Source organism: Heterocephalus glaber, unplaced genomic scaffold (genome assembly GCF_053883595.1).
Source record: "Heterocephalus glaber isolate CG9 unplaced genomic scaffold, H.glaber_assembly_v1.0 deba00001666, whole genome shotgun sequence".
In the NCBI taxonomy this organism is placed as follows: domain Eukaryota; kingdom Metazoa; phylum Chordata; class Mammalia; order Rodentia; family Bathyergidae; genus Heterocephalus; species Heterocephalus glaber.
The window spans coordinates 12,076,832-12,306,679 of NW_028258406.1; the positions used below are offsets into that span (position 1 = coordinate 12,076,832).

The following is a 229,848-nucleotide window of genomic DNA, read 5'->3' on the forward strand; positions in this document are numbered from 1 at the left end:
GCCTGACAGCGGGGTCACGTGCGTCCAGGGCCGCCCGCCAGGAGGAGGGGGCGGCGGGAAGCTGGGAGGAAAAGGGGAGGGAGCCGGGGGCGGAGGAAGGGGCGAGGGGCGGACTCTGCGGCCGTGGGAGGTGGCGGCGGCGGGCGAGCGGAGCGCTCGGAGCGGCGCGAGGGAGCGGGACCCAGGAGGAGGAGAGGAGGAGGAGGCGGAGGAGGAGGCGGAGGAGGAGGAGGAGGCGGCGGCCAAGGAAGAAAGGACCGGCGCGGGGGCGGAGAGCGCGGCGCGGCGGAAGCCGGAGACCTCGGGAAGGCCGGTGGCTGCCCCGGGCCGGAGCCGGGCGGCGGCGGCCGAGAGGGACCGCGGCGGGGGAAGCGCATCCAGCGGCCCCAGCGGAGGCGGCGGCGGCGGCAGGGTCCCGGGTCGGCGCTCCCGGGCGGTGGCGGGCGCGGGCCGGCGCGATGGAGCCGCAGCACGTGCGCCCCGCTCCCGGCGCCCGCAGCCCTGCCTGGGAGGAACCGGTGGGTACCGTGCCCGCGCCCACCCCTCCCGCTCTGTGCTCCCCCGCCCAGGCCAGGTTCTGTTCAGGAAATAGCCCGGGATGAAGTCCCCAGCTGCTTCCCAGCCGGGGCAGCGCTTCCTCCACCACTCCTGCTCCTCCTCGAGCGCCGCCCGGAGCGCCTTTGTCCGGTCGGCTGGGTCTGTGCCCGAGGTCCTCAGAGGACCATTTCCGCGTCCCGTTGACTTCGTAACTTTTCACTTGATTTCCGAGCGTGCAGGCTAGGCAGGGGAGAGGAGAAGCCCCGGCGGTGCGGTCAGCGTGCCGGGCTGGGCGGGGACGGGTGTTCCCTCCCGAGACCGCGCCCTGCAGTCACCTGGGCGCGCAGGTTCCCGGACCGTCGCCGGAGGGAGCTGAGGGCTGAGTGCTGCCCGAGCCACGCCTCCGACTCCGGTTCTTGGTCACAGCCCCGGGCTTTTCAAGGGGTCCTGGGGTTTTGCCCAGGATGGAGCTAGAAGCTAACTTCGCCTTCTCTCGGGATTTTGCCGCACACGCAACGCGGAGGTTGAGCCATTTTAGGGATCAAGAGTAGTGGGTGTGAGTGTCGTGTGTGAGGATAAGGAAGAGGCGACGGAGGGTCTTTGAATGGTTTCCCCAAGCTCTTTTCAACTTACTTCAACTCAGAACCATCTCGCATCCCTTCAGGGATTCTGTCCAGGAATCCTCGTCTTACGCAGACCGTTGTCTTTCATTGTGGACACCTTTTCCCTGGCCTCAAATTTTGGCTCTCCGTGCCCTGCCTGGATGATTGCTGCGCCGTGTCGATTGGAATTCTGAACCGGTCTGAAAAGCCCCGTCCGAAATTTCTGGCCTCATCCGTGTTGTGCGCTAGGAGTTCGGATACTGTTTTTCTCAGGAACTCCGAGAGTTTGCTGAGGCCGGCCTCACCCTGTTGAGAGCTTCTAGGTCAAGTGCCAGGGTTAGTTCTTTTTCTTTTCTAATATGTATACTTGCAACTCCTTTGCCCAGAGTAGGTTTCTCTGCCTCCTGTTTCCTGATCTTTCAGAAGTGTCCTTCAACTCTCATCCATCTGCATCTGCAGCTGTCTTTGCTTTTGTGAATTTGAACATGTTGTTAGGTCGCCCATCTGCTCATACTGCTTCAATTGTGATTATCACTGGGGAGTAAGTTATTCTTGAAATTAAAAATACAATTCAATTTTGACTTTTAAATCAAGGATCGTTGAGAATTAAATCCAATGACCTGTTTTGAACTTTCCTGTATGAAGTCCTTTCCGAACCTGACTACTTCAAGCCAACAACAATCACAGTGGGAAATACCCAGTTATATGTAGTGTTTTCCGTTAGGGTGCCGATGCCAAAACTACTCTGTGCCCAGAAAATTAGATTAAAAATTCCTCCTTTATTTCTAACAGTGATGATAATAAAACCACTCATTTATTTTCCACAGAAAATATTCTGTAGCAGCATCACCACTGGAGCTTTTAAAACTAGGACCTAGACAAATGTATGAGTGAACTGTGAGACTTAATCCAAAATGTATAGCTTTTTAAAAAGTTACATTTATTTTCTTTAAAAACTGAAAACACCTTTTTATTTGGCCTGCAGATATTTTTATCCAACACTTATTATGTCCTGGTACTGTTGGATAGCAGTTAGAAACCCTATGGTCATACATGTAATGACCACAACATATAAGAACTAAAGAAAGGAATTCTCATTTAAGTTCTTAAGAAAGACAATTTATCTAGATTACTCAAAAAATGGCATGTACAAGAAAAAGGAAGAAAGCCTTAGGGAAAAAGAGTTTTTAAATGTTAAATATTGTAGGCTTGTGGAACAAGGGGAAACAGCTTATTTTAAATGTTTTTGAAGAAACAGAAATCCATCAAAATCAGGTGTTTGATCTTTGTTTGGGTCAGTGATCCCTCTAAGAATCTGATCCAAGCTGTGGACACCTTTTTTTCCCTTAAAAAATGCACCTATATGATATACAATCATGTGTCACTTAATGATGGGACAAGTTCTGAGAAATGTGTTGTTGCCAGTTTTATCATTCTGGGAATGGCACAAATTGAGATGGCTGTGACATTACTAGCCAGTATAACCTTCTGGAACCACTATCTTATACAGTACACAGATACACATACACTTTGACACAAATTCAAGGGAATCACAGATTTCCCAAAGACCCATGTGTGGACCCTCAAAGACCTAAGGTTAAGAATACTTGCTTTCAGTTGGACTTCATTTCTAAATTACTTTTTTTTTTTTTAACTAGCACATGTTAGTATTAATGGTGAGGTTGGTGCTGGGAAATTGGAATATGCGTTTAACATACCATGATTATTTTCAACCCCATTAACTCCCTTTATTTTTACTCCATCTTTCCCTACCCCTTCCCCATCTCCAAAACTGTACCTTCTAGTAAAATCTGCTTTTGAAATTCAAATATAAGCAATTTAGTACTTACATATTAAAATACTTATTTATAAAAAGGAATATCCAGTATTGGATAAGTGATATTAATATCACACAGATCCTGTTGGAATATCCCTTATGGCATATAAGAGCATACATATATAAAGATTATTCTTCCTCATTCTTTTTTGAATGGACCCTACAATGGGTATGATTATGCTATTTAGAAAGTAAATGAGCTTTTAGGAAATGATGCTGGCTAATTGTAAAGAGAACAGTACTTCTTGTCTAAGATGCACTCTTCTGGAGCTGAGAGAAGTTACTAGGACTTCCTGACAGTCTTTGTGTTATGGGTAAAATGAATTTATTTATTTAAATGGGAGCATTTAAGTAATCTATTAGCCCTATCATTACTCTGGCTAGGCATTGAGCCTAAAGAGGATAAATGTTAGCATTTAGGTATTTTCTTTAACACTGGTTTTGAAATGTAATAGAGACATTATGTAAATTTCTAATCAGTTAATTTTTTAAAAATTATTTTGTCTGGATTTTTTTTTTTTTTTTTTTTTTGGTACCAGGGATTGAACTCAGGACCTTGCGGTTGGGAGGCAGACGCATTGACACTGAGCTAAATCCCTGGCTCTTGTTTGGATTTTTGAGACAGGGTCTCACAATGTAGTCCAGGCTGGCCTTGAATTCACTAGGTAGCTCAGACTGGCCTTCAACTCCAGGTCCTCTTGCCTCAGCCTCCTAAGTGCTTGGATTACAGGTGTGTGCCACCACCTTGGCTTGAAAAGTATTTCTGTAGTGGGTGTAGATGAGTAGGAAGATTTTTGGCCACACAGTCCTTATTTATAATAATAGCCTGGATGTGAGGGAGTAAATAGTAGAATTCTAGCTAAAATGTAAAAAATGTAGGGTATTTACAAAATAGTTCTTACTGGAGGGATGCTAGAATTAAAGTAAAATTGAGAAGGGAAAGGTTTCAGATGAAAAATGGCCAAAATATAAACCAGAGGTTGATATAACATTTTTGCCTCATGAACAAGGATGACTATATATGTGTGCAGTTGACTACATAACTATCTCAAACTCTTTTCATTCAGGTAACAACTAAGGGAATTTTAATAGGGTTAGTTTTGAATGTTAAATTCTGAATATGTAGCATATAGTTTATTATGGAAATAGCTTTAAAGTTTTAGTGAAAGCGGTCTCCCAACCCTAACCCTAACCCTGAGTGCATATTTTCTTACTGATTAGGATAGTATATGAGTAGAATTTTTTTTTTTTGGCCAGACTTGGGATTGAACCCAGGGCTTTATACATGTTAGTCAAGCACACTAACACTGAGCTACATTTGCAGGCCTAATGACTATTTTTTTTTTTTTTTTTTTTGGTACCGGGGATCGAACTTGGGTCCTTGCGCTTGTGCAGCAGGCGGCGGAAACCACTGAGCTAAATCCCCGACCCAATATGACTTTTTAAAGTGTGATCTTCAGGGTGTAAAATGTAATGTTCTGTATGTTTGTGCTATAATATCTAATGCAAAACCATAGAACATTCTGGTTCAAAAGTTGCAAATGTATATTAATCCTTTTTTGTTATGAATAGTGATCAGTAAGAATGTACAGCAGTTCAAAAATATCTCTAGATAATGATATACTAATGTTCATAAAGCTGGTATCAGCATATTGGCTGTGACTTATGCATGTTCGTATAATTTTTTTTAACGGGACAGGAAACTTTACTAATTTGAAACCTAATTAAGGAGCAGCTTCATCTAGTTCCATTTCATACGGAATGCAGTTGTCTACATGGCTTATGTCCAAGTTTTTAATAGTGTGTCTGTCATATGTTATGTTGCAAATGGATTAACAATAATAAAAGTAATATATAAGAGGCATATTAGAAATATTTTGAAAATCTGGCAACACCAAGTAAGGAAAAAGTCAAGGAAATCTTATAAATCAAATATATAAGGTAATATATCACATATTTGAAATGTTTCACTTGCCATTTTGAGCTACATTAATGTTGAAAATATTGAGACCTTTTTAAGAGAAATGAAGTACATTGCAGATATTCATTATACAGATTGGATATTCATTTCAGAAACAGAGTTTACAGCTAAGACCAAACAAGAATAGGTCAAGTACCTTAAATCAGAGATTCCATACTGACACAGGTTTTTCTTGAGCTGCCTTTTGTGAGAAGTAAGTCAATGAAGGCATTCCCTCATTTGCCTACACGGTATTTAAATCCTGAGTTTTCTATGCACTAGAAAAATTGTAGAGTAGCCCTCATTTATTTAGCACAAGCAGGCTAAGACTGGTTTTGCTTTCAAAGTCCCAAACTGAATTTTAGAACTTATTACAGGAGTCTCTGAAGAGCAGAGCTGGCTGTAAGGTTAAATCTTTTCATTTTTTATTTATTTATTTTTTTATTGAGACAGGGTCTCACTTTGTAGTACAGGCTGTCCTTGGACTCTCTATGTTACCCAGGCTGGCCTGAACTCATGGTGATCCTGTAGACTCAGCTTCCTGAGTGCTGGGATCCCAGGCATGAGCTGCCACACCCGGTGAGGTAAAATCTTTATAAATAATGAATAATTTTACTTTTAGGTATTAATTGTCCAGCTCCTGGATATGAAACTGATTTAAAGGATCTTTAAGGAATCAGTGTTGGAACCAAAGAATAAGAAATGTAGTCCATACTCTTCTTGCTAGTATCACAAAATAGGCACGGACATTAGATGTTGCCTTTCACTTTCATCATTCCTTGTCTGGATTCTGGGAAATGTTGCCACATAAAATTGAAATCATAAAATAGGAGTACAAATATATAACTGACAAACTGATTTTTGTCATATAGTGTAGTAAGTAGAACATTAGAAAAGTAATGACATGATTTTGACTTTGGTCCCAGTTCTTGATTTTGTGCCTCTGTTTCTTTAAGCGAAAGGACTAAGTTTATTCTTTCAAAAGACACCTTAGTGTCTTTTTTTCCATTAGCAACTCATAGACTTCTTGGTGACCAAATAGATAAGGGCCCTTATTTTGATGTTATTTTTCTTTTAAAAGATTTCTCCCCAACACGTTATACATACGGAATTACATATTTATAGGCCCTAAGAACACTTAAAGTTCATTTTGTCTAACTTTCCTAAAGAAGACAAGCAAAGCTGGAGACGAAGTCCATGTGTTAGTATAATATGGCAGCAATCTCCTGTCTTGGAGGATTTAAACTAAGCAGCACATTTCCATTTTAAAGAATTTAATCTACAAGGTAATGTGCAGTATTAGGATTACATACTATTTCTTAAAACTTCTTAGAACTGTCAGCTCTAAAATAGAAATCAAGTTGTTTTTGGAAATAAGGTTGCAACTAGGAAAAAAAAACCCAGAATCTTGGTGTGGAAGAAACTTAAACGTCAAGTCAACTGAAAAAATAGGAAACGAGAGTATGGCAAGGTTGAGAGAGATTGAATGCAAGAGATTGAATACAAGAGATTGAATGTTTTATCCAGGTAAAGAGATTCCAGTGTGGCAGGGACTTTTTTACTGTATTTAAAAATATAGCTAACATCAGTTAGGAGTTTTTGGATAACAAGAGGATCTGTCATTTGACTAGCTTCTCCCCAGTCCTCCCGCATCTTGCAGGGGCTCTTTGATGTTTAGCAAAGACTACCCGCAGCAAGGCTGCTATTCCCAAATGTCCTCAAAGCCAGCTGGCTAAGGACAAGTCCTGAGTTGTTGCTACAGCCTGTTGATCCCATTTCTTCCTGCTGTACTCCGAGTAGGGAGTGGCTGTCTCAGAACTTCCAGTGTGTGTGTGTGTGTGTGTGTGTGTGTGTGTGTGTGTGTGTGTGTGTGTGTGTGTAGGGTACTGGTGTTCACACGGTTCGGGTTCGGGTGCATTGTTTTCTTCCAGGCAGTCTCAGCCAGCGCTTCACCTTAGACAGACAGTTATTTAACATTCTGTGGTCTTGGGCTGCATGTCCTCTCTTGTTCCAGTGCTCTCTCCACGCCCTTCCCAGTTTCCTGTTAGCTAAAGGGAGATCGCTCTTTCTGAAGGCGAAGTTCTGAGCGGAGCTGAACCTCCCGGAAAATGCTCTTCTCTTCCGTGTGCACCGGATGGGGTTGGGGGTGGGCCAAAAACTAAACACCTCGGTCTGGAGAGCTGAAAGGCTCCAAAGTCCAAGGCAGAGCCTGGAGAGGTACGGTCCCTGTAGTGGGGCTCTGGGCCGTAAGACAAACTAGCGCCAGTCCACTTCGGGGAGCAGAGGGGACTTTATTCAGTTGGAACCGTGCAGCAAGGCCCAAGTATCTCTGGGGAGATTTGGGGTCCAGGAGGTGGCAGGTGCGCCATAGGAGTCAGAAGGAAGCTGCAGGTTCCCTTTCTTCCCGAGGCGCTGTTCTTGCCCCTGTTGCCCCAAACCGAGGAAGGGATAGTTTCTTCCCTCCCTCGCCCTCTAGTCCATTCTGAGTAGCCCAGTTGCCCCGATCCCTGTGTCACTCCTGTCTTCTCGTAGTCCGTGTCAAGACCCCTCTCCCGGCACATCCCGAGACTGGGTGCGCAGGGTTTCCCGGCAGGCAGGGTCTCCATCCCTTGGCCCCATTCCGGAGGGAGCGGAGCCAAAGAGCTCAGTGCCTCCCCGCCTGGAGGGCGTGAGCCCCGCGACCCCTCCCCCAAGGGGCGAAAGATGGCGGCGGCAGCGGGGCGCGGGGTTCCGGGCCCTAGTCGGACAGAGTCCACCCGCTGACCGCCCCCGCCGCCCCCGGCGGGCGGTGCTGTGTCCCTGCAGGAGTCGGAAAGGATGGCCGGGGCCAGCGGCCAGCAGCACCCTTCGGGCGCCGCGGGAGGAGCGGCCTCTGGGGCCGGCTCGGCAGTCACCCCGGCCGCTGCCTCGGCAGGGCCGGGAGAAGATTCGTCCGACAGCGAAGTGGAGCAAGAGGGGCCGCAGAAATTGATCCGCAAAGTGTCCACCTCTGGCCAGCTCCGGACCAAGGTGAGGCGGGGAAGTGGGAAGACCGCGCCTGGAGCGCAGGAAGCGTGCCGAGGGATCCCGGGAACCTGGAGGCCGGGGCCGGAGGCGGGGCTGGGGCTGGGGCTGGGGCTGGGGCGGGGCCTGGGCGCTGCGGACGCGGTTCTCGGCCGGCGCTCTGAGTGTTGGAGGTTGTGCTTCGCTGCCCTGGGCTCGGCGGGCGGAGGTGCAGGGGACTGGAGCACCGGCGGGGTGGGAGCGTGGGAAAAAGCGGAAGCGCCCTGACGAGCTCCACTTAGGAGCTTAGAAGGAGTGCTCTCCCCGTAGTGCTCTCCCCGCAGTGCCTTGGTTCGGTAGCGTGTGCAGGCCGACCAGCCAAGGCTGCGGAGCTCGCCGCCTACCCTTCCCGTGGGCCGCAGGCTACCGCCCGTTTGTCCTGGTCTGACCGGGTGGTAGGAGGTGACCCCGACCGACCGCTCTTTGCCTCCTGCTGCCGTCTGGAAGGCTGAAGCCGCGGGGCGGGGCGACGCCGGCCGTAAACGGTGCTCGTAAATGGTGCTCGCTGTTGAGCGCCCTCTGCGTGGTGGTTTTTTAATAATAAAAAGTTACTTTATTGTGTGAAGCTTGGGATGTTGTGTTATTCTTGTTTACGGAGCTTGTGTCGACCTGTGTGTTCTCAAAGTTGAGTCTCAGATCATTCATATACACTAAATAGATGCTTGTGGATAGCAGAGAATTATTTGTGTAGTCAAATGTTCATCTTAGTTTTAAATCTTAGGAATTTCAAAAGGGAACCAATAAAATCTTCAAGGTTGGGTGGTCACTTTAAAAACATTTGCAGAAGTTAATTCATTCTGCAGCTATTTTCATGAGAATCGGTTTCCTAAAGCCAATGGACTCCTGTATGGAAATAGAATTTTTATTATATGCCTGTGGATTACTATTTGTCTTAGCTGCTTACTAATTTTCTAAAATGTGTGGATGCATACGCGTGATCTTTTAAGATGCTTTTGTTAGAGAATCAACAATAGTTTTCACTGAAGTCATTTTAATGAAATGTGTATCTTTAACTTTTTAATAAAGACAAGTTGTATAGCATTTGTAATTAATAAAATAAGGATTTGAAATTTAATGTATGTTTAGAAGATTAAGGTTAATCAAGATAGGGATTTTCCTAACAGTGGTTTTTGTATTTAAAATCTATTTTTTATTTTTTATTTTATTATTATTATTATTAATTTTTGGTTCCGGGGATCGAACTCAGGTCCTTGTGCTTGCGCAGCAGGCGGCGAAACCGCTGAGCTAAATCCCCGCCATAAAAATCTATTTTTTAAAAGTTTATGAAACTAGGTTAATGCATAAGATCGCAGATTTTTAAAAAATGGTATGTGAGAGTGCTTCTTGGCCTTTTGGCTAAGGTCAAGTGTAATGGTATGTGAGGAAGAGAAAGGGAAGTAAAAATGATTAAGATATAATATGTATCAATTCTACAAGATGAATGTATTAAGTATCAAGAACATATAAATAAAAATAAAATGATACATATAAGAAAAGGGTATGACTGCATACATACTTATATCAAAGTTAATTAGAATTTTTACTGTTTGAAAGAAAATTTAGAGATGTCTCTAAGTTGAATCAAGTAAATAAATTCAAACAAGTTTGTTGGTAGTACCACTAACATTTGTGGGTTTTATGAATTATGGTAATAGCTAAGATTAAACACCTTAATTTTGGTGTTACTCGTGGATTAGGGTACAGCTTGTTTATAAAGACTAGATGTAAAGAGCAGTTTTTTGTTTGGCTTTCTAATTAAAATAACACATTTTGCCATGATTACAGATAATTATTGATCATTGAAATGTTGCTTGAATTTCAAAAGATGTGTTGAATATCAGAAATTCAGTGTTACATTGCCTGTGTGTAAGGGTTAATACAAGTTTATCAACATTTCCATATATGAACACCTGACCAATGAACCTCAGTCTCACATCTCACAATCCAGATTGTTTATACCTGTCATAAACTTAGTTATGTCTGAAATTAGTTACGTCTCTTATTTTCTCAAGGAATAAGATGAGGGTAGTCATAGAATTTGTAGAATGAAGACTCCTGATTTTGACTGTTGGTTCCCAATCTTGAGTTATAATCTAGATAAGCATTAAAGGAATAATCTTAGAAAAAAACAGGTACTCTCACGATCTCCATCATAGGTGTGTAAGATGGAAGATCCTGAAAGAAAGGTAGGCTCCAACTCTACCTCAAAGCCTAGTCATTGTTAAGTCAACACTAGCAGTTCTTGCTCTTGTATCCTGAAGGTGCCTGGAAGGACCACTGAGTCTGACAGATTGCGATTACTAGTTGTGGCTTCAGTCCTGGCACACACATAAAGCTATTTGCTAGCCAGTTTACATTTGGGGTGAAAAGGCCACCAATTAAGTAACTACCTTATTTGAAGAGTTCTTTGTTTAAGTATGGGTTAATGCGTTAAATAATTTGAATATTTAAAAAGGCCATTAAATTATGTGTGGCACTTGAAAAGTATCTGCACTTTTTCTTATTTGAGGCTATAATACTTGCATATAATAAAATATTCAAATAGTATGAGTGCGCGGTTGTGGAGAGTATACAATGAAAAGTAAGCTCCCTCTCACCCCAGACCTCTGGTGTTCCCCTCAGGGGCACTCGTTGGTAACTTGGTGTGTTTCGAGAAAATTCCTGTGGATACAAATGTCTTTGTGTTATATATGTATGTATATATAATATACATTCCTGTTTATGGGCTGGGAATTTAGCTCAGTGGTTCTGCCACCTGCCTCACAAGCACAAGGTCCTGAGTTCGATCCCCGGTACCAAAAAAAAAGTCAACAATATACATTCCTATTTATATGTATAAATATATTTAATGATACATATTGATACATGAAAGTATATAATACACATACAGATATATAAAATATATATTCATTGTACATGTATATGTATTTTAAAGAAATATAATTTATACTTAAACTTAAAAAATACATATATAGGTATGGATATCTATGCTTTAAAAATACTAAGGGAACATTTTATAATCTTATTTCTTCCTTGGAGATTTAATACGGGGATTATTTCTTTAATAGCATATATATCAGTTTTAATAATGATGGTATATTGCATTGTATTATGCTGAGCTACATGAAATTGCCCTATCACTATGTCAAACTTGATCATATATAGAAGTTTTGTGTAGTTCTCTGGAAGTAAGCATTGTTCTAGGACAGCACACTAACCTCACCTTTTTTGGGCAGTGTAGTAGATATAGTGCTTTTCATTTTATTTTTTAAATGTATTTTTATTACATGTTTGCAATATATAATGATTACATTCATGGTGGGGAGTTGGTACATGTACATAATACATCTTAATTCCTTTTACTTCCCCTTCCTCTCCCCTTGGGTATGTTGCTTTTTAAAGTAAAGAATAGGACCAATATGACTTTAAAATTAGTGTGGCTTAATAAAATCCTCATGTATTGCTTAGCGCCCTTGTCACATCCCCATAGTGTTTACTTTTTGTTCCATGTTCCATTTCCCTCCCTGATTTGTGTGTTTTGGTGTCCTCTTTGCTGTTTTTCTCTTTTTCACTTTTTTCCTTTCTCTGTATCATCTGATTGGAATTTCAGGTAGTCTCATGTAGGTCCCCAGATGCTGAACGCCAGGTTATTTTACTGGCTGCCTTTATTTCCTAAAGGCAAAATGTCATACAAAAGTGAAAGTGGTGCTGAGGTGGGAAAGCCAAACAGGAGAAGTAACATTCTTCTCAACTCTTCCTCCTCTGTACTCCCTTTTGTTAATTGTTTCTGAGTTTGTGGATTTTTTATTAAGACATACTGTTGTAGAGAATTTCACAAGTATGTACTGAGAATGAGATATTTTGAAACAATGCTAATACAAACTCAGACCAGTTGGGTTTTGAACATGAATGTGAAGGCTTTGTATGCTTTTTTGTTGACTCATGAATCAAGCAATCTTTCATTTTGCAGGAATGGTCAGAGTTGGTTTGCTTGCAGGCTAGAATTGCTCAAGTGTCAAACCAAATGGTGAATAAATGGGGATGATCGAAATGACTTTCAGGCATGAGTCCTCTTGGCCAACGTCATGAAACTTCACATGTCAAAAATACCTCCTGTTTAGGTGTGTTGTGTTCTAATTTTATTCTTCATATTTATGTGTATTCTTAAACTTAATTTATAACCGTCATAAATGAGTTTTTAAATTTAGGGAAAACATATCCAAATATTGGATTAAGACTTCTTTTTAAGTCCAATAGGAAAAGAATAATGATTAATTCTTCAATTACTATGTCTTGTTCATGCACTCCCCTTGCCATTGAGGATTGGACCCAGGGCCTTTGGATTGAGCTGCATCCCCAGCTCTTTTCTCATTTTTAAATTTTGAGACAAGGTCTCATGAAGTCAATGAGTCACTGAGCGGGGGCTCAAACTTGTGATTCTCAAGCCTCAGCCTTCCAGGGTGCTGGGATTATAGGCATGTGCCACCATGCCTGGTTAGTATGTTGGTTTTAACATGAGGAATGTGTAAGTAAACTTGTGTGCCTTTTTGGTAAAGCAACATGTGAAAATACTGATTGGTGCTTTTCTCTGCTTTGTAAGATACAGCTTATGCAATTAAAATACTGTTTTTCACCACAGTCCCTTGGTAGGCCGGGAGGACTTGCTCAGTCAGTGCCTTTCAAATTGTAGGTGGCAGCACATTAGGAGGTCGTGATTGTTCACATCCAGCATTTAAAACTAAACAGAATAAATCGGAAAATATTGTTTAAAACTTTTTAGCTGTAGTTCAAGATGGAAACATTAGAAGTGGATAATGATCTAAATAGGGTAAGTAATAGAAACATTGTCAGAATAGTGTTAAGAAATGATAATAAAGTAGTACCAATAATTTTATGGTTCAGAAACTCAATACAAGTGGGAATTTTTACATTTTCATCAGTGATGAGGCAGGAAGATACCTCAAATAATAATTAATATTCATTTGGGGCAGAAGTAGGCCAACTTCTTCTATAAGGCCCAGGTAGTAAATATTTTAAGTTTTGTGGCCTGTAAGGTCTCTGTCTTATTCACTCAACTCTGAGAATGGTGTTTACCAGGAGGGGACTGTAGAAGGGGTAGGAAAGCATGTGCAGGTCAAAGGGTACAAAGTGTCAGGATGAATTAAGCTCTGAACTTATTCTGAGCAACAGAATAAGCACTACTGTAACATAGCCTGGTCACTATAGTTAATAATAGTTTGTTACATACTTGAAAAGTGCTAAGAGAGATCTTAGAAAAAAGATCACTCACAAAGATGTGCTAATTAGCCTGATTTAATCCTTTCACTGTGTATACATATGACAATATCATGTCATATACTACAAACAATACAGTTTTTGTCAGTTATACTTTAACAAAGAAAAAAAAAATTACCCAACTCTGCCATTGTAGTATAAGGCAGCCATAGACAATACTTATGTGAATAAGGGTGGCTGTGTTCCAATAAAGCTATGAATTTTCAGGTTTTAACAACCCCCTTTGCTTGTTGACTAAAAATCTAGTGCCAGGTGGATATGGCCAGTGGACATGGTCTGTGAACTGTAGTTGGCTGAGCTCTGTTCGAGAAGATGGAAGATGGTGTATAGTTAGGGTTGTAAAGCAGCATGAAGTTCAGGTGCTGCTAAACACGATCAGCATTTGTGGGACCAAATAAAGCTAAATTTCAGTCCAGTAAAAAAAAAATCTCATCTTTGTAGAACATTTTATTTTTAGCTTTGTTTGCGTCTTTGCTTCCATTTGAATGTGAACTAAATATAGACTGGAAATTCTGACTCTCAGTACAGTAATATATGGTGTAACAGCTTTCTTTCCATTTTGATGACAAGTTAAACATGATAGCCCATTATTAAAGATAAGAGACATAAGAAATAATTTACTAAACCTTTACATACAACTTAAGATGCCTTATTTGTAGGTATCTAAATTTAGAAAGCTTTTACTTAGCTTAAGGTTGTATGTTTGCTATCAAGGTGGAAGTGGTGAAAGGTTATATGAAACCAGCATTACAAATGACTTGGGGCTCCTTTCTGTTTCCAGGGTGCAGTGTTGCATTTACATTGGATTTTTTAGGCTTTACTTACTAAGGAAACATGTTTATAAGCAAAGGTTTTAATTAAAGAGAGTTGTTTTTCATTTAAGAATAGACCTTTGAAAAAGCCCATAACATGTTAGTACATTACATACTCCTTTGGTAAACTGGTTTGGTTTTTTGGGGTATTGAGTATTTTGCTCTGACTAGGCACTTGAGACACATTTATACTTTTGATACGGTTAAATAACTTAAAAGGAATTCGGTTTCCATTTTATGTAGATCCCTTTTATCCCCACCTGAACATAGATGGTAAGATTACCCTCTGCTTTTTGTTATGAAGATATTTTGAAGCTGGATAGGCTTTTTTTTCTAGTACTGAGGATTAAACCTAGGGTATTTGCATGTCAGTGTGGCACTCTACCACTGAGCTGTACCTTCAGCCTAATTCTTGTTGAGGAAATGATTAATTTACCACTTGTGCATTTGGAGTCACTGACCTCCATTGGAGCCATTTGAGTACCAGGACTTTTCAAACTACCAGGATGTAATTTAGTATAGTAAATTCTTTAAATATAAGTTTGATGCATTTATTTCAGATTAAAAATTTTAAAAAAAGTTTTAATTTTGCTCAGGCTGGCCATGAACTCCCAGGTTGAAGTGATCCTTCAGCTTAATCTTCCAGAGTAGCTGGGACTATAGGCTTATACTGCCATGTCCAGCTGTTTCAGAAATTTAAAAGTACTTTTCTACTTACTTAGCATTTTATTATTTACAGAGCTGATAGTCTTATTTAACAGTTGTATAAAACTACTTGTGTTTTTAAATTGGTAAGATGGAGCCTGAGTTTGAGATTATCTGCTGACTAAATGGCAGAGCTAAACCTCAAAAGCAGTTCTTTTCACTCCTGTACCTTCCCTAGGCTCAGAGGACTACAGTAGATGGCTCCACATTCCTGTTTCAGAGCCCCAGAGCTTGCCTGTGAAACTGTAATCTTGTGGTCTCTCTCCACTTCTTCCCCTGGTTCCCTTATCTGTCCCTGAAATTCCTTTTCTTTCTTCTGCTTCTTCCTTCTTCCTGCCTTGCCTTTATTAATTTGCTTCATCTATAAGCATTATTTCTTTGCCCTTGTTTTGGGTTTCACTGTGCCTTCTTGTTTGAATCCTGTTTCTAGTGACAAGCACAAGAGTAGGTATTTGAAATGTGACTTGGGATTGAAAATTTTAGCTGAAATTTTTACTGATTTTAATTAAAATGAGCAAGAAATCATTGGGTCATTTGAAAAAATCTTCAAGTCTAATTAACAAGAAAGTGCTTCGGGGTACTTAACTCTGCAAATGGGATTTCAAAGAGAATGGTTTCACTTCTGTAGGGTAAGGTGTTATTTTTGAAAGGTCATATTATAGCTTTAAAAATGATTGTGTAAAGTAATTTTCCATTTGGCCTGTTAAGACATATTTGGGGAAAAATGTGAGTGAAATTTATTTTATTTATTTATTTATTTATTTTTGGTAGCGGGGATCGAACTCGGGTCCTTGCACTTGCACAGCAGGCGGTGAAACCACATCCCTGGCCCTGAGTGAAACTTATTTATTTATTTTTAATTTTTTAAATTTTTTGGTACCGGGGATCGAACTCTGGTCCTTGCGCTTGTGCAGCAGGCAGCGAAACCACTGAGCTAAATCCCTGGCCCTTGAAATTTATTTTTAACCAGCTAAGGAATGAAAATGACAGCTTTTGTGGTGCCATTTTTTACTCATCTGACTATTTTACCAAGAAAAGAAAATGTGCAAAAAAAATATACACCCGAGTAGGCATACTGTTCTGAAATAGGTTATTAGTACAAACTCCTATAGTATTTCAAAATTATGTAATATTATATTTGATATATACATAAGCATATAAATAGTTCTGCAGTTTGTGAAGCACAATGGTGAAATGGGCAGGGTGAATCCAGCTTCAGAATGATAACATTTTCTTTTTATTAAAAAAAAAATTAATTTTATTAGGGGCCAGGGATTTAGCTCAGTGGTTCTGCTGCCTGCCTCCCAAGCACAAGGACCCAAGTTCGATCCCCAGTACCAAAAAAAAAAAACCAACATAAAATTAATTTTACTGATATATTTTAGGTATACAATATAATGACATTCATCAGTGGAAATTTGCACCTTTACATAATCTCTCTTGGTTCTTATTTTTTTCCCCCTTCCCGTGCCCTCCCTTCAACCCCTCCATCCCTCCCTATTTACAAACACTTTGTTTCCATTTTTCCATTTTCTCATATTAATTCCATTCCCTTCTTTCCTTTCCCCTACCCCTCCCACTTTCCCTACTCCTTCCCCTTTGCCCCTTTTCTTCCTATTTCACATTATCTATTATACTTTTTAGTCCTTATTTACACTTTCAGTTTCTCACACTAGAGAAACTATTCAGTATTTACACGTGTGTCCTATTTATTTCACTTAAGAGTATCGCCTCAATGTGCATCCATTTAGCTATAAATGTCTCTAATTTCTTATTTTTTTATGGCTGAGTAGTACACCATTTTGTAAAAAAAAAAAAACCCACATTTTCTTTATCCAGTCTCCAGTTGATGGGCAATTGGGCTGCTTACAAGTTTTAGCTATTACAAATTGTGCTGCTGTGAACATGGGTGCACATATATCACGGTGGTATGATTCTTTTACTTCTTTGGGGAAGATACTGAGCTGGGGAATAGCTGGGTCAAATGGGACTTCCAGTCCTAGTTCTCTGAGGCATCTTCATAGGGATTTCCACAGTGGTTGCACCAGTCTACACTCCCACCAGCAGTGCAGCAGGGTTCCTCTTTCCCCACAGCCCGCCAGCATTTGTTATTGGTTGATTTCATGATAGCAGCCATTCTTTCTGGGGTGAGGTGGAATCTCAGCATTGTTTTCATTTGCATCTCTTGAATGACCAGTGATGTTGAACAGTTTTTCATATGTTTATTGACTATTTGTACTTCTTTGCCTGAAAAATGTCTGCTCATTTCAGATGCTCATTTTTGGATTGAGTCTTTAAATTTGGGAGGTCTGATTTTTTAAAGTTCTTTATAGATTTGAGATAGTAGACCTTTGTCTGAGGAAGAGCAGGTGAAGATTTTTTCCCACATTGTGGGTTGTCTCTTCACACTGCTGGTGGTTTCTCTTGCTGTGCAGAAGCCTTTTAATAAGAAGAGATCCCATTTGTTGATTGTGCTAGTTCACGGGCAACTGAGGTTTTGTTCATAAAATCTTTTCCTACACCAATGTCTTCAGGAGTTCTGCCTAACCTCTGTGCCATCCGGTTCAGCATTTCTGTTTTAATATTTAGATCTTTAATCTATTTTGATTTTAGTTTAATACATGGTGAGAGATATAGGTCTTGTTTTAATCTTTGGCAAGTTGAAACCCAATTTATCCAGCACCATTTATTAAAGAGGCTATCTTTCCTCTACTGAGCTTGTTTGGCTCCTTTGTCGAAGATGAGGTGGCTGAGTGTATCTGGAGTTGTTTCCGCATTTTCTGATCTGTTCCACTGGTCTTCAGGTCTGTTTCTTTGCCAGTACCATTGTAAGACCCAGGGCCTTACCAAATGCTCCGAGGAGCTGAAGTGGAGCACACCCGGGGATCCCAGCGGTGCCTCCAGAATGTAAGACCAAAGGCCTTACCAAACGCTCCAAGGAGCTGGAGTGGAGCACACCTGGGAAGGAACACACTGGCCATGTTGGGAAACAGACCTTTATTAGTCTGGCCAGACGGCACTCCCGAAGCAAAATAGCTCAGAGAGGCACCTGGCTTAGAGTCCGAGGTTGTTTTATAGGGGGTTAAGGGGGGGGTTTAACATGTGGATTCACAGAAAAAAAAAAAAAGAACAAAGGTTAGTGGCTCATTGTCACATGCTGATGTTCAGCAGACATCCTGACTGACAGTTACAACCACCCTGTTTACAGATTGTCCTATAGATACTGGGCCCCGGGACATTTGGATTTAGGGCAAACAGATGGCTGAGTAACCTCGCCCTAGTACTGATTGTCCATTGTCCGGAGGCAAACACACTCCAACCATCAAATTTACAACAGAATCTAGGGGAGTAATTAACTTTTGAATCACACAGTCCCACACCATGCTTTTTTTTTTTTTAATCACAGTAGCTTTGTAGTCTATTTTCAAGTTGGAGGTTGTGCTACCCCTGCCATATCTCTGTTGCCTAGAATTGCTTTTGCTATTCTGTGTCTCTTCTTGTTCCAAATGAATTTTTGGATTGTTTTCTCAAGGTCCATGAAGTATGCTGCTGGGATCTCAATTGGGATTGCATTGAATCTATATATCAGTTTTGGAAGTATGGCCATTTTCACTCTGTTGATTCTTCCTACCCAGGAGCAAGGGATGTCTTTCCATTTTCTGATATCATCTTCAATCTCTCTTTTCAGAGTGCTATAGTTTTCAGAGAAGAGGTCTTTGATTTCTTTTGTTAGGATGATTCCTAGGTATTTCAGTTTTTTGGATGCTATTGTGAAAGCAATTGTTTGCCCTATTCTCTCTCAGTGAGTCTGTTGTTCACATAGAGGAAAGCTATTGATTTTTGTGTGTTGACCTTGTATCCAGCTACTCTACTGAATTTGGTTATTAAGTGTAGGAGACTTTTGGTGTCATTCTTGGGGTCTTCTATATAGAGTATCATGTCATCTGCAAATAATGACAATTTGACTTCTTCATTTCCTATCTTTATTCCTTTTATTTCTTTCTCTTGTCTAATTGTCGTGGCTAATGTTTCCAAAACTATATTGAACAGGAGTGGTGATAGTGGACATCTTTGTCTTGTTTCTGATTTTAATGTGAAGAATTTTAATGTTTGACCATTTAGTATGATATTGGCTGTTGGCTTTTCATAGATGGCTTTTATCAGATTGAGGTAGAGACTATCTCTTCCAATTTTTTGTAGGGTTTTTATCATAAATGTGTGTTGGATTTTGTCAAATCCTTTTTCTGCATCCCTGGGATGAATTGCACTTGGTGAGGGTGTATGATCTTCTTGATGATCTTCTGAATTCTATTTGCCACTATCTTATTAAGGATTTTTACATCTATGTTCATAAGTGAGATTAGCCTGTAGTTCCCTTTTTCAGTTGGGTCTTTCTCTGATTTGGGGATCAAGGTGATGCTTGGTTCCAGGAATGAATTCGGGAGTACTGCTTCCCTTTCAGTTTCATTGAAGAGTTTAAACAGGAGTGGCGGTAGTTCCTCTCTAAATGTCTTGTAGAATTCAGCAGTGAAGCCATCAGGACCCAGGATTTTCTTAGTTTGTAAGTTTTTAATTACGTTTTCAATTTCGTTGACTGATATTGGGTTGTTTAGAATTTTTAGGTCTTCTTCGTTCAACTTTGGTAATTCATACGTGTCTAATAATCTGTCCATTTCTTCTGTGTTTTCCATTTTATTGGAGCATAGGTTCTCGAAGTAGGTATTGATGATCCTCTGGATTTCTGCTGGGTCCATTTTAATTTCATCCGTTTCATTCCTAATTCCATAGATTTGTGCCTTTTCTTTCCTTTTTCTGATAAGGTTGGCTCAGGGTTTGTCGATTTTGTTTATTCTTTCAAAGAACCAACTCTTGGCTTCATTCATTTTTTTGTATCGTTCTCTTAGTCTCCATTGAATTGATTTCTGTTCTGCTCTTTATAATTTTCTCCCTTATATGAGCTTTGGGTTTTTCATGCTCTTCTTTTTCTAGAAGCTTAAGCTTCAGCATCAGGTTGTTTAATTGGGCTCAAGTATTCACTGCTATGCATTTCCCTTGTAAGACTACTTGCATTGTGTACCATAGATTCCAATATGTTGTTGTATTGTCATTGTCATTTAATAGAGGGAAAGGTCTGATTTCTTCTTTAATTTCCTCTCTGACCCTTTGGTTATTCAGAAGTGTGTTGTTCAATTTCCATGTGTTTATGAAATTCTTGTGGTTTCTTTTGCTATTGATCTCCAATTTCATCTCACTATCATCTGATAATATACAGGGGATAACTTCAGTTCCTTTGCACTTACTTAAACATGTTCTGTGAGCGCGTTTGTGGTCTATTTTGGAGAATGACCCATGTGCAGCTGAAAAGAATGTGTTTTCTAATTTTGTGGGGTGGAAGACTCTGTAAACATCTGTTAAGTTCATGTGTTCAAGAGTTTGATTGAGTTCTAGTGTTTCGTTGCTTATTTTTTGTGTAGTTGATCTATTTGTGACAGTGGTATATTGAGGTCTCCCACTACTATTGTATTAGTGCTTATTTGATTTCTCATGTCTATTAGTATTTGTTTTATATAGTTGGGTGCACTAGTGTTTGGTGCATAGTTATTTATGATTGTCATCTCTTCTTTTCAGATTGTTCCCTTTCCCAGGATGTAGTGTCCTTCTTTGTCTGTCTTAATCAGTGTTGGTTTGAAATCCACTTGATCTGCAAAGAGGATAGCTACTCCTGCTTTTTTTCGGGTTCCTGTCTCGTGGAGTATTGTTTTCCACCCTTTAACTTTCAGTGTATGAGTTTCTTTTTGAATTAAATGTGTTTCTTGTATGCAGCATAGTGTTAGATTTTGCTTCTTGACCCTTTCTGCCAGTCTATTTCTTTTGATTGGTCAATTGAGACCATTAACATTTTTGATTATAACTGATTCATATTGACTTATCATTGTCATGACTTTTTCTTTTTGTTGGATTCTCCCCCTTTGCCTTTTATTTCTTGTCATGCCAGATGGGTTCATTCTGCTTTGCTTCCTGGGGTTGTGATCCTTGTTGTTTTTTCCTAGGATATTTTCTAAAATTTTTTGGAGTGCTGATTTGGTATTCACGAAGTTCCTAAGGTGCTCTTTGTCATGAACATATCTTATTTCTCCAACAATTTTGAAAGATAGTTGTGTGGGGTGCTTTGATCTGGGTTGGAGGCTGTTTTCCTTTAGGGCTTGACATATGTCACTCCAAGCACTTCTTGCCCTGAGGGTTTGCATTGAGAAGTCTGCTGTGATTCTGATGGGTTTTCCTTTGTATGTGATTTGTTTCTTTTCTCTAACTGCTTGTAGATTTTTATACTTCTATTGAGTTTCTGGAATCTTAACAATTCTATGCCTATGTGTAGATTTTTTTTTTTGATCAAGGCTAGTTGCAGTCCTATATGCCTGACTTATCTGTATATCAAGATCTTTTCCCCTTCTTGGGAAGTTTTCTGCCATTATTTCTGTGAACAGTTTTTGTAATGTTGTCTGCACTCTCTTCTGTTTCTTCATCGACTCTGATCAGTCTTATGTTATTCTTCTTTGCATGGTCTACAGCTGCTGGATTGATTTCTCGTGGTCCCTTACTATTTTAAAGAAATTTTTCTTTTCCTGGTCACTAATTGCAATCTTATCTTTTATATCTGAAATTCTGTCCTCACATTGGCTCATTCTGCTGTGCAAACTTTCAATGGAGTTTTTAATCTCCTGGAAATCTGATTGCATGTGTTTAAATTTTGTTTTTGGTCCTGGGTATTGAACTCGGGTTCTTGTGCTTGCAAGGCAGGCGGCTGAACCACTGAGCTAAATCCTTGGCCTGTTTGCATCTGTTTTATGGATTCCATTTGTTTCCTATGCTGGGATTCCATCATGTTCCTTTCCTCCTCTACTTTTTTATCTGTGTCCTCTCTAGATTTATTAATCATGTCTTGCACTGTGGGCACAATCTCAGCTGTTATGTGAGAAATTATTTCTGATTTCATTTTTTCCAGATCCTCTTTCATTGCTAGTTCGGGGAATCCAGGTGATTGAGTATCAGAGTGTTCCATCTTGTTTCCCTTTAGGGTTGCTCTAGGTGATCTGGAAGTCTGGTTCTGAGGCTTGTTTACGTGTCTTCTCATTTTGAGGGGGCGGGTATGTGTATTCCTTGGACCTCCTTGGTGCTGGGGGCGGTCTTACGACAGCCCAGAAGATTTACCTCCTCGGCACTGGGGCCAGCTCTGCTCCTGGTCCCTGGTGGCAGTGCTTCGGCAACCAGAACCAGAACATTTTCACATGTACCTACTTGTGTGTACTTTTTTACTCCTGTATTGCCTCTCAGTTCACACAGTCAAAAAATATTTATAGTGCTCTAAGCACTGCCTTAGGTGCCAGGGTTAGAACAGTAAGAAAAATACACAAAAACTTATGCTTTTATATAGCTTTCTCCCCTCCCCTCCCCTCCTGCACTACTCAAAATCGAACCTAGGGCCTGCTGGGCTACATCCCAGCCCTTTTTATTTTTTATTTTGAGACAGAATCTCACTAAGTTGTCCATCCTGGCCTTTGAACTTGTTATCCTTCCTGCCTCAATTTCCCTAATAGTTGGGATTACAGATATGCCACCACCATGCTAGGCTGGAGCTCACAATTTGATGCAGGAGAATGATGAATTTGGCAAAAGGTAGAGCGCATAGCATATAAGAAATGCTATTGAGGAAAATAAAGCTGGTGAAGGGGGAAGAGTGAGAAGGGGTTGTGAAGGAGAAAGTCACCCTGAGAAGGGTGTGCCACCTCTTGAGGAAATGTGGACCTCTGTGGGAAGAACATTTTAAGCAGAAGGACCAACAGCTACAAAGACAAAGTGTGACCTGTAAGGAAGAGGTCAGTAGGGGCAAAGTGGTGTATGGGGGAAGCAGGTAGAAATTTGGCAGTGAGTTAAAAGAGTCAAAGTTAGGCTACTATAGAGAATTCTCTGCCTGGGTTTTATGCATCCGTAGCACAGTTACGTTTTGGAAGGCCCCCTAAATTTTATTACCTATGTGCATACTTCTTACAAGGCTAAAGCCATTGATTTGTAAAAAGAAGTGGTAGGGCAGAAAACAAAAGGTAAACGAAAAAAACATTTATGCGCATATAATTCTACAGTAATATTGAACTCTTGGAATATAACCCATCTGTTGTTATCATTTGGAGAAGTGCTAAAATTGGGGATTCAGTAAAATGAAATGAGCAGCAGCACAGAATAGCAAGGTTCCTCAGAGTTGTTAGATGGTGGGGTTTGATTGTTAGCTCTGTCATGTACTGTGGGCTGACCTCAAACATGGCACTCATTGTGGCAGACAATGCTGTGCCCTTCCATTTCTGTGTTCTTCCTGTTCTACCTGAACTACAATTATACTGGAGTTCTTCCTTGCAATTCAGTGGGTTAGATATTTGAGTTCTAGCCAGTAGAATACGGGTGAGGGTGATGTCTGTCGCTTGGCCTCTAAAGCTGTCTGGGGGACCCTCAAGGCTGTGTCTGTTTTTCTCAGAGTCAGCTAAATGTAGATTATCCTGTGGGAAAATCCTGGTTCCCTGAATGACTTCATGCAGCTGAGCCCCGTGTGTTCCTCCAGCCTCCACTAGGTACAATAGATAATGACAAAAGAGGGAAACAGACTTTGATTGTGTTAGGCCCCTATGATTCTCTGACCTATGTACTTTATCTGTCTGGATTGTGATTTTCTCATTTGCAGTATGGATATAGTGATTCACACTTTACACAATATAGTTTTTATCTATAATTTTAATTAGTTTTAGGAATCAGTGTAAATCTTGATAATTCAGTGACTCCTGATGCACGTATCTTTCAAATACTCTAATCACTAGATTATATAGATCACTGTCCTTTGTTGGCTACAGAAAAGGTTTGATAGAACCTTTATATTTTCACAGGCCATTGTTTTGTAATTAAAAAAAATATCTTTACTGCTGTGAAGGGTCCTTGGGATGTTCACAAATCCATTCTGTAGGAATGGTAAAGATAGGCTCACTCTGTGTAGTTAGGGGTGACTTATTTCTGGAGTACTGCATTTCAGAGTGTCTTACAAAACAATATTAGGAATAAAGGATCACTTGGAGGTTTTGTGGAAGTAAATGGCCTGGTCAGCTTTTGAGTGCTTTCTCAGGCCAACTCCACTGGATCTTGTGTTGATCTTTTTCTTGGATCCTCATCTGCCTTTCTGAACTCCTATTTACCCTTCCATCCACTGCTGGCTGGCTTTGGCCATGAAACTTCCTTTGCAAAGTTCCTTAATAATGGAATTGCTAATATCTAGTGGTCTTTCTCTAGTTTTTACTCAGCTGCATTTTGTGGCAAATTTAGATGCTGTTGACACTTTCTCCTCCTATATTCTGCTTTCAAAACTTAAAAGTTTTCTTACTACTTTTTTGCATTAATGATTCTCTATCCCTGATTCCTTTTTCTATTGGCACATGTTTTTGTTTTCTAGGAATGGTATTTTAACTCTGTGTGGCTCTTCCTTAGTTGACCTGATCTGGTAGATTAGGCTCCACCAGTCTTCCTCTAGCCTGTACTTCTCTCCTGAGTCCTGGGTCTATATTCTTTTGCCCACTAGACTTCTCCTGTAGTGGGTCCCCTCATTATCTCAGCCCTGAGGTTCTCAAGCGGGATAGATTTGTGCCATCTCCTCAACCCCTAGGCAAATTTCTGTCTACCACTTTTATATCCTATGGGGGAAATAGCCTTATAATTAATTAACATTGACTCTTTGGCTAATCATCTTCACTAATTTATTTGCTTATAACAAATATGCATTCAGTGTCTGCTATGTCTAGGCAGAGTGCAGGCCCTGGGGATACAACACTATGAAACACAGCTCCTGCTCCTATGGAGTTCACTCATGGTTAGCAGACAACGAAATCAATCAGATCTGTATTTTCATAAATTATCTCATTTAATCCTCATAACAAAACTCTGTAGGAGCTAAGTACAATTATTCTACCCATTTTAGAAAGTTTGAAATCAAGAATTAGGTAGGTAACTTGTCCAAGGGTTACCCAGTGATCATGTGACCTGTTTGATGCCTGATTTCACCATTATGATGTTCTGTCCGATTGTTTTCTCTGTGTATCTCTCATGAATTCATCTCTCTCTTTTCATTTGCTGCTTGCCCTAACTTGACTTAACCTTTATAATCTGTCCCTTGGATTTTTGCCATGGTTTTCCTTTCTGCTGTATTTTATACATCATTGGTAGAGTTATCTTTATGAAAGGGAAGTATGATACATAATATATTTTATGTACACTCTTAGACATTACTTACTGTTGGTGGGATAAAATCCAAATTTCTGAGCATGGCTTAATAGATCTTTTTTAGTGTGGTACTAATCTACCTTTCTGTTCTTTCTATCAGCATTTATCAAGTACTACTCTAGGTCCTGAGCTAGTAAAATAACAAAAATCTTTGTTGTTATAGAGCTTATATTCTTTTGAGGGAGAAATTAATAAAAAAAGACAAATTGATATAATACGTGTAGCATGTTCATAAGCATAATGAATGAAAATAAAGCAGGGTAAAGAAAGAGTGTGATGGAGTGTATATGTTTGCACATGTGCATGTGAGCATATGCATGTAATATATTTTGGTAGAAATGATCCAGGATGGACTTTGTTGTTCAGGTAATTCTTGAACAGAGATCTCAATGAATTGACATGGGCTATGAAGACACTTGGTCTCAGAAATCCCCAAGCAGTCAATGCCAGAGCATTTCCATTTGTGATTTCTGTTGCTGTCTTCCTGTGCCAGGGATGCTAAACCCTTCTGTTCCTCAAGTAAGATAGGTGTCTCATACCTTTGAAGTATTTTATTTCACCTTTTCCTATATCTCTGTCTGATTTATCTATACATACTGTGTTTTCTCACATTCCATACTGCATATCAAGCGTAGGTAAAATATGGCTCAAATAGGACTATGAGATCAAGAGGAAGGGTAGTAAGCTAATATAAAGAGTGCCATGTACAGTTAAAGACAAGTAAATTTGGTCTTAAGCTTCCTGGCAGGCAGAGCAGCAAGAACAGTTACAAAAGTTTACTGTCAGAGGCAAAAATGCTCTCCAGATTTCAGTAGGAAAAAGCTATCCTGCTTTTCTTGGAGAGATGAGAAATGTGGTTTTTTTTTTTTGTTTTGCATCATGAGGGTGAGGAATGAAATAGATGTCCCCATCCCTTGCATGACACAGACATAATCTAGACTTTGACCTTGCAAATGTGATTCTATAGGGGATTTAAGTAGGGCGTGGCTAACTCCAGGTATACAATCCAAATTTTATTATTATTATTATTAGTATTAGTATTATTTTTGGTCCCAGGGATCGAACTCAGGACCTTGCACTTGCCAGGCAGGCACAGTGCCATTGAGCTACATTCCTGGGCCAGTCCAAATTATTTTTGAAGATTGAATACACTGTGTATATTTAAAAAAATCCTTCCAGGTGGCTCCCGAGCGCAGGGCTGGGCTCACTGAAAACCCCATTAGCAACAACAACAACAACAACAACAACAACAAAATAGCACTTTAAAACAAATCCTTTCAGAGAGAAACACTAGCTGGAGAGGGATCTGGAGGTTAAGTGAGGGCATCCTTGAAGTGATCTTTTAAGAAGAGACAGTATGTTTCTTTCTTTGAGAGACACTAGAGGCAGAGAAGAGGCAAATTGCTGGAGCAGTGTCTTGTGCATGTGAGGCAGGATGGCATGTGTGAGGAGGTGGTCTTCTCTGGAAACAGGTCAGTTTATTAATAATCTGTTTTTTAAATTGGAAATTGGCACCTTTATATAATCTCTCTTGGTTCTTATTTTTTCCCCATTCCCCTGCCCTCCCTTCAAGCCCTCTATCCCTCTATTAATACGAGAAAATGTAAAAATGGAAAACAAAGTCTTTGTAAATAGTTTATTAATAATCTTCATCAGCTGTAGGGGAGGCACTTCTGGAAGTTCTTCTCTGACTCTTTAGATTTTCTCAGTGGAGTAAGAAGCTGAGTTATCAGCTGAGAATCAAGATGAAAGTGGGGGTGTCAGATCTAAGGAGGGGGAAAAGGTATGGAATAATTGAACAGGGGAGAGGGAGAGTGGGTAAAGAAATGGAGTGTACATGCCAAGCTGCATTTAAGGCAGCCCTGAAGGGAATGACCAGGAATTTCATATAAGCACTGTCAGCCTGTTGTGGAACCATGTTTAGCTGCCTGGACTGAGTAAGTGGGCAAATGGGTTCAAACATGGTTGTAGGATGTCTGAGTAAGCATGGCCATGACAGGGAGATTGGAGGTGGATTTGAAAGGGAGGTTACAATGACAAGCTCTGGAATCAATGTTGTGCTTGGGTCAGGCTCTAGGGAATGATCATGAAACCAAGCTACCGAGGAGAGGTGGAAGAGATTACTGACAAAGATTAAGTCCAAGAATAAAACTAAAATCATTTTTAAAAAAGAAAAACTACTAAAAGAAACTATATAGTTTAAATTATTTTAAATACTATGCATTAGAGATGCATTAATAATAGATTTTGCTGGAGAAACCCCTAGATCATATATGCACAGCTTAGGAGGCCCTCGTTTAGTAAAGCAAAGAATATTTTGCTTAGAATATGAAAAAGACACTTTCCCAAATCAGTCAATCAATCTAGTTGAAAATTTAGAAAAATACAGGTAAAACCCTGAGATGTATTAAATAGCATGAATCCAGGTTTCCTCATAAGTAAACTGTAGAAGATGGTTGTGAGAATTGGTGAGATAAAAGTGCTCAGCTCATGCCTGGTACACAGTAAATGCTAGTAAATGTTAGCTGTAATTCAAGAATCTTGAGGTAAATGTAACTTTTCCAATACGTTGCCTGTATTCTTGAGAAAAGATCCAAGAAAGCAGGGCGTTAATGAAATTGTGCAGACATGAAGAAAGAATTCTTGTGCTTGTTCTGCTTTTAGCAAAGCAGAAACCAATGAGTTTTTTTTTCCTTTGTTTCTTGAAATTATTAGGGATTTTCATTCTTACAATTTTTTTTTTCTTCTTAAATTCTTTTATTGGTACATTTTAGGTATACAACACAATTACATTTCTCATTGGGAACTTGTACCTTTACATAATGCATCTTGGTTCTTATTTTTTCCCCATTCCTAGCTCTCCCTTCACCCCCTCCACCATTCCCTATTTACAAAGACTTTATTTCCATTTTTTCCATTTCTCATCATTTCTCCTTTCCCTTCTTTCCTTTCCCCTGCCCCTCCCACTACCCCTACCCCTTTGGACATTTTCTTCCTATTTTGCATTATCGATTATTCATTCTAATCATTGGTCCATTTTAGGTATACAATATAATGACATTCATGATTGGAAATTTGCACCTTTACATAATCTCTCTTGGTTCTTATTTTTCACCCTTGCTCAGCCCTCGCTTCAACCCCTCCATTCCTCCCTGTTTACAAAGATTTTGTTCCTATTTTTCCATTTTCTCATATTAATTCCATACCCTTCTTTCCTTTCCCCTAGCCCTCCCACTTCCTTCCCCTTTGCCCCTTTTCTTCCTATTTCACATGACCTGTTACACATTTTAGTTCTTATTTACACTTTCAGGTTTCTCACACCAGAGAAACTATTTGGTATTTATACATGTGCGTCCTATTTATTTCACTTAAGAGTATCGCCTCGATGTGCATCCATTTAGCTATAAATGTCTCTAATTTCTCATTTTTTATGGCTGAGTAGTACTCCATTTTATAAAAAAAACACATTTTCTTTATCCAGTCTCCAGTTGATGGGCATTTGGGCTGTTTCCAAGTTTTAGCTATTACAAACTGCGCTGCTATGAACATGGGTGCACATATATCACTGTGGTATGATTCCTTTAACTTTTTGGGGAAGATACCCAGCTGGGGAATAGCAGGGTCAAATGGGACTTCCAGTCCTAGTTCTTTGAGGTATCTCCATACTGATTTCCACAGTGGTTGCACAAGTCGACACTCCCACCAGCAGTGCAGCAGGGTTCCTCTTTCCCCACAGCCCCGCCAGCGTTGGTTATTGGTTGATTTCATGATAGCAGCCATTCTTTCTGGGGTGAGGTGGAATCTCAGCATTGTTTTCATTTGCATCTCTCGAATGACCAGTGATGTTGAACATTTTTTCATGTATTTATTTGCTATTTCTACTTTTTTGTGTGGGAAATGTCTGTTCATTTCAGATGCTCACCTTTGGATTGGGTCTTTAAATTTGGGAGGTCTGATCTTTTTAAGTTCTTTATAGATTCAAGATAGTAGACCTTTGTCTGAGGAAGAGCAGGTGAAGATTTTTTCCCACATTGTGGGTTGTGTCTTCACACTGCTGGTGGTTTCTCTTGCTGTGCAGAGCCTTTTAATAAGAAGAGATCCCATTTGTTGATTGTTTGTGCTAGTTCATGGGCAACTGAGGTTTTGTTCATAAAATCTTTTCCTACACCGATGTCTTCAAGGGTTCTACCTAACCTCTGTTCCAACTGGTTCAGAGTTTCTATTTTAATATTTAGATCTTTAATCCATTTTGATTTTAGTTTAGTGCATGGCGAGAGAGATATAGATCTAGTTTTAATCTTTGGCAAGTTGAAACCCAATTTTTCCAGCACCATTTATTAAAGAGGCTATCTTTCCTCCAGTGAGGGTGTTTGGCTCCTTTATCAAAGATGAGATGGCTGAGTATGTCTGGCGTTATTTCTGAATCTTCTAATCTGTTCCACTGGTCCTCAAGTCTGTTTTCTTGCCAGTACCATGCTGTTTTAATCACAGTAGCTTTGTAGTATAGTTGCAGGTTGGGGCTTGTGATACCCCCTGCCATGTCTCTGTTCCCTAGAATTGCTTTTGCTATTCTGGGTCTCTTCTTGTTCCAAATGAATTTTTGGATTGTTTTCACAAGGTCCATGAAGTATGCTGCTGGGATCTCAATTGGAATTGCATTGAATCTATATAGCAGCTTTGGAACTATGGCCATTTTCACTGTATTAATCCTTCCTACCCAGGAGCAGGGGATGTCTGTCCATTTTCTGATATCATCTTCAATCTCTCTTTTCAGAGTGCTATAGTTTTCAGAGAAGAGGTCTTTGATTTCTTTTGTTAGGTTGATTCCTAGGTATTTCAGTTTTTTGGATGCTATTGTGAAAGCAATTGTTTGCCTTGTTTCTCTCTCAGTGAGTCTGTTGTTCACGTAGAGGAAAGCTATTGATTTTTGTGTGTTGACCTTGTAACCAGCTACTTGAATTTGGTTATTAAGTGTAGGAGACTTTTGGTGTCATTCTTGGGGTCTTCTATATAGAGTATCATGTCATCTGCAAATAATGACAATTTGACTTCTTCATTTCCTATCTTTATTCCTTTTATTTTTTTCTCTTGTCTAATTGTCGTGGCTAATGTTTCCCAAACTATCTTGAACAGGAGTGGTGATAGTGGACATCCTTGTCTTGTTCCTGATTTTAGAGTGAAGGATTTCATTTTTTGACCATTTAGTATGATATTGGCTGTTGGTTTTTCATAGATGGCTTTTATCAGTTTGAGGTAGAGACCATCTATTCCAGTTTTTTGTAGAGTTTTTATCATAAATGCATGTTGGATTTTGTCAAATGCTTTTTCTGCGTCTATGGAGATAATCATATGGTTTTTGTCCTTGGCTCTATTGATATAGTGTATTACATTGATTGATTTTCGTATATTGAACCATCCCTGCATCCCTGGGCTGAATCCCACTTGATCAGGGTGTATGATCTTCTTGATGATCTTCTGCATTCTATTTGCCATTATCTTATTAAGGATTTTTGCATCTGTGTTCATTAGTGAGATTGGCCTATAGTTCTCCTTTTCGATTGGGTCTTTCTCTGCTTTGGGGATCAAGGTGATGCTTGCTTCCAGGAATGAATTTGGGAATATTGCTTCCCTTTCAATTTCATTGAAGTGTTTAACCAGTAGTGGCAGCAGTTCCTCTCTAAATGTCTTGTAGAATTCAGCAGTAAACCCATCAGGGCCCAGGCTTTTCTTAGTTGATATGTTTTTCATTATGTTTTCAATTTCATTGGTTGATATTGGGGTGTTTAGAAATTTTAGGTCTTCATTCAACTTTGGTAATTTATATGTATATCGTTCTCTTAGTCTCCATTGCATTGATTTCTCCTCTGAACTTTATAATTTCCTTCCTTGTACCAATGAGTTTTTAATTTAATTTTTTTTTATTGTTAGTCTTTTTGTAGGTTGGTCTCATGTGAATGTAGACCAGTTTTATCATAGATGTGGTTAAGATTCTACAGTAGGAAGGAAAGAATGTTGAAGGAGAGCCAACCTTCCCCTGATGATAAACACTTCTACTTTATCATCATCCATTTATGTCTCAGCAGTTCTCAGTTATTGCAATTTTGGTTTTCATAGTTGTATCAGTCAGTATTTACTAGAGAAACAGATATAACACAAGATATACAAATATATATGAATTTACAAGATTAGCTTACTTATAATGGCCACCCACAGAGTTAGATGAGGAAGAGTGCAAAGGGTCTGTCTGCACACTGGAGCCTGGAGGATTTAACCCAAGGTCTGTGCCCCAAGAGTCCGTAGCAGGAGGCCAATGGCTCATTGATGGAAGGCTGAAGAGTCTACCAGGAAGGCTGGAGGATCCGTGTCGGAAGCTGAAGAGTCAGCCCTGCAAGGCTGAGAGTCTACACTGCAAGGCTGAAGGATCTGCACCTAGGGTGGCTCTCCCAGGAATGGAATTGCTGAGCTGGTTTAACTAAACTCTTAACCAAACTTCTCAAGTTGACACAGTCAGTCAACCATCACAGTGGTTTTTCTTCTCCTCTTCTTAAGAAGAAGCCTCTTGCTTGTTGGATCAACTCTTCCTTTGTTATGGCCAGAAGAATGAAATAATGAAGGGACAGGGAAAAATTCACCGTGTGGTATTATGACCTTAAGGTCCATTGTGTGTGGAGTAATTGAGGGGCTAGAATAAATAGGGAAACACAGGTGCTTGAATTTCGTGTGCAAGAGGAGGATGAGGAGGGATCCATTTCTGAAGGTGTGTGACATTTCTTTTGGGCAAGGGAGTAGGACTGGGGTTTCATATAAGTAAGAGAAATAGCCAGTGCTGCATGGATTGTGGTCAGCATTGTGACCTCATGATTGCCTATAGACTGATAAAGCCTGATAACCTTGATGTACTCTTTAATTAACCACCTATATAGTACAGTGTAAGCATGTGATACATAGAACATCAAAATTGTGAAGCAGTTGCCTATGATGCTCTTAACAGCATGATTTACAAGAGCCAAAAACATGGAAGCAACTCACGTGTCCATTCAGGGATGAAGAGATAATCAAAATGTGGTGCATATGTATATAAAATGGGATGTTATTCAGATGTACACAGGGAGGAAATTCTAACACATGCTACAATATGGGTGAACCTTGAGGACATTATGTTAAGTGAAATAATTCAGCTATAAAAGGACAATTTTGTGATCCCACAGGTATTAGATGCCGTACTAGAGTAGTCAAATTCATAGAAAGACTGGTGGTTGCCAGGGCTTGGAGGAGGGTGGAATGGGGAGCTGTTGTTTAATGGCTACAGAGTTTCATTTCTACAAGATGAAAGAGTTCTGTGGGTGAATGGTGTTGATGGTAGCACAACAATGTGAATGCACTTTATTGAACTATATATTTTAAAAGTGGTTTAGTTGATAAATTTTATAGTATATGTATTATAGCACAATTAAAAAAATTATAGAGCAGGCTCACAGGAACAGCCCTTTATAAATTCAAATAATATTACAAGAATATTTTTAGTGAGATAAAAGTAAAAAATAAACAGGAAATGTGTATGATATCAGGAAAACTATAAAACTCTGCTGAGGAACAAAAAGAATTTGAATGAATGTTTTATATTTTTTCCAAATTATTCATAAATATTTTGCAAGTACAACAGCTACTTGAATTTTAGCTAATTTATTGAAATGACCTGAGAGGCAGACAAGGAAGTTAAAGCAGCAAACAAATATATGAAAAAATGTTCAACATCACTCGTAATTTGAGAGATGCAGATGAAAACAACACTGAGATTCCTCCTCACCCCAGAAAGAATGGCTGCTATGAAGAAATCAACCAATAACAAATGTTGGTGGGGTTGAGGGGAGAAAGGAACCCTTTTCCATTGCTGGTGGGAGTGTAGACTGGTGCAACCACTGTGGAAGTCAGTATGGAGATACCTCAAAGAACTAGGACTAGAGGTCCCATTTGACCCAGCTATTCCCCTGCTGGGTATCTTCCCCAAAGAATTAGAAGAATCATACCACAGTGATATATGCGCACCCATGTTCATAGTGGCACAGTTTGTAATAGCTAAAGCTTAGAAGCAGCCCAAGTGCCCATCAACTGGAAACTGGATAAAGAAAATGTGTTTTTTTTTTTTTTTTTGGTACCGGGGATCGAACTTAGGTCTTTGCGCTTGCATAGCAGGCGGCAAAACCACTGAGCTAAATCCCCGGCCCAAAATGTGTTTTTTTATAAAATGGAGTACTACTCAGCCATAAAGGATGAAAAACTAGAGTCATTTATAGGTAAATGGATGCATATCAAGGCCATACTCTTAAGTGAAATAAATAGGACACACATGTGTAAATACCGAATAGTTTCAGTAGTGTGAGAAACTGATAGGGTTAAAATGATTAAAATGAATAATTGATAATTTGAAATAGGAAAAAAGGTCCAAAGACAAAGGAGTGAAGCGAGGGGAAGGAGAAAGGAAAAGAGGGAAATGAAAAACTATGAGAAAAGAAAAAACGGAAATGAAATGACCTGAGAGGACAAAAAATAATATTTAGTTACATATTTAAAAGGGAGATAATAAACCTACGAGATGTAATAAGCCTTTGAACAAAGCTACAAAAAATCATCACCTAGGGCCAGGGATTTAGCTCAGTAGTTGCACCGCCTGCCTTGCAAGTGCAAGGACCTGAGTTCGATGCCTGATACCGAAAAAGAAGGAGAGAGAGAGAGAGAGAGAGAGAGAAAGAAGGAAAAAATAATCACTTGGCTTGGATATGGAAGTAAACAGAAAGATCAGTGCAACAAAATAAAATTTAGAAATGTGCCCATGAATATATAGAAAAATATATTTTACCATAAAGATTGAATTTCAGATCAGTAGAGAAAAAGGTGGATTATTCAATAATTCCTCTTGAGGCATCTGGCTCACCATTAGTTAAAAAAGTTGAAGCCCAATCCCTGCCTCACACTAAATACTATGTAGTTTCCAAGTAGGTTAAATGTCAGATTTATAATAAATAATTCATAAAGCTACTTGCTTATATATAGCTAAATATATGCATAGTTCAGGATTAGAGGGAATTTTAAAATGTAACACTAAAGGAAGAAAACGCTTTTTAGATCCTGACATAATTGAAACCGAATCCTGAGCCATCTTATAAGGTAAATAATTTCCCAGTTATTCCAATGTTTAACTGTATATTTCTCATTTTTTGTTTATGATACAAGTCTGATAATAAAGTTTTAGTTAAATGAATTATGCTGTACCCAGATTTAAAAATCACTATTCAATCAAGCATATAATGCCTGAAAGGCAAGTGTTCAGTAAGTATTGAGTGGAGAAATGAAAAAATAAACTAATTAATTTGTATCATGTTGACGTAGATTATACTCACAATATAATACCCCAGAAAGGAGATTATATTTATTTGGTTTTTTTTTGGTCCTGGGACTCGTGCTTGTCAGGCAGATGCTGAACTGCTGAGCCACATTCCTGCCCCTAAAAAAAGGAGATTGTATCTTGTGTAGACTCTGATCCTTTTTTTGTTACTCATCCATCCATGTATCCAGATGTAGACACTGAAAAAGCTATAGTAGAAGATGAGAGTGAAATAGTGACTTTTCACTGTACTGTGACATTATCAGTGTTCTTATTTTGCTTATTTCTATTTAAAATTTTTTTGCATGTTCCATGTTTGCTTTTGTAATGAGAAAAACTTTAGATTTTACATATGGATGTACTCTAATGTATTACAAAAAATGCAAATAGAAAATTGAATTCTCATACTCCCTTCAGGGATTCAAACTATTCAGATTGCATTAATATATAATAAATAGATGGCATAATACTTCATATTTATAGAGGTAGGCTAAACATTTTTGTTGGAATAATCAATGATAAATGGTATTATCACCTAGTACCATGCAATTTTTGTTTCTGTATATAAAGAAATGACTGAATAATAATTCAACAATTTATACTTTTTATAAAAATAAGAACAAATAAAAACCAATAGGTGTGATCCATGTTCATAAACATGATTACTATTAAGATGTTAATGTGATGTTAAAAGATAAAATTTTGCATAGCCTAGATTTTATTATAAGCAAAAGTTTAAATATTGATAATACTGTCAGAAGCCTATAAGAGAAATTGTTGAAAATTTGCCAGATATAGGTAAATAGAATAAGATGATTTATAAACTGAACTCACCTGAGGGGTGACCTAGGTTTTTAATTTGTCTCTTTAATAGTTGAATATTAATTTTTAATAAAACATTGATAATAGAAAGCTTTGCTGATTGGTGGCATTTATAAAACCTATTTGAACAAAAAATACTTAGCAAATGATAATGTTTTGATAGAATATTAATGAAAACTCATTTGATAAAATGTACTTTTTGTGAAATCATTGCTTTTTTCATCAAAGTATAACATTTCTATTAGAAATGCTGCATATAGGGCCGGGGATTTAGCTCAGTGGTGCTGCTGCCTGCTTCGCAAGTGCCGGGTCTTGAGTTTGATACCTGGTTCCTAAAAAAAAGAAATTCTGCATATATACAAACCATTGAAATTTATTTTGAGTTTTTAAGACACAGATCAATGATGACTTATCTCATATTACAAATATTAGCAAAATGGTGTCTTTGCATTTCTGTGAGGTCAGAAGTCAGGTGTGGGTCAGTCTTTGTTGAAAATTGCTGATGTTATTAAATTCACATTTGCTATACTCCTTCACGTTAAGTATACATGGTTGAAGCATGTGACACTGCCTTAATTTCAGCTTTCATACTATAAACAGATGTCCTTTTCATGATCTATTTAGTGACACATTTCCCTCATTTTTGTGCTTTTTGTTGGTGATCTTGCTGTTTAACAAGGTCTCCTGTTTAGTGCTGAAGTGCATCCAATGTTCCTAAAAAACAAAGTTACGATATGCCTTTCGAAAAGGGCACGTGTGTTAAATAAGCTTTTACAGGCATGCGTTTTAGTACTTTGGGCCCTGAGTTCAATGTAATAACTCAAATATACATTTTTTTTCAGAGAAAAATGTTCTTTAAACAAACACACATATATATAGCAAGGTTTTATTTTAACTTCAGAAAATTTGATGAAAGGTTTGCAGGACCCAAATTCTGTATTTACTGTAATGTAATGTTCAGTATCTGCTAATTCAGTGTTGCAGATATTTATAGCATATAACTTCTACAAATGAGAATCAGCTATATATAAGGCTATTTTAAAGGAAAAATATCGCTAAAACCAATATTTGAGTTGAAACTCATCTGTTCAGAGCCTATCAAATAAGAATAGTATAAAAAATCTGTCAAAATAAAAATGAGTTTATATTTTAATTTTCAACTCTTAAAGAATTTTGAAGATACAGACACAGACACTCATTAACATTTTTTTAACATTAAACATATTTTTGGCTTTGAGTAACCTATTCATGTCATAGAAAATGGCTATTACCCCAAGATCATAAATGCTTGAAATGACAAGTTTATGTCATTATGTGTGCTAACACACTTTATATTAGATCTTAATCAGTGGGTTTAATTATTAATTATCACTATAGTTGATCTAGCAATCAATAATACATTTCTCTTTTATATTAGTTTAATTTAAAAGGAACATCTCTGAAACTGGAGATACTCTTAGAGGCAGAAGGATGTGGTTTACTTTAGTTTTTATCAATACATTGTATTTCCTTTTTCCCTATCATAATGACCCTTTTGGCATCACTACTTGTGTTTACATCATAAATTCCCAAGATGTTTTTTAAAAGGAGTGGGTGTATTTTTGTTCTGTGGGTTTGTTTTGCTTTATGTCTCCATTAAAACTTGTTATGAGGGTTTTTTCCTTATCATTTGTATATTTTAATGCATACAACATAATTGCTGTCATGTTTGAGGCAGTAGGCTGTTTTAGTTAAGATGATAGGCTTTGTTATTTGACATAAGCCTGGTCTTAAATCCCATTTATCCTTCCTAAGTGACTTTGAAAAGTTATTTAATTGCCTTAAACCAGACTTACCTCTAAAATGTAATAATAACCATACCTTCCTCAAAGAGTTATGAGAGTTGTTGTTCAGCTAATATGATTATTTAGAGCAATAACTTGAACATATTTGGTACTTAAAACAAGTCAGTTATTATACTGATATTAAAAAATATAGAAAATGTATCATTAGCAAATTTGGTGCTTAACATAAAGTCAGCATCTAAAACAAACTTGAAGTGAGACTATCAAGAAAAAAAAGTTTACCATGCAAGGAAATAATAGATGTGCCATTGTCATTAGATATGGCTTCCATTAGCTCTGTTTAGCTTCTAAATTTACTAGCTTGTGAAATTTCATTGTGAAACTCGAGACAGAACAATGCATATGGAGTTTTACTTATAATTAACATCTTACAGAACATAATATTTTTAACCAATGAGTTTTTAAATAAGGGAAAAATATCTTCATCTAATAAAAACTCTTCTGTTGCCTGAGATGGCCCATTCTCAGTGAGACCTGCCCTGGCAGTGCTGGAAAACATGGCAACCTCTACCGATAGCCTAGTATGCTCCAACTTCCTTTCCTTCTTTACTTTTCCTCATGGAAAGACCAGATAGTGTGTTTTCTTTCATGTTCATCTCTAATACTAGATAGAAACTCAATGGCTGGCAGGGATATTTTTGTTTTATTATCTTGAGTGCCTAGAACACTTCCTGATACTGAGTAGTTATTTAAAATTTTTATATTGAATAAATAAAAAACAGATTTAGCTTTGAGAAATTCTTGTATATAAGTTATGGTAATGTTCACACTTCTTTTTGATATCTGTATGGGAAGAGTAACCCAACTTTAGGCCAGTGTCCTGCCTGATATACTCAAGATTTTTATCCTTTGGCATTTATTAAAGGTGCATTCTGTGCTGAGAATATACAACTGGTAGGATGTAGTCCCTTCTTACAGCGCTGGAGATAGCCATGCATACAGATATATATACTCATAGGCAGATATGGGCAGCTTTCAGGAAAGGTCCTATGAAATGAATGAGTCTAGAAGAGTAAGGAAGTCCAGCACCAAGGGAAGGAATGGCATTCTAGCCAAACCAAACTGCACAATGACTTCTTCTCTTCGTACTCTGCTGTGAGCACTTTATTATCTTCATGTGAAATACTTGCTTGGTATCCATTGAAATCAAGGAACTCTTTTTAAGAGTTCTTAAAGAAATGACCATGATGTTTTTGTGGGCTATCCACACACAGGAAAGACTGAAAATTTTATTGAGTTTCATTTATATTTTTTAGCATACAGATTTTTGAATTAAAGATTTTTCTTTTTAACATAGTCATCATGATCTGAAGGGACAGATATAATAGAAAACTCCATAACAGTTGAAGGAAGTTGATTTATTTGCAGTTTTGTGTTTTAGGTACATGGGGTATCCTGAGGTCTTTTTTTTTTTTTTTGGTACCGGGGATTGAACTCCGGTCCTTGCGCTTGCGCAGCAGGCGGCGAAACCGTTGAACTAAATTCCCGGCTCTCTGAGGTCATTTTAAAAGAGTAACTGAAGTGTTTTAAGTCATTCCACATAATTTTGTTTTGCCATTTTAAATCCATTAATTCTTAGTTTTATGTCTTCTGTCAGATCGCCACATTATTCATCAAAATACAGTATCCTGAGAATGATGAAAGTTCAGGTATTTTTCTCAAAATCAGTTATGAAAAAGCACCGATATTTCATCTTTCTTTCTCTTTTGAATAAATTGGATAAAAGAAATATTTGCAAACTTTTAAATTATCATTGTTAAATTAAAATATTAAGGTGTCACTTGAGACAGTGTACATTATGAAAGAACAAAAAAGGTGTCCTTGTTCTAAACATATGAGCTAGAATGTGTCTGTATTTCCTAACTTAGGTGGTGTTTCAAAACAGGCTACTACTGCTTTCCATTCTCCCTCCTCATGTACCCACCCATCCGTCCATCTCCTGACATCTTTAACATTTGTTTGATTTATGTGCTGGAATTACAAAGACTAATGAAAACACATAGACATTTTAGCTTTCTCACTGTCTGGTGTAGTTATAAAAGCAGAAGATGTGCTCTTAATAAACATGTAGTTTTATGTAACAAAGCAATTTTTGGAAAAGTAGAACCAAATATTTGAAAATATATGCTACTGTTGAAATGCTTATTATCTGGTGTTTGTCTCACATTGAGCATTAGAGTAGCAATATGTGGTAATGGATATTGTTTGAGTGTTTAAGGCAAATATACCTTTCTGCTTCTTCTGCTTATTATTTGTACAATAGTAGGTGATTTATTTAACATCTTCAAACCTTAGTTTCCTAATTTTAAAATAGAGATAATTAATATTCATCTTGTTGGATTTTTTTGCAGATTAAAAGTGATAAGTACAAGTCAGATTCAGTCTTACTGTCTCTTTACTTTTTCTGCTGTAGGTCATGTTTCTGTAATTTTCTAAGTTCAAAGTATAAATGGACTAGTGGTGTTTGAAGGTGCACTAATCCCTCCAATTTGGCAATATATTTAGAGTATTAATTTTGAGCTGGCAGATTTGTGGTAGTCATCTGCTGCATAGTTTCTTAATGATCTAAAATGAAAGAACTTTATAACTAAAATATTTACTTCATCACAGTGTGTCTCATGGGATCAAGGACATCAATGAATACCAGATCTAAGTGTAAAAGTGCAATAAGTCTTTGGCTCAACTTCAACCATCATTATTTTTGCATCATTGCTGTAAATAAAACACTGTCATTTTCTTTCCTTAATTTGCAAATCTTTCAGAAGTCTCTTTGAAATTTAGCCCATGACAGGTTTGTCAATTAGTCCGGGTTGTTGCTGCCAGCTTGTTTAGTCTATGTAAATGTTATTTATTAATGTGTTTGGGTTGCTGGAGCCAATTACTGAAATTTAAAGAAGGTGCAGTTGGGGACTCTTCTTAAGCCTCATTCCATGAGGGATATTCATCTGGTTATCATGGTTACCATGGTAAACATTGGCTGCTACCTGTTTCAGCAGCTTCCTCCTACTCTTTCCTATTTTCAGAACGCTATTTACATTTACAAACTGTCACCTCCATTCCAGCAGTGGTATCTTAATTTCATCTTTGATTTATATGCTTGTAATTGAAGCTTCCTACTTTTATTTTTGAAGGAACTGAATCTCTTAAAAAATTTTAAATAATAATTTAAAATCTTATGCAATAACAGCCTTTTTCTCTTAATATGAGCCCACTTTCAATATGATTCCACTTTTCATTCTGGATCACTACATGCAGTCCTCTTACTGCCTTTTTCTGAAAATTCCAGATGGTGTTTGTAAATATTGTGCAAATGGTTCTTGTAAATAAATTGCTCAAAATTTAGTCCATGGTTTTCAAAAACCAAATCTCTCAGTACCAAGACACAAACTTAAAGTAAGTAAAAAAAATATTTGACTAGTAAAATTGTTATTCATGGTTTTTGTTGCCAATGTACTTCAGACTGCTGTGTTGGATAGAAGACAGCTTAGATCTTTATTGGCCGAAAGAACAAAAGACATATATATTTCATGTACAGCATATTTCTTCATGTAATGAATCTAAGAAAACCTTTTGTGCTGGGGCTTAGGACAGTGACCATTGAAAGAGAGAAGGGAAAATCAGTCTCTAACATAAAGATTGGAAGGGAAAAACATATTTATGTCAGCAAAGTGTTTTATAAAGAAACACTACAACACTCTTTTTACTGTTCAACTTTCTAGAAATCTTATGGCTATTGAAGTTTAGATTAGCCATTTTTTAACAGGCTCTATTTTAACTTTGTTTCTATTTTCTGTGACCATAAGTAATAACTTATGGTAGTGAGAATTTAATTTTTCAAAAGTAGCCTGTGACTTTTCCAAGATTATGTTAATAATAAAATACGAGTTTTTAAAAAATGCTGTTCAGATATTTTTTCTACAGATTTGACAGTACAGTTCATGCAAGGGAAGCTGCTTAGGGCAGCTAATTAAAGTAATTGACATAACTCCAATTTCTGTAGCATTGAGAAAGAAGTTATTAGAATTTTTTTGTGTTTTAATAAATCTTCTCTATATTTTTCTCTTTGTAGCTTGTAACTATGACCTTTATCCTATTAGAACAAAAGTTCTTGAAACTTTTATAGAACATATCACTTTTCTTCATGTTTAGTTATGCTCTTGGGGCAGTTTGGTTTAGATTTTATTCTTAGTTCTTTTAAATTGGAGACCACAAGTACACACATAACGAGAAATGAAGTGACAGCTATGCGGGAAGCAAGGCCAAGCCCAGATTTTAAGATTGAAAGTGTTTCCATGGTATGCTTCTATGCTGACAGGAATCAAGATAGCACGAAACACATATTACATGAGAGAAAGGGGAAATTGATGGGATTGTGTACAGAAATTTTTCTAACGTTTTCATTACTCCATTCTGCCAAAATAACAACTAGGTAGTGAATTTTCTTAAAGTTATTTTTTTCTCTGTCATTTTTACAAGAGAACATGAAAAACTGCATATTATCAGATCATAGTGCAATGAAACCAGAAATAGCAAAAGAAACCACAGAAATTAAGCAAATGCATGGAAATTAAATAATACACTCTTGAGTAATCAGTGGGTTACAGAAGGAAAAAAATAATTTGTGCATATTTGTAATAATCCCTCCATTAGACCATTTAATAAGTTCTATGTCATCATCTTCAAGAAACTGGATAGTATGTAGAAAAACTAAAAGATGGTTTATTATTCTGCCCATAATATGAATTTAACAACACTTCTAAAAATAACAGTATTTTTTCCAATGTGGTTTAGATCTCCATCTTATTAATACTTAAAAGGATGATGTTTCAAACTGCAGAGCGAAAAATACATCATCTGAGAAAGCCTGTTGTAAGAACCTTTGAAAGCTTCCTGGAGCTTTACTATTGATTATTACTAGTGGCACTTGGCTTAGCTTCAAACCAAGAAAGAATAAAATTCTTTACCCTAGAAATTTTAAAAAAGGATTAGTAATATGTTGATATAAGGAATAATGTGTTCTTAATATTGGGCATGTGAAGCAGAACTGAAACTGGAAAGTAAGTTTTACTGTCCTCTGTGCTGGCCGACCATTTATATATTTAATGGAAATGTTAGGGTGATTTAGGTCAGCCTATTTAGGGACATTGAAGACTAGTTTGGCTCTGTTCAAGGCACTCATCTTTCTAAAGAAAATAGAAGGGACTGCTGACCATCCAGATTTAGATGTCTACTTCCATTTCAGCCAAATAGAATTAGGATAAAAATAGCCAACTATAACGTGGGCTACAGTGGGACTTTGGGGTTATTGCATCAACATCCTAAGTGGTTTTCCTGATTCCAGCCCTGCCTCTCTCCAATCTTCACTCTACAGTTAATGTAATCTTATTTCTTTAAAAGAGAAGTATTTTTGTGAAAAGAAGATTGAAAAGCAAAAAGAAGATAGTAGCCTTTCATATTCTTACCATCCAGAATTAAATAGCGTGAACATCTTGTTATATTTCTATTTTTTATTTTCTTCAACTAAAATTGCTGTTTTTGCAATTGTAAATACAACAGATGCAAATGTAGAAAATCAAAGTAAATATAGAAAATACTGCATCAGTCAAGGAACAAAACATTTTAAGTATATTAAGAAGAAAGATTTAATTCAGGAAACTGAGTCCCTTATACAATCCCTGAGAGATTGAGATAAGTATAGATCAGAGCCACCACTGGATTGGAAGTATTAACATGCTACCCAGATGTCAGAAGGCTGCTGTTGTTACTGGGGTCACCACCTGTCATTGATATAGCTGTCTCAAACCTGCAGGGCTGGTGCCTGGACTCTGGACGCTGGATTCCAGTCACTGCAAATATAGATGTCTTTTGGACTGTGGTTTTTAGCTACTCTAACAAGGGTAACCAAATTTCCGTTACCTACCACGTTATAGCTAGATACTGTTTTGTTTGTTTTTTTTGGTACCAGGGATCTAACTTGGTCCTTGCGCTTGCACAGCGGGCGGCGGAACCACTGAGCTAAATCCCCGGCCCTATAGCTAGATACTTTTATCCTAATTCTAGTTGGCTGAAATGGAAGAAGATAATATTTAAATCTGAATGGTCAGCTTCTTTTCTGTCTTCTTCAGACAGAAGATGAGTGCCTTGAACCAAAAAGTAGAAGGTAGCTTTTGCTTCCAAAATCAAGTGCCTCTGACAGAATCTAAATAAACTCTGAACCTAAGGGAGTCTGGGAAGTGTAGTTTTTTGCTTTTTTGTGTGTTTGTTTGTTTTGGTACCAGGGATTGAACTAAGGACCTCAAGGTAGGTGCAGTGCCGCTAAGCTAAATCCCTGGCTCCATAGATTTTTGCTTTCTAGCTCTTGCTCTTGGGGGATGGGGGGTGGGGGTGGGATTAAATTGCTATTTAATGCAGATGGATGCCAAATGGCAACAGACAAAACCCAACCAAAGCATAAAAACCGAAAGTCAAAAAGTCTTGAAATTCACTTCTCAGAAATAACAAATTAACATTAGGTACATCATTCCAGACATGTCTTCTGTATATGTATACATGGATAAGCAAAAATACTTAAAAAAAATAAGGTCACATAATACATGGTATTTTATTTTATATTTATTTATTTATTTATTTATTTATTTATTTATTTATTTATTTTTTGGTACCGGGGATCAAACTTGGGTCCTTGTGCTTGCGCAGCAGGCAGCGAAACCACTGAGCTAAATCCCCGGCCCAAATGGAGCATCTTTTTTTTTTTTTTTTGGTACCGGAGATCGAACTCAGGACCTTGCGCTTGAGAGGCAGGCGCCGGAACCACTGAGCTAAATCCCTGGCCCCAATACATGGTATTTTAAATTAAAAGTAATTCATTTCACTTGAAGTAACATTCAGACAGAATGAATTTCACAATTTCTTCCTTCTAAAAAAGGGGTGTGTTCTTACAGAACCATTTAAGCTTAGGAAGACAGAGTAAGGGAAGCATTGTATTTGCTTTGGTGAGTCGGTTTTGCTTATTGTCACCAATCCTGGCCTCCCTTTTCCACTAGCTAAGAAAAGTGAATGATTTCTTGTCTCCCAGCTCACTGCAGCCCCTCTCACTGCCTACTAACTCCGTGTGAAAACTTTTACATCTGCATGTTGGTCACATTTGCTGTTTGTTTTGTGACCATAATGAACACTTTAAAAAATAACTTATTTGAGTGCATTCAGTGTTCATCATAAGTTATTTTCCTACTGTGTAATCACTTCTGAGTTATTTGACTCAGTTCTTAATTACTTTTCTTCTTCAAAAGGTTCATGGGTATTTTTTTGTTTTTTGTATTACATTCTTTTATTGGTGCATTGTAGGTATACAACACAATTACATTTCTCATTGGGAATTGTACCCTTACATAATGCATCTTGGTTCTTATTTTTTCCCCATTCCTAGCCCTCCCTTCACACCCTCCACCCTTCCCTATTTACAAAGACTTTATTTCCATTTTTTCCATTTCTCATCATTTTTCTTTTCCCTTCTTTCCCCTGACCCTCCCACTACCCCTACCCCTTTGGACCGTTTCTTCCTATTTTACATTATCAATTATTCATTCTAATCATTGGTCCATTTTAGGTATACAATATAATGACATTCATGATTGGAAATTTGCACCTTTACATAGTCTCTCTTGGTTCTTATTTTTCACCCTTGCCCAGCCCTCCCTTCAACCCCTCCATTCCTCCCTATTTACAAAGATTTTGTTCCTATTTTTCCATTTTCTCATATTAATTCCATACCCTTCTTTCCTTTCCCCTAGCCCTCCCACTTCCTTCCCCTTTGCCCCTTTTCTTCCTATTTCACGTGACCTATTATACATTTAGTCCTTATTTACACTTTCAGTTTCTCACACCAGAGAAACTATTCAGTATTTACACATCTGTGTCCTATTTATTTCACTTAGGAGTATCGCCTCGATGTGCATCCATTTAGCTATAAATGTCTCTAATTTCTCATTTTTTATGGCTGAGTAGTACTCCATTTTATAAAAAAACCACATTTTCTTTATCCAGTCTCCAGTTGATGGGCATTTGGGCTGTTTCCAAGTTTTAGCTATTACAAACTGCGCTGCTATGAACATGGGTGCACATATATCACTGTGGTATGACTCTTTTAATTCTTTGGGGAAGATCCCCAGCAGTGGAATAGCAGGGTCAAATGGGACTTCCAGTCCTAGTTCTTTGAAGTATCTCATACTGATTTCCACAGTGGTTGCACCAGTCTGCACTCCCACCAGCAGTGGAGCAGGGTTCCTCTTTCCCCACAGCCCCACCAGCATTTGTTATTGGTGATTTCATGATAGCAGCCATTCTTTCTGGAGTGAAGTGGAATCTCGGCATTGTTTACATTTGCATCTCTCGAATGACCAGTGATGTTGAACATTTTTTCATGTATTTATTTGCTATTTCTACTTCTTTGTGTGAGAAATGTCTGTTCATTTCAGATGCCCATTTTTGGATTGGGTCTTTAAATTTGGGAGGTCTGGTCTTTTTAAGTTCTTTATAGATTTGAGATAGTAGACCTTTGTCTGAGGAAGAGCAGGTGAAGATTTTTTCCCACATTGTGGGTTGTCTCTTCACACTGCTGGTGGTTTCTCTTGCTGTGCAGAAGCCTTTTAATAAGAAGAGATCCCATTTGTTGATTGTTTGTGCTAGTTCACGGGCAACTGAGGTTTTGTTCATAAAATCTTTTCCTACACCGATGTCTTCAAGGGTTCTACCTAACCTCTGTTCCAACTGGTTCAGAGTTTCTATTTTAATATTTAGATTTTTAATCCATTTTGATTTTCGTTTAGTGCATGGTGAGAGATACAGGTCTAGTTTTAATCTTTGGTAAGTTGAAGCCCAGTTTTTCCAGCACCATTTATTAAGGAGGCTATCTTTCCTCCAGTGAGGGTGTTTGGTTCCTTTGTCAAAGATGAGATGGCTGAGTGTGTCTGGCGTTGTTTCTGAATCTTCTAATCTGTTCCACTGGTCCTCAAGTCTGTTTCTTTGCCAGTACCATGCTGTTTTTATCAGAGTAGCTTTGTAGTATAGTTGCAGGTTGGGGATTGTGATACCCCCGCCATGTCTCTGTTACCTAGCATTGCTTTTGCTATTCTGGGTCTCTTCTTGCTCCAAATGAATTTTTGGATTGTTTTCTCGAGGTCTATGAAGTATGCTGCTGGGATCTCAATTGGAATTGCATTAAATTTATATAGCAGTTTTGGAAGTATGGCCATTTTCACTATATTAATCCTTCCTACCCAGGAGCAGGGGATGTCTGTCCATTTTCTGATATCATCTTCAATCTCTCTTTTCAGAGTGTCATAGTTTTCAGAGAAGAGGTCTTTGATTTCTTTTGTTAGGATGATTCCTAGGTATTTCAGTTTTTTGGATGCTATTGTGAAAGGAATTATTTGCCCTGTTTCTCTCTCAGTGAGTCTGTCATTGGTGTAGAGGAAAGCTATTGATTTTTGTGTGTTGACCTTGTAACCAGCTACTTGACTGAATTTGGTTATTAAGTCTAGAAGACTTTTGGTGTCATTCTTGGGGTCTTCTATATAGAGTATCATGTCATCTGCAAATAATGACAATTTGACTTCTTCATTACCTATCTTTATTCCTTTTATTTCTTTCTCTTGTCTAATTGCTGTGGCCAATGTTTCCAGAACTATATTGTGTAGGGGACAGGGGAAGGGGACGTTACCAGAACCTCTGCAGTGAGTCCTGGTCTCCTGCGAGCCACGGCAGCACCCGGCGAATTACAGGAAAGGTAGAAAAATGAGACTGAGAAGAAGCTGAGCTTTGGGTTTTATCAATGCTGCTCTGGGCCGCAAAGACAAAAGCCCCCAGCTTAGTGCACCTTTTATTCAGTACATCGGGAGAAACAAAGGTAACAAATGGCTTGCAGAGAGTTCAGTACATCTGCGTAAACAGGATGGTAAAGGTCCAAGAACAATGAGGAACTGAGTGGATGTTTTGTTCCCCCAGGATGTTTCTTGTCCTGGAGAATCACAGAATCACTGGATCACTGAAGTCTCAGTTGTGACTGGAGGCCAAACTGGAGTTATTCTGTAGCTGGGCTGTAGGCAAGAGAACTAGGCTAACCAAATGGTTTTTCCCTAGAATTATGTATTATTGCTCCCAACAATATTGAACAAGAGTGGTGATAGTGGACATCCTTGTCTTGTTCCTGATTTTAGTATGAAGGATTTCAGTTTTTGACCATTTAGTATGATATTGGCTGTTGGTTTTTCATAGATGGCTTCTATCAGTTTGAGGTAGAGACCATCTATTCCAATTTTTTGTAGGGATTTTATCATTAAATGCATGTTGGATTTTGTCAAATGCTTTTTCTGCATCTATGGAGATAATCATATGGTTTTTGTCCTTGGCTCTATTGATATAGTGTATTACATTGATTGATTTGTCTATATTGAACCATCCCTGCATCCCTGGGCTGAATCCCACTTGATCAGGGTGTATGATCTTCTTGATGATCTGCATTCTGTTTGCCATTATCTTATTAAGGATTTTTACATCTATGTTCATTACTGAGATTGGCCTATAGTTCTCCTTTTCGATTGGGTCTTTCTCTGCTTTGGGGATCAAGGTGATGCTTGGTTCCAGGAATGAATTTGAGAGTATTGCTTCCCTTTCAATTTCACTGAAGAGTTTAAACAGTAGTGGCAGTAGTTCCTCTCTAAATGTCTTGTAGAATTCAGCAGTGAAGCCATCAGGCCTCGGGCTTTCTTAGTTGATAAATTTTTAATTACATTTTCAACTTCATTGGTTGATATTGGGGTATTCAGAATTTTTAGGTCTTCTTCGTTCAACTTTGGTAATTCATATGTATCTAGGAATCTGTCCATTTCTTCTGTGTTGTCCATCTTATTGGCGTATAGGTTCTGGAAGTAGGTATTGATGATCCTCTGGATTTCTGCTGGGTCTGTCATCATTTCACCCTTTTCATTCCTAATTGCATGGATTTGGGCCTTTTCTTTCCTTTTTCTGACAAGGTTGGCTAAAGGTTTCTCAATTTTGTTGATTCTTTCGAATTACCAACTCTTGGCTTCATTGATTTTTTGTATCATTCTCTTAGTCTCCATTGCATTGATTTCTCCTCTGATCTTTATAATTTCCTCCCTTGTATGAGCTTTGGGGTTGTCCTGCTCTTCTTTTTCTAGAAGCTTGAGGTTCAGCATCAGGTTGTTTAATTGGGCTCCTTCTGTTTTCCTAATATGCATATTCACTGCTATGAATTTCCCTCGTATGACAGCTTTCCTTGTGTCCCATAGATTCCGATATGTTGTATTGTCATTGTCATTTAATTGAAGGAACTGTCTGATTTCTTCTTTAATTTCCTCTGTGACCCATTGGTTATTCAGAAGTGTGTTGTTCAATTTCCACGTGTTTATGAAATTTTTTGAGTTTCTTCTGCTAATGATCTCCAGTTTCATCGCACTATGGTCTGATAATGTACAGGGGATAACTTCAATTCCTTTGCACTTACTTAAACATGTTCTCTGTGTGAGTACGTGGTCTGTTTTGGAGAATGACCCATGTGCAGCTGAGAAGAATGTGTATTCTGATTTTGTGGGGTGGAAGACTCTGTAAACATCTGTTAAGTTCATTTGTTCAAGAGTTCGATTGAGTTCTAGTATTTCATTACTTATTTTTAGTCTAGTTGATCTATTTGTGACAGTGGGGTGTTGAGGTCCCCCACTACAATTGTATTAGTGCATAGATGACTTTTCATGTCCGTTAGTATTTGTTTTATATAGTTGGGTGCACTAGTGTTTGGTGCATAGATATTTATGATTGTCATCTCTTCCTCCTGGATTCTTCCCTTTACAAGGATGTAGTGTCCTTCTTGGTCTCTCTTAATCAGTGTTGGTTTGAAATCTACTTGATTTGCCAAGAGGATAGCTACTCCTGCTTTTTTTCAGGTTCCTGTCGCATGCAGTATTGTTTTCTACCCTTTAACTTTCAGTCTATGAGTTTCCTCTTGAATGAAGTGTGTTTCTTGTATGCAGCATATTGTTGGATTTTGCTTCTTGACCCATTCTGCCAGTCTGTTTCTTTTGATTGGTACATTGAGACCGTTAATGTTGATGGTTATAACTGAAACATATTGACTTGCCATTGCCATGATCTTTTCTTCTTGTTGGGTTCTCCCCCTTTCCATTTAATTTCTTGTCATGCCAGATGGGTTCATTCTGCTTTGCTTCCTGGGGTTGTGATCCTCATTGTCTGTTCCTAGGATATTGTGTAAATTTCTTTGGAGTGCTGGTTTGGTATTCACGAAGTTCCTAAGGTGCTCTTTATCATGAAAGTATCTTATTTCTCCATCCATTTTGAAAGATAGTTTTGCAGGGTACATCAATCTGGGTTGGAGGCTGTTTTGTTTTAGGGCTTGGAATATGTCACTCCAAGCTCTTCTTGCCTTGATGGTTTGTGTTGAGAAGTCTGCTGTGATTCTCTTGGGTTTTCCTTTGTATGTGATTTGTTTCTTTTCTCTGCTTGGAGAACTTTGTTCTTCTGTTGTGTTTCTGGAATCTTAACAATTATATGCCTATGTGTAGATTTTTTTTGATCAAGGCTATTTGGAGTCCTATATGCCTCACTTATCTGTATGTCAAGCTCTTTTCCCCTGCTTGGGAAGTTTTCTGCCATTATTTCTGTGAAGAGATTTTTTTATGTCATCTCCACTCTCTTCTGTTTCTTCATTGAGCCCAATCGGTCTTATGTTATTCTTCTTTGCGTCATCTAGCAGCTGCTGGATTGATTTCTCATGTTCCCTTATAATTTTGAAGCAATTTTTCTTTTCCTGGTCACTAATTGCAATCTTATCTTCTATGTCTGAAATTCTGTCCTCACATTGGCTCATTCTGCTGTGTAGACTTTCAATGGAGTTTTTCCTGTCCTGGAAATCTATTTGCATCTGTTTTATGGATTCCATTTGTTTCTTATGTTGGGATTCCATCATGTTCCTGAGCTCCTCTCTAGATTTATTAATCATGTCTTGCACTAGGGGCACAATTTCTCCTGTTATCTGAGAAATTATTTCTGCTTTCATTTTTTCCATATCCCCTTTTGTTGCCAGTTCAGTGTGTCCAGGTGGTTGAGTATCAGAGTGTTCCATCTCATTTCCCTTTGGGGTTGCTGTAGGTGATCTGGAAGTCTGGTTTTGAGACTTATTTACGTTTTTTCTCATTTGGACTGGGGCAGGGTGCTGTTAGCGCCTGCACGGATTACCTCCTCTGAGCTGGGTGAGGTGGTCCAGGGTCTGGGAGCAGCAGTAGGGATGGTGACCGAAAAGCCCTTTCCTGTGGGCTGGGAGCAGCGGGAGGGATGGTGGCTGGGAAACCCCTTCCTCTGGACCAGGAGCAGTGGGATGTTGGTTCAGAAGCCCCTCCCTCTGGGCCGTGAGTGGTGGGAGGGATGGTGGCCTGGAAGCCCCTTCCTCTGGGCCAGGAGCAGCGGGACAGAAGGTGGCCCAAAAGGCCTTTCCTCTGGTCTGGGAGCAGCGGGAGGGATGGTGACCGGGAAGCCCTGTCGTCTGCACCAGGAGCAGTGGGACGACGGCTCAGAAGCCCCTACCTCTGCGTCGGGAACAGCGGGACTCAGTACCATGGTCTGGTGGTCTGGTGCTCTGGTGTCCTCCATGTCTTTGTAGTGTGGAACCAGGTGGCTGCCTGTGTGCAGCGGGTTGATTTGGTGTCTTCCGCGTGACTCAGGACCTCGGTAGGCCGTACACAGGACCTGCCTGTCTGCAGCGGGGTGATTCGGCATCTTCATGGGTATTTTTTTTTAGTGTTTTTGGGTTTGAAAATGTGTGTATGATTGTCTTTTTACATAAACAACTTGGTAGAATATAACATTTAGTCTTTTTTTCTGTTATTATTTAAAAATTTTTACTAGTGTATGTTTGTAATACAGAATTGTTGTGTTCTGGGCCAGTTTCTTTTCCTTCTTTCTGAATTTTATTCCATTGCTTGTTGATTTGTTTACTGTGGAAAAATCCGAGATCAGCCTGATTTTTCTGCATTGCTTTTCTTCTGTGTGCATGCGTGAACAATTCTTTATCCTTGAAGTTTAGTAATTTAACATCTTATTTTTCACTATACCAAAGTAGAAAAATAAATTGCCATTTAATGCTATAATTTAGATTTCTTCATCTTTACCTTTGGTGCCCATTTATTTATTTATTTATTTGGTACTGGGGATGCAACTTTGGTCCTTGCACTTGCGAGGCAGGCGGCAGAACTACTGAGCTAAAACTCTGGCCCTATTGTTTGATAAAATATAGTCCATGAGGCGGCAGAACTACTGAGCTAAAACTCTGGCCCTATTGTTTGATAAAATATAGTCCATGAGGCGGCAGAACTACTGAGCTAAAACTCTGGCCCTATTGTTTGATAAAATATAGTCCATGGACTAGCTGATGTTTTTCACATCAAATGTAAGAGAAAGTAAGTAACTTTTCAGTTCTGAGTCAATTCTCTACCTTATGTCTGTACTATGAAGTACTTCGAGGTGGAGGAATGCTTGTCATTATGAAATGCTTATCATTAGAAGATGGGTTTCTCTTCTCTGGGACACAAAGTTGCAATAAGTGACAGCTGAGTCACCCCACAGCTCTAATGTTCATTAATGAGGATAGTCTGACTTCCAGAATAAACCCACACCTAGGCAACATTCTAATGAATTCCTTTGAGTGATAATTGTGTGATATAATGAAGTGGAGGCACTGTTTTTTCATAATAATCTCTTAAAAACTAAGTTCTGAATCAACTCATCTTTAAGAAATGATCTGCTAAAAGTTTTAGATTCTGGGAAGGCTACTGAAATTGACTATTATAAATAAAGGAAAAGTAGGTTTGCAATATTAGGTTATAACAGTCTTTTGTGAGCATTTTTTTTCCTGCTGTACTTTTTTTTTCTTCTTCATGAAATCTGTAAGCACCAGTTTTCTGGGTAATTTTTAGCAAGTATAGTCATTTTGTTATTTGAATTTTTTCTCGAGAATTTTATTCCAGGTTATTTATCTGAATTTTGTATAGTACAGCTTTATACAAGATTTTGTTTTAAAAAATGCATATTGAATCTAACTTTTTAGAACCATGAATCTAAGTTCATGTCATTTTTTGAGGTGAGAAAACTAAGAATCAGAGAAGTGATTTACCAAAGCCTAGCCGGTAAGTCAGAGATGCCTACTTTTTATGCTTACACAGTACTGGGAAACACAACCTTGGATCATTTTTCATTCTTATTATATATTCTTTAGTACTAGAGATGAATTGTACTTTGAAATAATTACTATCATAGTTGCCGAATGGAATTTCAAATATCACTGCTCAGTTTTTTCATTATTTTCTGTATTTAAGTTTTTGTTCTACTAAGGAAAAGCTTTCTCTTGTAGTTTTAAGTGCATGTCAGCGTGGACTTACAGCTTCCCATTTTATTCAGTGGGCTATGAGCCATTAATATCATTATTTCCTTGGATACCTGAATCATCTCAGATCATCTGTAGGAGCTCCTCAGGCTAGTTTCTCATTTCTTCTGGTATGTCTCCATCATTATTAAGTACTTGACTCTTTGGCATGATGAGACATCCCTAGTTCATCTTCTTTCTTTGCCTCATCTCTGAAGTGCGGCTTTTCTCCAAAGAGTCCTACTTCTTTTCATGGAGACTAGAATTCAGAAATCAAAATCTGAGCAGTAGGTGTGTTTGTTGTTGCTGAGGTGTCATTGTACCCAGGCCCTCTCAGTGGACAGAGTTGCACACATATTTACTTCTATAGTATATTTATTTCTGTTTATTTTTATTGAAAACCATGAGTTCACAGTGCTACCTTTGATTTCAAACCAACCCCACAAGATTCATTCAAGTTTTCTCTCTTCTCAGTGAGAAACCAGGCTCGAATGATCCTCAGTGTATTTGCCTGTAGGTCAGTCTGCCTTGTGAGTAACTAATCCCATGGTTGTGGTGCTCACCCTACTGAGGCTTCCACACCTCCTGCTGGGCTGTACACACACCCTACTCATTCTGCTCAGACTCTGGCTGTGTAGTGGGCCATGTGGAGACCTTCATTACCCTTCTTGGCTTATGACATTCTATACTTGCTTACCTTGCTCAGCCCCATCTAATAGCTTTCTGACTGATTATTAAAGGAGGAAAGAAAAACATTACTTTTTTATTGGTATTAATAAAATAAAGGAAAACTAATTTTGAAGTATTTTTCTAGACCTCACAAATGTGTTTTAATGACCTCAGTGTTCTCAGGATTTTCACATTCCTTAGTTTTTATTTTCACGTTCATGTCACATATCTCAATTATGTTTAGCCATCATGTGTGTTTTTTATATTTTCTTTTTTCCTTTTTTTTGGGTACTGGGGATTGAACTTGGGACCTTGCGCTTTCGAGGCAGGCAGTGGAACCATTGAGCTAAATCCCCGGCCCCAGTGTGTGTGTTTTTATAGAGTTTTTACTCCAGCCTTAATACATTTCTGAAGCAGAGGCTCAGTTTTTTAACTTCATGGTACAGTGATTTTGTTTGAGGTCATGCATCATTGGATTTCATTGCTTGTCCTGTAGCAGAATTAATGTTTGTAAAATAATGCTTGCTTGTTCCAAGCAGCCATTAATCTTTTCAAATCATCATTTTTACATGGTTCTAGAATGCTGCCTTTAATTTATTAAAAGGGCATTCCATGTTGACATCTCTTAGAGAGCATTAGATGCCCCTCCTACCGACATCTATAGAATTCTCTATTGCTCTTTTCTTTACGCTTACAAATTGTAGTGTCAGTCTATGTTTGTTTCCCTGCTGAAGCCCCCAAACTTTGCTTGTTTGACTTAAGTATCCCTGGAGCCCAGCACAGGGCTTATTGAAATTCCTTTGAAATGAAGAGTGTGGACATGAGTAGTCAGTTCTGTATTTTTGGGATGCTGAAGAGGTAAGAGCATTTATGCCAGAGGCTCAGACTGCTGGCACTCTTCTTTTGTTCTTTAGGAAGAAACCCTAGAAAATTCAGTTTTACTTAGAATACTACTTACCAGTCACTTTCTTAAATAGATGTTGTAGTACTTCAAGACTGTAAAAACAGGAGCATATGAATTTTATAGATTAATGAGTATAAATAAGGATGTTTATTTTAATGATAGTACTCTTAGTACACTGCCAGTTGTAAGCATTCAGAAATGTTTGAGATGCAAAAAACAACCCCTTCCAAAAAAAAGAGGGAGAGAATTTCCTTCTTGCCTCAAAGAACTTGTACCTCACATTGGAGAGATCTGGCAGGGGTGATGGTGGGAGTGATGGAGGAGCAGTAGTCCCAGGAAGTAGCAGTGAGACATAGGGAGGTCACTGACACATAGAATGCTGACGTGCCATTCCTTCCTTTCTATCTTATTTAGCTGTGATACTCAAAGAGAGAAAACATAAAGAGCCATGCAGATGCCAGGTTGGGTAATTTTGCTGTTAAGACAGAGAGAGTCCTGATAGCACCACCTTACATGGGGCTGCGGCTGACAGAGGAGCCCCTGTTGAGGGAGCTGGGAGCCTGCTTTGCCAGTTCCAGGGACTGCTGGAGGTTCAAGGAGTGCTTCATCTCACCAGCTTAGAGCTGCCTGGGAGAGCCCCTGGCCGCTTCCCTGCAGCTGAATCGGGGTTTCTGTGGCTTTCCTGAACAAATGGTTACCTCTTCGGAATTCATGGCTGCCCCGCTAGTCCACCCCCTCTTATTTGATGACCCCATTTCCTTTCCTCACTTAATTCTTTTTTTTTTTTTTTTTTTTTGGTGCCAGGGATTGAACTCAGATCCTTCCTCTTGTGTAGCAGGCGGCGAAACCACTGAGCCAAATCCCCGGCCCTCCTCACTTAATTCTTAAACCACCTCTTGCTGCTTGGGTCTCGGTGTATGAGGGAGCCAGGACTACTAGGACAGCTTTCATTTTCTTCAAAAGTGTTTAAAAATCATATTGAGAAAATAAAAGTTGCACCCTGCCCCCAAAACAAACACACACACACACACACACACACACACACACACAGCACCCTCAGGAACCAACCACATTTTCTTAAGAATTATACCAAGTAAGAAATAAAAGTGGAGGAGCTGGGGATTTAGTTCAGCAGCACTGCGCCTGCCTCACAAGTGCAAGGTCCTGAGTTCGATCGCTGGTACCAAAAAAAGGAGAAGGAAATAAAAGGAGGGCCTGACGTGGTGGTGCACACTTGTAATCCCAGCACTTGGGAGTCTGATGCAGGAAGATTGCCACGAGTTTGAGGCCAGCCTGGGCTATATAGTGACTTTAAAGCTAGCTTGAACTGCATAGTGAGACCCTGTCTCAAAAAAAAAAGGAAATAAAAGTGGAGTAGGTGCTAAAAAGAGTGGGAGAGACAAGGAAGGTAGCAGGAGTGAGGAAATAAGAGAGCAGATTAAGGTGGAACCATAAATAGAAACTAGCCACTAAACTTTAATCACAGACTAGATGTAATTATAGCGACAAAGTCCTAGTCATCCATGTTCATGCAATTAAATGTGTACTATAAAGGGCAATAGACATTTATACTTATGTGCACTTTATATGTTTATAGATACTTGTACCATAAAATGATTTAAGGAAAAAATTTTTGCTGTTTTTTCACAGGTATCTCTTGGATGTTCTTTGCTATTCATCTTATTGCCGTCCAAACAGAAACAGTACAATCTGTTCTTTTTTTTTTCTTTGATACAACATCATAGGAAATGATCCCATCTGCTATTCAATGTTGTATATAAGAGTGCTTGTGTGTTCTTAGTTTAGGTGTAAATATTTAAAACTACCATATTTTTTCAGGAAGTTATTCACAATAGCCTCATTCATCTTAGAGTTTTACAATTAAAAATTGACAATTTAATTTCATATAAACATAACCTAAAATTTTATTTTAATCCATTTTATCTTTATTACAGTACAAAACTAAAATGAGTATTTTTCAGTCTGAACAAATATTAAAACAACTTTGATGGCTATATTTTACCCAACCATTATATTTTTAGAGTATGATAGTTAACAACATCCTGTATAGGTTGCAGGGAATAACTAAGGATTAGATTTTTTTTCCCCCAGACTAGTAGCATAAATGTGCTAGATTTCTGTTTCCTGCAATATACCTGTAATACTTTGGGTTGGCAGTGTTTTAACAAAATGCCAAGAATTTTGTAGTTGCCTAGGTTCTGAGTGTAACTAAGATATATAACAAATTTGGAAAACAGATGTTAGTGGCTAAATTAATCTTGCTTTATTACCCAGTGAAAACTTTTATAATGATTATTCCTAGCAAAAAAATCTTTAATACTATAAATAGATATTGCATATGCATAGTGGAATTGTTTACCATGTTTGCTCATCATACTTTACATTGCTATTTATATTCCTACCTGTAAACATCAAGCTGTCATCCATTTTGAAATAATGATTCATTTTATGAATTGAGGCTATGATACAATGTAAGGAAAAAATACAAATTTAAGTTATATTCATGCAAATGATATAAAAATTTAGCTGAGACATGCTGGATCATTAACTATGAATCATTTACCGCCACAGTCGCTAAAGAGCATGTGAAATCCTAATCAATACTATGCTTCATATTTATGAAACATCTGTGACCAGCATAATCCTCCTTTTCTCCCAACCATACTGTCTTAGTTACTTTCTCATTAGTGGGATGTAATACCTGATGACACCCACAATTTAGAGGAGGAAAGGTTTATTTTGACTCACAGTTTGTAGAGGGCTCACAGGCCATAGTCAGCTGGCTCCAAGGCAGGGTGGCCTGGCAAGGGGCATGGCAGAGGAGGATAGCTCATGGTATGCCAGGCAGGAAGCAGAGAGCCACATCAAGGGAGGAAGGAGGGAGACAGACCCTTCCAGGCCACACTCCTGTGACCCACTTCCTTCCACTAGGCTTCACTTTCCAATAACACATTTACCTGCAAACTCACTAATGGATTAATCCATGATCTAACCATCTCCCAAAAGCCTCACCTATCATAATATGAGGCTTTGAACTGCTTCATAAACTGGGATGGGCATGGCTGCATTGGATACACATTTTTTTGTAGAGCTGGAGATCAAATGAAGGGCCTCATACATACTAGATAAGCACCGCACCACTAAGCCACACCCCCAGCCCTGGAATATACTTTGAGATACATTGATACAAATGGAAAATATAGTGATTGTGATTTGGAGTTTATGGCAATAGGAGTTTGAAATCTCTGGCAGTTCTCAAGATATAGCAGTGTGGCTACTATGATACAGCGCATGTACATCTTGAAATGTTGAAAGAAGTGCCCTAAGATGGTTGATTTACAGCAGACTAAGTCTTTTATGTGGGTGGAATGGATTATTTGTGGGAAAAATGTAAAATAGAACCATCCTTTTTCAAAATCAACAAAACAAGGTCAAAGTTTGAATCGGACATAATCCTGTGCTTTTTACATGAAGTTAGTGTACCTGAAATAATGGCCCTTTAAAAATTATTTCAACTCTTGGATAATCCAAAGTCCATAGTCTAAGTGATCCCTTTCCTGTATGAATATATGTAACACTTAAGTACCTTTGTAAAGATACTTCCTACATACTGATGTATATCTATGATGACTATATTTTTATCTCACCTATTAGACTTTTTGATAAGAACAAAGAGATTAGAGATCTTTCATGCATCCTTGTATCAGTTTTTGTGCCTAAAACATTCCATGTGATGTAAGAAGATATTCAACAAGTGTATATTAATGAATAAGTTGAGCAAGTCTCTATTGTCATCTCTTACTGTATAGTTTTCACAATATTAATAAAAGGACAGACTTATAAACTATAATAATTATATTATTTGTTACAACCTGAATATTGGTTTTTTATTTTTTTCTATCATTTTTCCACTGAGGAAAAAATAACGTATACTTCCAACTATAATTTTTTTTCTTAAGCAAACAATAAATATTAGTTACAGGATGTTCTCTTTTAAATTGACTTGATATAAATACATTTTTAGAAAAATTTAAAAAACGTTTTAATTGATAACAAGAAAATAATTTGCCTTTGGCCATCCTGGAATAACAGGGACTCTCTTAAGGAGCTATACTAAATAATGGTTTCAGACAACAGGAAGCATGTAACAGTGATCCTTCAGAGAAAGGGAAAAAACCAGCCAAACTAGTATGAGGCCTCTTACTCCCCCAACTTACTGCCTAGAGAATTTCTAGACTGTTTAATGCTGTAAGGGAAACACAGAGAATGCCCTGTGGTCTTGGTGAATTTCAGAAGCTGAGTTCGGAATTTGAGGTGGCCAGAATTTGTGGGGAAAAATACTGGACAGATGGAAGATGTACATAGTGAAAGCTCTAGAGATCTGCTGAGTCTCCTTGAGTCTTTGTTAATGAATTATTCTGTGCATGCATAAGTGCATGGGAGAAAATTATCTGATGAAAGACGCATCAGGAAAAAAATAAAAAAAACTAGAAAGAAGTAGGAAAATGGTCTGTGAAGATCACACAGAACTAGGACTAGTTAGCCAGGCATGGTGGCACATGCCTGTAATCACAGCACTCTGGGAGGATTAGGCAGGAAGATTGCAAGTTTAAGTCCATCTTGGGCTACTCAGCAACTTAGTGAGACCATGGCTCAAAAATACAAAGTGAAAAAAGGGCCAGGGATAAAGCTCAGTACAGAAGCCATGGGTTTAATCCCAGTGCCAATACAAAATAAACAAGCCAGCAACAAAAAACTAAAAAACAAAACCAAACAAAAACCTAAGAATAGTTTATACTGTAACTGGACTGAGTGGAAAACTTCATATAGAATCCACAGAAGGATATTGCTCCAGTGATGGAGACCAATTAGCTCTAGCCTAAAGGCTGCTCTGGACATGCTTATCATGAAAGCTTATATTAATTTAACTTTATACATTAGTCAGATTCATGTACTATAAATACCTGAGATAATTATAAAAAGAACAAGTTTATTTTGATTTATAGTTTTGAAGCTTTCAGTCCAAGATTGGATGGCCCCATAGTTTAGGGTCTGTGGCAAGGCAGCTCATGGCAGGAAAGTGTGGTGAAGCAAAACCACTTACATTACAAGCCAAGAAATAAAGATACAAAAGAAAATGCCAAGATCGAATAGTCCCCTCTGAAGGCCCCCCACCCCCAGTAACCTAAAATCTCCCACCAGTTCTCACCTTGTAAAGGTTCCACTGCCTCCCAGTATTACCACCCTGGGGACCAAGCCTTCAACAAAGGGACTTTTGGAGGACACTTTTCCAGATCATAGCATTGTTTTGTACTCTAAAACACAGTATTATTTAAAGAACTAAGACAAAAATCCAGATTCTAACAACGTAAAATTCGTAATGTTCAATTTCCAGTGCAAAATTATTAGGCACACAAAAGCAGGAAAATGCAACCAAGAAACAGGAGAAAAAGTAACCAGTAGAAATTTAATTAAAAAGTAAAGAAATTAAAAAAAAAAAGAAATCATAGAATTGGCCAAAAAGTTGGTTAGAACAATTATACGTCTCATGTGTGTATTCAAGGAAGAAGAAGAAAGTATGAACCTGAGAATAAGATTCAAAAGAGGACTCAGAAAGACTTCTGGTAATGAAAAATACAGTATCTGAAATGAAAAAAATCCTCTAAATGGAAGTAATAGATTAGATACTGTGGAAGAATAGTGAATTTGGAAACATAGACTTTAAAAATACTCAGTATACTGACAATGAACCCACTGAGAAAGAAATCAGAAAAACAGTCCCCTTGCAATAGCTTTAAAAAAAAAAATCTGGGGATTAACTTAACCAAAGAAGTGAAAGACCTCTATAATGGAGCCATAGTACTCTAACAAAAGAAGAAGACATGAGAAAATAGAAAGACATCCCCTGTTCCTGTATAGGCAGAACCACTAGTGTCAAACTGGCCATATTACTAGAAATAATATATTATAGATTTAATGCAATCCCAATCAAGATACCAAATTATTATTCACAGAAGAAAAAAAATCCTAAAACTTATATGGAACCAGAAGAGACCCATATAAATAGAAAAAGCAGTCCTGGGCAATAAGAGCAAAGGAGAAGGCACCACAATCTCAGATTTCAAGTTATATTACAAAGCTACAGAGATGAAAACAACATGATGCTGCCCTAAAAACATTGATCAGTGGAACAAACTGAGAATGGACAAACAACCCCAACACCTTCAGCTACCTAATATTCAACAAAGGGGCCAAAAACATACACTGGAGAAAAGATAGCCCTTTAGCAAATGATGCTGGGGAAACTGATATCAAGGTGTAAAAGAATGAATCTAGCCCAATATGTCTCATCCTGTACTGTAGCCAAATCAAAATGTGTCAAAGACTTACATATAAAAACTGAATATGATAGAAGGAAAAATTGGAAAACTTAAAGAAATTGGCATAGTCAAGGACTTCTGAACAGAACCCTATTTACATAAGTAATAACACCAACAATCAACAAATGGGACTATATCAAATAAAAAATCTTTTTCACAGCAAATGAAACAACCAACAGAATGAAGAGACAACCTACAGAATGGGAAAAAATTTTTGTCAACTATTCGTAGCGATTCCTCAGACAGAGAACTAATATCTAAAGTATATAAATAAATAAAAAGACCCCCGTTTTTGTGGACTTCACCATTACTCTGACAAGCACAACTGTCCATATGATCACAAAGCGGAAGCTGCAGCAAAAATCAGAAAAGAAAACCCAGTTGTTGTGGCTGAGAAAGAGACTGAAACTTTGTTTTTATTTTAATATATCATAGGAAAACATTAAAGAGCAGATGCATGGCCAGTCCACAAAACTACTCTTAACTACTCCTCAAACTCTTAGCTGTTCTTCAAACAGAGAACTAATATCTATAATATATAAATAACTTAAAAAAAGACCCCAGAATAAAAGACCCAATAAAAAAATTGTCAAGTGAAATGAATAGATACTTCTCAGAAGAAGTACAAATGGCCAACAAATACATGAGAAAATGTTCAGTATTATGGAAAAATGTTCAGTACCTCTGGCCATTAGAGAATTAAATGAAAGAATGCAAATTAAAGAATTAAAATAGGGAATACAAACAACACTCTTACTCCAGAAAGAATGGCTATCAAGAAATCATCAAATAATAACAAAGGCTGGCAGCTCTGTGGTGGAAAAGAAACCCTCCTACATTGCTGGTAGGAATGTAAACTAGTACAACGACTATTATGGCTTGTGTCTAGATGTCCCCTCAAAGCCATGCACTCATAGGTGGGATTTTTTGGGAAGCAAGTGGATCATGAATGTGATACTGGATTAGTCCACTGATGAATTTATAGCTGGGTGTGATGTCGAGAGGTGAAGCCTAGTGGGAAGAGGTGGCCTGGAGGGTATATTTCCCTTATCCTCCCTTGTTTGCTCACTGCTTCCCACTGCCATGTCATGAGCAATCCTCCTCTGCCATGCCACCCTGCCTTGGAGCCAGCCATCTCTGGACTGCAACCTGTACAAACTGAGCCAAAATAAACCTTTCCTCCTTTAGTTTGTGGGTGTCAGCTATTTTGTCCTAGCATCGAGAAAGTAACTAACACAACCACTGTGGAAATCACTGTGGAGATTCCTCAAAAAATAAAATGTGGAATATATATGTTCTCACCATAAAGGAGGATAAATTGCAGTCATTTGTAGAAAGTGGGAGCACCTTGAGACCATAATGCTAAGTGAAATAAATTAGACAGTTTAACTATCACACATTTTCTTTTAAATGAGAAACTGAAAATATAAATAATTTAGGAGCAAAATAAAAGACAGATGATAGGAAACAAGGAGATAGAAAGGGAGTTAGGAAGGGATCCAAGGATGGGAGTAGGTAGGATGGAAAAGAGAGAAAGGGGAAGTAAAAGGATCAAGATGCAATATGTATGTGTGTGTATATATATATATATATATATATATGTATAAATTCTCCATGATGAAGGTATTTATTATGTATTGTAAATATGTACTAAAAAAAGGAAGTGGAAAAATTCAGTATAAAACAATAAAAAGCTAATGAATGCTCTGTTAATTTTTAATGAGCAGTAAGACATATGTATAAGATGTGTAATTGGAGTCTCACTAGAAGAAGAAAGAGAAAAGGGAAAGATAAAGTATTTAAAGGAATAATTTTTCCAAATTTAATGAAATCTATAAATGCACAGATATAAGAAGCTCTGTCAACTCCAAGCAAAAGAAATCATGAAGAAAACAATATAAAGGTACATCAAAATCAGCATTCTGAAAACCAATAGTAAAGGTAAAATCCTAAATGCAGTCAGACAATAAAGATAATAGGCATATATAACAAAGATAAGAATAACAAGACTTCTCAGCTGAAAATATGCCAGATAGAAGATGTTAGACAATTTTAAATTGCTGAAAGCAAAATACTGTCAACCTAGAATTATGTAACCTGCAAAAAATATCTTCCAGCTGGACATGGTGGTGCATCCCTATAATCCCAGCACTTGAGAGGGTGAGGCAGGAGGATTGCTGTGAGTTCAAAGCCAGCCTGGGCTACACATTGAGTTCAAGGCCAGCCTGAACTACCTAGTAAGACCCTGTCTCAAACAAAACAAGACAAAAGAAAGCAAAAAAACAAAAAACAAAAACCAAAAAACTTCCAAATGTGAAGGTGAAATGAAAGCTTTCAGATAAACAAAACCTGAGATAATTCATTAGCAGCAGACTTTACCTGCAAGAAATATTAATGGAAGTTCTCCGGGCCAATGTAAATCATAGTATAAATTAAAAATTTGGAAGTTTAGAGAGGAATGCAGAGCACCAGAGATAGTCAGCATGTACATTTACAAAAGTCTTTTTCTGATTTTCAAAATTAAGCATAATTACATTTTAAAAGCAAAACTAATAATGTCTTATGGGCTTTTAAACAAGTAAAAATAAAATCTAAAGACAATAGGACAAAGGACAGGGGAAGTTGGAGGAAATGGATATTACACTGTATATAAAGAGAAAATATTGAGTGTATACTATTGTAAATTAAAGATGGATATGGTAAGTCAACAAGAAACCTCTTTAAAAAAACAGAAACCACACACAAAACAGTAACATAACCAATAAGCTAGTAATGGAGATAAAATTGAATTCTTTAAAATTACCAAATTATTCAAAAGAAGCCAAGAAAAAAGGATTAAAGCACAGAGGAGACCAATGTGAAATAAATAGCATAGTGATAGATTTAAATATAATTATATTAATAGTCACATTTACTGTGAATGGTTAAAACATCCCCTTTTGGATAAGTTGTTTGGCTGAGTGAATAAGTATAACTTAATTATTTGCTATCTCTGAGAAACCCATTTTATTTTATTTTATTTATTTATTTATTTATTGTATTAAATTCTTTTATTGGTACATTGTAGGTATACAACACAATTACATTTCTCATTGGGAACTTGTACCTTTACATAATGCATCTTGGTTCTTATTTTTTCCCCATTCCTAGCTCTCCCTTCACCCCCTCCACCCTTCCCTATTTACAAAGACTTTATTTCCATTTCTCATCATTTCTCCTTTCCCTTCTTTCCTTTCCCCTGCCCCTCCCACTACCCCTACCCCTTTGGACCCTTTCTTCCTATTTTACATTTTCAATTATTCATTCTAATCATTGGTACATTTTAGGTATACAATATAATGACATTCATCATTGGATATTTGCACCTTTACATATTCTCTCTTGGTTCTTATTTTTTCACCCTTGCCCATCCCTCCCTTCAACCCCTCCATTCCTCCCTATTTACAAAGATTTTGTTCCTATTTTTCCATGAGAAACCCATTTTAAATATAAAGACACAAATGTGTTAAATGTAAAATAATAGGAAAAGATATTGTATATTAATATTAATAAAAAATCTGGTGTTTTTATATTAATATCAGGTGAAGCAGATTTCAGGACAAGGACTATGATCAGGAATCATGAAGGATATTATATGACAAAGGAATCCATTCACAAGATGACCCAGTAATCCTGAGTGTGTATGCAGTTAGTAACAACCGAGAAATACATGAAGGGAAAACTGATAGATCTGAAAGAAGAGATGGACAAATTTCCATTATATTTTAAAATTTCAGCACCCTTTTTCCAATAACCAATAGAACAAGTAGACATAAAATCAATAAGGGTATTAAGAAATAAATATCATTCAATAACTCAATCTAAGTGATATTTGCAGAATGCTCTATCCAACAACAGCCAAGTCAATATTCTTTTCAAGTGTATTACCCAACATGAGCCATATTCTGGGTAATAAGTCTCAATAAATTTAATGCCTTCATTTTTTTAATGGCTGTGGTAACAAATTACTACAAATTTACTAGCTTATTACAACATAATTTTTTTATCTTACAGTTCTGGAGGTCTGAATTCCAGAATGAAAATCAAGGTGCCAGAAAAGTTGTGCTTCTGCTGGAGGCATTAGGGAGAAAATCTGTTTCCTTACCTTCTCCAGTTTCACTTACATTCACTCCAGAAGTCACTTACATTTTTGGTTGGTGGTCCCATTCAACTTTCAACAGTCACAACATCTAGCTGAATTTTTCACACACCAATCTTTAGTTCTCTCTGCTGCTTCCCTCTTCTACTTACAAGAACTCTTGTGATTACATTGGGCCCACCTGGGTAAACCAGACTAGTTTCTCCCTTGTAGGATCAAGTTAGAAAACTTAATTCCATCTGAAATTTTAATTTCCTTTTGTTATGTAAGATAATATATTTACAGATTCTAGGGATTAAGACATGAACTCTTTATGAAGTGGGGCATGATTCTGCCTTCTACATTTAAAATGAGCAAAGGTACAACAAGTATCCTGACAAAAGATAATTGAACTAAAAATAATTAGGTTACTATTTGGAAAACCCTCAAATGTTTGAAAATCAAACAAGATACTAAGTCTCATTTCAAAATATTTGAAATAGTAGGCTAACCACTTAGAGAAGCTGACTGGAATAAAGGTAAAGAAACAGCTGTTAGAACTAGGCAGGCTGACTTAGTGAAGGAGCAGTCTTGGAAACTGGGGAGGAAAATCTGTTGACTCCAAGAGATTAAGTTTGGGGATATTTAATTCTTTTTTTCCATCACAACCTGGAAAAACATTCATATGATCCACCTGTCGAGTAGCAGCTAACCTAATGCTTAGTTGGTTCTCAGTCACTTACTATAAAATTAAAAAAAATGTATGTGGATAGGGAGAGCCCAGAGGTGTTCCACTGTGCCTGATGCCAGCAATAGGAGCTCTCAAACATGGAATCCTCATACATTTACAAATGTGGTTTGGCATAAGTTTGTCTTGATCTGATTAATACAAACTTACTGGCTTTTCCTGTGGCCTCAGGAGTCTCGGGTTGGCTGATTGCTGCCCATGTGGCTTAAATAAGCCAATGTCACTGTTACAAATCAAGTTTCAACAATAAATCCAAATGGATTGTGTTCCATCATATTCTATGTTGATATGTAGTGGGGAGTTGACTATATTCTGTTTCTCCATTGGGTGTGGAGGCTGCTTTTGTCCATCTATTGCTCCTACAATTGGTGACATTACAAATATCAGCAGATCATTTTGGACTTCATTATATAGGTTGTGATAGTTGATAGGCTGCCCTGCCCTTAGGCTATATCCTAGCTTTATAAAATTATACCTACTGGTCATCCTTTCTCCTGATACGTAGGCACATTTGGCTGAGTCTGACTCAGTCCCAGAAGGCATAGGTGTTGTCAGTATTGCAGTTGGCCTCATTCTGCTGTTCAGAGTCCTGTTGACAGTAGCTTTCAGTAAATGCTATATGAGACAAATTAAACAGATTTGGATCCAGCCTCTGTCAGTCAGATTAATTAGAGTGGCCAGCTGAGTGGCATACTCATATGAAAATTTGCCAGAAGTCAAGATGGCAGAAAAAAGGGAGTGGATTATTGACAGAGACAGTCCGTGTGTCTATTGTGCTTTTGTATATCTTGTTGGTATGACAGGAATGCAGTGCCCTGAACACATTTTACCTGGGTCATTTATTTCTCAGTGTTTTTGCAGAGAACAACCATGAGAGAAGAGATGCTATATCTTTGTGGGATAGAGTAGGCATCTTTATTGCTTACTATAATGTGGTAATTCCCAAAGCTCATTGTTCTGTTATGCAACTTTCTGCATGCACAGGCATCCATCTGGGTCAGTGCACATCATGCATGAGACTGAGGGACACAGAAACATGCTGATACAACTTGCTGTGTGTAATACGTCCTTTTCCTCTGACCCAGCAGTCTGATGTCTTCTCTTCTGTCAGCATCCATGATGCTATTAACAGGCTAACCTATTGTGTGGATCTAAATGATACATTCCTCAGACAGAGTTAAGACAAAGATGTCTACTTTTATTCATATTCAACATCATACTAGAAGGCCTAGCCAATCTATTGGGAAAAAAATAGTCTGGAAAAAAGAAATAAAACTACCTTTATTAAATGATAACATAGTTGTTTATGTAGAAAATGTGAAGTAAGCTACAAAATAATTACTAGAAGTGGTGAGTTGAACAGTGTCATAGAGTTCAAGGTTAATATACAAAAATCAAAAGTATTCCTAAATGTTAGTAATAAACAATTAAAATAATAGTTCATGAAATAGCATCAAAATTATGAAATACTTAGTGATACTTTTTTTTTTTTATGTTACCGGGGATTGAACTTGGGACCTTGCGCTTGTGAGACAGGTGGCAGAACCACTGAGCTAAAACCCCGGCCCTAGTGATACATTTTTTAAAACTATGAAAAACCTGTGTACTGAATACTATAAAACAAATGAATGGAAAAATATCTTGTGTTCAGACATTGGGAGAGTTCATATTGCTGAGATGTCAATGTGGTCTCTGCCAAAATTCCAATGGCATTTTTTGCAGAAATAGAGAAATCTGTCCTAAAAATATATATATAATATATTATATAATATATACTATAATATTATTGTATATATAATATAATATAATATATATTATAATATTATTGTATATATTATATTATATAATAATATAATATCTATATATATTTTATCAAAAGACCCCAGCAAGACAACAATCTTGCAAAAGAAGAGCAAAATTGGAGGTCTCACACTTCATGATTGCAGAACTTCTTATAAATCTGCAGTAATTTAGTCTTTGTGGTACTCTCATAAAGATAGGTACATAGACTGAAGGAATAGAATACAAAGCCTAGAAATCAACCTGTGCATACTTGTTCAAATAATTTTGAATAAGTGTACCAAAACCATTCAATAGGGAAAGAACAATCAGCAACAAATGTTAAAAAAACTAAGTACCTAAAGGCAAAAGCAAATTGGACTCTTATCTTACACAATGTGCAAAATTAACTCGAAATTGTTAAGGGCTCATCTTAAGAGCTCAAACTGTAACACTCTTAGAAGAAAACATAGAGAAAAGCCTTATTAGATTTGGCAATAGTAATTTTATGACTATTAAAAGAAAAATAGTAAAAAGAAAAATACATAAATTGGAATATGTCAAAATTGAAAACTGTCCATCAAAGAATGCAATCATCAGTGAAAAGATAAATGCAGAATGGGAAAAATATTTCTAAGTCATGTACCTGATGAAGGGTTGATTCTAGAATATATAGGGAACTCCTACAATTCAATAGCAAACATGAACAATCCAGTTAAAAAATGGGCAAAGAACTTGAATATACAGTTCTGTAAAGAAGATACACAAATTGTTAGCAAGCATGTGAAAAGATGCTCAACATCACTAATCCTTAGGGAAATGCAAATCAGAAGCATAATGAGATGCCATTTTACATCCAGTAGCATGGCTATTACATTTTTTTAAAAGAAAAGAAAGCAAGTGTTGATGAAGATGGAGAAATTGGAACCCTGATGCCCTGATAGTGGAAATGTAAAATAATGCCTCTACTGTGGGAAATAGTGTGACAGTTCCTTAAAAAGTTAAAAATGGAATTACTATATGATCCAGCAATTCCACTTCTGGATAACTACACAAAGGAATTGAATGCAGGGATTCCAAGTGATATTTTTACACCCTTGTCATGGCATTAGTATTCACAATAGCCAAAAGGTGGAAACGGCCCAAATGTCAATGAATGGCTGAAGAATTTTTTACACTTGATCTTAGCCAAAAGGCTGAGAAGCGATGAAGAAATTTTTTAAAACATGGTGTTAATATAATAGAATATTATTCAACTTTATTTAGGAAGGAAACTCTGACACATGTAACCACATAGATGAGCTTTGGGGACATTAAGCTAAGTGAAATAAGTCAATCACAAGAGGATAAATACTGTTTGATTCCACTATATGAGGTAATATAGACCACTAGTGGTAATATAGACCACTAGAGTGGTCAGGTTCACATGGAAAATGGAAAGGTTAGTTGCTGGGGGTTAAGGGAAAGGGAAACAAGGAGCTCATCATGGCCATTAGTTTCAGTCTTGCATGGTGAGGAATTCTGGAGATTGGTTGCACATATGAATGTACTTAACAGTATTGAAGGGTGCCCTTAAAGTTGGTTAGAGATGGTAAATTTAAGTTATATGTAATTTGTAATAAAAAACACTTGCAGAAATTAAAGGCAATGTTAATATAGTATTTGACAACAATTGACTAGGTCTGCTCATACTTTTAGATTTAAGCAGCTTTAAAATGTACACTTTGACTCAAAATTATTACTGCACTCTGGATCTTTAAATATACATTTTCCAATCATAAAATAGAGTTGAAATTTAAAGAAATATTAGAATTTAGCATGGGTCTGAAAAAGTATCAGGCAGTTCAAAGAGAATGTTCTTGTTTTCTAAGCAGTCATGCTTTGAATTTTCATGCTTCAGAAAGGATTCATATTTTTTCTTCCTGTCTCATAGATGTAGATACACTTGATGAACCAAGCATTGTCAGTACAAATGTACAACACTGTAGCATTTACAAATTTTATTTGAAAAAATTTAAATTTTTATACAGTCAATTTTCTGCCAAAAGAGAGATTTAGAATTAGTTTTTGTTTATGCAAAGTCCCTATGTTGTTTTCCACAGTCTCAGAAAGACTTGCAAATTGACAGATTCCTATACCTCTATCTTATGGGGTATATATATATATCATAGCTACCACTCATTTATTTCATGCCGGGGTTTTAATAATTGTGTATTTAAAAAAAGCCCATAGAGACATAGAAGAAAGCAAATTGGTAGTGAGTTGTTAGCTTCCTCCTTGACTGGAGAAACCTGCAAACAAAGCAGAAAACTTGGTAAAGTGGGGAGGAGAAAAGAAGCCTGGGAAGCAAGGTAGAAAAGAGCCATAGGAAGGCAGCAGACACTTTTACCTGCTGTACAGTTTTTTCTGTTCTGGCTGTGGAGATAGTGCTATAGTACTCTCTTAGATATATGTAGCAGCTTCATGGTAAATGTTGACCACTTTCAATGAGTGTTTAATACCTGTTGGAAGAAGAAATTGTTAGGAATTGTGTTCTTAGCAGTGTTCATCAGATTAAATTGAATTAGACACTGATGCTTATTAATTTTTTATTCTTTGCAATTTTCTATGTTTCTTCCTTTCAGAGAAAAGCAAAAGAAGCCTGTTTTCTTTCTAGTCATTTAAAAATGAATTTATAATTTCATCATCTCTATGTACCTATGAGAACATACACATTTATATACACACATATATGTATGCATTTACACATATTATTTCTATAAAATAGTATGTTATTTGTTACTGATAACCATTAGCGTAATATTGCCATAATTAATACAATTTAATTAAAATTATGATGTGACATTTCACTAGTTGACAAGTAACTGTGCGTTTGTTGGTATTCCATTTTTAAAATACTACATTTGATTAAACCAAATCTGTCTAAATTTAGAGAACAGAGACATACTTGCAAATGTTTGTTTTGAAATGATATTGTTTCTATGTTGTTGCTTGTTATTTTAATATAATCTGTTGATTTTTGTAAATAACTTGTTTGTATAAAATGAATAGCTTTTGATCACAGGTGATTTTTGAGAGACTTCAAATTCAACCCAGATCCATTTATGTTGGAAAGTTTTTACAATTACTCCAGACTTGTCTATTTTCTTTTCTCAATGAATTTCAGTAACTCTACTCAGTAGTATAGTGCACTGCACATTCTGCAAGGCCTAGTGGGGTTTCCAAAGATGAGTAAGATTGCTACTGTCTTGAGAGAGAATGTTCTTGTTACCTGACAAAGGACCATTTTAAGGTGGGAGTGTCTGTCATCTGAGGTGGAACTGAGAATGGAAAACAAGCAAAGACTTTGGGAGGTGGATAGGGGATGGTTTGGCCATGTAGGAAGAGGGAGTCCTACGTACGTGGGCTTCCACATCTGAAGAGGTTTTGTTTTTCTCTCACAACAGATAGATGGTTCACCATCGGTGTAACAACTATTTACATAGTATCTACATTGTATTATTGTAAGGAATACAGTATGAGTCATCTGAGTTTAGAATTCCAGGTGAGAAGTCTTTTTCCCTCAGACCCTTGCAGACATTTCTCCACTGTTTCCTAGTTTTCAGAACTGAGAAATCCTTTGCATTCTAGATCTTTGATGCTCAGTATAAAATCTCCCACCCTCTTCTCTCTGGAAGCTTTCAGGATCTTCTCTTCCTCAGGGATCTGAAATTTACAGTGAAATTCTTGTGGGTTTATTTTCATCTATGTGTGGGCTTTAAAAAATTCCCATTCAGTCTTTTGTTCTGGGAAATTGTCTTGAATTATCTCTTCCTTCAGTTTTTTCTGTTCTTTCTTTTTGGCATCATTGTCATTAGAGGTTGGACATCTTCCACTGTCATCTGATTTCCCTATTCCCCTCACGTCCCCCATTTTCCATCTTTTTGTCTTTACATTCTGCTTTCTTAGACATTTCTTGACTTTATTTTTCAACTCTCCGATTGCATCTTTCATTTGCGTGTGTGTGTGTGTGTGTGTGTGTGTGTGTGTCTAGTTGTCTCTCAGTATCCATGGGGAATTGGTTCTTCCAAAAACTGTAGTTACTAAAATCTGTAGACAGTTTATTTTGTATTATATATATTTTCATGTAAACTGTGCACATTCTCCTGTTTACATACAATGATATGTGGATTCCTTATAATAACTAATGCAAGGTAGATACTATATAAATAGTTGTTATACTGTATTGTTTAGAAATAATGACAAGAAAGGTACATGTTCAATACAGATGCGTTTTTTTCCTGAATATTTTCTATCTACATTTGGTTAAATCAATGCATGTGGATCCCATGGATCTTATATTAAAAATATCTGTGTCTGTTCAGGTGGGTCTTATCAACTGTGTGCTTCCCTGTATAATCTGGCTAGTTGTTTTCTTAGTAAATCTTGGTATCAGTATCTTACAGTCTTTTCTCTTGACTTTGTCAGATCACAGAGGAGATCCTTCCAGTGGAAAGTGTGGTCCTGGCTTCCAGCAAGTGGGAAGGAAGCCCATTAGGCAGGAAGGGTAGGGAACTGTCAGTATTCAACATGGGAAATCGTGCATGGTATTTCTGTTTTCAGTAATTTGTCTCTGTCTTTGGTTATTCCTGGGTCTTCCATTCCAGACATTTTCTGCTTGGCTCTTTCTAGAATAAGCCTCCAGTTTTATTCCCTAGTGGGTGTGGGCAGTTGCCGGCTATCCAGAGTTGAAGAAATTGCAAGTGAGGATGGTAGGAGCAGGTGAGGGAGGAAGGAAAGTGTCATGACTCAAGAACTATTTTCTTTCAGTTCTTTTTAGCTTTGTCTTTACTCTGCCACCCAGATATACCTGGTGCTGCCAGTTCTGCAGCCACTTGAAGATTGTTTGTTCATGTGCGTTGGTTTTTCAGCTATTCTCCACTGCTGTCTGATGCTTGTGCTAAATGAATACTCATTTGTCCAACTGCTTTATAGCTTACAAAAGTTTGCAGCTATTGTCTTCCCTCTCATTTTGTTTATCCTCATAGTTTTATACCTTTTTAGAAATCTCTTTACTGTAATTTTGAAGTAATGGGAATGACATCCCCCAAAGAAATCAGAAAATCTTTTAAGTATGAATCCTCCCATCTTCATTTTCTTTACATTTTTAGTGTTTCTGTTCTGTCTGTGATCTGAATGATACAGTGAATACTTCATCAATATAAAAAAATGGCTCCCATTTTTAGTTTTTAGTAGTATATATATGTTTAAAGTAAGCTACATTAAAATCCTAATTTAACACATATTTGAGTGTATATATGTGCTGGTGCTGTAGGAGACCATTGTATTCTTTTTTTTTTTTTTTTTTTTTTGGTACCGGGGATCGAACTCGGGTCCTTGCGCTTGCGCAGCAGGCAGTGAAACCACTGAGCTGAATCCCCAGCCCTGACCATTGTATTCTTAATTCTTAATCTAAAGTTAGTGTTTCAGAGCTACTGTTCATTGAGAAAGACAGTTTTGAGGACACATTCTAGAATCATGGTGTGGTGAATTAACTAATGGTCAACTTGGAACCCCAAGCTGAACTGAGTCAGTGTGGTTCTGGACATGGAAGACCCACCTGAGAATTGTTCCCAGCAGCATAAAAGGAGAACTGGAGGGGAAGATTGCATGCTGTTGATTTTCCTGGAGAAGCTTGCCATGGCTGGTTTTCCTGATATGAACTCGGCTGTTCTCATAGTCAGAGGAGCTCGGGTCCTCACTGTGGCCGGAAATGGCTGCTGTTTCTTCAGGGGAGCTCTGGTCTTCACCTTGAGTGTTGCTTCCTGGCTCCAGTGTATATCCCTCAGCTTGGTAGCACAGATCCTTCACCCTGCCAGCACAGACTTTCTGGCTTCCACCATTGGCCCTTGGGCCTTCCTGGTGCAGATCCTCAATATGGACTTGCATGAGACCTTGCCATGGGCTCTAGGCCTCCAGCTGAACTCATGGAGAACATTGCCAAGGGCTTTAAGCCTTTGGCTGGACTTGGGGACATTGCTGTGGGATCCAGATCCTCGGCTGGATTCCTCAGATCTCTAGCACATGGAAGAATCTCTTGCATCCCTCTGCATTTGCCTTTTTGGGTGAATATTATAAAATAATCCTATAAATTATGTTTCCTGTATTAAATCCATTCCCTTGCAAACCCTGACTACAACACATAGTGAAGTGCATAAGGGAATAAGCCATGAGTTTTCTTGTTGGAAAAAATTATAAAATCACAGGAAACATAATTAAATACTAAATTTAATGTTAGGCTTAAGTGTCATAAATAGTAACAGTACAGAAAAGACCGTGTGGCTAGGATAGTTTCCTCTCTGTTTGGGTAGTCTTGTCACAAATACTTAAATATTTGAAATTGAGCTCCTCCATCTTTTATCCACTTTGATTCATAGAGTCATGTTTGCCAGTAACCTTAAAGGTGTTTTCTAGCTCTCTCCTGGTTGATTCTATCCCATCTTGCTTGTGTTCTTTTTCCTCCATTGTCAATACTTGTTGATTCTTCCTTTCTTGATATGTCTCCAGTTTGTCCATTCAGTTCTAGCATCTCAACATTTTTATTCAAGTATCTTTATGTGCCAGGTATTGTGCAGAGTTGGGGCTAAGGCCCCTGAAGGACTTGATAACCCTTCATGAATACAGTAGGCATGAGCGTTGATCATTTCAGAGGAGAAGTGGCATGTAACAGAAGAGTGTTTGCACAAGATCTTAGGGCAGTGTGAAAGACTGATGCTGAACTCACCTCAGGAGAAGACCTGAAACAGCAGCTAGTGGTTGGCCATAGTTTAATCGCTAAAGTGCGTGCAGCAGGGCTGAGGGTATTTTTGCTTCTGTTGAAATAACACTGCAAGGTTAGCAAGGGTAACAGCTGGAAGGATATTTAATCATCAAATATTTATTGAGTGCCAACTATGTTCCAGGCAATTGTTTTGAAACTGGATATAGTAATGAACAAAACATGAAAATCCCTTATTTTATTGGTAGGGATTGTAAGTGTAAGTTGATTGTGTAGCACCATCAAAGATTATAAGTGCTCAGGAAAATGATAAAACAGGTTGGTGGAATTGGGGATTTTGGACCTTAATCTGGAGTTGAATGATTTTCCTACTGTATTCTACAGAACCCTGGGGGCTAAAAAGGTGCTTCAGGATCTATAAGCATTTGTTTTGAATCTTATTTTTTTAGTATACTTTAAAACATTTCAAAAATAGTAATGAGACATAGCATGGGCAAAAATATGTTATGTACAAAAGTTTACACATTGGATACCACCAAAATAAAGAATTATTGTGTGCTATTACAGTAGCTAATGTTTAGAATAATCTGGATTTCAACAGTTTTATTTGTATTTACATAATGTAATTGTACGCACTTAAACATAAAGGTAAATTTACTGTAATAAAATATCACATATTTTGTAGAATGAGAATCTACTCTAATCACTTTTAGTGCTTGAAAATCACTTTTTAGGGATTCAGTTCACCCTCATTCTTTCTTGCTTTCAGCACCTTCTTTCTTCTAATTTCTCTTGGATATCATTGCAAGAGATACTTTTCTTAAAATACTGAAGCTTTAATCAAATGCCTGAAACTCAAATCCTATTATGGAAGTAAATAGAACTAGATATTAGGTATAGCTCTGCCACAAAATGTTCTATGATCTTAAACAAACTTTTGTTTCTCATGTGTAAGTATCTTCTCTGCTCTAAATTTTCACTAGCATACTTTTCCTGCCTGTCTTTTTTGATCTATCTGGAGCTTATCCATTATGTCATCCCCCGCCCTTGCCCTCTACTCTAGTCTGGTCATGCTCTTCATTCCTGTCTCTCCCCCCCCACCGTTCTGATTGATTATGCCCTGCATATATTCATGTTATTTTCCCAGCCCAGACTAGTCTCTTACCTCATGGATTTAAACTCTGCATAGTCTTTAAAGGTAGTCTTCTAAAACCTACTGGTTAACTGAAAAAATTTTAAAGAACAATAGCAGTACAAAATGTACTGTTGTTATTAATGTGCTGAAGTACAAAGGTGGGTTCAGAACTGGCAACAAGCCTTGCTGTTAGAACAGTGGCTACTGGCCATGTGTAGGTATTTAAATAAAAATTAATTGAAATTATGTTTAGTGAAAAATTCATATTCTCAGTCTCACTATTCACTTGTGGCTCATGGCTGCTCATCAGACCAGATGTGAAACATTTTCATCATTACAGAAAAATCTGTGGAACGGTGCTTGTTACATAGTTCTTTTGAGGGGACTTTTAGAAGAGAAATATACATGCAGATGTTTCAGAAGGAATTGTTTGAATAAACAGGTGATGAGTATAGACAGTTAAATTTAGAGGACTGACAGTGGCAAGAAGACACAGAAGGAGAAAGATAATAACCAAGGGGGCAAGGAGGAAGAGGAAGAGGAAGAGAGGAGAGGGGAGGAGAAGGGAGGGGAGGAGAGAGAAAGAATGGAAAAAGAACATTTTTAAAGGCAAAGAAAAAAGTTGTGGCAGTGGGAAGACTGAATCTTTTCTCAGTGTTGGGGGAAGAGTATGTAGGAGGAGGCAGGCAATATTGGGTGTTGGGAAAACAAGTGAAACAGATTTTATTCTGTCTCAGTTTTCACTGAGGTCCCTAAATGTTGCAAACAATATAAGTGGCAATGACACCCACATTCCAGGATGAAGGTTTGTAACCCTTAGCCAGAAGTCAGTAAGTTGCTGGAGCTACACTTGACTGCCAGACTGCAGAACAAGGAGAGACACCCACGTGGGAGGGGGACAGCTCTGTTTTCATTAATAGCAACGTAGCTCAGTCTGCTTGCCATTGACCAGGAGAGGGTCAGGTGGTCTTTTGAAAGATGGCCCCACCAGAGAGCCCTTCCTGCTGGCACAATGAGGCAATCAAAGTAGAGGTGGAGTGTGACTGTCAGAGGCAGATGTTGCAAGGTGGACGGTATTCTAAGTGGTCACTGGAAACAGAGATACTTGAGCCCTGGGGGCGTCAGAAGGCTGCTTCCAACAGCAGAAACTCTGCAGAATCAATGAAGAGGCCCTCTTTGAGGAGCCAGACCCTGTGACCAGTGAAGGAAGGAATTGGCAGGGATAAGAGCAAAACCATCGTTCTTGGGGTGATGTGGAGGTAGAAGGCAGAGAGAATAAAGTTTGGAGTTTGTTTTGTGCTTAGTGGTGATGAGAGGACTAATTTGTTATGAATATTGGAAAAGTCTTGGAACAAACTTCCTGTAGGACAAGCAATTAATAGGCTTCTGGATGGGTTTAAATGTGTGTGGAAAAAGAATACAGGTTTTTACTGCTTGCTTTCACTTGGTTGTACAGATTTGGAGTTTCATGAGGTACAGAAAGTTTAGAAAAGCTCTAAGAGATGTGTTAATAAGAAATCAAAGAATAATAATCTGAAATGGGCCTAGTTCAGGAGAAGCAGCAGGAGTTAAGTGGACCAATCCAGTGGAAGTTTTGCCTTCTTTCCAGGAATGATGTATAGCTTGGCATAAAGAAGAGATTGTTCCATATTTATGTGTACTTTATAGTTTTGGTAATCAGAAGCCTCATGTTTCATGACATTTTGAAGTAAGAGTGAAGTGGAGAATGCTCCTTTCATGTAGCTGACTTTCTTCTGTGTGTGGTGATTTGAGTGGCCTTTATGTTATTAGGATGATAGTACAGGTGTTCATTTTTTAACACTTCAAATGGAGACAGTATATTATGATTGGAATGTGAGTAGTATATTATTTCTATTTCTAGAATTGGCTTATATTGTTTGTGGATTACATTAGGCCTCTTGTCACTCATCATTAGTTAAGATGCCATCAGCTGCAGGTGACTGAAGACCTGAAGCAGATTGGTTTAAGTAACTGGAGTGGGTTGGGCTCTGACTTGCTTCTCCCTGTGATTCTCCAGGCTTCACCCTCCTCTCTGTCTTTATCTTCAGCAAAATGCTTAAATCAGTTTTAGGTGTCACATCCAGACATCAGACAGAAAATGCCCTTTTTCTGCAGTGTCCCTAAAGCAGTCCCCCAGGAGACCTCCACTCATATCTCACTGGCTAGAAGTGGGTCACATCTCACCTCTGAACTATTTACTGATGGCAAGGGGGAAAGGCATCCCCATAAGCAATTTTCTAAACTAATTAATATGTACTTGCTAGAGCTAGCAATAGAGTCAGCATCCCCTAAGCACATGACTTCTGGAGGAAGAGTAGATACGTAAACCATATTTGAGCTCTGTTAGGAAGGAGGAAAGAAGAAATAGATATTGCCTTAGAGTCTTGCACATATTTCTAGAATTATATATAATTTGTAATATAATTATTTAAAAATGACTAATTACACATTAAATGGTAAGGATATAGTTCTGTGTAGACTGACCTGCTATGACAAAACTCCAAATTTAGATAATATTAAAAGGTTTATTTCCCCTTTGCTGGTAACTGTTTAAAGGTAAATGTGGACCAGAGCTAGTGGGGTGTCTTGCTTGAATATTAGCTCACGATCATAACACAAATTTTGTCATAAAGGCACTTAAAGGCGCTTATTCTTTAGAATATTCCTATTGTTGAATTATTAATTTTAATTTTATGAGTTTTATTATAATAAAAAATGAGTACTTACCAGGAAAAATAATCACCAAAATAAAGTATTGAATTTTTTTTTTTTTTTGGTACCAGGGATCGAACTTGGGTCCTTCCACTTGTGAGGCAGGCGCTGGAACCACTGAGCTAAATCCCCAGCCCCTGAATTTTTGATATTTATTGAGTGTTTTTAAAAAAGCATCAACATTTCAACATTGACTTTTTTTGGTGTAGAAAGTCAAAAAAAGAGCAACACAAATTTATATATGAACTACAACGAAAATACCAATAGCACTTTACAAAAAAAAAATCTTTACTTAAGTTATCACTCCTAAGGCAGTATGCACATGTGACAACAGCATGTTGCATGCACACATATCACTTACATTGACAGCACATGTGCTTTGCTTTCCTGGCCTTTTTATAGGATATACTGGACATCTCAGTGGCCTTGTTGTTTGGTCAGGAGTTTCTTATATTATACAGTGTGTAGTTAACAGGAACATAAAATATCAATAAAGTATTAAATTCTCAATATGTATTGTGCATTTAGAATGGACATCAACATTTTCACATCAGCTGTGTACTTGCTTACAAAACCTAAAAGATAACATCAGAAATAAATTCCTATATGAACTACAATGAAAATACCAACAGAACTCTACAACAAAAGTAAGCTTTGCTTCAATTGTCACAACCAAGGCAATCTTCACACATGACAACTGCATGTTCTATGTACACAACTCACTTACACTGACAGCATGTGCTTAGCTTTCCTTTCCTGTGTGGCAGGCCATTCTTGTCACCTCTCTTCCTGTTTTGTGAGACGCTTCCTACTATATTGTACAACATGCACTTAGCAGGGAAATAAGATATCAATAAACTATCAAATATGTAATGAGTGCTTAGAATAGACATAAACATTTTCACATCAGCTGTTCACTTGCTTACAAAACTTAAAAGATATTATCAAATAAAAACCTATGTGAACTACAATGTAAATACAAAAGTCTACCACAGAAATAACCTTTGCTTCAACTGTCACACCCAAGACAGTGTTAACACATGACCTGCATGTTCCATACACAAGTATCACTTACACTGATAGCACGTGTTTTGTTTTCCTGTCCTTTCTTGTAGGGTACAGTTGATATCTTTTTAGTTTTTCATTGTCATAGTAGGTCTTTGTGATGCTGCACCTGCCTATTCGCCTGTCAACTCACTAGTGTGCTCCACAATTTTTTTTGCATATTTCCCTAGGCAGAAACATTTTTTTCTCTGCTCTAAATGATCTTTTATGAGTTCTAGTCCCAATCCTCTAAGAAAGTTTCTCTGTAACCACCAGCAGTGTGAAGAGACAACCCACAATGTGGGAAAAAATTTTCACCAGGGGTCTCTCAGACAAAGGTCTACTATCTCGAATCTATAAAGAATTTAAAAAATCAGACCTCCCAAATTTAAAGACCCAGTCCAAAAATGGGCATCTGAAATGAACAGACATTTCTCACACAAAGAAGTAGAAATAGCAAATAAACATAGGAAAAAATGTTCAACATCACTGGTCATTCAAGAGATGCAAATGAAAGCACTGAGATTCCACCTCACTCCAGAAAGAATGGCTGCTATCATGAAATCAACCAACAACAAATGCTGGCAGGGCTTTGGGGAAAGAGGAACACTGCTCCCCTGCTGATGGGAGTGTAGACTGGTGCAACCGCTGTGGAAATCAGTATGGAGATACCTCAAAGAACTAGGACTGGAAGTCCCATTTGACCCAGCTATTCCCCTGCTGGGTATCTTCCCCAAAGAATTAAAAGAATCATACCACAGTGATATATGTGCACCCATTTTCATAGCAGCACAGTTTGTAATAGCTAAAACTTGGAAACAGCCCAAATGCCCATCACCTGGAGACTGGATCAAGAAAATGTGTTTTTTTAATAAAATGGAGTACTACTCAGCCATCAAAAACGAGAAATTAGAGACATTTATAGCCAAATGGATGCACATTGAGGCGATACTCTTAAATGAAATAAACAGGACACACATGTGTAAATGCCAAATAGTTTCTCTAGTGTGAGAAACTGAAAGTGTAAATAAGGACTAAAAAGTATAATAGATAATGTGAAATAGGAAGAAAAGGGGCAAAGGGGAAGGGGAAGTGGGAGGGGTAGGGGAAAGGAAAGAAGGGAATGGAATTAATACGAGAAAATTAAAAAATGGAAGCAAAGTCTTTGTAAATAGGGAGGGTTGGAGGGGTTGAAGGGAGGGCAGGGGAAGGGGGATAAAAATAAGAACCAAGAGTCTATTTAAAGGTGCATATCTCCAATGATGAATGTCATTATATTGTACACCTAAAATGTACCAATAAAAGGATATATAAAAAAGAGAGAGTTTCTCTGTGATATTTTGCACTTGTCATTTTCTTTGTAAGCCATCAAACTGTTTATGCCACACATGTTTAGGATCAAGTAAAACACAACCATTGGTCAATGCTTTGTATTTTGAGTGACATCACAGTTGCTGCATAACTCATAAACAACATCTACTCCACCTTTGGTTTTGTTATAGACAGTTTCCATCTCAGGCTTTCATTTTGTCCAGGTTTTCCTATCAATATTTCCATCATGGTACAGTGTTGACATCACCAGTACCAGTTTGTTTTTCTTTGCCATATACAAGGCCAATGTAAATCTTTCTGAAATCCAAAGATTATACTGTACAGTTCTCTATTTTGAAATTGTAACATTTCATTGTAATTTCTGCTTTGTTCCTGTGTGTACAGTTCCTATTCTGATCAACTTGTGCTCTGTTAGCAAATGTAGCATCGATTGGAAACTGGTAAACCAATTGTCAAATGTCACATTCTGATTAGTTTTAGAGATGGGAGCAACAAGTCTGTTCACAACATCATTCAGTTTATTACTATACGAATAAGGACCTGATCAATGAGTTCCAGGATAAATGTCTAAATGGAAAGAATAAGTCTTTGTATCTACAAGGGCATAAATTTTCATGCCATATTTGGACCCATCGCTTTTTTATAAGTTTTTTACAGTCCTGTGAGTACCACGAGAAACTCCTGCTAAGCACAGCAGACCTATGAATGCTTTCAGTTCAGCTAGTGAGGTGTCATAATAAATACATTTTTGAATATTGCTATTGGTGCATACAGAATTTTATTTGCCTTTTTGTATTTCACTGCATCTTGTAGCATTTCGTGTCTTACAGTTTCCCACATTGAATGGCAATGCTGCCATTCTGTCAGATGCGTTTCACCCCTGCCAAGACCCTCACTATATTTTCAGACCCAGTTCTAACATTGGAACATTCCATTCGGTTGTGTGGCCATTTTGCAACATTTTAGTCAAATATGTACTCACATTGCTGTTTTCTTTGTCATCTGAATCAAGGAGGTCTGCATTCCCTGTGTCTGTATCAGTTGATTCTTGCTCCATTTCACTGTCACAGAAACTTTGGCTCACATGGGCAATGTCAAAATCATCATCATCATCATACACCCACATCGCTCTTCTGTTATGAAAACATGTATTTTACCGTAATGGATCATCTTCATCGTCCATGCATGAGTAATCCGATGATTCACTTTTGACTGCCTCCAAAACTTGCAAATCTGGTTTTTCATGTGCCATTGTACTGAACTGGGCTACTTCTACCAGAAAAATCAAAACAGAAATTTTTTTTTTCAACAAATCCTGGAGTGGTGTGGATCTATTGGATTTTCTGTGATGCTCGCGTTCACATACGCAAAACCAGTTAGATGGAGCACATGGATAAAAATCCCATTTTGCCACTTTTGCACATGTGCACACACCTTGCTGTTCATCATACCAAGTGAGTAAACACTTAGATTGCTTCCTGTATCCCTCAGGGAAAGGAAGACTGAGACAGCCATCTACTATTACACTGAAGTACAAATTTTCAGAAGAAAAGTTGAAGTCGGGTCCCCTAGATCCAGTATCATGCTCAGCAGGTTAGAGTTGTAATAACAAAGAACCCCCCCACTCCCAATTCAGAGACTTAAAGAACAAAGAAATTTTACATCGCATCCTACATCACAGTCCAAGGAAAACTCCTGAGGTGAGTGCATATCTGTTGTATGAAGCCAAAGACGCAAGTTCCATTCATGCTGTTTCTTTGCCATCTCTCCAGGGGTTCATGGTTAAAGTTGTGTCACCATTTATAGGGTTCTCACTATAAAGTGGAGAATGAGAACAGGAATGAGGAGTTTCAAGCAAGTTTGGAAACTGCCTTGGAAAAGGGAGTTTCCAAGCTTGCTTGAGCCATCATTATTGCCAACTAGCAGAAAGAGAGGAGTCCAAACCCAAGCTGGTGTCTTTAAGGTGATGACACTTATATTGCACCTATCATTTCTACTCATATCCTCCTGTTGGCCTAGATGTAGCCTCATCGGTGCATGTGAGAGGGGTCAGGAAATGTAGTTTGTAGCCGAGACACCAAGTACAGGGAGAAGCAGGGAATTGATTATGGTAGACTAGTAGCTCCTTGTCTCTCCCAAAGGTTTCTGCTCTTCATAGAATCTTTTTATCTGAAGATCTCATTTATATATTACACTGTGTTCTCTAATGCCTAAATCCAGTCAATACCTAGTATTGCTTTGCTGAATATGGTCACTTGCCATCTTTCTACCATAGGATAAGGCTGATGGTAGTATGAAAACAATATTGGTAGAGTTGTTACTAATAAATTTTTTCCCAGAAGATGCTTGTTATAAGATATGTACATGAAATTAGCCTTGAAAAGCAACTTGTATAGTTGTGTATTATATTGTACATATTCTTGTATAGTTTTAAACTTTTATGATTACCTTAGTCTGTTTTGTGATGTTGTAACAGAACATCTGAGACTGGGGAATTTATAAAAAAGAAATTTATTGGCTCACTATTATGTAGGATTGGAAGTTCAAAATCCAGGAGCCAGCAACTGGGGAGAGCCTTTTTGATGCATTACCTCAAGGCAGAAGACAGCCAGAAGAAAGAAGAGGGAGGGAAAAGAAGAGAGGGGGAGGGAGGGAAGACAAGTGGAGCCAAAACTGATCCTTTTGTAAGGAACCCACTCCCGGTGAGGCCCCACCACGCAACACTGCTACACTGGGGATAAACTTTCCAACTCATGAGCTTTGAAAGATACATTCAACCACAGCAATAACCTAAGGTTTGATTTTTAAAAAATTAAATAAAACAACAGGCATCTTTAAAAAAGTGAGTGATAAATTCTCTGAAAGCCTGTTTGGACTTTGATTTGCTACTCTGAGATGACTGCTTGCTTTCTCATCTGGAAAACTATTCTTTGAGGAGTCACAGGATGTCCTAAACTTTAATATTTATTCTTCTACACACTATTTCAGATCTTTTTGGTAATACCTACAAACTTGTACAGTAAGCTTTGTAAATAGATAAGTACTTTACATGCACTTTTATGTGTAGTTAAAATGAAATTAAATGTAAAACTCCTTTCTAAAATTTTAAGTATGACCTCTAGTATATTATTAGCTCAGTGAAGGTAGGCATTTTTATCTGTTTTCTTTTCTCCTCCATATCCAATGCTCAGAGAAGTTCCTGCATGTAGTAGGTACTCAATAAATGTGTTTAATGAATTACTAGATCTATAAAATACAATATAGTTTATGTGTGAAAAATGAAGCCTGGATTTTACCTCTGTACTTATGGATTTGTATTTCTTTGGGATTTGGTTGAAATAATGTTCATTTCCCTTACCTTCTAAGGGAAGCCATTTGAATCTTTCCTGATTCTGCATAACCTCATCAGAATAATATTGCATAGAGAATGGCATAGAAGGGTAACATATGTGATACGGCCTAGCCCAGACATCCAGGATGTAGGGATTTGTGAATGAAGGGAGGAAAGGAAATGTTCCATTTCCTCCTAACAACAACAACACTCACTTAGCTGGGCCTGGTGGCGCATGCCTGTGATCCCAGCACTTGGGAGGCTGAGGCAGGATTGCCACAAATTTGAGGCCAGCCTTGGCTACATAGTGAGTTCAAGAACAGCCCGAACTACATAGTGAGACCTTGTCTCAAAACAAAACAACAACAACAACAAAAACTACTCACTTATTTTCAGTGGAGTGGAGTTTGGGTAGGATGAGGAAGAAACAAGGTATTTTGGATCCTAGGATAACTTTAAGAATTAGGAAAATATGATTAGACAAGCTTTTAAAGAGTGAGTAGGTAATAACCTGTTTTGTGATTTATAGTCTTAAACTGTACTATAGATTTCAGAAGTCATGTATTACTGCAAATACTGAAAAACAAGAGAGCAAGAGAGAATGAGTTTTTACAAATATAGAATTCTATGCAGACCAAGAGCATGGAATTACAAATGAATGAGCTCTGTGTGAGTGACATTTGGAAGAGTATGCATTTAAACCCAACATTTAAGGGTGAGTCAGTAGGAGAGGTCCAGAAGAGAAGCATTTCGGGTCTGTGAAATGGCACCTAGATGAAAGGCCAAAATAGGAGGGTATGTGTCCTATTTGACAGGTAGACCAGAATGTCAGGAGGGGAGTGGGACAAAAGCTGATTCTGGAGGAAACTGCAAAACCAAGAAAGATGGAGGCAACCACAGGCCTTCAATACAGACTTAAGGGCTTATGATGGAAGGGCTTGCAGACGTAAGGGCTTATTCTGTGGCTTATGAACAACCAACAGAAATTCTGAACATAAAAGTGACCAGATGAGCTCTGCACCTTAAGGAAACAATTCTGCAAGGATGACTGTGGAGGATTGTTGAGAGGAGACTAACCCGGTATAAAGGGGCGTGTGTGCTTTTCATATTCTTGTGGTTTCTTTTATGCACAATACTCCTTTAATGGGACTGTGCTGATCCAGTGAGGCCTACTGCATAAGGCAGCACTGCAAGAGCTGGGAGAACTGCCTGGGCCAGTGAGTGGGCTCAGCATCTTGGCTTTGCTGTGGAAACCTTGGGTGTGATGTCCATTGGAACTGGTGCTCTTTGGCTGTAGGGGACCAACCAGTATGCTCTGGAGGAGGCTCCAAGGCGGAAAGGTCCTGGAGTCAGTCAAGGCTCACCGACATGGAGGACATGAAAGATTCTGTTCTGTTTTCTACAGTGGTGCTCTCTGTGACTCTCCCTTTTGATCTTGCCACTCTTTAGTGAAGTCTTGTTTTAATGATCTGTTTTATCTGCATTGTAAGAGTACAGTATGGAAAACTATTCAGTCACAGAAAAGCATGAAATCCTGTCATTTGTGACAGTGTAGGTGAAACTGCAGATCATTATGCTTGGTATAATAAGCCAGGCATAGAAAGATAGAGTCCATGATCTCACTCTTACATAGACTCTAACGTGATTGATCTCATAAAAGTTAAAATAGAATAGTGGTTACCAGAGGCACAAGGAATAGGGAGAGGGAGGGATGGGGAAAGGTTGATCAGTGGATACTAAGTTATAGTTACATAGAAGTAGAAAGTTCTGGGGCTGGGGATTTAGCTCAGTGGTTCTGCCACTTGCCTGCAAGCGCAAGGTCCTGAGTTCGATCCCCAATACCAAAAAAAAGAAAAGAAGTAGAAAGTTCTGGTGTGTTAATGCACAGTATGGTGACTATAGATAATGACAATGTACTAGATATTTCAAAAATCTAGAAGAAATCATCTTGAATTTTTCATTATAATGAAATGATAAATGTTTGAGGGGATACACATATTTAACCTAGTTTCAGCATTGGCAATGTGTACATGTGTTGAAACATCCCATGGTACCCTATAAGTATGTAAAATGTTATGTATCAATTTAAATTAAAGGAGTCCGGGTATGGCTCAATAGCAGACGACTTCCTTAGCATATGCAAGGCACCAGAGCAACACAATAAAAATAAAAGTAAATAAAAATTTTTTTTTGGTACCGGGGATTGAACTCAGGTCCTTGCGCTTGCAAGGCAGGCGATAGAACCACTGAGCTAAATCTCCGACCTCAATAAAATTTTTTAAAAAATAGAGTTGTTTTCCACACTTGGGTCAAATGTCATGGGGAAGCAGTAGCGTCCCAGTGAAGGGTGCTGGTGGCAAGCAGGTAGTGGTTTCTGCTCTATCAGGAGATTGTTCCTTGAGGGCTAGTCCTTGAAAGCATTTCTTCACAAGAGGTCACTGAGGTAGTCTACTAAACAAAGCTATAAGAATTGGGGCACTGACACTTTGATGGCAGACTAAGCCATGTAGGGGAAGAGAAGAGAAAAGATAGCTTTGACAGTTTGGGGATTGTATACTTAGGAAAATGCTGCTACTGCTAACAGATGAGGTCACAGGAAGAGGAGCAGAGTTGCCTTGATGAAGTGCTGATTGCATTTTGAGTTCTGTATAGAATAAGTGACTTTTACCCAGTGTCATGGAGTTAGTTACTGCAAGTTTTGTTGTTAGAATCTAGGTTTCCTGAAGCCAGACCAATATTTTCTTCTACTATGCTAAGACATATATTGCATGAAATAAAATGTTCTTGTTATTTCTGATGGTGACAGCATTTCCAGGTGGAGGTGTGGAGTAGTTGTAAAGGGAGCTGGAGTGAGAAAGTTGGAAAAAATATAGACATTTATTTTAGGATATATATATATCTCCTAAGTGAACTCTTTTCCATAGTTCCAATTAATTATCTATTTATATATCATTATATATTATATATAAATGGGAAATAATTGAAACTAGGGAAAACAGTTCACTTAGAGATTTGCACACAGGCTATACTTGGAAATAGCCAGGGGGCAGCTCTCTTGAAAAGGAAGGACAGAAAACTATCATGCATGTTGTAAGGCTCAAGCAAATGGAGCAGGCAGCAAGAGTATTCTACTTTTTGAAAAGAAGTTTATAGTAAGATAGAGGAATGTATGTATACCTTCTAACCTGGGATTCAATTAAGAGGTCAAAAAGGGCAAAGAGTTTTTAAGATGAACCACATGAAGGAGGAAAAAATGGCTGGAGAGGAAACATAGAGGAGTTAGAACATAAGAGGAGTTCAGTTTAGTTTAACAAAGTGCAAGCACCACTGAGGTAATGTGCTGGGTATTAAGGGTACAAAGACAAGGTGGCATGATCCTCACTCTAGGAAGTTTACTATCCTACAAAAGACAAGAGCAAGAATAACACTCAAACAACTAATGATTACTGAAAACTATGTATTAAGAACATTGCAAATACTTGATGTGTGCTAACCCATTTAGTCCTCACAACATCCCAGTGAATTGTTGCTATCCATAAAGATGAGAAAACTCAGCCACAGAGAGGTTAAGTGATTTGCTCAGACTGTCAACTAGCCAGCTGTGGGGCCAAGATTAGAGCCCAGGCCATGGCTTTGCCCCTTTGTGAATAATAGAGACAAATTGGACTATGATGCAAAGACAAAAGTAAGGACAGTGTCCAGAAGTATCATAAAGGAAGAGGGGTTAAATTTTTCTGGTCATGAATGAAGTGGTATAGGGAAGATCTCAGGGAAGGAATAAATGAAAGACGGGATGGATCCAGGTAAGGAACACACTGTTGTGACCAGAGTCCAGAACGTATGTTGGTGGTGCTGTGTTTGTGTGTGTGTGTGTGTGTGTTGCTATTTTATCTAGTAATTTGCACAGAATTCATTTCTGACTTTTCCTCTGCCTCATCCTAATCACAGAAGACAGTCAAAAAAAATGATTTTTCATTTCTGTGAGCAGTTATGATATTTTTTCAAAACTAGGTTATTGTTTGAGGGGTATCAATTTTGCCCATCAAAACTATCATTGGCATGGGGTTTATGATATTAAATATAGTGTGTGTGTGTGTGTGTGTGTGTGTGTGAAGTCTGCCAGTCTAGTTCCTTATGTCTGAATGCAGAGAACTGGTAGATTTCTGAGAATTTCCTGTGCACTCAAGACCTAGATAATCTCTCAGGGAAGACCTAGAAAATTTGGGAAGCCAGCTATTGAAGATAGAGTTGAAATTATAGAAACAAGCTGATCTTTTGCACAGAAAGATTTATAGCCCTTTCTGAGATAAGGACAGAAGATAGTATATGACTTCTGGTTGTCTGTGGTTAATCTGCCAATTCCTGGCCCTTTATCCCATTTCCCAGCCTGCCCTTGGCCCCACCACTGCCCCAGCTCCTCCCCAGCCCTGAACTGCATCCTGGAATTGGGAGCATTAGGGAACACAGCTGTACTGTGAAACTCAGGAATGGTGTGAGGGTGTGTGTTTTGCATATTAGTTAGTAGTTAAAAAATAATAAATGTAATGTTTAATAGTTTATTTTGGGCCACATAAAAAAATAATTGTGTCGTTGAGACCATGTGGGAAAGTGGTTCCATCAAAATATCATGTGTGGGCAAAGGGATTATTCTTGGAAGTGAGTAGGGGCATTTGATAAAGGAAGAAGTTAATTTGGTATTGAAAAGATGGAGGTTTTTTGTTTAACTCCTTTACAACAGAGTTACTTATATGCCACTTCTGAATTTCAGGCAAGGATTTATGTAACTGAAAAAGGGCTCATCTATGTTCACATTTCTGACAAGAAAATACTGAACATTAGCATAACACCACTGCCACCTCATGGTAAGATGCTGTAGTTCATTACATTTTATGAAGAAAGTGTCTGACATGGCATATTTTGTACCTTCTCAGAATTAGTATCACTCTATAAAATCACATATTTTATCTCTCTAATATTAAGAAATTATATTTAGAAAATTCTCTTAAGGTAAATATTAAAAATGGAGAGAGAACTTAATTATGTGAATTAACAAATATTTACAAAATAAGTACAGTGTCAAAATTTTATCTTCATAGCTTTTCTCAAGAAAGTTATAAACCAGTATAAAAGGCAGTACATTAAAAATCACTGAATAGTTTATTGATATAAAAGGTAATTAGAATATGTTGGATAATCTCCATTATTTTGACATTAAAGTATATGTAAACATTAATATCCTAAGTATTAGCATTTACAGCATTTCCCAAAAAATAAGAGACATTTAAAAATATATTTGGAAGTGTTTAGAATTGTCTAGCCATAGGAAAACTCGCTTCTTCATTAGATTTCCTTGAACGTATGTTTCCTTGATTTCTCACAGACCAGATCTGAATACTTTCTGGATATGTGCAACCTGCAGTATAGCTAGCTTTTGTTTGAAAGATTAAATTTTTCCTTCTTTAATGAGGAAGAAGTCACAGGAATTTGGGTTGAACATGACAAGATGAGAAACCAGGGCTACAGGGCCATTCAGAGTTTTATAGCATGCTGTACTTGACTTAACCACCAGCATGTATAGTACAGAGGGACCTGCTGCCAGGGCATGATGGGTGGCTGAATTATAGTTTCCTGTCACTGTGTACATCCCAGACGCCAGATCAGAACTTGTGTGCTACATGTGTTCTACAAGTAAAAGTAAGTAATTATTTTATTAAATATTGGTTCTAGAACCTTCTCATATCTCCATTTTTCAAAAAGCTGCGATACCAATCCCTGAATCTTCTTCTCGCTGTTCCCAGGGGCAGTTCTCTACTAGTGTTTGCTTTCCTGGCTGGCGAGCTGGTGCCAGCATCAGCTTTGGGTGGCAGCATGGAGCTCAAGACATATTATGGAATGGGAAGGCTAAGCAGTGAGGGCTGCCCTACCCGCAGTCTTATTCTAGTCTTCATCTGCTCTAAAATCTGATTTTAATCTAAAGTATAGCTAAATGTAGGTTGGTTTCTTGTGGGCAACTGGCTTTCAGAAGGAAGAAGGGCAGTGTTTGAGTGAGCATGCTCAGTTATTAACAAATTACTCCTCTCTCTGTTTCTTCCCCTCCCTGGCGGTGGAGTGCCAGAGCTGGTGGGGATGGAGAGAGGAGGAGAGCAGCCTACACAGGGGCCTCTGCACACAGGGAAAGAGTGGCGAGATACAGTGCCTTCCTGTCTCCTCTAAGTGTGTGTTAGGAAGAGTCTGGCACCAGATTGAAAAAATGCTCAAGGCCAGGTAAAATTAAGTGAAATTGTTACATTGGATAATATAAATTAAAGATGAATGAAAAGGACTGAAAGTGCTAAATTGTATTTTTAAAGGGTTTATGCAGATTATTATGCCTAAAATTATTGTATGATAAAGATGAATTTCAAAAAGGAGCAGAAGTGCTCAATTGTATCTTTTAAAAAGGTTATCCAAATTATTATATTTTAAAAGTTGTTTATTATACTTTAAAAAATTGTCTTTAAGCCCACTTGTAATTCCAGTCACTGAAAGAGATTTTAATATGTGTAGTTTACTGTACCTTACTTCAGATTTATAGAATCCAAACCTGGTGTTAATCTGGGTAAGTCCTCCCTTGTAACCCTCCTCCAGTTTTAGAACAACTGGCCTATTTAATAGAGTGCAATGTAATGTATGTATACTTACTTTAATAAAGAAGCTTGAATTTATTGTTAAGAAAGGAAATTTATGGTGGAATAAAATTCAGCATAAGAAAGAAGAAAAGAAGACACAAAGCTGAAAGGAACTGAAATAAAAAAGAATGGATTGTATGATGAGAAGATTTTGGAGGCTGAGAGAAAAGCCAGGCTTGAAGCAATTTCACACATGACTGAAGAAAGAGGTCTGCTGTCTGAATCAGAATGAGATCAAATGGCTTACCTTCAAAGCAACAGAATGAGCAGCCAAAATCATCCAGATATGTTTGGCAGGCTACAGGGGAAAATAGTTGTTTTCTTTTTAAAATTTTTTGGGGAGTTGCAATTTTTAAAAATTTTAACTGGTACATTAAAAAATTGATGTGGTACTAATATAGGACCTCCAAATAATGCAGGGGAAATAATATAACTTCCAGCCTGTTGGATGTCAGATATGCTTAGTTCTTGTTCCCCAAAATCGAAGAATGAATTCTAAGGAATAATGGAGGTTAAGAGTAGGAAATACTTATAGAGAGGAGAGATTTTAGCTCCTAAGGGGCAGGAGGGGTCCCAAAAAGGTAGCTGAGGACCCCACTCACTTCACAGAAGAAGTTTTATACAGCAAAATTAGGAGGCAGGTACAAAAATCATGAGGTGGGTACAACATGGGACACAACCAAGAAGATTATAAGTATAGCTGCTTAGATAATATTGGCCCAGTGGGGAAACAGATCATGTAGCAAGTGTATATGGAAAGAGCAAAAGATCTTTTCTAGGAAATGATGGATCTGGAGGTCTTGGTTACCCACGGGGTGACTGATGTCTATCTGGACTTTATTAGTCCAGGTGTTACCTCTTATCTTATCCCTTGGGAGTGTAGGCCTGGTCATTTCATCTTTATCTTGAGGTCTGGCCTCTAACAGATGCACCTCTGGCCACAGTTGTAATGTATTTTCATCTTTTGCACTGACCCTCGAGGGCCCAGCCCTATCTGACTGCCTATAATATTTCTACCTAACTTACTTGTCTGTAATAGCACCACATAATATTTGATACATATATACATTGTGTAATGTTTAAATCAGGGTAAACATCTATCACTTCAAACATTTATCATTTATGGTAAAAACTTTTAAAATGCCTGTTTTCCAGCTTTTTGAGATATAGGGTACATAGATGTTATTGACAGTTACCCTGTTATACAATAGCATGCCAGAACTTCTTGCTCCTATCTATCTTTTACTTACTGCAGTTTATATTTCATAATCTCAGAAAATATCTAGGGCTAAGAAAAGAAAAAAGCCATATTGTTATGGAAGACATAGTACAATAAAATGCAAACATAATTGTAGACTTCTAGTTTTAGAGATGTGAGGTGAAATGTGGGTTTCTGTGGTTTGTATTTGATCACCTGTCAAGCAAAATTACATAAGTTTAATTGTTGGATAAAATATGGAAGGATAAAAAACTACAATGTTTTAATTTTGCTATCCACAAATAATATGATGTACACATTGTATAAGGAATATACCTTCTGTTTATTGCCCAAAGACAATGTTAATGCTAACAAGATAGATGGCTTCTGTTAATAATGATGAAATGGTAATGTATAAAAGCAGAATGACTTTTAATTTGGGAGGAAAATGCTACCATAGTCAACAAACAAATGCTAATATTTGACACAGGGGCATTTGCAAGTGAGAAAGATGGCTGGCCATGAAGCGAGCACCTCTGGATCCAGTCCTCAGAGTGAAGTTCAGTTTGCTGCCTGGGCTGTCCCTTAAGAGCTTTTAACGATAGATTGCTGATGCCGTTTACCCCTAAAAGCCCTTTCAGTGGCTTTATCTGAATGTTAGTCCCCATTGTTCATTGTGAATACTTATTAAGAGCTAGAATCAGAGAGAACCATGGAAATGTTGGTTTCATAGTAGTGAATAAGGTAAACACAGTTGCTGCTCTGGCAGAGCTAACAGGCTGGGTGGGGAGACAGATGTCAGTTTGGGCTGCTTACATTTTGAAGAGCCAGTAACACCATGCATTTAGGTGGAGTTATCCAGCAGCAATTTAGTTATTTTCTAACTCTTACCAGCAAATAAGATTGGTATGTCTTCTAAGAAGGAAAATGATAATATTATATAGCATGTTGTAAACATTATTAAAGCACAATTTCATAACTGATTTCAGCTTTTATGCTTAAAGTTTAGAAAATTCTGTACACTTGGGGACTGTATCCTTTATGTGATTAAACATGGGTCTTATGCTGTACTTTCTCTAAATAGAAGTATTGGGCCTTTACTCAAGACTATAATCTATTTAAAGTACCTTTTCTCAAAAGTAGAACCTGCTAAAACAGTGCCTGGCTTATGATACTTTGTATTTATACAGTGTTTGAGAGTTTATGAGACAGTTACACCTCATTTTATTTCATCCTAACATATCTAAGGAGTGCAGGGCGGGTGACAGTTTTCCTCCCTTTTCAGACAGGGAATGTTAGGTTTAAAGGTGTTATTTCTTGAGGTCACAGAGTTAGTAAATGGTGGAGACAGAAGTAGAACCTGAACCAAGCACTCTTTTGAGGAGTTTGGCCTATTTCTTGTATACATTCTGCTAGTATGTTGACTTGGAAAGAAAATCAAAATATCTTTGTCCTTTGAAATTCTCACATTCCTAGCAGTCAAAAGGAAAACAAGTTTTAACCATTTTAGTTTCTTACTCTTTTTCTGATTACTCAATGACTCTTATTAACATATTTTCTAAGTATCAGATACTTGGCTGTGTATGAGACAGAAAAACAAATGAAATGACGTCTAGTTTCTACCCTTGAGAAACTCACAGTTTTACAGGAGAAATACACTTTTAAAAAGTTCCTATACAGAATGATTAATGCCATAAATGATGCAGGAGTATAATGCTATGGTTGCACCAAGGATATACTGGTGGCCTGAGTCTTGAAGGATGACGGCATGAGGTGGGGTTTAGAAGAAAAGCAGAAGACAATGTTGAGTAGAAGGAAGAGCTCACTGAAAAATCAAAAATCATAATAGAAAGAAGTATGGTGTACTCGGGGACTAGCAAGTACTTTTCTTTTACTCTTTGGCAAAGTTTTGGAAAGGAGGTCATTGGATTACAGTTGGAGTCTATATGTCTACTTTTTTTTTTTTTTTAATGAGGATCAGATAGTTCTAAACCCGTATCTGGCAGATTATATGGTAAACTGGCAGTTAAATGTAAATGTTTCTAAGTCTCTTTTGGGAAGAGGAAAGAGCTGATACCTTAACCTGGAAATTGTAAAGAAAATAAAATTAAAATCAATACTTTTTGATCACAACCATTTTTATATCTATAACTAATTTTAATTTGTTATTCTATTGAACATTAATATTGATTATAATGGTATAATTTTTTAAAAAAATGATTCCTTGTTCTCCTCTTGGTATACTCATCATTTTGAAATTTTAGGAGCCACTTTTTACCCCGCATATTTTTTCCTAAACCACACTTTGATTATATAATCATACTTGCTAGAGGTGTTATGAATTAATCATTTTTGTTGTTCTCCTTTTATAAGAGGTATTTGTTTAGCTACATATAAACAGAAGTTTTATTTTGAGGATTAACTTTCATGAGAATAACGGCCTCCCAGTTAAATCTTTTACATCACATCCCTTAGAGGAAAGCAAGAATGTTTTTCTTTTTTGTTCAAGAATTTAAAATGAACTGTTTGTATATTATAACACAGGGAAGTTTGTAAATCCATAGAGACAAGGAATATAGCTTACAGATCTTCAGATTCTCCACAGCCTCACACATTGCAAGAGTTCATCAATCCATGCTTATGCAAGTTGTAAGAACATCATAGTGATGGAAAAAAAACCCCAGATAAATTATTTGTTGTGAAAGCGACTATGTAAGGAACATTTCTAAATGAGCAATATTCCTAAAATTAGTGCAGATAGACATTTTCTATCCCTCTGCCGCTCCTCTGCCCCAGCCACTGAAGTGCTTTGTAGGCAGGCACACCACCTACATTGGTAGGTTGCATCTGCCTCAGAAAATAAATAGGTGTTCTGCACCTGAAAATAAACAGATGCAGACCTGCCAAAGTGGGAAACCAGAAATTTATTTCCAGTCACTGTTTCTTGTTTACCCATTGGTAACACTTCCTCAGTCAGATGCCCAGTGCTTTCCTGATTTTCAGTTTTTGTCTTCTCTTGAAACACAGAGTTACCTTACATATCATTTTATTCTGTCACTGAAAGTTATTGACTGCAGCTTGACTAGTATTTACTCATGGAGGCCTTATGACGTATCACCTAATGTGTTAAGTGCTGATGTTTATAAAATTGGGTAAAACACAATCCTTGTGAAGGCCACAGCCTCATGGGATCATAATCACATAAACCAGTGCCATTCAATGTCACAGGTGCTATTCCACAGAGAAGAGAAAGGGTTAGTAGAGCAGGACAAGTGGGGTTGGCCATTTCTTCCTAGGGAGTCAGGGAAACCTTTGCAGGCCAGCAGGACAGAATCAGAGTTGATAAGAATAGGGGCTTGGAAAGCTGATTAAACAAATTAAGAGGGGAAAACATTTAGGGCACAGGAAAGAACAGAGGCATGCCTGAATGTAGAGAGCTAATGTTAACACGGTCTTCTCTGATACCTACTTGAGTGCAGACTTGATGCTGAGGGCAAAAGAGAGCTAATGAAGGGCCTTACACGATGGCATCATATAATCAGCTTTTCATTCCAGAAAATTACTCAAATAGCCACGTGGGGAATAAAGTAGGTTATTCATGCTTTCTTAAAACAATGACTGTGTAACATAAATAGACCAAATGTAAACTTTTCTTTTTTATTACCTTAAACAGAACTTTATTAAAAAAATCTATATAGACATACTTCTATAATTTGAATTTCTAAATGATCTATTCTTTGGGCAAATCAGCTTGTACAGCAGTTCAACACCATGTATTTGTGTTTAGGGAGTCTAGGCTCCCTAGCCCGGGTGACATCAGATGCTACAACAGTGTGGCAGGGAAGCTCACGCATAACTCTGGGTTATCCCCCTTGGCCAAAGCAAAAGACTTTTCTTGTCTTTCTCCTCACAGCGTCTTGAAATACAACTATATTGAATGGCTATTCTGTATATCATCAGCATTTCAGGGGAAAAATAGTAGTACTGTATAACGTGATGAAGTTCAGAAATGCTTCTCCTGGCTGAGGCCAAGGTCTGCCTTCTTGTGATGTCGGTGGTCCCCTCTTCTGGTCCTCACAGCAGCCCTGCTGTAGGTGCCCGGTGCAAGGCTGCAGGTCTGCACTCAGTCTGCAGTTCCTCTGTGATATTCAGTGTAGTTATGTTCTTTCCTCTTGCTAACTTTGTTAGAAGATACTGGTGCTACCTCTTTTTGAAGAATTTTTAGACCTTATCCCAAGCATTTCTGAACTGTTTTGAGTTTTGTAATCTTTTCTTTCTTTTTAAAAAAGTGTATTATGTTTTTATAACATAAAATTTACCATCTTAATCATTTGTAAAGGTATAGTTCAGTAGTGTTAAGTATAGTCAGGTTGCTATGCAATGTAAATTTTATTTTTTTAATTTATTTATTTTTTTTAGAGAATTTTTTGTTTGTTTGTTTGTTTGTTTTTTGGTACCGGGGATCGAGCTCAGGTCCTTGCGCTTGCACAGCAGGCGGTGAAACCACTGAGCTAAATCCCTGGTCCTGTAAATTTTATTTTTAAACTAATATTTCATATTCCTTTCTGAGCAGATGAATAATTATTTTTATTTGTTCTGTCAAGTCGTAATTTTTATACTTTTTCTCATTTTGTTGCAACATTCTCTTAAATAAATACTAAATCATGTTTTGTTAAAACATAACTAAATCTAAAAGTACTCACTGGTACTTCAACTATATAATCTTTGATACTTCTTTTCTCTCTACATTCTCATGTATTTCTTCCATATCGTCTTTTAACCTTTCTGTGGTACTCTCCTTTTATGAGTCACAAGTGGACACTGAATCAACAAACCATGAAACTGGATAGCACATTAAAATTTTGTTGTTGGGTTGTTTGAAGTTACTGAGGTATAGGTGGTAAGAGCTTCCTTAGTCTCAAAGTAAAAATACCATGTTATCCCGAAGATCCCGTATCTTTAGTCATGGTTTGAAAATAAATGGTTGGGGGACATATTCAGAATGAAAATATTGTATTTGTGTGTGTTGAAGGAATGAATATTTTATTTTAAATTAATTTTTCCCAAGGCAAACCTTCCATTTTTATAAGATAATATTTTTCTTGGGAAGAACAATAAGTACATATAACCCTGTAGTGTCTTCAAATATCAGATTTTAAAATTGAATAAATTAACATATTTAAACTTTCAAATAGGTAATACCTGTATAGTTTAGAATGTGTTTGGTTATGAGCTATAATTATTAACTACTGCTGATACCGCAACAGAAAACTAGAACCCCAGCTTTTTAAGTTATTGCTCCATAACCTCTTAAATAATATTAAGTTATACTATTTCAAATGCTGTTAGAAACTATTAAGCTAACTGAAGAGAAGGTTAAAGAAATTAGTATTTGTCACTATAACCATAACTCATTTTTGGCTCTAGTAGATTCAGAAAGTTTGTGAACTCCCTAAAATTGTATGTAATTTGTAAGTGTCTTAAGCTTGTATGAGAGCAACCGAAATTATGAGGAACCACTGTTCCTGATGTTACTTTGTCCATTTTCCTGTTTACATACAGACCCCAACTCACAGCTAGATTTTGTGTCAGAAATAGTTTGTTTATGAACTGTTTGGAATTCAGTCCACATTTTTCCATGAAAGATACATAGAAAGTAGTGAGTGACTGAGTGTGTGTGTTTGTGTGTGTACTATAGAAAGTTCACAATGGAAATAATAAATGATCAATCTTTACTTTTTTTTATTTTGGTATCGGGGATTGAACTCAGGTCCTTGCGCTTGCAAGGCAGGAGGAGGAACCACTGCGCTAAATTCCCGGTCCTGAAAATAATAAATGAGATGGAACCAGACTTCAGGTGGTTTATAATAAAACCTGGGGTGAAAAGACACATGTAGTTGATCCTCAAATGAGATCAAACTCCTAATTTACCATTATTCATTTTTCTGCAGCAGTATCAGAAATTTCCTCTCCATGGTAGAGCTTCAGTTCAAAGGCTGGGAAGAGGAGAGCCCTTAGTGATCAGGGATTCAGTAAGAAAGAGGACAGAGCCTATCTCCCCTCAGCAGGAAGGTGTGCCCATCACACCCACAGAGAGACTGATGACCAGTATCCTTGCAGTTTGGACACAAGGTAGAATAGCCTGGGGACTTGACCACTAAGGCATATATATGACGTGGTTTCTGTGGGAAAATGGACTTTTGGTTCCAGTGTGATACCCAGGTTCCTGGTACAGAGAGCTTCAGCCCTTAGAGCCTTGTTAGTAGCTTAATGTGAAGATGATTCTGCCTCATCTGTGCCGGGAAGTCTGTCTCAGAGGAGAACTTTTCACAATCAACAAGAATAAGGACTATTTAATTAATAGTTGCCATTTGTGTTTGAAATGTATAAAATCAGACTTCTTTCTGAGGAGTAGCATGAAAATCATATCTCTCCTACCAGACTAGGTCTTGATGAGAGACATAATTCCTCATAGCTGAACTACATAATTTCTAGCAGAAGTTACATATGTTGGTTGGTTGAGGTAGAAGAAAGCAAAGCAGGTAGGAGGATGAGAAGGGATGAATGGCGCATGATGTCATCACATTTAGCATTTCATGTAAAGAATGATAGTGTTGGGCCGGGAATTTAGCTCAGTGGTTTCGCCGCCCGCTGTGCAAGCGCAAGGACCCGAGTTCGATCCCCGGTACCAAAAATAAAAAAAGAATGACAGTGTCTTTCTTCATAATTCATAACATTTTATCCTGGTTCAGAAAGACAAGGCTGTTAGCATATCATGTCATTGTGCACAGAGTATGCTTGCATGCTTAGTTACACAGAGAAGTAGGGGGTGCTTTTACCTTCAGATGATAGAATGAAGGGAAGGAATGTTTTGAGGATAAGTTTGAATTTACTGTAAAAATTATAATCACTTTAGCCAAATACTTTGAAGATATTCTTTGACTCAAAAAGAGGCTCATCAATGGATGAATAGATAAAACATGTATATATACACAATGGAATTTTATTCAACCATAAAGAATGAATTAATATTATTTGTAAGGGATTGAATGGATCTTGAGATCTTAATGTTAAGTGAAATAAGTCAGACACAGGAAATGAAATATTGCTTGGTTTCTTTTATATGAGGAAGCTAAAATATGAAGAATAAAATAAAGACAGACTTTTTGAAGAAGGGGTAAGAGATCAAGGGAAGTGGGGGAAAGGTAACTGAAAACAATCAACATGTGTTATATACATGTACCAATTCCCCCAAACAGATGTAAACATCGTATATTGCAAACATATATCGATAAAAAAGAAAAAAGGTATGTGATTTAAGACCCTGTAAAATGACATAGCATTTGCATTAACCTATGCACAGCTTTCTATATACTTCAAATAATCTCTAGATTACTTATAACTAATAAATGTAAATAGTTATATTATTTAGAAAATAAGGATAAGAAAATAGTCTATACACACATAGACTATAGTAACAGTTTTTCCCCCAATATTCTCCATCTGTGGTTAGTTTAATCCAAAGATTAAGACCAACTGTAACTGGCTTGGATGCCCAGTTAGACCCTATCCTAGTCTAAGCCTGTGATTCTCCACTCTGGCATATGTTAGAATTACCTGGGACACTTAGAAATTCCTGATACCTGGGATGAACTTCTGGCTAATTAAATCTGACTCTCTGGGAGTGGCACCCAGGAATCAGTACTTTTAAAACTTGTGGTAGTTCGGATATACCATCAAGTTTGAGAACCGTTTCTTCAGGAGAATTTGAGGTTGCAAATTATATGCTCACTCTTAAATTATGTAGTTAGCCTGGAAGAAATTTAAAATATGCAGTTGTTCTTTCAAGTGCTTCTTGTCATCACTGCCTATGAAATCATAGGTATTTCCCTAAATTTTTGATTTCCCACAGGTCTATACTGTGTTAAACATCTACACTGCTTTTACTTCTTTGGCTCCCTTTTGATTTTCTGGGCAACAGCATTTTTCCACACATGGCTTTTTGTCCCTCCACTTTAGTTTCTGATTGAAATGCCTTTTTTCACAACCCTTTCACTTTCTAGCTTGTTCCTGTTGCCTTGTATTTTTGAGTTTCATTCATAGCCTTTCCCTTAGCCTGTGTATTGGTAGTTGAGTGTAATTAATATTCTTGATCTTTTTTGAGTTTTGTAAAATATTTCCTTATCTGATTGATTCTTACTCATTTTGACCTCTTTTTTGGGAGTACACTTTGAAGATCCATGATCAGGTTTCTTTCTACTGGAGAATCAATTTTCTTCCTTCTTCCTTTCTTCCCTCCCTCCCTCCTTCCGTCCCTCCTCTCCCCCTCCTCTCTCTCTCTCCTTCCTTCCTTCCTTCCTTTCTCTCTTTCTCTCTTCCTTCCTTCCTTTCCTTCCTTCCTTCCTTCTTTTCGATAGAACCCAAGGCCTTCAGCATGCTAGTCAAGCGCTCTGTCCCTAGCCCCTCTCGTTGTCTTTACTTAAACACTGCAAGTACCTAAGTCCCATTGTATAATTTAACTCAAGAATACCTCACAGTCTTTGAGGAATATTTCAGTTTATAGCCACTCTTTGGGCAGGAAGGAGGAGCATGTGCCAATAGCAGCCTTAGATTTGATACTTCTTTTTAAGCTTTCTGTACCACCATTTATTACTTGGATATAAGTATCTCTGATGTGGCAGTTTCGAATGTTATTATGAAATTTCTGCACCATAAAGTGACATAAGCCAGGGTTGCATGTTTCTCTCAAGAGTCCTAGGTTTCTAGAGGCAGAAGCTTGGGGACCAACTACTCTCTGGTACACCCTAGTAAAGGAGCTAACACTTGGCTGGTAGGGCTCCATTAGGGATGTGTAACCTTGATGCATGGTCCCCTCTTACCTCCAATCTCAGAGGGTTTCTGTGAATGGGTTAGGGCTGTCCTCTAGGACACCTCAATTTCAAGTGGGTTCACAGTTTTCACTGGCTTACTCTAGCATATTTTAGTCTTCCTCTTGATTGTACTGCCATAAGAATTTTAAGAACAAATGTTTTGAGCCATTTTTCCCTCTAATTTCTCAAACAGTCCACTCTCCCTATCAACCTCTTTCTTACCCAGGCTTTTGCATCTGGTTGACTGAGCTAAATGAATATGAACTTTTCCCTTGTTTTTTTTCTTCTTTCTTTCTTTTACCTTTTATGTCTGTCAGTATGTCCAGTAGATGTTCCTCCACAATAACATCTCAAATGCCCATATTTCTTTCCATCTCGATGAGTGATGCTACAAACCTAATTGGAGTGTTTGTCCTTCCCCCTAGACTCTTGCAGCAGCCTCTTAATTGTTTCTCTACCTCCTTTCGAACCCATTTCCTCTTTGTCTCTCTCTTGCCTCAAACATTTCACTAGCTTTTTGCACTTAGAATAAAAAGCACACTCCCTGTCATGGCCAATGTGTCCTGGCTCTCATCTCATAACCTCATCTCTTGATACGCTCCATCCACTCCAGCTGTTATTTGCCCTGACAGTGGCCTGCAAATGCTTATTTATTTTTCCCAAGAAGCTCTTATAATTTGTTGCCTGGAAAATACTCCCTGAACTTAATAGCATAATGATATCATAATCATAACACTTTCTGCCACTTATTGAGTGTTTTCTGTAACCCAGACAGTGTACTAAGTGCTCTGCAGACATTATCTTATCATGAAATGAGCTGCAACAAGCTTGTGAAGTTAGTATTGTTCTTCCCATTTTTTGGAGAAAAAACTAGGGCGTAGAGAGTTGGAGTAACAGGCCCCGTTCATACTGTTAGTGTATGGTAGAGCTGCCTTGAGGACTGTCTTTCTGATTCTAAGTGAGCTCTTTGGTACTGAAGTTTTAAAAAGTATTTTATTACTATTAAATTTCAATGGTGTCTTAATTCCTGGAGGATACTCTTAGAGCAAGCTCTAGAGGAAATCTCTTACTGAAATTGAAAGTAAACATTAATATAACTTAATTACCTTACTGGAGAAAACAAACTTTGCTGAATATTTTATGTTTTATTGATAATAAGAGACAATATGGTGTGAAAGTTGCAAATAAACTCTGGAATCCAACAAATAGGGGTCTAATCTCAGCACTTGCTATTTATTCATACAGCTCTCATTATCATGTATGCTAAACAATATTCATGGCACTAGAATTATATCAGTGTGCAATCCAATGGAATGATTTAAAACTTTGGTTCTATCAGCTGTTTTTATCTTAGAGGCTTACTATAGCATTATTACTCTTTATTGAATTCAGTATAAATGTCAGCTCTCTTGGACTCCATCCCAGTGGAGTCTGTTTGAACCAGTCTTGTAACTTGTCTCTGAGAATAATTTTATAGGAATGCTCCAGTGTGGTTTGCTTCCTTCCTTCTTCCCCTTCCCCTTTTCCTTCCAATTAAAACAAAACAGTAAATTTAACTTTATTAGATATAATAAACTCAGGAATTTTATATTCTAATAGGGGTAGTACAATAAGCATAATAAATAAGTAAATGATGTTACATACTGGAAGATGGAAAGAAATTTGTGGAGATGAGTAATAAGATCAGCATGGGAGAAAATATAGAGATATTTGTTGTAATAACCAACATTAAATGAATACTTACTGCATGCTATGCAATGTGTCCTTTACATGTTTGGTATTTGTTCCTCAATCCAGCCCTATAAGGTTTGCCCTGCTAACATCCTTATTTTACAGATGAATAAAGTAAGACATGAAGAAGTTCAGTAACTTGCCTAAATCATCCAGCTATCTGTAGTATTGCTAGGAATGGAATACAAGGTTTCTGGCTGCAGAGCCCATTTGGTTTCATAATCAGCACATAATACGCATCTGTGCTGTGCTTTCTATGTACAAGATAATGTGCACATCACACTGGATTGCAGATCTTAGTTTGTGTGCATGTGTCTTTCATGCTTTTTGTGACTTCTTTGAGGGCAGAAAACCATGTCATTCATTTTTGCTCTGGGATTTCTGCATGTGTTCCCTTGATTCAATTATAATGAGATCAAAATATTCTCATAATTTTTAAAACGTGGGAAATATTATTAAAAATATTAAAGGTCACGTGTCATTGATTCTGGTTTCAGATATAATTTAAATTCATGTCATTGTGTTTCTGCTTCTCCCCAGACCAGTATTAAAGAGGGACAGCTACTGAAGCAAACCAGTTCTTTCCAAAGGTGGAAAAAACGATATTTTAAACTTCGAGGACGAACACTTTATTATGCAAAGGACTCAAAGGTAATTCAGAAGAATATTAGTTTTAAGTGCTTGAGATTGTAGATGGTTTTAAAATTGTGGTTGGATAAAATGCCTTGGAGTCTCACCATACCATTACTGCTCTTAAATAGATTCTGTATAATTATGATCCATCTTGGACCCCATCCCAAGAGGATTTTTTTGAGTCAGTCCCATAACAGGTCTCTAAGAATAATCTTATAGGAAAGTTGTAGTACAGTTTTATTCCTGCCCAATTAAAGTAAAGCATTAAATATAATCTTATTAAATATAATAAAATCTTTTTGGGATCTCTGCTACTTTTTACCTTAAAATTTTTTCCTGAAGATATGAAAGAGGCAGGGTGGGATGGAAAGAGGGAAGGAGGGAGAGAAAGAGAGCAAGAGAGAGATGCTAAGAACTCATGCTTAGAATTTGGTTAAGAGTTCCTATCCTAATTTCAGCACACTCTATTGAGTGGCTGTGGCTAGCAAGCGTTGTTGAGAAGAAGCTTAAAGATGATAATGTACATCAAATGCTTACCTAGTATCTGGCATAACCCAATCACTCCAACATGCTAGCAATTAAGAATAAACATCATATTGAAATAAAGTCAACACTTAAAATAATTTTTATGTGGCATTTTAATACATAACAATGCAAGGAGAACAATTATAATGATGAGCCCCCATTAAAATTGATATTTTAGTATTACCTCAAAAATAAATAGTAAGATTTCTTGCTACTATGACAGTTGAATAATTAATCATTCCATTTAAAAAAATTTATATTCCTGGTATAATTAGTAGAGTCATAAACAAGGAAATAAAAACAAAAAACCTAATTCATAGTTTATGCTGCTGCAATAGAAGTAATAACCAAATATTTATGTAGAAATAATAACCAAATAAAATATTCTTATTTTAAGTCAAGATGTTCAAGGCCATCCCTGATCTGGCTCTGTCCTGTCTTTAATTTTTATCTCTAGAAACAATGACTGCTTGACAGCCTTCATCTTTGGACCATGTGTCCTATCTGTAGAGTGACTTTCCCTATATCTCCACTTGATGAAACCCCATTTTCTTTACAGCTTCCTTCTAATAGGCATAATTCCATCATTCACAAGAGAAGGAGTTTATTTTTATTGGAAAATCCATCAGTGACTTTCTCTAGCATTGTGTTTTTTCTCTTCCAAGTTTTTTTTGGTAACGGAGATCGAACTCAGGACCTTGCACTTGCAGTCTTTTCCACTTTTAATAGTCTGTCTTCTACATTTAGTTTTGGCAGTTTCATCTCCTGTGCTAGATAGTAAATTTATTCCAGTTAGGAGACAAGTTTTAGAGTCTGATTGGTTGAATTCAAGTAGATTGGCCTAACCCTGTGAGGATGTAGTGCGGGAAGTGGGGTGTGTGTTCCCATCAGAAAAGGGGGACACTTTTTCTGCAGTCCTAGAGGATTATTGTTATGTCAGCCTTACTGGAAGAACACTGAATGAGTATAAATAATGACCAGCTCTCAAAAAGTAGGAAAGGTACATTTATTTGCTAGAATTTCCTAATTGCTAATTTGTTTGATTTTTAAAAATTTTATTTCCATGGAGATTTACCACTAACACATTTGATTTAAAACAACATTTTAGAGTATAAAAGGAATATTATCTTAGACTTAGAGATGAGGAGAGTAAGATTCAGAATTTTTGGTAACTGACCATGATGTGAGCAAAAGCTAGTTCTCAGTTCCCACTTAGCCAGCCTGGGAGCAATGACATAGCCTCTGCCTCCTTGGCAGAGTTGTTACAAACTTGTGTGTGTGTGTGTGTGTGTATGTGTGTGTTTGTACCTATGCTCTTGTACACGAGGTACTCTCAGTAGGTTCCACATAAATAATACCAGTTGTACTTCCAGAGAGCACACAGCATTGCTTTCAAACAGTGCTTTGGGGTTCTTTGAAATCCTTTTCAGTGTGGGATTCATGAGTTGTACTTTATGGGTTTACTTATCCTTTCTAAAAAGAACTTGCAGAGTATCACTAAATTAACTGTTTTTTCATTTTCTATTTCTAATTCTTGACATAGCTTTCATGGTTATGATCTGATAGTAAAAATGATTAAAGTGCATGGATCTAGGTAGTCATCTAATGTGTTTGTGTTCTTTTCGATAACAGTCTCTAATATTTGATGAAGTTGACCTCTCAGATGCCAGTGTAGCTGAAGCAAGCACAAAAAACGCCAACAACAGCTTCACGGTATGGTTATATTCTGTTAAATCCCTATTCAAGGTTTCACAATAGCTTTTCCTGAACATGTTCAGATGCCTTGTTCAATTATCAACTGGGTGTCAATTTATGTGCATTGGGTTCTTTTTTTAGTATATGTGCCCCTGAAGTGAGCACATGCATTGGGTTCTTACTAACACAATATACTCTGTTAACTACTTTGTATATTCTAATACTCAATTCCATTCATGGTCCATTAACTCAATAAATTTAGGTTCAAGTGTATTTTTTAAACGTATCTTTTTCTTTTTGGACTTTTTAATTTTAGTGCTTTAAAACTTTTCACTTTCTTTAAATACTTCAATTAACCCCATTATTCTTGAATATTCAAAAATGTTGTCATTTATCAACAATCTCAAAAATAACGTTTTCTCTTCTGTTTTCACTTCAGTTGCTCAGACAGTTGATAAAGTTCAGGCTTTCATTTCTTCTCACATAGGTGATTCATTTAAGAGCGACTTAAGAAGTGTCCTTTGCTCCAGTTTCTTCTGTACAATCACAGATTGCATTGTTTGGAAGACCTAGCTAGAGCTGGGCATCATAGTATATGCCTGTAATTCCAGCACCCTGGGAGGATCACAAGTTTGAGCCCAGCCTGGGCAACTTAGTGAGTTAGTGAGATGCTCTTTTAAAACAAAAGAGAGAGAAGAGAAAAAGGAAGAAAGATAGGAAAAGAGTGGATGGGGAATATAGCTCAGTGCTAAGGTGCTGGGTGCAATCCCCAGTACAGGGAAGAAAAAAAGGCCTAGCCTGTTCCCATTGCCTGTAAATTCAGCCATAAAGTCCTACAAGATCATGCCTCAGGATTCTAATGTTACTGATAATTATTTGTCTTTGCACACCCCACCAGTTTCATGTTTGCCAGAGCTTTCCCGTTCCCTGTCTTGAATGAACTCGTCCAGATCTGTAGCTGCTGAAACCTTACCAGTTCTTCAAAATATTCTATTTTTCTACTTTGATCATTCACAAAATACGAACTGATTTCCTACAATGTGCTAGGCATTTGTTTGCTAAGCACAAGAAATTCAAAGACATATGTATGTAGTATTTACAGATAGATACAAAATTTACCTCCAGATCTTCACAAGCTAGTTCAGTGAAGCTCACGTGGGATACTGTATAGCTGCATATTTCTTAGCTGCTCTAAGAGTCACTGCTTTTGTTTTGCATCTCAGAGGAGATACGTTTCTTTTGTCGTGCCCATCCATACTCCCAATCCCCACTGCAGGAAGCCACTACTACTGACACTAATGTGCTGTGCCCATTCTTTTGGCTTTCTACCCAGGACAGGGGAGTCAGGCAGATAAACAAATCCAGGGAGTGTCTGATTGAGGTGAGCATTGGTAGAGGGAAGGTGCAGGGAAAGAGGCAAATGAATTCAGATTTAGTCTTATTGATTTATGGACATGTGGGATAATTCATAGTGTAAATATTCCTCTCCCTCTCCTTCTTCCCCAGGGAGAGTTTAGTTTGAGAAGAGGAAAGCCAAGAATAGAATCCTGGGAAAATGTTAAAATGTAAGGTTTGACCAGTAAAGACTGAGTGAGAGTATTCTTTAGTAAAGAAGAAGGATCAGGAGGCAATGATGTCATAAAAACCCAGTAGAAGGAGGGTTTTGAGATGGAAATTGTTGAACATTAGATGCTGTAGAGAAGTCAAGTCAAAGAAGAATTGGAACCATGATTGCTGGCTTTGTGAACTTGAAGCTCATTTGACCACACTGATGTGAGTAGTTTAAGGGAGGGGTGGCGTGCATTAGACTGCACTGTGAATACAAAGTGAAGACGGACAGAACTCTCTTTTCTCTAAAGCCTGGCTATTAAAAAGAAAAGAGATATAGCCAGAAGATGTTCTGGTGGTTTGTTGTAGTTCATTTGTTTTGTTTTAAAAATGGGTTTTGAGTGTGTTTATATGAAGAGAGGAAGGAACTGCTAGAACCAAGAGTTGAAGATTCAGTAGAGGGAATAATTGATAGAGCAAGATTAATGTATAATTAGCCAGCCAGGTGTTGGTGCACACATGTAATCCTAGCACTCTGGGAGGCTGAGGCAGGAAGATCTGAAGTTCAAGCCCAATCTGGGCAAAATAGCAAGTTAGTGAGACTCTGTCTCAGAATAAAAAAGGGCTGGGGCCCAGGGTTTAGTCCTCAGTGTACCCCCCCCCCGCCCCGCCCCAAATTGCTGAGTAAAGAGAAGGGTGTAGGAGCCAGGTAAGGTAGGAAATTAATTTTCTCAGTGAAATTGAAGAAAAGGTTATCTTTAAGAGTGAGAGTTTAGGAAGGTTTGAAATAGCTTCTGTAGAAAGAAAGTATTGGAAATGAATTGGGACCTGTAGATTACTAGATATAAATATTGCCTACCAAAGATTGGACAGCACTTTTAGTAATGCCCTCAGTTTCTGTGCTTATAGAATATTCTTTAAGTGTGAATAGAGAACAAATAAATGAACTGATCCAGAGCTGATGGTTTATAGGGCATTTTGGACAAAAAGCTTCTCATTTCCTGATTTGGACTGATGGATATTTGAAGGATCAACTTATTCATCTTTCCCTTCCCCATTCTCAGTTTTTGAAAATAAAATACAAAGAGTCAGAGACAGCTGAGAAGAATTCACTAACTACTGAATACAGGGCTTCTGATAAATTTTTGGAGGCGTAAGGTCAAGATGTTGCTTATTCCTCCTTCCTCGAAAGTGAGAGTAGGGTGGACTAGGATAAATGAATTTCATCATACGAACTGGAGGAACCACTTGCCTTCTCCTGGGAAGTGAACAATACAGTCTTCTTTTCTGTGGAGACTGATGGAGGAAGGGATACGAGTTCCCCCTAATGAAGAACTAGAGTTAATCTGAAAAAGGATTCCAAAAGTTGAGATTGGAAAGATGGAAAGATTTCAGGTGAAGGTAAGGTCTAGGATTTGGAGCAGATGGAGACCAAAGAAACTGAAAATCCTGGGCTTGGAGAGGTTATTCATATCCTTTGTACTGCTCTTTCTTGCCTGCCCAATCAGTCTGTCCTGTTTTGTCTTTCTTACAGGACTTACCCTATTCTGCCTTACACTAGTTCAGTGCATATTTTTATCTTAACCTCTTAGGATAACCTCTTAGGATAGAGAGTCTGCACTGTCTTTTTACCTCACAGTACTTTAAAAGTTAAGTATTTCTTGATTTTGGTTAATAAGATTTAAGTTTGTTTTCGACATGAGAAGACTGTGTTGAAATATTTTCAAGAGTTTTCTTTATTCAATCAAACATTATTTCTGAAATTTGTTGGACTAGAAATGTAAGGATTAAAAAGTTTGGCAGGTTGGTTAGGGTTTTACAGCAAATGAAATTGAAAGAATGTTCCAGGGTATAAAGTGGAGCAAAAGACATGTTTTCAACTGGCAATCGACAATTCTATCTTTAAATTTTTAAATATCCTGCCTTCCTAGATTATAGTGGCTGCTACTGACACTGCTATTTTAGCTAGTTCATGTCAGGTTAATGGTGTAGTGTGGTGGTGTTGTGGCTGGAGAATCCAGGAATGGCTAAATTCTGCTTCATTACAACTGCCCCTCTTCTCCTTGAAGTCCCTAAGGATGGTATATTGACAAGAAACAATAGCACATGGAAAGATCTATAAATAGTAAATGGAAAATTTGTGCTTTGACTGAAAACCCAATGCTGAATCCCCTGGTAAAATGGATTCTATAGTGAGTGTTTCACAGAGCAGGGCAGCAACTGACCTAACCTGGAAGTTACTCAGAATCCCTTCTGCGTCCACTTGGTATGAGCAAGTCACTGGCCCAGCTTCAGGCAGGGGGGACATGGACCCCACAACAGTAGTATCAAAATGTGCTGTTCAAATAGCTTGTTTTCTTTAAATTACAATGAAGAGTAAGCTAAACTTTAAACAACAGAGTCATCATTTTGAAGAAATTATTGTATTGGCATTGTTAAAACTGCTTATGGAAGTTTGCAGTAGCATGTTTTCTGTTGTGTGCTTATTTGTTTGCTTAACTAGAAAGAAATAGTCACTTAATTAGTTTTTTCAACCACCCCTAGCATTTTAGAGTGTGGTCTGCAGAGGCTTGTGTGAAATCCTGCAGTTACTTCACATCTACCTGGGTCACTTGGTGGATAAAATTCAGGCATCTTGTGGGCACTCGTAGTTTTAGATCTAAATGAGTGCTACAAAGTTGATTAGCATTGATTATGACTCTTTGTATGAGGGTTTAAAAAGCATATATACAATTAAATCAATAAAAAAAGAATATGCTCTTTGGGCATATAAAATATCAGAAATTATAAATTTATAGTATTATTGAAATAAGTAGGCTGGATTTTAGTGGGAGGAAAAACTGTCCTTAAGAACTTACTTAGTTTTTGTTTTTGTTTTTTTAGACAGGGTCATGCTATGTAGTTCAGGCTGACCTTGAACTCACTATGTACCACAGGCTGGCCTCAGACTTACGGCAATCCTCCTGCCTCAGCCTCCTGAGTGCTGGGATACAGGCAAGCACCACCAAACCCAGCAAGAATTTTTTTTTTTTTTGGTACCAGGGATTGAACTTGGGACCTTGCACTTGCAAGGCAGGCAGCAGAACCACTGAGCTAAATCCCCAGACCTAAGAATTTATTTTTTAATGGTTACTTCTTGTTTATTCTGTTTTCCCCTTAACTTTCTCTTAGCTGACATAATTCGGTTCATCTCTCTGAATAGGGATATCACATCCTTTGAACTTAATGTGTCAGTTTGTTTTTATCCATTAATATTTCAACATTTAGTTCCAAAGGAAATAACTATGTTATGTTCTTTTTTTTTTGTAGCCGGGATTGAACTCGGGTCCTTGTGCTTGCGTAGCAGGCGGCAAAACCACTGAGCTAAATCCCTGGCCCCTGTTATGTTCTTTTTAATATCATTTGTGAATGCATGTTGCTCAAAAGAGGTCTAGATCGCTTGAATAATCACTTAGATAAATAAGCTGCTAACCTTATTTGTTGGATAAATTTGTTGGGTCTGTGTTTCTGTTCTATTTATGCCTGGTAACTTATCTAATTCTCTTTATCAATCCTATAAGGTAAGAACTCTTACAATCCCCATTTGATTGATAGAGAATCTGAGACAGGCTAATATATATAATAAGTAGAACCAGAACTCATCTAGGGCATTTGACCTTGATCTATACTCTTGACCACTCTGTTACCCTGTCTCTTTATTCTGGAGCTTTTAATACATGTGATTTGATGGTATTTTTCTAATTGGTTATGCCACGTTCATTTTTTTACACTTGAATTCAGTGAGCAGAATTCAGTGTGCAGCTTTATAAGCTACACTACCAGATGTATAATAATCATTTGCTGAGCAGACTACCCATCTAGAATATTACATTATATTCTGGACACTATGTCTTAAAGAGAAATGCTGGCTAAAGAGTTCATGGGGGAAGGAAGGTAATCAATATTGTGAAAAGGTCTGGGAATCATGGGATGATTAGGATTTCTTTTACAGATTTGGGAAAATGTGACAGATATCTTTTTAGTATTTAGAAAATTACCAGGTATGAGAAGCAGTAGGTAAGTTGTGTGTGACTGCAGTGTGCAGGACAAATACCTGTGGCTTAATTCACAGAGTGACAGTTGCAGCTCAACATAAAGAATTTTCTAACTGAATCATCTGACAGAACAGGTCTCTTTGTGAGGTAATGACTGCCCATTATTAGAAATCTTACACCTCTTCCCTGTGACCTGAAAGGGGTTCAAGAAGAGAATTCTCAGAATAGGCTGAAATGAATTCCTCAAGGTTAGATGGCTAATAGTTGTACATAGCTAGTACCACATTTGTGGCTCTTGGTGTTTGTTGGGTTACGCAAGGAGGAGTGGATTTAGAGATGGCTGGTCAGTGTGCTAGACTCTTCACATTCACTGTTACACTGAGCCGCTTAGCAAGAGCTAAATAGCCATCCCAGAGGAAAGCTGTAGAGAGAGCTTGACATGGTGTGAGTGCAGGAGAAGTGAGAGAAGCGGGTGGAGGCTAGATTTCTTTGAAGGTGGAAAGACAGTGACTTCACTGGTTCCTGAAGGCTAACACAGTGCTTAGCACAAAGGAGAAAGCCAATACATATTTGTTGAATGGATGGAAGAAGTTATTTTGTTTAATGAATGAGTGATGTTTGTAAAACCTAGTTTTTCTGTAGAAAAGACGTGTCTTGCCATCATCTCTGTGGGTGTATCATAGTTATATCTAATGATAGAGCATCTTTTCCAAGAATTATGGCCCAGAGAAATATCTCTTAAAGTTACTATGTGATTTTATGGATGAAAGTCCTAGGAAGTAAGATATCATTGGTCCTTTTTTTCTGGCAGATTAAAATCTTGGGTGGAGATGAGGTGTGGTGGGAGAACCTTTATCTCTACCTTCACTAAGAGCCTTCTCTAACCCATTGAAATAGACTTCCCAAAGTCTCTACCTTTACCAGTAGCTAAACATAAATCTTTCAAATGGGCTTTCTAAAGTAAGGCAAGACCATATGAGCATGCCTTGAGTATTCTGCCAACTCTGAAACCAACCAACTCTGGGAACCTCAAGTTGGCTTGTAAAAATCAGATCATGGGAGTCCAAGCATATAGATAAGTTTCACCAAAAGTATGTTGTGGTCTGAATAGACACTCAGTAAGTTGGGGGAGGGTGCTTCTCAGCTAAAGAGCTGTTTCTGGAGGGTCAGTCAGGGTATTGTTGTGAGTTGCTGTGCTTAACATTACTCCTTTCCCCTTGCACCATGTCTGGTCTTGCTAACAGTCCATGACTTAGAGAGAACATGGTGCTCCTGACTGCTAATCTTCAACTTGCTGCCTCTAGCACTTCTCCTCCTAGGATGGTACCAACAGCCCACTTCTGTCCCTATCCTCCACCTACTTTGGGGATTGTGATTAGAACTCATTCATTCATTCATTTCACAAATATTTATTGGGGGCTTATTCTGTGTATCAGGCATTGTGCTAAATTTTGAGTATTGGCTATGTATAAAAAGGATTGGCCACTGAGCAGTAAGTTTTTAAAAAGGACTTAGCTTGAATTTAAACAAATTTAAAAGGATATGGTAGGGAAAGGTCCTGTCCTTAAAGTATGTAGCTTTGGGAATAGGATTCTTAGGATACACACACAAAAAGGAAATTCCTCCTCCTCCTGAACTGGGTCTGGAAACTGCCATCTCAGATGCCTAGGCAAGAGAGGGGACTACACAGCCTCATAGAGTTTGAGGCCCAGAATATAAAGACAGACTGCTGGGACTGCTTTGTCTGCTCTTCTGCACAAACATGCCCCATGCCAGCATTTCTGAGACCTAAATGTGGCACCCACATAGCACTTCTTATCCCTCGTCCTGGATGCTGATGTTATGAAGCTGGTCCTCCAGGAAAACTTAAGCCTTAAGCACCTTGTGCATGGGGAGTAAAGACTGCCCAGATGAAATGTTTATTCAGTTTTAACCTTGTATCTTGAAGGACTGACCTTCCAAGTGCTTCTGCAACATGGTAACTCCAGTTAATGCCACATGGCACAGAGCCTCCTTGTCTGGAGACTAGTTATAAGTATGCATTTCAAGCATATGCTCCATGTACAAGGCCTTTTACCAGTTCCTAGTGGATGATCCTGAGCTGATACTTTCATTGTCACCATGATCCTGCAGTAAGCACTAGTAGCCATATGGTACTAGTCTTCTAGAATCCATCTCCTGCCCTGAGAGATCTTGCATGAACAGTGGGGATGGGGGGACTAGGGTTTGAACCAGCACTTCTAGTTCCACCAGCCCACCAGCCATGCAGAGGCTTCTGAGCTATGCCAACTGCATTGAAGGTTTATTCACACTTTGCCAGCCTGATTCACTCCTTGGTGTACTTGTTGAAGGACTACAGGATTTGTCTTTTTGGAGCTGAAGCGTTTAGTTAAAGTCTCTTTAGTTCCACATTCATTTAGATCAACTCTGACTTCTGATGCCCATTTGTGGTACAGACTGAAGCCTCAGATTCTGTACAAGATAATATTCTATTCTGTGTAAATTCCCAGAGGGTCTAATATGGGAAAATAAGCTACTGGCAAAAATTTTAAACTAAAGCATTGTAAGCTGGGCACAGTGGCACACACCTGTAATCTAAGCACTCTGTGAGGTGGAGACAGGAGGATCACAAATTTGAACTCAACCCAGGCAACTTAGTGACTTAGCAAGACCCTATCTCAAAATAAAAAATAAAAAAGAACTGGGTATGTAGATTAGTGTGAAGGCCCTGACCCCAGCACCACAAAAACAAGTAAGCAGCTAAACGAAGACCATTATAAATACCTGGATATTGACTAAAAAGGATGTGGTATCTAGTGACCATCCAATAAACTGCAGAACCCTGGAAGTATCATGGACATTCTGCACTGGTTGGAACAATAGAGTTTTATGCTAAGAAATTTGCTATACCAGGTCATCCAGGAAGCCTGAGTTTTTGGTGCCCTATTAAGAAATTGGGAATAGCTCAGAACCATGGATTTTCTCCACAAAATCCCAAAGATATTATGCAACATTCTGTTGTAAGAGGAATCCAATCCTGGTAGAATCTTGAATGACTCGATGAGGCTTAAATGATTTGCATCCAGAAAGGGACTCTGTGCCCCTCATGTAGTTCTTGTTGATGATATTGATGACTTCCAAGTTGGGCCATGCATGCTGTGTGATATGCTCTAAAAATGGGAACACATCATCACACCTCTCAGATTTTGGCTCCATTAGACAATTTTAAAGCATCAACCTTTTATTTTTTAAAAAAACTATTAAAACAATTTTAGGTTTATTTTGAATGTTAATAAAATATTAAAATAGTACTAAGTAAAACCTATTCTATAAGATTTAAAGAATGCAAAGGTGTTTTTAAGATAGGTGATAAAAATAAATGGTTATTCATTTGCTTCTGAAACTTCTTTGGTGTATCCTATAACCCATGATAAGAAGGAGTACTGAGCACATAAGTACTATTCATTTTATATCTCAATAAAGGCTTTGAAGGATTCTTCCTTCCATTCCATAGATAAACAAGCTGATATTCAGAGAACTTAATTCATGCACATTTATATAGTTATCAAGGAGTATAGTTAATATTTAAACTGTTCTTTCCATGAGAATGCATAGTATATTAGAATTCTCAAGCTCCTGTAGTTAAGGGTACAAGCAAAGTAACTAGGATATGCCCCAGTCTGGCCATTCCTAGTGAATCCTCATTACCCACAAACAAGAATAAAGTTTATATTGAACAATGTATCAGCACAATGATTAGAGTGTGCTTAGTCCACAGTGTTGATTCTTGTGGTAGTCATTAGTCTGTCTTTATTGGACAAGAAAAGAATGATAATTTTAATCTCACTCATAATTTTTGTCTCAGATTAGAATTTTAAAATCCTGAGGAGAAAGTTACTAAATTTAGTTTCTGGCAAAAGAGACTTTCAGTTCAGTAGTTTCCACCTTATACATTTTGTAGTTTCTGGGCCCAGTTTAAATTTTGCCAAGACCAAATAAATCTCAATGCTTGAAGGCTGAAGTAGGTTTGTGTGTATTGGAGACAAATTATAAGCTAGTCTTATAAACAAGTGAAGTCTTCCAATAGTTTGTTTTGTTAAACAAATTTCTATCTATGTTCATACTTTTTTCTTCTATTATCTTTATCCAGTTTTAGGATTAGTACAATGTTGAGTTCCTAATATGAGGGGAGAAGTGTTCCTTCTGTTTTCTGCTTTAATTGTTTGATATAATTTATCAGTTAAAATGTTTATGAGCCTGCTGTTGTTATATAGGTAGGTTTTCAAGCTAGGAATATACTTTTTTTAATAGGTGCTATTCAAATTTTATATTTCCTCCAGAGTTAGTTTCATTAATTTGTCTTCCAAGGTACTTCTTAGAAGTTGTCAAATTTATTTCAAAAAAGATTTTTGTAATATGCTTTCTATATCCTTTTAAATTTTGTAAAATCTGTGGTAATGTCTTCTAGATCTTGATATTGTAATTTAAAAAATGTATAACTGATGTTGTGTAACAGGAAGAAAAGGTCTGAAAGAGCAGGGGAATTGTGAGGGGTAGGGGAAGGGAAAAAAGGGAAAGGAAAAAATATGAGAAGAGGAAAAAAAATGGAAACAAGGCCTTTGCAAATAGGGAGGGGGTGGAGGGGGGTGAAGGGAGGGCAGGGGAAGGGGGGGAAAAATAAGAACCAAGATACTCATGTAAAGGTACAAGATCCCAGTGATGAATGTAACTGTATTTTATACCGAAAATGTATCAATAAACTTAATGGGAAAAACAAAAAACAAAAAACAAGTGAAGTCAGAAGAAAGATCTTCTTGTTGACAACAGGTAGATTGAGTGTTATCAGGTTGAGGAGTTTTGTTTTTTAATCTTGTTGATTTCATAGGTTGAGACTTGCTGGCTCAGATCTAAAGGCTTTTGAACAGGCTTGGAACTAAGATTGTGTTAGCTGATCAGGGTTGGAGTGGAGGCTCAACAAGCTATTTTAGGATACTATCAGAAGCTTCCATTAAGTTGCCTGTATGGGTATGGGACTCATGGAAGAAGTTAGTCTTTATGTCTCGGGGCAAAACAGATTAGCATGAAGAAACTATTGAAGAGGGCTGAGTAGGGCCAGGAAGTTAGCTCAGTGGTTCCACTGCCTGCCTTGCAAGGCAAGGTCCCGATTTGATCCCGGGTACCAAAAACAAACCATCAAACAAACAAACAAACAAAGAACAGGAATGAGTACAAGGTGTGGTTACTTAACCTTAACCCTTGACATCAGGATTTGAGAAGGCTCAATATGAGCCTTGAGGGATGTCCTGGATTAATCCAGACACCAGGCATTGCCCGGTGAGTGACATTGTCTATAGGGGTGACTTGGTAAGGCTTCTTGTCTCTGCTAATGTGGTGCTTTTACTCATTTCATTAATGCTTTGTAGTCATCTAGCACAATACTGTTTGGTGTGAATGTCTGACAGTGGGTAGCTACTGAGGAGTAACCAGAAGCCACACAGCTCTGCCACTAACATTTCCAGTATGAAGAGTTATAGTGTTCTATGTATTGTAGATCATATTTTTATAAAAGCAGTGGGGTGTTTGGCTACCTCTGTGGTCTGATTTCTGTACAAACCTTGGCCATTTTCTTTGTCAGAATACTGTTCATAAAAAAAGAAATTAGTGGACTTTTCCTAGTTGCTCAACATCATTAGAGCTGCCTTTTTGTTAGTACCACAGTGTGAGAAAAAGCTCTCAGAGCAAAGCAGAAGATTATTCTTCTCCTTTCAGGACCTTTATAAGAATTATTTTTATGTAGGTAAAGTATTCATATGAATGTGTTTTAGAATGTATATCCCTTTCTAGGATGGGTAGAAACATGCCTACCCAGTAGGACTGACATTACTACCCTATCCTCAAAATATGGTAAATAGAAAAACCTCTGAAAGATTTTAACCTGCTGGTTAACACACTATGAGCAAGATACACACTTCACAGGATATACTGTAAAGAAAGCTTTTTGAGTCTCACATCTTCACTGCCCCCAGTCTCCAGAATCAGGAGGAGTGATAAAATGTCCTATTTACATCTACTGAAAGACAGAAAAGCACTGATTGTGCATTGTAATACTGAGCAAAAGATTGCAAAGAACCCCAATGTACAAATTAAGATAGATTGGAACCAATTATAAAATGTTTCACACAATGTAATGTTGTGGAGAAATTAAAAAGAATGACTCAGCTCTATATGTAACAGTGCATCAGTACATAGTGAACTCCCAAGTTTTATTCAGTTTTGGGGGGCAGTTGTGGGACAGTTGCATTTATAAATTGTTGCTGTTTGTTTGTAAGTCCACATTTCTGTGCATTTAAATTTCAAGAGAGCACATAGTTATTGTTTATAGGTGGATTGTTTCTGGAAAGATACAGAAGAAACTGACAAATATTTGCCTTCAGGAAGGGCAGTTGGTAACTGAGGGCAGGTTTAGAAGGGAAGTGTGTTTTCATTCTAAATACATTTCTAATTTGTATCACAAATGTGTATTACATTTAGAAGATTATAAATTGGGAGCTCTTTCTAGTAGCTTTCTATCAGATGAATTTGATAAAAGAGTGATAAATTTGCATGATGACCAGGTTGGACAACACTGCAATGTCCAGGGAAACCATGTAGGGGTTAAGAAGGAAGGAATTAATGACAGACCTTGTGCAGAAAGTCCAGAGGGTGTGTTGTGGTGCACGCCTATAAACCCAGCATCTGGGATGGTGAGAGCAAGGGGATCACTGTAAGTTCAAGGCCAGTTGAGGGTTAGTAAGACCCTAATATGTATTCAGCCATATATATATAGTGAGACTGTGTCTCAAACAAACAATCCAGACAGCTGTGGCCAAAGAGAGGGGAGAAGCGAGGAAGCTAATGTAGAGTTGTTGAATTTGCAAGGGTGGAGATTTTAACCAGTTATGATGGTGCCTTTAATTATGGAAAGTGAATGGGAATAAAAGCAGGTTTGCAGGGAAAGGGAAGCAAAAAGAGGACTTCATTTCTGAACCTTGTGAATTTGAGATAATGGTAAAGATCTCCTGGGATGGTTAGCAGGTGATTAGGAGAGATGCTTGTAATACTATTAAAAATGACTTAAAGTACTTTTTTAGTATTATTTTCATGGCACTTTCAAAGTTTCTAGTATATTCAAATTCTTCTTCTCCATTCCTTAACTTTGATTATGGAGTAATGGAAAATTTAGGTTTTAAAAATATTTTCCTTTTGTGATAACCAATACAAAACAAGAAAATTATTTTGTTTTGAGAATTCCTATTTCATACATGTCCTGTACAAAGCCATTTACGGTTACAAACCAAAGAACTTGTGCCAAGGGGCTGAGGCTAATGCATTGTTCTGATCTCTGGTACAGTCTGAAAATACTAAATGAATGGTAAAACTTTTAATGTGTCCATTAACTAAAACCATTAATTTACAGTGGGAGTGTATGTGACAGCCTGCATAAATAATTTCTGAAATCACTATGATCCTTGCTGTTACAATTAATACCAAAAAAAATCTGTTTCTAATGTGCAACATAACACTTCCAAAACAGTGTCCCATATGATTATATTATGCATTTTATAAATATGTTATTCTCTGAGAATACCTGGTTTGTAGAGACCTATCTATGTTAGTGAAATTATTGTTATTTACTGCCTTGTTCACTTACTTGCTGCTGGGACAAAATACCCAACACCCACAAGAAAAAGAGAAAAGTTTATTTTGGGTCACAGTTTGTAGAGGTTTCAGTCTATAGGCTGGCTCCAAGGCAGAGCAGCATGGCAGAGGGGCATAGTAGAGGAGAATCAGTTTATGGAATGGCAGTGGGAAGGAGGAAGAAAGAGAGGCAGGCAGGAAGGATATAGACCTTTCCAGGCTGTGGCCCCAGTGACCTACCTCCTACAACCAAGCTTCACTTCCCCAGTCACATTTAGCTATAACCACATCTGTAGACTAATTCACTGGTAAGTATCACACTCCATGATCCAATCACCTCCCAAAAGGCCCACCTATGAGCACATTGGGGGGTGGGGTGAACACGTATATATAAACCATAAAATTTGCCAGCACTTTTGTATTGCCTCTTTTGCTCACCTTTAAAGAGTAACACAATGAGGCTGAGATGCAACTGTGCAGCATCTGTACAGCAACTGTACAACAGCACATGTAGCCTTTTCTGCCTGTCCTTCCAAGATGATGTCAGTAAATTTTTTGCCATTCCTTTGTTCTCTAGTAGATGGCTAAGAAAACATGATGAATTTAATTTTAAATCTTACTTGTGCTTTGTGACTTTGAACAAGTTACAGACTTATCTGTGCCATAGGATCTTCCAAGGAACAAATGAGGTTGCTGCTTTTTAAACTGTGTGGATGAAATGAGGTTATGTAAGTGGCCTATTGCAATTACTCCATAAATGGTAACTCACAGTATTTGGACTTCCAAATTATTTTAATTTCAAATGTGAATACTGGAGTCATCTAAATTGCTCACAACGAGCTGGTCACTCAGTCCCATCAATTCTGCCTCCCTAAGCAGCCGTCCTTTTCATCTCTGTCATCTGCTCATGCCTTCATAGAGTCCTCCCATGCACAGCGGCCTCTCTGCACCCTAACTCGTGTCCTCTCATTCCTTTGTGAAGTTTAATGATTCTCCTCCTCAGCCAGGTGTGTGATGCATGACTGTAATCCTAGCACTTTGGGAGCCTGAGGCACAAGGATTGCAAGATTGAGTCTATCTAGATTAGCAATTTGGTAAGACCCTGACTCAAAATTAAAAACAAACAAAAACTTTTAAAATAGGGCTTAGGATGTATCTCAGCACAGAGGCCTTGGGTTCAATTCCCAGTACTGGAAACAAAAACAACAAAGACTCCACCTCTTATCCCAGCCACCAACCTGTCAGCACTACTGTCTTGCAAATAGCTTTCTTGCTTAAAGCTCTTCAATAATAGTGCCTTTTAGATCCCTTCAGTCCCTTTTAGATCAAATCCATACCCTTTTGCAGGGTTGAAAATTTTTTATAATTATTCCTCTTCAGCTTTATTTTCATTTTCTACCTTTGGTAGTCTCATCACACTATTTCCTTTTTTTTTTTTGGTACCGGGGATCGAACTCAGGACCTTGTGCTTTCGAGGCAGGCAGCGGCACCACTGAGCTAAATCCCTGGCCCACATCACACTATTTGTGATACTTAGCTCTTCCTTTGATCTCTCTTCTGTGTTTTTATGTCACTTAATTTGCAGTACCTACACCTTTTCCAGTCCTTTCCTTTTGGCTTCCTTCCCACTGATATGCACATGAAATTGAACTCTTCCTTCTCCTTCCTCCTTCCTTGTCTGAGTCTCATCTCATACAAAGCATCCTTTCACTATTCAGTCTTGGTGAGTTGACCTTTCACTATGTCCTCTTGGTGCCCAGACCATTGACAACATAGATCAGGTTCAGATCTTGAAAGGATTTTGGAAGCTGTCAGCCAGGCCAAGTGATTTGGAAGGTGACAGGAAATGACTACATTGAAATTAGGTTTATTTATCTTTACTTCCCATTGTACTGGAAGTTCCTCAGTGAAAAGACTTAAATTTCATTTCTATGTCCCACGGGCTGCAACATTGCTTGGCAAAAAATAAGCATTCTTTCCACTTTCTATTGGATAAAAAGATGGATTCAACTGGAGAATGTAAGTTGTAAACTGTCACAAAAGGTAGCCTTCAGCATATTCTTCAAAGATGTAATAGCTTCTCTAACCCACCGTCTTTGCCCATCATTTACAACATTAACATACTCTATTCCATGGTTGTGTTTGGCTTTTAGAATATAGTTATGAAACAGACATGAAGTAGGCAGGATCAGAAGCACATTAGATGTTAGTATGTAATTAGAGAAAAATGCTATAAAAATTAAGATTAGTATGTTGTAATGGAGAATAAAAGGAGTGAGCTTAGATAAGGTTATCAGGGAAGGGAGTAATGCTATATACATTTGTATTGTCTTAAGCCATTAAAATTAGGATAATTTGTTATAGCAACAATAAGAAACTAATAAGAATTGACTAATGATTAATACTTTGTTTAATTCTAAGAGACTTTATACTGACTTTGACTCAAATTTTATTAGTTTTCAGAAACTGGCTTACTATACATGTGATTTATATGTAAGTGATACAATCACATAAAAGTGATATTTATAGTAACATACATGTGATAAGTTATATATGATACAATAGGATATCCCAATGAATAACACATCAAGCCTTTCTTGGTAGATTCAAGGAGGCCTTTGTCCTTCTCCTAGGGAAGACAGGGCAGGGGAACATAACCTGCAGAGAGACTGTCTTCATCTCCGTCGTTTCATTCTGTCCTATTATTTTTGGCCCTCTGGTGGACCAGAGGCTTCTGGGAATTAGCAATTAGGACCTTGACTTTAAAACACAGCTTTAAGTCTTAATAGACCCAGAAAAATGTTAAACAGACTGCTTTCTTTTGGCAGACACAAATTATACAATGTTGATTTGAAAAATGTGTGAGTTCTGCCACCTTACATATCTTTATTAAATTCTTTTCAAGAGAATTTTAATTTTATCATTTTAAATTTAAATAAAGAAAATTTTGCTTTTTAACATTTGAGGTCCTGCCGAAGTACCATGTATGTAGGGAGAATATCTGTACTGAGGAAAATGAAATCTGTGTCTGTTTTTCAAGGAAACAGGTATCAGAATTTATATATATATATTTTTAATTTTAAAATGTAGTTTTATTAATGTACTTTACAGTAAGTGCCATTCTTATTCTCCTTCTTTAAGAAATACTTCTAATTATAATCACAGCAAACTTTTCATTAGACAACTGTGTGCAGAGGAGTGGTTTATTTATATCATACTGCAAATAAATTTATAAAAAATACTAAGCAACAGTATTTCCTTCTAAAATTTTAAGGCAGATCTGTTTAGCATTGTGTGTAACTAGTGTGCTACACTGCAGTTTTAGCAAATTTAACTGTTTTAGTTTCTCTTTGACAATAATACACATGGTCAAGAACAGGTGACAAAATCTCTTTTCTAGTTCTTCTACCTGCCACCACTTTAAAATACACAAGTTCTTATATAGATTTATATATTATTGTATCAAAAAACATTTAAGCTTATTTAAAGCTTCAATTTGCAGTCATTCATTTGAAAGACTTCTATACGTCACTGGGATTTCAGGGTTCTGTGTCAGAAATGCTAAAAGTCTTTCTTCAGTGCAATGTCAGACTTTTTACCTTGGCTCATTTGTGTTCCTTTCAAGGGTTTCCTAATTTTACTTTTGGATCTTCATTTTTGTTTACTTGACTTACTTACTTTACTAGGTTCTTGGTTAAGGCAGGTTGATACCTATACAAATAACTATATGCATGAAGATGATAAACGAGGTATTCTAATTCACACATGGTTGTAGAATCAACATAGTGAAAAGAAACTGCAAGATCAGAACAGCAACCAGGGCCCTCTAGGAGAATAATAGTTATAATTCCAGTACCAAAAGGTCCTGGGCAGATAACCTTTGATTAAATGGTGTTCTGGTACAAAGGGATGAAAAGTTTCTTTTCCTGTGGTATCTCTGGAATCTCCAGCTTCTACATTCATAACTTCCATGTATTTTCCCAGCGCTAGGTCTTCAATGGAAGAACTATGTGTACATGTTTCTGTTTTAAACGCATCAATAAATCTCTTCAAAGCTTCTTTGCTTAGTACAAATCCTGCTCCTCCACTCATGTAACCCTGCTTTACACAGGGCTTAAATTTTCTCCCAAAATAAATGGGTTCTTCAGGGCTATATTTTGAGTGTGTTGTTTTTTTTTCTGGTACCGGGGATCGAACTCAGGACCTTGCGCTTGTGAGGCAGGCGCCGGAACCACTGAGCTAAATCCCCGGCCCCAGGGCTATATTTTGAAAGAAGCCATCTCAAATTGTCTGGTGTGACATATGTATCGTTATCTGCTTTCATAAACCAATCCGCGTCTTCTAAATAATGGTCGTGAACATGCTGAAAAGCTTTGTTTTGCAGTATAGTTGATCCCTACCTTCTTTGGTTTTTAATCCCACAGTAGGGAAGTCTTTATTTTCTTCTGAACTCATAAATAAAACTTTATTACAACGCTGGGCCCATGTAGCTTTGACATGTTTGGCCTTTTTCTCTAGATTTTGAGGGCCCATTTTAACCCAACAAAGAATTTTAACTTTCTGGTACAGGTTTTCAGCGATGTCTGTGTTCTCATCTTTATGTTGGCTAGAATCTGTATTGAAGTTCATTTGTCCTTCTAGATGATTCTGTCCATTATCATCTGAATGTCTTGCATGAGGATCATTATGAAGAATATTAGGCTGGGTGTCACCTTGTTCTCCGAACAAAATACTAAATAGCTGAGAACATAAAAAAAAAAAAATCCTATTGCTGATCCACAGAGGAAGGTTAAAAAATTCAGCCAAGATTTAGAGGCCATTTCCTGAAAGTGTGTTTCAGCACGTATAGAAATCCCATCGCACTAGGTCTGGGCCAAGGAGGGGAGAAGCAACACAGAACTCCTTTCCTCTTCCATGAGCAAGTGCCCCAACGCACAACCGGCAGCAACAGGGAAACTGTGGACCTTCGCTCCTCTGCGCAGCCGCACAAGTAGCTCGTGGCTGCTAGCTGTGGCCGCCCGGGCCGCTCAGATCATCCTCCGATGATCCTCGCTCTCCCCGCCCAGTATTTATATTTTGTATTTTATATGTTAAGGCAATGAAAACATTGTAGAAGAAAGTCAAATTAACATGGAAGGTCACATTGTAATGAAACCATAGCTCCTTAGTTTTGTGAAGAGTCAAATTGGCCTCACGTTAAGCAGACTCCTTGAAGCTCAAAAACTTTGGAATAAAATTTGATAGCTCTCCTTAGCGTAGTGCACCCATCATGTCAGCCAGTGGTCAGAAGTTTTAACTCATTAACTTCTGTGGACATCTTAGGTCCCATGAGAAAGGAAATGACATTATTCATCTCATTTGCATTTGATAGCAGGGAGGGAGGGAGGGAGGAAATTAGATACCTGGGTGTGGGGGTATGTGGGCTGATGGCTGAGTTTAGGGCCAAAAGCTCACCAGAATCTGTGTGCACAAGAGGGGACTAGGACATGCAGGACCCTACCTTGGTCACTTGAAGAGTTTCACTTGGGGTTTTCAAATGTGTGGGTCCATTTTTAAAGAAATTGTGACCAATTTCAAATATATAGTCTCAGAATAACTATGTGATAATAGACTACTTTCCCACAGCGCTTAGTATTGTCTAGATTTTGTGCCACCTGTTTCATGTATTTATCTTTTCCTTACTTATCTGTAGTATTTTAATAAAGGAAAATTTTCACATCACTGCTTCTCCATCCTCATTCTTCATATTCATCCCTAAAAATATGGTTGCCAGATTTTAAGTCTTTCCTCTTTTCTGCCTTTCTTCTCAAACACAGAGGATGTGAAAGAGAAAGATCAGCTAAAGTGAGCACGGTTATGCAGTTTATTATTGTACAGTAAAGAAATAATTGCTTTATTTTTTCTTGCTATAAGTTACTTTTTGGTTCATTTATCTAAGATGTATTAACAAATTATGGACAGTTCATTTTTCTCATCAATATATTGTAATGAATTTAATTCGTACTTAATTTCCAGAGATAATGGAAGGATCAATATATATTGCCTTTTTGCCTTAAGTCAGTAGTCAAGTATTCCTTTAGAGAAAGCTATATTCTTGCCAAAATGTTCTCCTGATGTCCAAAGTTCTTTCCTCTCTCTGTGATTCATTGATTTCTCAGAATAATTGTGCTATGTACTTACAAAAATTTTCCATCAGAAATTATTTTTCAGTATGTGGAATTCTTTGTAGAACCTTGTCACAAGTGAGTAGTATTTCATGTCTGTGGTACAGAATTCGCAATTGTCTATGTCAATGTATGTAGATAATTACTTGACTTTGTAGTTTGAATTTTGGAACAAATACTACCTCTAGAAGATACATAGTTTCTTCTTGGATAAATAACAACATTGGTATAGCTGTCCTCATATTCATTGACAAATGGCTCTCTCTTTATTTTGAGTGCCTGTGGAGATATTTTGAAGTTTGAAACTCCTTAATCTTAATGACGGCAATGCTTCTCTCCTCCAAGATCAGAGTTGTTATTCAGCCAGCAAGACTGACCAGTGAAAGGACTGGTCAGCCAAAACCAAGGGTCAAATGACTTTCAAAGATCTCCTTTGACTTTCAGTAGTAGATTTACTGATGCACAAATCTAAGCATGGCTGTATACTGACACCTGAAAAGAGTTTTAGATCATTGGGAAAGGAATAGGGAAGACCTTAGTTCAATGACCAAGCAGTATAATTTAGTTTCTTGTTTACATAATATGCTGCCTGCATAGCAGAATTTCTTCATGAATTTCAGCTATAGATTAAAAATGAAATTCTTGTATTTGTATGAGTTATCAGTCAACCTCAGTTTTATCATTAGTCTGTTACATCTTCCTAAGTTATTTTACACCATTGTGAAATTTGTATCCCAGGATTTTATGAACCTGCTTCTCAAGCATTTGGCGCACATCCCATAGTGCAGTATTCGCATCTATAAAACAAACATGAATGGTAGTGCACCGATATGATAAAGTCTTTTCTTAATCTAAAATTGTACTCTTTTATTTATTCAAATTACACTATCTTTTGAGAATACCTGTGGCTTTTTTTAAATCACAGTGCCAGAAATGCATTTGTTGTGACATAGTACTTTACTTCCATTATATATGTAATGTAATATAATGTAATCCTTCAATTAAAATTCAGGTAACCTTGGAAGAAAATATGCATTAATTTTTTATCGTCTATTAACACCTTAGAAAAATTGACTTTTAGGTAAATAAATTGTCACTTTAGAAAATAGATGGGCCTTGAGGCAACAAATAATAAAATGAGGAAATACTATCCCCAGAAATCAAATGAACTAGAAGAGTTGATAAAGGTCTTGCAAACTTAAAGGCCTCCAAGGGCCACTGGGTAATATAAATGTCCAACATGGCCACTGAAGAAAGCAAAATTAAGCTACTTGTGCTTGTACCTCTCTAAATATGGTAGATTTTAAACTTTTCTTTTTTAACAACTCTGTTGACAGTCATAATTTTATGACCTCTGCTGTATTACTTGGTGTGCTATAAATGGAAGGCTATTTCAGACTGGCCCCACAGAAAGGAAGCCTATTGAGGACAGATGAAAACACTAGGAGTTTGGGATCAGAAGGATGCTGAAAAGAGAGAGGAAGCCATAACAATTAAGAGTAGTTTTTCTTTGGACGTTAGATCAGATTCTGCCTTTACTTATAAGAAAGTTGGACATTTTCCCTGAAAGCAGGAGTGCATCATAATCACCCATGTAAGTTTTAGCATTACATCTGTGCTACATCTAAATATCAAAATAGTTGTGGCATTACATCTGTCCATTATCTTTATCCCCTTCCACCCTCAAACCAAGATTTTGATTCTGCAGTTCTGCTTTAGAGCTTAGTTGGGTCTGTTTTGTTTCAGGTACACAGATGCAGTCGCAGACCTGAGCTCTTGCATGGTAGCAGGCCCCAGCTTACACTTAGAAATATGAAAGTTTCTTTGTTCTCAACATAGTCACTTAAGATGCATGATTACATTGCAGTTTGGCACATTTACGTTGTCAAAGTAAATTATTTCAGTCTATAAAAAAGAGTGAAAAAGCATCATACATAATTGAAGAGTTGGATATAGATTTTTTTGAGAGAAGATGGAAGAAGTACATTAAGACTGAGCAGTTGGCAACTTCAGGGATAGTAAAGCTAGTGTTAAAAAGGCACATAATTATATCTGATTAGGCTATAACAAGTAAAATTATATCTCTAAGCTGTAGTAAATACAATAAAAAATGCTAAATCACAATTGAATTTTCTGCTTGTTCTGCTTTCCAGTAAAGGCTTATCACCACATACAAATTTTTATTTCAATAAGGGCAGTTTTGGATTAATCACTAAAAATACAATGAGTCCTGCTGCAGGGTATGTGTGATCAGTTTGTTAGAAAGAACATTAGCATAGAAATAATAATTTTCTAACAAAAAAGCTGTTGGCCATTTAACATTACCAGAGAAGGTTATAAAATTTGCTTCATTGCAAAACCAAAAATCTGATTTAAAATAAGTAGCCATCTATCTTGATAATTTAGGTGTGCAACCTACTAGAGGTGGCACACTGAGTTCTTTCAGAGTTGTAAAGGGGCTCTGATGCTCTTAATTTTGGTAAGCCTTTTTTACACTTGTTATTCCTGCTTTGGTAAGGATAGGTGCAGTGCAACTAGGGAGAGTCAATTTTTTTCTTAATTCATTGGTTGATCTTTTCCTAATATCTTCTAAGGAGGAGGTCAGTAGGTCATTATCATTATTCCTTTGTTGGTGGTCTTCTAGTCAGTGACTATTTTGTTGGTAAAGTGTCTTCTGACTTAGGCTCATTTGACTTTCCTCTTGGAGCACACTTAAACAAGAAATATGCACATGCCAGAAAATAATCTATAAATATATATTCAATTTCTGTCACTGCTAAGAAAAAGTGTAATGGTAACATTTATTGAGCTTGGACAGAGCGTTGAAATTGCTGCAAGCTTTACCCTACTTAGCAGAGGAGAAACTGAGGCTTAGAGAACCTGGGAAACATGTCTACAGCCAGACAGATACGATGGGGTACTGATGGGATCCAGCCTAGGTCAGTCTGACTGCAGAGTTAGGCACTGAATAACTCTGCCTTTATATTAGTGAGTTTGCAGCCTAACAAATCTCTCCAATTTACTTCTTTTCAGAAGTTCTTTCCTTTCCTTCCCTTTCCTTCCCTCCCCTTCCTTTTCTTTTCCTTTTCTCTTTTCTTTTTAGTTCTAAATTGTTGTAGAAATAATAAAGTATCTTTAGACACTGGATCTCAAACTTGGCTGCAGTTGGGAATCAGCTGAATGTATAAAAAAAAATAACTGGGGGCCGGGGATTTAGCTCAGTGGTTTCGCCGCCTGCTGCGCAAGCGCAAGGACCCGAGTTCAATTCCCAGTACCAAAACCCCCCTCCCCCCCCAAAAAACAACAAAAAAACTGGTGGCTGAGTCCCTGTTCTGAATCTGTCATATGGAGTGTTGCTTGTACATTCAGATTTTTAAAAATTTCCAGGTGAAGGCGGGGGATGTAGGTCAGTGCTAGGGTGCTTGCCTAGCATGTGTGAAGTCCTGGATTCAATCCCCAGGACCTCAGATCAGTCGGTCAATCAGTTAGTCCTCCAGGTGATTCTGCTGTGTGCATCAGAGTTTGACAACTGCTTAGGAACAGTACTGGGGATCAAACTCAGGATCTTGCACTTGCGAAGTAGGTGGTGGGGAACAGGACCAAATTTAAAATTCTAATTTCTGTCAGCCAAATAATGTCTTATTACAAAAGTACTACATATTTGCTTTAGAAAATGCAGGCAAATAAAAAAATTACAGTTAAAATGATCTGTAATCCCTTCACTAGAAGATAGCTCATATTTGACTGTGTATCTTTATTTTTTTCCTTTTTGCACTGTGCACATTTATAAAGTTTTAACTACAATACTACTACTATGTAGAATTTTATATTTAATACCAGATTGCCTTATATCTGTTTTATAGTATTTGTATGTTTTACTGGACTTAGAAATTCTTGATTCTTATACATACATAATGATGTCATTTGATCAGTCCTTATAAGCTAGTAACTCTTAAAGTGGAGCAATATTTCCATTAATGGGGAGTCTGTACATTATGTGAAGCACTGTAAGCTGAAAGTCCTTTGTACTCTGGTCCTGTATGGGTTTTTCAGACAAGTATGTCCTTTGTGTACTTCTTGTCTCCCTTGGAGATTCTTAAGGCAAAGCCCATGTGGTTTTTCCCTGGCTCTTGGATTCAGTTTATGCTCAGTAAATGGCTGAATGGATGAACAGACAGGTATGTTCCAGGAACTGAGGAGAGGTCATACTTTGAAAAAAATTAATTACTGAAATAAGTTTAGATATGTTTGAAAAACTGTTTGGGAATATTGGGATAATAGGAAGAGAGAGTAAGAGTGGAGTTGAAATAAGGACAATGGCTAGAGGACACTGTAGGGTAGGTTAGCCTCAGGCCCTTTGAGAAAGGTTACAAGTCTTCTGCCCAGAAGCTTTCCAGATTTGGTTCCTGACAGGTTCATACTTCCCGAGGTACAATATTCTCTCCCAGTATAGGGAAGGGACTGGGTCATAGCCTTCCATTTCCCCTGACCTATTCTAATGTTGTAATAAAGAGGCTGACTCAGATATACTTTCAGAATGAGAACCAACTAATTTGCAGAATTTGCTCTTCCCTCAATATTTTCCTATTAAAAGTTTGAGAAACTGCTGCCGTGTAATGGAGTTCAGTTAGGGGATAACCAGAATCTATTAGTCAGCAACTAGGAGCTCCAGTGGTGCAATTGGTTATTGCATAGTACTTACATTGGTCAGCAACTGTCAGTTTCTTTCCCGTACAGGTGGTAGGGAGGAGATTTAGAGCACGGCAGGCCCATGAGGGCTGGCCTAACACAAAAGGGTTATCCTGGTAGATGTGCAGGTTTGCTGGGTGAGCTAGGCTTGTTGTGAGTCAACCCAGACAACTGTGGGCACCTTGCACAGAGATGTTTTGGTACTGCTGCCACAAAATCAGACATCTTTGCATTGTATGATTTGTAAAAGATTTCTTTTTCATTCTGACTTCTTATGATGTAACTTTATAATCAGTCTTAATTATAATTAATCACAAAACCTATGTATCAAAATAATATTAGCATTTCCTTTTGCCTCAGAAAAGATTTACTTTTGATTAAAGATATGTTACAATCTTTACTTGTTACTGTATATTTTAAAATAAAATTTTATGAAAAATGAGACATTGTAAATGTATATGTGTAACCTAATTATGCGTAAGTTATTTACATGATTGAGTTGTATAGTCTTGCTGGAATTCTTCTGAATTGAGGCGTTTGAATAGTTCCAAAAATTCTAAGAAAAATCAGAACCTATTTGCTATCCTTTGTTTTCCATTTTTTACAGAATTCACACTGACAGTTAAAGACTTTCAGTTTAAAGGCATTAGTAAAGGTGCTTAAAACTGTCAGTCATCATGCTCTATTTAGAATTCAACAAAAACCAAAATCAAAGAATGAAATAGTAAGGCTTGTTGGTCTGAAAATACTTTTCTCAAGATAAACCATAGTAAAAGAGAGGGAATCCTTATAGTTACGCTATATAGGATAGCAAAAAATAAACACTAGAGGCAATACTTACTCAGGTAACATCAGTGATTCAGGAGATTTCTGGAATGCTGTGCCAACCATTGGAGCCAGGAGTATATTATGATTTAATGGTACCTCTCTGCTACATTTGATGAGCTGTCCTAGAAAAACATTTTGAAGCAATAAAGCATCCATTTGGCTCCTAAGTAATGAGGGAGGCATTGCTCTTCACATTAACTATTTATTCAGGAAGAGAAGTGACCAACTGCTAATAAGCTTTATCCAAAGAGGGTCATTTAAAACAAAGAAAATGCAAAAGTGAGGTTCTCTTTGATTTCATACACATTAGCAAAGACCAGAAGCTGTGTGGTTGGTGTCCTTGTACCATGTGGCTTTTGGCTAACTGTACATAAGTGCAAGTGTTTGTCAGTTGTAGTAAAAGCTTCTGGGCTTATGCAAGGACAGTGTGGTCTAAAACGGTGACAGGAGAGGAAGCAATGACTGGTGAGTGGATAAGATTGGGCTGATTTCTCTATTGTTTCAAATTCAGATTTATTTTCTAAGATCACTAACAGTGATTTAGGCTCACTAGTTTCTTTCTTTTGAAAAAGGTTCCTTATTTTTTTACAGATGATTATTTCCTTTCTGTTGCTTGTGAAATCTGCTCTACAATGCAGGATTACACTTAGATTTATTACTTAATCTAGAAAAGTTTTAGAATTGCTATATAAATAAATCTGTAATGTTATTTGGAAATAGTTGCTAGCTATGATTGCAATGTTTTACTCTTGTTCTGCAAGTACAAAAATGGTTCCTTCTTTGCAGTAAATGTTTAGGATTTAGTAACTTCAAGGTTGCAACCAGAATACTGTATTTAGATGCAAATAAGGGCTTCTTTGAAGTCAGTTCAGAATCTCTGAAGCAATTTTTGTGCTATAACAGCTTGAAGTTTTCATTCCACTTGCTTTGAGGTTCTTAATACATTTAGTTTGCCATTTTAGTTAGTAGCATAAAAAAAGATGAAAGTCAGAATTATTTTCTTCCTTAAAGACAACTAAAGGATTTTTATGCTAATTCTTCTCCCTGCTCTGACTAAAAAGTAATACAGTAGGTTTCTACACAATGAGGAAGGAAATCCTTCATATAAATCATATCTAAATAACCAGTAGAAATGATATGTAAACAGTATTACTTAACTATTAACAGAATTTTAATGATACCATAGTAAATCAATTAAAAATCATTTATTATAGCATTTCCTTGATTTTTGATTTAAAAAGTATTTCCTATATTGAAATTAAGCATTAGTTCTAAGTTAACTATGAATTACTGTGAAGTATATTTAAAGTGAGTTTTCAGTATATACTCTATGAAATGTGAATGCGTTGTTTATCTGGGCTCATAGCCTTCAGAGAATGGGTAACAATCTGATAAAAAGTAAATAGTAATGGGATCAAAGACAAGAAAAAAACTGCCAAAATTTTCCTTTCCTAGAACATGTTATATCATACACAGAGAACAGAATTTGCCTTTGTTACTAAGACTTACTTTCTTCACAAAGGAAATAAAAGACTCTTAGAAATGGGACTGTCTTATGAGATACTAGGGTTTGAATTAATTCCTCTTGTTGGTTATTAACAATCATTATATTGAATTATCCATTTCAGATAATCACTCCATTCAGGAGGCTAATGCTGTGTGCTGAGAACAGAAAAGAGATGGAAGACTGGATCAGCTCACTGAAGTCTGTACAGACCAGAGAACCTTACGAGGTAAAACAGTGTCTCCCTGTTGTTTCTTTGTTCTTAGGTCATAAACATTAAGCAAAGAGCTAAAGCAATACTGTGCCAAAAAAAAGTATGTATAGATTCATTAAGCTTATTTAAGCCAGATGTTGAATTTTTTTTTTTTTTTGACTTAGAGTGCTTTGGTGTTAAAAGTAATGGGTTTGGAAATTTAACTACAGTGTGCACATTCCAAATAGTCCAGCATGTGTTACCTTGTTTCCTTGTTCTGCCACTCTATCCTGACATCTCCTTTCTAGGTGGCCCAGTTTAACGTGGAACATTTCTCAGGGATGCACAACTGGTACGCTTGCTCCCACGCCCGCCCCACCTTCTGTAACGTGTGCCGAGAGAGCCTTTCGGGAGTCACTTCCCATGGCCTGTCCTGTGAAGGTACTGTAGCACCCAGCTTGTGTCCTATCCCTGTAGTAACAGTACCACACATGTGTCGCTGTTAGTTTTGCACTATTGTAAGGAGAGCAGACACTCTTCCCACAGGAAACACTGCGCGTGTTCATTGTTGAACTTTGCACACATAGGACTAATTTGGGAAACAGTGTTGCTCTGGGAAAGATAACATAAAATCATCTGAAAGGAAGCATAGAGGGGTTGAAGGGAGGGCAGGGGAATGGGGAAAAAACAAGAACCAAGATGTATCATGTAAAGATACAAATTCCTAATGATGAATGTCATCATATTGTATACCTAAACTGTACCAACAAATTTAATGAATTAAAAAAAACAAAGAAAGGAAGCATAAATCAAAATATAGTACCCCCAAGGAACTAGGAACTACTGTCTAAAAAATTTTTTTGGACTTTGCACAACATTATAGTATTCTTTATTCTGATTGATATTGAAGAACAGAACTTTTAGTCAGGACAGTTTATGTTCTTTGGCAGAATTACTGATTGTTATTTCTATTGAATTATTGGGATATTTATTTACGATTAATTTAAATGAATGTCTTCTCATTCATTACTTAATTTTGCAGTATTTGGGATCCAACCTAGGGTCTCATGCATGCTAGGTAAGCTCTGTACTACTGAGCGACACCCCAGGCCCCAATGTCATTTTTTAAATTTTTTTTTTAAGTTTTCTAAAAAATAAGACCCATTCTGTTGTTTTTGCTATAGGGTTTGTGAGTCATTTTTAATTTTGAGAGTATTAACTACTAAAGTTAAATTCATTAATAATTACCTAAAACTTCTTTGGGTTTAATTTTGTATGTCAGTGATGAGGTATGGAAGTGTTGTGTATTGCTTTTTGAACTATGTGTAATATCAGTGCTAGCTTTTTTCTCTAGTACAAAAATATCCTAAGCAATTTTGAATATAACTGATGATAAATAATAGTTACAATTTTACTAGATTTAAATGACAAAACCCGTGCTAACCATATGTTCATCTGTTTCTGGTGATGCAACATGGTGGTGAGGAACAGAAAGGAACAGACCTCTGTGGGGAAACCCTCTTCCATTGCCACTATTACAGATGGTTACAGGAGAAGGCAATAAACACTCTTAGTCTCCTTTCCTTATCTGTGAAATGGGACTAATAGTCCTTCATACCTTATAGAATCACTATAAAAATTAAATGAGAGAATACAACCAATAAAATTACTTTTCTATCAAATAAATTGTGGAAGTTTGTAACTGTGCTGTATAAGAAATTTACCAAATAAAGTATGTAAGTTCAGATTGCATCATAGACCTGATGCACTGAAATTCATGAAAGTGAAAATTCGGAGAAGCCCTTAAACATTTATTTTTTAAATTTAAAGAATACCAACATATAATCTTCTAAAAAATTTTTAAAAGATTGTATAAATGCAAGGAAGTTGCCTTTTTAATGAGAGCATGGTTATTCTGGATATTTTTATCATAATTAAAACTAAACTTTTAAAGCTCTTCCTCAAATATAAATAAACTGCTTTCCTGATAAAACTGAAAACATAGGGTACAAGAGGCTTTAAAACTTACAGTGAGAGGTCTGGGGATGTAGTTCAGAATTAAGAGTGCCTGCCTAACATGGGTGAGGTCCTGGGTTCAATCTCAGCACCCTAAATAAAAGTTGTAATAGAGATGGAAATGCAGTAAAAATTTATTCAGTAGTGACAATTAGTAACTTTGTATTAGTGAAATCCAGCGAAGCCATCACTAAATTTATTTGCCTTTTCTGTTCTTGTTTTTCACAGTAGAATGAGACTATGCCGCTTTGTCTTCTAGATTTGTGTTGAGTAATAACTAAATTTTTAAAAGTCTTGCAAATATAAAATGTGAATAAAAATATGATGATTTTCATAATTCCTAAATTGATAATGTTAATTATAATTTCATAGCATAATTCTCCTTCATGGTTATTTAAACAGTAACTTCACAAAAAAGTTAAATGGCAATTTTCTTTTAAATCAGCAACACTAAATATGTCAACATGGATACCTGGTACTTAAGAATTTTTACCTTTAGTTTAACAGAAAGATTCAGTGTGGCAAAGACTAAATATTGCAATAAAAATCATAATTTTGTCATATATCATATTTTTAAGCTTTGTGGTTTTAAATTCTGGCTTCACAACTCAGGGAAAAGCGCATTATTTCAGAATAACTTGTCAGAGTAACTTAATTATCACTCAACAAAATTAAGGTGCCCATTAATCATTTCCATTTCTTAGTGACCATAATAAACAGTCTAGCTTGTTTTATTATTATCATTATGTGTTATAATAGGTACTTTGCAATTCACAAGTTGCATGAAGAACTTTATTATTACAAAAGTGTGATTTTATTTTTGATGAACTGTTTGATTTTTAATGTTAATTTTTTTAAAAAGCCACAAAATGGCTGGAGGTGCCTGTTGCTCAGAGGTAGAGTGGTTGCCTAGTGCTGTGAAAAGGCCTAGAGATGCTAACCAGAGTTTAAGATAGTTCACTTGTATTGGAGGAAAAAAAAAGCAGGTGCTAATAAAAAAAAATTTTTAAGCTAAACTTAATTCTGACAGTGTTTCGTCTTCACTTATTGTTTATCATCAACAAAATTCAATTACAATATTTTCTATATGAAGAAATTCAATATTTCTATATGACTGTGTTTGAGTAACACAGTTATAACAAAAAGAATATTATTGCCAGGAAGAATTTTTCAAGGTACGCAAAGAGGAGCTAAATGAAATATTTCAAATGTATATAGACAAATACTTTTTAAGGACAGACCAGCTCAGTTAAGTAGTAATTTGTAAACGGGTTTGTCATGGCATTTTGAACATTTGATTTACAGACATCTTAGTTATTTTACCTGAACCTTTTATTTTTCATATACATCAAATTAGGATACGTCAGAATGAATAGTATATAAATCACCCTTCAAAATTTATTAATGATTATTAGAATTTTTTAAAAAAAATCATATGAAGAAAAACCATCTTACATTTAAATTCAGTAACAGTTACCTTATTAAGTTCCACTGAAATGACCTCTACTCTTAGCTATTTATCTGAAAAGTCGAGAACTGATATGTCTTGAGTATCCACTAATTCTTGAACAATTTGTATATTTATACAGATAAATGTATTTAGTAGTAGTTAACTTCTGATTTTCAAAAGCATGATTAATTTTTCAATGAACCTGTAGTTTCCTTGTCTTCCCCTTTATGTGCTGCTTCTTTCCTCTTATTTCTCTTTTTATAAACTCCTTTATGATAATATAGCTCGAATCAGTGAAGGCTGCAGTGGCGACATTATTTCATCATTCCTTCCTTCCACATTTATGATACAGTCCTCTCAATGCAATACTTTTGAAAGATGGTGCCATCTTTGTGGCCCCCGTCAACCCATTTCCCACGATGCCTGCTCATATTCTTGTACTTCAGAACTCTTCTGAATTATCCTTATCTTACTGATATTTTCAAACTTATTAATACAAATATGCATACAGGATAGTGCAGTTATTAGAAGTGTACAGCTCTGTGAATTTTCTCAAATTAAACACATTCATGTAATCAACACCCAGATTAAGAAATAGGATATTTCTAGTGCCCTGGTTACTGTATTTTATTTGTGTGTGTGTGTAGCTGCTTGTTTCACCCTCTCCTCAAGCACTAATTCTTTGGTATTTATTTCATTTCTGTTCTTCTAAGTAACAATCTGTAACTTCTAAGTACTTCATAAACACAAAGCCATATTAACTTTAAAAAATACCATTAACCATCATTGGAGATTAGTTTAAACTTTTTTAAATACTTCTTTTCCTTACTCCTTTCTGGTCTTTAAAATTTCTTGCTATGAGTTCCTTTAATCCTTGGTGTAAAAGAATTAGTTCACTTTAACATGGTGGCTTCTTTTACTTTATTATTTTTAGTGTGTAAATTCAAGGCTCACAAAAGATGTGCTGTGCGGGCAACAAATAACTGCAAGTGGACGACCCTGGCCTCCATTGGGAAGGACATCATGGAGGATGAAGACGGCGTAAGCTGCTTTCTGTCTCACACCTCATCCCTCTACCTCCTCTCTGCTTTTCTGCTCTTTGGGAAAACAATGATACATAAGTAAGAATGGAAAATACTGATAGTTAAGCAGGAGTGTTTATTTTAGGATTAAATAGAAGATGTTAGTTGATTCTGAGTTTTTCTTTTTAATTCATTGCTCATAGCTTTCCTCAGCTCTTGTATTTTAAAGGAAATTTGTCATGAGTAGAGTTTAGGAGTGACTGCTGGGCTGGCCTGGTGTTATGGACTCTTATCTGCTGAGCTCTGTGATATTTAAGGCTCAGCAGAGATGTTCGCTCTTCAGACTTCAGGGCCTCCTCTCAGCCATACCTCTCACATTCAAAGAGTTGCCTTCATTGTATCTTGCCCCCCAATCTCTGATAGCCCCTTGGTCATCATACTTCTCTCCTCAGCTAGACCTCTATCTGAATCCCAAAGGGGGAGGGCTTTTGTCTTACTTATCCTTGTATTCCAGCAGGGTCAGGCATAATAGATTCTCAGTAAATGTGGGAATAAATGAGTGAATGCCTGCTGATGCATGCTATTGAGTCCATAGAGTAAGCAACCATTCCGTATCTTCCCTATGGTAAGAATGTTGTCCTCCACAGTCTTCACTTTGGCTGCCCTTTCTTCGTGTCCCACAGGTTGCGATGCCTCACCAATGGCTGGAGGGCAACTTGCCTGTGAGCGCCAAGTGTGCTGTCTGTGACAAAACATGTGGCAGTGTTCTTCGTCTACAAGATTGGAAGTGCCTTTGGTGTAAAACAATGGTGAGGGTTTGGAATTGTTGCATTTCTCAAGATCTCTTTCATCGTTTTATTGTTCTCCATTTTGCTTTCCCTGTGCAGTGGCTTGCTATCTTCAGGCCTATTTTACTACCTAGTGCACACAGAGAGCTCTTTTCTGGTATGCCACCAGATTTAGTTGACATTAAAAATAATTTTGCTGTAGCCCCATATGTCTAGTAAGCTATGCACTGATGTGATTTAAATTATATATGTTTATGTTATAAAAATAAACATTTGAAACCATCTTTGCCTGTGTAAGAAGGGAGTGAAAAGCACATACAACATAATGTGAGTCAACAGCAAGGAATGGTCTCATGTAAGCTGTTCTAGAAGGCAGAGCTTCTGGACTGCATGAGGACAGTCAGAGAAGAGGCCACAAAGAGGTTGTCAAGGGGCTAAATGACCTCAGGACAAGGATGATGTTCCTGTCCGTGCTGTTCTTGTTTTATCACTGAGCTGTGCTGTCCTGCAGTGACACTGCCTTAAGTTGAGGCAGACTCATTTAACAGCTTCTGTCGTGAATAGTCTTTTAAAGTTACTGGTCCAGGTTTGGAAATCAGCCTCATATTTACCAATGTGGAAAAGCCAATCTTTTGGGTAAGTATGGTGTAGATCAGCAGGCCCAAGAAATGTGAATATTATGTATTGATTTCCTAATCAGTGAGAGAGAAGGACTTCTTAGGCCCCAGAGGAAAATAAGTCCTACAGCTTGATAAGTTGTTTGTGATTCCTTTTAGTTTTTAAGTAAATATGATTCTATTTGTACTCATTGTTTTGTTATTCTTTATCAGTTGCCTCTTTTATTTGCTACGGTTATGTTATTTTTTATTTCTTTTATTTCACTTAATACATAGACTGTAACAGGTGTCTGTTTTTGGACTCTGAGTATATTAAGGCCTCTTATGCCATTCTTATTTTACAGGAATGCTACCCATAAAGAAGATTTTAAATTGCCCTCCTATTTTTTTGTTCAGGGATAAACACTGATAGCATTTCCTACTATTTTTATTAGCAATGCATTTATTTATTTATTTATTCACTCCTAGAGCTTCTGCTGTTCATTTCTAACTTCTTTGATATAAAACATATCTTGTGTGAGATGAATTATTTAGAAAGGCTTTATAGAAATTGTCTTTACCTGCAGTGTATATGTTTACTTTTGTCTAGCCATTCTGCAAATAGAATGTCACTGTTATTACGGTTAGTTCACAGGGGGATTCTGGAATGCCTTCTGTCTCTTTTCTCCTGGCAAACTCAGATCTCACTTAGTTGTGACATCATCCCTGCTTCACCCGGGTTAGACATGCTATTTCCTGTCACCATCCACCTGTAACATCTCTTAGTCTCACACTTCCTATACACTATCATCTGTTTACACACTCTTCCCATAAAGATGGACTTGTGTCATTTGTAGGACAGTGGATGCACCTTAAGGTCTTAATAAAGTTAATGTTAAGTGAAGTGAAGTAAATCATTATGTTAAGTGAAGTAAATCAGACACACAAGCTTAAATATTGCGTGGTTTCTCTTATATGAGAAACTTGATATATAATAAAGTGCCAAATAAAAGACAGATATAGAAAGAAAAAAGTTATTGTAGTCCAGCATGACTGATGTATCTAAAACTGTACCTTTATTTACTATAATTGTCTTCTGTTTTATATATTTTTTGGCCTGTTAGAGTGGCTGTTGATCTGTGTTTATCATAATTAACTTGATAAAGACATAAAATAAGTAAATAAATCTGTTATTGGAAAAAAAATAAAATGAGTAGAGAGGAAGGGGAAAGGAAAAGAATTGAGATGTGTTATGTGCATGTACCAGTTCCCCACAATTAACGTAATCAAAATGTATTGCAAACATGTAGTAATAAAAATTAAAAAAATTTTAAATATATAAAAAATAGTGCATTTTTGGCCAAGGATGATGGCAAACACCTTTAATCCTGTATGCTTTGTAGGCTGGGGCAAGAGGATCACAAGCTCAAGGTTAGCCTGAGCAAATTATGGAGGCCCTGTTTCAAAGTAAACAATAAAAAGGCTGGGGGGATAGTTCAAAAATAAAGCACCCCTGGATTTGTTCCCCAGTACTACAAAAAAAAAACCCCACAAAAACAAGACAAAACAAAAAACCAACAGATTTCTAAAACACAGGCTATGTTGTCCTTAAAACAGTGAAAAACCAAACCAAAAATAAAAAACCCAAACCCAAAAGGCCATAGCTCCACAACTGTAATGATTCAACTCATAATTTTAAATATAGTGAAGATACAATTTATCGTCTGCTTTTCTCACTTTGCATTATTGTAAATATCTTTATGTTTTGCTCCAAGATTCTCAAACATTTTAAAATTTCTTTTAAAACTATCCATGCACAATAGTTTTTCTAAAGTGCATTTGTGTTGTTAATTATTGTAAATCATAATAGCAAAGTGATCAAAACCAAGTCATCAGTAGAATAAAAGACTATTAAATTTCAGTTATCCTCTCAAAAGTTTTAATAATTAGAAGTTTAATTAGTATGCCAGTTTTCTTAAAGGATTAATGATTAATGAAATAAAGATATATAATATTAATGGTTCAGGAAACATCTGCATTTGCTGGTTAGAACACTTAAAAGACTCTAGGTAAATACACAAAGAATTCTAAATAACTTAGCTCCTACTTGGTAAATTAGCCCTGCTTTGTCCTACACAGTGTCTTGAGTGACCTTGAAAGTTTTTGTTTCTACAGAGTTAGCATGTTTACTGTAGCCTTTAGTGTGTATCTCTCCTTTTCCATACAGAGCAGCAGTCTAGCTGAGAAAATTTGCATTGATGTGCTTGTAGATAACACTATAAACTGCCTTGAAAAATGTGAATGAAAGTTATAGGATCACTGCAGACAGAGCATGGGCACATTACAGATTTTAGTGGTTTTTAATTTCGATGAGAGTTTTTATAAGGTAGATACCATCACTTTCTTTCATGTACATGATATTGACAGACTGGTTAGCGTGTCTCCTTTCTCCCCTCTTTCAGTTTTTCCCTTTTTTCTTCGTCACTCCTTCTCTCCCTTCTTTCTTTCCCTTTTTTCTTTGTGCCTCGCCTCTTCTATTCTTCTCTCTTTGACTTCACTAAGCATTCATGTATCTCCATATATATATATATATATATATATATATATATAAATATATATGTCTGTCTATCTTGAGGCAATCACACAAACAGGCTGTACAAATCCCAAATCAAATTCCCATCCCTAATATGCTTAGTCTGTTCCTTGGAAGTATAAATATTGTGCTAAAGTAATTTATGAAATACCGAACATTTTGTAATGCCCTTGATCCTAAATGTTTAGTTCTGTAGATGTAATTTATAATATAGCAAAAGGTTGGTTTGTTTTTATGATTCTTGAAGGTTTATTTGTTTGTTATTAGGTACACACTGCCTGCAAAGATTTATACCACCCCGTATGCCCACTTGGCCAATGTAAAGTATCTATCATACCTCCAATTGCACTGAACAGCACTGACTCTGACGGTATGTAACAGTAGTGTAAGTATGTGCACTTCTGGTATATTTAATGCTGATATGTACATTGATTTTCCTAGAATAAATATAACTGTAACACATTATTCTGATCAGTTTTATATAATGATTCCACTTAAATTGTTGAATAGTACATTTAATTTTTAAAAGAATATTTTAAGTGGAGTTTATAACATAGCTATTTACACATTGGTGAAATTACCATGTATAAGACTTTTAGATTTTGCATTTCGGTAAACAAAGAAAGATCATTATTCTATATTGAAGTGTAATCTAAAAAGATTAATTTTTTTCTCACCATAATTGAACAGCATGGCTGTTACTAAAATTTGTTTCCTATCATTTATATTCCGATAAATGCGTTCACTTTTCCAGTCTTTCAACTTATTTGTTTGTAAATGCTGAGGAAACTTTTACAGCCCTGGTTTGGGGGATAGCATGCTATTAGTTATAATTTCCTTCTAAACAAGCCACATTAAAAAGGGCTTTTACCATTTACCATTATTAATGCCTTGCATTGATAGCATGCTTTATGCTTTTCAAACTTTTTATATAAATTTTACCAGTAGATATGTTAGATGTAAGTATATAAATCTTAAAAGATGTGATTTGTTTTTAACCTATGCTGTTGATAGTTCCATCCACAGTCCCCAATATATCAAGGTTCTTTTGTTTGTTATAAATTTTAAATATTTTCTCAGGGGTCAGCAAGGAGCAGTTAAAATATTTTAAAATGCTAATTATAAACATATGGATTCTTTGCCAAGTGTGGGTTCATAGACCTGTGATTAGTTTTTATAATTAAGTATTGTTAATAGGTAGTATTCTCAAAGTATATGTGATTTATGTACTTTTGTCAGCTTTTGGTATGATTTTTCATTATAGAGTAATAAATAAGGTTCTTTATTGTGTGTGCCTGTGTATGTGTTAATAGGGCCTTTGTACTGAGATATATCGCCAACTCTTTCCAAAAAAATTTTGTAGACAGGGTCTGACAAAGTTATTAAGTTGCCTAGGCTGAACTCAAATTTGCAGTCCTCCTGCCTTAGCCTCTTAGAGTGCTAAGATTACAGTCGAGTGCCACCATACTTAGTTTAGAGTATATTTTAAAAAGGTAAGCTATATTCTTAGTATGTAAGAGGTAAGCCTGTCTGCATTTAGGGGGCTAAATTATAACTGGATGTTCCAACAGTAAATAAGGTTCTTTATGAATTTATCTTTTTCTCTGAATAGTGTGTTAATAATTTAAAAGAAGCTGTATGTGCTGATCTTGTACTTTTTTTTTGCAGGTTTCTGTAGAGCAACATTTTCATTCTGTGTTAGTCCTCTACTGGTTTTTGTCAATTCTAAGAGTGGAGATAATCAGGGAGTAAAGTTCCTTCGTCGTTTTAAACAGCTGCTAAATCCTGCTCAGGTGTTTGATTTAATGAATGGAGGTCCTCATTTAGGGTAATTCATTATTGATAAATCTTATTTTTTAAAAATGTAGCAAATGTCTAACTTCTCAGATCTTGAAAATTGTAGATTCTTCTAGACATTTCTGTGTCCATCTTCCACCCCCTCCCTGTTTAAAATTCTGATTAAAAGTTTTGTGGTTTTTTGTTTGTTTTTTTGAGACAGGCTCTGTATCCCAGGCTGGCCTTAAACTGCCTATATAGCCCAGGCTGGCCTTGAATTCATGGTGATCCTCCTGCCTTAGCTTCTCTTGTACTAGGATTACAGGTGTGCACCACCACACCTGGCTTCTGATTATAAGTTTTAACACAATCTTTTCAGCAGTTATTCAGCTTCTTTATATGAAATCCAAATTTTTTACTGAAATTTCCAAGTTCCAAAATTTGTTTAGAAAATGATTTAGAACATATCTTCCATCCAACAATTTGTTTAGCTCCAAAAATGACCATATTACATAAGTATAAAATAATTTGCATGGAAGACTGATACTAATTTTTATGTAGTACACATAATCAGTGCCTTAACTAAGAAAAGGTACTGTCATGGATCTCAAGGACAGTTCTTGAAGATTTCAGACTCGGTTAACATAAATTCCAAAGAAACGCTTCTGTTGAGTGTTTTTTTCATCCTTCTATGATGTCATATAATTTAAAATCTGAAAAAGATTAAATCATGTTTTCACTGAGAGGCAATGTGCCTTGAAACACAATTCATACCCTTTTATGCTATGTACGTGACTTCTTAAGAGGTGATACTTGTCTTCTGCTAGAGGGGCCTTCAATCTTTGTATGATTTGCTTAGTGCCCCCCCCACCCCCATTTTCTCTTGGGTTCTAAAGACCTTGAAGAATGCACACAGAGGTGGAAATGGAGAATTTAGATACCAGTGCCTAGAAAAGCATTGTGTGGTTTATAATTTGACACTTTCTTCTGTCTTCTCTGTTTCAATCTCTTTTTGTGCCTCTTGTCACATTCGTCCCCTCAGGGTCTTTTGTCTGGTTCTATTGTCTGCTCATGCTGAGTGTCAGGTCATCTGGTCACATAGACCTTAGTTGTATTCATTTATACCCACCCTCTTTCTCAGCCACTTGTAAACTTCTTCCTTTCCTGTTGGCACTCTAGCATTTCCCCTTGGAACCTCTCTTCTCTTGTCTGCTCTGTTCTTAGATAGTTTTGTCCCCTTTTCTAACACATTTGTTTTATAATCCTTCATAGTTCCATTATCTTGCTTTTTCCTTTTTCTTTTTGCATTGTATTGCTACTGGGGAGTAAACTGAGGGCCTTATGCATGTAAGCAGGTGTTGTACCACTAAATCATGCCTACAACTCTCTCTCATAATCATGATACTTATTTTATCCATTCATCCTCTAAGCTTCCAAGAGTCTGTCTTTGTGAAATGTCTTGAGGTGGTTCTACAATATATTTTTCAGATTTTTCATAATACTTGAGGTTTATATAGACACATTGAGGAGATGGAATGTGTCAAAGTTGAGATGAAGGAAGGTAGAAGTCAAAGGACCTGAAACTAGGAGGGAAGGAGAACGGGGGAGTTAACAGTACTAAGGGCATAAATCTCTTGAGGAACTGACTTGTTGCAGCCCAGTAGCATCCCATCCAAAATTCTCTTCCCTTGGTTTGTAGTTCTTAATGAAATAACATTAATAGAAAGAGAAAAATCACTACTTTTATCATCTCTAATTACTTTACCTTTAGTTCTCTTTCCATTTTATTTGTTCTCACTTCTCAATCCCCTTTCCTTCTAATTTTGTCTGTTTCTGCTTATGATTTGCTTTCCTCTGATTCAGAAGTTTTCTTCAGTTAAAAATTGCAGTTGAATTAATTTTTATAGTTTAATTAATACATAAGTAAAAGTTCTTATATTTAATCTGAAAATTAAAATGCCAGTGAAATTATAATGACAAAGAATTAAGGGAAGTGATTTTTATTTTACTAACATAAAATACATTTTACTTTCAGTTTAAGATTATTTCAGAAATTTGACAATTTCCGGATTCTTGTTTGTGGAGGAGATGGAAGTGTAGGTTGGGTTTTGTCAGAAATTGATAAGCTCAACCTGAATAAACAGGCAAGTGCTATTTTTTTTTTCTTGCTAGTTTACATGAATGCATACTAATTACTTGCCAGAGAGATGTAGAAATGTAACAGTTAAAATTTGCGACATGTCTGAAAGTCTCTGCTTTGCACTCTCTTGTAGTGTCAGCTGGGAGTATTGCCTTTGGGCACAGGCAATGACCTTGCTCGAGTTCTTGGCTGGGGAGGTTCATATGATGATGACACCCAACTTCCTCAGATACTAGAGAAGCTGGAACGAGCCAGTACCAAAATGTTGGACAGGTAAAAGAGAATCCTAATCTGGACTGAAAATGAGACACTAAAATCTTTTTTTTAATAATTGAAATTGTACTCACTGTAAACCACATTGAAGGCAGACACTTCTGGTCATCTGGTCTAGTCCACTGTTTGATCACTGAGATAGAGACAATGCTTCCACAAGTTGACACTCAATAAAGATGTTTTTTGAGTGGATGAATAAGTTTTAAAAATCTGAAAAAACTACTCCAAAGAATCCATTATTTTATAGGTTGAAGACTATGTTGATACTAATTGCTTTTAATGTTTGTTCACATAGGAAAGCTAAAATTGCTAATTTCATAGGGAGGTTTTCATGAGTATAAAAAGTAGAGCTCTATTATTCTTGTAGTTTCAGAAGAACTAAGAAAGACATATAAACTTTAGATTTGTTAGAACATCTTTTCTTCATTTTACATATTAAGAATTGACCCAATAAGGAATTGAATATTTAAAAAGATAAAAGAATCTTGTTCCCTGTACAGGGAAGTATTAGGAAGACAGCTGTTAATTATCACTGTATTTATGCTGTCCTTAATCACATCATAGCTATTTTCTGAATGGCCCATGTATAAAACAGAAATCACAGTGAGTGCAGCCTCAGTGTTGTGGAGAAGCTGTTTGGAGGAGGTGAAGGGAAGAGCAGGACTCAGTAAGCAATAATTACCCCACCCCTGTGAGTAGAAGACAAATGTCAAAATATCATAATAGACTTGAGCCAGCATGAATCAAAACAACTTTGATAGGATTAGCCATCTGTGGAACTCTTCTCCAAAATAACAGAATCTCATCAGGGAGCCGCCAATCTAAAATGCAATTACTCTAAGACAAACTATAACCTAATTAATTTTAACCTTGTCTGTCATACGGTAATGTAATGCGTGATTCTTTTGCTGACAGATATTTAAAGAGAGCCGGACAGTAAAACATTTGTTTATATTTATTCACAATTATCAAGAGAGACACTCCTGTAGTTTGAGTGTATCATAAAGGTTTATAATCTAAGGTGGAGCTGGCTTCTGTTTTTTTGAAAAAGCTAACTCTGAGATGGTGGATAGTTAACTAGGTTTATTGTGGTGAGGTTTTATGTGGTTCATGATGCATAGATATACCAAAGTATAAAGTACACTTTAAACATAGACAGTTTTTGTCAGTTGCACCTTAATAAAGCTGAGGAAAAAACAAGATTTGAAATAAGTAAATAAAATCAACATTATTTATAAAAGCTCCTAGAGGTGATTTCCTGGATAGCTGTCCAATTCTGTGCTTACCAAAAAGTACAGAATATTTTAAATGCTTTCGTACTGATTTATGTCCCCTCCTGCTGCATCCCAGGACATACTGCTAGGTATTTCTTCTCTGGATGTGTGCTTTTCCCTTGCCTGTTACAGAAATTAACTTTTCTGAAAGAGAAACCTTATGGTGAAATTCCTTGATCCCAGCAGGCCTGTAAAAAATACAAGAAGAAAAATCAACATGGATTCAAAAGCCTAGGACTATTATTAGAAATACAAGAATATTTGATTCCTGTGTTTTCTTTACTAATTTACTATTTATAAAAATAAAATAAAAGGACTCCAGGCATGGTGATACATACCTGTAATCACAGCTACTCAGGAAACTGAGTCAGAAGAATTGAAAGTTCCAAACCAGCCTGAGAAACATAGTGAGACCTTGCCTCAACATAAAAAATATGAAGGTCTGGGGATGTACCTGATTGGTAGAGCACCGCTGAATTCAGTCCCCAGTACTGCAAAAACAAACAAAACTGGTGACCCCAAAACCAAACAAAAAGAAAAGTCAAAAAAGAACCACTGTTTAATATTCTACCATATATATATATATATATATATATATATATATATATATATATATACACACATTTATTTGATCTTCAAAACAACACTGTGGGATGACTTTTACTTAGAAAAGCATTATTATCACTGCTTTACAAAGATGTAAATTGAAACTTCTGGAGACAGTGATATTTTTTGTCTGCCAGTACTGAAAGTTGTTTTATTTAATCATCACTGCACTCAGAGAGAGAGCCAATGTTGTCATCTCCCTTTTCCCGATAAAAAGGCTCAAGAGGGTTTTTCACATGATGAGAGTTACATAGCTAATAAGTACTAGAACTGGTGCTCTAAACTGGAATCCATACTTTAGTTGCTAGGGTCTTTCCTTAACATTGCACTCTCTCCCCCTTAAAGCATGTGTGCACCAGAGAAGTTCTAACCTTCTGGTTTCTACTTCTGTGTACCTGGTACTAATACGTACTTCTGCCTGAAGCTTTCCTCTCTTTCTGCCACTTTCTTCTGTTTCTTCAGCTCCAACAATTTCCTTCCAAGGAGGGAGATACAGCATAGAAGGCATAGACGTTGGGTGGATTTCGTTCCCTTTTTTTTAACTGACTTTTCTCCAGAGAATTGTTTCCACTGTTTTCTCTGTTTGGAAATTTGCAAATTCACTTACTTTGTTTACTTATATTATCCCTGTTTTCTGTGCTACAATATGTGCTTCATTTAGGGGCTCCTTCACTCTTGTGTCTCTAGAACTTGTCTGTCACTTTGAGACTTTTGATATGTATCTGTTGCGTGGATGGAGGGATGGCTAAATGGATGAACGGTTTTTGATGCTCGGATGTGAATTTCTTTATAATATTTTTATGTGAAGAGTTGGACAGTAGCTATAAGTAACTGTTCAGCTTACATATCTTACCACATGACATGGGACTATTGGAAGAGTTTCTGGGAATTCAGGTTTTTATACATAGACCTAATAGTCTGGATGATACACTCATCTCTGTTAAAATATTGATCTTGGTTTACGTCTAGGCTCCATCACTGGCTTCAGCTGTTTTATGCTTTTCTTAAAATACATTTATGACAGTAGTGCTTTTATTAATGCTTTGTGTCCTTGTAAAATCTATCTTACATCTTTGAAGTCTACAGTGAGGTCCTGGTCCAGTTGCTTTTCCAGAATTTGGAAATTATTATTTTAGATAGAAGACTGGAGTTATCCTGAGTTGTTTATGTTTCTCTAACACCATGTGATTCAATATTTGCTTTGATACTAATACTTATAGTTAATTGAAATAAATATGCTTGAAACAAATATTATTTACATGAAGTTATTTCCCTCAATCCCATTCTTACATTTATTCTTTCTTAAAGTAAGAAGTGGTATTTATCTAACATTTTATGTATGTATGTATGTATGTATGTATGTATGTATGTATGTATATATGTATAAGCTGCTTTGGCAAAAGTGGTTGGTACATAGGCAATGGTTTATTTTCCATAGGTAGTATGTGTTTATTTAATCTAACAGTGATGGAGAACCTTTTAGAGACTAGTGCCTGACCTGCAACCTAAAACTCACTTAATTATGGCAAAATGGCAACACTGCAGTTAAACCTGAATACTGAGGTTTTTGTTTAGAAAAAAAAAGTCATACATTAACATCTTTTGTTTTAAAAGAAAAACAACACACTTGCCATAGGTTTGCCACCACTAAGTACTAGGACACTGTTTTAGAACTCTGGGTTGGGACTCTTTATTAAATCTAGTAAGTAAAATTGCAGTGAGCATTATTTTAAAAGTAGAACATAAAAAGAAGAAAAAAGTCAGAATGCATTGTACCTAATGAAGAATAGTATTCTTGTTACATATGAGCATTTCTTACTGTGGAAAGTATTCAAGTGTTTGGAAGTCATTAATTTAGAGAAATGGTAAAATGTGGAAATCATAAATATGAATCCAATAATTTGAGAATACCAAAATTTCATCTCTTTCTTCATTTTTGGTTAAGATAAAATAAAATCATAGCATATTATTTAAATTTTAAAGGAATTTTGGACCAAAGAATTTTCTCCCTTCAGATGGAGTATAATGACATATGAACTCAAATTGCCACCGAAGGCTTCTCTACTTCCTGAACCTCCAGAAGCACCTGAAGAATTCTATGTAAGATTCAATTCTGCCTATTTATCATTTGAAATGGGGGTGGATAGCTTGGGAAAAATGAGAAAACTTACTCATAATGGGAATAACATGCCTACTTCATTTATTTTCATAGGGTTGTATGATTTTGTTGACTACTTCTAGTTAGACTGTGACCATCCACACTGGGAGCATGACCTTAACCAAGTCACTCACCTTTAGGGCCTTTGTTACTTCATCTGTAAAGTGAGGCTAATGTGAGGATTAAATGATGCAACAGATGTATGTGGAGCACCAGGCATGCAAGGTCCCCTTCTTTTGACCCAGTAGTTCTCTCTAAATATTCTACCTACCCCTTTCCTTTTTCATCAGCAGAGCTCCAGCAGAGGCCAGCTGGTGGCAGCCTCCTGTCACCTTCTGCTCACCTTCTGCATTGGTTGTGAGCATCCATTTGATTATGAGATATTAGCCTAGCTGCCATCATCCCTTCAGCAATCTCCATGTAAATCAGTATATGAAGCCAGAATATTACATAAATTCTTAGTTCTTTGCCTGGTCTTTGAAAAGGGCAGCAGGACAAGGTTAAACCTGTTGATCCAGAGAATACAAAAGACAGCTCACTTTATTTTGTCCCTGCTATAGACCACAATGTCTCAGCTTTTCAGAGGATTTTAAAGATTCAGCATTCTGATTACACCTCAAAGCACCAGAGATTTAAAACAACCCAAATTTCAGAGGATTATTTTCTGACTCATTAAGACCATTTGATCTATGATAGCTTATTTTTCCCTCTAGGAAAATACATCAGTTTATTTTACAGCTGAAGTCTTTGTGTTGTCATTAATAAATTATGATCTTGTCAAAACTAAGGCAGGGAATGGTAATTAGAAATGAATGTTTCTTAGAGAAGCTAATAGTACTTTTAAAACTTTCTTATATAAAAGTAAAAATAATTGCTACTACAGAGTTTTAAAAATAGAAAATTATATGAAAAAGAAAAGAAAAATCACTTATAGTCCACTGAAGATTAATATGTTTGCTGCTTTATTTCTGACAGCATTTTTCATTATAATATTACTCTACCTGGTTATAGCCATCATACATGTTTTTAGAGAAACCAGTCTTTTCTCAATAGTATTTTTATAAAGTTTTTTTCAAAAAAAGGAGAGGGGAGTTCTTTTGTTTTACTTGAGAAAAATATCATTCTTTTGTTTTACTTCAGAAATATGTTATTTCTGAGCATATAAAATAAAGGTAGATAATTAACTTCCATCATTTATATGTAACTGCACTTTAAAACTGGGGTATAATTATAAGTACATGAAAGAAATATCTTACTTTTTTAGCACAAACAGGCTTTGAATGAAACTTCATTTTGTTTTTTAAAACTTATTTTTATAACAAAGGGATAACATACTTTAAGATTACAGAGTAAGTAAAATATGTATGACTCTAGAACCAAATCAGCCTCTAGCTGAAACCCAGAATACACTTTACTATGCATAAATTTTTTCTTTTAACCTTGAAAGCTGCACTAAAAAGAAGTTAAATCTTTCCTATTGGTTTGTTGACACTTCACTGGCTAGGATCTTAGACAAAGTACTTAGCTCATCTTAGTCTCAGGTTCCTTGACTATAAAACATGACAATTAAAGGGGTAAAAATATACAAAATGCTTAAGCACAAGAAAATATGTTAACTCTAATTATCACTTACCTTCCTGACCCTGCTAAGTGATTCTCTAATAGGTTAATAAATGACATCTGTACATTTTTATTTTTTTCCCTCTGCGGGACAAAAGAACAAGCCTGGGCCCTCAAGCATGGCAGGCAAGGGCTCTGCCACTGAGCTAAGTCCCAGCCTCGATATCTGTAACTTTTGTATGTCCAAGGGGACATACAAGTTAACTTTACTTTCCTCTGAAAGAGGTAGCATTTTTTTGTCTTTGAATGTATTTAATGAACAAAAACTTGGATTTTTAAATGTAGGTTTCAAGTGACATTACTCAAATGATACTAATTAATAAATTAACCAATGGCATTACTGGTCATTTAAAATATTTTCCACCCTGAAGGGAAGACAATAAAATGATCTCTGGAGAACATTTTTTTATTTTGCATTTTTAGAACATATATTTTCATTTCCTAATCTTTTTTTATTAAGTTTATTATTACATTTTACGTATAAAATACAGTTACATTCATCGTTGGGATCTTATACCTTTACATGATGTATCTTAGTTCTTAATTTTTCCGCATTTCCCTGCCCTCCCTTCACCCTCTCCACCCTTCCCTATTTACAAGACTTTGTTTCCATTTTTTCCTTTTTTCATATTTTTTCTTTTCCCTTCTTTCCTTTCCCCTACCCCTCCCACTTCCCCAACTCCTTTAGACCTTTTCTTCCTATTTCACATTATCAGTTATACCATTTGAACCTTATTTACACTTTAGTTTTTTACATCAGAGAAACTATTTGGTATTTACACATGTGTGTCCTATTTATTTCACTTAAGAGTATGGCCTCAAGTTGCATCCATTTAGCTATATGGCCGAGTAGTACTCCATTTTATAGAAAAACCACATCTTCTTTATCCAGTCTCCAGTTGATGGGCATTTGGGCTGTTTCCAAGTTTTAGCTATTACAAACTGTGCTGCTGTAAACATGGGGGCACATATATCACTGTGGTATGATTCATTTAATTCTTTTGGAAAGATACCCAGCAGAGGGATAGCTATCTAGAATATATAATGAACTCAAAAAAAAAACAGACCCCCAAATATAAAAACCCAATTCAAAAATGGGCATCTGAAATGAACAGATATTTCTCAGACAAAGAAGTAAAAGCAGCAAATAAATATATGAAAAAATGTTCAACGTCACTTGTCATTCAAGAGATGCCCATGAAAACAACACTGAGGTTCCACCTCACCCCAGAAAGAATGGCTGCTATCAAGAGATCAACCAATAACAAATGTTGGTGGGGGTGTGAGGAGAAAGGAACCCTTCTCTATTGTTGGTGGGAGTGCAGACTGGTGCAACCACTGTGGAAATCATTTCCTAATCTTTACAGATCCAGTTTTTAGTATTTAAGCCAGCAGATCAATAACATGGACTTGAAGATTGTTACAATATTATAACTTTGGAGTTCCTGTTTTCCCCTAGTTTCTTTGATGTAAAATTGCTTTTCTATTTGTGGTGTGCCTTTGAAAAGGATAAGAAAAACTTAAAAGAGTATCATACCCACCTAGCCACTGCTGGACTTGATAGTAAGTTAGGAATGAGAATGCTTTGAGGAAGAAGCTGGTCAGAAAGGCATCATGGGAGAAAGGGCATTAATTGAATCTGCACTTAAGTCTGAATAAAGTGATGCTCATTCTTAAAAAGCAATGAAGAGCTAACAGAGTAATGCAGAAGAACATTGGAAACCAGTTTGAATAGGGCATCTCATTTATACTGAATAGTTTTGAGCTGTGTGACATGGAATACGTGAGGCAAACATTTGATGAAAGTCTCTCAATATGAGGCTGTTTAAATGTTTTGCATATCTTGTCATATTAGGAAGATGTTCTCTTTCAAGAGGAAGTTAAAGTTTGTGTAGAATAGAAAAGGGGATATAGGACACTTCGCATTTTTTCATTACTTAAGAGAAATATTTCATGATGTATGATTACATATATGATTGACTATGTGATTGCAGTTTTTAAAATTTTTTGTTGAAATATGCCTATCAAATGTGTGCAGATTATAGCTGTATAGCTTGATAAATTTTCACAAACTAAACAAACCTACCTAATCAATACCCAGATCACAGGACAACATTCAAGTACCCCATATCCCCTTTCAGTCACTACCTCCCACCTCCAACTCATAACTACTAATAACAGCACAGAGTAGTTTTGTCTCTTTTTATATTTTATAAAATAGTGTATGTACCCTTTGGCCTCTAGATCCTTTTACTTCAACATGTTTGTCAGATTCATGTATGTTGTGGTGTAGTTGTGAGTCATTTCTTATTGTCCTACAGTATTCCATTGCAATATTGAGTGAATGCTGTGTGGTTATTCTAGTATATGTCTTTTGATGAATATTCATATGCGTTTCTTTTTTTTGGTACCGGGGATCGAACTCAGGTCCTTGGCTTGCCAAGTAGGCAGCGGAACCACTGAGCTACATCCCTGGCCCAAAATTAGCATCAGGATGAGCTTTTTTTTTTTTTTTGGTACCGGGGATCGAACTCAGGTCCTTGCCCTTGCACAGCAGGCGCCGAAACCACTGAGCTAAATCCCCGGCCCTCATATGCGTTTCTTTTGGATAAATATAAACATATATAGTTTTTGTGTCCTGTTGTACATATGATCAGCTTTTTAAATTTTTGTTTTTTCTGATACTAGGGACTCAACACAGGGCCTTTGCACTGAGCTACATCAGAGCAAAATCTGGGGAGCTTTTTTATTTTTTATTTTGAGACAGGGTCTTGCTAAGTTGCTCAGGCTGGCCTCAAACTTGGAATTCTCTTGCTTCAGCCTCCTGGTGTGCTGAGATTACAACCATGCTCCACCATACCCAGCTATATATGTCCAGCTTTAATAGACACTATCAAATAGTTTTCTAGAGTGTTTATATAAATTTGCACTCCCCTCAGCAGTGTATGAGGGTACTATAGAGCCACAGTTTTGCTAACACATGCCATTTTCCATTTGTTGCTGTTTTCATTCTGGTAGGTATATGGTATATTATGTTGTGGTTTTAGTTTGCATTTGCCATGTGGCTGATGATGTTGAACACCTTTTCATCTGTATATGGATCATTAGGGTATTCTACTTAAATCTCAAGTTCTTTTGTTCCATTTTTAATTAGTTTGACTTATATTTATTTTAAAACTTTTCATATTTTTAAGTATTAGACACTTAACATTTTTTTAAGAACAGATTTTATGGCTTTCTCTAAAAATATAAAGTGTTCCAAAAACTGAAAGTCTTTCACAGAAAGGAAATACTTATCTATTTTGCTTTATGACTCTTTTTTTATTATAGCCATTGCTCTGTCCATATATATCATGAATGGTTCCACTTCTGAAGCAGTAATAACTGAGTTGTATAAATACCAAAAATGATAATATAGTGTAGAGCTTTTTCTTTTTCAGATGACAATTTATGAAGACTCAGTTACAACTCATCTTTCAAAAATCCTCAATTCTGATGAACACGCAGTGGTCATATCGTCTGCCAAGTGAGTTGTGGAGTCTCAGGTCATGATAGCTAGTTAAATGGTAAAAATAGAAGGAAGGCTGCTTGCTATCAATTCTTTGTTGTTTTTCTTTTCAAGAAATACCTGTGAAGTAGCTTATAGAATTAGTTATACTAAATTTAACAGACTTACAAATGGTAATTGTTTGCGGTGGTATTCTTTCCAGCAACAGGAAACAGTACCTAAAAAAAGGAAAAGAAACCTAGGGGCGGAGGATGTAGCTCAGCGGAACTGTGACTGCCTGGCAAGCGCAAGGTCCCGAGTTTGATCCCCAGTACTGGAAAATATACAAAATCAAAACCTAGTCTCAAGGCAAGAACAGCACAGTGGTTGGTGCAGGCAGAGATGAGCTGCAGTCTCTAGCAGGCAATGCTGCTGATTGATTTGTGTTTGTTTAATGAATTGTATGCTATATAGTGAAATGCACAGATTTCCAGTTTATCCGAGGCTCAACACCACTGCTGTCTTCCTCCTCCTGGGTCCTGGGTTTCTTACCTTGTCCCTGCACGATTTGACTTGTGCCCCCCCCCCCCCGCCTCATCTTGCCTTGTGAATCAATGGATATTTCAGAGGACATTGCTAGAAAAGGAGAGTGGAAAGAGACACTTTAGAAGAGTATAACACGTTATAAAATAACTATTCTTTGTTTAATAAACTCTAGTTAATATTTTATCCTACCACCTTTTACAGTTGGATACTAGCAAAGCCTCGTTCACTTTCTTGTGTTTGATGCATTTGATCACTATTATTTAGTCACTATTATTGATCACTATACATTTTATATGTTTTTAGTCAAGTGAAATGCATATTATAAGATGAGGACAGCTGTAAACAAGATCATAGTGGCAGCTACCAACCCCTTTGTCTCTCTTACTATTTTTATTAATCTTTTTTTTTTCTTTTGGTACTGAGGATTGAACTCACCAAGTGTTGAGCTCCACCCTTAGCCCTTTTTATTCATTTATTCATTCACTGAGATAGGATCTTACTGTGTAGTTCAGGCTGACCTTAAATTCACTATGTAGCCCAGGCAGGCCTTGACCTTATGGCTATCCTCCTGCTTCAACCTCCTGATTGCTGGGATTTAGTGTGCACCACCATGCCTGACCCTTTTAAAATTTTGAGATCAGATCTCACTCAGTTGTCCAAGCTGGCCAGGAATTTCCGATCCTCCTGCCTCGGCTTCCTGAGTAGCTGGGATTATAAATATGCATCACTGGGCCTGGCATCATTCGTAATGACTATGTGTAGTCTGACATTCTTAGCAGTGGAAATATTTTTTAAATAAAATCTTATACAGGATCCTGATATTAAAAGATTAAAATTCTGCTTTGTCGATGTTAATCAGTTGGATAAAATTAAACTATTAAAGCTATTTATGAAAAATTAAGCCATAAGGTTAGAGATGACAGAGTCATATTTATTGCTGTTTCTAATTATTTCTGTATTTTATTTTGATTAGTTGTAAGGATATTATCTTCTGATATTGTAAGTATTAGTTAAATAAGATTGCAGAGATTCTTTAATTCAAAATTTGCATAAAAACTAGTAAATTGTAAAAAAATATTAACATTTGTCTCAATGTTTCTAATGATCATTCGAACATTTAAAATATTATTTGCTGTATTTCTAAATGAAATTCATAATAAGCACTTTTGAAATTCTCCAAGTATTTAGAGAACAGTTTAGAAATCACTGCTGTAAGGAAATTTGGGTCTTGTTGACACCCATTTGCCAGCTTTGTGAGCTATGTCTATTTTTATCAGTATAAAAATGAGAATGCCTATTATTTCTCTTTCATGGAACTATTAAAATTAAATGCAGTAATAAACACAGAGAATATAACTACAGATTGCTGCATTAAATTATGGTATTATTACCTCCTTTGTTCAGCTACATTTCCACTTTTTTTCTGTGACCTTGGTTTAGGCTCTGATCTTAGCTCTACCTTTGGGTTTCTCTCCAACCATTTCTCTTGCTTTAAGTAATTGCCTTCCCACTTTGGTCCCCTCTTGTGACTCCTCTGTGAGTATAGGCCTGCTGCTGTCCTGCCATTGCAACCCCACATTAGGATTTAAAGGGTTTGGACTGAAGAGTTCAAGAGATGAAAGAGAGGACAGAATATAATACCCTTATACTAATTTTATTTTTATGGACATTTTCAAACTTAGATAAAAATAAAGAGACTGGTATAATAACTTCCTACCATACAATCACTCAGCTTTAGTATTTACCAACACTTTGCCATCTACTTTCACTCTATTTTGCTGTACCTTTAGACAAATGCAAGAAATCATTTATTTTACTTCATTTTCAAATGTGGGTATATGTATACAATCTTTTAAAAATATAATTAAATTAATAATTCTCTACTACTATCAATATTACTCAACTCTTGTCCCAATCCTCCCAGTTATCTCCAAAGTTTTTTTCTTTTAAATAGTTGATTTATTCAAATTAAAATCCAAACAAGGTTCACACATGGCATTTGGTTTATGGCTCTTTAAGCTTTAAAAGCCCATGTTTCTTTCTGCTTAAAAGTCTTTATTGTAGTATCATGTATATATATACTATAGAGTACCCAAATCATAAGGCTTCAACTCAATGATTAGAAAAAATACCACACACACAGGCACTCATCCATGTAATCACCACCTAGATAAAATGTAAAATAAGCTGTTCCTGTCATTTGTTAATGCTATTTATTTGTTGAGGGATACAGTATTAAGGTAAAGCATTCTAACTTTTTTATACAATTTGATTTTTAAAATTTTTAAAATCTATAACGTTATTATGAAACACACATATACAAAAATTAAAATTATTCAAAGAAAAACAATGCAAGGGAAAAAAACCCCTATAATAATATGCAAATATAGAACTTAACCAAAACAAAACTGAAAAGTACTTAAACATTTTTCCATATAATTTAAAAAAACATCTCAAGCCTTAACAAGACATCAGAGGATGTGATTTGTTTTATAAAGATTTTCAAAACCAATATTGAACAAATAGTGGTCTGGAAAAAAAAATTCTAGTTAGCTAGTAGACTCCACATAGGTCAAAAAATTTTTTTTTAATTTAAATTTCAATAGTCATATGACACATGATGGAAATATAATCTGAGAAGCATATTATTAGGCAATTTCATCCGTGTGTATCACAAAGTACCACACAGAGTGCCAACTTCTAAGTACAAACTGAAAAGGTGTACATAAATCATCTGTGATGGCCCCTTGGTATTATCCAAATACACAGTTAAACACGAGATATGTGAGACTACCACTGGCATAGCAGCACACTGTTTTACAATATATTTTTATTTTTATTTTCATAAAATAATAATCCCCAGTAACCACAGTTGTTTTCTGCTATTTTAAAAATGCTGAAATGCTAATGGGAAAGCTCTGTTCCTTCAACATAGCTAATATTTAGGTTAACTAATGTAGTTAATGTAGGTTAACACCAAATACTATTCTTTGACTTTGGCTGAGATTTTATCAATTCAGTACTGTAACACTAAGTTATCAAAGTTCTAACTAGCAATCATAGATGGCATTTATTTTTAAAAAAGGGAGAATAGAACTATTAAATAAGTATCCTTACCTGGAATTTAAATGACTCTATTTTTTCTTTAGTCAGTAGTTTTTAAATCCCCACCGCCCCCCACTTTAGTTAATAGTTTTTATACTTATTAGCCTAGCAGTGTGTATTACTTTGGGTTTTTTGCTCACTAACTCTACTCACCCCTAACTTTAAAAATAAATGTAATTTTTTTGTATATAAAACTTCCAGAAGATGGGATAATTGGCATGAAAAAATAGAATTTAGATTCAGAATCTGGTTTAGAAGTAGTTCACACAAATCTAAGGTAAGTTTGAATAGATGAAGTGAAAAATATGGTTATTAAAAAATTTCTTCATACACGTAGATACCAAGGATATCTATATTAGATATAGATATTATATATTAGCATTAGTACTTCTAAATAACCTTTAGTTCCTAATTAGAACTTTTTATATGAGATTTTTAAAATGTATTTTTCAGGTCTTAATATGATTGTCCTTGCAGCCACTCTATAACTCTGTGTAGGCATCATGATCGTATTTACCTTAATAGAGTATTTGAATATTTTGTTGATATATCCCCTGTTTAAAAAAAAATAATGGAAAATAATAAAGATATTAATACTAGTGGTAAGAAGCCTTTATCTCATAAATATAATTGAGGTGATGGTAGAAAGCATCCTGTATAATATTGTTAGGTTCACCAGAATATTTGGTGCACACAGTTGACAGCATTTAACAGTGAAGGGTGAGAACAAAATAAAAGAAATAAAATTTTGAAAATATCTTATACAAAGTTCTTACATTAAGGATTATAATTAGGGGTTAAATTTTTTTTCTCTTATGTGAAAATTTATGTTCTATTTTTTAAAATTTTTATTTTTATTAGTACATGTTTATAGTATATAATGATTACATTCACTGTGGGGAGTTGTTACATGTATAGAACCCATCTTAATTTTTTTTCATCTGTGACCTTCTCCCTCTATCTCTTGGTCTCTATTTCCTAGTTTATTATCTATCTTCTATTTTGCTTTTTAATTTATTTATACTTTGGGTCTCTCATATAAGAAAGATTATGTGATACTTGTGTGTCTGATTTATTTCACTTATTATTCGTAACATTATGTTCTACTTTATTTGATTTTTGCATGTTTTCTAGAAGTCTATGTATTAAAATAGAAAAACATGTATAGAGACTGTCTTGTGTTATTGTAGTAAATACGTCTTAAAATTGTTTTTCTCCTATTTGCAAGTTTCCAGGTGGCACCACCTTAAAATCATGCTATTTTTAAGTATATATATCATTTTTATTTAAAAAATTCAGTATTTAGGTATAACAAAAGGTTAATTCATTCTTCTAGAATATAGATATCCTATAATTCTTTTAGAATATGGAACTTAATGGGCCATAGGCAGAGCACTGAACATTTCTTCTGATTCTTCCCACAATTTATGTGGCAAGCACATTCCTATTCATCATATTCCCATTTATCAGCTCTCTTTGCACAAGATTTATGAGATCAGTGTTCCTTCATTCTGTCCCCCACAGTGATATTGCCCAGGGTAAAGGATATTTCTGTTGTCCCTTTCACTCATAGGCTGATGGACAGAATGGTTTCTTTCCGTAGGAGTAAATATCAACAAAAGTAGTAATGATAGTAATATTTGGGCATATGCATTTTCACCAACTGAAGAGAAAAATATACCAAGCCAGTGTTATAATAAGGGCAAGAAAGGCCTCTGTTTTGGAGTTGCGCAAAAGGTGGGAGTGCTTATTTCCTTTCTCTAGAAGTAGGACAGCTTAGAGAAATTTTCAGTAAAGTCCACAGAAGAAATTTTACAGTAGACTGGTTTAATAGTTCAAGAAGTTCCATAAAAGTATTATCCATCAACAAAGAAGAAAAAACTTGAGGTACATGCATGTTTCTCATGTAAATGGTAAGCTAGATTCTTTGTAGAAATTCGAGATTAAAAAGCCAACAAAGAGGGCTTGCTATGTAGATCAGTGGTAGAGCACTAGCCTAGCATGCACAGGACCCTGGGTTCAATCCCTAGCACCACAAAAAAATTAAAAGTTAGCAGGTTGAAGGTTAGGAGACATTACCTTTGTCCAAGTGAATGTAGAAATAGCTGCCAAAAACCAACAAATGAATGTTGTTAGGAGCGATGGATTTACTTCCTATATGAGAAATGTGTAGGTTTAGCATACATGTGGATACATACAGTATATGTGTGCTGAATGGCTCAATTTTATAACATTTAAGTATCTGGAAGCTTATCAGTGTGCCACTCACCTATGAGAGAAATTGTGAATTTAATCGAAAAAAAAAACTGCTGAAAACTGTTTTTCTTTTCTTCACATTTCTTAATCTATAACAATGATGATAGAGACCAATACTACACTTTTTTTTTTTGGCTTTTTTGAGTCAGGGTCTCTCTTTGTAGTTCAGGCTGGCCCTGAACTCACTTTGTAGCCCAGGCTGGCCTCGAACTTGCAGTGATCCTCCTGCCTCAGCCTCCCGAGTGCTGCGATTACAGGCATGCACCACCACACCCGGCAATACTACACTTTTAAAATAATCAGCATAAGGTCTTCCTAAAAATAAACCCTGTACCATTCTGTTGGTAGTAGTTTTAAATACATCACTGGCTCCAAAGACCTTTGAAAGATGAATTTTGTTAATGTTTCAGGTTATTTTATCTTTCAGTTATTTCTTTTACAAAGAGACCAAATGTAATTAAAAAGAATGAAGTAAACCATATATTGCTGACACTAAGGAGACCTAAATTAAATTATTCTTGTATGTTATTGTATTGGTTATCTTAAGGGGAAAAATGAATGAATTTACAGAGAATATAACTCAGTTCAAGTGGCAGATTGGTTTGGAACATAATACACAACTTCTTTCCTCTTCGGGAGCAGTTTGTTATCAAGATAACCATATGATGAATAGTAGATGGACAGTGACGACATAAGTGATAAACCTAACCTTGTTTGTTCAGCACTGCAGTTTCAGTTGTACAACTGCATAGGCAATGAGAGATAATACATTATTTTTAAAGGAATTGAAAAATGCTCTTCTTAGGACTTAAAATATTTGAGAAAGGCCTGTTATAACCTTAAATGCAAGGTTTATTCATGTATCTGTTTCTGACTTGAATTCATCTAGGACGTAGTGTACTGCAGATGAAAGTATGGATGTTTATTATGAATGATCCAGGTATTTTGACAATTTGTCCATTTGTGCTTATTTTTAAATGCTTATAAATCAGAGCAAATCATTCAAATTTATTTTACTGAGTTGTACAATTTCTCTTTCTGAAAGGATACTGTGTGAAACCGTAAAGGACTTCGTTGCCAAAGTAGAGAAGGCCTATGACAAAACGTTTGAAAATGCAGTTGTAGCAGAAGCTGTGGCTACCAAAGTAAGAGGGATACTTCAGGGCATAAAAATTGTTTACTGGGGATGTTAACATCGGACCGTGCTTTAAACTGTGGTTAGATGATTGCTCTGCTAAAACATCATAAATCAAGGAAAAAATTACTTATGAATTAGATATAAGAATTTATCAAAAATATATTCTAATTTATGGTTATCTTTTAAAATGTAGGAAAAGTACCTTGCTAAAAGCCACGCAACAGACCATGTTTGATAATTCACATTCCCTTTCCAGTGACTGACATCTTAAAGGAGGTTGCACAGCAGTGAGACTGCCGGGGAGAATGCTGTCTGTGCAGCCAGCAACCCAGGAGCAGGAGAACAGCTTTCCATTTCCAGAGGAACTCTGGCCAACCCAGTTTCCTACCAGCACAAGCCCCTGGGTTCTTTGGTCCTTAGCCTTTTGCAAAGTTTTATTTCTTCCACTGCCTTTTTCTTTACAGACTTCTCCCCTTCATGAGCTTTCTGATGCTAAAATAAGTTTAGCTTACCGACCTTAAAAGCCACTATCTTTACTTTCATACGTTTATGAGAAGGCCTTCTTAGAAAAGGCATGGATATCTTGGGTTTGCAAAAGAATTGACTTCCCAAAATTCATACCGTAGATATTCTGAGTCAAAAGAAAAGAAAATGGAAATAAACATATATTTGAACTGTTCTTCCTTTTTTCTATTCTGGAGAGTTTCAGAAAACAAGAACCCTCTGTTAGTCATATTTTTGTTTCTAGACTTTTTCCTGTAACTTTGTCTTGAGATGTGTCATCAAGGATAAATAAAAGGAAGGAAAAAGGACTAGAAGTTGTGTGGAAGTTCTGTTTACTTTGCAAATTAGGGCTTCGAAGGCCAACTTGATAAGAGTTAAGCCACACTTGCAGTTTATGGTACTCAAAATGGGGCCATGTGTCAATTACCTTTTTAAAAGCAGGTTTAATGTTTTGTATAATATATCATGTTTTTGTGTATTGTGTCACATTATAGTGAATTATTTGTTGTGTTCTTTTAAGGAAAAATAGCCACAGAAAGGTTGTAAGGATTTTAATCCATGAAGTGAAGTTTGCATGATTCTGGAAGTATAAATCAATAAGTTCATTTAAGAATTGTGGTATTTTGTGTTTTAAAAATTATAAAATATTTACTCTATAGTATAAAATATAAATTATATTAGATAAATAATTTATAGTAAACATCAGTATAAGCATCTTCCCTCTAAATCAAAAACCACTAATTTAGATTATCATTTTCCATCTCCACTGACTTAAAATAAATGCCTCCTGAACCAAAACATTTACAAAATAAGGGGTGATAACTAGTTGCATTTTAGTGTTTTTCTCTTTAGTGATTAAACTTTCAAAACATCTTACATAAAAACTACTTGTATTCTGTCAGCCCATGTTTTTTCTGTTTGAATTTCTTCTTGCTTACTACCATACTTTTGTTTTCTTAGTGTTCAGTCTTAAATGAGAAGCTTGAACAACTGCTGCAAGCTTTGCACACAGATTTCCAGGCTGCTCCCACACTCCCAGGCATTGGGGCTGTCATCCTAGAAGAAGATGTTGTGGAATCTTCAAGTGAAGAATCCTTGGGTGAAAGCAAGGACCAGCTTGCAGAAGATATTACAAAATCTTCCTCCCAGAAAGCCATCAAACCAAGGGAAATAATGTTACGGGCAAACAGTTTAAAGAAAGCAGTGAGGCAAGTCATTGAAGAAGCTGGAAAAGGTACACATTAACAAAATTAGCTTTGGAAGAAGGTGGTGGCCTTCCTATTGCAAGTGTAATAAAGTTTTCATAATGGTCTGATTGGGCACACTGAAAAAAATTTTGAGGCACGATAGAGGTAGACAGATCCACTAAAAGGAAATTTGTATTTACTCCTGTTTTTTATTTTAGTCGTAAAAATCAGTATATTAATGATGCATAGTGTAAAATCTCAGAAATAGAGCTGGGCATGGTGGCATGCATATAATCTCAGCACTCTGGGAGGCTGAGGCAGGAGGATCTCAGGTTTCAGGGTAGCCTGGGCATCTTACAGACTTACTGAGACCCTGTCTCAAAACACATAAAAGGACTGGGGATGTACCTCAGATTAAACCCTGGGTTTAATCCTTAATACCACCTCCCCCGAAAAATCCACAATTGAGAAATAAATTAAGGTTAAACATTTCTATATTTACCTTAAAAAGAAAAATTATTTAAGCCAAATTCTAAAGTTTTTAATATTTTTTACTTAATTGGAAGCTGTTGAATTCTTAACCTGTAAACTACTTTGGAAATACAGAAAATATTTTAACATTAATTTTGTAAATGTTTGTTTCTTTTTTAAGAGTATACAAAATCTCTGCCTATATTTTAATTTTTATATTAATATAATGTCTATACTTAGAATTTTAGTAGACTAAAAGTTAATTTTGACATGGATAAGTAATGTTTGTTTTGGTATATTATAATTTTATTCTGATATATATATTTTTTAACAACTTTATAATCTCTGGTACTTCGAGATGTCACCCTCAAGTTTATTATAGTGTTTATTTTTTAATGTAAAACTTCTTTTGATATGTGGTTTAATTTTACTTTCCTAAGTATATCTTAATATGGATGGGTTTTATTTTCACTTATCCAAATATATTTTTTCTGTTTAAGTTATGGATGACCAGACAGTAATCTGTACTGATTACGATAGTATAGAAACAGATGAATCTAAAGAAGAATCTAAAGAAGATTCAAGAGAATCATTAACTGGTAAGAAAACTATGATAACTATTTTGGAATTGAATAAAATATAATTTTGCTTTCAGTTTTCAAAAGATCAGCCATTTTGAATTAAACTACTCATATTTTTATTTTTGAAAAGGCTGTTTGGAAGTTAAAGCTTAGGTGTTCATGAATTCTAAAATAATAAAGGTAACAGATTATTTAGACTGTTGTCAGATACTTTCACATCCCTCTCTTATCATGTATTCTAGAGATTATAGTAATAAACTAAGATCTATAAGACAAATTATTAAATATCATAGTTTTCCTAAAGAAAGAGGGAAGAAACACATATATCATCCAATTTTAAGATATATTAGACCTCAAATTCCTTTTGAGAATTGTAAGGAAGCTAAAAATCCCACACGGCTACAATTTGGACTTTAAACTATTCAGGACTCCCCAAGGTTTCACTGATCCACCTTCCAGGCTAATGATCCTTGTCTCTAAGTAAGCTTTAAACCACAATTACAACCATTTTCTTTACCAAAATTATTTTTATCAGAAAATGTAAAATTGCTCAAAGACTGTTAACTGTATGTCTACCTTACAGCTTTTAATAAAAGATGAATTTATAATATTTTATATTACATAAGCAAAAAGTTTCTAATTTAATGGGATAAAACAAAGTAGAAGTTAAAATACAAATGACAATATGAAGATAATATGAATGGTACTTATAAAAGTCAACATAATTATATCAGAACTGTTTTCATTCAAAAATTCATATTTCTGCTTTTACCTTCACTTATATATAAACTTGGGCAGATTACATAACCTCTCTGTGATTTTTTTTTTCTTCTGAAAATAAGAATAATAATATACCAGTTTCACTGGGGTTAGTAAAAGTCAAGTAAGTCTCTCTATGTAAGGTGCCCGGAATAACATCTGGTACATAATGCTGTATGTGTTTACCATCATTATTAGTAGTATTACTAGTATTATTAATTGGTGCCGCTAATTACATTAACTTTGAGAGAATATTCCATAATTGTACTTAAAACTCTTAGACTTCAAAATTAGATTTTGCAGATCTGATACGTTCATTATCCAACTCCCGATAGGTTTATTCTAGAACTTTTACAGATGATGCTTGAGCCTTTGGACCCCTCATTTTCAATACATTCCACTCGGGCCGGGAATTTAGCTCAGTGGTTTCGCGCCTGCTGCTCAAGCGCAAGGACCCGAGTTCGATCCTTGGTACCAAAAAAATAAATAAAATCAATACATTCCACTCTTATGGTTCGCTGTAATTGTTAGAAAGTGATTCTTTATCTTGAGCTTACTGTTTTTTTCTCTTAAATTTCAACTTAAATTACAGACATCATTAAGTTTTGTGTATGATAATGCTACGGTAACAACTAATGGGGTTTGTATAGTTTTTGGGGTTGGTTTAAGAAGCAATTTTACATACAGTATTTCACTGTATTGAACAAGAATCTGGCTTCTGGAGCCATAGGTTATTCTTCTTCCCTAGGGCAGCCTTTAGATGAGATTGACAAGAGCTTTTCTGGCAACATCTTCCCTTGCCACATGTGTCTCCTTTTCCACATGATGTGTCCTCATCTCCTTTACCACTCTTTAACGTGATGATTTCAGACGTTTTGATCTTCTTTTTTGTTTGCATCTATTGTGTCAATATTTATCTTAAAATGTGAGCCCAATTTGAACAAAATTCTCCAGATATTTTTCTGTAAGTTAATAGCACATTTGATACTCATACAGTACTCATTCTGCACATTTTGGTATTGCAGACTACTACTTTTTTCCCAGACTTACTATAGACATTTACATTCATCCCTATTACTTTAATTTTGGCTAATACTCAATATTGGGATAAGAAATCAATCAGTAGGAATAGCAAATTTTTTGGTATTTAGAGTCATTATTCATGTTGAAGCACACTCATTTTATCATTATTTAATTATGTAATAATTCATATGAGAAGTGAGAAATACAGTATATTAATATGATCAATGAGATGCTTTATTTAAGAAAACCCATAAAACTAATTTTTAAATTTAATTTTAATTTTTATATTTTGATTGATTGATTGATGATTAATTGCAGTGCAGGGGATTAAACCCAGGGCCTTACCAAGCATTCTATCACTGAACTACATCCCCAGCTCTTTTTTTTTTTATTTTGAGGCAGGGTCTCAATAAGTTGCTCAGGTTGACCTTGAACTTGTGATATTCCTGACTTTGCCTCCCAGTAGCTGGGATTTCAGGTAAGTACCACCACACCCAGCTCAAGTGTCAATTTAATTACCTGTAATGGAAGATCAATCTCAGTCATTAGTGCACTCTGCTTTTTATCAAAGATGAACATCAAAATGTTGCTTTTATTAGAAATTAGCCACAGAAGTCACGTCTCTCCAAAAAAATAGAGTGACTGTTCTGTTACTTTTCTTTAATGAAACTAAACTGCTTTGAGCAGAGAAAATAGAGTGTATGATTAATATAGTTAATTTGTAATTAGTCAAAGGGAGAGTGAAGATGATTAAATTTTAGAGTACTTTTAAATTTAATTTGAGAATTTTTAAAAATACCTACTAATTACCCCCTAAATTAAAGATACTGTTTATTAAATTACCTCAGTTTAAGTAGAATTAAATATTCCATTGTTATTTTCTTTAAGAGTAACTGTTTTGGGCAAATCATTATTTTGAATAAGTAATTGAGAGATGTGAGAAAAGTACATTGGTTTCCTTGAAAGTAAATACTGTTTTTCCTTCCATTTTTAGAAGACTGATAGTTCATGTTTCACATGTTAGCTCTGGGAATTATGTTAATTAAATATGATCATTCACCCAATGTTTATGAGAAAAGTGTTATGTTTGTAGTATACATTATTTTGAAAAATCATCAGGCTTCACGTTTTCTATTTATTTTTAAATGTGGGTTGATCACATTAAAATTCTGAGTATTACTGACCATTAATTATTTCTACTAATAATTAAATTAGTGTTTTCTACTAATCTTCCTTTACTTGAGATCAGAGGTTAAGACATCTACTTTGGCAGATACCTTCCATATGTCCCGAGAAAATGAAAATAAAATGGTAAAACAACAGGTAGATGCAATTGATATTTTCAGTTCCGCTTGATTAAAACAGATCTTCAGTTTGTAGGCACTTAATAATTTGTCCTTTACCTTTCTGTTTGGTTTTTTTTAATCCTGGCTTTTTGTCAACAGTTAAAGCTGCACCTCGGTCTCCAGATGCTCGGGCAAGTCGTGGCCATTCCCAAACTGATTCTCTCCCTGGTCCAGCTGTGACAGCCACCAAAGAAAATCTCCCTGTACTCAATACTAGAATAATTTGCCCAGGTAGTTCAGATTCTGAAACATGGTGTATTATTAAGTATTTCTGTGATAATGTGTAAGTACTCATTTCCATGAGCTCTGAAATATGTTCATGTTCTTAAAGATAAATATTCCTAAGAGAATGTTCTCGCCACACTTATCAGTAGGGATCCAGGTCCTTAGATTCCTCTGTGTATAACAGTTTGCTAGGAATCATTAAAACATATTTCTTGACCCTTCCCTGAGAAATTATAATCCATTATTTTGGGGGTGTTGCCCAGGAATCTCTCCTTATTAAATATCCACAGTAAATCTTCTCTTCCAGTCTATGACCTCTAAGTATCTCCACAGTTTTCTTTTGGTTTTAAGCCAACAGTCTCTCTGTAGACATTTTTAGTGAAGTGATATTGCTGTATATTTTGAACATCTTATTGTAGTACTGATAAAATAAATCTACCTAAGATTGGACTAGCATTAGTAGAAATCAAAGGATTATAAGCATGAGATGGTGGAAAACATTGGTACCTTATAGGCCTCCTTAAGTACCAGTTGTTTTCATTTACAAAAATCTTTCTGCTTCATTCAGAGTAGGTTGGTATCCAGGTTAAACCCTGAAGTCTGTCTCGTACAAGTTCTTTTTAAAGATGAATCACAATTCAGTGATAACAGAGAGTTTAGTAACTCACTTTCAGTAGTGGACAGAATTACTAGACAAAAGATCAATAAGAAAATAGAATACCTGAAAGAAGCACTTTAGAACACTTGAACTACCCATTGTAGAATTCACATACATATATCCCCCCCCCCCCGGGGTGCTTGAAACCAATGTCTTTTTACACTGAGCTACATCCCATCCTTTTTATTTTTTATTTTTGATTTTGAGACAGGTTTTCACTAACTCCCTAAGTTGCCCATTCTGGGCTTGAATCTTCTCTTCTCAGCCTCCCAGAATGCTGGGATTACAGTCATGCATCACACACCTGGCTGAGGAGGAGAATCATTAAACTTCACAAAGGAATGAGAGGACACGAGTTAGGGTGCAGAGAGGCTGCTGTGCATGGGAGGACTCTATGAAGGCATGAGCAGATGACAGAGATGAAAAGGACGGCTGCTTAGGGAGGCAGAATTGATGGGACTGAGTGACCAGCTCGTTGTGAGCAATTTAGATGACATGCTTATATTCACATTTGAAATTAAAATAATTTGGAAGTCCAAATACTGTGAGTTACCATTTATGGAGTAATTGCAATAGGCCACTTACATAAAAAGTAACAACCTCATTTTGTATTTACTACTTATTCTTGACAAAAATATTGAGTTTTTACCTTAATGCATCTCTTAACATTTTAAATTTAAACTTACTATTATTATCTATGGTTTGAGAGTATGAAAGTGCTACCTCCATGATATTTTGGTTAATTCAGCCTTTATTGTAGATTCTTTACAGACATTTTTACATTATTTACAACAAAGGAAGTAATATATATTTGTTGCAGTTATAGAAAGGTAAATGAGAAAAATGTCACATACAGACTCCTCTAGGCTTCATCTCCTTAATTCTTTATGACAATATTTCGATACATATTTAGCAGTAACAAAAACCTTGTATTCCTATTTTACTTCTTAGTTTTGATTAATGAGATGAGTAAGCACTGAAAAACTTTGAGAGCTTGATGTTTGAGGTGAGGCCTGAATGGGCTGGTTCTTTCACTGCTTTTTCCTTACCATTTGTGATCCTATATGTATTTATTTTTTTGTCCAGGTTTAAGAGCAGGATTAGCTGCCTCGATTGCTGGGAGTTCTATTATCAACAAAATGTTACTAGCAAATAGCGATCCTTTTGGTGCAACGCCGTTTATTGACCCAGACCTAGATTCATTGTAAGAAAATGCCTTTCCAATTATTTTATTTTGGCTATGCTTATTTCTGTTTTATATGAATTGTAACATTTTAAATGTATCACAGTATATATGGCTCCATGTACAAAAAAGAGTGATTGAAAAATTGAGAAGTTCATAATGATGGGCACATTGAGACCTTTAAAATTCTGTGATCTTTATAGTCTGTCTCTGAGGCAGCTCCCTTTCCAGCCTTTTCTCTGTAGTGCAACACTCGAAAAGGAAAGCCCAGCTTCTGCCCACTTTTCCTTGGAGACATTTACTTAATAGTGCCTCTCCATTTATATTTATGCCATTCTCCTCAGTTCCTTTCTTCTCAGTCTTATTGAATCTGCCATCTTTCCATACTCAGCATCTAGGGCTACTGATTTCAGGAAGCTTCTGGGCCACATTGATCTTTCCCCTTCTTACAATTCCTAAAACTATTTTTGACACTTCTCTTTCTTTTACTTCCATTTTAATTTTGCTTTTGTTATATCTTATTTCTGTAATGATATTCCTCAAGGACAGTATTATGCTTTAAACTTTAAAAAATACGTAGAAGAATGAATTGAATCGACCAGGTTTTGGCTCAATAATTACTAGAGACTTTCTTTTTTTCTAAATTAATTTAATTGGTTCATTTTAGGTATACAATACAATGACATTCATCATTGGAAATTTGCACCTTTACATCATCTCTCTTGGTTCTTATTTTTCCCCCTTCCCCTGCCCTCCCTTCAACCCCTCCATCCCTCCCTGTTTACAAAGACTTTGTTTCCATTTTTTCATTTTCTCATATTAATTCCATTCCCTTCTTTCCTTTCCCCTAACCCTCCCATTTCCCCTTCCCCTTTGCCCCTTTTCTTCCTACTTCACATTATGTGATATACCTTTTAGTCCTACTTTCAGTTTCTCACAGTAGAGAAACTATTCAGTATTTACACGTGTGTCCTCTTTCTTTCAGTTAAGAGTATGGCCTCAGTGTGCATCCATTTAGCAATAAATGTCTGTAATTTCTCATTTTTTATGGCTGAGTAGTAGTATTAAAAAACTACATTTTCTTGATCCAGTCTCCAGTTGATGAGTAACTGGATTGCTTCCAAGTTTTAGCTATTACAAATTGTGCTGCTATGAACACGGGTGCGCATATATCACTGTGGTATGATTCTTTTAATTCTTTGGGGAAGATCCCCAGCACGGGAATAGCTGGGTCAAATGGGACTTCAGGTCCTAATTCTTTGAGGTATCTCCATACTGATTTCCACAGTGGTTGCACCAGTCTACGCGCCCACCAGCAGTGGAGCAGGGTTCCTCTTTCCCCACAGCCCACCAGCATTTGTTTTTGGTTTATTTCATGATAGGAGCCATTCTTTCTGGAGTGAGGTGGAGTCTCAGTGTTGTTTTCATCTGCATCTCTTGAATGACCAGTGATGTTGAACATTTTTTCATATATTTATTTGCTATTTCTACTTCTTTGAGAATTGTCTGATCATTTCAGATGCCCATTTTTGGATTGGGACTTTAAATTTGGGAGGTCTGATCTTTTAAAATTCTTTATAGATTCTAGATAGTAGACCTTTGTGTGAGGAACAGCATGTGAAGATTTTTTTCCCACATTGTGGGTTGTCTCTTCGCACTGTTGGTGTGGTTTCTCTTGCTGTGCAAAAGCTTTTTAGTAAGAAGAGATTCCACTTGTTGATTGTCTGTGCTAGTTCATGGGCAACTGAGGTTTTGTTCATAAAATCTTTTCCTACACCAGTGTCTTCAAGAGTTCTACCTAACCTCTGTTCCAGCCAGTTCAGCATTTCTGTTTTAATATTTAGATCTTTAATCCATTTTGATTTTAATTTAGTGCATGATGAGAGATACAGGTCTAGTTTTAATCTGTGGCAAGTTGAAATCCAATTTTTCCAGCACCGTTTATTAAAGAGGCTATCTTTCCTCCAGTGAGGGTGTTTGGCTCCTTTGTTGAAGATGAAATGGCTGAGTATGTCTGAAGTTGTTTCTGCATCTTTTAATCTGTTCCACTGGTCTTTAGGTCTGTTTCTTTGCCAGTACCATGCTGTTTTTATCACAGTAGCTTTCAGTCTAGTTTCAAGTTGGGGGTTGTGATACCCCCTGCCATATCTCTGTTGCCTAGAATTGCTTTTGCTATTCCGCATCTCTTCTTGTTCCAAATGAATTTTTGGATTGTTTTCTCAAGGTCTGTGAAGTATGCTGCTGGAATTTCAATTGGGATTGCATTGAATCTATATAGCAGTTTTGGAAGTATGGCTATTTTAACTCTGTTGATTCTTCCTAATCAGGAGCAAGGGATGTCTTTCCATTTCCTGATATCGTCTTCAATCTCTCTTTTCCGAGTGCTATAGCTTTCAGAGAAGAAGTCTTTGATTTCTTTTGTTAGGTTGATTCCTAGGTATTTCAGTTTTTTGAATGCTACGGTGAAAGGAATTGTTTGCCCTATTTCTCTCTCAGTGAGTCTGTTGTTTGTGTACAGGAAAGCTATTGATTTTTATGTGTTGACCTCTTGTATCCAGCTACTTTACTGAATTTGGTTATTAAGTCTAGAAGACTTTTGGTGGAGTTCTTGGGGTCTTCTGTGTAGAGTATCATGTCATCTGCAAATAATGACAATTTGACTTCTTCATTTCCTATCTTTATTCCTTTTATTTCTTTCTCTTGTCTAATTGCCATGGCTAATGTTTCAAAAACTATACTGAACAGGAGTGGTGATAGTGGACATCCTTATCTTGTTCCTAATTTTAGTGTGAAGGATTTCAGTTTTTGACCATTTAGTATGATATTGGCTGTTGGTTTTTCATAGATGGCTTTTATCAGATTGAGGTAGAGACCATCTATTCCAGTTTTTTGTAGGGTTGTTATCATAAATGCATGTTGGATTTTGTCAAATGCTTTTTCTGCATCTATTGAGATGATCATATGGTTTTTGTCCTTGACTCTATTGATATAGTGAATTACATTGGTTTGTTTGGGTATGTTGAACCATGCCTGCATCCCTGTGATGAATCCCACTTGGTCAGGGTGTATGATCTTCTTGATGATCTTCTGCATTCTATTTGCCAGTACCTTATTGAGGATATTTGCATCTCTGTTCACTAGTGAGATTCGCCTATAGTTCTCTTTTTTGGTTGGGTCTTTCTCTGCTTTGGGAATCAAGATGATTCTTGCTTCCAGGAATGAATTTGGGAGTATTGCTTCCCTTTCAATTTCATTGAAGAGTTTAAACAGTAGTGGCAGTAGTTCCTCTCTAAATGTCTTGTAGAACTCAGCAATGACGCCGTCAGGACCCGGGCTTTTCTTAGTTGGTAAGTTTTTAATTATGTTTTCAATTTCATTGATTGATACTGGGTTGTTTAGAAATTTTATGTCTTCTTTGTTCAACTTTGGTAATTCATGCATATCTGGGAATCTGTCCATTTCTTCTGTGGTTTCCATCTTATTGGTGTTGAGAAGTCTGCTGTGATTCTGATAGGCTTTCCTTTGTATGTGATTTGTTTCTTTTCTCTAACTGCTTGTAGAATTTTGTTCTTCTATTGGGTTTCTGGAATCTTAACTATTATATGCCTATGTGTAGATTTTTTTTGATCAAGGCTAGTTGGAGTCCTACATGGCTCACTTATCTGTATGTCAAGCTCTTTTCCCCTGCTTGGGAGGTTTTCTGCCATCACTTCTGTGAACAATTTTTTTTATGTCATCTGCACACACTCCTGTTTCTTCATTGAGTCCAATCAGTCTTATGTTATTCTTCTTTGCATGGTCTAGCAGCTGTTGGATTGATGTCTCGTGGTCCCTTACTATTTTAAAACAATTTTTCTTTTCCTGGTCATTGATTGCAATCTTATCTTCTATATCTGATATTCTGTCCTCACATTGGCTCATTCTGTTGTGTAAACTTTCAGTGGAGTTTTTAATCTCCTGGAAATCTGTTTGCATCTGTTTTATGGATTCCATTTGTTTCCTATGTTGGAATTCCATCATGTTCCTCAGCTCCTCTACTTTTTTTTATCTGTGTCCTCTCTGGATTTATTAATCATGTCTTGCACTATGGGCCCAATCTCTGCTGTTATCTGAGAGATTATTTCTGATTTCATTTTTTCCAGATCCTCTTTTGTTGCCAGTTCAGGGAGTCCAGGTGGTTGAATATCAGATTGTTCCATCTCGTTTCCCTTTGGAGTTGCTTTAGGTGATCTTGGTGGGGCAGGTGCTGCTGGCGCCCATGCGCCTAAGCTTCTCACTGCTGGGGGCAGCTTCTGTTCCACGACGCTGGGGGTGGTGGTATGGTGGCCCGGAAGGTTCACCTTCTCCTGGCCGAGGGCACCTCTGCTCCTTGGCACTGGAGACTTTCTAATAATTAAGAGAGGTGTGTTGGTATTTTGAGTACAAGGCCCTCCATAGTCATCCTCATTTGTCTGTAGAGTAAGAGGCTTACAATGGAGATAGAATGCTAAATTGAAGAGAAAACCAAACCATAGCTCTGTGTCTGCTTTGCCTCGTCCACTATACCTTTATATCACTTGTGCTTATGTACTGTGGGTGTACACATGACATATATATAGAAAGTGATTCCTGATAAACTTAACAATCTATAAAGAATAGGAGCCTAATAGGAACATTTTACGTGCCATTTTGTACACAAATTTCAAATCTTGTAATGATCCTGAAATTGAATTAATGTACTTTTTGTATCATAGAGATGGATATTCAGAAAAATGTGTTATGAACAATTACTTTGGGATTGGATTAGATGCAAAAATTTCATTAGAATTTAATAATAAGAGAGAAGAGCACCCAGAAAAATGCAGGTAATTTTCAAAGTAGCAATAATATTATTAAATGAAGGCAATATTACTTAATTTCATTTATTATCTCTTTTGCTTGGTCTGCCTTTAAGAGAAAATAAATAAAATTTCCTGAGATTCTGTACCAATATTTCTCTTTAGGAGCCGAACTAAAAACTTGATGTGGTATGGAGTCCTTGGCACCCGGGAATTATTACAGAGATCTTACAAAAATTTAGAACAAAGGGTTCAACTTGAGGTAAGTTCATCTTCAAGTACAGACATTTCCAGTGATCTGCAATGTAGAAAAATAGTTTTATTTGTGGAGCTAATTTGACTTAAATTCTTCTAATTAATGATTAAACATTCAAGGAAAAATTTGGAAGTGATTATCAAATGTATATTAAAGGAGGTATAGCACTGAATATGAATGATATACTTAATCATAATTATCATTAGCTACTGAAAAAGGTGCTACTATGGAGCATCATACCCCGTGAAAGGGTGGAGCCATGAAGTACATTTATAGAACAGGGTGTTTACTGGACTTCATCATTTAAGTTACCCAGTTCTGATCCAATTCTATAATGCTTAAGTTTTATAGAGTCCTCAAAGTAACATTAATAGTAAATATAATCTTTTAACTTAAATATATATTTTGATTGCAATTATTCCTAACAAGTTAGTAAAAGAAAAAAGATTTTGAGCAGTAGCATTTTTTAGTTACTGTTTATTTCAATTTAAGTAAGAAATTAAGGCCTGTTTAAGTTATTTAACCTCCTCCAGTAACAGGAAAAAGAAAATTAGGGACATAACTCTGAAAAGTCTATTAATTACTATAACTTTATTTTCTTTTATCCTTGGTCCAAGACTCACTGTTTTTCATATCTTTCCTGTCTTGTACCATTTTACAACCAGAGTTTTAAATTAAAATATATTGTGGATATAGAAAAATACACAAATGTTGTCTTAAATGCCCTTATCAGAAAATTAAACTAAGCATTGTTATTTTAAGTATTGTCTTAAGACTGGAGTGTGGAGTAAGGAAGGGCCATATTCAGTCATTATCAACTAGATATGACATTAAAAATGAGCCTATTATACCTTCCACCGTAAAATACAACTATGCAATTGTGTAGTTCGTTTGGTTTATCATTGCTTGTAAAATTAAAATAGACATTACTGGATGAAAAGGGATAAAATCTTGGAGGTTCACATTTTGTAAATTCTATCTTCCACAGTCCTATCCCAGATCACATTAGATACCCTCCTATGTGTTATAATCCAGTTAATAAAATCATCATGACTTTACAACATCATGACTCAAAATGCACTTAACCTATTGAATACCATAGCTTATGTTTGCCAACTTTAAATATGCCCAGAATACTTACATTAGCCTACAGCTGAACAAAATAACACAAAGCCTACTTCATGAAAAGTGTTGAATATCTCAAGTAATGTATTGAAAACTGTACTACGAATGAAAATCAGAATCACTGATGATCATACCATTGTACCATCTTAAGTCTGAATGTGCTGTGATTAAGCCTTATAGCTGGCCACCTTTGAGCATTGTGGAACTACTGTATCTGAGATTTAAATCACCATTAGCTCCTGATGAATTTGTAGCTTCTATTGGTGGCTCAGACTTTAGACAAGACACCTTATAGATAGAGGTGCTTTTTGCTCTCCATTTGAAAAGGTCCTGAAGCTATGGACCCTTAGACGCTGTGGAAAACTATGTACCTTTTTTACAAATAATTGTAAATGCATTATATAAATACACCAAGAAAATAAACCCATAATATTTACATACATAAATAAAATAATTTTTAAATTGTTACAGGTTAATATTTGTGTTTCATCATTACCACATCAAATAATAAAAATCAGCCCTGAGTGCTTACCTTGCTTCTGGGCTGCCAGGTTCCCCTCCCCGTGAACCACAAGAGCCAGGGAAAGATTCCAAATTGTTTCCTTCTTTTCTCTGTATTGTGAACTGCCTTTTCCACTTCTCTGTAGCTTCTAATTTTTCCTGTCAGTGGCCCCCCAGCAAATAATAATAATAATAATCATAATAATAATAATAATCTACTAGTGTGTCTAATTTCAAAGTAATGATGAACATAAGTGATATCTGAAACATCTGTAATGTGATGCAGAAAGTATGTATATCTATTGATGATGAAGGCATAGTATTACCAGTGTCTCTTTCCTAAATTTACTGAGAGCAGTGCTAAATTTTGGAAGTCAGTGAACACAAAGAGATACATTTTTACCATCAAGTTAATAGACCCTGTATGTGGGTCCCTTATTTCTAAATGAAAGCATGCTAATATATGGAAAAAATAGAGAATCTTTATTATCATTTAAACAAAGAAAAATACCTTCTCCTGGGAATAACAGATCATAAATAGAAGGCCTATTCTCCAAAAATTCATTTTGCTGGTGATGGTTTACTTGAGATAAAGGCAGAGAAAAGAGATCCATGCTTTTGGAAGCTTTTCCCAGCAAGATCCCTGCATCATTGGCAGTCTTTGTCAAATAAACCTTTTTTTGCTCACATAAGTTTTCTTTCCCTTTTATGTTGTGCTGTGGAAGGAGACTGATTTCCTGTCTTGACTTTGATTTTACGCTGAAGAAAAAGTTGGACTGTGGTTTCCTTATCTACAAAATGAGTGAAATAATGCTTTTGTGCATATCATAATTTAATGAGCTGAGGTAAAAGAAACCACTCTGGAAATTTAAAAGAACTATACAAATATAAACTTTCCTAAGATACAGCAGTTGTGATAGCTAATTTCCAGAATCATTTTTGATGTTTATAAACCTCTTTCCAATGAAGGGAATACCAGAATAATATCAACACATTTTGCTACTTTTACAATAGCAAAAAATCTTTGACATACAAATATTATAATTTCATTAAATTTTAAACATTTTAATTAAGAAAGAGCAAGAGCAACTTTTTACCCATAATACATATAACTTACGTGTGTTGAACAGCTTGTTCTATGAAGTGAAATAATGATTGTGTACTCTTTTGAATTCTTTTAAGTAATAAGATACCATGAAGGAAAGGAAGTAACTTTTTTTTATTAAGTTTATTTATTGGTACATTCTAGGTATACAATATAGTTACATTCATCATTGGGATCTTGTACCTTTACATGATGTATCTTGGTTCTTATTTTCTCCCCATTCCCCGGCTCTCTCTTCAACCCCTCCACCCTTCCCTATTTACAAATAATTTGTTTCCATTTTTTTCCTTTTCTTATATTTTTCTTTTCCCTTCTTTCCTTTCTCCTACCCCCCCATTTCCCCTATTCCTTTAGACCTTTTCTTCCTATTTCACAATATCAATTATACATTTTGATCCTTAAAAAGTAACTTTTAAAAAGCAATATTTATCTATAGGCTATGATGAAATAGATGACAGAACAAATATTTATATCATTTGCATTTTTGGTTATTTCAAATATTTTCACAATCTGTTTATATAATTATATAATTTTTAAAACCTATGTAAATTTGGTTTATTACATAATTGTAACTTCTCTCTTTCTTTTATCACTTCAATGATTATTAGTTATAACTACTGACTAAATTGTTTTATAGTAATCAAATTTTACTGAATTATCTCTACATTATTACTTTTAATTCTTAAAACTTTATAAGGTAGGTATTAACATCAGGTCAGAGGAGAAAGACACATGCCCGAGATCAGATAACTGGGTACTATTTAGAAGACCCTGAATTTCAAAATAACTGCTTTGTTACCACTAAACAGTATGTTAATTATAACTAAAGAAGGAAATTTACTGACTTCATATGATGTTCTAAGTGCTTTCCTATTCCTTATTGGCCATACTATGTGCTCAGAATTATTAATCCATTTAATAGGTGAACAATATGAAACTCTTAAAGTTTAAGGGACTTACCCAAGTGCTAAGTGACAATTCCAACCAAGTCCATCATCGTCCCACTATAGCACATTGCCTGGTCAAAGGAACCCGAGAAAGATAAATGCTGATCAGGAAAACCAAAACTGGAGTGTTGTGGTATTTTGCAATATCATGAGCCCCAAATGGAAATGTGGGACTGTAGGGAAGATTATAAATGGATGTAACACTCCTAAATACTCCTAAAAGGATGTAACACTCACATAATTCTATCTAATCTATAGTGTTCATATTTTTTCCAATGAAAAATATGAAGTAGATATTAAGTACTAATTTTTCTATGAAGTGAATATTAAGCTCTGAACTCTGGGTATTTTGTTTAATGCATACATGTTAAATGCAATGTATAAAGACTGTTGTAAATTTTTTTGAAGTAAACACTATTTTAAGAGATGGAACGAGGTGTGAGGGAGAGGAGGAAAAGGGGGTGAAAAGAGAAATTAAGATGTATTAGGTACACGTACCAACTCCATACAAGAAATGTAAACATGTATTGCAAACGTACACTAATTAAAAATAATAATAAGGAAAAATTAAAATCAACTTAAACATTTGTGAAGGTAACAATTGTATTTCTACTCAGAATTTATTTGCATGATGTATAATTATGTCACCAGCCACATCGCCCCTTTTTTCTACTTAGTGGTAATTTAACATTCATCTAAGTGGCTAGTTAGAAGAAAAAGAATATAAAATGCTATCCAACATGTATGTGTTTTGCTTGACCTTGGTTCTGAAATACTTGAAAAACTCAGCTTTGCATTTAGCCATCACCAGTTGCAGAGCACTGACTTGTACGAGGCTGTGAGAGGTGTTAGGTGAGATGAGTGGGACCAGAGCTGGCCCCTATGTGGGCTGCTTTCAAAGTGATGCCTAAGACAAATCCACAGAAGATCATAATCCAGTAAGAATCTCACAAGTGGCCTGAAAAGGCTCAAGAAAAGTAATTCCTGATTTGAAGAGGAGGAAGAAAAGAAAAAACATTTTGAAAAAGTTTTATGTAACAGCTTCTACATTATTTGTGCTTTCAAGTTTTTAAAAGAGGATAAAGCTTTTCTAATTTTTATGTTTCACTAGTACATGTTTGTAGTACATAGTTATCACATTTTCATGGGGAATTAGTATATGTGCATAAAACATCGTCATTATTTTTTCATCCCATTGCCCTTTACTCATGCCCTCACCCCCATGTCTTGGTCTCCTTCCTATTTGCAAAAGATCCATCTCCCTACTTCCTAGTAGACATCTTTTATTTTCCTTTTTGTTTATATTTTAGGCTTCTCATATAAGAAAAACCATGCAAATTTTAAGCATGTGTGTTTGATTTATTTCTCTTAACATTATGGTCTCAAGGTACATCCATTTTTCCTACAAATTCTTCAAATTTATTCTTTATGGCAGAGTAATACTCCATTGTGTGTAAATTACCACATTTTCTTTATTCATCTGCTGTTAGACATAAGGGCTGCCTCTAAGATGTAGCTATTATGAATTGTGCTGCTATAAACATGTATCACTGAAATATAAGTCATTCAAGAAGGTATCTAGAAGGCACTAGCTGGGTAGAATGAAATTTTTAGTTTCAGTGTTCAGATTTTGAGGAATCTCCATATTGATTTCCGTAATGGTTCTACGACATTCTCACCAACAATAAAGAAGGGCTCCTTTTTCCCCACAGCCCCACCAGCATTTGGTATTATTTGATTTCTTAATGATAGCCATTCTTTCTGGAATAAGATGAAAGTGTTTTTTTTTTAATTTGCATTTCTCTAATGGCCCGTGATATTGAAAATTTTTTCATGTATTTATTGGCTATTTGTACTTCAGAGAAGTGTCTGTTCATTTCAGTTGCCCATTTTTTATTGGGTCTTTTATTTGGGGAGTCTGATTCTTTTTTAGTTCATTATATATTCTAGATATTAGTCTTCTGTTCAAAAATAGGTGGCAAATTTTTTTTCCCCTTCCTGTAGGTTGTTTCTTCATTTTCTTGGTTGTTTCCTTTGCTGTGCAGAAACTTTTTCATTCAATATGATCTCATTTGTTGACTCTTAGCATTAGTTCTTGTACACTTGGTGTTTTGTTCAGAAAGTCCTTGCCTATGCCTATATCTTCAACTATATTATCTATTTTATATTCTAGTAGATTGTGTTTCTGTTTTAAATTTAGTTCTTTGATTCATTTTTTAGTTTAGCTCATAGTGAGAGGTTCTAGGTCTTCTGCATGTGGATAGCTAGTTTTCCAAGCACCATTTGTTAAAAGAGGCTACCTTTCCTCTACTTTGTGTCTTTGGGCCCTTTTTCAAAAATCAGAAAGCTGAATATGTATGGAGTTGTTTCTGCATCCTCTGTTCTGTTCCATTGATCTTCAAGTCTGTTTTTTCCCCCTTGATACCAAGCTGTGTTTGTCACTGTAGCTTTGTAGTGTAACTACTACAGTCCAGGATTGTGATGCCTCCTGCTTTGCTCTTGTTGCCAGGAGTGCCTTTGCTGTTCTGGATCTCAACTGGTTCCATATGAATTTGAGAATTGTTTTCTCTAATTTTGTGAGGAATGCTGTTAGAATTTTGATTGGGATTGCATTAAATCTATGTGTCAGTTTTGGAAGTATGGCCATTTTGACAATACTGGTTCTGTCTATCCAGGAACTGAGGATATCTTTCCATTTTCTGATGTCCTCTTCTGTCTCCTTTTTCAAGTACTGTAGTCTTCATTGTAGAGGTCTTTTACTTCTTTGGTTAGGTTAATTCCTAAGTATTTAATTTTTCTTGGTGCTATTGTGAATAGTATTGTTTTTCTAATTTTTTCTCAGTGAGTTCATTATTGGTGTACAGGAAAGCTATTGTTTTTTGTGTGTTGATTTTGTATCCTGCTGTGGTACCGAATTTGGTTATTAATTTAGTAGTCTTTTGTTAGCATTTTTAGGGTCTTCCATCTAGAAGATCATGCAGTCTGCAAGTAATGATAATTTGACTTCTTCCTTTCCTATACATATAACTTTTATTTCTTTCTCTTGCCTATTGCCCTACCTAATGGTTTGAGAACTGTATTGAACAGGACTGCTGATAGTGGACATCCTTATCTTGTTCCTGATTTTAGAAGGAAAGCTTTCACCTTTTTTTTCATTTAATATTATGTTGGCCTTTGGTTGTCATTAATTGCTTTTATCAGATTGAGATAAAGTCCTTCTGTACTTATTTTTTTCAAACTTTTTATCATGAATGGGTGTTGATTTTGTCAGAAGATTTTTCTGAATCCATTTACATGATCCTGTGGGGGTTTTTTGGTCCTTGATTCTGTTTTGTGATGGATTACACCTACTGATTTGCATATATTGAACCATCACTGCATTCCTGAGATGAATCCTACATGGTCATGATTTATGATGTTTTTGTATGTAATTTGTTACTTTTGTTTGCCAGCATCTTCAGGATTTTTTGTGTCTGTGTTCATTAAAATGATTGTGGATTGATCAATATCTCTCTCTTTCTCCGTCCCTCCCTCCCTCCCTGCCTCCCTCCCTCCCTCTCTCTCTCCCTCTCTCTCTTTTTTGGTTGGATCCTTTTCTGGTTTTGGAATCAGGGTATTGCCAGCTTCTAGGAATGATTTTGGGAGTACAGTACTCCTTGCCCTTCAATGTCACTAAAGAGTTTGAGGAATATTGGTTGTAGATCTTCCCTAAAGTTCTTGTAGAATTCAGTGATCAATCCATTGGGACCGAGCTTTCCTTAGTTGGTACTTTTATTACTGCTTCAATTTCATTGCTTCTTATTAGATTAATCAGGGTCTTTATATCTTGGTTGTTTTGGTAATTGATATGTACCTAGGAATCTATCCTTTTCTTCTTAATTCACTAATTTACTAGAGTACAGGTTTTCAAAGTAATTACTCATAATCTTCTGTATTTCAGCTGTGTTCATTGTGAGTTTGCCTTTTTCATTTCTAATTGAAGTGATTTGGGACTTTTTTTCTCTTTTGGTGGCTAGGGGTTTGTCTATTTTGTTTATTCTTTCACAGAACCACCTCTCTTCTATTCAGTGGGTCTTAGTTCTTTTTTTTTTCCCATTAACTTTATTGGTACATTTTAGATATAAAATACAGTTACATTCATCATTGGGATCTTGTACCATTACATGAGTCTCTTGGTTCTTATTTTTTTTCCCCTTCCCTTGCCCTCCCTTCACCCCCTCCACCTTGCCAATTTGCAAAGACTTTGTTCCCATTTTTTTCCTCTTCTCATATTTTTTGCTTTCCTTTTTTTCCCTTCCCCTACCCCTCCCAATTCCCCTGCTCTTTTAGACCTTTTCTTCCTTTTACACAATGTCAGTTATACATTTTTTTAATTACAATATTAAGACCTAGGAGACATTACCACAGATTTTACAGAATTTAAAAGGATATAGAAAGCATATTACAAAAATCTTTTTTGAAATAAATTTGACAACTTCTAAGAAGTACCTTGGAAGACAAATTAATGAAACTAACTCTGGAGGAAATATAAAATTTGAATAGCACCTATTAAAGAAAGTATATTCCTAGCTTGAAAACCTACCTATATGACAACAGCAGGCTCGTAAACATTTTAACTGATAAATTCTATCAAACAATTAAAGCAGAAAAAAGAAGGAACACTTCTCCCCTCATTTTAGGAACCCAACATTGTGCTAATCCTAAAACTGGATAAAGATAATAGAAGAAAAAAGTATGAACATAGATAGAAATTTGTTTAACAAAACAAACTATTAGAAGTCAGATCTGGCAGGATGTAGAAAATGGTTTTGTTATAGGGATAGCAGTGTTGGTTCAGCATTGGAAGGAAGATCCACCCCCAAAAGTCATCATTTGAACAGAGGGAAGGAAAAAGCCGTATGATCCTGTCACTAGTTGGAGAAAAAGTATTGGGCTAAATTCTACAGCTGTTCATGGTAAAAGCTATCAGGAGACTAGAAGTAGAACAGAACCTTCGCAACAGATAAAAGACATGTGCTCCATACTTCCAGCGAGGACGCCTTATAAGAATCGAGAAGATACAATGCTTTCTCCTTAAGGTGGGGAACAAGGGCAGATATGCTTACTCTTTATCTGTCCGTTAAACTTTGAAACCTAGTCCCCACCAAAATAGTCTGGCAATAAAATGACACAACTAGGATAGGATTGGCAAGGTAGAAGCAAAATCTTTATATGTAGATGAAATGATCATCTACAGAGAAAATACTAAGAAATCTCTAGGACCCCCTAGAACTTGTACTTGAATTTAGCAGGATTAGAAAACACAAGGTATATATAAAAATTCAGGTCTGTGTATACTTGCTATAAATGAAGAATTGGATATTTAAATTTTAAAAAGTTATGTAGGAGTACAAAGGACCTAGAAAAGTTAAAAACAAAAACAGTGTTGGAAGACTTTTAGTACCTAATTTTAAGACTTCTTCTAAAGCTACAGTAATCAAGGCAGTGTTGGTGTAAGGAAAGACATATAGATCATTGGAATAAAACAGAGAATCTAGAAATAGAACCACACATATATGGTCCACTGAGTTTTGAAAGATTATTTAACATTAGCATTTTATAGAATATAAACTCGATTCAAGAGCCGAGGAAGAGATAGTGTTTTGAACAAACGGCACTAGAACACCTGATATCCGTATATAAAAAATTAACCTCAACCCTTTATTTCCATACATGAAAATAACTTGAAGGGATCTATGAACCTAAATAAGAAAGCCTAAAAGTATAAAACTTTAAGAAGAAATTATAAAAGAAAATATTTATGAATTCAGGGTAGGCAAGAACTACCTAGGACACAAAAACCATGATGTATAAAAGAAAAAAATTGATAAGTGAGATTCCATCAAAATTTAGAACTTTAAATGACATCATTAAAATGAAAAGTAGTCCTTAAACAGACCATATTTCCAATCCATATAACCTATGAGCAGAATATATAAAGAATTCTTAGAGCTTATTAATAGACAACCCAATTAAAATATAGACATAAGAATATGATAAATAGCCAGTAGGAATGGTGTGCAACTCTAGAATCAGAAAAATTACTAATCAGTACAATAATAAGATTGAATTATACACTCATTAGGGAGATGAAGTTAAAAGTTTTAAAAGCCTTGTCATGACTTTTTCTTTTTGTTGGATTCTCCCCCTTTGCGTTTAATTTGTCACACCTAATGGATTCATTCTGCTGGGTTTCCTGGGGTTGTGATCCTCATTGTCTTTTCCAAGGGTATTGTCTAAAATTTTTTGGAGTGCCGGTTTGGTATTCATGAAGTTCCTGAGGTGCTCTTTATCATGAAAGTATCTTATTTCTCCATCAATTTTGAAAGATAGTTTTGCAGGGTACATCAATCTGGGTTGGAGGCTGTTTTCCTTTAGGGCTTGAAATACATCTCTCAAAACTCTTCTTGCTTTGAGGGTTTGTATTGAGAAGTCTGCTGTGATTCTGATGGGCTTGCCTTTGTATGTGATTTTTTTCTTTTCTCTCACTGCTTGTAGAATTTTATTCTTCTGTTGGATTTCTGGAATCCTAACTATTATATGCCTACGTGTAGATTTTTTTTTTTTGATTAAGGCTAGCTGGAGTCCTATATGCCTCACTTATCTGTATGTCAAGTTCTTTCCCCCTCCTTGGGAAGTTTTCTGCCATCTCTTCTGGGAACAGTTTTTTTATGTCATCTGCACTCTCTCGTCTTTCTTCATTGACTCCTATCAGTCTTATGTTATTCTTCTTTGCATCGTCTAGCAGCTGCTGGATTGATTTCTTATGTTCCCTTACAATTTTAAAGCAATTTTTCTTTTCCTCCTCACTAAGTGCAATTTTATCTTCTATATCTGAAATTCTATCCTCACATTGGTTCATTCTGCTGCACAGACTTTCGATGGAGTTTTTAATCTCTTGGAAATCTGTTTGCATATGTTTTATGGATTCCATTTGTTTCCTATGTTGGGATTCCATCATGTTCCTCAGATCCTCTATTTTTTTATCTGTGTCCTCTCTAGATTTATTAATCATGTCTTGCACCATGAGCAAAATCTTTGCTGTTATCTGAGTAATTATTTCTGATTTCATTTCTTCCAGATCCTCTTTTGTTGCCAGTTCAGAGAGTCCAGGTGGTTGAGTATCAGATTGTTCCATCTTGTTTCCCTTTGGGGTTGCTGTAGGTGATCTGGAAGTCTGTTTTTGAGGCTTGTTTATGTGTTTTCTCATTTCCACGGGGGGGAGGGTGCTTCTGGCACCTACGTGGCTCACGTTCTCTGCCCTAGGAGCTTGGGATGGCAGCAGGGGAGCCTCCTTCTGGGTGCTGGGACCAGCTCAGCTTCTCTGCCCTAGGAACTTGGGATGGTGGGGGGGGGTGCTTCCTTCCAGGTGCTGGGATGGCTGAGCTTCTCTGCCCTAGTAGCCTGGGATGGAGGCAGGGACCAGTGGGTCTTATTATTGTCTTTTTAGTATCAGTTTCATTACTTTCTGCTCTGATATTTATAATTTCCTTCTTTGTACTAGCTTTGAATGTTCTTGTTTTCCTAGGGCTTTGAGGTACATTATTAAGTTATTTATGTGAGCTCACTCTGTTTTTCTGATGTGGGCATTCACAGCTATAAACTTTCCCCTTAGGATTGCTTTAATTGTGTCCCATCAGTTCTGTATATTATACTGGCATTGTCATTTGAGTCTAGGAAATGTCTAATTTCTTCAGTTAGCCACTAATTATTCAAGAGAGGGTATTGTTTAATTTCTGTGCATTTGCATGATTTCTATGGTTTCTTTTGACATTGATTTTTAGTATCATTGTGGTATGATCTGAAAATATGGATGGGATAATCTCAGTTCTTTTGTGATTACATAAGCATGCTTTATGGCTAACATATGGTCTTTTTTGAGAAAATCCCATGTACTGCTGAGAAAAATGTGTATTCTGTTGTTGTTGGGTGGAACATGTATGAAGTTCATTTTTTTCAAAGTTTTTGTTCAATTCTGATACTTCTTTGCTGATTTTTTTGTCTAATTGATCTCTTGGTGAAAGTGGGGTATTAATGTCCCCCACTATAATTGTATTGGTACTTATCTGATCTTTTATGTCTAGTGGTGTTTGCTTTATGTTGAAGTGGGTAGGAAGGTATTTACAGGATAGCAAACATTACCAACACACTTTGCTCCCTCACTCTTTTCTTGGGTATTTTAATATCTTCTGTACTGGTGATTTTGCTCTTTCTGTCTAACCTCTGAGCTTTGTATCTTTCAGTGTGATGGGCAGTATATTCCTCTCCCTAGTCTTCAAGGCATAGCAGTGTTGAACATCCCTAGTTATGCTGGAGGCACTAACTTCTGGGGTGGAACTAAAGAAGATGATGTAAGTACCATAGTAGGAGTGAAGAGTTTGTTTCCTCAACAACGATTATATTACTGGAATAGTTTCTTTTTAAAATGTGCTTTTTAATATTAACTTAATTTTAAGTCAGAATATACTGGGCAGGTGAGGGGTGTAATAGATTTAAGATTTTATTTGAACAATCTCTCATGTATATACTTTAAAATTTCTTATCCTGGGATGTAGGTAATAATATTCTGGATAAACAAAAATGAATATTCTTTGGGAAAGCAAACTTAGGGGATAAAAGGGAGAAACTATTTACTTTTAATAGATACCTAGTATCTATTCTGTGGCTATAAGAAGTTAACACAAATTTAACAACTTAGCATACATGTATCACCTTACAGTTTTGCATAGTAGAAGTCTGCTACAGTCTCCCTGAGTTAAAAATCAAGGAGTCAGCTAGATTCCGTTCCTACTAATAATATATATACAAAATATATAAAAGTATATATAAAAGTTTATATTAGTTGATGTGCCACTTTAGCCAAACTTCCAGTGAAAATGTAATGCAGTTTTTCCTTTCAGATATTTGCTGCGCCATCATTTGATGACAAGATCCTAGAAGTTGTTGCAATATTTGATAGCATGCAAATGGCAATGTCAAGGGTCATCAAACTACAGCATCATCGCATAGCCCAGGTTGGTTTCTCTGATAAAATCTGACTTCACTTCTTGGGCCATGGAGGGCTGAGGGAAGCTATTTCACTGAGTATATGCTTTTGAGTATGCTTTTGTGAAAGATTGGCTTTCTTGTCATGTCACTTGTGACTGTGTCATTATAAGTGGTAAACCATAGGAATTCCACCCCCACAGAATGGACTAAAAACCAAGCCTATTCCAGAAAGAATGGCTGCTATCAAGAAATCAACCAACAACAAATGCTGGTGCGGTTGAGGGGAGAAAGGAACCCTTCTCCATTGTTGGTGGGAGTGCAGACTGGTGCAACCACTGTGGAAATCAATACGGAGATACCTCAAAAAACTAGGATTAGAGGTCCCATTTGATCCAGCTATTTCCCTGCTGGGTATTTTTTCAAAAGAATTAAAAGAATCATACCACAGTGATATATGCTCACCCCTGTTTATAGCGGCACAGTTTGTAATACCTAAAACTTAGAAACAGCCCAATTGCCCATCAACTGGAGACTGGAGAAAGAAAATATGGGTTTTTAAAAAAAAATTAAATGAAGTACTACTCAGCCATAAAGAATGAGAAACTAGAGACATTTATAGCTAAATGGATGCCATACTCTTAAGGCGAAACTCTTAAGTGAAATAAATAGGACACACGTGTAAATACCGAATAGTTTCTCTAGTGTGAGAAACTGAAAGTGTAAATAAGGACCAAAATGTATAATAGATAATGTGAAATAGGAGGAAAAGGTCTAAAGGTGAAGGAGAACTGGGAGGGGTAGGGGAAAGGAAAGAAAGGAAAGGAAAAAATATGAGAAAAGGAAAAAATGGAAACAAAGTCTTTGTAGATAGGGAGGGGTGGAGGGGTTGAAGGGAGAGCAGGGGAAAAAATAAGAACCAAGATACATCATGTAAAGGTATAAATTCCCAATGATGAATGTCATTGTATTGTATACCCAAAATGTACCAATAAACTTATTGAGAAAAAAAAAAAACAACCAAGCCCAATGCAGAGATTGATTGTATCCATTCTTCAGGATGACTTGTGTTCTCACATAATGTGTTTGTTTTATTTCAGTGCCGTACAGTAAAAATCACTATATTTGGAGATGAAGGCGTCCCAGTGCAGGTGGATGGTGAAGCTTGGGTTCAGCCTCCAGGAATTATCAAAATTGTGCACAAAAATAGAGCTCAGATGCTAACAAGGGACAGAGTATGTAACAAAATTTTCTTTCAGAATTTTGTCTAGCTTTTTTTTTAATATCTTAAATTATTAAAAATGAAAACAAGGGAGAAGATTTAAATTGTCTCTTAGATCTGACATTTAGGTCATTGTGGTTTTAAATATGAACAAATGTTTTTTCAATTTTGTTTTAAATTAAATGGTTTTTTAAAAACCATTTAAAGTTTACAGAAAGATGGAGCACAAAGTACAGAGAATTTTAATTCTATTCCCACATACTTCTTCCCACCCACTACACACATAAATTCCCCTATTACTAACATTTTGCACTAGTGTGTCCTGTGTTACCACTGACAAACCAACCTTAATACTTTTTTTTCTTTTCTTCCGGTTACCCGGGATCAAACTTGGGGCCTTGCACTTGCGAGGCAGAGGGTGGCACCACTGAGCTAGATCCCCGGCCCTCCGTTATTATTATTAACTAAAGTCCTAGGTAATATTATTCTTTATGTTGTACACTTACGGGTTTTGACATATATAATCACTTCTATGCACCATTGCAGTGTTGTGTAGAATAGTGAAACTTTAGATTTCCCTGGGCTCCATAAATTCATCTCTTCTGGCAATCATTGATCTTTCTATGACCTTCATAGTTTTATCTTTCTCAGAATTTGTATTTTTAATTAAGGTCAACCTTTAACAAATAAGACTGGAAATATTCATACTACCCAATAAAATAGTAAAAAGAGATCAAAGCATAAAGTCTTTGTAATTACATTTTTCTTTATTTGCTGCAATGTAGGAAAATTTTAAATATCTTTTTTTTGTACTGAGAAATTGAACTACTCAGAGAGTTCTTATTAAACTACACCCCTAGCCATTTTTTTATTTTTTATTTTGAGACAAAGGCTTACTAAGTTACCCAGACTGGGCTCAAACTTACAATCCTTCTGCATCAGCCTCCCAAAGTGCTGGGTTTACAGGCATGCATCACCATGCCCATCTTAAAATGTCTTTTCTAATACTTGTGATATATTTAATGACATATTAGATTAGAGAAAAGCAATCATAATTTCAAAGATTCATACAATATCTAAATACATACCTGGGTCTCTAAAACAACCATTTATTACGCTGTTGATTTTAAATAGGCCTTTGAGAGCACTCTGAAATCTTGGGAAGATAAACAAAAGTGTGACTCTGGCAAGCAAGTTCTTCGAACCCATTTGTACATCCAGCATGCCGTTGACCTGGCAACGGAAGAGGTATTGCAGATGCAGCTGTGTTCCCAGGCTGCAGAGGAGCTAATTACCAGGTAGTGTGGTCCTGTGGGCTTTGTGGACCATGAGAACTCTGGTCTCAGGCTATTTTGTTTTTGATTCAATTTTAATATGTAGTTCCAGCTGTTGGTAGTATCAAAAAGAAGTGTGCTTATTGCCTTACTTGTACCTCAATAATTGCTGTAACTCCTTACTGGGAAACCTTTAGCATGATCTTCAATCTGAACACCTCTGTGCTCTCTACAAACCAGATCTTATACTTCTTGAAACACTTTGATTTTCTCTGCCACACAGTATTCTTTCCATTATGATTTCCTGTTTTATGTATGATATTTACAACACATATCCATTTAACATATTGCTTTATAATTATTAATGAATGTTTATGGAATATAGAGCAAAGTCTAAATATTAACCCTATTCCAAAAGAGAATCAGAAGTCCTAGAATTAGTTACCAACAAGCAGATTTAGAGACTACTCATAAACTAATTTTGGTGGAGGGAAAGGGAGGAGACGTTGGGTTCTGTGAATATGAAACGTAAAAATCAATACAGCCAGAAATAAACTTTCAGGGAAGAGGGGATACCATGGACAGGTTCTTGACTTCTCACCTAAATCTTATCTGCCAAAGGGGGATAATAAAAATTACTTTATCGTAAGAATTAGTCAGCACTCTAGAGATAAATCATATGTCTCTGGCTGGTAAATAAGCAGATTGAAAAGGGGAAATAATGATGAGTTCTATGTTGGACTAAAGAATTTAAATTACATTAAAAATATCCAGGAGACAATTCCATTTGGCATTTAGAAATGTTGGTCTGAAGCTGATTAACTATTTCTCATTCTTTGAAAATTAGAATACCATTTACCTACCTCTGTTCTTCTGATAAGTTACCCATTCTCCAAAGTTTCTCAAGATTATTGTTAATAATGTTGAGGTTCATTTACATAAGTCTCTTTGTGCTTTGGAATATAATATAATGCTTAAGAATTAAACTATTTTTTTTTTTGATACCAGGGATTGAACTCAGGACCTTGCGCTCGCAAGGCAGGCACTGGAACCACTGAGCTAAATCCCCGGCCCAAAAATTAAACTATTTTCCTTTTCTCTTGATTCAAGTATGTAGGGCTTCTGTCTTTTCTTGTTCTATCCTTCCTAGAGTGAAAGTTTTTCTCCTTAAACATGTCAGAAGCAAGAAGTATTTGACTGGCTTCACTTTCTTCCACTTCTGCAAGCCTTACATCACTTTCTAGCAATTGGTGGAACTTTTCCTTCGTTCTGTTTTTGTTCTTAGTGCCTTACAGGATTTTGTCTTTCTAGGACTATTTTTAGAGTTTTGAGTAACAGAGGAGTGGCAGAACAGGCTTTGCAGTTGGATGGACGTAGATCATGACTTTACCATTTATAAGCTCTGTATATGGTTGTAATCTCTCTGAGCCTTAGTATCTTCATCTATAAAGTGTAGAAATGAGTCATAACTTTATAAGGTTGCGAAAATTAAAGTGTATAAAACACTTCACATATAGATGGTAAATATGGTAATGCATTTCCCCTAATGTATTTGAAATGTCAATGAATAAAGCATAAGTTTCTAGTCTATATTTGTGACTTCTCTCACTTTCCAATTATAGGGCAAAATAAAGTAGTATTACAATATTTTGTTTTTACCACATAGAAATGTTTGTCTAATTATAAGCCTAACTTTATATATGTTTATATTTTTTAATATAATACCCTTTGTTGCAATAAGGTTTGAGGTTACCCAGCTAAATCCATAATTGAGTAGCCATTCAAACATTTTTTTCTGTTTATTGATCTTCATAATTTTTAATTTATCCTACTACTTCAACAATCCCTTCCTCACAAAAATATCATCAATGCTCCCCAAAATTTTTTTGTTCATTTATTTCATTTTTGCTTTCAGGATTTGTGAGGCAGCCACAATTCATTGTCTTCTGGAGCAAGAATTGGCCCATGCCGTGAATGCATGCTCACATGCACTGAATAAAGCCAACCCACGGTGCCCGGAGGTGAGGATCGAATGGTAAATTCTCATTCCACAGATTCTTTTAATATTACAGTATTACACATGTATTTAAATACTGTAAAATATGCTGGGCAAATGAAAGTTATGTAGGCTGTATGTGTATCTATAAGAACTCATGGTAAATTTGTGACCAATTTTTGTTTTCCTTTTCTTGCCATTCCTGTGATATTTAGAAGATTTATGAAATTTTGCAATTATAGAATTTTGATAGATTTAAAAAATTATTTGTAATGTGAATTTACATTATAAGAGTAAAATTTAAAGTTTCTACTAATGGTGGAATTTCAGTGTAATATAAAATTATGTGTCTGATATTCTTCTTTTCTAGAGTCTTACAAGAGATACTGCTACTGAAATAGCCATCAATGTGAAGGCGCTATATAATGAAACAGAGTCTTTGCTAGTTGGCAGGGTTCCTTTGGTAAGGAAAAGAAATGACTGATAAAATAAGAATGATGAAATAAATATATGGATTTTACCTACATGATGAGACCTGCAATTCAGCAGATCCAAAGGCAGAAGCTGCTTTCTGGCTCTATCCTTGTATCTTCCTTTTTTGCCAGTCTTCTGCCTTCCAGAAATTATTTGGCTAACCTTTGGAGTTAAGACTCAGGGAAAAATGCCTGTCACATGCTTGTAACCTCAGAACTAGGGAGGATGAGGCAGGAGGATTGCCACAAGTTTAGGCCAGTTTGGGCTACATAGTGAATTCAAGTAGAGGAGTAGAGAGTTTCCCCTCATAGATGCCATCACATGTTTATGCCATCCTGCTGTCTCCAGTTGGCTTTCAGAGCCTTCAGCTTTATAAAATGTAGTTGACATTCCTTGGGTATTCGTTATTGCCCCAAAATAGAGGAAATCATGGGTTTTGTTCCTGGAATTAACATTTGAAATATGATTGGTATGGTCCTCCAGGTGTGCTTACAAGAAAGACACTTTGTAGATCCAATGTTTCAACAACTGCCCTGATTCATTTTGGTCCTAGAAGTCAAGTTTAGGCAAGTCTGCATCAGACCATAGTCCACAGACCTCAAGTATAAGTGCTAGCCCAGAGCCAGCCTTTCTTCAAACATACTGTTGTACCTCACCATCTTCAGACATTCTAGCATTTGAACCTTGTCGCCACCTAGAGTGATATTTGGGCATATTCACACATGCTGTTGCTGTGTGGAGGTCTAATGCATTTACATCTTTTCCTTCCTTGTAGCTACTCAAATTAATAGCTAGGTGATGATCTTAAAATGTATCTTTTGATTGTCTTTCTGCTTGGACAAACATACACCTAAATAAAAGTTATTAAAGTCATTAAGATTACAATAATTGGCATAGTAGGTAATGAATGGGAGGTGTATACATGGCCTAGCTAACTGGTGATTGTGCTGGGATTTCTGCTCATTTGTGGTCCTGAAGAGTGCTGCCCTCCAAGCACCCTTTCCTCTGAGAAACTCAAAGGCTACCTGAAGGCTAGCACCCTTGACCAGCTTAGAGAAATTGAAACACAGCCATGCAGCAAAACTGTTAGGAAGAAACATTGGTTATCTCTTGACAAAAACCAATGGAGTTGTATTCTTGGTGATTTGTGGCACTACTGTTGTTAACTAGAATCTTCTATAACTTTTCTAAAGTAAATCCTATAAGAAAAGCTGTGAGCTGTGGCTTGGGTCCCAATTTTTTTTTTTTTATTGAAGATCTATCTATCTATCTATCTATCTATCTATCTATCTATCTATATCATCTATATGTGTGTGTAATTTGAAATACATTTAAAATCATTTCTAAAGGGAATTGGAAGCATAATTTTGTCCTTTCCTCCAAAAGTACCCTCGTTGTTAACATTTATTGACTGTATTATGTTAAAATGGAAGGAACCCCCACCACACACACACACACACACACACACACACACACACACACACATATTTGATTCTCTGTCATTGACAAATACGAATGTTTGGTTTAAAATGTATTCCAGTGAATATTACCAAACTCTTTGACAATAGCATCACAGTAGTTAATTATATTTTAAAACTAGGTTATTCCTTATAAAAAGTAAATTCTGGAATGACTATATAATAAGCATGTTATCAGTTTTATAAAGCATATATTCACAGGCCAAAAAAATGGTAAATTATTCAGTAGGGTGGAGAATCTCCATATTTTTAAGTACTAGAAAAAGTAGATACCTTTAATAACAAAGGTAAACAAATAATAATAAATATTAATAATATTCTTTTAGAACTTTCAGTTCTAAAATTCTATGGCCATCTATATGTGTTCTATACAGTTTTAAAGTAATTTATAGAAGTATTAGTTAGCTAGAAGAGATCTTGGGGGTAATGTGGTCATATTGTGCTATTTCTGGAAAAGGAAAGTGCGACTCCTAAAATCAGTTAACTTTACCCTGGTTTGCAGTTAGTAACTAGGCAGGATTATCATCCAGGCAGCTGCCTTCCAGTTCTGGGCATACAGTGTTTATATCGCATTTAGTTATTTATTCAGCTTGTAAATACATTTGAATAATTTCTTTGAATGAGCTACTGTGCGTACCAGGTGACCAGTTAAAATTCTCTTTAAAGTATCCAAACTCTGTTCCAGATTATTAACCACTTTTTGCTTTGCTTTGATTTTTACGATAGCTTTCATCACAAATTTTTCTGCGATTTTTTTCCCTTAAAATTATTATTTTAACTTTTCAGGAGTTTTTTTAGCTTTTTGGCTAATTTGAAAAATAGTATTTGGGCCAGGGATTTAGCTCAGTGGTTTTGCCGCCTGCTGCAAGCTCAAGGACCCAAGTTCGATCCCCAGTACCAAAAAAAAAAGTAGGATTTGTTCATGTAGTGAACAAGTATAAATCAAAAGGATGTCTGGCACAAATAAATTGAACACTGACACAGTTCACTGTGCAATCAGGAAGAATGGGAATGGATATTTGAAGGAAGGAAGAAGGGACGAAGGAAAGAAGGAAGGGGAGGAAGGGAGAGATAGGAGGACTTTGACTTAGACGGAACACCAAAAGCAATACTTTTTCTGTGAAATTACTTGTCATACTAGTTACATGCATCATCTTTGGGAAGTAAGAATTAGAATAAATGTATATATTAAAAATTAAAATATAAAAGAATTTGTTCTTTTTAAAGTTCTTTCATTTTTAAAAATTAACCTAATAAGTAAGGATGTTCACCATCAAAATAAAAGTTGTTCTTTTTGAAGCTCTCATTGAGTCTTATTTTGTTTTACTTTTTAATTTGCTGGTAAATAGCAGTTGGAATCTCCACATGAAGAGCGAGTATCTAGTGCCTTACACTCTGTGGAGGTGGAATTACAGAAATTAACAGAGATCCCCTGGCTTTATTATATCTTACATCCCAATGAGAATGAGGTATGTAAAGTTCAGTCTATTTCTTTATGAATATAGACCTATGACAACAGAATTTGAACTTATCTTTGAAAAAGAAACATTTAGGAAAAATAAATTTTGAATACTACTTTTAAATATACTGTTCTTAAACAAGGGGGAGGGCTGGGGATTTAGCTCAGTGATGCCACCGCCTGCCTCACAAGTGCAAGTTCCCAAGTTTGATGCCTAGTACCAAAAAGAAAGGGGGGGGGGGAGCATTTTTGTGAACACAGGCACTGTATTGATAATTGGTACATTTTCAGTAATATAGTACATCATGAACCTTTTTGAAGAAATTACCATGTTCTACAATGTTTATTGTTTATAACCTATTCCCATGTTACCTGTATTCGCAGACTGGGATTTTCTTCTCTTAATAACCTAAAACAAATCTTTTTTTACTCAATTTGAATAGGAGCCTCCTATGGATTGCACAAAAAGAAACAACAGAAGCACAGTATTTCGTATAGTGCCAAAGTTTAAAAAGGAAAAGGTTCAGAAGCAGAAGACAAGTTCACAGCCTGGTAGGTTGTCCACACAATGGGGAAAAATGACTTACGTAAGTGATACCATTGAAGTGATGCAAATGTTCTGGAGTTAGACAGCAGTGAGCATTGGCCAACATTATGAACATACTATGCAACTGTACAATATCAACTATAGGAATCTAATTGTTTTTCTTCTTTAAAGTTCAAGATTGAGATCATTTTGATGAGTGGAACATAGAAACTTTCACTTACCTCTTTCAGCTTGCTAAATATATTTTCCACTTAACTTGCATATTCTCCTTCTCCTCTTAAAACAGTAATGTCCTGTTTTAAGGACATCAGTTCACTCCCCTGATAATGACCATCTGCTGTGATACTTGCATTCTCAAGCAAAAATTAAACTCTGTGTATCCTGCTATTTTCCTAGTTCCCCTTTCACCTTCCTTTAGAGGTTAAATTTACTGCTATACTAGTGTTCAGGCACCTTCAAGTTCTGTATTTGTGAGAGCTGCCTTTAATAAGCAAATTGTTTTATAAATTCTTCAATTAAAAGAATTTTATAAGTTCTGTGTTAACTGTCGCTATTTTTAAAAAGATATATAAATTCTTACTTGTGATCTTTATAGAGCAGCTAATGAGGGCATTTAAAAAGCCAAATGCAACAAATAACTAGCTTTTATTAAGCTAAGCAATGTTGAATAAAATGCATGAAAATGATTATACACTGAAAAATGGCATAATATAAGTCAGTGATGGCGAACCCTTTAGAGATTAAGTGCCAAACTACAACCCAAAACTTACTTTTTTAATCACAAAGTACCAACTCTGCAGTTAAACCTGAACACTGAGATTTTAGTTTATAAAAAAACAGCTCTACATTAACATCTTTGATCTTAAATGAAAAACACAGTATCACTGCCACCACTAATCTAGAAGATCAATACTGACACTTTTTAAATGACATTAAATTAATTTCACACACATTTATTGTTGCAACTATCAGTAACAATAGAATCAAAAAAAGGAACACTTGGCGGGGGATTTAGCTTAGTGGTGCCGCTGCCTGCCTCGCAAGCACAAGGTCCCAAGTTCGAGCCCTGGTACCACAAAAAAAAAAAAAAAAGGAACACTTGATGTCAGCAAGGCCTTAAGCTGGAAGTGTGTAAAATTGAGTGCCCCATTTTAGATTTTAAATTTTAATTAGCATTTGTAGCTCATTTCTGACTATAACAGTTTTCATTCAGTCTTAAGAAAATCATCAGCACTTATTTAAACCTTGTACCACTGATCTTAATGATGCAAAATAGGTTTTTGTTTTTTTTTTTTTGGTACCGGGGATCGAACTCGGGTCCTTATGCTTGCACAGCAGGCGGCGAAACCACTGAGCTAAGTCCCCGGCCTAAAATAAGTTTTTTTAAGCATATTGTGTAATATGAATAATTCTAATGAGAATTTTAACAAAAACTAAAGGCATGGGTGCATGGGTCAAGTGTCTTTGTATGGTCAGATCTTTGTGTTGATTGGTAATCTGCATGGGAAAAAAAGGAACTATAGTTTTGTTGAAACACCACCTTTGAACTTTCCTTTGCTAGCACTGCTGCTGCACTCTGTTTTGCATCTTCTTTGGCCAACCTTTGCTTTGTAAAGCATTGAGCATGTAGAAATTAAGGGGGTTTTGCTCTTAACTTTGGTAGTTCAGAAATGGGGCACAGAGGAAGTTGCTGCTTGGCTGGATCTGCTCAGTTTGGGAGAGTACAAAGAAATCTTCATCCGTCATGACATCAGAGGGGCTGAACTTTTGCATCTGGAAAGGCGAGATCTTAAGGTATTTCCTTTGTGCTACTCTTCTGCTCTTGAACATTTTCTTGCAAACAGAATCCTTTTTCCTGTATCTCTTTTGTTATGTGCTTTCAGCCTGGCTTGTGTTCTGCAAATTTGCAGTAATCTAACATTCCTTGCCCCTTGTCTTGAGTCTCTTGTGTGCTTTCTAAACAAGAATGTCAGCAATATTTTCCTGTCAAAATCAGTTTCTGACTATTATGCTACAATGCAGCATGAACTTAGTGATTTTTCTTTGCATCCATTGTTGTGACTGTTCCTGTGCTAATACTTCCAGTGGATCATGTTTCTATCAGTTTATTTTATTGGATCAGCATAGAAGGTGATAATTCTTGCTAGAAAAGAATAAAAAAATCTAATATAAGTTAACTAAAAAGCAATTTAAAATATCAATAACCAAGCCTTTCTAGTCGGGTGTGGTGGCACACACCTGTAATCCCAACACTCTGCAGAGGAGGCCAAGGCAGGAGAATCCTAAATTCAAACACAGCCAGGGTACTATAGTGACTTAATGAAGACTTGTCTCAAAATAAATTTTAAAAGGCTGGAAATATAGCTCAGTAAGGCTATTGTATGGAACTAGAGGAGCTACTTATAAGCAGTGGCTACTTATAGTCCTATGATTTTGCTGTGTTTCTAAACTGGCCTTTCTTAGGTTGCACGAACAACTAGACTAATAAGTTCAAATTGCATTTCCATGACAGAGTCTTAATATTCTGTTATTCTCAAAAATATATGTATTATTTTCTTTAATAAAGGAAGCAAAACATATACCTGGCTTTTCCTAGAAAGCAGCTCAGAACCTGTCATTCATGATACAGAAGGAAAATCATTAGTTGTTGGTCTTTAGCAATTCTCTTTTATTCTTTGTGTGGAGACTCTATAGTAGAAACAGCCAAAGCATATTGTTCTGTACAATGATTAAAAGGGGGATTTTACCAGGTTACAAGTACTTAGCACACACTACCATTTTAAAACTACAATAAGTAACATTGTTAGAGTGATCCCTTTCCTGTAGACCAACTTCTAGAATGCAGAGAATTATGACAGCAAATTCCTTACATATTCATCGACTACTAGGCCTTCATCTACAAGTTAGCAGAGATCTTTGAACAGATGAGGAGTCAGGTAATATGTAGATCTTTATTGAATAATCAGTGTTTTAGCACATCAAGGGGTGAATGCCACTTCTATCTAAGAATCTTTAGCTGGAGTAATAATAAAATAATAGATAATTAGTTACCATGATTGAAAATCTTAATCCTGGAGCAGAGCAAAATAAATAGAGCTCATAAAGCAAAGGTTGACTTAGAAACTTGAAATGAGTGCACAATAAAGAAAATATGGGGGATCTTATAGCCAAATATTGACGTAGCTTGTCATATCATTGGCAAGCTGTAATAGTTATACAGTACATTAATACTGATTAATTTACAGTATTATGCCAGCTTCTCTAGGTGATGTCTGCCTTCTAGAGGCTTGTATCTCATTGTCCATGAAATAAGCATACATTCAAGGAAAACACTGTATAAAGAATACACATATAAATACATTTACATGTGTCTACATTCACATGCACACACATTAAATTAAGCAAATACAAATTGGTTGCAAACAAAAGAGCTCATGAACCAAGGTATCACTGTATGTATTTGCACAATGATAAACTGAGGCAAATTTAGAGAAATAGGAACTCTGTTGAAGAAAAGATAGAAGAAAAATAGAAAGGCAATATTGAGAATTATTTTAGTAAATTTCCTCATTAATCTTTTATGGTTTTTTTGTTATTGTTCTGTTTTGTTTTTCTTTTTAATGCAAATTATTTCCTTCCCTTAAAACTTTTATTTTAGATGTCTGTATTGACATTTTGTTTTTTAAGTTTATTTTGGTTCTAAAACAAGATGTGAGGGGGATGAGAAAGGAAATTTTTATAAACAAAGCCTTGTGTAGCACAGAACCATTGTGTTAGTTTTCCACCACTGTGACAGATATCTGATAAAGTCAACTTAAAGGAGGAAAGATATATTTTGGTTCATAGTTATGGAAGTTTTAGTCTGGTGGGCCTCAAGGTGAGGCAGAACATCTCGGTGGAAGGGTAAGGTGGAGCAAAGCTGCTCACCTCATGGCAGCCAGGAAGCAGAGAGAGATGGAAGGAGCCTGAGAGGAGGGGGCCGGGGACAAAATCCACCCTTCAAAGGTATGCCTCCAGTGAACTGCCTCATCCAGTTAGGCTCCTCACTCCCATAAGCCCTTTGAGCTACGAACTCATCAATGAATTAATCCACTTGAAAAAACGAGATCCATTTAGCTTCTCAAATCCTATCAGCTGGCAAACAAACCTTCAGCACAGTGGAGCTCTAGGGGGACAATAGTAACAACCTGCCTGACCTCACTTGTGAACTTCAGGATTGTATCACTGTCTGTCTCTCTTCTGTTCTTTTTGTTTCATTTCATTTTGTCTCATTTAGTACCTTTCTCTTCTTTATCCATTACCCCTTGCCCCAACCTGTCCAGCCTCTCAGCAAAGTCATGGTGATTCTGGTCTCCATTCATTGCTTTCATCTCCTGAACCCAGTCCTATTCTACACTAATGTCACATCTGGTCAGTAGTTTCCTACCCATTCTTTGCGCTCTCCTCCAATCCATTGTCCATGGTCTCTTCAGTCCGTAGTCCATAGTGCAGCTACCATGATGTTAACATCAGCCATCAAGTGTATCACTTAAAACATTTCAGTGGCTCCCCATTTCTATGAAAATAAAGAATCATGTCTTAATGGAGGCCTGAAAGGTTCCACCTGTTTACTCAACCTCCTATGGAGTCTCTGGCTCCTCACTGGGTTGTGCCCCATCCACCTTGACCTTACTTCAGTTGCTTGAAAATACTAAATGTTTTCTCACGCTAGATGTGTGCCCCCTTTTGGTATGCTTCTCCCCCTGAGAACTTGGGTGAGAACTTGGCTTAAGTGTTACTTCTTTATCACTGAAATAACTAGAGATAGCAATGTGATTTAGGTGAGAAAGGGAAAACTTCTAATGTGCTTCAGCTGTTCAGGAAACAAAGAGGTTGTACTAATTTCCCCAATGGCATAAAGTAGGAAAAAATGAAATTGCCAGAGAATGTGTTTAAGATAGGGTGGAGTTTTTTGTTTCTTTACTTTTTGTTTTTTTCCAATTTGAAAAGTTGTAATGTGTGGCTGGAAAGATAATTGAATGTCTACAAAATAAAATACACTTTGGCAAAGGTAAGCCTCTTCATCCAAAGAAAGAAAAAGCCAGTAGTAAAGAATGCAGTAAAGATAAGTACACAGCAATATGTGATAAGCAACATGTGCATTTGATAAAAGGAAAGAAAAAAATCTAACAAATGTCATAGCATAACTTTATCGCAGCCTAGCTCCTAAGACATGAAAGTACTAAACTGAAACAGGAGTGAAGAATATATAGCTAAGAAGTTAATGTAACTCTATGTCACATTATGGAAAACATTGATCTTGTTAAACAAAAATAGTAAATCTGAGTAGAGTCTGCTGCCTCTGGAGAAGTTTTTATTCTGGAGAATACAGTGCATATATGGCCTAAAATAAAATAGTTAGTATTTGAATGTATTTTGTCAGCAAATATTTGTTATCATAAAGAATGATGATTACCTAAATATTCCACTCAAATAAAAGAAGCTAAGTGTAATGGTAAATGTGTTTACATTTTAAATTTAGGTAATAGGCACTGATATCTTCCTCTAAGACTGCCTTGCTTTTAAGTTTGGTATTTGTCATATACCCAGAAAATGTATAGGTGCATTGGAACTAATTTTGGATGCCTTGGTGTTATATGAGAAAATTTTTTTCATGGGCCAGTGATTTAGCTCAGTGGTTCCGCTGCCTGCTTCTCAGGCGCAAGGTCCCGAGTTCGATCATTGAGACCGAGAAAATATTTTTCTGGGTCAGTTAAATATGATAAAAATGATACCCTGAAATTATCTCAGGCTTGAAATAGCACTGGCTTTGGAAAGAATGTTTTCAGAAGCATTCAGAATGGGGTAGCATTGTTGCTGTAGAATTTAAAGAGCTCATAAAGCACAGGGAAGTGTGTGTGTGTGTGTGTGTGTGTGTGTGTGTGTGTGTATGTGGGTGTACACTTAATCCAGCCTGTGTAGACTTAATCCATTTTAAAGTTTAAAAACAAATAATGTTCTTACAGTACAAAATCAGGTGGGTATTTGGAATCTTTATCTTTTCTGAGAAACAGTCTCTATTTTAGATTGCTTTGTAAGTCATTTTCCTGATTATCTATTAATTTACTAATTTTCAAATATTTTACATTGTTTTGTGAAGACCTTGTTTGATATTTCACATTAGCAAACTGATTATACTTATTACACTTAAAGAAATTGTAGGGTTTAGAGGCTTTAACTCTTTCTTGCAGTTATTCAGAGAGTGAGCATTATAGCTGTCTTGCATGTTGTGTTCACTTCTGCAACAAGTATTTCCCAAGTACCTGCCATGCAATATAGAAAGAAAAGAGAAACTGTATTGGTTTTGACTCTTAAAAAACTGCCCCACTATATGTAATTTATGAAAATAACACAGTTAAGCAGAGCTTGTATAGGATTTTTTTTTACCGGTTGGTAATTTTTCATATTGAGTTATTTTTGTTTTATTAACTACTTTTTTTCAAGCTGTCAGTTCCTAAATAATTGAATACAAACTAAAATGGATGCACTGAAAGGCAACTATGTACTTGCTGGTTAAATATTTAATCCTAAGTTTTCTCTTATCAATAAACTTTTTTGTCTTCCTCCCTTCCTTCTTTCCTTCTTACCTTTCTTCCTTTCTTCCTTTTTTAGGACCTGGGGATACCGAAAGTGGGCCATATGAAGCGAATTCTCCAGGGAATTAAAGAGCTTGGAAGGAGCACTCCCCAGTCTGAGGTGTAATCATATCGGTGCTATTCCTTGGAAGAGAAGTAATTGCTACTTAATACAAAATTCTTGGAAGCAATTGGCTGTTCTTGTAGTTTTCTGCATAGATAAGTAAGCACCACTGAAGCACCTCTATGGCTTAATATTTTTCTGTGGGTGAAAATTTTGATTTGAGGTATAAGAAAATATTTTTGTGCCAAAAATACATTCCATTAAGCCATTTTCTTATTGTGCAAACCTAACATGTTTAAATATGCTCACAATAGTTAAAAAAAATAGGAGGAATCTGAAATGATTGCATTGTCTAAAAGGTGGAATGGATGTTATCTTTGACCTGGTCTCATAGAAGGTTCTTTCTGTGCAGCCACGTAACAGTATGTGGATAAAACTTCTTAGGTTTCATTATTGGAGGCATGACTTCTTCCTCAAAATCACTGGTTAGGAGACAAGATACAAAGTTATGTTTTCAGTGTTAGATCGGTAATCACCTCAGGTTCCCAGCACTCACTGGTCAAAGAATGTGGTTAAACAAACCCATCAAATACTATAAATAATGCAAATCTTAATGCACGGTTTTCCTGCCTGAATTGTCTCTCGTTTCTTGCATGTTATATATAATATTGTAATATTTTATAGCTTTAATGTCAATTTTAATGGAATTTATTTATTACTTCCCAAGTACCTTTTTGTGGGCTAAGAGCACTACACTTTTCTGTTCTTTAATGTGGATTTTTGCAGATATGTATACCTAAGACTCGGTGATCATGTGTCTGTGCCATAATCAACAACTTGTATACATCTTCTGTAAGCTAGCTTTGTTTCAGTCTATCATAAACTGTAGGTGTGCACATTGAGAAAATTCTCTGGGTATTTTCATAAACTTACATGCTCTTTTGCCTAACAAAATTTATTACAGTTCTCCAAACCACATTTCCCATATTTGTCCCTATTTTTTCATTTCAATTTAATAATTATACTCTGTTTGAATTTAAAACAGACTGTTGCCATCTAGGAATTCTACAAGATCTCAGCTGAGATTGGTATACTGATTGATCATCCAGACTCACCCATTAGCTACAGTGACTTCTGACACAAACTTTCCACCAGAAGAAATTTAATTTTTTTCTTAAGGGCTTTATAATTATTTCATGTAATTCTTATATTCTGTCAGGTAGATATTTTCCTTTTTCTAAACCACTATATGTCAGTATTGTTGATTAGAAGTCAACATTACAATGATCAAATCTTTGAAAACCAAAGGCATCATATCAGAAATTCACAAAAATATCCTTAAGGAAGATTTCTTTAGCCATTGTATCCAAGAAATTAATTTTTTTACATGTTCTTTATAAGAGAAATAAACAGGGTACTGACCTAGTGGTGACAATTTTCTGTAATCTGGTAGGTGCTCCATAGATACACATATATACACATATACATTTATATGTAGCTTCACATTTATGTACATATGATATTGAAACATAACATTGCTGGTATTTCCTAGAAAATTGTTTTGCCCAATGTTTAAAGAGAAATATTGTTAGACATATAAGTATCTCAAAAGAATTTAGCTATTTGACAGTTAATTCTAGTTTATAACTTGACTAATTGCCAGTAAAGTCACAAATTTTAGATAACCTAAAAATAAATGAAGGCCAGGAATGTAGCTCAGTGGTACAGCACTTGGCTAGCATGTGTGAGGCCCTACGTTCAGTCTTCAGCATCACAAAACAAGCAAACATATAAACAAACCTACTTACTGGGTTCCTGATCAAGTACATCTGACTATATATTTTACTTAAGTTCTAGACAAATGGAAATTTTCTAAAAAGAATTTATACCAAGTAGTTTAAAAGGATAATAACCTGAATTTTGTCCACCTCTATGAAGGCAAAAGTCTCCTTTTCCAGTCTCTTGTAGACCCCACACAATATGTTGTCCTGGTCTAAGTACTTTCCTGTGAAATCCAAATACCAGATTTCCAGAACTCTTCTGAGATCCCAGATCTCTGTCCAGCTTTTAGGAAAGGCAAGGGGTAAGCAGGGAAGGAACTATAATATAAAGAATGTATTAATATGAAAAGCTTTATTGATTTTCACCCTCCCCATACCTGGCTGTCAATAGAAAAGATTCTCAAGCTACTATGTTTTTGGAATTTAAGAGTATGATATAAATGGTTGAATTTTTTTGTTTGATGATCTTTTTACTCTTAGGTAACTTCTTTTATGTATTCTTTAATGGAAACTAAATTTGTCAGACTTTTCCTAAAATGGCCTTTTTGGACGAGGAAATCCTTTAAAATGACAATTTGGATCTTTTTGTTGTTCTTGCTAAATGAGAGCTGTTTTTCTGTAAGCTTTGTCTGCATATGTCTGTGCACAACTCATGTGACTTCATTGCTACCTGTTTGCCAGTATGGTACCCTTAGTGCCCCCTTAAGCCCCTGTCAGTGTCATGGGGAAGCCATCTTCTTATCCCAGATAGGGCTTAAAAACATGAAATAGAAATTGCTCCTCCCTGGGCTTTATCAGCCTGGGGTGCACAGATGAGGCCTCAGGGATGCATCTCATGGCTGCTGTAATTGTCATCTCTTCTTCCCTTAGGCTTTCCCACACCTGGATGATTGGCATGTAGGCGGGAGAATCACAGCCAAAGTCTACTTCCTTTCACTTTCTTTTTCCTGAAAAAAATCTTGCCTTTCAAGAAGGAGAAGGACCCTGCCTAAGTAAAATTCCAGAGTACTAAATATTTCTCTTCATTGTCTGTCCACTTCCTTTTCAGAGTTTCTCTTCTACTTTCTGCCTTTCCATTTTTCCATATGGTCCATGCAGTAATAAATAGCTGCTCAAATTCTCACTGCCTTCTACTGTCCTTTCCCCATCAACTACCACCTATAAAATAACTCCTTTTGTGTCTTCCTACCTTAAAGGGGTTTTTTAGCTGAGTGTTAGGAAGAAAACCATTTAAACTAACTTTATATTTGCATGATATAAAAGAATTCTTGCTAATAATGTAAGTGAATTGACAGGTTATTTGGGGAGTGTGATACAAATTTCTCTGGCTGAGGAACAGTAACTCATGAATGTTTAGATCTATGCTGTCTAATATCATAGCCAGTTGCCACATGTGGCTATTTAACTATAAATTTCATTTCTCAATTGCACTTGTCACAGCAACCATAGAGGACAGTACAGATACAGAACATTTCCACCATTGCAAAAATCCGTTGGACAACATTAATCTAGAATATCCTCACTACTCAAAATAGTGGTCCATGGGCCTGCAGCACAAATATCACCTGGGAGGTTATAGAAATGCAGAATCTCAGGTCCACTCCAGGAATATTGAGTCAAAACTCTTCCTTTCAATAAGATTCCTTAGACAATTAGCATTGGCCTACGTCTGTTTTATCCTTACTAGATAGTAGGAATCTGAGTTCTTCAAAAGTCCCTACAATAGCTTGTTCCTCAACCCACTGTTCTATTAATTCTTTCACTAATCCTAGAAATAAGCTGAAACTCATTCATCACCATAGCAGAGTTTTCTTCTCAATTCTTATCCCTAATTCTAGTTTTAGATGGGCCCTCCCCACTCAGTGGTTTTATTTCGGCAGCTAAGGTGGTTCACAGGAGATTAGCTGACCAACACAGCTGGCCTCTTTCCAGGCCCACACTCAGCTCTAAGCCACTAACACTCCACATTCATTCTGTTTGTTGCTTATGTGATATGTTCATTTGTTCGTGACTTAGGTCAGGAACATTTCAGAAGAATATGTACTGAGATAAGTAAACACTGGGTAGTCTCCTGCAGCTCATACATTTTCATTTTCTCTTATCAGTCAGTTATCCTGTTGATATAGTTCATGCTTGAGGACATATAGCAGCATACACATTAAATGATCATTAGGCATGCAAAAGGGGATCCAATTAATTACAAGTGAAGTGAATATGTCATTTAATCCTCCAAGTAGGCATGTTTTGCTAGATTTGAATTTTTCATATGCTAACTTATCTTGATTTCACATGGTTAATAATTCTCTAAAGTAGTGCTTGAAAACAGTGTAGCATATTCTTGGTTCTCAAATGCAAATTTTTAAATTCTTTAATAAGATCTTTTATAGTGACTTATTGTCAGGAATCTTTCACCTAATAATTTTTACATACTGATATGATTTACCAAAACATAACTGCCTAGAGAATCTGTAGCTGATTTTTATGAATAGATTTTAGACTTCTATAGTTACTTTATTTAACAGGAACCTAAAAATGAAATATTCATACAAAATATCACTTAGAAAATTATGGGAGTTCCTTCTACGCTTCATTTCTAAAGCAAATTACCTGCTATTGTCAACTGGACTAACAATATAGTGAACTGTCATATTCTCAGGATATGAATTCTTTAATTTTTTTAATGAATTCTTTAATTAAAACAACACATCTTTGGCATCTAAGGTGTCTCCTGGCTCTACTACTTTCACAAGGCAAATTCATCCTACATCTTTCAGATATACGTTGAATGGACAATAGGCTTAGAGTTGGAGAATACAAGTGATAATTTTTAAACACCAGGTTTTCCTCAGCACAGGGAGAGAGAGAGGAGAAAGAGATGAAAATTTTTCAAATGGGGAGTGTGACTAATGTACTAGCTTTCCTTGTGGTTCCTACCGCTTGGCTTCAACATTCCTCCTCTCACTGCCGCACTCCATGTGCAGTGGGGCCTGGGTCTTTTTGTCTCTGCTGTGGCATCTCTTGACTTTTGTATTGCAGTCTCTGTGTCACAACAGTAATGTGATGTCTTTGCAGTAGGATGCCTTCCTAAAGAAGCAGCCAAAACTTTATAAAGGTGATGTTACTGGTTTCTATAAAAAGCAAAGCATTTTTTTTCTTTATTATTATTTTATTTTTTCCAAGTTTTGTTTAGGGACATTTATGGTAGAAGAAAAAAAAAAACTACTACAAAAGTTTATTGTTAAAGAGAGCAGAGAGATCAGAGACAGCTGGACTGTACCTATTTGTATAATTCTTCCTGTTATTTTCAGGAAAAGAAGTTTAATGGAGTCACTGAGACTGCATTAACTCAGTAGCAACATTTAGGATAAATTCCATATTATATAACATAGATGAACAATTCCTTTTATGTAACTAAGATATTCTATTTATTTACATCCTCTCCTAATTTTTTATGCACTTACAAGTTTTAGTTGGAAAATAAAAACCAAGCCACTACTTAGAAACTTTTAAAACTCCACACAAAATATTTTAACTTTAGCTACAAGATATTCATTCTATATAGGAATTTACAGTCTAAGTATTTCATGGTAACTGCATTTCAACTATAACATAACCAAACCTAACAAAACATACGGTTACTTTTAAGATGCATTAAAATAAAGGATTGCAATACTCAGTTGATAATGCTATTAAAGTAGGATAATGCAGTTGGATATACAAGCTAAAAAGAAGAAAGAATATATTTTGTGGCCCTTAATGTTTGATTGCACTGTTATTTCACAGAGCTTAGCCATATCTATTTCTATACTTTTTAAGTATTAAGCTAATACATAAAAATTTTGTACAGTTCTGGTAACTGGTAACTAGTGCTGTGAAAGGTTCTAGTATTGTAACATTCCCTGTTTTATGAGTTATATGTTGTATATTGAAGATGACTAGTAAATTGGAGTAATATATTTATCTAGAGCTGGAAAAATATAATTATTTTCAAATCTCCAAGTAAGTTGTATCAAATATTTTTCTTTCTCTTAAGAGTGATGAAAGTCTCACTTTTATGTTAACATGTCTATTTATAAAACAGATTTCTCCTTTTCTGGTTTTATTAATTTTCATATTAAAAGGTTTCTTATCTTTTTATACCAAAGTAATTATCATGCTGGTTATTCAAACTGCCAAGTTGTATTTTAGTTTGTGGAACTTTTGGCAGATAAAATGTTTGGTAACACATAAATACAAAAGCTTTGTATATTTTGTGGCTTTATGAGCAAGAATTTTACTTTTGAACTTCTCTATGTGAGGCAGTGCTGACATCAGCATAGTCCATCATAGGCAGTATTACTTAATAATCACTTTAGAAGGTTTTCATAAGTTGTATAAATCAGTGCATTTATTTATTGTTTTGTGAAATTTAATCTTTATACAAAATGCATATTCTGGCTCTTTTCCTTTTTTACTCTTGTTCCCTAGATTGTAATAGCTCTATTAATGATTTACTTATATACTTGAAGTACTCATTTCTGTCAAACAGATGCCCTGTTTTTTTCCTTGTAAAAAGAAATATTCTTTTTAGCATAGGTAACTGAACAGTTATAGGAACTTTGTAAAAAAATGATTTTTGTATCTAAAATAAATATCAAAAAAGCTTAAAGCCAAAAGAAATCACCAATATTAAGAATTTAATGTACCCAAGAGATCCGTTGTACTATATTTTGCCAATATATGTCTTCAATTTGTAACTTCTTTCCCGTGATGAATCAATTTATGTTATGAGAAGTTTCCATGATTGTACTGCCAATATGGCATTTAAATGAAAACTAAGAATCATGAATCCCTAAAAATATCACATACCTCTTCCAGCCAGCTCGTGGTTCTGAGATATATATACTTATATTTATATTTGCATTTGACTCTGGACTCTTCTACAGAAATAGTAACCGTTGGCTAATGGTTTATTTGTTTCTGTCAAGTAAAGTGATGAGATTTTAATTGAATCTTGAATCATTTTTAAATATATTCTCAATTCAACTGTTTAAAAACCTACAAATTTAAAACATAATGGCATAACATGCCACACAAAAATGACCTGTTTTCAAGGAAGAAAAAAAACCTTCCCACTTAATATGAAGCAATGTAATATAACAAAAATCATCTTAACAATCCTTATCTATTTTACAGTAGACTAATTGTGAGCTATTTAAGAATTATATTAGGAGATTAATAATTGACAATTTTAAATACAAGGTTTTATATTAATTTTACAGTTCTATAAGCAATTATTGAAGTTAGAAAAAAATGAAAAGATATGAGAAACATGTAGAAATTAAAGGAAAAAAGAACTTGAATTGGAAATTTGACAGTTTTGGAAAGAGTTTGAATGTAGAATAGATATCTTTCACTTTATGTTGTAGAAACAAAAAGCACATATGAGATATGGTAAGCACAAGACCACAAAACAAAACCAAAAAAAGGTTACAATGGTAAGGTCTGAGAGTTTATCTAGATCTTATTAAAATAAGCAGTGAATTCAGGGAGCCAATTTTACTGTTGAAATTTACAAGTCAGTTAAGGAGGTAGTTCTGCTGACCTAATCATTCAAGTCATGTGATGTACCACACACAAGTGTTTAATACATGGGGCAGTTGTCTGTGCTTTCTCAGTTTAGTGATAACTATAGAAGAACTAGTCAGAAGGACTTAGCTGGTTCCTTTGAAATAAAAGAACCCTGGTAAATGTATATCAGACCATACCATACAGATCAAAGGGATTTTCATGAACTTGCTAAGCCTTTAAATGTGTTAGCTATGATGGATTTTTTTTTCATTTGAAACAAATTATAAAGATTTACAATATTTACCAAAAGATGAATTTTGTCATTCTGCAGATAGGAATATGATTCCAGCTTATTGGGTTCCATAACTGACTTCAGCACTGGCTCATTGTCTCCTTTCTGCAAACTACATGTTTTGGTATTTTAATTTTTCCCAGTGCCACACAATATTATCAGTTATAACTACTTGGGTTTTTTTTTTTTATTACAAAAGGAGCTATATAAGTGTGAATCATACTTAAATTTCCCATTTCTTCTCCACTGTCATCTTAGATATAAATGAAGGTGTCTCAAGTATAACATGGAAATAAAACGTTTCTTCATGTTCCATTTACAAGTGAAAATTGAGGACTGGCTGCAGCTCAGTGGTAGGGCAGCTGGTTAGGATGCACACAGCTTAGGTTCAATCTTCAGCACCACAAAAAAATAAAAATACAAGAGAAAGGGAAGTTAAACTGCTATCATCTGTACTAGAATAGGTCAAGGGTATTTTTATATGCATGCTATAATTTTTTAATTCACCAAAAATTAAGTATTTTATAAAAGTGAATGTAATCATTTCTTAAGACCTTCATATTTTTATATTAATTCCCTGGAGGAGAAAATATCTCTTGAAACAAGTGGTTTTCAAAAATAGAGTACATATTCTGCCGCCTGCCTCACAAGTAAGTGCAAGGTCCTGAGTTTGATCCCTGGTACCAAAAAAAAAAAAGAGTACATAATTCCTTAACTTGTTTTCCCCTGTGTTGTCACTTTCTTAATTCAATACTGAGCCCTTTCTGAATGGTGTCTTGGATCCAGAGCAAGGATCACTGACTATGTTCTTAGACTATGGAAGAGTATCTTTCATGTAGTGTACCTTCAGAGAAACTAAATGAAAATTTGGGCACAATTAAGAAACATAAATTAGAAATTAGAATAACCTACTTAAAATAATATTACTTATATATAAGGGACCGTGAATGATGACTTTAGTTTTGCATGACATTTGAATTTAGTCACTGTCTTCAGGTCACTATCTTGACCTGACTATTTCTTTGCTAAATCTGATGTAACAGTGCAGCACAATATAATTCAGAGCTCCTGTACCATTCCCTTCGCCCTGAAATGTTGAATTATAAGAATGTATAAAGTTAAAAAAAGAAAAGAATGTATAAAGCTGTGTGATACAAGGAAACACTGAATTTGAATTCATGAGCATGGTATTTTGATCTGTTTTAATGGCACAACTTAATTTTTTGATGACAGATCTCTTAAGTGATTATTCCACAGTGATTTTGTATGTGACAGGAAGAAATCGTTTTCTTGGGAATGTGCTTCCTATGATGACCTGATACACAGATGACCTTAGAATAATTGAAATTAATTACAATTTTTATTAGAATCATCCTTGTTTATAAATTTCAACTGTGTAGCAAGAGTTTTGATGTACATAATGATGAGGATGAAAGTTGCCAGCTTAAATAGTTTTTTGGTTTTCTTTTAGTTGGAAAGCTTTCAGAAAGGTTTTGAGAGATGACACAGTTTTTATGCAATATTATATAAATTATGTTCTTCTGCCAAGAAACTCATAACCTAAAATATGAAATGAAGCAAAGCCTTAATAAAAATCTTGGTTTTGAATTGTGCAAATTTAAAAGCATTTTATATGTCAGATTTTTTTTCAGTACACAGTTGCACATTTCATATTTTACCATTTCAAAGGCTGAATTGGCATTTTATGTTCTGTTTTAATTACTTGCAATAAACTGATAATTTTATTACCTTGGTTTAGGCCCTTATCAGTACAGACCTTCAACACTTCTCTCCTATGCTTTGGCCGTAGCTTTTCAGCAAACAGCTTTCCTATTTTCATGTCTCTCACAAAAATTTGCTTTGTCATCTCTTTGCTAAAAATTCATAAGTAGGCTCTTTTTTCTTTATTGCAAAGCAAACTAGCTCTTTAGGAAAATGGGTAAGAACCTCTGTGACCTTTAGCAACTTTACTCACCATTGACCTTTGTAATACAGAAATTTGCAACTGCTCACAATTTAGTGCCTTGGCATACTCATATTCCATAGATCAACTCATATAAGATTCAGTTCAAATTTAACTTCCTGTGAATCCCTACCTGCTGTCTGTAGGCAGGCATTTCATCCATGCTCCACAGTATTTTGAAAATTTTTATGTTAGTTGGACGTGGTGGCACACACCTATAATCCCAGCACTTAGGAGGCTGAGGCAAGAGAATTGCTGCGAGTTCAAGCCTGGGCTGCATAGTGATTTCAAGTCAGCCTGAACTCTGCATAGTGAGATCCTGTCTCAAAAAAAAAAAAAAGAGAGAAAGGGCCGGGATTTAGCTCAGTGGTGCTGCCACCTGCCTTGAAAGCAAAAGGTCTGGAGTTCGATCCCAGGTACCAAAAAAAAAAAAAAGAGAGGAAAAAAAAATAGCATCATATTTTCAAATACACGTAGATACCTGCCTCTTCCACTGAGTTTCTCTTATTTTTGTGGCCTAATGTCTAGCTAGCACATAATAGGACCTTGATAAATGTTTTTGAATGAAGGTAATAAAATTCTGTTTTCTATATTTTTGTACTTTGACAAATAAAAGCTTAGAACTCCCTGAAAATTCACGTGTTGAGTGTTGTCATGCATGTACTCTGGACTAGCAAAAGATAAACAGGGAAGAGCCCTGGTTTTATAAAGATAATAATTTGTTTGCTGTACATCAGCAATATTGACTAAATGCAAATTCTTATTTCTAAAAATGAGGCTTCCTTTTTTTCACATAACTACCAATTCTTGTTTGAAATTCATAAATGTGCCCTAAAGATTTTCTTTCTGTTTTACATTCAGTGTGTACAGTCTTCATACACACACAGTGATTACCTACACACAAAAATAAGACTCGAGAAAGAATAAAAAGCAATAGTGAAGGTGAAATTTTTAAAGTAATATTCAGCCATGAAGATATAGATTTGTGTGACTTCCCGGTTATTTATAGTTAATGATTATTGTAAATATAAGAAGGTTTATAGAATATAAAGGCTAAAAACCATTACCTGTGAGCCTGTTTTTCTTTTGTGAGCCTATAAAACCTTTCTACCATGACCCCAAATAATAAAAACGTTAACACAAAAATCTCTTTAAGTTAATAATTTCTAAAATTAAGTATTAGTCAAAATATATGTAATTAAATGAAAAGCTCTCTTTCTTACTTGATAGACATTTTCCTATCTTTTCTATACTTGGCACTCAATTAGATGCTGAGGATACAAATAAGACATAGTTCCTGTCTGGGAGAGCTCAAGTTTGTCTTCATGATCAGTTTTCTATATCTGTTTAAGAAATTAGGGCCGGGGATTTCACTCAGTGGTTCTGCTGCCTGCCTCACAAGTCCAAGGACCTGAGTTCGAGCCCCAGTACCAAAAAAAAAAAGAGAGAAATTAGGAGAATTTTTAGAAAACCTATTCCTCGGGTTATTTCAGGGAAAGAGTCTCCTTCTAGCCCCCACCCCCAAATAACCACATTGTGTGTCATAAAGGAGTAATTTCACTTTCATGTCCACATTTATTGTGTTTTCATGTTGGCCACAAATAATTTTGACTGTGTTTCATCAATCCTATAGAATGCTATTTTTCACAACTATAGGTCCAAGTAAGAGAATAACGCATACTTCAAAATATACAAAAGGTATACATTGCAAACTCACTGGAGAGGAGAGGGGCTATAAAGAAATGCTTTCCAGTAGATTTCAAAGTCTCTGAAGTTATTGGTGTTGAAGGTTGGTGTTTCTACCTCAGTCATTTTTGATGAGGTGTAGGGAATAATAATAGTCTAAGGATATAGTAAATAGACTAGTAATATTTGTGTACTGCAAGGCTCTGATACATAGATTAAACAAAACAAAAATACTTGAGTTATAAAATTAACTTCTAAATATTTATTGATGGTTAGGGTATAGGATCCCTTTATGAGAAGGAAGAAACTGTCTTTATTTTTATTCTCAGTAAGTATGGGAAAACCTTTATGTGTTCACATTTTGATAGGCATATTTTAAACTCACTGTTTCTCATCATGATAAAGTAGCAACCATTTCTATATTCTCTAGCAAAACAAAATTCTTAATTTGGTAACTTTGTTCTTTGTTCAACTTTGTAAAAGGTCCACTCAGAAAGATGCTCAGAAGGCTGGACACTTTTACCCTTCTATTCAACACATTCATTTAACCTTTTAATAAAGATTATCAGAAATTGTCTCCCATTTATCATCATGTTGAAAACCTAACAGTATAATTCCTTCTATTGCGAAAGATAGTTTTAATTTAGCCTTGGCATATTTATAGCTAAGAATTTACTACATTTTGGTAGTCTGTTTTGAAACTAAAATACTGGTATCTGAAAAGATGCAGATAATGTCTATCTATTTATTACACAGTGGGCTCTGTTTGCTGCAGAAAAGAGTGAAACTTTTAACTGCTTAGCACATTTGCCAGTGAAATATACCTGATAGCAGAGGTTATAACTATGACTCTAATTATTTTAATAATGATAAGACGTGAGTTTTGTTTGTTTACATGCTGTTTACAGTGGCATAATTTTTTAAATATATACAACAATTGAGATATTTATTGCATACTATTTTAAAGATGTTTTATGTGTTTTCACCTTTGGAATATATTGTTACATTTCCTGTACAGATAATTTGGGTGGCTTTGTTAATGTAGCTAGTGATTTTTATGACTACTAAGTGACCAGTTTTTGGTGCCTTTTATTGTGGGATGCATGATTATGTATTTATTGTACGGAAGCCACTGATGTGTGTATTTTTGTACTTTGCCAAGAGTAATGGTTGATCTTGATGTACATGATAGTAAGAGAGCTCTTTCCCAATGGGCACTGCCCTGAGATTATCCTTCTCAAATAAAAAGAAAGCATTTGAAGAAGGTGTGAAGTCTACATTCTTTCTGAAGGGAAACCTTTTTTTAAATTAAACTTTAAATTTTGAGATCATTGTGCTTTTATGTGCAATTGTAAGAAATAATGTTGAGTAATCCTTTGTACCCCATACCCATTTTTCCTCAGTGGTAACATCTTGGGAACCAGTAGTACACTCCACAGGAACAAAACTAGAACATAGACATTGATAAGACCCAGATGCTGAGTAGTTGTGTCACCACACAGGCCCCCAACAAGGGTTCCTCATATTGCCCTTATATGGGCACATCTTGTTCCCTCCTGCCTTCACTTCTTAACCCCAGGCAACCACTAATCTATCTACATTTTTATAATTTTATCATTTCAAGATCATTATATTAGTGGAATTAGGTAATACGTAAGTTTTTTCCAGTGTACTATAATTCCCTGGAGATTTCATCCAAATTGTTTACTATATCAGTAATTTTGTTTGGTTGGTTGTTTTTTATTGCTCAGTAGTATTCCATCTGGTAGAATTCCTAATGGTAAAAATATAATTTGATTTAGGCTTATAGTAATGATGCCTTGAAATTCACCAAAAAATACTTGCTAAGATCCCAATGAATGGCATCTTATCTGCAGGTAGCCCTTTGAAATCACTGTCCACTGAGGTAGTGATAAAAATACACCAGCATGGGGGCCAGGGATTTAGCCCAGTGGTTCCGCCACCTGCCTTGAAAGTGCAAGGTCCCCAGTTCGATCCCCAGTACCCCCCCAAAAAAACCACCAGCATGTATATACAGCATGGGGGAAGGAGGTCTGAGGGCATCTTCCTGGACTACTGATAGTAAGTTGCATCTTAAATTGCTTAGCCAGATGAAGTCTATGTGTGAGAAAGGCAGAACATTTGAAGAAAAGACAGTGAAACAGAATAGAGGTCAAGGTGTGATATATAGTAGTAACATAACAGGAGAGCAGTGACAGACAGAAGATGGACCTAGAGTAGAGGAGGGTGAGAGCTATGCTATTACATTTGAGCCCTGGACAGACCAGGACCTCTGTGAGAATGATGGATTCAAAGAGGGTAAAGGATAAGGAGATCAGTTAGAGGGTATTGAAAAAGTCTAAGCAAGAGAGGATGAGGGACTTCTTAAGGGAAGTTTTAGTGGAAATAGAAGAGGGAGTAGATCTGTGAAATAACTTAGGTATGAATGTCCTGACATTGGAGACAGACTGTGGATGAATGAGGAACACAGGAGAAGCAAGATGAATCTTAGGTTTCTACTAACTGAAGAGGAAGTCATGGTTAGGTTCAGATCGAGAACAGACTGTCTATAGGATACACAATGTCAGAAGTATGGGAGGGAAATACAGATTTAGGAGCCATCATATAGGTTAAAGCCATTACAGAAGATGAAATTGTCCTGAAAGACCCTCAGGAACGTCACAAAAGGGTCCCACGGCTGAGACTCAAAGCAGACACTGTCCTGATGGTGCTTCTGGGAGTGCCAGAGGAAGTAGCTGGAGAATGGAACCAGCTGCCTCAGCTAAGGTAAGAACCCATGCCGCTAGGACACTGGCAACAACAGCAAAACAGGAAGAGTGTGTCTGTTCCCCTCCTGCCGTCAGTCTCATATTGGCAGAATGGACAGGAAACCAGCTGGCAAAGCAAAAGTGCTGTGTTCCAACCCCAGCGTTACAGAGTATCAGAAAGTATTATTTGGAACTAACACAAGAACTCAGTAGGTGAATGCTAAATCTAGAAATGCAGTCTTTAGGAATAACAGACACCATCTCTGTCACATTCAGATGACAGTGGGGTGAGATGGTGCCCCAAGATGAAAAGTTGAGGGAATAGAGGCTTCTTAGTGTTGGAAAAAGAACATTCAGGGGTGGGGAAAGGGAGTAGACTGGAGATGAGACTGTGTATAAGAACTGTCTTCAAATATGTGAGGGACTGTCATGAAGTGAATTTGCATTAGTTCGATATAAGGTAAGCAAGTGAAATTGACAGAAAAAAACCCCTGATCTCTAAAGACATGATGTCTCATAATGAGTTACTTTGAAAAAGTGTTCAAAAGAGGCTGACTACCATTTGGTATCCATGAGAATATGAACTTGGCAAGGGAGGAAACTTTTTTCACCACTGTAATCCTCCATGGAACACTGTGTGGCATCTTGTATGTGCATATCTATTAAATAGATTAGAAGCAATTCAGGCATGATTATCAGAAGACAAGATAACCTTATGTTCCTTTCAATCTGATTATAGGTAACAGCAAGATAGATAGTCTTTACTAGAAAATAGGTGAATCAGAATTTAAATTCCAAAAACATTTATGTAGTAGGTTTTTTTGGTTTGGTTTGGTTAGCTTTGGTTTTGGTGGTGGTGGTGGTACTACTAGGGATTGAACCCAGGGCCTTTGCACTGAGCTACATCCCCACCCCCTTTTTCATTTTAAGACAAAATCTCCCTAAATTGCCCAGGCTGGGCTCAAACTTGTAATCCTGCCTCAGTTCCTAGAGTCCTGGGATTATAGGTATGTGCCACCACATGCAGCTGTTAGTATCCTTTTAAAAGCAAATCAGTATTAACTGATGCTTCTGTATATCTTTATAATGGCACTGAAGCACTGCCTGATTCTGACAGGCTTTCTGAATCATATTAAATTATTTTTACTTTAAAATGCAAATTATATACTAATTCTTTTTAAAGTAGAAATCTGTTTACATAGCTGTAAGTCTTGATTAATCATAAGGCTTAGTCCCTAATCTTTTTTTTCCATTTAGTTTATTGGTACATTTTAGGTATACAATACAGTTACATTCATCATTGGGATCTTGTACCTTTAGATGATGCATCTTGGTTCTTATTTTTTCCCCATTCCCCTGCCCTCCCTTCACCCCCTCTACCCTTCCCTATTTACAAAGACTTTGTTTCCATGTTTTTCCTTTTCTCAAATTTTTCTTTTCCCTTCTTTCCTTTCCCCTACCCCTTCCACTTCCCCTTCCCCTTTGCACATTTTCTTTCTATTTCACATTATCTGTTATACCTTTTAGTCCTTATTTACACTTTCAGTTTCTCATACTACAGAAACTATTCGGTATTTACACGTGTGTCCTATTTATTTCACTTAAGAGTGTGGCCTCAATGTGCATCTACATAGCTATGTCTCTAGTTTCTCATTCTTTATGGCTGAGTAGTACTCCATTTCATTAAAAAACCCACATCTTCTTTATCCAGTCTCCAGTTGATGGGCATTTGGGCTGTTTCCAAGTTTTAGCTATTACAAACTGTGCCGCTATAAACATGGGTGTGAATATATCACTGAGGTATGATTCTTTTAATTCTTTGGGAAGATACCCAGGAGACAAATAGCTGGGTCAAATGGGACTTCCAATCCTAGTTGTTTGAGGTATCTCCATATTGATTTCCACAGTGGTTGCACCAGTCTGCACTCCCACCAGCAATGGAGAAGGGTTTCTTTCTCCCCACAACTCTGCCAGCACTTGTTATTGGTTGATTTCATGATAGCAGCCATTCTTTCTAGGGCGAGGTGGAATCTCAGCATTATTTTCACCTGCATCTCTCAAATGAGCAGTGATATTGAACATTTTTTCATATGTTTATTCGCTGCTTTCACTTCTTTGTCTGAGAAATGTCTGTTCATTTCAGATGCCCATTTTTGAATCGGGTCTTTATATTTGGGGGTCTGATTTTTTTTGAGTTCTTTATATATTCTAGATAGTAGACCTTTGAGGAACAGCTGGTAAAATTTTTTTCCCACATTGTGGGTTGTCTCTTCACACTGTTGGTGGTTTCTCTTGCAGTGCAAAAGCTTTTTAATAAGGTGAGATCCCAGTTGTTGATTTTTTGTGCTAGTTCCCGTGCTAGATCCCATGCTACTGAGGATTTGTTCCTAAAGTCCTTTCCTATGCCAATGTCTTTGAGAGTTCTATCTAACTTGTCTTCCAGCAAGTTTAGTGTTTCTGTTTTAATATTTAGATCTTTAATCCACTTAGATTTTAGTTTAGTGCATGGTGAAAGATAGAGGTTTATTTTTCATCTTTGGCAAGTTGAAATCCAGTTTTTCCAACACCATTTTATTTATTTACTTTTGTACCGGGAATTGAACTTGGGTCCTTGCACTTGTGGGGCAGGCGGCGGAACCACTGAGCTAAATCCCTAGCCCTCCAACACCATTTATTGAAGAGGCTATCTTTCCTCCAGTGAGGATAGTTGGCTCCTCTGTCAAAGATGAGGTGGTTGAGTATGACTGGAGTTGCTTATGTGTCTTCTAATCTATTCCACTGATTCTCAGGTCTGTTTCTTTGCCAGTACCATGCTATTTTTATCACAATGGCTTTGTAGTACAGTTTCAAGTTGGGAATTGTGCTAACCCCTGCCATGACTCTGTTGCCTAGAATTGCTTTTGCTACTCTAGGTCTCTTCTGGTTCCAGATGAACTTTTGTGTTGTTTTCTCTAGTTCTGTGAAATATGCTGTTGGGATTTCAATCGGGATTGCATTGAATCTGTATAGCTGTTTTGGAAGTATGGACATTTTCACTATGTTGATCCTTCCTACGCAGGAGCAAGGGATGTCTTTCCATTTTCTTATATCCTCTTCAATCTCTTTTTTCAGAGTGCTGTAGTTCTCCATGTAGAGGTCTTTTGCTTCCTTCATTAGATTGATTCCTAAATATTTCATTTTTTTGGATGCTATTGTGAAAGTGATTGTTTCCCTAATTTCTCTTTCAGTGAGTCTGTTATTTGTGTAAAAGAAGGCTATTGATTTTTTGAGTGTTGACCCTGTATCCAGCCACTCTACTGAATCTGTCAATTAAGTCTAAAAGTCTTTTGGCAGAGTTTTTTGGGTCTTCTATGTAGAGTATCATGTCATCAGCAAATAATGACTGTTTAACTTCTTCCTTTCCTATCTTTATTCCTTTTGTTTCTTTCTCTTGTCTAATTGCTGTGGCTAATGTTTCCAAAACTATATTGAACAAGAGTGGTGATAGTGGACATCCTTGTCTTGTTCCTCATTTTAGCATGAAAGTTTGCAGTTTTTGACCATTTAGTATGATGTTGGCTGTTGGTTTTTCATAGATAGCCTTTATCAAGTTGACATAAAGACCATCTATTCCAATTTTCTGCAAGGTTTTTTTTTTTTTATCATGAATAGGTGTTGAATTTTATCTAATGCTTTTTCTGCATCTATTGAGATGATCATGTGGTTTTTGTCCTTGACTCTGTTAATATAATGTATTACATTTATTGATTTACATATGTTGAACCATCCTTGCATCCCTGGGATAAATCTGACTTGGTCAGGGTGTATGATCTTCTTGATGACCCTCTGTATTCTGTTTGCCAGTATCTTGTTGAGGATTTTTGCATCTATGTTCATTAGAGAGATTGGCCTGTTTTTTTGGTTGGGTCTTTCTCTGGTTTTGGAATCAAAGTAATACTTGCTTCCAGGAATGAATTTGGAAGTATTGCTTCCCTTTCAATTTCATTGAAAAGTTTAAAGAGTAGTGGCAATAGTTCTTTTCTAAGTGTCTTGTAGAATTCAGCAGTGAACCCATCAGGACCTGGGCTTTTCTTTGTTGGTAGATTTTTAATTACATTTTCAAATTCACTGATTGTAATTAGAGTGTTTAGAATTTTTATATCTTCTTTGTTCAATTTTGGTAATTTATATGTATCTAGAAGTCTGTCTATTTTGCTTTGTTTCCCATTTTATTAGAGTACAGGTTCTGGAAGTAGGTATTGATGATCCTCTGGATTTCTGCTGGATCTGTTGTGACTTCACTGTTTTCGTTCCTAATTGCATGGATTTGAGCCTTTTCTTTCCTTTTTTTAATAAGGTTGACTAAGGGTTTGTTGATTTTATTTATTCTTTCGACAAACCAACTCTTCAATTCATTGATTTTTTTGGTATCATTCTCTTAGTCTCTATTGCATTGATTTCTGGTCTGATCTTTATAATTCCCTCCCTTGTATGAGCTTTGGGTTTGTCTTTCTCTTCTTTTTCTAGGTGCTTAAGATTCAGTATTAGGTTGTTTATTTGAGCTCGCTCTGTTTTCCTAGTGTGTGCATTCACTGTTATGAATTTCCCTCGTAGAACTGCTTTCATTGTGTCCCATAGATTCCTGTATGTTGTATTGGCATTATCATTTATTTGTAAAAGCTGTCTAATTTCTTCTTTAATTTCCTCTGTGACCCATTGGTTGCTCAGGAGAGTTATTCAATTTCCATGTGTTTGTGAAGTTCTTGTGGTTTCTTATGCTATTGATCTCCAGTTTAATTGCACTATGGTCTGATAATATACATGGGATAACTTCAGTTCCTTTGCATGTACTTAAATATGTTCGATGAGCTAGTATGTGGTCTGTTTTGGAGAATGACCTGTGTGCAGCTGAAAAGATTGTATATTCTGATTTTGTGGGGTGGAATGCTCTGTAGATGTCTACTCAGTCCATTAGTTCAAAAGCTTGGTTCAGTTCTAGTATTTCGTTGTTGATTTTTTGTCTAGATAATCTGTCTATTTGTGACAGTGGGATATTGAGGTCCCCCACTATAATTGTATTAGTGCTTATTTGGTTTTTCATATCCTCTAATACTTGTTTTGTATAGTTGAGGGCACTAGTATTTGCTACATATATATATTTATGATTGTCATCTCTTCCTTTTGGATTGTTTCCTTTCCAAGGATGTAGTGACCTTCTTTGTCTCTCTTAATTAGTTTTGTTTGAAATTTACTTTGTCTGCAAATAAGATAGCTACCCTTACTTTTTTCTGGGTTCCTGTCACAGGGAGAACTGTTTTCCATCCTTTTACTTTCAGTCTGTGAGTTTCTTTTTAAACTAGGTGCATTTCTTGTATACAGTGTATTCTTGGATTTTGCTTCTTAATCCATTCTGGCAGTCTATTTCTTTTGATTGGTGAATTGAGGCCATTAACATTGATGGTTATAACTGATATGTATTGACTTATCATTTTCTTGTTATTTTCCTGTTGTTGGTTCTTTTTAATTTTTCTCCCTCTCCCTTTAATTTCTTGCCTTGCCTGGTGAATTTGCTCTGTTGGGCCTCATGGAGTTGTGACCTTCACTGTCTTTTTCTAGGGTATTGTTTAGAATTGTTTGGAGTGCTGGTTTGGTATTACTGAAATTTCTCAGGTGTTCTTTGTCACGGAGGTAGCTTACTTCCCCATCAATGTTGAAAGACAGTTTTTCAGGGAACATCAGTCTAAGTTGGAGTTTTCTTTTATGGCTTGAAATACCTCACTCCAGGCTCCCCATGACTTGAGGGTTTGTGTTGAAAAGTCTGCTGTGATTCTGATGGGCTTTCCTTTGCATGTGATTTGTTTCTTTTCTCTAACTGCTTGTAATATTCTGTTCTTCTGTTGGGTTTCTGGGATCTTGATTATTATATACCTAGGTGTAGATTTTTTTCGATCATGGCTAGTTGGAGTCGTATATGCATTACTTATCTGTATGTCAAATTTTTGGCTTTGTTTGGGAAGGTTTCTGTCATTAATCTGTGAACAGTTTTTTTATGTCATTTATACTTTCCTCTGCTTTTTCATGGACTCCTATCAGTCTTATATTATTCTTCTTTGCATCATCTAGGAGCTGTTGGATTGATTTCTCATGGTTCCTAATTATTTTTAAGAAATCTCTCTTTTCATGGTCACTGACTGCCATCCTGTCTTCAATATCTGATATTCTGTCTTCAGATTGGCTCAGTCTGCTGTCTATGCTTTCAATATAGTTTTTAATCTCCTGGATATCTGTTTGAATCTGCTTCATGGATTCCATTTCTTTCCTATGTTGGGCATTCATGGTTTCCATTTCTTTCCTATGTTGGGCATTCATGGTTTCCATCATGGTCCTGAACTCATCAATTTTTTTGTCTGTTTCTGTTCTAGAGTCTCTAATCATGTCTTTCATTCTGCTCTCCATTTCTGTAGTTATCTGGGAGATTATTTCTGTTTTGAATTTTTCTAGAGCCGCATTCATCTGTTTTGTTACTTCCTGTGGTATCAGTTCAGGGTGTCCAGGTGGTTGATTATCAGACTTTTCCACCTTGTTTCCCCCAGAATTTGCCTTTGGTGGGCTGGAAGTCTGGGTTTGTGCCTTGCTTGAATGTCTTCTCATTTCTACTTTTGTTGGTGGCACTGTCCTTGGTTTAATTCCTGGGTTGATACTTCAATATTGCTTATTGTAAGTATCTTTGTTGCCCGTAATTAGAACCCTTACAGAATGATTGCTTCTCAGAGTTGTCTTCCAGATATAGCTGGTCCTTAGGTTTTGAGTCTCTAATGACTCTGAAGCTATCTCATTTTCATTATACCAGGAAGAAAAACTGATTAGATCAGTCACAACACCTTAGCCCAAGTGATACAATCAGCATTAAGCACAGCTTAGAAAATAACAATTTGTGGTAGTTACTAATCTATCACCTTTAACTGTGTGAATTAAATCAAAATTGAAGACCAGCAGAAAATATGTTTATAGTGAATAAACTCTTCAATATAACAACTTTACCTTTCAGGATGGGGACTTAGAAGGAGTTGGGGAAGGAGGGATAGATAGGTAGAAGGACAGGAAAAGGTTAGCAGTGAGGCCAGAGGACAGAGGAAGATCACACAAACTCTAGGAAACTGTTGAAGACAAGAAGAAAAGACAAAAAGAACAAAGATGAGAACAGAACAACCTAACAGCAATAGGGAGGCTAGAAACTGTATTTATTTTCCTTTAAAACTAATGACAATTGAGAGAAGGAAAAAGAGAAGAAAAAAAAAAGAAAGAAGAAATCTGAATGAGGGCCCAAAAGGAACAAAAAGAGAGATGAAGAACAACGTGGGAGAGCAAGAGAAAAAGAAAGAAAAGAAAAAGAAGAAAGAGAAAAAAAGAAAAATTTGAAAAGTGTAGGAAAAAAAACTAATAAGAGAAAAAAATAATAATTTTAAGAATAACAAAGAATAAAAATGAAAGGCCTCCTTCAGGGTATGTCTCTGCTGTCACAATAGACAATATGGACAGCAGTGTGCAGATATAAGTCACTGAGTCTCAGCAAGCCAGTAGCAGACCACTGAGATTCAGGCTGATTTCTGGCTGCAAGTCCCAAGTTGAGCTCCCTGCCCTCCTGCAGGGTTGAACTCTGCAAGGTTCTACTGCAGGTTCCAGTGGCCTTTCCCCTTAAAATAGTCCAGGTTCCGATGGGAGGTGATGATCCCTCCAACTTACCAACTATGGTGGTCTGATGTGCCTTTATTGCAGAGATTCTCTTCACTTCCAGTGGGTTTCAGTTTTCATCAAGGAGCCTGAGACAGGGCCTCTTTCTGTTGTTCACTTCTGCTCTATCTTCTGGAGTTCAGGACAATGGCCTTTATGACCCCCTGTGCCTCTGCAATGTGGAACCAGGTACCATCGCAGCCAGGAGGCCAGAGGTGGGGGGGGGGGGAGGTGTGCTCCGCTAGTCGCTCAGAGGGGGGATGGGGGCGGGGGGCAGCAGCCCCAGCTGCACGTGACTGAAGTCCTCACCCGTCTGCTTGTTAGTCGCTCGGAGGTGGGGTCACTTAGTCCCTAATCTTAACAGCTAATAGTTTATAATGCTAGCAAATTAGAATTTTTCACCAGGAAATCTAAATGCAAAAGATTTTTCTGATATAAAAATTAAAAGTAGTCCAAGGATCTTTCCTTTCCTTGACCCACATTCAGGGTGGGTCTTCCTTGCTGGGTTCACTGTCCTACATGCCAGTTGTTTCCGGAAACTCCCTGATAGACATGCCCAGACACACTTAGAAGCGTGCTTTACTAGTTTTCAAGGCGTTTCTCAATACAATCAAGATCAAAGCTATTGCATCAGTACACATAAATTTGTATATGTGTGTACATGTGCATACATACATACACATATATACAATATGTAAATTTGTTTATGTATTAATAAACTTAGCAAAACAGCACTTATTTACATGTAATATGCCTCAATATTTTCTATTCTATTTTTTTAAAATACTGATTGCAATCTTTGAAAATGATCTTTTAACCCACTAGTGAAGGGGTCAGCAAATGTTTTTCTGTAAAGCACTGGATAGTAAATAGTTTTGGCTTTATGGGCCAGGTGGTCTCTGTCAGAACTATTCAACTCTGTTCCTATGGCAGGAAAGCAGATATAGACAACATGTAATGGGCATGATTGTGTCCTAGTAGAACATTATTTTCAAAAGTAGATGTTGGCACAGCCCCTGCTCTAATACATCACAGCCCACAAGCTTTTTTCTTTTTTTTTCTCTTGAGGTGTTGGGTACTGAATCCAGGGTCTCATACCCACACTATCACTGAGGTACCTCCCCAGGCCCACAGTACTAACTTTAAAACACAGAGCTAGTCCAACAGTTTCCATGCTCAGCTGTCTGAGAATAATCAGGAAAGTATGTTTTTAAAATCTGAAGACTTATTTTAAACCTGGGGAATTAGAATCTCGGTGAAAGTGGTCTGTATCACTCTTAATATGTGGCCACATTTAAGAATCACAGATTGGAACTAGTCTCCTCACTCACTCTAGTACCTACTTTACAGATAAGAAATGGAAGCCCTAAAAGCTACTCTGAGAGCTCTAAACAATTGTCACAAAACTTACGGAATCCAGGTCATATAAATTGGAATCTTACCACCATGCAGTTGCAGTAGAAATTAATAACAAGAAATCTGAACCAGAACATAAAACTCACCTCTTCCAATTTGTTCAATGTAAATCCTTGAAGCACTTCAGCAGAAAGTGGTAACTAATTAAAGGACAGAAACCAATGTCCATTAAATTGATGGTAAGAATATTATGCATGTCAAGCATACTAAAAAAGGTTGTTCAGCCCAGAGGCTTAAATGTCTATAAGCTTATTATTCCAAGATGATAAATTTGCAACCAACAAAAAACTCTAATACATAACACTTTAATCAGCTTAATTATCATTTGATGAACTATGCAATTTCAACTAGAAAACAAATTATTAAAGCATATCAACAATTGAAAAGTAATTATATCATGCTGGCAATATGTTTAATGTTTTTGGCCTGAAATATTCTTAATTTATGAAATATAATTGGGTCTCTATTTTCATCAAGATAGAAATAAGCTAATATAGATCTTATATATAGACTTCAATATATTGAAACAAGATGAGTAAAATCAGCAAAATAAATAAATAAAAACTAAGTGTTGGTCATATAGCCCAGTGGTAGAGTACTTGTATAGCCCTGAGTTCAGTCCCCAGTACTGCAAAAATACAAAAACAAAACAAAAAATTGAAAACCAAGATTAGTTAAAAACCCAATTAAATCTGTGAATTTGTGTTTATATTCATTTTATACTTGCATTCCTTTTATAACTTCATATTTATCCTTAAGTGTCTGATAACTTTAATTGTAATGTATTTGAAGAATTAACAGAAGTCATTTATTTTCCTTGTGTATAGAGTCAAAATAAAAGGAAAGCTTCCAAGGACTTGTCTAAATTCCTGTTTTTTTCCCTCATCTTTGTCTGTCTGTTTTCTGCTCTATATCTACTACACACAGATGCATACATGTATGAAAACACTCATTACCCTAAATTCCATCGCTAGTTTCCTCTCTACCACCATTACCACCCTTTATCCAACTGGGAAGCCCTGGCTCATCCACAAAGTCTCAGCTCAAGGGGACCTCCAGCAGAGCTTTTTAAAACTCACTCTGAGCATCTAAGTGTCAGACATTCTCATCTCTATATTATCACTACACTTTGTTCTCATTACATACCTCCACTAGAACAATTACACATTGCATCATAATTATTAACCCAGCTATCCTCACACTGAATTACCATTTGTTGAGAGCAGATAGCATATATTATTCATCCTGTTCCCATCACATTGCACAAATTGGCTCCTTCCTCATTTTCAATAAATGCCTTTTAAGGTGGATGAAGAGACTATCTTACTCAGAATATTTTGTTTAAAAGTTTTAATTTCTATGCTCATAAATTTCATTACACTGCCTTTGTCTAGATTGGGAGTCAAGGTTAAAGTAGGTCACAAAATGAGTTGACAGAGTATTTCCTCTTTTTCTAATCTGTGAAAGAATATGTGTAAAATAGAATTACCTACTTTTTAAATGTATAACAGAATGATTTATAAAACTGTCTAGTCATTGCTTTATTGGTTCCTTTGGATTTGTTCTCTTTTCTTTTTCCTTCCTTAGGGTGGATGCTTAGTATGGTCCTTTTATTTACTGATGAAAACAGGTAAATTATCAATTTTCCTCCAAGTACCGCTTTTGCTGCACCTAACAGTTGTTTTTAAATTAATTACTTTATTTAGTTTATTTCAAGGGTTATTATAAGTTCAAGATAGTCATCTGCTTGTGTAGGAATCCAAAGGACAAGTTCAGTCACTCAAGGGGAGTAACTGGGCTGAGACTGGACGGCCTCTAATCCCAGCAAGGGAACTGTGGTTAGAAAACCCAGGCAGAATCACACTCACAATCCTAGACCAGCACAGTGGAAGCAAGAGAAAGCAGGCATTCAGGGATTCTGTGGGTGCTCAGGCTTGAAACAATACCCCCCCACAAACACACACACACACACACACACACACACACTAGAGCTGAAACTGCACATTGACTCCATGTACTCAGCTTCGATGAGCAGAGCTCTAAAGAGGCTGAGCCTTCTATGCCCCACAACTTTCAGTATGTAGCATCATTAGCCCGTTTTTTTATGATGTGTATCTTTGATTCAAAAGATTTTAATAAATATGTTAAAACAAGCTTTCTACCTTGTAGGTAGAGGTGTGGGTGGATCAATTTCAGGGTCATCTTTACACAGCATGTTATATTCTAAATATAGAATTCATTTGTTTAAACATAATCACAAAGATGATGGTATTTGGGGATGGAGAGTTTGGAATGTGATTAGTTCACAAAGGTAATTTTATTAGCCTTATAAGAGGCTTCCTTGAACTTTCTGCCGTGTGAGGACAGAGCAAAAAGACAGATATCTACGAACGACCTCTTAATAATATTACAATGGCAATTAAATTTAAACAGGAGTTTCAGAGGGACAAACATTCATTCAAACCATTGGCGGAATATAGAATAGTCAATAAACATCAAAGCATATGTTTGATAGTGCTAGTGGCCAGAACAACACAAGGAAATAAAACACCTATGTGTTTTTGGTGGGGATGAGAGGAAATGGGAATTCATACATACTGAAGTTGGGAATGTAAATCAGTACAACTACTTGGAGACCTAGACTGTAATAACTCACAAATTTAAGATACAATGCAACAATCCTACTCCTAGGTGGTACATACATGTAGCCACAAAGAGATGTGTACAAGGATGTTTATCTTAAGATTGTGTTGATGAGACATGAGATATTTTCTAGTAGGAGAGTGAATAAACTCATTAATACATGTGAATGAGTTAGGTCAACGTGTCAAATCAGTATGGCTAAATCTCAAGAACAATATTAAACAAAAAAAGAGCAGATTGGGTGGGGATTTAGCTCAGTGTCATTGCACCTGCCTCGCAAGCACAAGGTCCTGAGTTCTTTCCCTGGTATGGGGTGGAGGGAGCACAGATTGTAAAAATATGTACCACATGATACTATTTATGTAAAAAGAAAAACTAAGAACTCATACACATAGGGTAAAAACATAGAAACATTCATGATTCCAAAGTGCATGAATTTCAGGATGGTAGTTTCATAGGAAGAAAAAAGGATTGGAGAATGGGGCTTTAGCAATAACTAGAGTATTTTACTTATTAAAGAACCCTGTTACATTTTTAAATTTTTAAATATTTTGTAATTTAAAATGATGCATTACTTAGTTCCCATCTTCTGCTTCGATCTCAACTTGCAAGACATCAGTGAGTTAGGCTCTAGGACTTACCCTTACTTCAAAACCACTTTAGGGTACACAAAATAATAAGAGTGTTTCCTCTAGCTCTAATTTTATGCCTCTGATTTGCTAACATGTTTCCCCTATTAATAGACTATTTCTCGCTTTTCACTGAAACTGAGTTCCTTGGAACTAAGTACTGCAAGCTTCCCTCCCTTTGGCCAAGCTTCTCCTCCAGCCAGTGTCTCCCTTCAATACCCGTATGGTTAGAGGTCATTTTATTTGTCCATATATTTTCTATGTATCTGCTGATTGTCAGCCTGGTTTCTGAGTACCTCAAGTCTAGGTTCTCTTCTGCTATACTTTGCTTTTATATCATTTCTCATATTTGGTATTGAATCCTTGGACACCTGCTGCATTCATGAACTATCTTTGGAATATGGAGCTGTAAGCTCTAGGCTGGATTTCCACTTAGCTCTATTATCTAAAACCTGTCCACATCCAATATATGAATGCAATGGAGAGTCCCAGCTGAGGGTGAAAATTTATAGGTCTTAGCATTTGCTAAGCTTTCTAATTTTCTTCCTAATCTGTGTTGGGCTGATCAAATAAAGCACTCTTAAGATCTCGGCCCTTAAAAAATTCATTAGGACACAGCTTTCTCTCATTATCTTTTTCATTCTTCAGACCAAAAGCACTTCTTAGAACTATAAACCCTTTGTCTTGAGTTGATAGGGACATATGTGTCCTTTAAGTGTGTACCCAGGGAGACACACCCCCTAGCTCTCTGCCTTATGAAATGTAGCATCTTTTAGCAACCCTTTTGCCTTTCCCCCTAAATACTTCTTCATTTGGACATTTTGGTCCTTCTGCTATCTAAAGATTTCCGTCTGGTTCTTGCTTCTCTAAACCCTTTTGTTTATTGTCCTGTTAGAGACAGCACACACCTATCTGATTCAGCTTCCTTAGCAACTGAACCATACTCGACCTGGAGTCCCATTATCTTCAAGACTACAGAAAGACTCTGAATTCCATAGCTCCACCCCCTTTTTTCATAATTTCTCAGGCCAAGCCTCAAGCAAAGAGAGAGTTAAATGATACTGTGGAGATCCCCGGTACCCGCCCCCCCCAAAGATACTATGGAACTGTGTTTGAAATGTGCTTGTTGCCCAATTGATGCCTATTTCCAAATTCTGTAACAGATCCTTGCAAATCAGTGATAAACAAGACACAGTGTCTGCCTCCCTTTAAGTGGCACAGTGGCCAAATGTGTTGTGTAGTAATACAGGTAATGATTGCAAGCAGGAGGTAGACCAGAGTCACAGGATTGGGAAATTTATCTCATGTAATCCCATTCCTGACATATGTCTTTTCAGGAATTCTTAAAGAGAGTCAACTTGGGGATAGGAGGTGTTGCTACCTCCTTCATCCTGATTAAAGCACTCTCTAAGGGCCATCTGGTAGTTGAAATCCCAGCATTATAGGTCTTCGTATAGGTCTTCTCTATAGGTAGTAACCAGGGAGTCCAAATGGCAGACAGAGCTGACATGACAGGCTCTCAGCCCTGGTCTTCAGATTACATTCCATTTGTGAATTTGTTTCCAGTGAAACCAAGAATCCGGTGTGACATGAACTACATATTCTCAAAATTCTTATTAGTATGAATAGTAGAACTGGTCAGGATGTGAAAGGACTAAGTACACTGTAGAATTTGATAGCATTAGCAACTGTAGAAATGTATCACTGATATGATGGTCATAATGATGAGAAGATGAGAACCATACTATGAAGCTTTGTGAAGAGAGAAGTTACCAAGATGCTAAGACTAGTAACATGCCTTTAGGGTTGCCCTTAGATACCATGGCATTTGAAAGTCTTAATGTCTTTGAGAAAGTCTTTGTGGCTTAGAATTCCCCCAAAGTATTCTACAGCTGCAAGGAGAATTAAGCACAAGAAATTTCTTGGTGAGAAAATGTACATCATTGGTATTTGGTGTTTAGAGATAAGGATGGTGACATTTAAATAAGTGAATTAGGTTGTGGGAAACAGAAATGATCAATTAGTTATCTTGGTAGTGGAAAGAGTGGCACTGAAGATATAGCTTCAGGGTTTGGCTGGTTATTTCTCTCTGACTAGCAGATGAGGGTGGTATCCCAGGACATTTAGACAGACAGGCAAAGAGTTTCTGGTGAAGGCAAAGTATAAGTAGGGTACCTGTATACTTTCTTTTTTACACTATTTTTTGCAAAAGAAAAGAGGTGCTA

At 36.4% G+C, this 229,848-nt stretch overlaps 1 protein-coding gene and 1 pseudogene across 11 annotated transcripts; one reads left to right on the forward strand and one right to left on the reverse strand.

Annotated features, from left to right (window-relative positions):
- The first annotated feature begins 343 nt into the window (after positions 1-343).
- Dgkh (diacylglycerol kinase eta) lies at positions 344-213,721 on the forward strand. Of its 11 annotated transcripts, none has more exons than XR_015445840.1 (32): positions 344-518; positions 7,742-7,945; positions 102,552-102,662; positions 104,802-104,882; positions 131,433-131,537; positions 131,810-131,942; positions 135,902-136,008; positions 136,673-136,798; positions 140,234-140,336; positions 141,635-141,794; positions 143,778-143,886; positions 144,016-144,155; positions 148,051-148,135; positions 153,254-153,339; positions 160,253-160,352; positions 161,810-162,083; positions 163,008-163,106; positions 166,316-166,447; positions 168,186-168,303; positions 173,016-173,126; positions 173,265-173,361; positions 185,316-185,423; positions 185,973-186,086; positions 187,158-187,292; positions 188,414-188,577; positions 190,469-190,574; positions 190,920-191,012; positions 193,851-193,970; positions 194,404-194,512; positions 196,171-196,301; positions 201,159-201,344; positions 202,231-213,721. XR_015445840.1 is itself a non-coding variant. In XM_087197314.1 (32 exons), exons 1-31 carry the CDS (start codon positions 459-461, stop codon positions 201,246-201,248), a joined length of 3,711 nt encoding a protein of 1,236 aa, XP_087053440.1. In that variant the 5' UTR covers positions 344-458; the 3' UTR covers positions 201,249-201,277; positions 202,231-213,721. The 11 variants fall into 11 exon arrangements, 5 of the variants coding, with proteins under 5 accessions (XP_087053440.1, XP_004844309.2, XP_087053439.1 ...); XR_015445841.1 differs by having other exon boundaries at positions 203,837-213,721; XM_087197314.1 differs by having other exon boundaries at positions 201,159-201,277.
- Positions 121,219-122,980, reverse strand: LOC101697705 (glycoprotein-N-acetylgalactosamine 3-beta-galactosyltransferase 1-like; annotated as a pseudogene).
- Positions 213,722-229,848: the final 16,127 nt, after the last annotated feature.

Excerpts from the sequence above, each read along its gene's own strand:
- Dgkh (XM_087197313.1), top strand. The coding sequence starts at position 459 with ATGGAGCCGCAGCACGTGCGCCCCGCTCCCGGCGCCCGCAGCCCTGCC. Across the intron at positions 131,943-135,901 it reads CCATGGCCTGTCCTGTGAAG|TGTGTAAATTCAAGGCTCAC; the intron begins GTACTGTAGCAC and ends TATTATTTTTAG. Across the intron at positions 194,513-196,170 it reads GAAGACAAGTTCACAGCCTG|TTCAGAAATGGGGCACAGAG; the intron begins GTAGGTTGTCCA and ends TAACTTTGGTAG.